We start from the raw sequence: 268,569 nt of genomic DNA, 5'->3' as shown, positions 1-268,569 counted from the left end.
AGATCTGAGGAGAGGCAAGCTTGTTCACAGTAAAAAAAAAAAAAAAAAAAGCATGTTTTTACGTTAATCTCTTTAATAGTAATAAAAAATACATCATCAAAATACATCATTTAATACAAGTTACATCTCCACAGACACAAACAAGTTTTATCATTTCACCTCTGCTGTACTTCCAGCAGATGGCGCTCTCTCTCTTCTCTGAGCTGCTTACACAAGGAGCTGAGTTTACAGTTCCTCTCTAGCTCTCATCAGGGGAACCATTTTCTCTTTTCAAAAACACACAATGAGGCCCTCTGCATACACTTCCATATTGTGTGTCAGCGCCATGGCCCATAAACAACCACATTACAACTGTTAGTTTAATGTTAATAATAGGCTGCACTTTCAAATCAAATGCAACTAATGGAGCAGAAAACCTCTCTAATTATCACTCAACAAGCTCCTATAGTTTCAAAATGAGACAATAGACAAATAGATTATTGGAACACAAGGTCTTATTGATGTTGTTCATATCAACCTTTAGCTTATTAATTACAGTAAATGTAAACTCCCTTGAGCAGCCTTCGTGAGTGACAAAAAGGCTTAATAGCACTAAAGATGAAGACTGATAACATGAGGCTGTGTTTGGAGTCAGCTGAAGCACTGTGGAATTGGACCAACCATGTGCTGATATCAAATGTTGTTTTATTTTTTTAAATGTCATGTCTGTGTAATCCCTCCAGGTCTGATCCATAGCAAAAGACGAAATTTAAATCTGTAAACTGGACAAAAAGTTGTAAGAGTTCTGGTCAGATTGCTGGTGGACACTTTTTAATTTGATATATGTTTACTTTGCAATAGTTTAGTCAATTTGTATGTTTAGATACATTAAAAAGTATAACATCTAGAGGAAAAAAAACCCAAAAAACATAGCGTATCATCTAGGATTTGGAAAAAGGTATATTTACTTTGAGAATCTTTTGAGCTCACTTAAGCGCATGTAGTTTTTGACTGGTGCAACCTAGCCCTACTACAGGCCTACTACAACCATGTGTGTAGACAGGGAGGGAGTGGTAGTAGACATAAAGTACTAACACCTCATCAAACAGATCACATTTCACTCTTAATAGATCTTACATCTTATCTTTAGTAAGTGTATGATTCGGGAAATGAACCTATAAAGCACATGATTTGGAAAAAGGTATGTTTGCTTTTAAAAAAACACTCATTTCCCTTGTAGTAGTTACTTTTGGCGTAAGTCATTTTTACAGTGGACCTGGAGCAGCTCTAGCATCAGTCAGTCAGGCGTGACATTTTACAGTTTCCTCCCAGTGGCGCTGCAGTGCAAATGTCAATAAAGGAGCCAACATAACCAAACGTGGACATGATGTGAAATCCAACCCACACAATAATGGACCTAAGGCTCCAAAACGTGGCCTGAGCTTTGAATAAACCATTTTCTCATGATGTCATTTTACACTTTGTTCAAATCCTGATGGGACTTTCCTGTATACACAAAAGTACAACTACAAGATACTTTGCTCAGTTTAGCCATCTATCAGAGCTACTATGCTAAGAAGGAGGTTCAGATGGTTCCTGGGGTCTAATTTCATGGGTTAATGTGGTAGTTATATTGAATTAAGGCAACGGTAAAATGAATTGTTGCCTTTTTGAATGCTCTAATCAAATATAAATACTTGTCATTTTATACCATAACACAACAAATCATCTTTATTCTTTGTTCTCTATCCCTTTGAGGTTTAGTTTTTGGATCAAATGGAACCTAAAGTTTACCCAATTATATTTTATATTTTACGACCTAACAGAGCTAACCATAACAGACCTATTTGTGTGCAGCCCAGCCTTAAGTAGCATGCACCTGACCCATGTGTTCAGTGTTGCCCCTACAGTGTAACGGTCTCCTCGCTGTAGCCGCAGAGGACTTTGTCAGTGTCATTTGTTAGCTTCATTACTACATGACAGCTCAGGCCTGCAGTCTGGGATCAAAACGCTTCCTCCATGTTCATACTTTATTATTCATTTGAGCCTGCTGCGTCTTCCACTCTGCCATTCTTCTGCTCAACCCTTTGTCCTGGAAAAATGAAGAAGAAAATCCCAGCTGGCACCCGTCAAAATGTTTGTGTTGGACAATTCCAAAAATCTGGGCGGTGCACGTTCGTCCCCTTTATCTGGGATGCATAAAGACCAAATCATTCACAGTCGGATTGGTGCACAGCAGGGTGCGGGGTGGTTAAGATGCATTTTCACTATGCTGTTTGAAAAGAGATGCCTTCTTAGGTTTAAAGACCAAGATAATACTGGCTCCTGCGGTTCTCCCCAAAGCTCTCACAGAGAAAGAGGATTTAAGGGAATGGGTCTGAGCACGATCTGATACAGTTTTCACTGCGCTTTTGGCCGTTTAAGCCAATATTATGGGACAAAAGTGGCAGGACCACCATACCAACATAATGCAGTGGTTCTTAAACTGTGAGAGCAGCAATGGTGGAACATAAGCTTCAGCTGGTGGGACACTGTTTATGTCCTGATTTAATTCAACATTACTGCAGTCTACTTTGTAGACATGTTCAGTCCTGATTATAGTTGTATAAGACTGTCTACTGATCTGGTGAAACCTGATTTAGTCATGTTAGTTCTGGTCCCAAAGTTAGTTTCAGCAGTCCAGGTTGAGTTTTAGGCACATTTTGATACAACTTGATATGACTATTGCAGATTTGCATTACCACTGCCATACAAAAACTAAAATGATCAAGATGTATTGCAACCCATCATTGACAACCCACTATTGGCTCTTGTTTAAAACATATAAAAATTCCAGACCTGTGTTAGTTATCAACAGACGAAAACAAATTTAAAATGACAATAATTTTCTCGGGCACCAGGGGGATGAAAATAATTTCACCATAAAGCCTGTGGGTGCTGCACATTTCATCTGTAAAAATAAGAGCTTAACCTGCCACAGACTGTGAAGTCACCAGGACCAAACTGCACGCTCTCTCCAACGATGTAATAGCAGATGATCCCAAAATTGAAATAATTACTTGCTGAGGATTTGATGCTTTCACAACACATATCAACTTTGTTTTTAAAGTGAAATTATTACTAAGAATCTAAAGTTCTAGGCTGGAAATTGTTGCCAAAATATTCAAAAGCAATGCCATTTTAACATACAACAATTATTTAAAAAAAACAAAAAACTCTTCTGTTACATACAGATCTAAACTATTACTAAAAATACAACTGAAAATATAATGAAATTATTAAAACATATTGTTTGGCTTTGGCGCTCAATAATGCATTACTTTCCACCACTGCATATTTTGCTCTTATGGAAATGGTTGACTTTTATGGTCTGCTTTTCTTAAACCCACAAAAAACATGAAATAATCTTGACTCTATCCAAAAATGGTGTAAAGTTTCAGAGTGTGTTGAGCTCCTAAAGGAAATCACTGATTCTTGTGAAGATAAATGTGGTGCCGTGTTCTGCGTCTGTCTGCAGGTAGATTGGAAACATGTTGGAGAGGCCCTGTCAAACCAGCTTTCCCAAGTCTCTCTCTCCACACTTGTACACAATCAGAGCCATGACTGTGACTGTGGGCTGCCGACTAACACTGCAACAGTTAACACCAAAGCACTCTGTGGTTTTTTTCACATACTTTGGGTGTAAAGTCACTAGATGTTAGTTGCATTGATTTGATCTTTTGATGGTCAGATGAGCCTCACATTTGCCTCACATCCAGACAGGATCCTAAACTATTCCAGGTTTGGAGGGAAAGTGTTTACGTAAAGAGTCCAAAACTTTCTTTTACCCATGAATGGACCCCTCAAAATGACAGAAAAACGTCCATGGAGACAAGCAGGTGACTATTTTCAGCCATAAAAACACTTCATTGAATAAATGAAACAAGTTTTTACTATACTGTGGAACATTCCAGGTCCAGTAATAACAATTTCATGAGGCAGGCTAATGGAGCCTACACCAAAAACGTACACAGTGCACCTGTAGCCAGCAGCTGTAGTCTTTAGTATGATTGACCATATGGCAGTTACTGTAGAAGTAGTAGCAGAACTGTTAGAAGTGATATATACTTTGGGGTAACAGTCAGGTTAATCTAAGCAGAAGATTTTGGTTTCAATTTTAAAAGTCCTGGAGGCAATGCACCGTGACGTGCTGCATAATGAAGTGTGGAGATGTCAAAGCTGTAGATCCATACAGTTAATGTGACTCTGTGATAGCTCTATGCATTCTGTGTCACACAGCTCATTCAGATAAAGCTCCACAGACTGAGGCAGACACGGGCAGCAGATGCTAAACAGTGTAATGTTTGTGAAAAGGTTTGCCTGAGCTGATCTCATATTTGTTTTTTTACAAAACAATTTCTGTTTTTATTTGATTTGGAAGAAACATGCTCTGTGTGAGATGATAAGAAAATCCTTGTGCCATCTGCAAATGCCTTCAAAAATATTTACAGTATCCGTCAAATATTAAAGTCAAATGTTACATAGTGAAATTATGTGTCAGTATTCCTTCTAATAACTTCTGGAAATGAGCTACATGAACCCATATAAATAGAAATAGTCCATCTCGTGAGAACCCAAATTACACTTGGCCGTCCTTGTTAGTTTCTTGAATTTCTAATGCTTTATTTACATTTCTGTCATTTAGAAGTTATAAATTTGCATTTCCTCTTATTCATGCTGCTAGATATTATTCAAAAGTGATTGCGTTCAGTTCCCCCTTGAGCATAAGACCCACTAATTAAACAAGGAAATAGGGTACGCTGCGACTCTGATGCAACAAATCTGTAATGTCATGCTTCTCATTTTAATATACCATTGTAGAATGTTTTTAAGGGGAAAAATACAATGAATTCATACAAAAACGATTTCGATTCAGCAATGCTGCACTATTTGGGATTTCCATTGCCATCTATGCTGGCAGCTCACTTTTACCCAGACAGCAAAGAGTCTTATCAGACTAAGGCGTATGGCAGCAGGCTATGATCTTCAGTCATGTTATTAAAGTATAAAAGCATATTAGGCTTTTTATCAGCATTTTGCAGACTTTTACTTCGTAGGCCTGAGCCAGGACCTCTGTTCAACTATTTGTGTGTCCTTTGAAGCCCAGAAAGGACACTCGGAGTCCACTAAAGGTCAAGTTGGTTATCCCGCTGAGACAGACTGATTTGTAGCTCTACCTTTGAGAAGACAGGCTACCTAAGCTACTCCGGAGTGTAAAGCTGCAGGTGACAATGACAAATGAACTACTCTACTGGTATTTAAAATTGGATAATTAGGGCATGTCATGTAAATGATCTTTTGTGATGCATTCTTTTAGTATAAACTATTTTAAAAATCCAGAAAAAGATTCAAGAACACAGTCATATCTCAAGTAACTGAAGAAATGTAACCCATGGCACGGGCTGAGGTGCACGCCAAGACTTGTAGATGTGGATCCAGTTGTTGTTTTTTTTTCTGTTGTAAAGATAGAAACTATTATCTCCATCAGGAAGTGTTTAGATTTTACTCCAAAATAAAATGTTGGCCTTGTTATTTCGGACAGAAATCACACTGGCGTCATAACTTAAGAGTGTTGTTTTATTTATAGCCTAAATCTTAGTATTAGCTGTATCATTTGGGCTGTATAAAGGTAGGATTATTCTTCCAAAACACACCATAGAAGGTTATGGCCTATTTAAAAAAGTCAAAAAGGCTAGTTTAGAGTTGTTAAAATACCAGGTCTTTGATGTCAATAAGATATTACTAAGCTTTTTATTTAATTCTATTTTCATGTAGACGGTTTTATTCTAAATTAATCCCAAATGCAAATGTCCCCTTCTTCTCAAAACCTAGCCAATATAGCCTAAGTCCAACGGCGGATATTTTTACACAGTCTCTAAAGGTCAGCTGTGATACACTCCAATTAAGGGCTCAGTTCATTGCAGTTCTCTGTTGTTTTATTGTGAAAGGTTCCGCCGGATGTCCCTCTCTCGCATCCTCACGAGGTCTCAATGCTGCTGCTGCTATGGTAACAGTGGGCGGGGTTATCTGGTGCCACTCTGGGCTTGATGCCGAGATGAAGCGCGAGTCCTCGGTGACCACATTACTGTAGAGCCGTGTGAGCCTCGCCACTTTACAACTTCTGCCGTGCGCCGTGCGCCGTGCGTCCTCTCCGCGGACTTTTACGCACACCTGCCCGGACATTCTGCCTCAATTTGGAGCTGATTGTGCGTGTAAAAACGGGCCGAGCTGGACCTGTCGCACATATCCACAGCAGCAGTAGCAGATTGGGCTGGTTGTGTGCTCATGCTGCCCACAGTCTGTGAGGACAGCCGCACTAGGATAAGACTTTGGAGGATTGTTTGCGTGGCGTGACAAGGCGACGTGGGAGAAGAAAAGAAAAGGCTGATAATGAAGCTTATCTGAGCTTCTACAAGGCATGCAAAAGGTGCCCTACCTGCGGATCCAGTGCTGAGCCCCCTCGAGTTTAGCTGAGGGACAGAGACTGGGGAGCAGGCGTGTGGACAAAGGGCTGATTTAATCTGGGGATAGCCTACTACAAGTGTGGACCATGCTTTCCTTGTGCTGACAGAGGACTCGGAGCACTGAGGGACTCTTGTGTTGTTTTATTGGTCACAGGCAAAGACGAAGTTGGCCATACTCAAGTTTGTAGTAACAACAGCACGCTCGTTTACGGCGCAGTTAAACGTGCGTATCTCACATCGATCTGCCGTGTAACATTACCAGCGTGCTCTTACCCGAGAGTCCTGTGCTGCGGTGTTTTGATCACAGGCTCTCCAGAACTTTAAATGCGGACTGGTTTGCGGTCAGCGAGTGCACAGCCGAGTTGCCCGTGCCTCTGCCCTTTTCATCTAAGCCCAAAGTTTGCGTTTTGTCCCTTTGTTAAGGCGCTATGGAGCTGACACACAGAGGCGTTTTCTTGTTGTGGTGTTTGGTCTTGGACTGGACTCTTCAGATCTTTGCAGATGAAGGTAAGTCTGGAAAAAACTTGATTTCTTTATTTTAAATGTAAATGTGTTGAAAGTCATATAATGTTCATTTTGGGAACATTTCTGTGGTTAGTCTTGATTTTCCCTTTTGGTGTTTGTTACATTGCATTAGCCTAGAAGTGTATTCTTGTCTCCAAAATGTGTTTATCTCGTGTCTGTCTAGATAGGAACTCTGATTAAGCACCTCCTCTGTGCTTGAAGAGTCCTTACTTAATTCACTGGTCTTATTGAGTCAACAAAATCATTCTAACTAGGAAGCGTGTACCAATCTTGAGGAAAGAAGTCTAGTCTATTGTATGAAAATATGTGCACATCCATACTGGCAACAACATTTATGATCCTTCTGTTCTGTCCACATTTCTATAATCTTACATATTTCCTTTGGGCTCCATATACCATAATAGTAAAATGGTAATGCATTTTGAAGTTTACCTAATAAAACTTCCAATCATCAGTGGTACTGCTGCTGTACGGATAACACAAATAAAAAGGACCTCCATCTTCCTGTGTTATAGCCTTTCTGAGTGCTGACACCCCAGTAATAAAACTGTCCATTTGGCCTCCTGATATGTCCAGGAAATCCATTTCTAAGACCCCACTGCAATTACTTTTCAGTTTGAAGTCATCAAAAGGTTCCCGGGGCTTCTTCCTGAGGGACCCTTAACAAGCTTACCCTAAAATCAATACTAAAACATTCTGGCATTGAAGCTAATACACAAGGCTGATGTGATTGCTCTAGCCTGATGGTGTGTCTCCGGCTTGTGGTCAGAAGCAGTGCTGGTGGAGAACACAGATGGATGTTTAAAAGGCGTTTTAGCCCATGGTATTTAACAGGGGAGGACACGAATGTACAGCTTTGGAGGAGATGCTTAAATCCAGGCCATCATTTGCATTAGCTTCAGACAGCAGACTTGATGTTAATAATTAGATATAGCCCCAGATCGGCTTTGTGAACCCTGGAAGGACGAATGATAAAGACCCAAATTAGCTGTCATAATGCAAGGGAGAAATGATGATGAATAGACTAAAGTGGTGAATTTAATTTTGCTTAGTGGCATAAACCGGCTTGGTGAGCATTTGCCTTATTCTGCTTTCATGAATATGTTTTATCATGCTTTATGAATTGTGACATACTCTGTGTCATACTTGTTGCATACATCTTAAAAACTCTTGTATTAGTTTTTAAGTCTCTTTTAGCATGCAGTGACCAGCAAAATTGTAAGGTTTTATGCCTGATCCCATTACTCAAGCACACATAGACTTAGACCAATTTTAATGATCCACATAGGACATTACTAAGACACAGTAGCGTGCACATCAGTATGATAACCAAAATAATAAAAGTAGCAAAAATATGAAAAAAACTTATGTAGCAATTGTTTTTGTAAGTTTAAATAAAATATAATAAATAAATGTAAAATATATCCAGGCTATAGACACGAGATGATGGGTTTAGAAGATTAAGTGAATGGACAAAACGGTTAAAGTTATCTATAAGGCTGAGTTGTACATATCCAGGCTTAGGACTGGCACACCTGATTATTATTGTTCATAATAAAAGAATGAATAGTTATATTTTAATGTGAAGGCATCAAGATTTTAAGAAAGTAGCTGTATTTGTGAAACTTTCTATTGCCCTATCAATTCTTATCATGGCAGGCATTTAATTGAGAACAACACTACATATTTGGAAAGGAAATGGGCTTGCTTCGAATAACAATACTCCCTCAAACAATGAAACAAAGTTGGTCTTTTTGTATTTGCCCAATCCAATCGATGGTGGCAGTAAACAGGAACAGCGTGTGAGCATGCCTGACTTCACATATTCTGTGGCAGGAACACAAATCTGTCAGCCGCGTCTGTTTTTGTGCTGGTCACTTTGTTAGAGCCACACTGGATGCCTTTTCTGCAGGAGTTTTATGACTTCATGCTCTAGACTTTCAAAGCTCATGGGTGTAGTTTGTGTAATGACACCCGTGGATTACTGAAGGGTGTCAGGTGATGGTGGGGTTGCTGTGCGTGCATATCCAGTTCAAGATGTTGCAACATGAAGTTGAACATGGAAAATGTTTTTTTTTGGGGGGGGTTTTGACAGAAGGATCATGGGGATTTTGTTGTGAAAATCTGCAGACGGAGATAAAAAAATGTTTTCATTTTGGTATTTTTTTTCTTTTTATGACACATAGAAATGAGATGAGAAAATTATTTTGTAGTCGACTTTGCATTTTGTTATTGATGGATAATACAAGTATAAATTCTACCTCTATGACAGCTTCTCTAGTTAGCATTGTTTGAGACCAGTGGTTCACAACTAGCTATATTTATGACTATATTCTTAATGTTTTCATTGTGAATAAATATAATGAATGTTATATTTTATAGCTCTCCAATCCTGTATTACTTCCTGCTCCAAAACAATGCTAGTTATTTGTCAAATACTCCAGGCTGGACTAATGACTTGGTGTAACTGAGACTCCCTTAACGGCTTAACACCTTCTGTGATGGATCGACTTGGTGATGTTTCCAAACAGGTGTAGCTCCAGCACAATGTGGGCCACAGGCGCGAAAAAGGCAGCATCCAAACCAGGGCTTGTATCGCGTCCACCAACCACCGCGGCAGCTGCCTCTCTCGCCAAGTGTGAACAAGACGTCTAGTTTTCATGTCTGGGGTAATGGGCCCCCTCTCCCTCTGCCAACACACTCCGGATCGTCCCACCCTCTTGTCCTCCACCTCACAGGGAATACTGTAATGAACTGATGGGAGGGCAGATGAAGCGCCCAGCTGCCAAATCTCTCTCCTCCTTTAGCTCCAACTAAAGGATAAATGAGTCACTTACACACACCACTTGCTTGTCGGTTCGCCGCGTGGCTTGCTCTCGTTTCCTTCTGTCTCTGTGAAAGATTAAAACACAGACCTCTTGATCAGATAATTACTTGGCTTGAAATTAATAACAAGCTTTGGGTGGAAATTAGTCTGGAGGACTTGCTAAATCTCACTACACCGAAATGCAGGCACACAGCTCTTGTACCCTAACACATAAAACACCTCCAAAAGTATAAAACCTTTTTAACAGATCCATTACAATTTTTATAGTGCGTTTGACTTGAAAATACGAGCTATACAGTTTTATTCCACTCACTGCACTGCCTTGAGACTTTGCTATTCTTTGCCTAGTCTCTTTTTATTCTTCCCACATATCCTTTTCCCAAACACTAGATGCAGCATTGTGACAAAAGCTTTGCAGTCTCTAAGCTGTAATGACATTAAAAGCATTGGCAGAGGTGATGCCGAGCTCCAATCTAGACAACACAAAGACAAATTTTCCACCCTCGCGGAGAAGAAAGCATCACTCCTTTTTATCTCAGTGTCTTTAAGGCATCCGTGGCGGATTTGGGATCACCTTTGTGGTCAGCGGAGGTTTAACAGATGTGAAGACTCAGCTCGTTAATCTGTCACTTCACATAAGAAACACTTATTCCATATGCTAATTACCGGGGAATTAGCAGAGCCTCTGAAGTTTGTGTGGCTCTTTGGTGACATCTTTTTGGCTAAGTCATCTTCTCACACACAATAGGATGCTACTGCATCTGCTGTCTGCCTCTGTTCACTAGTCAGTTTTCTTACAGAACGCAACAGCCAGTATAATTTGTTTAGAGCGCCCCGGTCTCACTGCCTGACAATATTTTGAAGCTTGGGAGTGATGGAGAAGGGGTTGGGGCATCACAACCTGTCTTGCAGTGCCGGCAGCTCCCCACAGCAGTTGTTTATGCTGTCTAAAACCGAAGCCAGCCAAAATGAAAAAGGTTATATAACACCTTTCTTTTGGATGGAGACCAATTCTTCCAGTCTGCAAAGTGAGCTACCAGTGCTGTAGGTATAGGCCAGAGGCAAGGTGGGACTAATGAGCATGAATATGTGCACCTTCGCTGACGTGATTTTCATACATACAAAATGCTGTGAAATATTACCTGATATGTTGCACCATTGTAACACACTGACAAAGACTGCAACATTTGCCCACAAGCACAACTTTGCTGTAATCGTCATTGCTCTGCGCTAATGCCCCACTGTGAACAGGAATAACTAATGTATTCAAATCTTGTGCTGCACTGTTGATTGGTGCTGGTATTTTGGTGAAGGCAGCTGGGTTGGCCGCTTGCATCTGTATGTTGCTTTGCAGAAGGGGAGCGATAATGCTGCAGCTTAGCCTATTTTTGAGCCAGTTTTACTGTTTCAAAACTGTATTCAAAGGGTTAGTTTTGCAGACTAAATAATAAGTCTCCCCTTATTTGCAGACTAACAATGACCAACCAAAGTTGTGTCTTTTAATGATTTTGTTCATTTGGATTACAATATACATCTAAGAATGTTACATATTACTACAATTATTTTATAAGTTTAAATTGTTCCCCTCCATTAAGCATGTGTGTGATAGTTTCTTGTTCTGGAGTCACTGAAGACTTTAGAAACCATCGTGGACTTGTCATGTGTTCACTTGTCACCACATAAGTGGCAGCATGACTGGTACATATTTTTACTTAAACACAAGCTTCTTCAATCAGCAAATGTAGAGAGCTGTGGTTTTATTCTTGAGCTAAGGGCCTCAATCCCTTCTTTTACAGACATGTAGCCTTTTCTCTTGCTACTCCTTCCACGTCCTCTGTCTCCTTGATGTTTGACTGGTGCTATGCTGTTTTCTCTTGCTGACTGTCTCCCTGCCGTAGAAATGTGGATCGCTTCCCAGAAATCCTTTTAAACGGAACCGATTTTTATACGAAAGGGATTTGCATTTAAAGCAACACCCCACCCCCCTTCTTTCACCCCACTTTTTTTTTGCAAGCCCATCATCCATAGCACCTCGATATGATGATTGGCCTCCTCAAGTGTTAAACAGGCGTCTGAGAGCTACAAGTACCCTTTCGGATCCAGCTTGCGATGAGGCAGTGAGGAGCCGATTGCAGGTGGATGGATGGGTAGGTTGGTGAGAGCAGAGGCAGCCACCTCCTCTCCAAACCCCCCCCACCCCCTCACAGCCCATGCATCCATGTCAGGCATTGAGTTTGGAGAGCACTGGTCTGTCCTCCACCCACACGGTGCTCTGCCAGAGAGTGGGACACAATAGGGACAGGCTGCAGCAGTACAGGGAATGAGGCCACAGCCTGTCAGCCATAAGCACCAAGGAGAATGGCACTCGCATACAGGGATGGGCCCGGCTTTGAAGTGAGTCAAGGGGAGAGAAGGGGAGGCTCCAGAGCAGACAGAGTAAGCACAAGGGGCAAAGCCAGGTGCACGTAGGCCTGTCACAATAACACATTTTAAAGTGCCATATATTGCTTAAAAATGTTGACAGTAAATTAACTAAAAAAATATTCTAAATGTAAAACGTTATTAAAGAATGAACAGCAATAAATAAAAATAGCAGAAAGAATCATTCTAGTAGTTAGTTTGTATCTATAATGAGTCATGGAAGTTATTTATTTAACATTCTGCAGCTCAATCTTATTGTAATAGAGAAAAATGACAAAAGGTTCCTGACTACAAAGAAAAAGTACGTACAATAATTACTGGCCCCCAAACATGGGAACCTCATTTATTGAAGGATAGTTTTATATAGTAAATATCATGACAGGCCTGGGTGCATGTCACATAATGAACTAAATATGTAGGTCTCACATTTGCATTGGGTAATCATCCACTCCTGCAGCTTTATATTAGGAGACAATTTGTGAGAATGAGATCAAGAGGCCTTTAATTAAAATACAAAAAGAATCTATATTATACGTCAATCATTTAAATTGATCTGATACCAGTGCTTGACTTATGCATACAGGTATTATTGTCTGGTGGTGGCTGTTGTTGTTTTATTAAAAAACACTATTACATGGTATAGCAACACCAATTCATCTGAGAGCGGATGTGTGAAAAGAATTGATGTAAAATTTCTCCCCTGCACCGTCGGTATAGAGCTAGTTTCATATAAGCCTGGGATATTTTTCTCCAAGCGGCATGACTTGACCTAAATCTTCATGTTTGATATGCCTGTTTTATGTGGAAATGCAATCACTAGGTTACGGTAGGCAGCAACATCCTGCGTAGTTGGCCGCACCTTTATGCATGCACACGACTCCGGTAAGTCTCTCTGGGCTTGTCTTCATATACTGGGCTGAACCAAGTGGGCTGTCTGCTATATACAGCAGCGGCACAGGCATTCCTGAGCAGGCTGCCCCCCCTCCTACCTCCACACATCTTCAGCTGCTCCAAAAGGGAGAGGGTCACCGGTGTTAAAGAACCATTCGACACCTTCTCTGCTTCATATGCACCAAATCTCTCTGCCTTGTGCCGTTGCTCCTTCTTTTGCTTCTGTGATATTTGATTACTCTCTCTTCTCGCTCCTCTCATTGTAAAGTTGTTGTTGTCATGAGCAGGTTAATATTCCTGATTGGACAAAAGTGTGGTTTTCAAACTGTTTGTAAACTCATAAATTCACCCCCTGCTGAAATCAACATTCTGAGAGTGACTGAGAAAAGGGAAATGATGTCGCTCATGTGAATTCAAAGAAGAATATGTTTATCCCCACTATCAGTAAATATTCTGCTGTTGTGGCTCATAGCGATGCATGGACTGGGAGCATTAGCAGTATCACCAAAGCGGCTATTGTTGTTTTTTTCACATAAAATACTTCTCCTGTCTGAATAAAGGGGAAATCACACTCAGAGTGTGCTCCCGTGTATCTCTACATAGATGTGTCAATCCTTGGATGGTTTATTTAGCTGGAGTCTGCACTGTTAGCTTCAAGCTGTCCACCTCCCACAGCAGATTAGTCACTGAGCACTCTGTGTGAGACTGGATACATGCATTTCTTAAGCAAGTTTCTTCCTCCGAAATGTAGATTGCGCTTAAGAGCTTTCATAAAAGGCTGTTTAAAGTACAACAGTAGACATTTTTGGGGCTCACGGATCATGGTTTGTTAGATGGATCGCAGCAGTGGGTGACGCCAAGTTTCTCCTCAAACGGGATTTGAAAATGCTGTGTCACATAATGTTCGTGATTATATCTAAAAACACACTTCTGTGGTTTGTGTTCTCAAGCATATGTCAGTTTCTTTTCCTTCTGAAGTGGGATAGAAACAGCCAAACATCAATTATTGTCTCATTAACCACATTGCAGTTGATGAAACCAAACATTTCACCATTTCAAATAAGTGAAGTAAATTAGGCCTGTGCAACAAAAGGTTAAATAGCTACTAACATTGAAAGGTGGTGGAGCTTTAATTAATTAGTTGGTTTTATTAGTAAACTCAGTATCTACAAATGGTTTCAATATTTTGGCTTCCATTTTAAATAACATCAACTTTTGTGTTTTGGGGCTTGAATGCAGCAGTTGAAGAATACCCCACTGTCAATAATTCAGCATACATGATCAATAATAGATGACCTGCATATGCCAATAATTAACTTGTAGTTGTCCAGCTGTCCAGGCCTTGACATCTCATTATTTGAAGCAACCACGAACACAGCAGACTGTGCATCACCTGCTGCTTAGGAAGATCATCCGGCTTTTCGCACCACAGGGGTCCACAGTATCCACATTGCAGGGAGTCCAAACCATGTCTGACCGTGACCTATGACCTCTCCACAAGCACCACAAAGGATGAGCAGAGTTTGAAAGGGGAAACATACCATTTCCCAGGGTGCTTTTGTAGTGATGACACATATAGTTCTGCTGAGTTGCCTTCAAGCCTGTTGTAGAAGATGAGAACAAATCTGATGCTGGGTTTGTTGTTGGCTTGTACAAAGTACAAGTCGATGGATGCTGCAGGCACAGATCAGGGAGGCTTACCAAAGACTTTAATGAATAGTTTTCCCAGGTTTCCATTGAAGTGAAAGGTAGCACGGTATACCTGATATGCCAATTATCTTCTGGGACTTTAGAAAAAAAAGATGTTACAAAAGATGTTATGGCTAAGGCTACAAACTTGTCGTTTTATTTCATAACAGGCTGACTATATGGACTGGATTATGTGTTTTTGCTGCCACCATATTGCCTATTATCAAAACATTGATAATCAGATAGAATTTTACTATCGTGACAATGCTGCCATATTGAACTCTTTTATTGTTCTTATTGTCATGTTGTAATTCAGATGGTAGGTATCTCTCCTCAAATCTTCTCCAAGTTTCCTAATGAAGAGCTCACCTCCCCAGATCTGCTGACTTGTTTTGTTTTCTTTCAGCAGTTAGTTAATTGACAGCCAACTCGACAAGTAGCAACCTTTTTACGTCATCTGAAAAAGTCGACCCTCCACAGAACAACCTCAGTGTAATTGTCTTTCATGACCGTATCTGTGCACATCTGTTTTCTAATCCACCTGCTTTTAATCTGCAGCATCAAGGTCTTTGCTCAAAAGGAATGAGAATTTTTCAAGCTTTTCGGAGGTTATGCATTGAATTTCAAACATTATGAAAAAATGCTCCCTGTATTTAACTAAATCAAAGGTGTCAGCATTTTTATTCAGCGATTGGTTATATGCTGTGCACTGTATCATCTTGATCAATCAACATCTGACCCAAAAGTTACAAGCACACCTCAAATATCTGTTTAGTGCCTAGGAGTGGGCAGCCAGAATATGTACTACTTTATAGTTACAAGCAATGTTGCTGTTAAATGTAAGAGTAAAAAAGTATTACTACTACTTGAGTCCTGAGTAACAGTTTGGACTTAACATAAATTTAATAATTATACTTTTTCAGTTAGTGTAATTGTACAGATATAACATTTTTGCACAGATTCTGGTATTTCCAAAGACGCAACAAAAAAACCCCAAACAAATATGTAAGAGTAAGGTGTAAGAGATGCACATTTTTGTCAGTCACAGTGGGAAGAGTAACTAAAACATTTACTAAAGTAAGAGTACTGTTACTTCAAACAAAAATATGACTAATATTATTAAGTAGAAGTAAAATATGGTGGTCTCAGGTTACTCAAGTAAATATGCTACCCACCTCTGTAAATGTGAATGAAAGTTATAGATTTTCCCGTTAAGCTGAGAAATCCAAAGTCAGAGGTGCACTAGTCTTTTACAGTTATATCCTCCCAAATCACATGATGAGTGCTTTTAACTTGCTTCTAATTCATCGCCATCTCAATGCTTCTGCACCCAGGAAGCCACCAGAGAGTTGGTATAGCCTGCAACATTGTTCTCCTGAAGGCGTTTTTAGTTTTCCATCGAGTTATTTCTGAGGAGTGCAAGAGAAAAGTGCTGGCCATAATTGGAAGTAGCGGGAGGTGAATTCACTGCAAGGCCCGATCAATATCCCAAAGAGGAGAAATATGCTCTAAAGGCAACGCATTCAAATCAATCATACACAACACAGCACTGGTCATTAAATGTTTAGGCTTCATTTTTTTATTTTTATTTGGGGCATCTTTGAATAATGAGCTATTGGCCAAATCTTTGAATAAGAACAATTTTCTTTTTTTGGCGGCACATGCACATAAGCGGCACATACGTCTCCGTCTGGTCTTTTGGGAACAGTCAATGGCCTTACAGTCAGGCTATGTGTGTTTTGTTTGTCGAAAGAAAAATGCAGTTGGAGTCCAAGATGTACAAGCAGCGCTGAGCAGTTGACACCGTGGGTCAAAACTCATTACTTGTAGGCGGTGCTCTAAAAACACCACTGAACCAAGTATGTCTCAAATTCCCCCTCACCCCCAGCTAACCCCTTTTTTATACAAAGTTCAACTCCCGTCTAATACACAGCGCTGCGTTAGATTTTGGGGCAGGTGTTTAAACATACTGTTACTGTGTGAACGCTTTAGAAAACACACATCATTTTTAGTTTTAGTCGTGGATGTTTGAGGAAAGGTCAAACCAAGGGCATTGTTAACACACCCAGTCCTCCCTGTCGTAAATTAAGATTAAAACCAGCTGCATTTGTCCGTACAAAATTAACATATAATTAGTTTTAAATTAGTTATAAATTTAGTTAAATATTGTCATTATGAGTTATAAGGCAAGGGCTTTATTTCACAAGATTTACACAATAAGACTTTTTTTCCTGCCGTCTTTGTATTTGGGCAAAATAACTCGAAATTCACACTTGAAACTTTGTGTTTTACAAATTGACTGTTTACTTAAAAGTGTTGCTCACATCATTCATTTACTCTAAAACCTCTTTGTTCCACCATTTCCTTTTGTGCAGAACTTGTCCGTGCTAAAATTAGAAAAGATTAATATGGTTATTTTCCCTGAACTAGAATCATAAATTTAATCTGAACAAAAACAAAAATCTCACATTCCCCCGTTTATTAAGAAAAAGAAGAAGAAATAAATGGTAGAAGAATGAAAGAAGAAGAAGAAAGAAATGGTATCTGTGCTGCTGTTTTTGACCTCAGAGATTGATGTAGCAGGCTTTCTCAAAACATGGCAAGGAAATCATTAAAGGCGTAGTGTGCCTATTGAGCGCTCAAATACTGTGTAAACTTGAGCCAAAAGATCCAGAGGTCAGTTATAAGAGATGTGTCTTAAGCCTCTCCGCTTTCGGTCAGCGGCTGCAGGTCCCAGCTGTGTGGAGACTTGGGGCTGCGTTGACCGTCCAGTTTGAGGCTTCTTCCCTGATCCAGGCCATACATCCTGTCCTGGGACGCTGACCAAGCACCCTCAGATATTCACATGCAGACGCTGAGTGTGAAAGACAAAGTACAGAGTCAACTATTAACACCTCCCCTTCAGCTCCTGCTCCATACGTCAGCGGGGCTTCAAAGGCTTTTGTTCAGATGGAGTTAAAAGGGTTAAGATGTCAGCACAGTTACATGAACAAAGTAAAAATAAAAATACAAATGTTGTTTACACTATATAAACATTGAATATGTCTTCTTACCACTGGGACAAGAAGTTCGTGTACAAGTTCAGGATTTTTTTCTGAACGTCTGTTTTTGTTTTATTATGCGCACTTATCTCTTGTGTAATAGTAAAATCACTGTTAAATAATACCTCATGTGTTTTCTTTAAACATGGGATTATGGGAAACATTTTTTCCTCAAACTTTTTACTGTTTATCATAGATTTGAGATACTGTTTTTACTTACCAGTGTGCACTTCTTTATTAGTGACCCCTACTAAATTAATAGCACACTACTCTGCAGTGAATTGCATATTGATTTAGAATTTATACCTGGTGCCCTTCCCGTTGCAATTCTCAATCTTGGGACTGGCTCAATACTGCCTTATAAAACTTTGATGCAGATTTTGTTTATTAGCGTTACTATACTGTCAATACCCAAACCCCCTCATAGTCAAAGAGGTTTGAGAGTACAGTAGGTCATTTTTGTTTGCTCAAAGTGAATCCTTGCTGTGTGGGCTTACTCGGGCTTTCATGATAGTAACTGTATCCTCTTCATGTAAATGTTCTGAGTGTCGTCAACGATTAACACCTCTCCCCTCTCTCCTCCCATCTCCTTACATTAACAGACTTCAAAGAGCCTTTGTTAAACATGTAAGGGGTTAAAGAGTGATTTGTGGAGTGACTGCGTTGAAAGATGTGAATATTTGGCTCACGGTCCGCCTCTCCACCAAAGACCCGGAGACAGGAAAGGGACAGCAGAAGCAGGAAACTGAGGTCTAATCCCTCTAGACACAACTCACTCTGACAAAGCCACATACACTGACCATTAACTTCTAAACATCTCTGTCCTCCTGCGTACGCTCCACTGCCAAACAATAGAGACACGTGACGGGAAGGTCCCAGCGCTGGAGCTGGCAGCTTTAATGTGTGCGTGGAGCAAGTTAACCTCAGAGGCCAAGGACAGTGGCACATTTTAAAGTCACACTGGGTTTATGCAAGAGAAGTGGGGATTCCTTACATCATGTTTTCCCTTGTGCTTCAATCAACTACATTTGGGAACAGGAGGAATTATCTACAGGACATAAGCTAAAGTGTTTGAACAACTTAAACAGTAATTCACTACATGATGTTGATGGCATGATTCAGTACAAGAAAGTGACATTCAGAACACTATAAATTGTGACTTTGTTTTACTTTACAAGAAAGTGTGGTTTTGGTGTTTTTTTACTCTTGTGAGATGTCCTTAAAAACTAGTTACCTGAACCAGAGCATGGTCATTAGCTGTGTATAGCTGCTTGGTCTTTTTAATTGGGAGGTCTCCAGCCAATCCTTTGTCAGTAAAAGCATGTTGTTAGGAGCAGAGCAGAAGCAATTGGACTATTCTGTGTTAAACTGTCGTAGGCTGTATTGTTTATTGTTTCAGGAAACCAATATAGAAAGCACTTTATCAGTTTCACTAAGACAAAATATAATAATATATAAAATAATAAAAAATAAATAAAATCCAAATCAATGAATGTGACAGGTTCACCCTGCTGTCAGGGTGGCTGTAGTGTTTGCCAATAACTAAACCTTTCATTGGCATACAAAGTTGTCATGGTGCCTGTGCTCATTGCTATGTAAATCCAACTGTAATCAAAATGTGTAAACAATGACCAATGTGAAATCCTTTTAAATGGAGGTTTGAAATCGCTTAAGGCACCAGAGCATCCCAAAGCTTGTGTGGTGTTAGCATATTAGCTTTACAGAATTTGAAACACACGTTAACATTAATCTCCGAGACTCTTTTGGGTTTTGTGTGATACCTTGAGGATTTTTATACATGTATAAAATATAATTTTACCGCCTCAGGAAATGGGACAAATATTCATAGTGGCATCTTTTGAGTAAAGAAATTTCAGCTCTTTGGTGAGCTCATTGGAATTGCAAATTTACAAAACATCTCACAAAGTCTCATGTCACCTTTGTGCTCCTTCTAGGATAATAATCACTTTCTATCAAGTTGCAAGTTGTGCATTTTGTTTATTTACATTTATTAAAATACAAAATCAGATAAGAACCAGCATAGTAGCCAAGAATTTATACACCCTAGAGAAGCATAAATACACGGGTTACCTTAAATATAGTTTGTTGGCTGTTTCTGTTCAGTCAACTAAATTTAGTCTTTTACATGTTATAACATCTCCTCTCCTCCTTTCCCCCTCTGAGTTTGCAGGCCTAATTGGCACTCTGTTTCTTTAATTAAAATCTCTTCTAATTGTAACCAAAGTGCAAATGTTCCTAGGCCTATAATTTCCCTATTGCGCCGCTGAGCCATTCGAGGCTGCAGGGGAGGAGTTTCAAGTGTGAATAATGCAAAAACAGAGCTTCACATCAAATAGGTCTGGTTCTGATGATTGAGGTCAGTCGTCTAAAGCCCCAAGACTACTGTATAGAGAGCGATGGTGTTGGATTCACTGCATAATATATGCCTTTGTCAACCATCCAGGCTCAGGTTAGCGTTAAAAGAAAAACCTGTACAACACCCGCTATTGTTGTGTCCAATGATTCCCAAAATTTAATACTGTCCTTTTGCGTGGGACTACTGTGACGCTGAGCCAAACTATGTCAAACTTCTTTTGATAGCTTAGCCTACATCAATTATTCACTAACTTTTCACACCAAGTGTCAGAAGAGTTTTGGCCATTTTCCAAGTACCATCTTAGCAGAGACTGATCTGGAAATGAATGACCCAGGAGGAGGTGTAGAATGCTTTAATTATCCTAGAAGTTCAGCTTTTTGTTATTAATGTGCAACTAAAGTGGAAGAAAACTAACAAATAAAACTTGCTAGTACCATTACGAGAAGTTTGTTTACAACAATGTCCATACCTACGGCATTACATTTTGAAGAATTACATTCGTCTTCAAAATTATGTTTTTTTTAATTGAAATACTAACTAATTAAAAAACACACACACACACAATCTATCCATATTGATAAGAGTTTCAAATTTCTGTTTTGTCTACTACTAATACATGGGCAATTGTACTGTAATTACTGTACTATTGTTTATTTTGGGTGGTAAATATGGCTGCATGACGAATCCTTATTGTTTCTCAGTTTTTCTAACACTCGGGGCAATTTTCCGGCGGTGGGTGGCCCGTCGCTGCTGAAAGAATGCAAGAGGGAAACGCCGACTTCCTCTCGCCTACCTCCAGTCTGTATGCTTGAGTGAAAGGCAAGAAGGGCCGAACGAGGGTAGCAAGCACGTAATAAGAAACACTTAGCATCTCACAGAAACGCTCTTGTATCCAGCCTCGTAAAGCTTAATGACAGAGTGGCGATAAACAGTGATTGGGATGCCCCTGGTGCTTTTTGCTTCTTCAAAAGCCCGGGCAGGTGTGCATACGAAAGAGTCACATCATGGAGCAGTGTTCACAAATTTATGTCAAGTGAACTCGATATGCTAAATGCAGGGACATCGTCACTGGTCTGAATACTGCTATCTCATTAACTACATTCACCACATATTTTAGGCAAAAACACAGTAAGTAGATACTAAAGTCAGTTGACTAGAAAGTACTACATAACTACGCTACTATTGAGAGGGAGTAATGAGGTATATTTATTACTATCTGGGGGAAAAAGTTTCAACAGAGATCATTTTGTTATTGATATTGGCATTTTAAAATTGCATTGTGTAGCGTTGTTGTATAAGTTGAGTAGTATTTGTTATGTTTTATTTGTCTACATTTCTAAAATATGAATTGAGGCTGTATGCATTTAAGCAGTTAATATAGATTTTCTTTCATCAAATACTTTTTGATGCTTGATACTTGAACAATTTAACTTAATATTATTTTGATAAAGTAAACAGTATAATTTCTTACAATCTTTGGCTGCTACCACCATTTTAACACATGTACCCATTTTCCTTTATATTCTACACAGCACGTCCACAGGCTGGAAAAGTGGGATCCACACTAATATTGTATAATTTAATAAGACACATTCAAGTCATTTCACTGAAAGAAGAGATAAATGGGAAGAGGAGGGAGGAGGCAGAGTTTGTGTGAAACGTATGAAATTAGCAGGAGATGAGAAGTGAACAGCTGTGGGTGTGATGGAGTGATCAGTACAGTCATTATGGAGTAACAAGATCCATAGAGTCACGTACTTACACACACCATTTCATCTACTGCCATCCTTTACTGTAAATTAGTTTGTATTAAAATGTTTATAAGGAAAACAAAAGGGCTTTTAATATGGAAGCAGCAATGGAAATGTGAAAGATCCCAAATGGTAATGTGAAATAACAGAGGGACAACCATTTTGCAATAGAAGCCATATTTACCATAAAGTAATGACCGCCTGTGCTCAGAGCTGATGTTTTACCAAATGAAAGAGCATGTGGCAGAACGTGGGAGGTGGGACCAACACATTGTAAACAGAGGAGAAAAGCAACACTTCCACGTTGTCGAGAATAAATGTTGTCTTTTTTACATCTAAATTTTATATGAATGCTACAGTAAAGGAAAATGGGTTGAAATGACTATTAAAATGTGATTAGGTTCTGACCCGAGTGCCTGAGAGAGTGGTAGCAGGTCACAGTAGCAGCTGTCTACAAGAAGGGCATTGCTGTCTACAAGAAGGGCATGAGTAGACTCTGAGAAAACTCAGGTATTTCAGTGTGTGCACCAAGTTGCTGTAGATTTTCTACCAATCTGTGATGGGCGGCACCCTGTACTCCACTGTGGTCGTCTCGTGGAGCAGCACCAGCAAAAGGGACATTGGACGGATTGACAAACCGATCAGTAAAGCTGGTCACGTGATTGGCTGTGAGCTGGAGACATTTGTCACAGCGAGGGACAGGAGAACACTGGACAAACTGCTCTCCATCATGGACACTCTGCTCCTCATCAGACTATAGAGGGACGGAGGAGCACAACAGCTCCGCTCACACAGTGAGCGATACTGGATTCATGTCATGCTCCATACAACTGTACAACAACTCACCTTTATGTTATAGACCTCATGTCAGGTCAAGTCATCATGTCATCTTTGCACTGTTTCTCCTAACCCACCTCTGGTATATAGCTGACATATATTTTATAGTTCAAATATTTTTTTATTTGTAATTATACAATTGTGTAATTATGGCCTATTTAACACCAGTATTTTGGTATTCTTGCTACTTGTATTGAATTTATTATTACCACTTATATTTTTGCTCTCTGTTATTATATTATACTGTGATGTCTGAGCGTCTGTGTCCAAATAATTTCCCCTCTGGATTAATAAGGTTTGTCTAAGTCTAATATAGAAAAAATTAACTTGGGCTGCCGGTACATTTTTGGGTCACCCTTGCAAATCGTCTGCTTCTTTGTACTGGTTTATTGATGATTTGCTTGTTACGAACACAGTGCCGTAATATAGAATACGTTTTACAAGCTTAGTGCTTCTAAACAAGTGTATTTTTATGATCCTTTCACCGTCTGAAGAAAAAAAGTGTCCCTCATTGAAAATTTGGTGCACAGAAATTCATGTTTTGAATACAGCTGGGAATGTGTGAGACGGTATAGTGTGAATCTAGGTCGCCAGACTTTACTCCCCAACTTTTTATGGAAAGTCTAGTTCAACAGAACATCTTAATAACCTCATGGATAAACCTGCACCAAAACCCACATTTCTTTAAGCTCCCTATTCTCATGCACACAATCTCTCATCACGACGCAGTGGAGGCGTATTAAATCTTGTTTATTGGTAAATCCTAACAGGCCGACCCTCCAGATGAGCTTTGGAAGGGAGCATGTTGAGGAGCACCATCCCATCAGCTCAAATATGAGTCACAATTCAGCCCAGGCAATCTGCGAGGACAGCTCAGGAAAAAGATGTGCTCAAATGAAAGCAGCCTTTTCACCTCCACCTGGCTGCACCAACTTGCATGCAGTGAAGTCTCACGTTTTAGTGGGATCCTGAATCATTGCGGGACTGCTCTGTGCCAGCAGCCTGCCCTTCAAAAGATTACAAAAATCAATTCTATTGTAATCACACATGGTGACTGGGGAGGGTTTAAATCTTTCCATACTCGCCCCCCTGTCTTTATGTTTGTGTCTGTGTAAGCCTCGTCGATACCCTGTTTTCACTGAGTCCCCTTTCTGTGTGGACAAAAGGCTCATTTTGCAGGTTTAGAGCGACCAGGAGCATGATGTCCTATGGGAGCAGCACAGGCAGAGCAACAGAAACAAATGGATGCAGGGAGGACTATTTTAAAGTAGTAGTGAGCATGTTCCTGTAGATGTAATTGACTGGAGAAACTCCATCTTCTCTCCTAATCCCAATGTAAGCCATGGCACCTACTTGGTATGCAGCTCAGGCCCCAAAATATGTTCTCAGAATGACTTTAAATTACATTTCTCTGGATGTTGTGGAGTTGTGGCTGCTGTGTGTCATTTTTACATGGCCTCACGTGTATTTTATATCTCCTCCACAGAGGTCCTGATGAACACCAAGTCAGAGACGTCTGATCTGAGATGGACCATCTTTTCACGTGCCAAGCCCGAGGTATGTAACCCAAGATGCAGTCTGTTATCTGTATTCCTAACACAGGCCTCATGATGGCGGGGCTTTTTGGCTTCCAGCTGTTCCTTTGTTACTTTGTCTATAAAAGAGCTCCATATATGGCAGGTAACTGACAGAGTCAAAGAAACACAGGCCGCGCACTGGGCTCAGAGTGTATTAAAAACAGATGCTTTGATATATCCCATCAGCCTTGGCCTCCATGCGTAGCGCCCACAGTTTTGAACATTTGAGTCAGAAAAAGACATATTTGTAATGTGATCAGCTGAGGAGCGGTTGCTAAGGGTTTGTGTGCCAGCAGAATCAGTGACCAAAATCGCTCCTCTCGCTAATGTCTCTGAGGGAAAATGGTTGGAGTGATGCTGGCAAGGATATATCTGAGACAGGACGGAAACACTCGCTACTCCACAAACGTGTCTGCGCCTTTGATTCAAAAAGAGAGGAAGATGATTGGTTTTCAGAAGCCTTTCATTTGCATCAGTATATCAAAAGTCCCATTTGTAAGAGTAAAAATATGGCTTGATTAAATTTCTTAAAGCTGTCCTCGGTTGAAAAATGTGTTGAATGACAGGCTCGATTGGACACACAGTGTGAGCTTTTTGTAATTTAAAAAGTGCTTTCATTTCATTAACATTGTGGGAAGGGGTTCAAGCTTTTGGCATGGTTCACGTCTATTCTTCTTTTTACTTTTCATCGCCATTGGTTTAGACGTCTGATGATAATAAAAAACCTGTACACAATGGCTCCATGACTCAGAGCTGTTTCTGCCATGTAAAAAACATGTACAGTATCTCTGTTCTGGGACGAGCCTTGGCCCCTGAGCGTTCTGTGTGAACCGCCGCCGCAATGAAAGAATATGACGACTGCTTGCTTTTCTGTTGTGGTATCTGAGCCGGGACCCTCCCAGCACAGAGGGGCACAACCTCAGCCAAATAGCTTCAGGATTAAACATAAAGTCTGACTTCTTCTGATTGTGTTCAGGAGGATTTTTCAGTCTTGAACATATATTTTATATCTAGGTTTACTTTTGTCATTGTAAAAAATCTGGACTACGCCTAGTTTTAGTAGCATCAGCTTTAACCCAAACTGGGGTATTAACTGCTAACACGTAACATATTTTGATCACAATGTAGCCATTAATTGTTTTGAAAATGCTATATTCACCAATAACAACATATTTATTGGTTAACATGTTTAATAAGTTTCACTTTCTCCTCCCTTTGCTCCCTTCATGTAGTTACTCCCCCTTCAGAGCACTATCACAACACAATCAGCGTGTATCCCACAAATAAAACTACTGCATATCATATCAGGTTTGTCAAGTTGCTGTGTAGTTTTGTGTCATGTTTTTTGTATATTTATGGAGAACTGTCGTGTGGGAGCAGGGGTCATGTATTCTTGTGGGCAAAGCATTCCACGGAATCCTACAAACAACTGTAAGGAGGGTTCAAATAGGTATCGCTAGATTTCTCAAGCATGCGTGATGACGTCTAAAACCTCTACAGGCATGTTTTTGATGAGGGAACATCATTGTAACAGGCATCAACTTCTTGGAACCTTTAATCATGTTCTTTCTCATCATCAGTAACTCAGTCAAAGTTATATTTTTATGCATCTTTCAGTAATTTGAATTGTCCTGCATTTAAGACCCTATTGCTCTGAAAATTCCTGTTTCAAACTATTATTTTGTATAATATTTTCCCTTTGTTGTGTGCTAAATGAACAAAAAACTAAATGATAATTGCAAAGTCTTATAGATTATAAGTATATCACAAAAAAAATGTGAATGTTGAACCATTTACTCCATCCAGCTTTTTTTATTTGGTATTGCCATTTTATCAAAGAGTGTACAACTGCATTATTGTACCTTGAATGGCATGTTTTCACCTTGTACTTTATTTTGACACATTATCTACTTTCATCTATTTCCCTGAAGTAAATCATACATAATGATCGTTGAGGACCTTGAAAGAGCCCCCAAAGCTATCTCCTTAAATAAATGCTGTCAAATCTTGCCTATACTTAGTTCTTTATTTGTTTACACAGTTACAGTGGTGTATGTAGGATGAAAGGGAAGTTCCCAGTGCTTTCCTTAAAGAGATTCAGACCTGGGTCTACCGCTGCACAGTAATTCATTCAGACTGGTATCCCGCCTCACTCCACATATCATCTGCAAATGGATTTTTAAAGATTTGCATATTTACATAACTGAATTTCTGATCCACAAAGTTCGGCAAACCTGCTAAATTCTGTCCCGACTATGTTAATTTCTTGCTTGTTTGCTCCTCGTGGGAACATAGTGATGCTGAATATGTTTGCTGTTGACTCACTTCAAACAAGAAGGCTTTTAATGCTGCTTAGGTTTCTTCAGAGGGGCTGTACTTCATGTTATTTGTGTTGTCCCTCTGCATCTGTGTTTTTGTTCCAAACATATCTAAGGACCAGAAGCTGTGTATGTTTTGGAGGTTTTGTGCAGCCGTGTGCCCTGTTTGACAAGTAAGGCCTGTATTCCCACTAGCGGAGACACAGCTCAGTGGGACGAATGATTTAACCACTTAGATTCAAATTTGGCTTGGTCTAGACTCCACACCAGGCCTCATCTGCACGTGACAGGTGCAGTGCAGACAAGAGCCAACGACACTTTGAATACTGTTGGGATGAAAGAACTTTTTGTACGTCTGTTTATTTTTCAGACTCGTGTAAAATGTTGTAAAGATTTGAGAGTGTTGTGAAAAGTGACTTGAATTTTTTAGGTCATGAAAGATGTTTGTTCAACCTGAGCTTTGACAAGCCTTTGTTCTCTCTTTCCTCGCAGTGGGAGGAAGTAAGCGGCCTGGATGAAGAAAATAACAGCGTGAGGACTTATGAGATCTGTCAGATGGACAGCTCATCGAGCCAATGGCTGCGCAGTGGCTTCATCCAGCGCAGAGGAGCGTCTCAGGTGTACGTGGAGCTGACATTCACAATGATGGAGTGCTCCTCACGGGGAACGCACCACCGCAGCTGCAAAGAAACCTTTAACCTGTACTATTACGAGGCTGACACTAATGAAGCTACTGCCACTTACCCACCTTGGATGGAGAATCCATACGTCAAGGTACAACCACCTCATACTCCTTATTGTATGCTAATAGCACCATGTATGAACAAGGTCTTACCAGGTGCATTTGTACAGACATTTCATTTCATGGCTAGATCAGAATCGGCTCATAGTGGTAAAAGCATTTTCTGTTCTGCATTTTTTTGCCTTTCAAGGTGTGTTATTGTTTCAATAGATAAAATGCTTGCAGGAATATCCAATCTACTTTGTAAGCCCATTTTCTGTCCTGTGGGTTTCATTTTCACAACAAATGGCTCATGAATGCAGCACTTTTTTCATTAAAACGTTTCAAAAGCTGCAGTGTGTTCTTAAACATAGTGACAAAAACACACAGTCCTCGCCTCAACTTTACTACCTTTTAATAATGTAACTCTGACAGAGAAATAAAAGTGATGAAATGTTCTCTGTGATGAATCACCCATCACAAGCACGTTTCAGGTCCCCACAAGTTCAAAGCACTCGCTCTCTAACAAATGGGGAAGAATGGCTGCCAAAAAGGTAGAGCATCAATCTGAAGTCACTGTGCTTTGCAAAGTGATCAATAATGTAAAGCATATGTGTAGTTTATAGGATAAAATGACAAAAACATACTGAAGCATTTGTGCTGCTTTTAGACTCAAGCCTGAGATTTGGACTCCTGCCATTACATAATGATCTTTTGTCTTTCTTCCTGCTTTAGGTGGACACAGTGGCTGCAGACTTTCTCCTGAAAAAGGGAGGAGCACGGAAGTCCAATGTGAAGACCATAAGACTGGGCTCCTTGTCCAAGAGGGGATTTTACTTGGCATTCCAGGCCCAGGGGGCTTGCATGGCTCTGCTCTCTGTCAGGGTGTTCTTTAAAAAGTGCCCTCCTCTGGTCAGCAGCCTCTCCTCCTTTCCCGAGACAATCCCTCGGACCCTGGTCCAGGAGGCTCAGGGCGTCTGTGTGGAGCATGCTTCTTTGCAGGGGCCCAGACCCCACCCCCCAAAGCTCTTCTGTGGGGAGGACGGCCAGTGGGTGGGCCAGCCGACCACATCCTGCGCCTGCCTGCCTGGGTTTGAACCATCGGAGGGCGGCACTAGATGCACAGGTAATTGCTCTTATGGTTTAGATGGACACAGGCACGAATGCATTGAAAAGGAGAAAACAATGGTGAGATGTGGGTGGGGTGCTCAGGGGCTAAGAAGGAAGTTAATGAGGCATGGGAACAGATGTGGCTGTGAAAGAAGCCGGAGAGGTCAGATGGAGCTGCACTTATCTCAGAAGGGAAGAGCGGGGTCAAACGCTCGCTGCTGGGGCAACTTATGGTCGGCCTTAGATAGAGCGTGCACAGAGGTGGAGGGGGCATGGGGGCTGGTTTGTTGGGGTTAAGATCATATCAGTGTGAGAAGATCAAAGCTAAACAGACAAAAAGAGGAAGAGCCAGGGTGATTCTCTCAGGAGTCACGCTGCAGCTCTGCCTAATGAGTCCAATTAAGAGGCTTGGTGCAAATAAGCCCCCCACATGCACATCCTCGTGCACAAGCTGCACCAAAACTCATAAATATTAACGATACACAATCTAAACATGGGGAGTGAGAAATAAAGCTACATTTTTAGAGAAACCACTCAGTTGCATCTGTCGTGTCTGAAGGTACGGCTCAGTTTGATCTCGGTGGGGGGTGTAATGATTTTTCATAACAAAAAAATAATTTCCAACATTTTGCTTGTGGTGGAGTCGAGTTGGCATTTCAGTCATTCTGTCACTTGAAGAGAGCTGCTGGGAAGAAACACGCACACAGCCATAAAGGGAAATTGCCTTTAGAGGGAGATTGAACAGTTAATTTGCTTCTCGCGCTGGCTATTTCAGAAAATGAAATTGACATCTAGGTTTATAATTAAATAATTTTGCCGTAATGCCATTATCTGTTGTAGACAATACATTTTTCTGGGTCAAACACAAGCTTTGTCTAATGTAAGGTCTTTAAGTGCATTTAATTGGATAGATGCACTCAAGACAAAAAAAAGCTCATGTATGATTTTGTGCTTTGTAGAGATTTGTTGCTTTGTAGTCCAAGACGAAATATTGTAATTGCTGTCATAGTTATATAGACAAAGAAATAACAAATAAACTTATTTCTAATTTTAAAAAAAGTCAAAATGCCATAATGACAGGTGATGTTTGAGTTTATTTTAAGCACTTTTCAGTTTTTTGTCAGTAAGGTCATTTGTAGAAACACAATAGTAGTGTTAATTAGCGAGATCGGCATTGTTGGTGCATGTGGGACCAGTGCTTGGTGACCACTATTATTAGGCTGTTGCTTTCAATCAGGAATTGTTTGACAGATCAATCTTTTTGTTGGCACTGTGTTTGGCCAAATTACTATTTTGCTTTATAAACTTAACAGCTCTCGACCACCAATCTTGTTTTGAGCAATTATACCAAGCTGGGGTATCTTGAATCACCCTAATTTTCACTCTGTCCCAGGGCTGACCTTGCAAAACAGGTCCATGCTTACTCTGCCCCTCTCGATGAAAATTAATGTTTATTGTTTTAATGAAAGCCCGTTGCTGCACTGAGCTAGAATGTCAACAAAGAACATTTTGGTGAGCGTATGTGACATTCAAACATCGGCATGGTGAAATAAGACACAGATAAAATAGAGAGTCATGCATGTGGTCAACTCAGTTGGTACATGCCCAGTTGGTACCACTTTATTATAACTCTACCTTTAGCATAACTATACCTTAATTAGCCTTAGTGAACAATGAACAAAGAATTTATAATGAATACATTTCTACAAGAATTATTTAAGTCTAGTTACTACTACTGATTGAGAAGTTACCAAGATTGAATCATTCTTAATGGACTCTTTGTTTGTTATGAATTAAGTATTGGTTTATGCTTTATTAATGCTAATTAAAGTGCACCTAGTTCTTGAATTTTGCCTGATAGATGGTGTCTCCTATTCCTCCCTATCAAACAGGTTTCTCAAGTAGAGTTAATATATCCACTACATTATCCCAGTCTAAATCTTCTCTGATCTTTCTGCACTTGTTCAGGCCCATTTTTCACTACTGTGTCTGGGTGCTGCGGCTGTTTATTCACTCTGCCTTGTTTTTGTGGAGTGGCTGGAAAGTATATTTGGATCAATTAGCCAAGGCAGTTCAACATTAGGATTCCCAGATGCTTGTTGATTAGCAGCTCATTATGTAGAATGGGTCAGATACACTTGCCTGATAAACAGTGTGTCAATGACGAGCACATTTGTCCCCTTAATCCGCTTGACAATCAGATTCATTGCTGAGATTGTCTGCGTTTTATAGCCCTTATAAGACGTTATTGTTTGTGAGTGTGCCACCATCTGGCAGCATAATTGCACATTTAGTTCGACCTGGGTCATGCTAGGACACACTGATCATAAAGCTTTTGTGTAATGTAACTTTGAGGAGGTCACAAACCTTCTAATGGACTTCTGTTTTTCTGGTGTCTTCTTTAGCGTGTCCTGTTGGTCAATTCAAATCTGGGACTGAGGGCCAGTGCACAGGCTGCCCCGGGTCCAGCTACACCACCATCAGAGGCTCATCAGAGTGCACCTGTCGCCCAGGGTTTTTACGGGCAGGAGGAGACTCTCCGGATGCACCCTGCACTGGTAAGTACACCAAAATATATGTCATATATAAACCTATATATATATAAGTCACAATAAACAATTTGGAAGTATGATTTCTTGCTTTACAAAATATCTCGATAAACAACAATATGCAAAGTACTTGATACCACTGTCATAATAAATTAAGCAAGAGCCTTCCATAAACACTTTTCCTATAAGCAGCAATAAATAACAGAAACACTAAAATATTTAATTTGCGTTTATAATAAGTATAAGTGAATTACTTGGCTTTCGACAGTTCAAATCTTCTTTGCACTTGTAGAGAACAAGGGCAAGATTTGAGCTTGTGCATGCAAAAAGTATTGAACTTTCCCAAAAAAATTAGTTCCATCCATCATAATCATTAACCTTCTTACTGGCACCACTGTATGTGTGACAGTGTCTGGTCCACAATAGTACATTTAGAATTTGAAAGAAATGATGACAGTGTCATAAAACTAACAATGGTAAGTGTATTGTATGAAAGACTTACTCTCTAATAAAGGACCTAACATTAATCAGTATTGACACTGACCATTTTTTTTGTATAATTTAACTTTTAAACAGTGACAGTACTTGTTCACCAGCTGCCTCTTGTCATTCCTTCCCTTTCCTTGTTCCTCTTCAGTTTTCCAGCTTTTGTTTTTAAATGTCTATGGCACATTTCTCCTTTCTCGGGTGTCATTTAGCCAGTCTCCTCTAATCTGCTTTGTGTCCATTGTAGCTCTGCTGGGCATTCAGATGCATTTCTTTGAGGCAGGTTGTTGGGGGCAGGGCTGGGAGTCCTAAGTGAAGTAGGCATTGATGCTCTTAAGTGACACCTCCATGTGGACTCAGGAATTTCAATTCAGCCACATGTTGGATGTGTGAAAGGAAGGCACGTTTTAATGAGCTGCAGTGTTGGGAAGGCCACAAAACAGAGGATGTGAAACTGGCATCATAATGTTGTCGATCTGGAGTCTTAACTGGAGTCACCAGGGTTAACTAGAATTTGCATCCATATAATTCATTGCCTGTTGTATCTGTAATTACAAAGGAATATCATAATTGTTCATCACTTTATAAGCCTGATCCTATTATATTTTCTGTTTTTGCTGTTATTATCTCATCCAATTCCACACATAGCTTTAATTTCTAGTTTGCAAAATTGCCAACCAGCTCTGCCATCTGTAAATCACAAAGTTATATTTCCCAAGTGTTTTGCTTCAACATGATGTAAAAATTGGTCCTTTCAGAATATTAAGTTGTAAAATGAATCCTACTTCCCAAATGTTAAACTCTGAATTTATATGCACCCAGATTGCCTGTGATTTTGCCCCTCTTGGGCTTCCAATGAGAACGCTATTAGCACTTAAGTTAGCTGCAGGCTCACTGACAAAGCTCTGTCTCCTTGGCAGGAACAGAAACTCATTCACAGTAGCCGAGTGGTAATGCTGTTTAGTTATGCTTGGCTTCAGGCAATAGCCATCTTCTGACAATTTCAGACCGTGATCATTATCATCCGGTTTTAGACAAATGTAATTGCACCAGTTAAACTTTGCAAGACATATGCTTCCATGGAGACGCATACTTTTGCAGGTCTATTGTTGTGCTTATATGTAGCTCTACCAGTAGTAGTAACTTAAGTAAATTGCTTATGTATGCAAACCAAGTGTTTGATTTGATGAGCCAGAAACTTTCTGAATTGGTAGTGAGTAGCGTATGAATACAAAGGTAAAGTAATGACTGATACTTACTGTGTTTGCTTACGTTTAACTGTGGTTTCTTACAGACACAAGTCACTTTGGCAAGGGCCAAAACAAGCAGGCAAACCTGTTTTTAGATTTGGATCCTTCTAGAAGAATTAGTTAAAAGTAGACCAACAGCTAGAAAGATCTATCATGTGATAAGCCATAGTTTTGTGCCTTTGTGACAATAAAAAATAGATATGTGCACCATTTGATATAATTTGGAATAATGCTCAAGAATCATGAAAACTGAAAAGTGCCATCAGTATCCACTTTTATTACTGATGTTAGTTTTTCATGTGCAGCCTAATATACTAACTTTTCTAACTTTTTGTCATTGCAGTGCCTCCATCTGCTCCTCGCAGCATCATCCCAAAGATCAACAACACGAGTCTGACCCTGGAGTGGAATGAGCCGTTGGAGAGTGGTGGCCGGTCAGACCTGACCTACACTGTGCACTGCTACGTGTGTCGCTCGTCCAAAGGGCAGTGCCTCACCTGTGGGGACAGCGTCAGCTACAGGCCGGCCCAGCGTGGGTTAGTGGGTCGAAGGGTGGAGGTCTGGGGTCTGCTGCCCCACACCACATACACCTTTACCATCGTAGCACAGAACGGCGTGTCACAGCTCAGCGGCACAGATCCTGCCAGCGAGAGCATCAACATCACAACGAGCCACGATGGTACGACCATAACCAGAGGAGAAGTGTATACAGGATTATGTCATGGTTTTTATATGTTTTAATAAATGGTTTGTGATCTTTAGTGCCGGCGCTGGTGTCTGTGATCCGGAAGAGTAACTCGACTGAGAGCAGCCTGACTCTGCACTGGACTGTGCCTGTGCAGCCACACAACACCATTCTGCAGTACCAGCTCCGCTACTGCGAGAGGGTACACAACCTCTCTTTACATAAAATAATAACAACTCCAAATGTAGTGATAAGTAAATACATCTCTAGGCATTGTTGTTTTTTTTTCTGAGGACACACATATTTCAGAAAATCACTACCATGACAAAACAGTATCTTAAACCGTATCACTGTTCCAGTCACCACAATTTAATGTGTTTGAATTGGGCTGAGGAATTAAAGGGAAATTAAACAAAGGGAAATTAAAGGGAAATAAATAATAAATAGACAGACCAGACTAATTCAATTTCATGGGTTTTTATTATTTTTTAATAAAAATGTTCATAACATGGTACTCACTTAAAACGTGCATACTTTAGATTCCTTTAAAAGTTATTTATTGTTTCAGTACTTCTTTGATTAGTGTTTCACCCTCCATCACACCTGTCTGTCCCTGTTGTCCTTTGTCTAGTTTGCAGTGTGACTAACTTTATTTTGTCCCTTTAGGAACGCCGTAGCGAGGATCAGTGCTTCTACACAGAGAGCAGCAGAAACCAGGCTGTGCTCACAGACCTGCGCAGGGCCACTCAGTATGAAGTGCAGGTCAGGGCACGGACCATGGCTGGATACGGCAGCTTCAGTCCCACCGCCATTTTCCGCACTCTTCCTGATGGTGCGAACTGTTTTTTCTCATCACTTTTTTGGTAGTATTTCAATGGCAGAAAGGTTTTGTGGAGACCTTGGACAGTGTTTGGTCTGCACTCTACCTCTGTCCTTGTTAAAAGATTGTGCAAATAGCCTTTTTTCGTTTAAAAAATTCCTCTTGTGTACATCTCATAACTTTGGATTTCTATCATCTTTTTACCTAACTAAACCAGGGTCGCACAAATTTTTAAGCACAATGCGATACGAAACGTTTTTGTGTCTAGGGGGGGCGGCTTGCGATACTAACACTGAGTTTATTTGCTATGATCTAAATTGATAGTTTGTGTAGTACGAAGTATGATTTCTGGTAATAACTCACAGAATTCTCCATATTTTCCAGGACTGGACTCTCCCTCGCAGCTCGTGGTGACTGGCATCCTTATCGCCGTCGGACTGCTGCTGCTTGTCGCTTTCGTCTTTGTGGCAGTCTACTGTATACGGTAAGAAAACGGGACACAAAAAACAGACAGATTCGTAAAAGAGGAAAGAAGTTGGCAGCAAAACAGGAAATGGAAGAAGAAAGAGGGAAACGTAGGGACGCATACCAAAAACAACGATGACCCCAATTTTGTGACTTTGCTCCTGCTTTGTTCTCTTGTTTACACAAATCATATCTAATCTGCATTGGATTTGCTCTCTGTTAGTCACACCAAGCCCTGAGACAAAGCAAGATGTCTTCTGCTAACACAGCTAAAAGTTACCCCCTCTCATTATAACAGTTTTCCGCAGGCTTCATTGTTTCGATAAATACTCTTGGATCCCATCAGACGGAGAGAGGAGAGAGATGAGGGTGGAGCAGAGGCCAGAGAGAGAGGGGGAGAGAGAGACAGGATACAGGCGTCCCAGCCCGGTTTCCAACAGGACAGGCAAACAATAGCCACGACCTTGTGACACACGTGCACACTCACATGCACGCACACACCAGTGGATGAGGCCCAGATCTGCCACTAAACCAAGGGTGGTGCATTACTGCTATTTTAGGCTTATGAGGTGGAGGAGGGAGAGGGAGGAATGGTGGAAGGCAGAGTTCCAGTGGCTACAGGGCTGTTCCAGTCTTGTACCGGGGTGATTTTTATGCTGCAGCTGAATTGTAATGCAGCAGCTTGTGTGAAAGAAGAACTGTAAGAGGGTTGTTGCTTTTTTATGTACAGCCGTCATCCCTAGTCACCGTGGTTTGTGTGAAAAGCGGTGGCTGTGGATGGTTTTAAGCATTACAAAAGGTTTTTTTTTTCTGCACAGTGACTGGAGATTCTGTGTCAAAGCATAATAGATGATGCTTGTGGTTTTTGGAGCAGTGTGTTCTTACAGTCTGTTAACTCAAGGGTATTGCTCTGTCACTGAACCTGACCTTTAACCTTTCAGTGCAGACGGCCAATAAGAGCCCACACCTCCCTAAAGAGGGATTCTGGCTATCATAAATCTATTTTATATTACCAATAATTACCCAAGTTGTTCTGTTTTTGCAATAGCTGCTTACAAAGCATTGTTTTGTTTTTTCATCTCAGCAGTGGCATTGTGAGACCCCTGATTTGTATCATGTCGGGGCGATAAAGGATTAGGAAGGCTTGCCACAAAATAATGTCTAACATTCAGTTGGGAGATAACTGTGCTGCCGTCCTAATCTTCTCTCATTTATCCCGATCTCTTTCTACCTGCAGCAGACACGGCAGAATAAAGGATCCTGAACTGGGCGACAAAACCAGCCAGTACCTCGTGGGCCAAGGTAAAGGATCAAGGGCAAATGTGTTCTGTGATTTGCAGCTCATTCAAGTCAGGAAGAGTCATTTTTATGCATCTCCATATGATTTTGGTCTGGACGTTTCTTCTTCTTCCTTTCCCACGACTCTGTTTGTCTTTCTCTCAAAGGGGTCAAGGTTTATATCGACCCTTTCACCTACGAGGACCCAAATGAGGCGGTGCGAGAATTTGCCAAGGAAATCGATGTTTCCTTCGTCAAGATTGAAGAGGTCATTGGCGCTGGTAAGTCCCATTATTTATAAATGTTTAAAACTGCTACTTAACAGTCATTCTTGTCCCACTCTTCTGCACTATGCTTTATTATTAAACAGAGTTGATTTAATACACTTAAACTTTGTTGTTCTTTGACAAAGATCAATACTGTCAGGTAGCCTAAATTAAGCAATTAACTGATAAAAATGTTGTTCATATTAACAGCCAACAATTAAATAAGGGCAGTGCCAGCCAGCGGCTATTTACGCTCTATGAAGATAAACAGCTCTTGTTATTGTTGTAAACAGAGAAACAAATTAATAATTCTTCTTTATTGTGTTTTGCCATTAGGAGAGTTTGGGGAGGTGTGTCGCGGACGTCTAAAGATTCCTGGAAAAAAGGAAAATTACGTTGCCATAAAGACACTGAAAGGAGGTTACACAGAGAAGCAGAGGCGGGACTTCCTGTCTGAGGCTTCAATCATGGGACAGTTCCAGCACCCCAACATCATTCACCTGGAGGGCATAATCACAGCCAGCTGCCCCGTCATGATTATCACTGAGTTCATGGAGAACGGGGCGCTGGACTCGTTTTTGCGGGTGCGTGTAGCTCACTGGGCACAGCACATGGCACCAAATCAAACACAGTCACACACTATCACACACACTATTGTCTTCTCCTGCTCACTGTTTCTCTTTCTGCAGTTGAACGACAGCCAGTTCACTCCCATCCAGCTGGTGGGGATGCTGCGCGGCATTGCCTCCGGCATGAAGTACTTGGCAGAGATGAGCTACGTCCATCGAGACCTCGCCGCCCGCAACATCCTGATCAACAGCAACCTAGTGTGCAAGGTGTCCGACTTCGGCTTGTCGCGCTTTTTGCAGGAGAACTCCTCAGACCCAACCTACACCAGCTCACTGGTGAGGAAATCCACTAACATTTCTCCAGGCAAACAAGTTTAGTTGGATCGTTGGAGTTTTTCATGTACTGTATAAACACATTTTTAATTGATTATACCATGATTAGACATAAGATTGTCATTCAATTTAAAGCAAATGAACTGATTTGACAAATGTCAACAAAAAGAAGTTCTATAAACATATGGGCAGATGCCTAAAAATTACATATACACACCCTTTTGGCTATGGCTATTGTTTTAGAATACTTTTTTCACCGTATTAGGCCAAAGACAAAGACTAGACATTTGGTAATGTGTATCTTCACTGTTATCTCCTTCTCATATGACACATTTGTTTCAAAAGGGATTATTTTACAGTCCAACTTCCTCACCATTGTTCTACTCTAGCTCTGTCAGACAATGAGTGTTTGTGTACGTTATTTCTCAATGTATTCGTGTCCTTATAGGGAGGTAAGATTCCCATCCGCTGGACCGCACCAGAAGCCATCGCCTTCAGAAAGTTTACCTCTGCTTCAGACGTGTGGAGCTACGGCATAGTCATGTGGGAGGTCATGTCTTTTGGGGAGCGACCATACTGGGACATGAGTAACCAAGATGTAAGTCACAGGAGAACTGTAGCTTTAACACTGTCTGTGGAGGGCTCATCAAGGGGCTAGACAGTCACTACTAAAGGACTGCAGATTCTCAGTGATAGGCCAGTTAAAGAGGCAGAAGATATGAAATACATATCACATATATTTAGCAGGTACATTTATTACCATGATATTCTTTGTAGTATTTATAAAAAGAGATACAAATGTGTCGTTCCAGTTATAAAAAACAATCTTTAAATGAATAATCATAGAAATTATTTTAAAAATTTAAACTGACAAACCTAAATTTTGATCATATATTAAAGTTACTACTACATATATGCAACTATTATTGTTAAAACTCAATCAAAAGTGCTATGTACAGTAATGAACATTAGCACTTTTTCAATACAAACATCATCAAATAATTTCTGAGTAATTTACAAAAGATATTTTATTACAACCCAAATCATCTTTTGTCCATTGTCCCAGGTAATAAATGCCATAGAGCAGGACTACCGCCTGCCTCCTCCTCCCGATTGCCCCACACATCTGCACCAGCTCATGTTGGACTGCTGGCAGAAGGACCGCTCGGCGCGTCCACGCTTCTCTGATCTGGTCAGCGCTTTGGACAAACTCATCCGCAACCCAGCGTCACTCAAAATAGTTGCCCAAGAAGCTGCCGGGTAAGAATGTTTGTTGATTGACAGAAAACGCTCATACATTTGGTCAGGTTGTGAATGCAAGTATATCTTTGGAATGTAAAGTATGAAGGTGGAATGCATGCCCTTTCCAAATGTCCTTTTTATCAGAGCTCTGACAGTTACAGGACAGGCATTGCACTCATACCGTCCGCTGTTGTGCACCTTCATGTCCCGCTGGGAGCCTACAGACTCTTGCTAGGCCCATTTCCCTTCCTCCACATTGTCCCTGTGTGCTGATAGGACACAGCAGAGGACGCACCACCCCTGACAAATCCCATTGTTTGTCTCTGTCAGTCACTGCTCAGATTATACCTCTGCTGGCCCACTGGAATGTGCTGCAGGATATGTATAAGCTAATGCTCTTGTTTCTGTGTCTCTAAGAAACTCCTTTGTCTTTGCCCCCCTCCAGGCCAGCCTACCCCCTGCTTGACCAGCGCGCACCTCTCGCCCCCTCGTCCTGCTCCTCGGTCGGAGAGTGGCTCAGAGCGATCAAGATGGAGCGTTACGAGGACAGTTTCCTCCAGGCGGGCGTCACCTCCGTGGACCAACTGGCCCAGATCAGCACACAGTCAGTACCTATCTTATCTAGAGGCACATTCGTCTTACACCTGTCACTATGCACTTAATCTATCTAAAGCTTTCAGTGCTGCAATCAGGCTCAAGCCAGGACCTCCGATTTCAGTGGTGAAAACTAGGCCTAAGAGGCTTTTTGAATGTAATTATAGAGTAATGTGAGAAGGGATGTATTTTCTGGTCTAATAATTCAGTTCCTGTCAGCAAAATTCATTAATCACCTTCAGTACATTTGCTGTATAATTTAATAACGACTGCTGGAGATGTAACATAAATACATATTCACTTCAACATTTTTTCTTGTTTACATAAATGTGTAATGCCCTGTTATTTTACTTATCATTTAATTTATATTACTACTATATTGTTTTACCATTTTAGTGTTGTGTGCTTAGTTTTATTCATGAGTAACCAACCCCTGAATTCATTAATATTTAATTAGAAGCTGAAGTTGCTTTCCATATGTAACTATTTTTCTAATTGTTGCATGTTTTGTCTGCACAGAGACTTGCTGCACATGGGGGTGACTTTGGCCGGCCATCAGCGGAAGATCCTCTGCAGCATCCAGACTATGACTTTTCGAAACAAGAGCACTACCACAGTCACCTTCTAGTCCCTGCACAGCTCACCTGTCTCCCAACTCGGACACCAACACTGGCGCACAGGTGCAGTGTAGCGAAAGCCCACTCAATCATCTCCGCTGACCCACTTTGAGCATGGACTCCAGGAGAGATTGATCGAGTTTACTAATGACCAGAAAAAACACACAAAATGAATACGGATGACTTTCCCATCAGCTCGGGGAGTTGTCTGCGTACCAGAGCATCCCTGGAGGAGCGACTGGGATGAAGCCGCGTGGACTGCCAGCTTTTTTTTTACGAACATTTTGTATCTTCCTGAGGCTTAGGATTCAATAAATGTGTAAAACAAAGAGAAGAGACAGAGAATTTATAGTGTTTGTATTTTATCATGTCACATTGTCTCAAAAGAGAACTACTTTTGCCAAAGGAGACAAAAAGCAAATGGAAGATGTTCGTTTTACGTTGTGTGCTGTAATTGTGTGGACTTTGCTCACGTCTCATTTGAATCAAGCTAAACATTTGGACTGTTTTGATCATCTCCATTACCTCGTTTACTCAGGTGTGCTTTTGGAGACCACTGTATCAATCATTAGCGACTCTTCCTTAGAGCTGCTCTCCTCATCCTCCCAGCAGCAGCGTGTGGGTAGAGGAGACAGACTAAAACGTTTAGCACTTTTGGTGAACTGTAGTCTTGGGTTGCTCCACTTGTTTCGCTTGGTTTGTGGTTGGGTATTTCCACTGCCGGTTGTTTCTGTTGGCAGCTTTTAACTCTGATTGAAGGACCAAGTGGACACACACAGAGACCAGAGAACACTGTAGTATTTCTGTTTTCCTATTCTGTACTTAATCTCCATCTTCCAGTGCCAGTCAGTCATGTACTTGCCAATTTTACGAGTGATTAGATTTGTCTGATTTGAATGTACTATTGGGGATACTTTGACATTTTAATTTATTCTGGTTCTGCTTTAGACTCAACACGCAGTTAATAAACATTTGTAAACCATTAGGAATAGCATAGCGGCAAACATACTAGCCACCAGTATCCAGTGGTTTCCAAGAGGAATGCTAACAGTGCTGGACTCCTATTTGATTAGTAGCACAGACCCCCGATTCTTCACTTTATTACAAGTGCTTGTTGCTGTAGAATAACAGGCTGCAGTTCAAAATGTCAAAGTATTGCTCCAAGACTTTGCATCTCTTAAGGATAATACCAGCCTTTTTGACATTTAGGTGCTGTATAATTTGCTCACACTGGTGTAACGGGAAAAATAGTAATGTCTAACACACCAATTTTAATCTCTTTCATAGTGCAACAGATCTGCACTAGACAGTTCTTTTCTTCCAACTAATTTATGTAAACGATTATTTCATTTTAATATAAAGCTTTATCTCCTTTACAAAAGTGTTTAAGGTAGAAGTGTATTTGTATTTTTCTAATATACAAAAAAACACAACCATTTAACGAATAACTTAAATATTTTTAAAATTCATTTCATTGTGTATTCTCTGGGGTTTCAGCCTTTCTGCCATTGTTCAGAGATTTTTAAAAAAAGGCTTTCTTGGCACACTGGTAAAGCTAAATATTATGCCCCTAATAATTTTCATAAGAGCAAATTGTATATGTTGTAAGTGTTAGCTTCGTGCCTTACTGGCTATTGTCCATTGTGCAACCTGCCAAAGGCACATAGGAGCTGGTTGATGCTTTAGTGACCAGCTGCAAATAAATGAATCACTTTTGTCAAAATTATTTCCCATTTCTTACTTGTACTGTATAATTTTTGCCTTAGACAGAAATCCTGGTGTTATCATCAAATGTCATATAAGGGAAAACTGAAGATAAATGTGGTTTTCATATTGAAGACCTCAATACAATACGTTTGAATGCAAAACTAGACAAAGTATGTTTTGAATTCCATCTTGTGTGTAGACAAATGTGTACTCAGTATTCATAATAAAATACAGCAGTGTTCTCATGTAGTCTTTCTTTTTCTGCTAAGCTATATTCAACTGACCTTATCTCAATCTCTGCAACTGTGTCTGTCATGGACGTCAATTGGAAGTCAATACATTGTCCAGATATGAAAACTTCACCTGTGGAGCTTGTTCTGATTCATATAAGTTGGCCTCCTGTGCAAAATCAATACAGTTTTTATAAGGTCAGTACTTTCAGAAAAAACAAGAGATTTAGATTTTGACTAGATATTTAGACATGTTTTGTTATAAAGTGGTAAAATTATGTTTAACCAGGATGAAACTAGATGCACTAGACAGAATCTTAAAAAAAAATATGCACACACTTCTTGACCTTAATACAGTCTCCTTGGTCTATAAGCAGGTTTAAATCAAGATCTTCATTAATATGCAACAAATAAATAAAGTCTAGGATGAAAGCCAAAAAAAAAACCCAAAAAAAAACCAAACACTTTGTTCACATTTAATGTTATCACACTTAAAACCATTCATATGGTATCTATAAAATTCATGCATTGTGCAGCAGATTCACTTCTAAGCTAAGATTCTAAAACTGCACCTCATTTCCCTTTGTAATTTTTCTGCTTTTATCTTCAGTTCGATATCACCAGTCCTAAAACTGAGATCACAGACAGAATTTGTCACTACAGTGTGTGTGAGGCTATTATTTGCTCTTATTTGCGTCTCTGGTTGCAAACACGCCTCTCATCTATCCTCCTGTTTTTAATAATGAGGCTGGCAAAGAAACTGGAGACTGTCGTGGTAGAACCGAATCTCTCCCCTCAGCACTGTAGCCGTTCCCTGTGCCTTGTATTTCTCCAGAGAGGTTTTTCACCCCCTCCAGGGCTGCTAGCGTGTCCTCGTCCATGTTCCCCTTCTGGTCCTCAGCACTTTTAATCATAAAGAGATGTTCTATTCTTCTGCAGCGCCCCAGGCTCTGAGCAGCTTATAGCATGGCACAAGCTTTAAAAGTCTTTCACACATATAAGGCTGCTGTACTGTGCTAAAGTTTTAGTGAGGTGTGAAAGGAGACTCATAATGTATTTTTGTTGTGTGTGCTATAGCAGCTGCAAGATTTAAAGAAATTATGTAAAATACTGTTAGGCCAGAGTGGATTGCTTAAATCCAATTTGGGCTTGGGCTGGCTCAGGTCTGAAAATCTTGGACTCAAATCTTGAACAACTGTACAACAAAAACAGGAATAAACCATTTAAACCTGAATAATCACACCAAAGATATCTATATACCAGAACCACCTGTACCACAATTTGTAAATATCTATTATGGGCAAACAATAGTAATTTTTTCTCCAATCATTTGTGTTTTATAAGATGTAGGCAAAAAAACAAAATGGTGATTTAGAGGCACGTCTGAATAGGCCTGGGCAGTGGACACTATTTGCCATAATTTAAAAACTGCATCGTATACCCAGTGTCTCTTTAGCCTGATTTCTACCATAATCGTCCAGCTTTTTAAAGTATCTAGTCTCTTGATTAATGTGCTTTGATTATCAGTAGGCTACTGACTCATAGCTCTGGTTGTGTTGCCCTCATGTGGCTCCGTACAGACCTGCCCTGTCGATAAATAACTACCTAACAGTTATGGTGTGTGTGTTTTCCCCCACAGAGCCATAGCGACAGACCAGTATTCTACGTCTGTCAGTGTTTTGTATGAACTTTGACCCCAGCATATAGTGCAGATCTGGCCCTGGCTTTGTGCTCTCTATCAATGGCCATTCATTATGTTCTGCTGTCGGGAAAGGGCCAACCAGATTGGAGAGTTTTGCAGGATTGTGTCATGGGCGTACATTCCTCTGTGCATTCAAGTGGAGAGCGCGGGTGTGAGCAGAGTGATGATGGTGGGTGTCAGGTTTGGGGGTTATCAGGCTCTGGGACAGGTATGTTTGGGACAGGAGAGGGTGTAAGGAGCAGACAAGGGCTGTAGTCATGCATGGGGCCATGTGGGAGGTACAGATGTTCACTAATTCTGTAATTTGTGGGTTAGTCTATAGACCTCTTTGTCTTTGTTTAGTTTTAATGAGACTGGTTAAGTTCTGGTTGGGTTTGGCTTCAGGGTGTGGCCCGGGGTCTGTTGATTTAATCCTAGTATTTATTTTAAACCTGTTTATTCTTGATTTTCTAGTCCTTATTATCATGGCTGCGTATTGAATTTCTAGATTCTAGAAACAACAACTTCAGCAACAATGTGCCTTGGGCAGGATTAAAATTTATTATATATATCTAGGCCATATATGTTTAGATTTTTTATGTTTTTATCCTAGCTATGGTCTAAATTAGCACAGGTTTTTGCTTACTACTTATGTCTTTGGTTTTTGCTTACTTCTTATGCCTTATTAGTTTATGGCATGGCTCTGGGAAACCAAGTGGAGCCGCCTGATTTTAAGTCCTGGTCTGTCTGGTTGTATATCTTTACCATAAGATAAGCTCAAAGCTCTGGTGGAGGTCTGTTCTCTCTGAAAGCTTCATACCAGGAAGTTTACAATTATCCAAGATTTCAGGAAGTGCACCAATGTGACCACCATAAACAGTTTTCTTCTCTAGATCTTTTTAATTACAAAACCCCACATAGACATTCCTGGGTTTGTCTTTGGTGCTTTAAATGCCTGGATTCTACTTCTGTGATAACAGTTTGATCCAAATAGAAAATCCTACATCCATCCACACAGGATTATTTGTCACCTGTGCATGCATAATTGTTGTAAAAGATGCCCGCTCAGCCTCTCCTCTTAAATTCTGTATTAAATCAGATCAATGGGAGAGGTGTCGTCTCTGCTGTTGTACAGAAATGTGTGTTTGTTTTTGCACTGAGTCGTATCCAGTCCATCATTGCGTTTTAGTTGACCCACCTGGTTAAATAGAGTGTGGAAAGAACTTAATTATACTCCCAGACTCCAGTAAAGTTTGATGTAGCGCCAGCCTTGTTATCTTAGCGCATGTCTAATCCACATAATAATCTGAGTAAGCCTTTAGATTGCAGGTCCCGCTGTCTTCCTGTTCCTCTTACTGGTGTTTGTCGTCAAATATAGTTTAAAGTATTTACTCCACCCGCCTACTTCCTGAATCAATTTAGACTCAATACAAATAAATAATTCACAAAATCTTCTTTGCCTTTCAGCTGTTCCTGTTCAGGGTTTGCAAAATAGCTTTCTCCATTAAGCAATGTAACGCTCGCTTCTGCGTCCAGCTTTATGTCTTCATGAATCTCATTTGTCCTCAAGTCCTCTTATGGCAGTTCTTGTTAGTGTTGTCACAATACAATCATTTCAAACTCATTACAAAGGAATAGACTTGATACTCATTACCGATTCCGATACCACAATGATAAAAATTCTTTCTCCTTCAGACAATAGAATATGGTTTTCAACATTAAATAATAGCACTTTCTTTTATATGTCCCTGTGGTGTTATATCTGTGTTCTCCCTCGTCATCCAGGTATGTTCTATAGTGGAACATGGTCTTACACTTCTGAGTACTGATACGGTTCAAAATCATTTCAAAGCTATTCAGGAAAGGTTTATATCTGTATTGTGAATGTGTTAACACATGCTCAAATGAGTATCTATTTTTGAAACTAGTTTTAGTATAAATAAGCATCTCATTTTCTATACTTTTGACAACCCTAGTTCTTACCTCAGTGAGCATCATTGATATATTGTTACTGTACATTTTGTAGCTATTCCATCTAGAAAATGCTTGGTCTGATTGATTTTGGAAGCTAAGCAGAATCGTGCCTGGTTAGTCCTTTGATGGGAGACTGCTGGGAATGCCAGTTGCCCTACACACGTCACCCACATCTGAATACGAACTGTCTTTCTGATGTACTCCTTAATATAATCTCATCCATCCTTATCAATGCAAAATCACCACAACATCTTTCGCTCTGCCTTCTGCTTGTCTAATCTCTCATGTTTCTTCCTACACCTGGGCACTGCAGATCTCTGCCTCTCTGTCTGGTTTTCAGTCGGCTCACAGCAGCAGCCATCAGTCTCCCCCGTGGCCCCCTTTTGTTCTCCGCATCCTCATCCACTAGAAATGAAATAACTTTGACCTTCCTTGCATCTTGTCCCTAAATCACCTCCTTGTTCAGAGCCGATCCACGCTTCAAGGACCGCTTTGGAATTCAAACTATGGTAAACTGGACAAAAAAAATGTATGAAAGCCTTTGAGATAATGGAATCAGTTTGGTGTGTGATATACGTCCATTTTGAAGCTAAAATCAGACGGATGGCTTTAGTGTTTAGTGCCGTGCTTAACCCCTCACACATGTCTCACCTTGTAGCGCTAACTCAACCTGACTCCTCTTCTCCTTTGACCCCTATCAGTGTATATCTTCACCTACAGCAGAGGAATCCAACACACCCATCCCCAAACTTTTCCAGACCCTCCAAATATGTTTTGGGTTCGATCTGGTTACAACAATTTATCAACTTAACAAGATAGACATTACTACTGCTTCTACTACTTGAGTCAGTGCTACCACAAACAGTGAGATTCAGTCATTTCAATAATATGTTTGGGCCTTTTCAATCCAGAAGAATTTTATTTTATTTGACAAATCTGAAGGAAAAAAAATCTTGATTACTGTAATCTTGATATGAAAAAATATTGCTTATCTTATCGTCCCACTCCTAATACTCCGACTACGCCGGTAATGATGAGTAGCATTTATAGCCTTTTGAATAATATATATCAAAAGTAGTTTTACTTACACAAACACAATGATCCTCTAATTACTTGAAGCAGCATTACACCTATCCATTACTGTACTGCACTTAACAACCGAGGTCATAGAAATGTTTTATTGCATATAAAGTGTACATATATTGATCATACACTTCCTAAAATGCAGCGGTTAACTTTAAACACGGATGAATCAAATCAAACTTAAACTCAAACTTTAATCATAAATGTAATAATTTGTCATAGAGAATTTACATTTACAGCAGGCTATGCTACATTACTGTTAAAAATCTATTCATTTAATGTGCTTATAAGTTCTTCTACCACACACAGGCCCTTTGATTTTGTAATTTAGATGTGAAAAACACAGGTTTAAGCACATCCCTCAGTGTAAAACATCCAAACCCTCTCTTTGGTCCCTCTTCAGTTGTGCTGTGCTTGTTTTCCTGATTACAATGAACTTCAGTCCTTATATTTGCTCTGTGGTCTGTGTGTTTATCTCAACAAGAGTTTCCCACTTCTTTTTTTGTGTGTAAATTACAGATTGGAGACCTATGGCCTAAACAGTCTATTTTCACACAGGCACATGCAGTAAACATTCAAGAGGAGAAGGCTACTCTCCATCCAAGTTAGAGTACTGTTATTTTGAGACTGAAGAAGAAGCAAATCATCACAATAAACCACTAATACCTGACACCTGATACCATAAAAATAAAATCATGTCATTTCTACAAGGCTTGTGTCTGTTCTATTAGAGTTAGGCCAAATAATAGATGACCAGTTTACTATAGCCTATATATTTAATCAAAAGAGGCTTGATTAGGTTTACTAAAGCTTTCACGTGTTTCAGTTTGTCTCAGTTGACTAATGATAGTCCCTTTAACTTAAAAATGTTCTACTGGAAGCAGCTGAAGAGGGTCAAGTGCGTGATACTATGTCTGAAAGTGCTATAGGCCATCTCAACTCACCACTAGTTTCAAATGAACACTTATGGCCTTGGACTTAAAAACATGAACATTTTTCAGTCTCTTTCTTTTTGGATGTGGATGTAGCTCCCAGCACAGCGGGGCAGTAGATAACAACACCCCCTTCTGTTCCCCTCAGGACCCCAAACACGCGCCCTCAGCCTCTGCCTGGCTCAAATTAATGTCCATCCATCACAACAGTTGATTATACTGTGAAAACACCAGCGCTCACGTTTAGTAGTGACCTCTCCAAAGCGCAGGCCCATACGCAGACACAGCTCTGCAGGCATGACTGACACGGGCGCGCTCAGAGCCTTTCTGTTCAGCCCGCTCCACTTAGAAACCTGAGCAGGGGGCATATGGTTATGATTTGAACGGCATCTGGGCGCAATGCACTGACATTTACACAAATATAAAGTGTGTTTATGTGACTCACGGCGCTCTTGGATGTAATCAGATTACAGAAGAGAGACGCGTAATCAAGCCGGGGCGTACATTTCAATCTAACATAGAGACTACCAGTCCTCTGCTAACACACAACATCCCCTAAAAACATGTTCAGATCCAACGCTTCAGATGGAGATGTTTGTGGAGAAGTGTTACTGTATCTGTCGCTCCTCCTAGTGGACAGAATGAGGACCTGCGCCATCATTAAAGGAGAGCGTGCGGCGTGGAGTTCTGTTGATTTATAGACTGATACTGTCCCCGCAGTCAGAGTTCAAGGAGTCACCTCGTTAGCATGTGGACCAAAGCATATCTTCGTTGTCCATGTCATTCAAAACAGCCCAGCGTCAAGTATGAAAAACAGCTGCACAAGGCTGAGGTCTCACGCCCCCCGTGAAACGAGGCCACGGTGTTTCTATCTACAGTGGCCACAGGCAGGTCACACTGCCAAGGAAGACCCTTAACTCTCCTCCATGGTGCCTAAATGTTTTTTTCAATACATGTGAACATTTCATAATGCACAGACTATGGATTTCAAACAGGGCCAAGCACCAAAGTGGTCCCATTCTGCAGGTAGACTCATTATTATGTCTTCTATTTTCAGTGTTTCAAGTGTAGGCCAGTAAAAATGATGCAACAGTCATTCCAAAGGGAGCCGTTTTAGAGTAAAAATAAGCCCTAGACTACCATGAAATGGCAATGATAAAAAGAGCACACTACCAGGGCACTATCTACTGTAACTAGGTTTATTACAAATATAGGCTTGGTTATTATAAATTAAAGCGAAATGATGTAAATCCCTAACAGAACAGTTAGATATTGTCAGCTGCAGCCAAATAAATAGTTTTACCTGCTGACTTCAACTTGTGACTATTATTTAGAGCATCTGAACAGAACACTGCAATGCTCTGTCTCCCCCTGGAGGTGATGTGTGGAAGTCACACCCCTGGGAGAAGTACCCTGAGCCTCAGCAACATTAGTCACACAGAGCACATTCACTTTGGGACCGGGCCGTGTTGTTGTTACGGTGCAACAGTGCTAATGGATGAGGGTCCCTTTGCCCTTCACACTTCACCCAGCTGCTCTGAAATAAAGTACACTTGTATAAGCTTATTAATAATACATGTAGACCTTTAAGTCTGGTTATAAATAATAACAGGCCAATAGACATTAGGATTTAACCTTATGCCTAAATAAAATACAATAGGTGACATTTAAAAGACATATAAAATCTGTAAAACGTATAATTATGTACATTTGTGTGACGTTTTGTGTAAAATTTTGAAAGACAGCCGCTGTAAGATTGGTTCTTTCATAACACTTTGGTAGTTAGTGGCCTATAGCTGTGTTGGTAGGGCAGGTGTTCAAATACCAGATGGCCCAACTATATTAACTGCCTCCCCAAGGAGTCAGTAAAGGAACAAATGATTACTTACAAATCATTTTGATGTCCTGCCAGAGGTCTGCACTAAGAAGACTTTTATTTCTATTGTAGGCACTTTTACTTTTTGATAAAGATGATTGCATATTGGTTCTTTTTGTTCCTTCTCAAGGTTCTGTTCCTACCATCAATATTGTATTTCCCCCTTGCGTTAGATTTTAATTCTTTAAAGAGCTACATATTGCACAGCTACTTCAGTTATGTGCACTTTACTTGATTAATCTATGATGGTGAGTGGCTGGGTTTTCTCCGTGGACACATTGAAAAATTAGAAGTGAAACTAATCCTAAAGTTATTGTAGTCATGATAAAGCCTTCACCATGATAGGCATTATATACTCTAGTATAAATGGAAACAGTGTTATGGGACTATACTAATGAACTGCTACGTTACGTTTACATCAGCCGTACAGTTTTAGGTCAGCCTTGACAGTGAAAATTCCTCCAAAATATAATCCTCTGGTTTCTAATTGCATTCTCACATATTTTCAACAGCGTGAAAATCCTGGGGCATTATCTTAATTAACAATGAATGACAAGCTCCAAGTGCAACAGCAGTTCATAGAGCGGTCACTGTTGTCATTAAAATTTTTACTCAGCAGTATCTTTTTAATAATTAACAAGAAACTAAACAAACTGCTTATAACATAGAGCATTGGGTCTTTTGCCATCTGACAGCTTTATGAATAGCATACTAATAGTGGGAGGCAGAGGATTATGAGAATGTTCTTTCATCTTTTTCCTGACAGACTAAAGACGATCACAGCTGCAATAGCCTTTTAGGGACGCGCCACAGACATTGGTCAGATACAATCCTGAAAACCACAAGAATTGAACCCATAAAAGTTTAGAGGTGGGAGCACTAGCTAACTGATGACTAACAAAAAGGTATGGGATGGTGAGGATTCAGATCAGAGAGAGGCATTATAGGTTGATTACAGCACTGGGATGTTCATTCTGCTTTCCAATTGGATAATCATCTTGAGAACCAAAACACCAAATTATAACATAAACAATTTTACATAAATACTGCTAACTGTGTCTATTATGCAACAATTTAAAGAACACCTCGGAGTCCAAGCTCAAAGACTGTCACAGGTCATGTTCCACAATCAAACCTATATCTCCTATAAGCACATATCATCTTCTTTAACCCAGTGGAATATTAGAATAGTCTGACTTTTATGCCTTAAACAGTCTAGATTTGTAATAAACACAGTGGAGGATGGAGAGAATGACCTCACCCAGCTGCTTTATGTGTGGTCAATCGAAGCAGGACGATTATAGGGGCTTAATCCCAGATGATCTCTCTGCTCTCAAAGCCACTACAGCACAAGTCTATGGAGCAATGTGTGTTTTGTACAGAGGTTATAGGATGAAGGAACGCACAGACACATGAATGAACTGTCAATCATGAATGAATGAATGCAATGTTTCATTCATTTAAGATCTTCTAATCCCTTGTTGTAATTTTGTGTACAAGACAACCTCTGCATGATAATCCATGTTCATCTTTCAAACTATTTTTTGGTGATTTCCGTTGTACTAATTAGTCTCTTGGTGTGGAGAATCAGTGCCTGTGTAATTATTTCTATGATGCAATTTTGCTCATTAGCGACAGCGTTTGAAATGAGAGATTTTGGTGTCTTTGCTCTCACAGCGAGGAAATAATCTGCTCTCGATGTGGGATGTAACCTTTATTGTTTTCCAGATATGAGTTTTACTAATATTATCTGAATCCAATGAAGCCCCCCTGGCTGTAATCCCTGAGTGAAGCTTGGTACAGTTCAGAGGAGATGGTTTGAGTAAAACACTGGGCACTGGGGACTTGGCATTGCATTAACCCAGACCTTGACCGTGCACTGTGAGGCTGCCCAGTGCTCACAGCTTGTGCCACTCAATAAGTGCAACTGCTGTCTGCAACAAAGCAAGTTTAGCTCAATGATGGTTTACTTATAAGTCTCTGAGGTCACACCAAAGGTAATATTTTTTGGTTTTAGTAAGAAAAAAAAAGAATGCAAGTAAGTCAGCAAGTGTACAGGTGATTTGGTATTATATCTGAATGAATGGCAAGGGTTTGTCAATAATTGAACATAGAGAGCCCAAATTCTGGAAATAGTGTGCTATAAGACTGGATACTAAATAAAGATATATACTCACAAACTGACAAAGAAGCCAATGCGCAAAATACACATTGACATACCTGTGTCTGCCCACTGAGGTTACGGTATCTGTCTTCCTGCAATAATTCAATTTCAATGACTGTTAGGCTAGAGCTGCTACAGGTAAGAGAACATAAAAATGGTATTGCACAAGCTAAATCTTGTTATTGCTGCATGTATGGTAGCTGGTTTATTGTCAGTTATATAGCCTCTTCTGATTTTATGGCTATACAAGACAACAAACTAATAATAATAGATACTATGAAAAACACCAGGGGAGAGATTTTGTCCCTTAGAACTCAATGTTTGTGTATTTCAGAGGTGGTACATCTGTGGACAAGGTCATAGTCCTGTTGATGTTTGAGATTATATGAGATCCAGCCTCTCGTAATCTCTACACATGTAAGCTGGCCAGGCTGCAGCACAAATCCCTCACTGTCCCTCCTTTCACAGATAAAAGATGCAGATTGCTTTGCACTATTCATTTTTTGCGATTCAAAAGGACACCTCACATCAGCTGTTGTTCTTCTGAAATCTTTCTCTTTTTTTTGTTTCAACAAAAGACCAATCAGGGCTTTTATAGGCGATACTTTACAGGTTCTCATTTGACGCCAGACATCTTCGAAATGCTTCAAATCTTTGTGCACCTGTAATAGCTCTGTATTGTTACTTAGCTTCTAACTAAAGAAAGAAGTATATTTTCTTGTTTTTGGAGTCTAGACATCATGTTTGCGAGCCGTGGTGGGTCAGGAGGAGGTAAAGGAGGAAAGTACTCTGTAGAGGACCTGTATGGCATCAGTAAGAAGCCCAAAGCCTCCTCTTCTTCTGGGAGTATTGTAGCCAAGGCCCGCAGTACTAAACCGCAGGAGAACAGACATGAAGAGGCCCTGGCATCTCAGATCCTGGAGGCAGCTCACAGACTGGTGGAGCGCAGACGTCTGGAGCTGTACCTGCGTGAGTGTGGCCTGTCCCTTGCCGAGTGTGAAGCCCAGCGCTCTGCTATGGTCTACAGGTGAGAGACACAAACAATGCAGAGGAGACAGGATGGGGTGTTGATGGCGGGTCAGGACCAAAAAAAACCCCTGCAATATTTGTATTTACCTTGCAGGAGTACATAATTGTAATTTATGTTGTCTACTGTTATGTTTTTATTTGGAATTTGATATAAACACACATACATTACATAACAGCTGAAGTTATTTGCAAGACGCAGTAGATACAGATTCTAGGGTTGTTTTAGTCTATTTACATATGCAGTCATCTTACATTGTTGGATGGTTAGGGTTAGTGGGTTTAAAACTGTTAATGTTAGAAACACACATGACATGCTCAACAGTGGAGGATACATGTGGCCGGACTGGTTATTTGTAATAGACCGTTTACAAACCAAAAAATATACATGCATATAATAAAATACTAATACTATTAGTGGTCCTTTATAATATAATGTATAAATATTTCTTGAGTCTTCTGTCCTAAAGGTGGTATTTTGTTTTACACACTGCCCTTTAAAATATAAATTGTGTTCTCTAGATGGCAGTGTAGCACCAGAAACTATAGATTCAAACAGATGCACATTTCTCATCCTTTAAAGCTGCCCAGTGCACTATTCAACCCCCACCAACTTAATATAGCAGTATACTATTATACCATATCTATATGCACTGACATAGCATCCGGCTTAAGTTTACAACCCTATATATCTACTCCCTGAGAGCCACTGATTCCCAGACTATTTTCGTACTGACATTTTGACACATATAATGAAGTGTGGCATCAGCTTGACGAGAAATCGTTATATTTTGACAAGATATTTTTGATTTGTTTGTGGATTAAATAGAAGCTTAAAGCATTTCATGACTTTTTTTTAGACTGTCTGTTTTGACAAACTTAAAGCAGCATAATTTTTAGACATACCAAAGCTTTAGAAGAACAAGATGTCTGACAAAGAACTTCAAAGTTGGAGTTTTCAGAGAGGATAAATTTAGCCAGTAGCCCTCCCAAAGCTATGCACATTTGATGCAGAGGCGCGGCACAAACAATCGTCTTGGCTGCTCCAGAGTGCAAAGCAGCTGTCATCTCCAGCGCTCCCAGCCAAAAGGGACAATGTGACAGATGTGTTTGTTCTGCGGCTCGAGTCGCATTAGCTTAACCCCAATGGACTTTTACATGACATCTCAGAGAACACAGGACAGGGCATCTAATACACAAGGATGGCCAAGTATAGAAGGAGCCATGCCAAATATAACAAATGTTTAATAAGACTGTTAATTGTACATCTAAGGTACTTACAATGTTGTAAGTACATTAGTATTTTCTTCATTTCAGAAGAGTAGTCAGAGAACATTGACTTACAAAGTTAAAATCTGGTCACTGTATATTAAAATATTGAAATCAGCTTACCAAGTAAATAACTAAGCCTACCCTACCTTTTCTTGAAACATAATCCTAAACATTGCCCTAAATCTTGTATTCAGTCCTGGATAGTAAAATACAGCAGGCATTTAACTAAGTGCTGGTGACCTTCTGTGTATGTGTCTATTGATCTGTGAATACAAACCTGGTTCTGTGTTGTGTGTGTCACACTCCACTATTTGCTCATTTTGGAGAGATTAAAACATGCACACCCAAAGCTAAAAAGAAGGCTACCCTGTGCAACCCAACATCATTAACATATATTGAACATTTGCCATCAAGTAGTTAGCATTAATATGACTCAATGCTCAATAACGCTCCCTCATGGTGACCTCATTGCACTGTGAGAGGGCCATGTGGGTGCTGACTGTGTTTTAACAGGACAGAAGATCATTAAATCCTCTCCTCTTTTCAAATGTCACTGCGGATGGCACGCACTTTGGTCTGTCTCTGTACAGATGGAAACTTTTCCATCCCAACTTGCTCTAAATGGGTCCTAAAAAGTGCTGATTGCCTGACACACTTTGCTGCCTGTGCTTTCCCGTTGTGGAGGAGGCAGAATTCTTTCCCTTCGAGAACAGATTATTGACAGCAATGAAAAAAGGGGTGTGCTGTGTGCATCTGCAGGAGGCTTTCCAATCCTGAGTGAGGCATTTTCATTGTCATTTTTCTATAAGATCTATATGCCTACGCCCTGTGTAGTGTCATAGGCCTAATCTGGGCAATTGACAAAGGGTGGCAAGAGGGTATGTTATCATAGTGTATAGTTTGGTCCCTCCTGCCTCCTGCATCCTGTATTTCCCCTCCCTTTTGTTCTTGTGTGTTCTTGTCTGTCTGTGTGGAGCTGGGCGGAGTCAACACTGTCACACCTGCTCACACCTGCTCATCAGAGACTTTACTCATCTGCTGCAGTACTAAAGACCACTCTCTTCCTCCTCTCTTTGCCTTCTGTGCTACAAACCTTTGGCTCAGTTTATTGAAACTTCCATCAAGCAGACTCGACAACATGTCCAAGTCATGGAAAAGTATATAGGAGAATCTCTAGCTGCTGGATTAATCTGTCCATCTTCATCTCTAAGATCTCCAAGATTTGTCTCTAAGACCATGAATACATTTCTGTAGACTAAATAATGTAACTGTCAAAAAATATGTACCCCCTGCCAAGCATTCAAACCCCTCCAAGGAGCTACAATATTTACAAAGTTGGACCTTAGGAACACCTACTATTTGGTGCATATAAAAGCATGGGACAAATGGAAAACAGCATTCAAGACTCCTCTAGGACATTTCGAGTATCAGGCGATGCCCTCAGGACTCACTAACACTCAATGATGTTCTGAGGGATTTCCTGAATCAATTTGTCTTTGTATATCTGGATGACATCTTAACATTTTTACAGAACAAAGCTGAACATCAGGTCCATGTTTATCAGGTACTTGAAAGGCAGCTGAAGAACAAGCTTTTTGTGAAGGCTCTCTAAAGTCAGTTTTTTGGGCTTTATTATCAAGAGTGGGCAATTCAAATCTGATTTTAAGAAGGTCAAAGCAGTTACTGAGTGGCCAGTATCCAAAAATTATTAGAGACTTCAGCCACATGGTGACCCCTCCTGAAGCAGACTCTGCCTTCAATCACCTTAAGGGACTTCAGAGCCAGTGTTGCGCAGCAGTTCATTGTTAAGGTGGATGTGTTGGACTATGGACTGGATGCTGTTCTTTCCCAGAGATTCGAGGGGGGACATGTCCGCCCATGTGCTGCCTTTTCCCGGCGGTTGACTGCAGGTGAGATAAACTATGATGTCGGCAACAGTGAGTTACTGGCAGTCAAGGTGTCATCAGAGGAAGAAGCTAAGCAACCTTTTCTGGTCTGGACCGATCACAAAAATCTAACATATTCACGGAAAGCCCTTTGAGTATTGTTCTTTAACTTTGTACTCGTCTATTGCCCAAGATCTAGACATATTAAACCAGATGATCTGTCTAGATATTTTTTTGCAGAAGAACCTACCGGCGAGCCTGAGCCTATCCTAACTTCTGGCAGAATTGTCGTTGGATTTACATGGTCATAGAAGGTCATAGAGGAGGCACAGTGCACACAACCAGATTCAGGCCTTGGTCCACCAGGTAAAGTCTTTGCTCCAGATTCAGGCCACGCCAAGTCTTGCAATGGACATGTGCCTGTCATCTGGGTGTCAGTCGTATACTTTCCTACGTCAACCCTTCTTTTGGTCATCAATATACAAGGACACTGGTTCATATGTCACAGCCTGCCACATTTGCACCCGTAGTAAATCCAGTGACAGTCCACCATCCAGGTTACTTTTACCACTACCTGTTGTACTCATATTGCACTGGATTTTGTTACTAGACTACCCCCCTCTCAAGGTAATACAACCATTTTCGCAATAGTGGATCCATTTTCCAAGGCTGCACTTTTCATTGCCCTGCCTAAGCTTCCCAGAGCTAAACTACAAATTTATTTATGAATAATGCTGTCAGTTGCATGGAATATCTATGGACAGTCTCAGATTGTAGCTCACGTTCAATGTTTCACGTTCAATCCCTTGGTGCTTTTTTAGTCCTTCCTAGGACTTCAACCCTCAGACAAATGGACAAACTGAAAAGATGAATCAAGACCTCGAGTCAGCCCGTTGGTGTGTCGTTGCTTCCAATGGCTCCACATGGAGTACTTACCTGCCCTGGTATACTCTGTAACTGGTATGTCTCCCATTGAAGCATACTTCCTGAACAGGAGCAGGAGCTTGCGGTCCCTTCCGTCCAGAATCACCTACAACGCTACATTGAAGTCAAAACACGTGCATCACTTCTTAAAACCATCCTTCAAAATAAGACAATGGCTGACAAACACAGGGGTAATACTTCTTGTTCTTGTGTGTCCTTGTCTATCTGTGTGAAGCTGGGTGGAGTCAGCACTTCCTGGAGCCTGTCACACCTGCTGCAGTACAAAAGACCAGTCTCTCCCTCCTCTCTTCTCCAGATCATCCATTTACCTTCTGTGGTACAAACCTTTGGCTCAGTTTATTGCCAACTTTTTTTTTTTTTATTACACCTGCTAATACTCACCTCTCCTCTGTGCAGACCTTCCAGTACTCCGTTCCTGATCCAGTGCCTCCATTTGGCCTGCTCCAGACCCAGACCATCTACTTACCTTTTTGAGCCAAATAAACTTTACTTTTGCAATATGTCTTGTTTCTGCCTAAGGATTTTGCCTCTGTCCCCTGACCCTGGGGTACTGGAGGCCCATAAGTGGACCATATGAACTTTCATGTTCAGGGTTTCTGAAATTCCACAAAAATGTTAGTAGCCTATATTTGACACTTTGACATTGGCTATTGGGCGAAAAATGTATTGAAATAACACTGTGCAACTTTCTGGAGTTGGCATGCCACCTGGATACATCTGGAAATCAACAGAACATTCTCCATGGAGATACGTTTTATACCATACTGTGAAATATTATAGGCACAGGAACTACATTTCCATGGAGACAAGCAGGTGGGGCCCTGCTCCAGGCCAAGTAAGAGTCAGGTTTGTGGAGAGGCAGGCCAGTTCACAGTATGTCCAAGTTTCTCAGTGCAATAAAATCATCCAAAATGGACAAAATAGTGTAGTTTTTGGCTATACAGTTACACAACAGGGCTTTAAAATTATTCACAAATTAAGGGCTTGATTAAAATATGAGACATAAATATTGGTTTGGGAAATCGTGTTTTTGAACATCTTTGTCCCTCTACAAGTTCCAAGTGCCACATCATGTCACATCAGACGGGAAATGACGCGAGGCTTTGGTGATGATCCACTGCCTGCATGTGTTATGTGGTGAAGTCAGACTGCCCCTAAAATGCCAATACTTTGCGTAAAATGTCTGTGCGTAGTGGGTGTGGTAGCTAGTGAACGCCGTGTGGTTAAGTAGGGGGTTCTCTATGTGGAAAAATATTCAATTTGTAAACTATTAGGTTTATCACTATGGAAGACAGTGGAATTCATTAGATTTTCCTCACGCCTTAACTAACAGATCCATTAGGGTTTTATATGATTTATGCCGCTGGTTTCTCAAAAGAAAACACTGCTGCTAAAATATGATGGAAGTGCTCACACCCCACCGAGAGAGAGAGAGAGAGAGAGAGGAGAGACAGAGGGGAGGGGAAGCCAGCGCGCCGCAAACCCCCACATACGTAGCTTGTGTGTCGTGAATATATGGGAGGAAAAAAAACATTAAAGGTAAGAGAAAAAAGCCAAAGTGTTGTCATTAAGCTTAGAGGCGTTAAATTGCCGCTTAGGATGATGCGATGTTTGCTGCAGATCCCGTTTTGAGCCAGGATGCCGGTGTTTTGTTTTTTTTTTTCCCAAATCACCGTGTGCACCGTGAGATTTTTTGGGCGAATATTGGGACACCTGCACAGGCATTCTTAGCCCACTGCTGCCGTTATGAGACCCCGTCCTGCTACTGCCTTTGAAGGTAACCAGTGTTGAATTCAGGCTTTTTCCCCTTTCATCTTTCATCCTCTTGTATCTGACGCTGCGTAAAGGCTGGGCGATGCATCCATTGGCTTTCCCTCTGTGATTTCTGCCTCACATCAGCTTCATCATAGACTTGTTCTGCTGGTGTTGAGTGAACTGTTTTGTGCGTGCCAGACAACATGCCTTCTCGTATGTGCCGGAGGTGCAGGGATGCCAGTGGCCGACGTGGTTGTGTCATTACTGCAGTGCACTCTGGAGCTTTTAAACTGTGCACAGACACTAGCTGAAGAGAAGACAGCGAGCCGGCAAGTGCTGGACCAGCCAACATCATTCATCTGAACCAATTATGAATTTGGAGACAGAAACAGACTGTATGAAGACTGGGATTCCCATTGCACTATAATGTAAAAAAGGTTATGGGGTTTTCCCTTTTCGGCACATCCCCAAAATCCATCTGTCAGAGTGACTGCTGAGAGCTTACAAGCTTCCTGATGTTTTTTGGAGGGCTGCCCCCATGCATTTTGTGAGTGTGAAAAGTCCCAGCATCTTTTGCCAGCTTTGCATCAGCAGACAGGAGCAGACGGTAGCGCTGTGTGTGTCATGTTAGAGACTGGACACTTGCCTGCCCCTTGTCCAAAACTGTCCATTGACCTCCAGCCAAAATCTCCGACCAGAACACTTTGTACGTGAATGCTGTGCCAAATATCAAGGAAAAACTGCCTGGCAACTTCAGGACAAACATTTTAAGAGACTCAATATTACAGAGATCAAACACCCTAGAGAAAGGACAACAGGGTCAGGATGCAGGTCTCATTCGCCTGCACAGAGCACAACCTCAAAAGTCGAAGTGAGGATCGACTTTGTGGCCTTCGCACCGCCCCACCACCAGGCGGCAGCAGTGGAGGGGTGGGGGGCAGCAGTGGGGGAGGAGGGGGAGGAGGAGGCAGCGGAGGTGGTGGAGGAGGTGGGGGCAGTGGAGGAGGATCTGGAGGCAGTGGACAGGGGAGCAATGGGAACTACATCTCCCAAGGGTCTGTAAAGATCAAAGATGCCCCAGCATCAAGGCAAGCCCCTCAGGGACACGCCCACATGAAGGAAGCCATGGGAAGACACACCACCATGAAGTACAGGTGAGTATGTGTGGGATTCGGGTAATGTAAGATGACTGCGACACTGCATCTGCTCCTTACATGTGTGTGTGAATGTCCAACTGGAGAAAAACAAGCTCACAGGACTAAGTGTCTCAAACTGAACCATAAATAGGGTGACCACCTGTACTTTTTTTAATGCCCTGTGCAGCCATTTACGCCCCTCTTCACTAATACTACCACTCATTTTTTATGTGCCACAGATTTAAGAAGTCAACACTATTACACACATTTTGAACACTCAATTCTGACTTTTGAGATGTATCATGGGATAAACTATTCCAACCAAACTGAAATTAGTGTTATGGCATTGTTTATCTAAGCTTTAATTTCCAGTCCAGTCCCACCATATCCCAACAGAATATTCAACTTTTTCAACTTTTATTAAGTCTGAAGTGGTTATATACCTCGACAATATAACATTATTTTAAAATGGTAGAATATTTAAACTTGTAATAACTGTGACATAATAAAATACAGTTGTAAAAGTTCATCATTCTCCCCACTACATCGAGCGTCTATTGAGAATAGGAGAAGTGCAGGAATTAATCCTGATTTAGACCATAGCCCCAGTTTCAATTTTACATCAGAACAGTTCAAAGTTGTGAAAAGTTAAAGCCATAGGAACATAAAACTCTCTTAAGATAATACTTGCAGTCTTTGTCTGTGTAGGGAAAGTGGTCTTCTGCATTTGCCCTCTCTTTAGATTTTATCCTGAGCTGAGCAGAACTTTTTCTTTTCTTGAAAGTTTAGCTATGGCTTGGATCATTCATTTTAGGTCAGTATCTCAATGCTATTGACATTATTGACATTATATTGATAGAATTACTTAAATTTGCAATAAAAAGTCATTCTTATTATCAGTTGGGCCATTCAACAGGAGGCCTGAACAAAAATTGGTCTGAGGGACGCATTTGGCACTTGGTTTAGGAGTTGGATACCCCTTTCAGTTATTTATGTATCGTTTTGAAATAGTGGCTTGAAGGAACATGCAAAAGTCATGAAGATGTTCAGGCTCTTGTGGATTTTTTTTAACGAGTGCGTCAGAGGAACATGATAGTTCATGTGTGGAGTTTGGAGAGAAGCCGGATTGAGGTGGTTGTAACAACAAGATATATTATAATTTATCTGTATTGGTACATAAGTATTGGTTTTAAAGCCTTCAGAGTGAAGAAGACCCACGATGAGATTGATGTAGAGAAAAGATATAAGAAATAGATTTAGATGTTGTGTAAGAAGAGAGGGCAAAAAATGAAGTGTCCCCAGTCTCAGTTAGGCTTACTAGAATGTACTACACAGTGACCTATGGGGATGCCCTAAAATATACATTTGATTTTGTAATGTCCCATTGTGAAGCGGATAAAGAGACCCAAAGGTGAAAGGTTAATTGTAAGTTAGGACATATTAAAGAGCTCTGAAACTGAGATGGTTTGCATCTCAGATTGATTGTGTCGACCTTTTGACCTAAGATAATCTCTTAGGTTCTAAATCTACACCATGAGCATTACTTGCAAATCCTGCATGAGTAACAAGGTCACAGGTGACGCTGTTTATAGATGTGTCTATGAGTGCACATGGTTGTATTATGAACACTTATTACACAATAGAGGTAGTAGAGAGGTTGCATTGGTAAAGCAAGGATCCAAGACACTGTTTTTATCTCACAGAACACAATTATTTACATCAAATAAAAAGGTGCACCAAAAACTACCTTCAACTTAAAAAAAAAAAAAAAAAAACACAACAAAGAAAACACAATAGGGTATTTATGCATGTTCATACACACAGTAAATTAACTTTTTATTATGAAAATGATGTCATAGCGACCTCAAAACGTGTTAAGTTTCTTGAAATAACATTTCTTTATTATATAAGTTTTACATATTTATTATTATATAAGTTTTACATTTTTATCTTATGGACATATGTTTGGTCATTTGTGGTCATTTAGAACTTTACAGTGAGAAAAAGTCAATGTAGACAGTGAATCCTCTAAATTGAGAACTTCATCTGCATATTACCTCAGCAAACCTACAGCTATTTTACTACACTTTTAAAATGCTTACCTTCACAGGCGCTTATATAATCTACAGCAAAGCTCCATATTGTTATGGGCGATAACAGAAAGTACAGTGTGTACAGCCGAAGCCCCTGAGTCTGACTGTAGTGAGGTTCACGGAGATGGGCGTTAATAAAATGCATGTCTGCAATAGTTCTGCTCCAGTCGATGCAGGAGTCCAGTTTTACTTGTAATTTTTATAAAAGCCAATAATGTTATAATAAACCCAGAGGAGAAAATGTCACAAAACAAAATGTTTTTGATGCAGTTTTCAGGAAATGTTCAACGATTTATTCTTCATGCATCCTGAAAGCCTCTTCTGTCGGCAACAGTATGTTCTTTGAAATCTAAAATAATAGTATCTCTGAGGACACTGAGTCTCTTGTGAATCAGGTAGATCAAGATCTCATTTTTCCATTAATAAGTGTTTAAAAAAGGAAGGAGCCATAAGGCAAACCCAGATTCTGCTCACAGTTTTCATTAATTGCACACACAGTGTACTTGTGAGTGCTGCACTAAGCTGCTTTCACTGCTGCTGTCACAGGGAAGTGTCACTAATAGAGAAGGCTGCGGCTCAATAAGTCTATCCAGCATATGGCCAGCTGCAGTTGCCCGTGGCAACACCCAGAGCATTGCCTTTAGTTTTTGTGTGTCGTTCTTCCCAATCAGTTCAGATCGTCTGTCCGTTCTGTCAGGCGGCTGTGCAGGTCCAACACCCAAACCCACAGTCGCTGTGTTACACTTGTGTCACTGACGAACGGAGGACAGGAACAAGCAGCACCCGTCTGCTCATGGCACCTCCTGCTCTCTGCTATCACATAGTCGCCATGCTCTGAAACGAAGATCAATACAATAAAATCTGTGTAAAAGATTGAAGTTCAAAATCTAGTATTCACATATGTAGTCAATCAAAATTTGGAGAAACCTGCAGTCAAAGTTGAACCTCAATAATATTTTATTTGAAAATGAAATCCATTCAAATATCAATTTGAACCTGTTGGAATAATCCATCCATCCATTTTCTTCCGCTTATTCGGGGCCGGGTCGCTGGGGCAGCAGTCTTGGAATAAGGACACATTATATTTGTTACAAGAGTGGCGGCACATTTATAATGTGCTTATAAACTTGACAAGTTTCTAACGCTTTACAGTAGTTCATTATTCATTCGCACAAAAGTGGTGAGCTACTCCTGAAGCCGCGGCCAATGTCACCACCCATTGCCATTCAAGACAAAGTTGATTGAGCGTCCTAGGACAGGGGAGGACGATTGTTTGAGCTGGTGAGAGCGAGACTCAAATGACCAGCCTTCTAGGTAAATGTATTTGGCATTGGTAGAAATGGCTTTACTGGTCTAAATACTTTCAAATTGATATTTGCTTCTGGTTGACAGCTAAAAACATCTTAATGTGTTCAAAGAACCCCTTTGAAATCTTTTCTACCATGGATCACTCTTGAACGAATGGGCCACTACACTGACCACCAGTTGGTATTGAATAAAAATGGCACTGTCTCTCCTGTGGGGTTAATTTTCAGAGGGGCTCACTGTAGCTGTTTGCTCTGTTTGACGACATGTTTCTGGTGTTTCATGCTGGGCCATTAACCTGAGGATTCATCAGCCTCTGACGGGTCACACACCAGAGCATCTGCTGCCACTTAGCACTCCTGTAAGCCCCTGCTGTCGCACCAGCGCTCTCTGCTCCACTTTCACTCAGCGCAATCTTTACATTCATTTCATTTCAAACGTACTTTATGTTTAGTTTTAAATGGGAAGCTTGGGGGTAGGGATGCTCCGACCCCTTACCGGTATCAGATATCAGCACTGATACTGAAAAATTTGTTGGATTGGTTATCCCCCTCCAAATATTGGTTAGACTTATAAGTTGATGCAATAAGACTATTAACTAGTCATAGTTGGCCCAGAACGTCTCATAATCTGTCTTTTATTTATACAAAGTTGTTCTGTAGTTACTTGAGATATAAATAATAAAGATGCTTTCAGTCTGTGCACTGTCTCTGTCGGTCGATATCGGGTATTGGCAGTGTGTGTGTGTGTGTGTGTGTGTATGTATGTAGGGGTGTGTGTGTGGGTGTGTGTGTATATATATATATATATATATATATATATATATATATATATATATATATATATATATATATATATATATATATATATATTTGGGTTGCCAGTTTCAATGCTCTCACTATAATTTAACACCTAAACCCCAGCTCATGCAGACAATCATTAATCAGAAAACAACCTTGTATTAGTACTATCTACAGGTTTAGGTCCTGGCAAACCAGCTTTAGTTGTGATTGTAGTGCCCTTGTTTTAATTGGAAGAGTGCAGGCTACATACACTTCCTTTAAGGGTTCCATAGCTAATACATTTTGATGTGACATATAATTCTTTTGCAAACAAACTGAACAAACTGAAACTGTCTTTCAGCCTTCAACATAGAAAAAATACCCTAACCTGGTTGTTAGAGGTAATTATGCAATTCGTTCTATATAATTTTCAAATTAAATAAGTCCATCTCTTGCCTTGTATACCGCTCTGTCACTGGGTTCGAAAACAATAATTACAGACCTATTTTGGGACACTTGGAGGGGCAAATGTCACATGGGCTGAAACTATGTCACTCTGTTTCCACGGTAACCAGACTCTTTTTCTCAAACAGCAACCAGGAAACAGGTCAGGTGTGTAGTCAGTGTTTGCTGATCTGTATTTTTTAGGACTAAGCATAGCTTTGGCATCGCTATTCTATTGAACCAACACGTTACGTAAATGTATATGTGCTAGTATAGACATGCAGAGGCATGATTTTGGTGCCCTTCTACATTTTATCAGCCGCCAAGATGGCCCCAAAGTCTTCTCTCTTGCCAACAATTGACTGCCTTGCTCTGAAAATAGGCCATCCTTAATGTTTTAGGTCTCACATGGATTGCTATTGATGTACCTAAACCCCCCCAGACCAATTATATGAAAATAATGGTTGAGGCTGCACAAACAAAAAAACTAAAAAAAATCACTGTTCAAGAGTCAGGCGTAATTCTTATACATTTGTTCATGTCCCCCTAGACATCAAATAAAAAATTGTCCATTATCCATAAATTTGTTTCATGAACTTGACAGTATCTTTTAACCTGGATCCTCACCAAAAGCGATCACATCCAAACACATGTCTAATATTTCCCTGTCTTTTTCATATCCAGTGCAGTTGAATACCTCTGCTAGTTCCAATTGGACTTCTCTATTACATGCAGCGGGCATCCGAGTACAAACACACTTCTCCAGATGTGTTATTCTGATCGGGGAGATGTGAACCATGGCATCTTAATCGTAGTTCCCGGGTTTACATGCATTTTTAAAATTCTGTTTTATTTGGACTAGGCTAGGCTTACAGTTTCCCTGGTGTGCATGTACATGTAGTGACTGACCTCTCCTGAAATAAAACTATAGGCTATAATTGTATTACTTTTTTGGCGAACAACCCCTACACAAATCAACAATGTAACACTACTAATGAGCACAATTTTTGAGACTTGTATTTGCATGAAAAGATACAGCGATGTAGAATATTATACACCTCCATGGCATGATCTTCAGCAGAGGTTTACATAATTCTCTTTTTCGACTTGTGGTATTAAGAGTATGCGTTTTACTTAAGCTGCGTGGAGTCACTTGGGCTTATGAACATGCAATTTAAATCCAGTGTAATATATAATCTGTGCATCTGAAACATGTTGTACATTGCAAACCAGTTGCATTGCAAATCTCCATGTACTTTATGCTTAGAGGTTGAACTGCAGTATATATTTGCACTGAAAGTCATTTTTTTCCCACTGTTGGTTTGCCGAATGGGAAGTGATGGCTGTGAGTGTGATTTGACAAGGCTTACGTTTTGTCAGCTCATGTCTGTGAATAGCAGGGTGTGATGGCAGCATGATCAGTACAAAGTCGTCAACAGTATACAGGAAAACTAGAGCCTCTGACAGAGGGCACAGGGAGTATGCGGGGGCAGGAGGGCAACATTTTTTCTAAGATTCTAGGTCACAATTTTGATTTTGGCACGTTGTATGCAGAGTGTAGCACAAAACATCTGCGCCGAGGGTACAAATCATGTTCCATGTTCCATATTGGCATACTGAAATTAATAACTCATTTTGATCATGTAAAAATGATAATAAACCATGTATTCAATGTCAGTTGAGTTACCAAGCCCATGGAAGTACAATTACAGCAATACATTTCTTACATAACATTAAATGATCATGACAGTATTCAGTTATATCAAGTATTTCTAAAATGTCTTGATTACTTTGTTTTCTGTCCATTAAATAATTATGTTTTTATACTCTCCCAAGAAAAGAGTGAGCCTAAATGGAATAATTACAAGCGCTAAAAGTGAAAGTCTTACCTACATCTCTAAAGTGTAAAACGCAGATTCACTGTGACAGAGGAACAGCTGTCTGTGTGTGTGTGTGTGTGTGTGTGTGTATGTGTGTGTGTGTGTGTGTGTGTGTGTGTGGGTGTGTGTGGGGTGCGTGTGTGTGTGCTTCTCAGCTCACAGCATGTGTACTTTATAATTAGGACAGCCCCAGTTTCTTTAGCATTGTAATATAACCAAATGAAAGCATTGCACTACGTGGCAACTTGTTGTTTAGCCTGATTCATTAATAATGGCTGACACGAGAAGTAGAGCACTGTGTCTTCAAGTCACTTCAGGTTGATGTGCTTTCGTAAGAGGCTTGCACTGAAAATGCAGGCTCACCTACTAAACAGAAAATGTGTTATACCTTTGCTCAGTGTTATTTAATGTCATTTGTTGATTAGTTAGTATATAAGGGGGTACAAAATATTTATTTTTCATTAAAGTACAGGTCTTAAATTTGGTAAGGTGAAAAGACAAAGGGGTCCTTCAGTAATCCAAGCAAGCCATTAGACTAAAAATAAAATGACTTTATTTGGCTTGAGTTTTCTAACATTAGCAGTATCTGATTTCCACCCACTCAAGCTGCAAATGCCTGGCTCTTGTCCTGTAAAAAATAAAGTATTATTCTATGTGGTTATGATAGAAATACTTTTAAAATAGTAGAGTTGGGTTGTAGAATATTCATAGTAACAGATTTTCTGTTGAACACAGCAGCAGAGAGACTGACCATAACACTTTTCTTACAGCAATTCTTACATAGTATCATACCACATACGTTCTCACAGTTTTATTCTGTGAATGTGGCACACACAGTTATGTGTTATTAATATCTCGGTGTGCTGGTCTCCGGGGAATTGCCTGCTCAGCATGTGTGTGGCATTTTATGAAAGCTGCTGAAAAAAATCCATGGTTAGCAGCTCACCATCTGTATGAAGAGTCTTCTCCTGTCTCAGGTGAAAACGAACTGTAAATGTCAGCGTAGGTTAAAATGCTGACTACAGTATGACGGAGCACCTGTGTGCCTCCATTCTCTGCCCCATTAATAATGAATTGGATGGCCCAATCTCTGTAATCACCTTGTATAGACTGTGTGATTTAAAACAAAGAGAAAATGGACAGAAAACATGGTTAGTCCGGCTTATGGAGGGTCCAGAGAAGCATCTGTGTTTGTGTGCTCTACTCTCGAGTGCATTCATGCGTGGCCTATGTAGATCTGTGCCTGTGCTCCAGTGTCATTCACATCAAGCGTGAATGTGCTGTAAAGCCACCCACTTATGAACTCGTCAAGAACCCTCTTCTCTGGACTCTTCTGACCAAATCTGTGTCAGTCAAATATGGGCACTCACTTTTCTCTGCACTGTACAAAGTATAGGCATATAGACCACTCAGTTTTCTGTCCACAGTGTAAAGTATAGGCGGGTAATGGCTCATGTGGGAGACAGTGAAGGAGAAGCATGTGCTCAGACTGATAGTGGTTTTACTGCAGCACTGCAGAGCTGAGAGGGAGGAGCAGCCATTCGCACAACAATCACAACTGCCCACAAACTACAACATCAGACTACAACAGCAGTCCTCACCACTGAAACCAGCCTGTTTCTAATGCAATAACATGTTAACTAAAGCCTTCAGTTTTATAGGCTTGTACTCTCTCATTTCAGTGTGTGGTAGAATTTGTGGTGGCTACCGCTACTGTTGAGTCAGAGTGAGGTGTTTGTCACACATTTCTGTTTTGATTACTGTAAATGAGATTGAGAACAGCACATGGAGCAGACAGAGGTGGTAAACCGTAGATTGGAGCTCGTAATAGTAAATTATTTACATATTGTCTAAATATGAGGCTCATACTAACATGGAATGGCCGTGCATGTTTTTTTCTCAAATCATTATATTATATCTTTGTTTTGCAGCACAATAGCTGCATTATTTTTGGGTGACTGGCTTCAAGAAGAGTAAAAATAGCCTCCAAAAGCCTTGGCAAGCCAGTTTTATTTTCAGACCACTGTTAAGCCCTGTTTAAGGGTGGATGACTTAGTGTTCTTTACAGACAAGTTTAACATGTGACACAGCTGAAGATGACATGAATCTTAAGGGTTAACTCTAATTGGCCGACAGCAGAGGATCGGGCAGTTCCTCAAAAACAAGTACCAATGTGAATTTCTGCTAATGCTATACGCTGTATGTTTACATCTTCAAACAGCACTGCATATTTTACTAGTCTTTTTTTATCATTGAAGCGCATCCACATTTCCCTGGATGCTTTCATGTAGTCCAAGGTTGGCAATGCCTGCTTACTAAAACCTTCCATTTGTGATCTTAAATAAAAACCATAATGTCATAGTTGTCATAGGACTAACTGCTGAACAGATAAATGAGATACATTAGATTTAACAGCACTCACTAAGCCTTGCCCTTCAATCATTATGTTTTTTTTTTTCCTGCCAGTGTTCAAAGTCAGGATCTTAGGTGCCGTCATTGGCAGCTGAGCAGTTCCGCACCATACAAGGAATATTCTACATCAAACACCTTTTTCTGTGTATAACGCTGCTGACCCATTCACCTGTGTGCTATTTCCTCTGCCTTTTTAATGTACCGGCACAACAATATGTGCTTCACGCCTACACAAGTGCATATGTGGAAAAAATATAATTCACAATCCTACACAAAACGGCTGGGGCCCAGTGGGACACAAATGCTTACATATGCAGGAATCTATAAATAGCTTAAGGTCAGGCATTAAAAATAGACAGGCGCAAATAAAAGCAGGACTCATTGGGCTGCGTCTAAATGCTTTGACAGTCTGTCTTTGTGCATTTGGCTATTTGTGGCAGAGGCAGACAGGCAGCAAGCGCACAGGGGAGTAAAAACCAGAGTTGCTGTTCAGATCCAGCTGGCTCCTAGGTTAATTAGACTTAGGGCCACATCCCGCCTGTATATGTACACCGTGTATCTCTTTGCCCACCATCCGAAATTCAGCTGTCCTCATAACTGAATGTGACATCTGCTGTAATGGACCACCCCCTTAAGTTTATTTTACAGATAGTTTTGGCTCCAAAATGGGACTCTAGCCCGGCCAAGTCGCCTCTAGGTGTTTCCCCAGCGCAACCGGTATCAGGCTGAACTGTTAACGCAGCAAGAATAAAAGGTCAATTGCTCAGAAATAATTAGAGGCAGTAGTTAAACCACAGGCAAGATTCAGGTTTTCAGAGCTGAGAGAAAGACGATATAGGACTGGTATACAAGATTTCAAAGTTTTATTCACATTTCAAAGCGAGACCAAAATAAAAACAATGAAAGAGACCTAAGCTGATCATTAACTATTAGAAATGACTGAATCTCAATCTTGATTAAACTATGATTGTTTACACAGCACTATAAAATAGATATTAGATATAAAATAATTCGTAAATATGATGTTTTTTTATCTCTTCCACAGGAACCTGGGGAAATCAGGTCTACGAGTTTCTTGTCTAGGATTAGGTAAATACACGCCATACATTTAAGTGACTTGTTTTCTTTTCTTTTTTTTTGGCACACCTCTCTAATTTCTGTCCTCTGCGTTATCCAGGAACATGGGTGACATTTGGTTCACAGATCTCAGATGAGGTAAGAACTGAACACATTCACTTATTTCGAATGCCCAAATAATCTTGATATGCTGCTTTGAGAATCCATTTGAACTGAACTGATTAGCAAATATTATCACTCATTATGGAAACTGTCAGTGGGTGAGTTATAACTGACAGAAAGGGAGCTTTTTTTTGGAAGTGTATGTGTTAAAACGTAGTAAAAATCGGCAAGTTGATGAGAAAGGGACTCAGAGCTGCACAATATATTGTAATTGAATCAAAATTGCAATTTGAGTTGGCACTGTTACCAAATCACAAAGGCTGCAATCATTTAGATAAAAGAATATCCTCTGCAAAGAACAAAATATCATGTCTTTTTATAGAAAAATCTTGCTGTGCCTGTATTTTATACCTGTATAAACATTCATTGTTCAGTCTTCTCTCAAATGTTAATGTTCCTGGAGTTGTTTACATTGTGTACTCTGAATATAATCCTACCTTTTATACATGTATCACAAATCTAATTGCAATTGTAAATTACCGTAGATATCTTTCTCCAAACTGTGTAGCCCTATTAGCCAAGTAATCTTAAACAGCAGAATATATGTGGTCTGACTCTCAGTATTACGCCTGAACAGTGTATGAGCCTACTTTGCACTTCTCAATGCCCTTCACAATGCCCTTGGATTATTAAGACTTTGTCTGATCCTTATGTGCTCAGATGGCAGAGAACCTGATGACCATCGCGTATGAGAATGGGGTGAACCTGTTCGACACGGCGGAGGTGTACGCCTCAGGAAGGTCAGTCTCACTTCCTCCAACATCCAATTAAAACTTTGGCTTCTCTCTCCTCCTTCTGCACACCAACTATTTTTAAACTCGCCACCAGACTGTGTGAAGAAACTACTGCTTTAACACAAATAAACAGCGCCATTATTTTATTTGCAGCTGTGAATAAAATTTGACTTTATGATGGCATATGGAGATTTATGGTGTGAATTTCTTTTATCCTCAGAGCGGAAATCACTTTAGGAAACATTATTAAAAAGAAGGGGTGGAGGTAAGGTCTCTAATTTATAGTCACTTATAACTAGTCATTATAAAATATAGTTGTTCCAGTGACACTATAGATATAATTGTTTTATTTATGTATATGTATTTATCCATGTGTGTTTACTAATATTCAGAATGTACACATCATCTCAGTGGTTTATGTTTTACCTTTTGCAGACGCTCAAGTTTTGTCATCACAACAAAGATTTACTGGGGAGGCCAGTGAGTAGCCCATTCAAACTGTAGAGAATCAATGTACACACTTTTATCACTGCAATAATGTTCATGTGTTTTGTCCACAGAGCAGAGACTGAAAGGGGCCTGTCTAGAAAGCACATAATTGAAGGTAGATTGATTTATCCTCCATTGTAACAGTGCTGTTACCATTGACCATAGATTGTTTTTACTTTCTATGCGTTTTACTAATGGTGTATTGTCTTGCTTATCAATGCAAACAATCTTTTTTTTTACAGTCTTTAACAGGCCAAACTTATTTATATATATATATATATATATATATATATATATATATATATATATATATATATATATATATATGTGTGTGTGTGTGTGTATATATATATATATATATATATATATATATATATATATGTGTGTGTGTGTGTATATATATATATATATGTGTGTGTGTGTGTGTGTGTGTATATATATATATATATATATATATATATATATATATATATATATATATATATATATATATATATATATATATATATATATATATATATATATATATATATATATATATATATATATATATATAATGTTTTCTTTTTTTCAAATTGTTATTTCAGTCGTTTGAGAACCATTGCTTCAAACTGATCACAGTGTATCTCTTATTGGTTTAGAGTAGTCCTCCATTTGCATAATCTAAACCAAAATACACAAGGTCGAACCATGACTTTTCCTGCCCATTGAATCAGTGCCCTGTGAAATGACTGCTGCTGAGACGTCTAAGAGGCTGCTGGCATTGTGCACACTCATCTTTTAGTTTATACAAAATGGATGGCCTTGGGCTGACCATTTAGTAAGGACTTGAATTGGCTGTCTGACTGTTATTGCCATGACTCTTTTGATGGAAGGATGTTGCATAATAACCAAAAAAAATGCAGTTTAAACTGTTACGAGGCTAGGGAGGGTCACTGCAGGGCTATTTTCATAGGACTATATCCTGTTTATCTGAATATTGTGGAAAGTGTACATTTTGTTGTTGTTATAGCCCTGTTGCTATTAGTTGTCCTGTTGTAGATCAAGGACCTTTGCTGTCTGCACCTGGTCTTCCTGTAGTGCTTGAATGCTCAGTATATTGAACAATAATTTATAATAATGTATATTTCACACATTCACATGATGCAGAAGACATATTGGCTCTTACATGTTGAAGTCATAAATAAACAAAAATATGTCCATATAAAAAGAAAAATAACAGTTTTCTCTGTTGGTGATTGCAGGTTTACGAGGATCCTTGTCGAGACTTCAACTAGATTATGTAGATATTGTTTTTGCCAACAGAAATGATGTTAACAGTCCAATGGAGGGTGAGTTTCTTAATATGTGTATTTCATTGTGTTGATTGCTTAAAGTTACATCATGCAAACTCTCTTCTGTCCAGAGATTGTACGCGCCATGACATTCGTAATAAACCAGGGTATGGCCATGTACTGGGGCACCTCACGCTGGAGTGCAATGGAAATCATGGTGAACTCTCTTCTATGAATGTGAAAGCTTTCCTGGCCACAAGTGCAAATAAGTGGGGTTACATTTTTGGATCTTTTTTTTTTTTACAGGAGGCGTACTCCGTAGCACGACAGTTCAACCTGATTCCACCCGTGTGTGAGCAGGCTGAGTACCATTACTTCCAGAGGGACAAAGTGGAGGTGCAGCTGCCAGAGCTCTACCACAAAATAGGTACAAAAACACTTCCCAGGTCCTATTTAAATACAGTGTTATTATTGATTGCGAAGGATTACCAGGGAGGAGTTACCAACCTACTTCAGTTTTGGTAAATATGTGAATGGCCAGACTAGAAAATGCTGATTTCTAATTGTAACTTAGATTGTACTTTTGAAGTCATACAAAAGTTACATTACTTTGTAATGTTTACTTTTACTTTGTGCCGCATCTGTTTATTTCTGTTCACAATGAAAACTGTTAAGTTGGATTTCAAGGTGTAGAACTGAACTTTACATAACTGAACTGTATATTCAAAAGTGAGCGCTTGGATTGGAACAGTCAAGCCTGGCTCAATTTAGTTAAATGGTTATGATTGATTAGGATTGATTTCACTCAAATTAATGAGCATGAAATTAGTTCGCTCTCCATCTAAGTGAGAAAATGAAATTGCTCTGAATCCATGCTGAAAATCTTTTGGGTACCACTTTATAATTACTGCACCTTAATTTGCCTTAATAAAGCATGAAGAAGACTTCATTTGTAATGAACAAAGAGTTTTACTAAAAATGATTCATGCTTAGCAACTACTACTATAAAGGCTGACAAAAGTGCAGTCATTATAAAGTGTCACCCTCTTTTAGATTTTTGTATCAATAATAAACAGGCATATTGTCCTTTGCCTTCTTCACTTGATCCTGTCCTATAAAAGTCTCAGTCCGGTGCACTCTGCTCCATCTAGAGCTTGTCTTGGACACTGTGGTCTTGACTATTGCACAGCTGGACTCAAAGGTTTCTCTTGGTTTCCTCTCTCAGGCGTGGGAGCTATGACCTGGTCCCCCTTGGCTTGTGGATTAATCACAGGGAAGTACAGCGACGGTGTGCCAGAGTGTTCAAGAGCAGCCATGAAGGTCAGTTTGATTTGAACTGCCTCTCCCTCTGGGGCCTCACTCAGAGTAATTCTCCTCCCAAGCGGCGGGGTGTTGAAGTTTGAAATCAGCACAGAACGCTACTGCCTTATTACATCTCTCTCCATTTGCTCTCTCTCCATTTGCTCTCTCTCTCTCTAAAGGGGTACCAGTGGCTGAAGGAACGTGTGAACAGTGAGGAGGGCAGAAGGCAGCTGGCTAAAGTGAAAGAGCTCCACCTACTGGCTGACCGCCTGTGCTGCACTGCTGCACAGTTAGCCATTGGTATGACACAGGCAAATACTCATACAAGAACTAAAACTTTTAATCACAGTTGGTCTGCACAATTACTCTGCAACACGGCAACAGAATTGTGCATCTGTTTTACATCTGTATAAGAGTGAGCACAAACTCAAAGTGAATGAATGTATATAAATATTATCAACTTAAAGTAAAACACATGAAAATACATATAAGTATAACATTGATAGATTTTTATTCCGAGCTTATGACAGAAAATATAACTTTCACCTTCAGTTTACACTACAAGTTACGTAGCATACAAATGTACTCTGTTATAAGTGAAAAACTAACAACAAACTAATAAAAGTGCTATTGTTTAGCTGTATATGTATTGTACACATATAAACATAGATATAAAGAACCCATTGTAACAGTAGTATGTAATACCTGTCCTCTGTCCCAGCCTGGTGCCTGCGCAGTGAAGGAGTGAGCTCTGTGCTCCTAGGGGTCTCGAATGCTGACCAGCTTGTGGAGAACTTGGGTGCACTGCGGGTAAGTGTGGCTAGTTACCAGTTTTGCATTTTGTTGCATATGACAAAGCCACAAATGACTGCATGCTTTTTAGGTCCTCATAACTGTAAATCCTTTTGAGTCCAAATTGAAAGCATGGTTGCGCTTCAGCTTGTGTAACAAATTGACATAGTTTTAATTGCATGAAATGTCTTAACGTTTAAAACCAATGTACCATAAAGTCTAGCAAAGTAATGAAAATTTGCAAATTGAATCATAAGGGATAAAAAAAAAAGCTCAATTGTTGAGGACCATCTAGGAGATTTTTACTTTGCAATAACATGCCTTTTAATATTGGCCATTCTGTACAGGTTAGTATCACTATAAAAACATTTGAATTGTTTTTCTTTTTCAGATATTGTCACAAATGACCCCTCAGACTATAACTGAGATTGATGCTCTGTTGGGTAACAAGCCACATTCGAAGAAGGAGTCCCGTGCTTAAACAAAACCAATCTGAGACTGGACAGACGCTAAGACATTGGGAATCACTGCTTCTGCTCTATACTCAATGCATGTCCTCTGCAACATTATGCTTCCAGTATTGGTGCATAACCATTTTTGCCCAATACATTATAACCACTATAAAATAAAAAAAACTCCTCCAATTGCGAAAAAAAATGGTCATATATTGCTCAGTTACTCATGGATGAACTGTTTCTGGACAATGGGACTCTCACTCACCTGTGCTACATGCTGTGCATTGTCCTCCAGTGAACGGTGCTTTCATCGGACATGAGCCTCCATTTCAGCTGCTTGTGAATCTGTATGATGTTTAGTCGCCAGGAGCCAGAGGTTGCCCTTGGTTACGTCGAGCCTAACATTTCCAATTATGTGCATGTGACTGGTCTGCCACGCTCACTGCTTCACAGGGTTGAGGACAATGGGTTAATTTTGAGTTTGGTCACAAGAGCTAATCCAGTCTGGTATTGCCTCAAGAATCTGAATCAGGCAGGTTACATGCTTTTGAAAGAGAAAGTGATTTGTTATGAGCATGTGGTGTAAGAAAATGCACATGTATAGCTGTAGAAGTGCAATGATCAAGCATAACATTATGACCACACAAGTGAAGAACAAATATTATCTACTTTCAATGAAAAAACTCTTTGAAGGTGAGGCAGCAAGTGCACATCTTGTCTTGATACTTACTCTATCCTCAAAATGGCAGCTTTTGTTGTCAGTGGCCTAGGGGTTAGGATGCAGCATACATGGCACATTGCCTGTTGCAACATCTTGAGGTTTTGCCTAATCTTTCCTCGCTCTTCATCAGATTTAGTGTTGTACTATCATATCGAAGATAGCTTACTCTTAATGTCCAAGGAATGCACAGTGGTGAACTTGCAACACTATTGTCTAGCAAGTGTTGATTTGATCATACAGAAGTCCCAGATATAATCACAAATAATGTTGGTCATAATGTGATGCTTGAACGGTGTATCTTATATCCTTGTGTGAACGTTACAATCAAAAACTGAAACTAGTATTAGTAAAGTCCCAACCCTGCCTTCACAGCAGTCTCTCGCCTCCTCTGTTTGTAAACTGTGCGCATGTCCCTTTAAGAGAGAATTGCCCAAACAGGGTTTTAATGTGGCATGGCTTTTATGGCTTATGTAGATTTGCAGTGCCCTTGTAAGCCATTTTGTACTCTTCTGAACAGTGTTATGATTTTGTGTGGTGGATATAGGCACCACACACATTAAGACTCCAGACAATGCTCTGTGCATTAACCTTTGTATCTCTCTAAACTGTATCAAACAATGGCACTGACCTTGAGTCTAACCCAGAAGGACTTTATGCAAACGTAACAGAGCAGAGGATCTGGACACTGTGGATAATAGTTTTACAATAATTTATCAGAGTGAAATTCTGTCTTTTGGGGGTAAGATAAAGCAAATGTATTAATATAATTTTATTTATTTATGATAAATAATCTGTCCATGTACATTCTGTCGCTCATGTTACATTGATTTTATACTACCATGTACATGTATCTATTTTTGTTGAAACCCTTGTAATTTAGGAAAGTCTTTTTTCCTTTACTAAGTTGTCATGAGAACAGCTCAAACCCTTGGGGGACATGTTGAGAAATGAAATAGTTTATGTTGATGTGTAAATACCTGATGACAGTGAGAAGCTGATGGCAGTTTACATAAATGGAGGCTGTGGTTGAACTGGTCTGGCAACATGCTGCCTCTTCCTGTGACTCTGTGACAACTGTAGCCTACGATGTACATACAAACTTCAATCAACTCTCAACATGTACTTTTGCCTGCATATCCTATATTTTACTGTACTGCAAATACCAGAAACCAAAAGAGGAGCAGCATCTCATACTGAATGTATTATGTGTTACTCAAACATATCTAACCTAAAGGGAAAAGCACACGTTTTGACTAAATCCATTTTCCTTTTGATTATTTTTACTGGGATTCACACCTGAGGTTTTCTGAAACTTCTTTCAACATCTTTAACTGGAACAATGGTTGCTTTTTCAATTTCATTTCATTATAAGTTTGCATTTGGAATAAACCTCTTTGAGTTTACCATCATGATTCATTCCCATGATACTTTATTGCCTTTTGATCTCTGCACTACATTGGCTTTATGGACATTTGGATAAGACATTAGCTAGTAGATAATTAGCTCTTTCTGTCCATGTGTTAGAGGAAAAATTTATGCCTTTCATACATGACAGGAAACCAGCTACAGGAGAGAATGGCATCTTATAAAAATATATAATTCATGACTGTATAACATTATTCCCTAAAAGGAGAGCTTTTTGTATGTTTCTGTACACAAATCACAGCAGCTTTTGAATCTTACTGAGGTTTAAAGGGATATAAAGTTTGAGACGTTGTTGAAGTCTCACACAGCTGTAATTTGAATTTTGATGCAACAACAAATTTTCTTGCAGCCTTAGAGAAAAAAGGCATTTGACTTGCAGTATTTGACATATATAATAGTGATACATGTGCAGTGCAATGTAGCCTATCTTAACACAAAACAGCAGTACACACTTTCTACATTGACTCAAATGCATTTAGGGAGGCACTTGAAAACACTTGTGAATTATTAACAATGTACAAAATGTGCTGCTGTGAGTCAAAAGAAATTATGTACCCTCTTTGAGCACTACAGTGCAATTAAACTACCCAAAACTTTACAACAAGAAAGAAGCAAAGATATTTTGATGCATCTATTATGGATATAGACCACATTTGTCGGCTGGATAAATAATCGCTGACGAGTTTCCCATAGCACCTCACTATGTCTTGCATCTCTGGGGTCAATCGAATGAGGGCGACAATAGCAGCGACCTTATGTCCACCAGTGCAACGCTAAAAAGCAAAGCCAGTGGGAATCCCATCATTACTAATACTTCCAGTTCAATAGTAAACACCTGTGACACTCTGGCAGCTCCCACAACGGACATCCCCAAGGTCAGTCTCATAAAGCACAAAGCAAAAGCATAACTCTTTTACTACAAAATATGAAGAATTCAGAGAGCCTTGGAAAATGGAATTGAAAATTGATGTTTTGATGTTTTGATCTTTTGTGGTTGGTTTAAAGTAAAAAATATGTTAAAATTACCAAGCAGAATGTGGGCACTCATCACATAAGCCTGTACTATAAATTTCTCAATATTTATCTTGTGTTATCCTTACGATAATCAGTCACAAATGTGGTAAAACATGCCTATAAATGTCTTGACTGAAGTTCAAGTATGATACAAAACAGAAACATACTGTAAAAAGGCACATGCAAAACAGCAGAAATATCACTTTATAACATTTTATTGAACATCACTGCCAGATTATGTTCTTATGATCTCAGGCCCTCAAAAAGCCTTCAGTCAAACAAAATAGGCTCACTGAAGTTAATTTTTTTGGTCGTACTGCACTTAATCTTCACACCGTTACCTGGATCCAAACTAAAATGAATCATCTTTCCCTTGGCCCATTCCTGACTCCTCCTGAAATGTTCAATGTTAAAACAATACTTAGTAATCCTTTTACGAATTAGCTGTAAGGAAGATTTGAGCACAGCCAAATGCAGTTGTGAGCAAAGGTCATTTGTGGTTTGAATATTTAAAAGGGTGAATTGAAAAGCTTACATAAATACACAGTATTGCTTTCTGCTTTGAAAGGCTCCTCCCTGGTCTTACATAATCCCTACCGTCTGCACATCTGCTCAATCACAACCAAATCCCCAGAGGTTTCTTTAAAGTCATCAACATGTTTTCACACAGGCAGACGCTCTATAGTCCCAGACAGTAACGAGGTGAGACTACAGCTCCATTTGACCATTTATTTTTGTTTTCTTTCACAGTTCATACACATATTTAAATATCCACATACTATTAAATACTTAAAGTTAATAGGCATACAGATAAACTGCACACACATATCCTGGGTTGTGTTTTGTCTGTTCAATTTCTCATTCACTGAAGATGTACGGTGCTATATGGCAACCACACTGCTCATCCATTACTAGTTCTACGAAGACTATTTACTGAAATATGATATATGTTTTTCTATCACTTTCTATTACTTTCACTCATTAAGATTCTTTGTTACCTTGGCCGGATCATACCAACCTGTGTCAGCATTTACAAGTTATATGAAACAATAATACACAGACTGAAGTGGGCTCATCACGTCATTTTATTTTCTACTAAAATACAGATTTCATGCAGATGTTGATACTTTGAACAACAGACACATAATAAATCTATATTATTTGTCACTCACTCAGTACAGTTTTACATGTGCAAAGTCCTAAAGGGCATATATAAATATTTTCTTCACATGCGTTAAGTGGACTGCTATCACACTTTATCTGGCCATGATATTGCACTTTCAAAAATAATCAGTGACAAAGTCTGAATGTTTGAGGAATGTATGCTGTCATACTGAAACTGAAAATAAACATTAACTATTCTCAGTTTGACAGGTAGCAAAATATAGTGTATTGTATAAAACTATTTCCCGGGCTGTGGCACAAATGAACATAAGAGAGTGGAGTCAAAGGCATCAAGTATTGAATGTAAAGGTTATGTCAGGAGCAAACATCCCTCAGACTCCTTCACAAGGCCGGCTATGATCTCAAAACAAAAAGAGGTAGTCAAATTTCCTCCACTGCTTCAATTAAAAGATGTAGAGTGAGATGAAACAGTAGTCAAATGTCTAATAATAGTCTACCACTGCATGCTAAAAAAGGACCCATCCGAACAGTTAAAAATAGTTTTTTCTTTTACACATCTGCACAGTTGCATATTGATACTAAGTTTTCTGTTTTCTTTTTTAAGACAATATCACACAACTCATGCATACATACAGACAGATGTATTGTGGGACATCACAGCACATTCACAGCATATTTAGTGGTTTATTCTTTGTCAGTATCTAGGAGAATCAGTCAACTTCATTGAGCATTCACAGGTGGCACACTTTAAATCACTTCATAGTTGTTCTGGTTGGGACCTAAATTTTCATTTTAGAAAACGATTCATAATGGATTTTAAAATTTTGTCATGATTTTGTTGTGGTTTCTCCTTATTTAGTAGTTCATTTTTAATACATCCTTATCCGTCAGTTCAGATTGTGTGTGGCTATGTTTTAATTACATTTAGATTAAACATGGTACTTAAAGCCAATTATTTTGAGAATCCCCATTCTACCTCAGTCCACCTTTTTGTCCTTCCTGCTGCCTATTTGCATGACATCATTGAGAGTAAAAGTGACAAAAGAGATTTGTTCAAGTTCAGATTCTTTCCCACACTCCATTAGACCCGAAAATGTATCCTTATCCCCATGGTAGGTCAGGTCTGAGTAGCCACTAGGTCCACTGTGGATGATCTTAGGCTTGTCCCATCCAGACGAGTGCAGCGGGGAGCGGTTTAAATACACTCCCATGTCTCTCCTGCATGACTTATCGGTGGGGTGCATGAAGAGGAGCCATGTTTGGGTATCTGGAGACAGTAGAGATGTCCCACAGGCTTTGCTTTCTGCATCATCATTTGGGACAAATTCAGGAGCAGGGAAGCCAATGATGCTGCCCTGACAGCCTGAAGGGGGCTCCACCAGCTCTCGGGCAAAGTGTGGTTTGTCAAAAAACACACCACTGTTCTCACTCAGGGCCTCGCATCTATGGCCTCTTCTTTTGCGTGTGCAGCGGGCATTGCAGTAAAGATGGCTTCTACCTTCATGGTCGATTATTTCAGCCATCTCACATTCGCAAGAAGGTTTTCTCAGCATCTTACCCAGTCGCCATGTCTGTCCATAGTCTTCGCTGTATATGGAGAGGGCACGTGGGTGGACAGTGCCAGGAATGGGATAAGAGAAGCACCTGTATGGAATGTAATAGGCATAAGCTGGGATGATCAGTCTCCCATTCTCTAGCTGGACCCCATGGCCCGGCCCAACTGCAAAAGTGGCCCATTTGTGGATAGTCTCCCCAATCACGCTCTCTGTTAAGTCCCTCACATCGCTCCATGTTTGGCCATTGTCAGTGCTGGTCACATAACACAGTCGTGTTTTGTTCCTACCTGTGCATTTTTGCCAACTCTCTGTAACGTTCTCCAAGATGCAAATAAAAAACAAGAAGACCGTTTTACTGTTTTTCTCATACACAGGGCAGGGATTCATTGTGCGGTAGTTTGGTAAAGTGGCTGATTGCAGCTCCTGTCTGGACGACCACTAAAGGCAAAACAAAAAATGACACGGTCACTGTTTACTGTAATTATAAAATAATTCCACTTCTCTGATGGACAGAGTAATCACAATATGCCATTCAGGATCTGACTGCATTAAACCTTTTTTTTTTAATCACATTCCTATTGATGATGGAATTTAGGTTACTGCTTGTTCTGTTTAGCTGCTGTAAATAGGCTGAAGAAGTTATATCTCATATTGTCATATGCTGAGCATCTTACTGTGTAAGCTACAGTCAAAAGGCTGGTCTCATCCTGATCAATAACACCGTCATTATAATATATATCTATATGCTCCTCAGGTCAAACTGTTGATTTTACCTCCACAGATCCGTCCTCCTTCATGGTTCCTCTCCTCATCACGAGGATCTTGGCGTCATGGTCACAGGGAGACGACCTCTTCTCAGCGAAGGCGAGGAAAGTGTGGACGTGCCGCAGGTAGATGAGCGCGGGGATCCTGTATGTGATGCCACCGGGCTCTTTCTCAAATAAAGTTGTTTTCACCGGTTCGTCCATGTTGCCATTTTTTGAGGCTCTGTTCCCCATGGTTGATACGGAGTCCTGCATACGCAAGAAATAAAACACAAACAGACTGTGATTGAATCAGGAAACATCTGTAGAGACACTACTAGAAGAGTTCACACTTCAACAGCTCCCGTGATGACATTCACACTGAAAACGCGGACTGCACCATGAAACCTTACCTTCACAAGCCACTTGTTACGCTGTTTAATATTATCGAAAATATCATCATAAGGAATATTTTCCAAAAAGACAAGAAATAAGAGGCTACCGAGAATGCTGCTGAATGCTTTTATAAAAAGACGTCAATGAATCAAAAAAATAAACTCAATTTCACTTCCGCGTTCTCCAATAGAGAGATCATCATAAAAACGAATACGGCTAAATGCCTTTCACTACAAATTTCAGTCATATTTAATGACTGAAATAAACATGATAAAATATAGAAGCGTTATAAACAAGAAAAATAGGCTACCTTAGTGCAACTTATCACTGAGGTGAAAAAAATGCTCTTCCTCATAGTGGACATGCGCACTGCTCATTTCTGACCTTTCATATAAAGATTTTAAATTGAATGTACGTGTTTCAGATTTATACACTGCCGTAATTTAATCAAAAGTAACGTAATAGTTTCATGGTATAATTTAAAAACGAGTGAGTGCGTGGTTTATCCGACAGTCCGTAGTTTAAACCTTTAAACTCGTTTTGTGATAAACTGCACTATCTTGGTTTTGCTTTGACTCTTGGTGCTATCAGCTGGGTTCTGGCGCCCCCTGGTGCACTGGGTGCTCTTCTCTCTTTTGTTGCTAGGAGACAGGACTCTCCAAAACCCACTTGAAGCTGTGAATCCCTTGTTAAATGTTTTCATTTTCATCCCCAATTTAACTGGAAACATGCTTTGAAAATTTCAATCCATAAAACATGAAAATGACTCCGCTGTCCACATTTAATCATGAGCAGAGGATGAACGACCCAACTCACAGTTTTCCATCTCGAACATCCCCAACACGTCGAACAGGTAAGAAACAGCCTCATCAGTGAACTACAATGAGCTAAACCTGAATCAAGCTTCAAATAAGCTGGGGTGATGTTACAAAACATCTTTTCAACGTGAATATTGTTTGTAGGTGTTGGACATTGGCTCGTTGCTTACAGAAAAACAGAGGAGAGACACTATAAAAATGTGCACAGAAGAGTCAAAGAAAGAGTCAAAGAAGCTCACAAGAAACAAGAGAACAGAGTACTTTCTGGAGGTAGAACTTTAAATAAAGACTTTCTGGTAAGTGGTTTAAAATAAAAACATTTAAATAAAACCATTGAAACAATCATGTGATGTTTTGTGTTCAGCTCAGACTGCACAGTGTGGATGAGCCCTGTGAGCTGAGCTCTGTGAACCTCATGGAGCACCACTTACATGATGTATGTGTCATTTCTGCTACAGCACATTAGACACAGACACCTCACAAACAGCAAAACTAAACTACTCTTTTACAGGTGAACGACAAGGATTTAAATATGTTTAACAATGTCATTCAAATAGATGCCTCTGTAAACCTCCTGTCCCTGGGTGAGTGTGTTCTGTGAGTACTGCTGGGCTTCACAACATCACAGCATTATATAGGTCAATACTATTTAATACAGGCAGCTTAAATAAATATTGTTAAAATCCCGATTTTTGCTAGAATACAGTGAGTTCTTGGGTCTTGTCTTGTCTTTAATAGAAATGATCAGGTTCAACATTTGTGTACTTACCTTTTAGATATTTCATAAAAACAGTGTAATTAATATAAAAATCTTAAAAAGCTGAAAACCACCAACAGCCTGCACGACATCTTAACCCCATAACTAAATGTCTTGTTTTTAATAGGTCATTTCAAGAGTTTTGTGTCTCTGAGGGAGCTCAACCTGTCTCTGAACAGACTGCAGGACATGCCATTTGATCCAGCTGACTTTCCACACTTAGAAGTAATTTAAATAACAGTATTCAGATTGATTATCATTGTGGACATGTTCATTTAATTTTTATTTATTTCAGTTATGTTGCCTTGCATTCAACTTAAATATATATTTTTTATATAATTAAAAAGGAGGACATGAAAGATAAACCATATAATCTGTGCCCCTTTCTCCAAAATGAGGCAAATAATGAGAGAAAAATACATGATGGTCTGATCACAGCAAAGTACCAATCAGTTTTACACATACGCATATCAAGGAGCATTATTACAGAGATTTATAAGATGAGAAGTGTTGCAACTTTACATTTTTGTGTTAAATGAGGAAGACTAGAATAACTGAAAAAAACAAAAAAAACAACAACTCTTCTCCAAGAAATTCCAGAGATTGACTCCAGCCTCTGAAATGCCCATCTGCTTTTGGGTTGTTCTGGCAAAAGGGAGAATCCAGTCAAATTTTCTTTTGCTATTGGAATCTGGTTTAAATGAGAAGAAACTTTGGACAGTTTGGGGCAACAGAGAATGTTTTTATCACAATAAACACACATAGTTTAGAACTCTTTGGTAGACATTCAAACAAATACCTTCCACCAGAGTTAATTTTGTGGCTCAGTGATTTCTATCAAAGGATGTAAGAGGCAGAGTTATCCACACGAGGGTGCTCCAACAGACTTAAAATGAACAGGCCTAGCTCTGTACATAACTGCAGTGATGTAGAGTAATTTAAAACACTTGATAGTATTGTAACAGAAGACATCCTTTTCTCTGATAAAGTGACAACTTGTCTAAAATATGTATTTAAATTTTCAGGTTTTGGATCTATCTTATAACAGCTTATCCACAGATGCTGTAACTGCTCTTGGTTGTCTTCCATGCCTCAAAGTTCTCCATTTGACTGAAAACCAACTCTGTCATCTCCCTCCTGATTTGAGCCTTGCCAGCCATAACACAACTCAGTCAGTATTACTTTATTTTATTAAATGCTCTATACAATGACATGCCATTATTGAGTCTTATTTACTATCTAGTATGTAATTGCAGCTGGAATTACAACACATCTTAAGTACACAACATCTGCATTTTATTCTAGGCAAACCTCAAAAGACGACACATATTTTAAAAGTCTTGAAGTCTTGATGCTTGACGATAACAAACTGTCTTCTGATGTTTTCAAATGCTTGAGAAACTTGAGGAGGTAAGAAAACATTGCTAAAAACAACATATTGTACAATGCCATTTTAAAGCTGTTAAATTCACTATTGCAGATTGAGGTACTTGAATCTTAAAGGGAACCTCATTTTGGAGGTCCCATTATTGGAGCTGCTGGACAATTTGAAAACACAACAGACTTCAACTGAACAAAGTGAAGAGGAAAGAGAGACAGATGGAAACATGAGTGATAACTTATTGAAACTTATGCAGGTAATGAGAATACCCACCATTATGTTGGATTAATGTTTTGTTGTTGTTCATTTTGGGCTGTGTTTGAACAGTTCTTTCAGCACAAAGACTGGGACTGTAAAGACTTGACTTTTCCTTTCCCAGAACTTCAGTTTCTTAATTTGTCTGGCAACAAGGTGAGCATGGTTTTATGTCGGAAATAGAGTTTAAATGAGTTTCCAAGTATAATCCTAATTGTTTTGTCTGATAGATCGCAGAGGAGGAGGCACTGTTAGCTGTGGCCCTGTTCCCAATGCTGTATGAAATCGATATCAGCTCTAACCCCCTGACCACTCGGCGGAGCGGTGATTCTGTCCTTCTCCAGTAAAAACGTTTGTCTGTCTGAAAAGTGGCATCTAGAAGCACATTTTTTCTTTGATTTCACTCAGGAGACCCTCCTCTGCTGACATACTACCTCCAGGACAAACTGGGTATGAAAATAAAGAGGAAAAATGACCAGGAAGTCAAGATATTAACAAAAGTCTATGTGGAGCCAAAGTGGAAGGTTTGATATTTTCTTTTGTGACCAAAAGTCACAAACATTAAACATTAAACATTTTTATCCATGGTGTTTCCTCACCACAAATATTTAATATTTTGTAAATGGGCATGACGTTATTTTTTGGATTTGTTACATTACAATGCACAGTAGACCTGTCACGATAACATATTTTGAAGCATAAGAAAATATAGACGATAAACAATAATCCTGAATGTCATTAAATAACATTAAAGCAGGAATGTTCCCCCAAAAAACGATTCTATATGTACAGCATTGTTAATGAACAAAAATGAAACATTTAATCAGTCATAAAAGTGATTTACTCATCCCTCAGCTCAAGTCTTATCACAATACAGAAAAATGACAACAAGTTCCCCACTTTTATGAAGAAAAGAAGAATTAGCCACGATAAATATTGACCCCCCAAAGCTACTGTTCAGTCAATACAGTGATTAAACAGGCTTAATGTACAGTTATTCATAATCATTTGTCTAGTTATGTGATCAGTTTTATTGGATTCTATATTTGAATGATAAAGTACTGATAAAGTATTGGTTAAGTTACTGTGACAAGCAGCCAGATAAAAGGACTTTATACATTTTTGTGGAGTGAAGTAAATAAACGTTTACTTAAAATGTCATAATTTTGCTTTTATTTCTCACAATTATTAGTCTTGACATCTTACTTTGGACCTAAGCAGACTAGTGTTATTTTTATTATTTTTGCTTTGCAGTTGTGTGAAGTGATCCCAAATCTGTGTAAAAAGACACAAGGACTGGATCATCAAACTCAAGCTGAAACCAAGAGGGAGACGTCCACACAACTGTCTTCTGACCAAATCACTGAACATAAAACAGAACAGCCCTTCTTTGTCACTGAGGTAAACGCATTATATTGTGTGACTTTGTTTAGAGCGTACTGCACCTCGCTCTACGCTGCACATCTGTGGGTGAACTATACAAATCTAACCTCCAGAGACAGACAGTGGCCTAATGCTCTAAGACTTCTGTTAGAAAGGCCCAGACCAGAGCTAGTGAACTGTTTGTGTCCTCAAGAGTTAATACACTGCTGCTGTTTTAAGAAATGGGACGTATAAATATATGTGCCGTCTGAATAATTCAGGAAACATGCTGATTTTATTGGTCACTAATACTGGACACAGTGTCAGCCGCTTTACTTCTCAGCTGTGGAAACACTCGTCCAGTTGTCTCCTAAGAGGTTTGGAGCCTCTTGTTGAGTTTTTTTTATACTCCGGACCACGAGTCTGCTATAAAAATATCCATCTATTACAGGTTAGATAGATTTGTTATGGTCGTGGCTTCAGTGTTGGTTTAAATATGCACTTTGTTGTTCAGATTGAAGCTGACTCTGAATTGGACACGGAGACTCGTTTCCTGGCAAAAAACACAGAGAGCACTGTGGACTTCAAATCCTCCCCATGGCTGATGGACGTTAGCCCAGACCTCACATCACTGGACCAGCCCATTGGTCAGAAGTGCAGCTGTTTCATCCAGTATATTTCTTTCTATGGATTTATTTAAAGGTGCACTATGCAACCTTTCTGGTGGAGGGCCTGCCACCAGCTTGTCTCCATGGAGATGTTATTGCTTGGCCCTGAATTCCACAGTATAGCATTGAACATACAGTAAATAACTCCATGGAGATAAGCAAGTAATACCATTAGGTGAAGTTACAGGTCATATCTGAGGAGAGGCGACCCCACTCTCTGTAAGAATGCAGGTTTTTACATGTATTTTCGAGCAACAAAGACACCTTTAATTAAATAAATACAAAATAGATACAAATTAAAAAGTTTAATGTCATATTAAGGGACTTCCTAAAAGCATTTCACCTGGGGGCTGGGCTTAACATTCTATTTCCATGGCAAATCCATGTCTTTCCTATTCAAGTGTGTTGTCAAATTTTAAAAAAAGACTTCTTGACCAAACAAAGTGAATTTAGACTTGAAATGATGCCATCAGGGTCGTACCTTTTTTCACAAACACAGATACACCAAACAACAGCCTCTTTATGTGCAGTATATTTTGTTCACAGTCAGGTTGAGGTTAGGGTTAGCATCAGGGCTCGGTTTAGGAACAGATAAGTGTAGAGGTTTTGGTCAGGTCTGCTAATCGGATCTTTGCAAAATTGAGCTGTAATTTTTGTGAAAATTGTAAATAAATAAAAGTATTAGGTAACTGTATTTAATAGATCACAAAAATACTGTAAATGTTGCTGTTGCCTTAATATTTGCTGTAATTACATCTGCTGACAATGAAATAAACTCACTCCAAGGAAAATACAGCACAAAGAGCAGTTAGTGAGCTTTGATTGACATGAAAGGCTAAGCCCCGCCCTCAGATGAAATGCAGACAATTTAGAGAGTCCTGTCATACTAAGGAACATTCCAGCCAAAGCAATAATTTCACCATGGACACAAGCAGGTGGCGGCCTCTACATCAGAAATTGCATAGCTCACCTTTAAACCTGGAAATGTCTTAGCTCAAAGTGAATATTCATGCTTTATCATTTTTTCTTTATAACAGGAATCCAGACAGCTGTTCGAATGCTGGAGCACACACTGAAGAATCTTAATGTTTATAGAGACACAAAACCCAAACTTGATAGCATCCAGACACCCTACAGAGAGAGAGAGAAAAGGGTTTGGGGATTTGCTGTGCACGTTTTATCATCCAACTGTGATCAGCCCTGCATTAAACAGGGAACACATTGATATTTTGATTTGATCATTTAAAAAACATGTTTTTCTTCACAGATTAAGGCGCTCCCACCTCCACCCGCCCTGCCCCTAAAGCAACAAAGTGAACAGCTCGACAAAATGATTGAGGAAATAAAGCTCAATAGGACGACCAGAGAAGTACCTTTAAGTATGCACATTTCTGTATTCATCAGAAATAAGGCTGACTCAAACTCTGGGGTACAGATCAGTTTATATGCTTCTGATATTGTGGGTTAACCCTAAAAGTGGTTCTCAGAAGAAAAAAAAAAAAAGATAAAACTTGTACTCCAACTGGTGTTCCTTTTATTCCAGCGCTAAGACAAACCTGAAATGTTCCATAGTATAGATTAATGTAAGAGTTTAATGTCATTCAGTGGAACAAGAATGTGGTCAATCCTTCACCTGAAAAGTCACATAGCCCACCTTTAAAATATCCTGCTGTTCAAAGAATCAAATCAATGGAATCTCTTCTGGCTTAAGAAAAAAATGCAAAGAAAATACAACATAAAACCCAGAACTAATGTCATGAATATTTATAAAAACAAAACTCTTTACTCACTTACAGCCAAAATCATTAAAAGAGAAGATGGCACCAAACAGGAGTATAAAGAAGCTGTGTCTCTACTGAAGGACATGAAGGCCAAGTACAAGATGGTCCATAGGAAAACAATGGAACAAGCCGCGACTCTTGGATCAGAGCTGCCCCCAAACTGAGCCCACACTGGCCCCAGTGGGTCCAGACTGACTGATGCACAAAGTAAACATGAACAATAGCAGCTCATAAGGGGATTCTACAACTTGCATATTTTTCTTTGCACTCCCATTTTCTCAATAGCGTGTCTGATTTTTAGACTTATTATGAACAGTGCATTTTTGTGGTAACTTATGGCCATGAGGGATCAGCCAAATAAGAACTTTCATATGTGAGTATTTGCTGCATTTGGCTGAGGTATGGAGGTGGAGAGGCAATTATGATTACAAAAACATTTTCATATCAATGGATATAGACTGTGCAAGCACGTTCCACATCCTGAAAGGTACTTGTATTTTTCATCAGTTATTTTCTCCAGTTTCATATTATAACATAACTATCTGCCTATTTCCAGTCAGTTTGCATCGTGCTTAGACCACTGGCCCCTTTTTCCCTGTTTTTCTTTTTTTAATGCAGAGTACAATAACCCAATTTGTAGATTTTTGTGTTTTGTTTCATTCAAATCCATAAAACAGTATCGTTTGCAGTTAGTGTCCAAACAATAGTTTCATGTTGTATGAGTGCACTTAATTTATCACTTTATACATTTATATTGCTTTTCCTGCTTTTTTTTTTTTTTTTTTCCAGAAGTTGCAGATGTGGAATGTACTTTAGGTCCAGGTGCAATAAATCAATAGACACTGTCATGCTTTTCACAGCTTTCATATTTCTTGCCTGCAGAGCTGCTTCTGTAGAAGAGGGGGTAACAGTAATACATGTGGACAGAGATGGATCTGGTTAAAAGCATGTGAGGTAATGTGCGTTAAACAAAAGAAGACCAAAATGACTGTTTATCAAATGTGATGCTCATTTTAAATAGATCTTCTTGCATTATTATGGCCAATAGACTCCCAGTAGGGTTCTAACATTACAAAGTAAAAATATAATTCTAACAGTGATGTAAATACTTCAACAGTGCAATTAGACCGCTGCTTTTTGACCCTCTTCTCAAATAACACGGCCATTTACTCTGTTTATCTATTTGCTAATTGCTTCTTTCTTGTGTCATCACAGAATAGTAATTGTGTGTCACTAGAGATTTAGACTGATAAGAGATTTGGCACATTTGTAAACCAGATGCCCTACCTGCTGCTGGACTCAACTGTATTAGAGCTACCATTTGTGGTTAAAGTGGCCAACCCAGTGCTGTTGTTTTCTCACATACGCACCATAATCAAGCAACTCAAATGCACCTACAGAAGGCAGTTTTAAGAGAGTGCAGTTAGATTCACTTTTTTCAGTAATATATTATTTCTTTGTATTAATTTGTAAAACTAGTACACACTTGCTTTAGATATTTTTGGTCCCTGAAAGTCTGGATTCATACACCTTTTTATGTTGTTTTTTTTTTCTTTTTTTATTGGAGCATTGTTATTTTGGCATTAACTCAGATAAAACAAACGGAGTCAACGACTGTCTCAGCTCTAGTTTAAATTCCCCTGAATAGATGAGGTGAATTATTAACACAAACACATTTCTGCTCCTGCCCTCAGTGATGGATCAGGCCCTGGCAGCACACAGGCCTGCTCCATCCAATAGAGAATAACAACACACGCACTTCTGGGCACTTCTCTCTCTGTTTATATATCTATGGAGGTGTATATTGGAGCCCATTACAGTTTCAACATCTGGAGGAGACATCAGACCAATCAGGCTGAGCGATGTCTGCGAGACCCCGCAGAGAGGCAGACACTGAGTTTGGCCCAAAACCCTCGTCAAAAATCCTCATTATTCAAGTGTCAGAGCAGTTCACTCTCCACTGCACAAAACCTGCTCCTTATTGGTGCTTAGTCATCACCCACCAATGTAACTAGATTTTTACTCAAATCACCAAACTCCCTAAAGTAATTTCCTGTTGTCAATGTAATATTTGCATAGATATACAACAGTTTATTAGTAGTAAAAGGCCTAACTATTAGTCAGATTCAAATTATTATTAAGTATCTTGATGGACTTTACTGACCTTTTAAAGGTGGGTTCACCAGTGCAGGACCGAGTAACAGACCAGATCTATGATCAGTTTTTCAAAAAAAAATTTTTTTTCTTCACAAAAATACCTTGGAAAAAAAAACTTAAGTGGGCTGCATCACCTTTAACTCACTGAGGTTTGTCTGTAATTGCTCACAGTTGTTATGAGCATGTGGAGGAGAGTTTGCACTTTGACCTCAGTCCTTAATTGATAATGGGACTTATTTCGATGACATTTGTGGTTTCCTGACCACACTCCAAACATCAGAGCAATTATCAGGAACAAGAGGCCATGCTCGTGAATAGCTCAGGTCTCAATAGATTTCGGAAGTATTTTGATGAAGTATAAACTGAAGTTCAGCCGAGCGCCTTAATCAGCAAAGAAAGCAAACACAGCTATCAGGCTTAATTAAGCCAAACTCACTGTGACCTCTGAGCTCTCCAAACAACACAGACTCACTGGTACTGAACACATCTGTGATGCAACTCTGTTGTTTGAATTTAGACGTTTTATATATTGTGCTATTCTTTTCAGTGAAGTATATGTGAAGAATTTGATGATGGTAAAAGAACAAATCAGATGTGTTTGTTGATTCTTGGAGCATTCTCCCACAGTCCCATCTTGGTTCAGAGGTGTCTCCTGTCCGAAACTGTGTCCCAGTGTCTTTTGAAGCAGATTTATTGTAACTGACTGCACCCAGATGTTCCAGGTTTGAGCCAACACTGGAGCGAGTGCAGACAAAATCACACAAGAACCACAAATACATTCTGTCCCTTACACAGAGTACCTCCTTAAATCCGGTGGTGTCTAAGTCTTTGTTTACAGTAAATGACTCATTTAGATTGGCAGCAGTGACCCTCTGGATGGGGGCAAAAAGACTCAAGGAGACTCTGACAAGTTTACACAAAATGACTCAAACACAATGATCAGGTCACGGGGGCTCACACCTGTCACTGTTTTACACTCCATATGTACAGTTACAACAACACCTAGAACACATTCAGCTGTAAGAGATGCCAAGTTAAGTTTAAGAGCATAAACATACATTTTTGGTTAAATGTATGTTAACAGTAAACACAATAAAATTGTGTGAAACACTTCCTCTGTTGTACTTGTATTTTAATATTTAAATACCCCATGTCTGTACAATTTTACAATTTTAATGCAGTGAATTTGGCATCAGTTACCAATCATAAATACCATTTTAAAACTAACAAAACAGAAAATTATGAAGTGAAGGCGATTCTTGTGTGCGATCGTATTCCAGCAAAGCACATAATTGTAGAATGATGCCACACTTCTGTTTTTGATTTGATCACTATGACAACATTTCATCTCCAGTGGAAACTCAAGTTTATCAGTCCGCCCCGTCTGAGCGCTGTGTTACTACAAACACAACATTGAGCACAGCAAAGTAGCCCTTTAGTATAACTTCCACTTTCATTACAAGATATTTCAGGTATGTGGAATAAAATTCCCATTGGACTAGCTACAACAACAGCGCCTGTATAAAAATACCCACAGTAGTCTCTATTTTTACTTTAAAGACTTTGTAATCCTTACGCAACATCACTCTCAAAATGAAAAACCTTTAAATTAGGTGCCATCTTTTTTTTGCAATAAATATACAATACATACATTTTTACATTCAAAACATATGGCCATAACGCACGACAGTCCACACCTGATGAGGGCTGTGCTGTATTGGTCAAGTGATGTTATGGTGAACACAGTCCTTCAGTCTGCCTGGGGTTTAAATACTTTACAATCTCTAGTATCCCATCAACACATAGTATCGTCTGAGAGGCTTTGTTCAGATTTCTTGCTTCTTCCTTGAAACTCGTCCATGTCTCTGTGAAATAGGTTTAATAAGGTTTTAAATAGGTTTAATAAGGTTTAATTACAGTAAATTGATAAAGACGATATAAGATGTGTCTAACCTTCGCTGATTGTTGTCAGAAGTGTATGATTTTTTGGATGATCCTTTATATCTTTCCTTTGAACATCCTCCATCTCCATTAATTGTAAAACTCCTGAAGAAAGTTTAACATACATCAGTCTAACATCACAGCGATGTAAATACAGGCTACACAAGACTATACAGTTGCATATAAGCCCTAGCAATTTAATGAGTAATGGTCTGGACATGGTTATGAATTAAAATGTCATGAAAGACTAGCAGTGACTTTGATTAAAATGGTCATCATTCAAAATGTGCAAAAACAAATCCAGATTTATTTTTTGGCCATAGCCCAGCTCTAGCTTAGAGTGATTCTTGCATAAGGGGTTGCGATTAGGCGGTTGTTATAAAGTTATGGTTCATTAGTTTTTCTAATCTTTGTTTGACATTGGTACCTTCTACACTCCTCCACATCAGCACCTCTACTTCACTCTGTCTTTCTGCTGCAATGATCTTCATTCTTTCTGGATTGTCCACGTTTAAAGGAGACTCCACTTTATAAACAAGGACATTACTTCTCTGTCCCATGTGACACTGCGTCTGGTTGTCTGCAGCTCTAGCCTCTGATGGAAAGATGGGGTATTCACCATCAGGCAATATTATTTTAGCAAAGACAGACGTCTGTGTGCTCGGGGCCTACCTGGGCATGTCTTGCAGCATTTTCCTGGTGATTTTGTGGGATGCTTGCATGGATACTGGGTGGGACACGTGATGCGTTTACAGTCCTGGAGGCCGTCGGTACAAGTGCACAGGATGCATTCCAGGACCTTCCCCAGAACCGGGTGCCAAATGTCTCCATGCGAGTACGTCTTTCCGTTGTACAAACAAGCTGTGAGAAATGGGAAACATCTGAGTGAGCTGCATATGGAAACAATATTTGTGAGGAACATGTCCATAAAATCAAATGTCTATAAAGTGGCCCTTTGTAAACTGTGTTTTGATGAAGTCTCACCTCTTTGGTGTTTCCGCTGCAGCAGGATCTTCACGGTGGTCTCTGAGGCCCCTTTGAGGTTGAGTTTGCTCAAACTTTGAGGAGAAGTCCTAACCCGGGGAGCAGTGGCACGGTCCGGCCGCACCCGGGTCTGCTCCCCTGGACACTGGTCCACTGAATGCCTCTTTGTGAGAGCACAATAAACAGTTAGCTAAGAGCGGGCTTTACTTTCACCCCAGAGTGAGAGATGAAGAGGAGCCATCGTCCACCCTCATCATAAACTTTTACAGCTCTGACACACAAACACAAATCACCGAAACCATCTGATGCCATGTGCTCACACATATTTGAATTTACCAATTTCAACAGAAAACCTATTACTATAACAATTCATAATACGAATCATAGATTCATAGAGAAGATAAACATAGAAAACATACAACGCCTCGGTTGAGTTGCTGGTTTCCGTCTTCGCTGGACGCAGAGCCACTGTGATCTGAGAGGGACCATAAACACAGAAGCCCAGGTTATGACTGTGAGGAGCAGATGTGGGTGGTTAAACAGTCAGCGGTCTGCAGTACCTTTACACAGAAGGCAGCAGGTGTCTGGGGCCGGCACAGGGGAGGAGCAGGGGGTCAGCGGACACGTCTTCAGGCCACAGAAGATGTTCCCATTCTGAGGAGAGACTATTTCAATAATATTTCTAACCAGAATCACTGAAGCATTGCAGTGTCCATTACAGCTTTTCACATCTATTAAATAATTATTTTAATATTTTACTGTTATAATTAATTGTATAATTGTTTTTTTTTTTAATTTGGTGATGTTACATCACGTCACCAAAAAAAAAAAAAAAATCACAAAAAAACACAAATTCTTAGTTTGTGAATTTTTGCAAAGGCAATAAATCTTTTTTTAGCTTTTTCACAATATTAGCTGCCAGTTGGACCAACAGACTTACAGAGCAGGTGCAAAGGACACACTGGTTCCTGTGTCTGGAGGGGAACAGGTCTTGTTTGGTGAAGCTTTCTCCTGGTTGGTAAATGCTCCCATTGTATCGGCAGGTCTTCACTGAGGCCCTGAGAGCAGCAGGGAACTTTGGCTCATCTGAGGAGACACGAGGCCTTCAGTCATGGTGTACTGACGTCCATGTGCTTGTTCCATCTAGGCTTAATAAACTCACACTATACACACTTATTTAAATAAGTGAAAAGGTTGCTGCACTTGCCAAGCGTTTTAACTCAGAGGGAGGATCATTTTTGTTGATGTCTACTACAACTAGCACAAGATGCAATATCACCACTAGTGTCATCTGTATCTATCTACTATAAAATGGCATTTATTAATTCAGAAAAAAAAATCTGTCACATATAGACTCACTTGGTTCAGTCTAGGTTAGGTTAGTTTCATTCTTCTTATCCAGGGTGCAGTACAAACCCGTGTGACCTCTGCAGCAGAGTGGAGTCTTACCTGTGCATCTGGGGCAGCACTGCTGAGGTTCCACCACAGGGTTATCACAGGACAGAGCCGGACACCTGATGGTGCTACATTTCACATGTCCCGTCTAAAGCAGAAGCAGTGCAGTCAGCGCGCATGACATGTGTCTTTAACCAGCTCATAAACTCAAGTGTACCTCAGCGCAGACACATCTCATACAGTACATGAATCCAAAGGGCTCCAAATACGGGTGCCAACTGTCCCCCAGGTTGTAAGTCTTGTTTTTAAAAGTGCAAACGACTCCACGACCTGTGCGTCAACAGAGTTCAATATTTGACGCAAAAATATTTTAGACAGACATATTAAAGGGCAACACAGCAAAATATTCCAAAATTTTATCAAAGAGTAAGAGAAGATCAACTCAAACTCTTTCTTGGGTAATCAATTATATAATCTGGTATCGTAGCCTGTAGAACAGAAGCTGGTAGTCCTACCTTTCCGTGGCTTTAGTTCAGCATCTGCAAACCAAATGATGAACAGAAAGAGAAGCGTTGGCTTCATGTTTTACATGCGCGTGACAGTGTCTACAAGGCTCCATAAACGTGTATCTGCAGGACACAAACTTTGAGAGCCGCAAAAAGCAGAATACAGCGCAGGTCTATTATCGTCTGTGCGCCAGCGCCCCCTAAAGGCGAAGTGAAAGTATGTACATCCTAACAGGAGAACTCAAGTTTCACCCCAAAAACATCCTTCATCATTAAACATTAACAAAACAGTGTAAAACAGTGTAAGTTTGGAATTAAAAATATGATAACTCACGTTGAAAATAATCTTCAGTTTCTTTATTAATTTTTTCTAATTTGAAATTCTGGAGTAAGGCATTTAAAGCTGCAAATAGTAATTGTACACAAGAGAGAAAATGGTTTCCTCTACATAACTTTATTAGATGTTTAGTATCTCATTTGTACACACACTTGTGCACTCGAAGTGTGCGCCTGTCAGCATAGACTTTACCACAGTGTTCACACATGCACTGCTTGACTCCTGAGTGCATGTGTAACTTGTGTGTGCGTAAGTGTGCGTTCTGGACAAAGGTTTTGTCACACAGCTCGCATACATAAGGCCTCTCTCCACTGTGCACTCGCAGGTGCAGCTTCAGGTTCTGAGGGTTGTTGAAGCTCTTGTTGCAGGTGTGGCAGACGTAGCTGCGTTCGTTTAAATGCACGCGTCTGTGGACACATAGACTGCTCTGCTGGCTGAAGGCTCGGCCACACACGTCACAAATATAAGGCTTTTCCCCTGTGTGCACACGCTGGTGAACATGCAGAGCTACTGTGGTGCGGAAGGCTTTGGAGCACAGTGAGCAGACATAGGGGCGCTCACCTGTGTGGATGCGCTCATGGACTAACAGATTGACTTTATGATTGAAGGAGCGGTCGCAGAAAGAACATTTGAATGGGCGAACCCCAGAGTGAACAGTCATGTGATCTTTGAGAGTCCGAGAGCGTGTGAAGCCCCTCCCACACTCTGCACATATGTAGGGCTTGGTGCCAGTGTGTGAGCGCATGTGGCGGTGCAAGTTGGTCTTGGCTGTGAAAGTGCTTCCACAGACCTTACAGGCAAAAGGCTTCTGCCCGGTGTGGACGCTCATATGCCCCTTCAGCTTGTCTTTGTCTGCATAGCCCTTTCCACACTCTGGGCACATAAAGGGATAGTCTTTTGTGTGCTTGTATATGTGCATCTTCAAGGAGTTAGCCTTACTGAAACTGCTGTCACATATGGGACATTTAAAGGGCTTGTCCACAGTGTGAGAAGACATATGCACTCTGAAAGCAAACTCACTGCTGAAATCTATGTCACAGATGGTGCAGTTGAAACACCATGTCTTGAGTACAAAGGGTGAGGGACTATGTGCTAAAGTAAAGGTTTCAGGGCTTGAGCTCACAGAGTCGTGCACCTCTCCAGCTCCTGAAAAAAAAGTACATTAATAGTGCATTACAAACCACATTAATAACTATGGAAATAATATGACAAAGATTATCTTTTTACACGTTGAAAAAAAGGAGAACTCACTTTCTAAACTAGAATCCTCATTTTCAAATTTGATTTTGGTGATGACATTGATTGGCTCCACCTCCTTCTCCTCCTCTCTTGATCGGTCTTCATTGGGGAATTTAGACATATCCAAATCTCTAACAGAATGTGTGTCCTGAGGTTTAATATTGGACTTGCTGAACTTTGTCTTGTTTGAGTGCCGCCTCTCTGAAACAAACAGAACACACAAACTTTCAGTTCTTAAAAGGAAGAAACAGCCTGAACAGCAGTAACGCGAACAGTCTATTGACTTCTATTTAAGCATACTGTCAACATCCATCTTTCCCTTTGTAATTATGTGTCACATAACTTGATTTGAACAGTAAAAAATGAAAACACAGTTGAGGTATTGAGGTTCAGATCATTAGGTTTTTACAAAAATATTGTTTTTTCACTCGTGTGTTGATGTAACAAATTGGTAGACACAAAAATCTCAACACCAACATTTGGAACCTCACAAATTTTAACATATAATCTGAGTTCATTTTACTTTTGGCTTCTTTCATGTATGAGAGCCAAAAAACTGTATGTGTATACTGTGATGCTTCACTTACTTTTACCAACAGCATTGAGGCTGATATTTTTCCATTTGTCTTCAACACTGATGCCAGGAATAAACTCTATATTGGCACAGTCCTCTTCCTCTGATAGCTGATGCTCTTGAGAGGGCAGATCTTTGTCAGATATCATGTCATTTGTTCCATAGCAGTGGTCTTCAATAACAGGCTGGCCCCTGCTCGTGTTGTGACTTGCGCCATACGAATGTTCAACCCCTGAGCAAAACAGCAGACATCATGTTGGTCTTTATTAAATAATAGAGTTTTCATTCAGTGGACAATTCTTGTCATGCAATTTTTATTTTATTTTGTCTGCACTACCTTTTGAATTGCAAAAAAAACATTTAAAACATGACAAATATTATTAAAACATTTACTGCTAAAAATGGGCTACTACATAATACTGGCTGCAGATTATTATTACTTACCCACCCTGGAGCCCTGAAGGATGTAGAGAACATGGGGTGGTGTTGTATGTGGATTGTTCATTTTGTCCAGTTTCAGTTCAACTGCGACCGTGTCCAAAATGCTGAGGATTTTGCCCAAAGCCTCACTGCCCAGAGTCTCCATCACTGAGGCAAACTGCATCTGGATCAGAGTGATGGAATAAACCATATCAGCACACGTTTACAAGAAGGTAAGCCATTCTCCTGTTGGTTTCTGTTCATTATTATTATTATAATGATTATGTAATATATAGAATTTAAACTCTTTAAATAGTTTTTTCCTTAACCTTTTCAATGCCTTGATTTTTTTAATTGAAATTTCTAATAAACAATCTATTTTGCACACGTGTGTATTTTCCCATAGTGTGTTGTTGGGTGTCTGTATCCAGTCTTTTCACCTCCTCCTCGCGCTCTATGAGTCTGTGGAGCTCCGTCACAGCCGCGTGCACCAGTCTCTGGATGACCGCCGCAAGCTCCACGTGCAGGCAAATGGAGGAGCTCATGATGACAGTAGAGCCACACAAACGCTTCAGACCATCACTTAAAACTGGGAAACGCTATGGTTTACTAGTTTGGAAATAATCTCAAAAAACTCTGCTGACGCACAACAAACTGGATACAGAAGCCGTCTCTTCCGGGTTACGACATTTACTTCCGGTGTTAAATTTACCGAGTCGCAAATAAAACAAATATTAACAAGAATGTTTTGTATTCTTAAGTTAAAAAAAAAAATTTCAGACAAGATGCCAAATGTGTTCAGATTGCTTTATTAAATCAAAAATTGCAACACTTGCTTAAATGTGCAACAATAATTTAACAATATTCCTACTGCAAGACATGGTGTGGCTTTCAACATGTTATCTTCATTTTAACAGCTCATTGCCAACAGATCGTTCATACACTTTGACAGTCATCTTTTGATAATAAAAACGGGCTTTAAAATACCTTAACAATGATTTCAGCCTAAAATCTTAGGATTTTATTTACACAATGCATCATGTGATTTTAGACTAAAACATTCAGCACATAAAACCCCTTAAAAAATAATAATAATAATACTAAATGCCCAAATACCTCCTATGACCATTAGTATAAGGGCTTAAGTCAATGTTAAAATTGATTATTGAAAGACATAGATAAATGTAACCCACAGTTAAAATTGTGACACCTGAGAATTTCCCACTCACAGCTATCACATAAGTTAGAATGAATGAATATTGCAGACGAGCAGGCAACCTCACACACAAACACACGCGCGCACACACACACACACACGTTCACACAACAGCAGGACAAGTGGGCCACAGTGTTGTCTCAGGAGCAACTACTTTGTGCCCCTGTATCATCTTCTCGTTTTTGTCGTTTCTTTGCTCGGATTTCATTCATGGCTTCCTCAATGGAGCGTGTGTCCCTCTTGTTTGCTACGGGTACTAAACAGAAAAGTAAAATCTTAGCCTCTTGTATAATACGTAATAATTGATTGGTTTCTTTACCAGACTTACCGCAGCCATAGGCTCTGTTGGCCTCTAGTGTGTGTGCTGCGTCTTTGGCTGCTGATGTGCCAATAAGGTGACTATATTTGTCTCTGTAGTTGGAGTTGGGGCATGTTTCAGACTTCTCAGACCTCTGGGCCTCAGCTTCTTCTAATGCTGCTTGCTCCTGTTGAGAGGTATAAAAGATAGGTAGCTTTATATTCTTAAAATATTTTATGAAAGTGTTGGTTGTGTGTTGCTGCTTCTAAATGCTGGATCTTAATTCTCAACAAGGTACCAAGTCTGACAAAATAACACAAAATTTTACACTTCTAGTTAGGACTGGGGAATTCATCAAATTTAAATCAAGGTCAAGGTTCGGTCATGTCTATTGCTGGGTTTCAGACGACATCACATTCTATAGGCCAATATTGTTTTATAGAGATGTGGACAGCTGAAAAGAATGTTGTTAAAATACAGATTTTTGTTGTGGTATAGTGAGCTCTGAGGTCTAGTCATGAAAAGAAATGATCAGGTTGAGGTTATGCAGATGACGTCACAACATTTCAAATGTAGCAGCTTGTTCACATCTAAAATATGAAAGAGCTGCTACTGTAAAACAGTAGTAGAAAATAAGTTAACAGTAAAAAACAGGGACACTGTAGATTACACGCAGATTTGTCACTGACACAGACTTTGGGATCAGACACAGCTGAACTGAACCTTTCTCTCCTTAAATAAGTTTCTGAGTTACAGTGCTGAGGACATCAATTAATTGCGGGGTGAGTTCAAGTGTCCTTTATCTCCTCTTGTCGTTAACCAACAAGCTAGCTACACTCCGTCAGTTGAAGTGACAATGGAGAAACTACTTTCAGTTTCCATTTTGCCATATAAAGCTAAATTTGAGCTAAAACAAAATAGCTCCATGGACAAAAATCTGGACACAAAAAAAAAAAAGACCAAAGAAATAAATTTTATCAGTTATTTCTGTCCCTATTTCTGCAACTCAGTGCCACTCAGTCAGATGTTGAGGGGGATTTTCTTCAATAAAGTGCTGTCATTGCATAATCTGGCTGTTTCTAGCTGTGATGATGTCATACTCCCAGATGGGGCAAGAGCCACTTTTACCTTTTTCATAGGAAATACTTAAAAGGTAAATTCACAAATGTTGAACCAACTCATATCTATACGTGTTTTGATGATAGAACCTACTATATTCCAACAACAGTCGGCATTTTAACAATATTTTTAGCTGTCCCCATTGTATTAAATATTATTTCATACTATAGAATGTGATGCAATCTGAAACCCATCTTCTTTTTTTTAACCTTGTATACAATGCATTACATTTTTGTGGTAATGGCACAAGCAGTTAAAAAGTCTTGTTTATTTTCATAAAATCAACATTGAAAGTCATTTTTATTTTGCTTTTAAAAAGAAGAAAAATCAAGACCTTTAGTCTTCGGCGCTGCTCTGCTAATTTTGGGTCCCATTCCTCTCCTTTGCGATATGCCTCCAATTCCTCATCTGAAGGGGCAAACTCCTGCACAGTGTAAACAGGGCATGAATATTGGTCCCAGATTAAAGCAATGTTTTAATAAGTTATTCAAACCTTCTTAAAAAGCATAACGTAACGACTCTCCTCGTCTTCCCCAAATGAAAAAGAGGTCAGCCCTGCCACTTCCGCCACATCATGCCTACAAGAAAACAGCAATTACACACAACTCTAGAAACAAACTCTGTGAAACATGAAACAAGGTAAGATGCACTTACAATATACTTCTTTCTATTTTGCCCATAGGATTGTATTTTCGTTTTTGTTGTGTACTGTCTTGAATAAAATCAGACACTTCTTTTTCCATCTGAAATTTGAACAAATCAACAATTTCACAAATCATTAATTTCTCAGCCACACATTAGTAAAGTACTATAGCCATCATCTCCATAGGACAGACTGGCATCATCTTCCTGCCACACGACAGGAAGATGATGTTTTGTGGAACAACTTTTACCCAGCAGGTACCAGAGTAGGATTTGAACCTTATCCCATTGTAAGATACATTATGCTACTTACTTTTTTCCTGAACTCTGCCTTCTTTCTTTTTTCCTCTTCCTCCATCTTCTTTAGTCTAGCCGCTTGTTCTTGAAACAAAAAGGTGAACATCATAAACATACACAGCACATTACACAGTAATACAGAAATCCTCACATTGCACTATTTTCATGATTAACAGTTTCATTAGTGCAACATGATTTGTCGACAGCATTTAATATTTGAGATCCATGTAGGACTACTTCCATAGTTTACATAATACTTATACATAATACTAATATCTCGTCTTTATCACTCAAAGGCCATAGGATGCCTGTCTTAGTTTTCAGTAAGTTTTATTGTCCAGTCGACTAGAGGACACCTGGTGATGAATGGTAACAGCAGAAAATCGTGCTGTTTGTAACAGTAGCTTCATTGTTGAGTGTATCAGTATGTCCTCAGTCTCAGGACATCCCCGGAGCCCAGTGCAGAGTTTACTTCAGCTCGGGCTGGTCAATGACAGTGCTTTCTGGGACTGTGTTTTCTTGTTCCGACGCAACAGCCACATATTTAAGCCCTTATTTATGAAGTTGAAAATTACCTCTAGCCTTTCGTCGGCTTTCTTTATCGCCGACTGTAGGAGGTTTTTCCATCGAGTTTAAGATCGAGCCTAGGAGGTCCGCCATCTTGGGGATAGAGCAGGTCGACCCTGTGCTTCTGTTATGAGCCGAGCGGTGCCGGTCTGCGCATGCGCACAGTGTCACGAGCGAAAACGTCATTATTTCAACAAAGTTTAGAGCTGATGGTTTACTTTTAACCATGGATCTATGCTTTTAACTCTCCCTTTAACAAACCCATTGCTTCAACGATGGGCAATAACATTTATATTTAAAAATATGCTCATAATGTAGGATTTTATTACATCTTTTATATATTGCTTATAGCCTACATATTGTGCGCATGATGTTCATGTTTTTTGTTACATTGCTATCTAAAAAAAAAAAAAGCATAATCCTAGTGTTACTTGTAATTGCTAGTTATGTTTGACTTTTTTTCTTTGAAATGCATTTGTACTATGATGTGTGGATGTGGAAATAGGAAGCCAGCCACCCAGTGATAAGTTTGTTATTGTTAATGAGGCAGAGGCATGGACTCCTCCCCCATTTGGAAGTATAAATGCAGCATGAGTCTGCCATGCCAGCAGCAACTCTGAAAGCTTCATATATCCCAGCATGAAGGGACTAAGCTTTGTTCTCCTTGTGCTTCTTCTGATGATGCCAGATGGGGAGGGTAAGCACTGTACTCCTAACACTGTGTGAAATCAATCTGAACAAAGCAAAATCATTTCTCTTAAAATCTGTTTGATCACTTTCAGTGCTTGTAATATTGTTTAAGGATACTGTCAATATTTTATATTTAACTTGTTTGTGATATTTACAGACATGGCATAATTTTCCCAAAAGTCAATATTTTGTACAGTCAATTTTTCTGTAATTCCAATGTCTATGTATGTGCAGGTACTGATCCAGACATGCAGTACTGGACCTGTGGGTATAGAGGACTCTGCAGACGGTTCTGTTATGCTCAAGAGTACTTTGTTGGCCATCATGGTTGCCCTCGCAGATACAGGTAGATCAGACTCATCTGCCCGGTCAAGGTGGATTTTAGTCATAAAATGTGAACATCATTTACTTAGGTGCTGTGCCATACGCTCCTAAATGCCTCGAGGGATGGTGATGCAGCACACGATGAAGCTTATGGTCAATAGGCTCTGCAAAACGCACCCCAAATAAATTGGTTTACATTTCCAGTTTGTATGTCTTCATTTCTGTGTTGGGATGTCTCTTAACATAGGTGTGGTCTCTCTTGGTCAAATCAGGGGAGCATTATTGGGTTTGGCATGCTTGCACACTGCACTGTCCTGGGAGACAATGACAGTCAAGTGACTGGCCCAAACAGCTGTGATGGTACAGAGCCTTTGTGAATGAAAGGTGAATGATGTCTCTGCTCTGTTTATGTCATCTCTGCGCTCGGACTGTCTGCCTGAATCACATTGTCTAAACCAGACCTATGCACCCACCTGCCATCAAAACTGCTAAGCACATTGTCATGTCTGCCAATGCCAAGGTCAAATATCAGGCATAAAGGTTGATGAATTTATCCAGCAGCAGATATTTTTCTATGCTAAAACGTTCAGTGCAAAAAGGAGTAGAGTCTGAAGACCATCCTGGGTCAGTAGGTGTTTGAGGTATGAATGCTATTTGTAAACAGAATCACTGTATTGTGCTCTACATTGTCAGCTGGGAAATCTTTGTACTATTCAATGCTGTGGCTGTGACCAAACCCCACTAATGTGTTGACACCAAACTCCAATATCTTCACAATACAAATAGAAATACATTAATAGTCAGGTGAGGACAGGGACAGATGAAATAAGTTGCCTAATTGCTCCCTTTGCAGTACTGATTCTGGACAAAAAGATAGCAGCAGTTGAAAGCATGGCAAAAATGTTTTATCTCCAAAAAACTATTTTAACAATGTAACCCATATCTTAGTTTCCTTATAAGGGTTCTACAATGAATTTCACTGACAGTAAATAAAATAAAGTAAAACAAAATGCTAACCAATATCCAGCAAAACAAGGATAACATGAACTGAACGTTAAATTGATATTGACTCTGTATTTTAACAGATCTGCCCAAATTGAACATCTCTTAACATTTTCTGTTTTTTAAGATGTTTTGAACTTCACACTTAAAAAAAATAAATGTTTCAAAAATGTCAACATGCTGATCAATCAATATTCCTTTCCAAGTTAACTTTGAAACTCATGAAATCATTTTCAAGGCAAAACCCTTTAACTGGTCATTGAAAATCAGTAGTAAGCCTGAGACTTTGATTGTCTTATGTAATAATGACAATGACCATTTGGTGCCATTTTCAAATTATTTAGTAATGCCATTATTTTTTTACAAAACAGTCATAAAATAGGTTTTCACCCTTTGTTAAATGTGTGTGCCGCATCACATTTTTGAAACATTTTATAAAACACAAAGAACTACTCTAATAACTTAACATCTGCCAGACAAAAACAAGCACAACTTACAACTGCTGTTCACATACTCATTTCATACCTTGATTAGAATTTTCAGGACAAAATTTCAAAATGAAAAAAACAAAAACATTTGGGAATAAGAAATTATCAACTTAAAAAAGAAAAGCAAAACATATTTCCATACATTTTCTAAAAAGCATACAGCAAATATAGCCGTCATTTACTCAACGGATGCGTTTGACTCAGTCGCCCTATTGTAAAACAATTTTCAACAGAAATGTGCAGTCCTTAAGTACAATCACAAAGACTGAGTCACAAGAACTACTACACTAGAACTTTTTGTCCTTGAAAAGGACATGCGACAGAATCTGGAATATACTTTCCACTGCTTTAATACAAACAGCTGTTACATTTAATAAAAAGTCATATTTTTCATTTTATAAAAATGATAAAATGTAATTTAATAGTTTCCTCCAAAAATCATATTATTTTGACAAATTACTAAATGTAATCCACAACTGTCTGCATTAATGCCTCCATTTCCAGATATAAAAATATCATCAGTCAGTGCAATATTAGACCATACAAAGCTCATAAAGAAAGTGCAACTGATAAGAAGTCAATGCTTCTTGGATTTCACACTTAATATCCTCAGCCTGCACCACAAAGAGCCAAAGCTTTCCAGCTTTCTCATAGCAATGTAAATGTTTATGTACCTGTTGTGCCAGGAAGATGTGACCTGTTTTCAATGTTTGTTATTGTGCATGTTGCCTTTAATATATATTTTTTTACATTAAAAAAAACAAAAAAAAGTTGGGTGAATTTGGGACAGATGACTGGATAACTTGGATAACTGTTTGTTGTGAGTTTAAAGGCATTAAAAGCCTGGGCAACTGCTGACAATGTTATACTAACAAAAGATCATGAAGAAGAGAACACAGTACAGCTGTGAAGACATCATGGCATTGTGGCTTTGACATTATCAGCACTGAGAGAGTGTACAATAAAATCTTCAGGGGAGAAGATTTTTGTAGTCTGTCCAATGTTTACATTTGGCTGTCATTTACATTACACCAAAATCTCCTTTCTCTTCTTCTCTTCTGCACATTTGGTCCCACCTTTTGCTATGAATTTTATCTTCTGAGTGCAGTCATTTAACACATCTGTTTGTAGTGCAGGCCTTGGCTGGGTGGTCTGTATGGTGACAAAGCCTCTTCACATTCAAGTCCTCAAGGCAAAGAAATCATTTGTGGAACAAGTAAATAGGCCTCTGAAAACCTAAACAGAAAAAGAGAAAACAAACTCAACATTGACAGAAAGAGTAGAGATGTATAATGTGGGAAGGGGCTGGATTACCTTTGACAACAGATTTGGGGGCTCCAAGGTACTCATAACTTGTGAATCCCACATCACTAGTGAGATAAGACGTAAACTGCTCTGGTTTCAGGCTGATATTGCGGTAGTTTCTGTAAATATTTTCCTGTTAAAAAAAACAAGTGGATGTTGCTTTTAAAACCAATTCTACTGAAAACACTTATTTTCTTTAGACCTATCACCTAACTAAGGGCATGAGCTTGAGTCCATAAGAAGAGGGCACTGCACAAAATGTGACTGCACATCTCTCTTATCGGTTTGTATGGCAACAAAGCTGTGAAAGTGGATCATTGCTATAGATATAAAATCATCATACTTCTTATGTAGAGCAGCACACTCTACAGAATGTAACTAGTTCATACGAAATTTACATCATACAATTTTTGGAAGCTTACTGGAACCAGCCAAATATATCATCCTCAGAATATTGGCACAGCCTATTGGCCATGGTTACTCTGTTTTAAAACTAAATCAGTATCAGCTTTGAAAAAAACCTTATTGACTCTAATTTTAATGGATGCAATTAGGTACTTGCAAAGGCAATTCAGGCAATACAATGTCCACTGCAAACAACAAAATTATCTCCGGGTGCATTTTCCATGACCATCATTATCTTTAACAGGCTCTGCAGAGCCACTCTCTCCAAGTAAAAAATGTGCCAACCCTGTCTTTTCTTAGTTTACGAAGGAATATTTTCACATTCACACAGAAAAGTCACCCATTGTTGACTGGTTTTGATCAAACCTACAATAAATTTGTGTTGCTTACAGTGAGTTTCTTCTTGCGGCCGTAGGACTCCCAGGGCTGAGGCTCCAGGATGAAGACCCCTCCAGGACGCAGATGTCTGTACGCTCTTTTGAACAGGCGCTTCAGGCCCTCGTCGCCCCAGTTTAAATGAACCCACTTGGTGACGCTCAGACACAGAATAACATCGTACTCTGGCCGCTGAGTCACAAGAAGGCTGTCATTTTCCAGAACATAATTGGCCTGAAAGAGAAGTGGTGATCAGTCAAAACAACACAAATCACACCACCAATCTACAATTAACATGAATTAAATATGAAAAAATGATAAACAATAAAACTAAAACACATACAATGACCAGAGAAAAGCATTTGAAACTAATTTAACCAGAAGTTTTCCTTATGGAATGTAAACAAATCTGACTTAACTACAACCCAGATCTCACCTTCACAAATGACACATTTGAGGGGAAGTACCCAGGCTGAGCACTGGTCGCCTCTGTCAGTGGAGGTGCAGCTATGGGACCTCTGGAGATGCGCAGTGACACTGGAAAAGTGGAGTTGACAGAATGGCCAGCAGGGGGCTCCTGTCTCTGGCTACCAGCTGCACTTGTGTGACTGTCATTGTCTTTTACTGCCTCTGCAGGACCACTGTCCTCTCTCACCAGCTGCCCATTCTCAGTCTTTCCCACAGTTTCAGTGTGAGTGCTTTCTGTGGCAGTGTGGCTTTGCTCACTCCCCTCTGTTTTAATACTCCCTTTCTCCTGAGCTGCTCGTCTAGCCTCTTCTGTCTGCAGCTCAGACAGATAATGGCGAATGTTCTTTCGGGCTCCATACACCAGATCACCGTCTATATCCAGACCCAATATGTGCGCGGGTTGAAACATTTTGGCAATGTAGAGGGTGAGGTGCCCTGCATTGCAGCCAAGATCTAGAACATCTTTTCCCTTAAACCATTCAGGTTTAAAAACACGTATACGCAGGTCCTCGCTTGCACCTGGATTGCGATAGCCGTAGTACTTGTTGTAATTTCCATACTGAAACTTTTTTCTCTGCCGCTGTGGTTGCTGATGTGGCCCAGGCCCTTGACCACTTTTGGCACCAATTTTTGAAGTGCAAAAAGACTGGGATGCCCCTGTGCTACCATCTCTGACAGACCTTACAACGGGAGTAGAATGGGTCACTGGAGGGTCCATTTTGCCAGAGTTGCGCCTTCGTTTGCGTTTGCTTGTGTGCTGATTTGTTCCTGTTACAGAGGAGCTCATCTCCTCCACAGACATCTCTTCTTTGCAGCTCCCAGAGCAGTTGGTCAAGTGTTCATTAGAGTCCCCCACTCGGGATCCATCCAACTCTTTGGAGACATTTTGTGCAGAAGAAGATGCCAATGCATTGCCATGCTGTGGACAAGAAGCTGTTCTGGCTTCATTTCTTCCTAAATCAGGCAGAATGTGCTGAGAGGCTGAAATATTACTACAACTATTACCTCCATGATGTCTGTTACGGTGTCGCTTTTTGCCGCCACTTTTGTAAGGGGAAACCAAAAAGCTGCTGTCTGCAATGCCACTGTTCAGGTTGAGTGGATCAGTAATGTCCCTGGGGATGAGGATCTCCACTGGGTCTCGGCTCTTTGCAGGAAGTGGAGAGGATTTAGGCGTCTCTGCGTTCAAAGCTTTGTTTACCTCTTCATCCAACAGACTGTTGAGATTCAGTGGGTCAAAAATATTTCCGCCCAAAAGAAAGTTTGTTGGCAGGACAGAGTCACTCTCAGAATTGGCCCTTCGCCTTCTTTTGCCAGATGTTGGGTGCTTAAAGCTAAAGCTTGACGTGTTGCGCCGCTTTGTTATTCTTGACGGTTGCTGTTGTTTGGAATGATGAAAGCTGTTTCTACGGTTAATGTTATTGTCATTCCCCTTTGCCCTCTGCATGGCAGGTTCAGAGTGAGTAAGGGCATCCATAGTGCTAGTGTGCTTAGGCGAGGCAGCAGAATCAGGAAACGGACAAGCAGCAGCAAAGTCTGGTGTGGCAACAGAATCCTCTACAATTCCTGAAATATTAGCATAACCTCCAGTGCAATCTGATAACTGGAGTGATGACGCTGAACTGGCCTGAGGACTGCCAGTTTTGATGGTTTCCTCATCAACAGACATTTCAAAGCTTCTGTCCAACTCCTAGAGGCATATAAAAGGTTCTCTGTCTGAAAAAGACCATCATAAACAAAATTAAAATGTTGAAAATTATAAGAATAAATTAAGTTAAAACACTGTAAACACCACAAAATGCCCAAATACACAAAAAATCGAATGTTACTAGGTAGAGTAAAAATGTGTCCAATTAGTCACAATAATAAATACAAGTGAAAAACTGCAACACAAGTTACAAGTAGTAAGAAAAATAAAATATTTAAGTATAAAAAAGGTGCACTGTGCATTGCTGAATGTAAATCTTTGTTGCACCTCATCAACTCTTTGTATCATCACTAGTGTGAAAGTTTGGGACTCCCTGTGTTGGTCCACGGTGCTGCGGTTAGCTGTGGCTAGGCTAACTAGCTCGTAAGCGGGCCACATTCAACAACGTCGAGAAAACGATTAACATTTGCTTTATTCTGGCCATAAAGCGTCCAACTAAAACTCAAGTATCTACCCACCTCTATGCGCTGCTGTCCGAGCACCTCTAATATCCTGTCACATTAGTGAAAGTGATACTATTTAGCAGATGGTTTGCACATACAGTCTTCAGTGTTGTCACCATCAGAATAACAGTCTCACCTCTCTCCCCGCCTCTCGGACTGTCACTGCCGCTCGCTGCTCTCCGGGGCTAATGCTAATGCTAATGGAGCTAGCTCTCTCTCCAGCCTCACACAGCCGCGGCCAACGGCACGCACACTGTGACAAACACAAAGTCCTGAATTATCTCACACACGCATTTAGTAAACCACTAACATCTAAAGATTAATCTGAATGGTGAATGAATGATTTGACTAGATGAGAGACACGACATGACGGCGCATCCGGACTGCGCTGGAGCTGCACTGGTGTGGCAGGGCCATGGGGCGGGGATCAGCACAGCCTGAGCCCTGCTCCACAGGAGAGAGAGAGACAGGCCTGTTAGGTTAAAAAGGTAAGACATAGTTCACTAACACACCGACAGACACTAACAGGACATACGGTCACTAGGACCAACGGACAATAGTTGGATTGTTAATTTAAAAAAGTTATGCACAGTTTATTTAACAAACAAATTCCACTAAAGGTAGAGAGAGAACACAAAGTGGTTAAGGTAATATTCAGTTTTGCCTTTAAATGTAGCATTTATTTACATTTGTTTATTTATCTGTTTTCTCTCTGTATGTCTACATCGACATTGAGTTAAAGTATCCTGCATTTAGGTGTGTGACCACAAGGGGGGGACAAATACAAGCCTTTAAAGTGTTAACACAGTATGGCTTATATGGCTGGTGTAAATTGTATGTTACTGCATTTCTTCATCAAGCATGCATATACCATGCATGCTTGGTGACCATACCACCACAGTAACAGGTATTATTTCCTATCATTACTGTATTAGTCTGCATGTTTATAGGCTGTTTTATCTGGTTCGGTCCACACATTTAGTAAAGGCCTGAACAATAAATCACTGTTTTTTTATTGTATCAGAAATGATATGCAAACATCTCCGTTTTATCTGTGGTTAATATGGAGCTATAACATTTGAAACAGACATTCATAGTGGTTAATGTGTAAAAGTTAAGTCAAGTAACAGTCACTTTTATTTATTTCTATTATTTCTATAATAGCACATAAACTGGCCATCAAAGAAAGCACATGTTTGGACAGTAAGAGTGTAGCTGTGGAAAGTGGGTCTGTGTCAGCGTGGTGATTAATGAGTAAAAACAACACACTGGACTGACTTCACCCATAGAGAGGCTCCAGCCTTAAAGCTGCAGCTGTGGCAACAGCAAAGTTTGTGTTTTTTAGGTAAAAGATGTCTCTAGTGAGCTAAAAGAAAATACCACTGGCCCCTAGAAAGCCTAAAGTTTTATTTTCAAAGAAAAATGCATGTGCTATTTTTGTCAAGTACAGGTTTAAAATCATAATGACTGCATATGTGATTTAGCTATAACTATTTGGACTACTCAAAGCACAATAGAGAGAATATGTTTTGTTTTATTAAATGTATATTATATTTATATTAAATAGGGATGGGACAAAATCTTGTGCCACAAGGTCCCGCGAGATCAAATTGAGGAAAATTATCTTGTGAGATTTTTTTTTTCCATTTGGCTCTGATAAAAAAACAGCTTGAGTTTCACTTCTTGAGAAGCTGTAGTTCAAGAATGCATCTCTTCAATTACAACAAAAATATGAAATAAAATAAATAGTGAGGCCAAAACTGTGAACTCTTGTCTTGTTCTCATGGACCCAATCTTGTGTTTCCTCTCATCTTGTGAAAATTGTATCTTGTCCCACCCCTAATATTAAATAATAATTATTATATTCTGTCTTTGATTGAAGGACAGTTATTGGATTTCAGATCAGTGCCAGTTAATTTCATCACTTGTCTGCCCTGTACAGGAGTAGAGAGGAGAGTACCTGTCCCTCACCAGTGTCCCCCAGCCCCTGTCTTTTCTTATGCTAATAAAAATGTGGTCCTGTGTCCCGAGAACCATCTGCCTTTCCTTGGGGTCTGGGCCTCAGCTCTTCAGACGTGTCCCATTGTCCATGTGTATTCAGCCAGAAAGCAGTGAGTACACATGCTTCTATGACCCCAAAACGCGTGTTTATAAGAAGCACGAGTGTGTTGTCCATTAGCCTTGATCTGACAAAGGGAGTGGCTGTGCGTGTGGCCTGGCAGTGTTAGGAAGATCATGGAGATGCGAGTAGCCTACTGTGATTTCTAAAAGTTAAACTGATATATAACAAATAGTATAAGTGTATCTTTATAGTTCCTGATTAAGAAGCACTGTTATTAAACACAAATTGATTTTAGTTTGCTATTTTGATAAGAGTTTTTCAGGGTCGTGTGAGGGCATCCAGCTCAAATGTAGTTTTTAATAGATACAATTATATCAATATAATAATTACATACATTATAGATCCTGTAGGAGGAGAATTTAATTTCTAAAACTCATTATCTCAGTTTAGATTTGCAGTAAAATACTAAATTCTTCCATTTCCTATCTGTGATGCCAAATCAGGTGAATTTCCAAAAGTGGTACAACTGTTATTGATTAAATCCACAGGGTGCTGGTGGTGGATATTCCCTGCATGAGACTGAATAACTTGACATTTCAAACACAAATGCTGATATGAATGAGCTCTAAGACAATAAAGAAAGTTTTCCTGTTAAAAAAACAAACAATTCTTTTGCCATGAACTGGCAGTATCCCACCAGTGACATGATGTCATTTGTTTGAGACCTGCACATTGTCAGTGCCTCATGCTTGCGGCTGCATCGAGATTAGTTATTGAACTGGCCAAGCAGAGGAAACAAGGCCGCTTCAGTGGCACAGCGCACAATAAGCCAGCTGTCAGGGGGCGGGGCTTGTTCAAACCGCTGCTTTCCCAGACCAGACTGGTGTGTCGTGGTGCCCTCTGAGAGATGATAGGTGTTACTGTGCAAGGACTGATTTATATTGACACATGCTTAGATAAAAGACAAGGAAGTAAGCGTTCAAATTAAAACTGTAATTGAGCAGTGAACCATCAACTCAATACTGCAATTAATAAAACTCACAATCAAGCATTTTTAATTAGAACTAAACTGCCATATTTTAGAAAAGTGACATTTTTGTTGTTTTAGATGGTGAGAATTCAAACATGACATTTGTAGAAGAAGAAAGGAAGGCATAGTCACTAATATTGCTTGAGATCAAACATAAAAAACAACCATTATTAGCTGAATCCACATGTTGTGTACCAGCATGCAAATAGAGGATAGAGAATCACTACTGGTAAAAGTAGTGTTAATTTAGTATTTAGCAGCATCTTAAAATCCATATTGGGTTACCATTAGGCTAACTGAAAATTCTATGAGGTGTGACAACAGAATCCTGAGTAGATGAATGATAGACCACAGTGGAAAATGAGGGGAAAAGTTACATCAAATTTTGACTGAACAAGGCATTGGACATTACTAACCTTGCATGCATATCTGTTTTATAAATCCTTTATTAATCCATTATTTCATTTAGTTTTAATATTTCTTGGCAATAGGAATGTTAAATGCTGGAAAAGTTTAATGAGAACTTAACTGCTGTGTCATCTGCAGCTCACATCTGTCTAGCATTACTATAATGATAACCACACAGACTGTAAATTATCAATAAATGCATGCCTTTATCAGCAGGATAGAGCCCTACTAACCTCAATTATGTTCCTTTGGGGCTAATCTGTGCAGTGCCAGCGCCCACTACAAGTTGTTCTCTCTGTTATAGCTGGAGCATGAGCGTGACCTATTATCTTACATGCCAGGTTAAAGGCCCAGGGCTTACAGAAGTTAATCTTGCATGATAAGTGAAGGGCCATACTGTCCATCGCTGTGAATATGACTGAAGCTTTTTTATCAATCCATAGTATTTCCCTTGTTATATTTATTTATTTAAGGCAAGGTTACAAACACAGTATAAATGCATTCTCCTTTTTGCTGTTTGCTTTATAATTTTAAAAATGTGACTAACACAGCATTGACTTATTAATCGACTAAACATGTGTGAATAACTCTAAACATTGTACTGGTAATAGCCTTTCAAGCTCGCCGAGGTCATGTTTAATGGCAGTAGTTGCAAGAAGTGCACTTGACCTGTTCACCTTGGCTCTTCTCATGTATCATCATTTCCTGTGAGTCTGGCACAATAGTGAATCCTCTGGTCCCGCTCCCCTGACAGACACAGCTCCACTGATGTGATCATCTAAACCATAATTGAATCAGTTTTATACAGTAGTCAATGACCACCACTGTGATATTTGATTCATAAACAAAGAGTCATCATTTCCAAACCATATAGAGGCCTCTCGCACATCTAAATGATAAATTAATCTTATGTAGTGTTGTCACAATACCACGTTTAGGGTTAGGGTCTTTTATACAATAGTATATAATCAGTAACACAATATAATGGTTGTTTCTTTAGTAATACCATGTGAGTTTATGTCTCTGATATTCTAAAACTATGGAAATGTTCCATTTATGTAATCTTTTAGACAAACCTAATCTTATACAGTATTTTGTATTTTTTTCATCATAATTGAACATTATAGTTAAGATGAAATGTATTGAAATAAATCATTTTGTGCTGGCATAAAAACAAAGAGCAGTCAAAAGTAAATAATATTCACACATAATATAGTATTCATTGTTGTTATGGGCAAACAGAAGTCCTTAAGAAGAGATGATGCTTCGGCAAATTGTACTCACTCTTTCCTTCCCTTTTCCTGAAAACACAAGTTGCACTTCCTAAAATTTTGCAATGTTTTGGGGAATTGTATATTTATATAATGAATTGTATAATCTGCGGTTTAAAGCTTGTTGACTTGTTTACAGGAAAGCCTCATATTTCCTCTGGGATTTCCTAGTCACCCAAAACACACGGAAATTGTAGAAAATATGTTGTATTTATTATAATACAAAAAACAAGGAGATGCCATCTTCAACCTCCAAGTAGCACATTTGGCTCCCTCCTCCATCACATATTCAACAGTCTTATCTCTATAGGCCATCATGCCTCAGCTCTACTTGTATATGATTGCGTTTTTTTAGTTTTTTTTTTCCTCAGGTAAGTTATTACTGCATATAACCCGATTCACAAATGATTGGACCAAAACATATGAGACAGAAATGAATGAGCATATTTTATCCCTGTGCTAATAATATGTCACTATACTGTCAATTTGTTGAATTAAAGTGTCGACCAGTGGCAGGCTGCTGACATTGCTGGGGTATTTCCTTACGAGAAACCGGTTGGGCTCCTTCTCTGTCTTGATCTATTCACAAGGAGTCACATGGGAGGAAGTCACAAGATTAAAAAAAAAATTCACACCACAAAAAATGTATCAGATTGTAGTTTTCAAATGACAATAGTTTTTGGTAAATATGTTCTCTCAGATGTATTGCCAAATGTGCAGCTATGATACATGTCTTATAATTGCACCTTATAGACCTATTGTTACTTTAAAATGCCAGTTTTATTATGTATTTGGGATGCCTGCATACATGCATAGTTTACTCTGTGTACTTTGATCTTTTTTGCCTACTGGGTAAACCATAAGAGACTCCTCTCACTTCTCTTTTACTAATGTTTTGCATAACACTGGTCAATCTACTTTGCATTGGTCTTTACTGGTTATTTTTTATGTGTTTAATCAGGTGTGCAACGCTTTATGCAAAACTGACACAAGAGTTATCTGCAGCCTTATATTTATATTTATCATTGAAATGCAAGGAAACTGTGCACGATCATGAAGAGAGACCCTTGAGTGAGGCGACACAGTACTGACATTTGAACTTATTTTTATAAGTTCACTGTATTGAACATAGTTATCATGCATCATGCAGCCCCACTCTGTTGTGAAGGTCTATGGGAAGGTGTCTGGTTACATGTTCAGGACCTCCTCTGAGCAAGCGTTACATGTCAGCCATGTTACTCTCCTATACCAGAGGCATCGACATTACAGGGTTGTCAGGACAACCAGCATGATTCAGAGTCTCAGCTGTGGGCCTCCACCTTGAGCTAAAGGCACTAGCCATGAGACTGAGCAGATGCTGTGCCAGGCAGCCAATCACAGGTGAGCTGTAGGAAAAAGATGACATCATAGGCAAATTAGGGCAAGCGTTGCTCCTTTTGTGGTTGTTGTCTCCTCCTGCTCCAAATTTATTATACTATACTGTTTTACTGCAATACATAAGTTTTATGTATTGCAATTTCTAACGCATACACACATGTATCTGCTTGTATCTTTAAAGAATATGAAATTAGAACTCATTTTACTTATTCATTTTAAATTAAAATCCTAATGTACCTTCAATGACTTGCTTGTATATTTAGAGCCTCAATCATAATATTGAAAACATAACACAACATTTTAAAACCATTTTATATACAGATTTTTATTTTTTTAAACATCAATTGGTGGTTGATTTATGTTTTTCTTTGTACTGAATAGAAACTGCATTCTGGTTTCTGTTTCAGAGGCTGTACTGAACACCCTCCCGCCTGAGCCTGAGTCAGGACTGGTCTGTCAAACACAAAACCAACCTTCCCCTCCTGCTGGTGGCTCCTCCCCCAGACCTGCTGCCCGTTTTAATATTCAGCCCCTCGGCCAATGGGGCGAGCAGGGTGGATGACATCATGGGCTAGGGAACAGTGAGCAGCCAGTGAAGCATCCAGCCTGCCGAACAAGCTTGCTTTTAGGGTCAGGAACTGGTCTGACAAGAGAATGGCGATCCTGCCTCTAAACTGTCACTAGGATCTTGGCGATGAATCAACCAGCACCTGCGCCTCAACGGAGAGACAGCAAGCTAGAGAATGTGAAGATATATTTCAGGTAAATCCCAGAGTGTGCAGTGGTGATGTGAGGGGAAGGCAGGAGGGAGGAGAGAGGGAGGAGGGAGAGGCCGTGGGGGTGCTTTGTAGCCCTTTTTTCCTCCTTCACTCTGCATTCTGCTCTGCTAAGAAGGCTGTTGTTTCACTATATACCTGGACATGACTGTTTCCATCCTTTGGTTTAGACATGCCTAATATGGTGTATCCTTGACGGCACCTCCTCATCCCCGTGTGCGCTCCCTGGTGCCTCACAAATAGCATCTTTATTGATGAGGAGGTGTTGAATCAATGGTGCCGCTTGTGCAGGCCCTGTGTCTATGTGATTGTGTCAGTGCTAGAGCAGCAGCTGCAGTGGCAACAGAAAATAAGCTATGCTATTTTGGGTTTGGAGACCTGAGGCTGGCACTGGGATATGGACCGGGGTGATGGATGGTTAATGTGCTGATGGATGCTCTTTTGTTATGTACATAAGATCTACAGTGGGGTTGAAATAAGCTTTTGTCTATTTGTGTCCTCTAATACACACCCCACACAGAAACACAGCTCTTTCTCATGCCTGTAACATGGACGTGTGGAGCACTTTGATGGCGGCTGTACTGACAAGGAGATATACAACATCTGGTCACCTGACTTCAATGGGGATCGGAGTGGGGGTGGGAGCCAGTCCTGCAAAAGCTCAGCTATTCCACCTCTGATTCTTCCACAGCCGTCAGCAAAGAGCTGTGGAGGCTTTGGCAGAAGTATATGCTGAATGTTGTGCAGTTGTGGCAGTGTTGGGCAGGCTTCAGCTGGAGGGAGCGCCAGGGCCAGGCTCAGGAGAAGCAGCACAGTCATGCTCAGGTTTGGGCCTAGATAAGCAGTGACCTGTTGTCTGACTGAGGGGTGTGAGGGAGGCATCAGTGATGCAGGAGAGTCTCAAGATTAAAAGAGGAAACTGGGGGATGGGGGGATTCTACTTCTGTGCATGTTGTCTGCAATATTGATGGACCCAGACAGTGTTCTAGTCACACATAGACTGGCTTTATCTCACAGTATCCTTCATGTTACTGTATTTATCAAGCATTATCTTTTTCATTCAGATTGCAGTGTGATTAAACAACTACTGAACAAAAACACACAACTGTCTTTTCATCTGATATCACACACTTGTTATTTAGTTTCATTGGTGTGTAGTAGTAGAGCTCCTCTAGATTCCCAGGGTTAATGCTCATAATTCTGAGGCTGCTGCTGCTGTGAGCAAGATGCTGAACTACACTGTCTCCATACATTATATATTGATCATGCCCTTATCTACACACACAGACATCCTGTCTGTTTTAAATGACTACCTCTACCTATATTTTACACTTATGCTGGGCATGTCTGACAGAGTGCACGTAATGGCACATATAATGAAATTTTTATTTGTGTAGCCTAGACACATGAGCAGTTAGCTTGACTGGTCTGTTTTACCATGTTTAAAGTATAAAGACATAGACAGATAAAAAAGACCATAAATAATGTTGACATTTGACATCTGACATTTGTATTTCATTTGCATCAACAAAAATGGATGAAACAACACTTTAAAACTCCCTGGAAAAAAAAACTCAGAGCAACTGTCTATTATTTTAATATCCTTGTGCTTGGATTTCCCCAGTTTTTCCATTGGCCTCTGTAACCCAACACTCACAGTTTGTCTTACCTCAGCTCAGTGAACAAAAGCCATAGACACAGATCCTCATGTTGGCAAGTGGCCTGCTAACTGGGCTGCCTGAAATATGATAGTAGGACACACATATACAAGTAGGCCTCCATCTGTTGACGACTTAGCCTGAATGAGTTATGCTTGTGGACAGCTCATTGTTCACCATAGAGAGCGTTTAACAGAAGAATGGCGGTCTTTCCGGGGGTAACTGTGTGTACAGGGGCTATATAGTGTGGATACTCTTGCAGTAGGTGTGTCAGGGCTACAGTCTGTGTTGTGGATTAGCATGTAGGATTGGAAGCCATCTGGCCATTTTGTCTGTGCACGGGGAGGGGGAGTAAGTGAGAGAGATGGATGGATCAAGACAGAGGAACATTCACACACTGACACATTGACACAGCTATGTCCGTAATCTCGCCCAAGGATGCCTGTTGCTAGTATTAGGGTTGGCTGTGTGTTATATAGGTATTTATGTGTGATAATCTTAACACTGAAATCCAAGTATTGTAAGAGTGTATATGGGATTAATAGCAGATGGTGTCCAAAGACGGTATCAAATAAAAGGTTGAAATGCTACAGGTTCAGGTGGGTTCAGATGGTTTAAGAAATTTAGATGTTTTCATGGGTCAACATTTGAGTTTATCAAAACTAGAGGAGAAAGATTGAAGTGAAGTTAAAAAGCAGACATTGGTTCCCAACCTTTTTTGTCTCTCTTTTTCTCACACTACCTACTAATTTGGGTACTAGGAAAGTCAATCTGTTTACCAGCCTCTAGTGTATTGTCAGTTATAAATATTATATTGTCTTGTTTTTAATGTCCAAAATTCTCCACAACATTGGTAGTAATTTCACCTTCTTTTACCCCCTGAGTGCTCACATACACACAGAGGTCCCTTTACCCCACTGCCCCAACTCACAACTTTTTTTCAGAGAATATATGACACAGATGATCAGGCCTGTCAACAGACATTTAGTGATCTGGAAAAAAAAAGCCTCACATGCCCAGTAGTTTGTGCCCCCACTCATTAAAAAAAACAGGGTTAGTGAGTAGATTTCATTTCATGTACCTTCAAATTGTAAATCAATTAAAACCCTGCTGTAGCTAATGTGAAATCTAAATGCACATATGCACATTTTGTTCTGGCATCACTCATTTTCACACCTCACTTTTGCACATTAGTGTACAGAGACTACATGTGAGAGCGAGCAGGACTAAATATTAAATGACAGCTGATCCCAGGGGCCGACCCAGCTGGGAGTATGGGAAGGGATAATACCTGGTAAAACTGCTCCTCCTTAGTGAGTGTCAACTAACCTGCCTTATTCCTTTGTTTGAATGAAAGCACCATTAGCCATCCACCTGCCTGGGTTATATTATAGACTGGCATAATGCATTGTAAAACCACTCAGTCTTTGATCTTGCAGGAGACGTGCTGGTTTTCACAATTTGGTAATATGCAATTTTCACAAGTACAAGGTAGAATGGAGTAAATGATTAATGTACTGTTTGTAAGTGGTTTTAAGCAGATAAAATAGTGTCAACCAAAGTCTTACAAAATGTCACCTTGTCTGTTATAACTAAGCAGCATATGAAAGCAGTTGGAGTTCAGTGATTACCTCATCTGTCTGTGAATGCATTTGATATGGGTAATTGTGGTGTAGCTGGCTTATTATCATGTTGTATAAGGCTTTTGGTAACATGGATAAAAGATGTTTTGTTAGCTTTCCCTACGGCATGTACGTGTGTGTATGTGTGTATTTCTGCTGAAAATAGAAGGAAAATGTTGAGTATTTCATGTTTGTCAAACCTTATGCATGGGTGGTGATTAAATGGTAGATGTTGGGTAAAGTTGGACATAAAATAAAACATCTGAAAAAAACAAACATTTCAGTTTTTCCATAAATAAGTCACTTTTAGTCAGTGACATTTGGTACAAAAGCAGTCAAATTTTCTCCTTCAAACTCTACTGCCAAATGGCTGTAGATCTGTGAGTTAATAAGACCCAACCATATCATTAACAATTAGAAATGACTGAATAGCCATCTCAAATAATTGTACATCTCTAGTGTTAGAATCTGTTGCCTCAGAAGTACATATTACTCAGAAAAGCACATTTGGAAGGGCCTCAATATCTAATGCTAAGATGCAGGTAATTTTGTGTTTAGCTTTTACTGTTTTGTAATCACCAAATGCAGAGGAATCCAATTTGCTTATATGGATGTTTGCAATGAATTTTATGATGCCACTCATTTAGACTGTGGTATAGCCATGCATTTGGCTTGTTATTACATAAATGTGAAATGAAAGGAGTGGCCATAGCATTGACAGTGTGTAGTCCCTCTGCTGATGCTCTCTCAGAGTTGTGAGAACTCATTGTTTTCTGCAGTAACGTGTTGACATCTGCGTGACTCTAATTTGACTCAACCTGTTTTGTAATTTAAATTGTCTGCCAGCAATCTCAGTTTAGCTCAAGTTATCTTTCTCTTTTATGTTTTTTGTATTTCTTGCATAATAATTGCACCAAAGGCTAAAACAGCAGAGGACCACAGCATGAGCATTGCGGGATAAGCTGATCATAGTAAACAAGAGCCCTTCATCTTGTCCTTTGAGTGTCCTCTCGCTGTCCCGTCCAAGTAATCAGCATCTCTTTAGAAGAGTGGAGGCCAGTCCAAGCCAAGTCAAACAGAGTGTGTCCTAATCAGAAGAAGGCCGAGCCCTGCCCCCACTGTTGTGGCCATTACTGCTCTGATGTCCACAGGTTCCACATTACAACCTTTTCTTCATTCAAATTCTTCATTAATGTTTGAAAACATTTGGTCTTCTTTGAAAAATGAATATTTAATGTGGTAACATGAAGCATCCCTGTTAATACATTATAGTCTGAGCTAACATAAACTGTTGTGGCGTTTCTTTACAAAACACTGAATTGGCCTTTAAGGGTAAAAATTGGGCTTAATGATTTTTCTTAGAAGAGTCCATTATCAAGCACACCACAGCCACAGATTTGATTTTTGCCATTAGGAGACAGAGGAGATGCTTGTTTGAGGGACCGCTCTCCTGTCTGTCTACAGTAAATAGGTCAGAGTATTATGGGTAAGTACAGCATCACCAATGTCTGCCATAACATTCAGAATGACTGATATACTTGAAGGAAGATTACTAGTAGTACATTAAAAGTACTCTTATATGTATTGCAAGAAATACTTTACTCAGTCATTCAGCGGTGTAGGTAAAGGATTCCGTACAGCTGTGTTGTGTTTATCATAAAATACTGTTACTATTTACCATAAAATAAAATCTTGCATATACAACAACAGTCTCAAAGGGTTGTATTCTATCAATAGTTGTTTTTCCATCTGAACTGCTATTAAAAACCGAGAATGTGGGACTTCTAAAAAAGAGTTTTGTTTGTATATGTATAGTCTAAATTTTCATAATTCTCTCTTAAATTCCACTCTTATTAAAATTCCACTCTTATTAAAATGTACTCAAATCTCCATTGCTGTTACATGAGTCTGCATTAGTATTTTACACCATAATCCCTATAACACAGGAAAACTTTTAATATTTCGATAATGAATGACCAAACAACCTCCAAATTCCTCTTTCTATTTGAAGTTGGACTCTCCACTGTTATGAGCTACTGCAGTGATTGATTGTCTGTGTGTTTTTGCTGACCACATAGTGACCGCATTGATCGCTTCTGTCACTGTTATCTGTTTGCATATGTGATCATGTTGGACTTAAACCACCTCTGCCAGCAGTGCATTAGCTCTGTAGAAGTTACTTTATCAAACCGATGTGTTATTGTTGCTTTTTTATGCTTTTGTCATTGGTATACTGTTCTTTAAACCTGTTTAATACCTGGATTAAAAGCCTTATTTAAGATGAAATGCTTACTCATGTGAGTCCTCATTATTACTTCCTGATAATTACACATAATAGCCATGTTGTCAGAAGGGCCTTGTTGCTTTCTCTTTACAGTATAATGCTGTGTTCCTCAGTATTACATGGTTTTGTTGTTGTGGACACACCTCATAGCTGAGAACCAGTTTGCTGTTGTCTGGACTCTGATTAACCAACCACTGTGCTTGTATGTTCTCATGTCATTCAGACAGGTAAAGGAATCCCTACAGCTGTCTAGTGACATTACACAATCATAGTAGTGAGTCACCTTTGAAGAGAAAGCCAAGAAATCATCCATGTGAAAAATATGCTGTGCTAATTTTAGTTTTAATGTTGGCTACTGGTATGTAGTATCAGACAATAGCCATTTCATCTTTCAGTTTAGACTTAGACTTGTCCTTTAACACTTCCTGATTTGGTGCTGGTTTTTAGCCCATTTTAGTCCTAATATAGACTTGGTTTAGTCCAGTTCTGGTTCTGGTTTAGTCCTAGTTTAGTGCAGGTTTACTTCATATTTAAGAAATCAAAATTGTGATGCGGTGTGTGGGCAAGTGTGAACAAATTCATAGACTTCATTGCTCCACATGGGAAATTATTCGGACACAGCACTACCTCAAAAAACACTATAAAGACAGCACAGTATAACACAGAAATAAAATTGGTTGCCTTGCCAGCAAAAGCCACATGCTTTGACATTACTTTATAAAGACAGAATGCAGGAGACATAGGCTGGTCAGACAAACAAGTGGAACTAGTAATAGTAGATTAAATTTGCAAGATAATACAAAAAAAATACAATATACAGCAAGAGGTGGGATTAGCTCTGATAATTAGCCTATTGAAGTGTTGATGTTGTGAATGGTGATTATGTCTTTTTTCATTGTTGGGCTTGTACCTGTTGACATACAGGTAGAAGCCCGAGCCCAGTGTGAGTGAAGGGTCAGATGAGAGCAGAGAGGGGTGTATGAGTAATGAAAGCTGGTTAAATGAGAGCTGTGCAATTAATTGATTAATCATGATGATACAGTTTTCTCCAATAAATTACACAAATCATGTAATTGAAAAAACAACAAAGTTAATTAAATTTTGTTCTGAATGACATGGGCTCTTGATATGCTTCAAAAAACCTGGAGCAACAGCACTTGTCTAATCTACTGGGGTTTTTTTAATATTACAAATAGATGATAATATCAATGGATGACCCTGTCTATACTTACATTATAACCTTTGACTATAGTTACTAAATAATAGTTTGAAATTATAATAATTTAAAGCATGACAAAAGACTTAATTGATAATGAAGTCGCTAATAGTTAGGATATTAATTAATTTGTTACTAAGCCTGAATCATTCATAAAGCAAAAAATCATTCAAGTTTTTTTAATAATCTTTTTTCATGCTTTATTATGACTAATTAAGATGCAGTTATTGCGACGTGTTATCTCAGTTTTGACCCAGACTTACTCATAAAAAGCACTACATTTTTGTTATTTGAAAAACTATAGTTTAATCAGAATTGTTGTTTCAAAGTAGCCTATCTATGTATTATCTTTTTTGAATACATTTGTCTTTATGTGGTGTTTGTTGAGGATACGTGCCCGAGTGTAGAAGCTGAAAAGTAGTCTTTGTTGCTAATGTAGGCTTGCTCTGTGAGGGGGCATGAGGGGGTGGAGGGATGACCGTCTTTCTGGGACGTTGCTGCTGCTGAGCGTATCACATGATGGCCCTGGCCTCGGGGTGAGATTCTGAATCGGAAGATGGTGATGGGACAGTGAGACATCAGGGAATAAGTGGCTGCATGGGACACTTCCTCTGACCACTTACCCCTTTAACCACAGCCTGGCTCATGCATAAGGCAATATACACTGTTTTACAAAATCAGTCTAAGGATACTATTTACTAGTTTAAGATGGCAATTTTAGAAGTTCTTTAATAATGAATGTTTTGTTGTTTTGTTTTGCTTTTCCTGGAGTGTGTCTAAACCCAGTGGTGCATTCAGTGCAGTCAGTCACAGTAACAGGAGTGCTCAGCTGAAATAGGCCAGAGATCTGGGATTGCCTCTTTGTCGTACTCTTGTGTCTCAGGAGCTCTCTATTTGTAATTCACTGGTTTCAAGTGATAAAAGTTAGAAATGGCATCTGTAACAGAAAATAATAATGAATTAATAAACCTTATCCTTCATATTACCCCATTTAAGTATAAACCTGCATCCAGTGTTGACCAAATGACCTGGAATCTATTATTAGCTCAATTACAACATGGTTTATGTGAGTAACTGCTTCAAGTTCTGTAGCTCACGAGTGTGATGACTAATACTCACATAATATAATATGGACTGGTTAAACATGGATTTTTGATAATAGACTAATTCTTGCTGTCTCAGGGATGTGCACTGTCTCAGGAATGTGCAGAGTCTCAGGAATGTGCAGCATCTCAGGGATGTGCATTGTCTCAGGGATGTGCAGAGTCTCGGGGATGTGCAGAGTCTCAGGGATGTGCATTGTCTCAGGAATGTGAAGTGTCTTGGGGATGTGCAGAGTCTCAGGGATGTGCATTGTCTCAGGGATGTGCATTGTCTTGGGGGTGTGCATTGTCTCGGGGATGTGCATTGTCTCAGGAATGTGAAGTGTCTCGGGGATGTGCAGAGTCTCAGGGATGTGCAGAGTCTCGGGGATGTGCATTGTCTCAGGAATGTGAAGAGTCTCAGCGATGTGCAGAGTCTCGAGGATGTGCATTGTCTCGGGGATGTGCAGAGTCTCAGGGATGAGCAAAATCTCAGGGATGTGCAGAGTCTCGGGGATGTGCAGAGTCTCGGGGATGTGCAGAGTCTCGAGGATGAGCAAAATCTCAGGAATGTGCAGAGTCTCGGGGATGTGCATTGTCTCAGGAATGTGAAGAGTCTCAGGGATGTGCAGAGTCTCGGGGATGTGCAGAGTCTCGAGGATGAGCAAAATCTCAGGAATGTGCAGAGTCTCGGGGATGTGCATTGTCTCAGGGATGTGCACAGTCTCAGGGATGTGCAGAGTCTCGGGGATGTGCATTGTCTCAGCGATGTGCAGAGTCTCGAGGATGTGCATTGTCTCGAGGATGTGCATTGTCTCGGGGATGTGCAGAGTCTCGGGGATGTGCAGAGTCTCGGGGATGTGCAGAGTCTCAGGGATGTGTAGACTTGGCTGAGTATAAACTTCTTGAATTTAAATCAAGAAATCAAGAATCATCAGTGTGTTTGTTCAAACAAACACACTGCTGGGGCATGAATCTTGAATCTTTGGGTAATTGTGGACTCAAGCATAAGCTCTGTCATAAAGTCCAGCTTCTTTCAGTTGAGGGTCTTTGCCAAAGTAAAGCCCTACCTTCCCCATGTGGATTTTGAAAAATCAGTTCACGCATCTGCGATGTCTGGATTATTGTAATTCTTTCTATGTGGGCCTGGACCAGGGCTCCCTGCAGCACTTACAGAATACTCCAGCTTGTCTGCTCACAAAAACTAATAGATGAGACCACATCACACCTGTGCTGTGCAACCTGTGCTGACTCCCTATTTCATATTGGTTGAAATTCAAAATGTCATTGTGTTTAAATGCCTACACTCTATGGGTGTTCTATATTTGAGGGAGTTGCTGCAGCCCTATACTTCACCGAGAGCTCTGAGGTCACCTGAGCAGCTCCTGCTCTTTGTGCCCAGAACCAAAACCAGAGGCGACAGAGCCTTTTCTGTGGCAGAGCCGAGACTATAAACATCCTCACTCTGCCTGTCAGATCCTCTCAGATTGTAGCACACTTTAAAACCAGACTAAAAGCCCACCTTCTAGCTAGACAGGATATTGTGGTGTTTTATTCCTCTTTGCCTGTGTGTTGTATTTTATGTATATCTGTTTTTGTTGACTTGGGTGAAGCACTTTGGGCAGCTCATATTATTTTAAACGTGCAATTGAAATTGAAAAAATTACCTTCTGGCCTATGATTTAGGTTAGCTTTGTGAAGGTGCTCAAGATTTAGATTGTTAGTAAATTAATATAGCATTTTGATCAGTAACAAACAGCCCCTTCTAATAATAAAATGTAAAGGTTATCTTGCTACTTGACTTGACGATGCCTTTGTTGTTATTAATGACTTTGTCAGTTATTGTTGACACACTGTTCAATGACAGTAGCAGTGAATCCCTGTCTCCATGTGCTTTCTGTTTCAGGACATTGTGAGTGTTACTAAAGATGTCTGATAGTGCCGATATTGAGGAGAAACCACCAGCCCCCCCCTTGAGAATGAACAGTAGTTCCCGAGACTCTTCATCAGTGAATCACGCCTCCAAACCGCTTCCAATGGCTCCAGAAGAGAAAAACAAGAAAGCCCGCCTGCGCTCTATCTTCCCCGGGGGAGACAAGAGTGAGCCTCAATTGATTTCTCACTGACTAAATTAATATGAATATTAATATTATGCATATTATAATTATCTGCAGCAAACAAGAAGAAGGAGAAGGAGCGTCCAGAAATATCACTTCCCTCAGATTTCGAACACACCATTCACGTTGGATTTGACGCTGTAACGGGAGAATTCACAGTGAGTTTTTGCATAGCCTCTTGTACATTCTCATTCCAGGGGGAGAGTTTTATCTGAGGTATGCTGAGCTCAAATCTGTAATTCCCTGGAGGTGACTCTTAATGTAGTTTCGTTCACACAAAGTTAGTAAAGTGAGTGACTTGAATGAAAACGAGTCCATCCTGCGTCTTCAGCTGAAGCTACTACATTACATTTTAACTGCAGGTTTTTAGGTGCGGCTTTCTGCTGTAATAACTTTCTAAGATTTTATTCGTTTCCATCTTTTGTATGAATTCAATGAGTTTGACATGTTTGAATATTTGGAATTATTGCTAAGTTTAAAGCCAAGTACACTACACACCACAAAGGTTATTACTAGAACAAATTGGTTTAGTTTCAGTGAATCTGAATTTGTACTATTATGAATAACATTACATACTGTTGAACAAGTCTCTGCACTGTATTTTATACATTTTATTTTTGGTAGGTGGTAACAAGTACAGGGTGTCCATAAAGTCTCTTTACAATTTAAAAATGTTATTACAAAGGCAAGTGATAAGTTATATTAATTACATTTGTTCTTTTGTACTCAGTGGTTATAAAGGTTTGTAATCACATTGGGGTCTGCATGTTTGTGAGTTTCTCAATCAAGATTTCCAAACTGTTGGATTGGAAGGGCCAAGTCTGTGGCCACCACGTTCAAGAGATATCACACCTCTGGATTTCTTTCTATGGGGCTATGTTAAAGATTTTGTGTTTCGAAAAAAGACATTACTGAACTAAAGCAAAAGATACAGATGCAATTGCAACCACTGATGAGGCTATGCTACAGCAAACATGGCAAGAAATGGAGTACTGTCTTGATGTACTTCGTTTGACTAATGGAGTATATGTATTAAATGATCATAAAAACTTTGGAAGCCACTGAGTGCAATAGAACAAGTCTGACTAAGAAATCTTATCAATTGCCTTTATAATAAATGTTTTAAATTGTAAAGAGACTTTATAGACCCCCTGTACATTATAGGCCGATGATCCTTCCTGACCAAACCTAGCCCAAGATGCTATGTGTTCATTTTGGGCACTCACTACTGACAAGTTACACTTTTACAGTTTTTATCTGTAAAAATATCCTTCCCCCTTTTAATATTTGCACATGTGTCCACCAGAGCTGCTATTTAGCCCAATGTGTCCGTGTGTTGTCACAGGGAATCCCGGAACAATGGGCACGACTCCTCCAAACGTCCAACATCACCAACTGGAGCAGAGAAGAACCCCCAGGCTGTGCTGGATGTACTGAAGTTTTATGACTCCAAAGAGACCGTCAACAACCAGAAATACATGAGTTTCACCTCCGGAGGTCAGTTCATGTCCAAGATAACATCAACATCTGCTGTACAAAAAGAGCTCATTTTGAGTGTTCATTGTCTTTAAAACTGTTTTTTCTGTTCTAGACAAATCTGCACATGGGTACATCGCAGCAAATACTCTGGTGAGTTACATTAATATCGAAATAGAAGTGCAAGAGTAAGACACACGTAACCTAGATAAAACATGTCATTTAATTTGGTGTGTGCTGCTTTAAATATACTGGTATTTGAAGAATAGTACAGGTAAGTTTAAACATGTTACCTAATACAATATATGAAGTAAGGATAGTTGTACAGCTTTACTTTTAATACTTTTTTCATTCTCATCACGTAGTTCGCAACAATATCTGACCTTGTTCTGGACAGTTTAGTGCCCTCAGCTCTGCAGAGTGCCTTGACTGTTGAGGCCATGCCAATCAGTGGTGATTCTCTGCCTCAGAAACTGTAGAGAGGGAAGCGTGCTGCTCCTGTTTCTTTTTCCAATCGACTTAACCAGATTTTGACATAGCCATAGACGAGCCCGCACATCGAGGAGGACTCCCACTGTGTTGACCTCATTCCTTTGGCCAGAGTAATCTATGCTTTGAATACTGTGGCCTGTAGCACGCTCAGCTGCGCAGAGAAGTGGTATCCAAGTGTTGGCTGGATTCGCTGCCCCGGGCGACCACACTGAGATTACTCTGTGCCAGGCTTTGCTTAGAAGAGCTTTTTCATAAGCGGCGAGCGAGTGAGCGGGTGATCTTGCAAGGTTGTGTGAGGAGATTTCTGTCACAGTCCAAGCCCCACAGAAGTGACTCAGCTACATCCAGCACTGGCCACACTGTAAAGCCAAATGGTGGAGGAGCCAAGACAGCAGCAAGCAGCATCTAATGGCACAGTATTACAGATTGAAGGAGATACGGATCCTGTTGAGTTGTCTTTGACACATGTAAAAGGTATCTCCTTTACGCAGCTTTTGTCTGAGTTGACCCATCTGTAGGGTGACCACCTGTCCCTTGTCCCACTTTTATTGATGTCACATGAATTGTATTAAAAAACTGAGATTTACATACTCCAAAATATAAAGTAAAGTGATGCCTTTATACTATTCAGAGGGGGCAACATTGCGCTTTACCTGCGTACAATCTGCTGGAAGTCATTAGAAAGAAAAAATATATTTTTAAAATGTATAAAATTGAAATGGCACCACTGACCCATAGTCTTTGAACTGCTTGTCTGACAGAGTCCATTAGAGACCTGCTTTCATTCAGCTCTGTGTTCAGATCTTACATGTACTCAACCTGGGCCTTGAACTCCTCTTTACCACTGCTAAGGCCAGTGTGAATAGTGAATTAATGTGTTGCTTTGGCTCTCAGCACCATAGTGTACAAACAGTCCCTGTGTGAGATACATGATGAATCTCAAAAGCATCTGTAGTATTTTTTTACAAGATGCTGTTATAATCTCAGGAGACATGTGTGTTGTAAGCAATTAGCAGAGCAGTGTTGTTGGCGCCGTGTTTTGGAAAAGCTTGACAAGAGTTTCCTCGTCTGGGCATCAGTTCAGTCTTTATTGTTTACTTTTATCCTTGCACTGGCTTTGTTTGTTTACAGAGTTGTAATTGGTCAGTACATGAACAGTTGTGCATAGTTTGATTGGCTTACGGAACTGGTGTCTTACTAAATGGACACATAATCATAATTTATTATTTTCAAACAATTTTCTGCATTTTGCAATTATTGAAAAAGTTTGTATTCAGTTTTCTTGACAGGTTTCTTTTGAATGTAGTTTTGGCAGAGTAACCATGTCCATCATTTTACTCATGATAGCTGTGTCAGTTTCAGCATCTTTCATGATCCTGTTATAAGATAGAGGAGCAATAGTGTTTTTAATGTATATGCCATATTTGTCATGTTTTGATCAACACCTGAGCATCGCTCATACAAACATTTATGTATAACTACCATAAACATGATGAGGTCTTAAGTTTTTATTTAGTTAGTTGAACATGGTCATGGTTTGCTGTGTATTTTGAAGTTAAAGTTGGACCAGACTTCCAGCCCTCAGCAGCATAACTCCTGCCCTCTCCCCCTTCCCTCAAAAACACCTCTGTGAAACACTGTGTGGCTTTGTTTTGAGTAAATGAGTCCCATTTTTAACACTCAGAACCGGCTGCTGTCGTCTGGGCCTCCCGTCAGCCTCAGAACCTGCAGCGCATTATTTGACAAGGTAACCTACATTTTACTTTCCACTTGACTTACCTCTTCATTGGCTTCTTCAGCTAAATTTGATCCTCCTGATTCAAACACAGTTGGGGGTGTGACCCAAGCACCTCTTGTGTTTTTATTCAGCTGTTTCTATTGGAAACAGCAGGGCAGGGGCGCATGCCACAGAGGGCTGTGACTGTCCAGCCTCTGCATGTGTGAGCTCATACTCCCAGTCTAACTTCATCATCATTAGGCTGTAGACATCACCGCATTGCCTGAAGCAGCACAGACACTGCTTTAGCCACTCATCTGCTGCAGAGTTGGGCCTGTCCTGTGCGGAGCAGACAGGAGCCCAACCTCAGCTCACTGGGGCCTCTCTCACTCCCTTAATTCACTCAATGCTCTACCTCATGCAGACACTGCTCATGTATTTTCATCTTTGGATTTGAAATGACCTCTTTTCAATATTTCAGTGTTTGTAAAAGATGACACCCAGTTGACATGATCCCTGAAAAAACTTACCACCATTCACCTTTTCATACCAGACTTCAACCTCTTCTGTATGATATTTGTAGACACTAACTTTGTAGAGATACTAACTTTTCTCATTTCTCATTGCTTTTAACAGTACTAGTAAAACAATTTCTTATCGTTTAAATGTCTTCTTTCCAAGATCGTTCTAATGTTGTGGTCTCGTCTGTCCATTTATGCAGTAACAGGCAATAAGCATTTTTAACTAAAATAATTAAAATGCATCATCTGAAACAAAACTAAAACATAATCTTATTTTTAAATGTGTTGGAGAAATAATTCCTTTCCAATCATCAAATCATTTTCTATATTGAGCAGTTAGTAGAAAGTATAAATGCTACAATAAGGATTTCCTGTTTAGTTCCACTCAATTGTTTTACAAACTTTCAGTTATAATCATATGTTATTCTCAGGGTGCCAAAACCTCTACGGAGCCCCCATTGCTCCTCCAGTCTCAGAGGAGGAGGATGAGGAGGAAGAAGAAGAGGAAGAGGAGGAGGAAGAGGAGGAGGACGAAGACGAGGTGCCTCCCATGATCGCCCCTCGGCCTGAACACACCAAATCTGTATGTCACTTCCATTTATTTAACCTGTTGATCTGTTCTAGTTTATTAATGATTCAAATCCAAACAGATTTATACCCGGTCTGTTATGGACCCTCCAAAGCCCCCTACCCCAGTTAAAGAGGTGCCCACTCCTCCCGAGTCCCAGGTGCAGCCCGACAACACGCCCAACACCCTGTACCGCAACACGGACCGGCAGAGGAAGAAGTCTAAGATGACAGATGAGGAGATCCTGGAAAGACTTAGTAAGTGTCTAAAAATATCTGGAGAAGTATCCTGGACCCTGAAGTTTTGTTTTTTTTCTTTTTGAAGCTATAATGAATTTCCAAAGCTTTGTGACATTAAATGTATACTTATTAATGTGTATTACTTCAAATATTGCTCAAGTCATACTGCAGCTTAAACTTTTTTCAGATAGTTTCTGGATTCTCCAAAATCACGCATCCTTGACCCCAAAGCTTTGCATGAACTCTCTGAAGACAAGAATGCCAGTGCAGTTTGCCAGAGAGCTTTGTACTGTGATTTTTAAAAATGTATACTTATGCCTCTACATGTGTAGGCATCAAATCAGTCTAAGATAGAAGTTCACCTCAAAGCTGTGTATTTTGTGATTATTGCATCCTCTCTCACACACACGGGCTTAATCAGTTATACATGTTTATTTTTCTTTCTGACTCAGGGAGTATTGTGAGCGTGGGAGATCCCAAAAAGAAGTACACGCGCTTTGAGAAAATTGGACAAGGGTAAGTCAATATCTCGTTAAACTGTAGCTACAGTAAAATATGACCTAATAACAGAGGTTTAGTATTTAAACTAGTTTGTGTGTCCTCACATGAGAGCAGCAGGGACTGGTTCATTATTTAGAGCGCTGAGTGGACACTGGTGTACTGTATCTGATTTAGAAAGGACAGGAGCTGCTCCAGGTCTCTGGTTTCAGGAGTTACTTCCAAATAAGGGTTGAATCCATGCATACATTCCTCTGACTGCACACACTTATTGGAAACCATAAATTATTTGTGTTTGTGCTCCGTTTGCAAACCTTTGCTGTCTCAATACAAAGAGATGTGTTTTTGAGCCAGGCATTATGGGGCATTAACAATACCGATATCAATAGAGGGGCTTAAATCTGAATTTCATGGCATAATATTGATTTATTTTTTCTAGGGGCAATCTGGCACTGTGTATACTGCTATAGACATAGCGACTGGCCAAGAGGTTTGAGCAAAAATACTTTTATTTTATAGATTAAGATTTGAAAAAGGTTTCACAGTTATGGTAATAAAGTGATGGTTTTGACTCAGGTGGCCATTAAACAGATGAATCTGCAGCAACAACCCAAGAAGGAGCTGATCATCAATGAGATTCTGGTGATGAGGGAAAACAAGAACTCAAACATAGTCAATTATCTGGACAGGTGGGTTTTAAATTGTATACTTTAACTATATAGTCAATACAAGAAAAACACAAAAACAGATGTATATGAGCTCACAGCTTCACTCTACTACTTCCTTATCTGTCCCCCATAATGGAGGCACCAGAGCTGAGGACATTGTGCTTTACTGCCACCTGCTGTCTGCACATTTTAAATAATCACATTTCAATTTTCTTTTATTTTCAACAATTCATTTTGAAACATTAAAACACAATTTATTTATTGTATGAACCAAATAACCTGACATTATTATTGTTTTATTGTTATTGTTATGTCTTTTCACAATTATTTGGTATATCAACTCAAAATTACTCACCTGTTTTAATGTTTATTCCTCTCAGTTACTTGGTGGGAGACGAGTTGTGGGTGGTTATGGAGTATTTGGCTGGTGGCTCGTTGACAGATGTAGTGACAGAGACGTGTATGGATGAGGGCCAGATCGCTGCGGTCTGCAGAGAGGTACTACGCCAATTTTACACTTAATCAGCAGCTTCCTCTCGGGCCAGTCCTCTGTGCCATAAAGCAACTGACCTTTATGTTATGATCCAAAAAATGACTTGCATTTTGTCTGTGCACACAGTGTCTTCAGGCTCTGGACTTCCTTCACTCCAACCAGGTCATTCACAGAGATATAAGAGCGACAAATATCCTCCTTGGTATGGATGGATCTGTCAAACTCAGTAAGTCCAATCCTTGTTTTTATCAACGCAAGTGAGGTATAGGACCAAGTTTGTACTGTATAACCACTGATTAAATTATTGTCCCCCAACAGCTGACTTTGGGTTCTGCGCTCAAATCACGCCAGAGCAAAACAAGCGCAGTACAATGGTGGGCACGCCCTACTGGATGGCTCCAGAGGTCGTGACGAGAAAAGCCTATGGCCCCAAAGTGGATATCTGGTCTCTGGGTATCATGGCAATAGAAATGGTCGAAGGAGAGCCCCCATATTTGAATGAAAATCCCCTGAGGGTAAGAAGCACTGGGTGATGACTAGGAACCTCACAATATCAAATTTGAGTGTAACAATTATTGTGAGAGGAAACATCACATAATCAAGTCCTCTTTAATACATGACCAAACTTGGGTTGTTTTAAAGACAAAACAGTAAGATGTATTTACCTCCTTAACTTGATGGAGGGGTTTGAGCACCCGAATGATCGTAGGAGCCATGTTGTTGGGGGCGTCATACCCTGGTAGGGTCACCCATGTCAAACAGGTCCAGGGGGATGGGTCAGATTAAGAGCGAGAGTTCAAAAACTCTCCTCGATAAGGATTCAATCAAAGCCAGTTACATCGCCCAGATTGTCATTACCGGGGCCCCACCCTGGAGCCAAGCCTAATGTGGGTGCTCGACAGCAAGTGCCTGGTCACTGGGCCTTTCCTCATGGGCCCAGGCGGCACAGCCCGAAAGAGCAACGTGAGGCTGTCTTCTCGTGGACCCACTACCTACGGGAGGATCCGTGAGGGACTGGTGCGAAGAGTTCTGGGCGGGGGCCTTGACGACTGGATCTCCGGACATGGGGAGGGGCTCTGGAGACCTGGAATGTCACCTCGCTGGGGAGGAAGGAGCCTGACCTTGTGCGGGAGGTTTAGCTTTACTGGCTAGATATAGTCAGCATCACCTCTCCACACAGCTTGGGCTCTGGACCCCAGCTCCTTGAGAGGGGCTGGACCCTCTGTTTCTTTGGTGTTGCCTGCAGGGAGAGGTGGCGAGCCGCAGTGAGCTTGCTTATTGCCCCACAGCTTAGGTACCATGTGTTGGTGTTCATCCCAGTGAACGAGAGGGTCGTGTCCCTGCACCTTCCGGTTGGGGACAGGTCTCTCACTGTAGGCCGACACAACAGTACCTGGCCTTCTTGGAGTCCCTGGGAGGGGTACTAAGACAGTGCACCGACCAGGGAATCCATTGTTCTCCTCTGGGACTTCAACGCCCATGTGGACAACGACAGTGACACCTAGAGGGGCGTGATCAGGAAGAACGCCTTCCTGATCTGAACCTGAGCGATTATTCTGTTATTGGACTTCTGGTCTAGCCAGAGTTGTCCATAATGACACCATGTTCAAACACAAGGGGTGTCCATCAGTGTAAGTGGCACCAGGACACCCTAGGCCGGAGGTCGATGATCAACTTTGCTGTTGTGTCATCTGAGTTGGATTCGCTGGCGGGGGAGAGTCTTCAACTTGCACCTCCGGGTAAGTTTCACTCAGATCCCGGGCGAGGCTGGGAACATGGATTCCGAGTGGGCCATGTTCTCCGCCTCTATTGTCGATGCAGCCACTCGCAGCTGTGGTCGTAAGGTCTGCAGTGCTTATCATGGCGGCAACCCCCGAAGGTGTAAACTGTTTTTTGTCCCGGTCACAGAACACTGGACCAGCTCTATACTCTCCATTGGGGTGTGCTCCAGGAGTGTGGGGTACAGGGCCCTTTGCTAAGGGCTGCCTGGTCCCTGTATGACTGGAGCAGGAGCTGTGTTCACATTGCTGGCAGTAAGTCAGACCTGCATGTTGGACTCCACCTGGGCTGCCCTTTGTCAATGGTTCTGTTCATTGTTTTTATGGACAGAATTTCTAGGTGTAGCCAGGGGCTGGAGTGGGGCTGGTTCGGGAATCAAAGGATCTCATCTCTGCTGTTTACAGATGATGATATATCCTAAGGACCTGCAACAGGCACTGGGGCAGTTTGCAGCTGAGTGTGAAGCGGCTGGGATGAAAATAAGCTCCTCCAAATCAAGTTCAAGTATCTCGGTGTCTTGTTCACGAGTGAGGCAAGAATGGAGCATGAGTGACAGGTGGATCAGTGCAGTGTCTGCAGTGATGCGGTCACTGTATCAGTCTGTTGTGGTCTGAGTCGAAAGGCAAAGCTCTTGATTTACTGGTCAATCTATGTTCCCACCCTCACCTATGGCCATATGTTTTGGGCAATGACCGAAAGTATAAGATTATAGATTCACGTGCCCGAAATGAGGGACAAGGGTGGCTGAGTGCTCCCTTAGAGATAGGGTGAGGAGCTCAGTGACAAGAGAGGAGATCAGAGTAGAGCCTCTGCTCCTCCACGTTGAGAGCCAGCAAGTGGCATCAGGATACCCACTGGATGCCTCCCTATGGAGGTGTTCCGGGCATATCCCACCGGGAGGAGGCACTGGGGAAGACTATGGAACTGGAAATGCTTTGGGTGCCAGCGGAGCTGGAGGATGTGTCTGGGGTGAGGGAAGTCTGGGAGTCCCTGCTTAGACTGCTGCCCCCCAGACCTGGCCCAGGATAAGTGGAAGAAAATAGATGGATGTACTTACCATGTTGACATGTTTCGGATGCTAGCTACAAGCCCTCTTCATATCTGTTAGTTCTTTAAAATGAACCCAAGTTGCTAAGAACCATCACAATTTAACAATTATCATGATTATTGACACCATTATCAAACAAGTAATTTTGTCACTGTATTATAAGAAGATAATGTAAGGTAGAAGGTAAATTCTAATATGTCTGCTTTGTATCCAGGCCCCTGTACCTTATAGCAACTAATGGCACTCCAGAGTTGCAAACCCAGAGAGACTGTCATCAGTTTTCAGAGACTTCCTCAATCGCTGTTTGGAGATGGACGTGGACCGCAGAGGCTCAGCCAAGGAGCTACTGCAGGTAAAAGCATTTGCAAATTACTTAAGCATTATGTCATTGTACAAACCAGCAGGCCTAATGGCCTCTATTCCCTTTGTGGCCTCCAGGGGTATCAAACCTGTAGTTGTCTTTCATTGTGCTAATAGCAGCCTTATTTTCTGATTCTGCAGCAATAACTTCCTGAAGCTGGCAAAGCCTCTGTCCAGCCTGACGCCTCTGATTGTAGCTGCAAAGGAAGCCATAAAGAACAGCAGTCGCTAAGACGTGCCCTGTCTCCAGGCCCAAAGCTGCAGCACTTACACAGGAGAAGTGCATTTTGGGTGTTTGGATGGTGCATGGTGTGTCTGAGACATCTCCATATGGGTTACTGTGTAATTTTATTACGCAGGGACTATACCCCAGGCTCCGTATGCAGGACAGACACTGGCCTTGCAGCCTCACGTCGCACGCTGCTCAAACTTTGCCTCCATGTTTCCTTTTCCAGCACTGTACAAACGGTGCATCTCGACCTGTGTCTGAATGTGTGTTTGAATGGTCATGTTTGGAAGGCTCCCATACCAAAAGAAGGATTGGTAAAAGCCAGGAACTTCAGGAGTGAGTACAAACCGCCTGTGATCCCTCTCCAAAGCTTTAGGTCAGGTTCCTTTAGTCCCCTCGGTGGAGCAAGGCCTCATCTTAAGCTCTTGTTTCTTGAGGGACTCTGGATCCTACATTTCATGCATGACAACAACTGTGTGGAGCAACACTGCTGCAGATTTCACATCTCAAGGTGGGACATTACTGTGTAGATGTGTGACATAATGGGGGTGAGTGTGTGTGTGTGTGTGTGTGGGGGGGGTGTGTGTGTGTACAGTGGATGCAGATAAAGTGAGAGAGTGATTTAGTATTTATCTTACAACGTGGACATTTCAGGAACATCAGTTTACCACTTTAGGTCACCAAAATATTTAAATTGAAGGATGATTTACAACACAGAAAACTCAAATACTTTAATGTAGTATTGATATTTATGGTACTAGCAATGTAAGGTTATTTCAGAATACTAAGCAAACTCTAAACTAACTAATTCACCACTAATATGCAGGATAATAAATCTATTCAGGTACTAACCTAAAGTATACGCCAAAGTACAGTTCGATGTTTCAGACAGCATGCTGTAATGGTCTGTGTACACTCCAGTTCAGCACTGCATATCGCTGCTGCTTTACATGTGCCTGTTAAACCAGGAAACAATGACATCTCATGAAAGCAAAATTATAACAATATAAAACAGTAACAACTTCAATTTAAATTACAGTCATTCTGAGGTTTGAACAGAAATCAACATGTTGTTTTAGCCGCTGCTCATGATACAGTGTCTTTAAATTGTGTCTTATGTGATGTTTGTTACGTGACCTGTGTGTGCTGTAGTGGGTGGCTTATTAGAAAGAAATTTTTTTTTAATGACTTGTTTAATGACCAATACAAACCGGAAACTGTGGAGCAAAACTATTATGTTGTGTCTTTGTTGCCGGTTTAAAAATGCTGAAAAGTATGCCTGCTTTGTGTTCATATAGTGTGTATTTTTTACCATTTAGCATCCCTGTGTGAGTGTGTGTGTGAGGGAACTGCCTCGATCTGCACTATAGTTAATGCCTCACTTGTATGTTCCACTCTGAGGTGCAGGGTAAGCTGCTTGGTCATACTAACCTCCACTGTACAACAAATGTACACAAGATTGGAGGTTGCAACAGAGCCCATGCATGAAACACAAACTTAACACTGTATCTCATCTTCAAATAGATTGTTAGGATATTTATGTATGTATGTAAATATAACAGGAGGCCACCTTTTTCAAAATATAAATCAATATTCAGGTTGCTGTATGTATCATTAAATGTTTTGCACCCTGGAAGAGGAGAAATACACTTGTCGCTGCACTCCTGGATACTGCTTTGAGCTCATCGGATGCTCTTTGATTTGGGACAAAAAGCCGAAAATGCACTCCTCTGTGTGCAGGCCCACACAGACTGTCCCAGTGTCCCCCTGTTGACGTCCCATCTGAGGATGGGACGCTCTAAATGTACAGGTCTCAACTATGAGCACAACAAGAGACAACACGGACTCCACCCCCTCTCTGTGGTTGCTCCTGTACATTCCTATCATTTGAATGTGTAAAACGTGGTGTGATAAAATCCTCTATTAATGTGTATCAAGAGAATGGAACAAAGACAAAAAATGTTACTTTTTAAATTATTATCATTATTATTACTCTTATTCTTGTCTAGCTTTGTAAAAAACTGCTGATCCATCCGGCATACCTCAGCAGACTTTCCCCCATCTCGGACACGGACAAGCTTATGATGGGGAATTGAGGTTTTGGATAAACTATTTTTAATTGTGGTTGAAGCAATAGACTTTTTGAACTTTGAATTGTGCATGGCTGTGTCTTGAGTGTAAAAAATGCAGTTTGGGAACTGGACTGAAATAAAAAAAAAGAGGACAAAATTTACAGTTGCTCAAATTCTTATTTTCTAAAAAATCTTTATTTTCACACAACTTGTAAAAGTGTAAAAAACATCTTCTGTTAAAAACCTAAGTAAACTTTCAAAGGCATTTGGATTGGCAACATGTGAAAGTTCAACCTTTCAATGCAATTTGTAAACTGGATTTCAGTTAATATGATTGACAGATTGATTGATTTTATGAAGAGTATAGTTGTAATGTAAAAATTAGCTGAATTACACTTGTTGAAAAGGCTGAGAAAGGTAATAGTGGTTTTGATAGAGAGAGACAGACATCACAATTTGACAGTTGGCCAAAATACACACTATAGTCCAACCAACCATAATAGACCATTTAACAGTTCGTAATGCTCATCGGTGCACGTAACCAATTGCATGACAGAGTTCATGGCTGCAGCACTGCTTTGGTAAGGTAAGCTTTAAGTCTTACACAGTATCAGAGTGGTACAGTTAAATCGCGGTGAGCTGAGTAACCGTGACAATCTTCAGGCTGATTTTCCCAGGCACCTCATCGGCCATCTGAGAACCCCATTTCCGTAGTTGCATGACCTGAGGCTCCATACTGTCATTCACTGCCCCCGACAGCACCACCTGCCCCATGAACTCGTCCTTCACAGCATTGCTGTTCCAGATCTGGGACGGCAACAAACAGTGTCACAAACAGAAGATTTTACATATGTGAATGAAGGAATAATAACATTGCTTTGTATTCGATCATAAATGTCACTAAATAAAATATATATATATAATATAATACAAAATATACAGTGTTTTCAAAAAGGATCGCATGATTTGGGAAATAAAATGTATTAGATTTGTAATTTATATTTAAAAAGAATGAACTCTATCAGCATTAACAAAACACTGAAATGTGAGCTGGTAAACTCCATACAAATACAAGAATCCTATGCATTTGTGAATATCTTTGTAGAGGGACTGAACTACAGGTACAAGACAGATAGAATGTCTTCTGCAAAAAACAAAATTATTGCAGCCTAGCCTGTAATTTGATAATTGCACCAACTCAAATTGCGATTTCGATTTGATTGCCATATATTGTGCTGCCCTATTTAAAAATTCTTGTTAACGGATTTTTAAGCATTTATTTTACAGGAAAAATGTTGTTTAACAGTTGCCTCAATTCATTTTTTTTATTTTTAGGATAGGATAAACCACTTTTAGTAAGGTGTAGATACCAAATTGCTACATATTTTTATAAAGATATCAGAGAATAGTAAAAATATGTTACCTGCACAGTGATAGGTTTCCTTGGTTTCTTCCTGTAGAAAACACCACTGACGGCAAACTCCGGCTCTAGCGTGTCATTTTTGATGGGGGACCTCACTGACTTCCCTTCACAGTATATGATCACATAGGGGTCTGCGCCTGCACCACAATAATGGTGAGATGTGAGCCGGTTCTGGTTATTGTTGCTATTGCAGTAGTTGTATTAGTCTTAAATACCTCCATTCTTGTCCTGGTTCTCCAGCCCTGCTGCTGCATGGATGTAGACATGACTCACAACTTGAGGATAACCAACAAACGAACTCCAGCAGCGCACTTGGGGTTTGTCCACTGTTAGCTCCCTGCCACAGCACAGAGCCATTCATTTTTAGGATGGATAACAGACTACAATGAAATCTAAATGTTTCATTCTGAGTTGCAACATGCTTCTTTTGCTATATTTCAGAGGCAGTCATCGTCCTTGTAGATATTTTATAATACAATGTAATAGGTTTATCTGATAAACCTGTAGTCATCCTGTATTTGACTTGAAAAATAATACAGACATTGTACAGACAAAATAATACAGACATTGTGAATGGTATCTGTGGTTGAACAGAGTTGAACACATTTTTACATTTTGATGCAGTTTGTATTTGTCGGGAACCAAATATCTTACATCTTACATACATATCACACATTTCAGAATAAAAAGCTATACAGAAGAATCTAGAAGTCATCTTCAGAATGATCCCTATAAACTCCAATGACAAGCACCATGTTTGTTTAGTTTGTTCACAGGAAATATATATTAATTGTACCTGCATCCAGAATCAACGTCTGTGAAGATGCGTAGCATATAATCCCCGAGGGTCAGTGGTTTGAAGCCGGTTGGCAGGACGACATAGCGGCCCTGTTGGAGGTCCACTCTCATGAAGACCGTCCGGGCATTTATGTATGTCGATGTGGCTACACACTGTTGGGTCAGAATGTCATGTAATCTGTACTTCCTGTTCAATTCCACCTAAAAAATACAGAATAAACATAAATATGTAATGAATAATTTAATTGCATAAAAACAATCTACAATACGTGTGACTGACCATCCCCATAACCTCTACATGAACCAACAGAGCAGTCACTAAAAACACCCCAGTACAAAACAATTCAATTAGACATTGTCTCAATAAAGGCAAGTGTATCTGAATCATGTCTGATTTATAGATTTTTAATCAATCATAATTATTACATTAAAAAGATTTTGCAGTAGCTACATGGAATTACAGTGCCCCCTAGTGATAAAGGTCAGTGTCACAATGTCAATCTACTTTTAAAATCAATACTACACATACACTCAAATGTAGTTGAATGTGACTAGGTCTGTGCTTTTTATACCTAACGCCTTCCTTGTTCTAAGAATACAATCTGTATAGTTTTAGTTTACAGTGCGGCAATATTGTAAGAGGATTTACAAAGAAACAATACAAACATAAGTGCAGCTTAAGTCATCACACCAGTTCTTTTATACTGTGGCTGATGTCTGAGAAGTTGGTAAATGGTCACATTTTTATTGAGTACTGTTCCACCTTCAATGCACTCGAGGCACTTTACATCAAGGAACCAATCACCCATTCACACACACACATTCATACACCAGTGTACACACATCAGACTCTCTACCAACTGAGCTACTGACGCCCAGTTAGTTACCATTACCATTAAATAGTCAAGAAGTGTTTTCTTAACCTTCACAAGAAAATATAATATTACTTTGTACTGGGCCATTGTGTAATATTGATTTTTACATTGAGCGTGCCAGATAGCAAAGAGACATACCTTGAATATGCTAAAGCCAATAGTCAGATTTTCTCCTTGACCCTGTTTCCTGTGAATTTTCATATCTTTTTGCTGCAGAGAGATCAGGACCTCATCCTCCTCTTTTGTCACATCAAACACATACTGCACCAAAAACAATGAACAAGTTAATATTACTTTCCCTAAACCTTTCACTTATTAACAGTCAGACAATAGTATTTGAATACCTGTGGGTTCTGTAGAAATGTAGATTTGTAGTTTGCACAGCCACCACAACGGTTCAAGAGAGGGTCTGCATTTTTGGTCCAGCTCCCAAAGTGCATGACCTCATTCCAGGTTTTGTGTATGCTTAAAACTGAGGTATTGATGAGACGACAAACATCTGCATCAGTGAAGAACTTGCACCAATCTGAAAATGCCATCCTGTGGACACCAGTGCACAATATGTATTAATTACTAACTAGGGCAGGAATATATGAAGATGAAGATATAATATACATACACACATACACACATACACACATACACACATACACACATACACACATACACACATACACACACACCCCCACACACACACACACCCCCACACACACACACACCCCCACACACACACACACCCCCACACACACACCCCCACACACACACACACACACACCCCCCCCACACACACACACACACACACACCCCCCCCACACACACACACACACACACACACACACACACACACATACACACATACATACATACATACATACATACATACATACATACATATATATATATGTGTGTGTGTATATATATGTGTGTATATATATATGTGTATATATATGTATGTACCTATATATATATATATATATACATACATATATACATATATATATATACATATATATATACATATATATATATATATATACACTTTATATATATATATACTTTATATATATATATATATATATATATATATACATATATATATATATATACATATATATATATACATACATACATATATATATACACAGGATATTAAAGAAAAAGTGGCTTTTATAATATTTGTATTCACTTATTTATCAGGCTATTTATGTTGTAGCTAGTTCTACTTCCATTCCTCACATCTGAGCTTTTTTATTATTAGAGCTTTTAGGCTCCGCAGAGCCTCCACTGTCACTATTTAAGTGAGAGTTTTAGCAATAGCAAGTAGCAGCAACAGCAAGTAGCAGCAATCTCTGCCCGTCTCCTCACAACTGAAAGGAAAATCACCTGCAGTGCACTGGCATTATATCACATTACTCCAAATTTCATACCATCCCCAGATTTGACACAATACATCACCAGTGATATAGCCCAGCCCTGTTAGTAACTCAAAGTACATAGGGATTGATGTCGATGTGTAATTGGGAATGTACCAAAACTCTCCATCGTCAGCCACTGTGATGCCAAGGTTTCCCCTTTCAGTGTCACCAACTTTTGACCACTCTTCAGAACTGCAAGAGTATATAAAATAAATATATAATTAACACAAAAGGTAGGTGCTATATTGAAAAATGCTTTAATTTGTGATTAGGTAGTATATTATTTTTAAGATATTGTAAGTGCATCCGTTATATCGTGTTTAACAAGTTGGAACTATAAATAGATTATGTCTGTGTAGACCCTTGGTCATCCAGGTCTGATCCATAGCAAACGATGAAGTTTAAATCTATCAACTTGACAAATCGTTGTACGAGTGAAGACGTTTCGCTGCTCATCCTGAGACATAATCTCTCCCCCATCTACAACTCCATCCTCAGACCCAGAACAATGAGAACAATAGCAGGGTCGTTAAGGGCTGAATAGGGTAGTCTCAGCTGAAACTGGAAACAAAAGCTGTTTACAGTTTCAGTGTGGTTAGCTCCTCCCCTCAGATAGATTTAAGGCAGTGGCCACCAACATTCTGACCAGAACTGAAGAAGCGGCTTGGATGAGCAGCGAAACGTCTTCACTCCTACAACGACTTGTCCAGTCAACAGATTTAAACTTTGTCGTTTGCTATATAAAAAGATTATATTAAATTAGATGCAAACATTTAAATTTTGTTTTATCTGTTGAAAGTCATAAGATGTTTGTCACTCAGTTTATTAAGGTATTCATGAATCTGCACAAGAAAGTTTTTATTGTTTTCAATTTGGCATTTTTTTCAGGATAGCATAGTGACTAATATTAGCATGTTGCCTATTTTCCCCGAGAGAGCTGTCATCATTAGTGTTTCTGTCTTACGTGTCGCTCCAGGGTCCATTCCACTCGGTCTTGCCCCAAGGGTTTCTCATGCGGATCATTGGGATGGTCTCATTTTTAAAGTAGGCCAACAGTCCGTGACCCAGCCGCACCTTCTTCACTGCAGTCACAGAGTACGCATGGCCCTTCACCAGACCGTTGCCCATCTTTAACTCAATTTCATGTGGTTGGGCCTGTAATACATAGGTTCTATCGGTTTCAAGAAATCACAAAGAAAGCTACAAAGAATGCAATATTTCCATAAATGGATATTAATAAGAAAATGAGGAACTGATGTGTAAATGTGGAACAGCACTTGGAACTTTATAAATCTACATATACATTCAGATAACATAGAAAATACATGCATTTGGTGTAATGTTTTGCATTTCTCAGCTGTGCATAAGACTGCACCCTTTTCTTTTAATGTGAATTTTATAATTATGTTTTTATTTGTTTGTATTGTGACTTTCTTTCTTATTCTGTGAAGCATTTTGAATAACTTTGTATACACAATACAGTACAAATACTTTTGCCTCAGTGGATTCTTCTATTGCCAGTAAGATATCAGGGTATCATTTCCCAACAAAGGATAGAACTTTTGACCATGTTTCTTATTATTTTCAGAGAAAAGCCATAGTCCTCCTCAGATATTAGAAAACACAGGACCAATATGTTCAAAAAGACACTGATCCCTATGTATTTTGCTGTTGTTATTTTTTAGTTTGTGTACGTGTTAAGTAATAAATTCAAAATTAATGAATTGACATTATTGCGGCTGACCTTGATGGAGCAGCTGATGATGCCTCCTCTGTCATAAACCTTCAGCAGATTTGTAAACAGCTCGTCCTGTTTCTTCTGGTCACTGTGGTAAGCTCCCTCCTGCAGGTCAATGGCCTCTGCCACAGCTCCACTGAAATCTACCACTGCATCACCAGTGTTTCCCCCCTCCAGAGACTCGTAGCAGCCCGAGAGCCTAGGAAAAACACATTGGTTAGGATGATGTCTATGTATGTACAGAGTTGATAAACCCTGATATAATAAAAAAAATAAAAATAAAATAATTATATATATTATATATATATATATATATATATATATATATATATATATATATGATATACAAAAATACTTCAATTCCGAATATTAATCTTGAGTAGTAGTAGTTGTAGTAGTTTTGAAGTTAGATTTAATTATTTACATGTTGTAGAACATTTCACTGGTTTCAGGATATTTTTGACTCATTACAAGGCAGATTATTGAATTAATTAAAAAGTTTACTAACTGATGGGATAAGTAAATTTTAACCCTTCAGAAACACCTTGAAACAAGTAAAAAAAAAGTCCATGTAGTAAAAAATTCCTCACTAATAATAATATTGCATTAGTCCTCCCCTATATAGTTGTTTTAAATTGTGTGCATGTGTGGTAAGACACTATTGTAGCCACAGCTGTCCTGGGGTAGCCCAGTGGAAGCAAGACTGCCTCTGTGCCATCGACCCCTCCGACCACAATCGACACTCACATGCCTGGATTCTGATATGGCCCTTGGAAAAAAAATAATAGCCCAACCCTGCACTAGACCCACTCCTGCTCACATTGAATTCCCAGCAATCTCCCCCGTCCTTCACCTTGCATATTTTCTGCGATCAGATGAAATCAGGCATGACCATAAACTAGTCTAAACTGCTAAAATTAAGATGAATCTTTCAAAGTGAAGAAATTTGACCTAATATAGATATTTATGTTTAGCATTGTTGAAGGCAATCGGTGTTACTGACTTGGCATAAGCTTTTTCCAGTAGAGCACTCCAAAACTCATTGTTTTCTTTTGAATGGCAGTAGATGAGCTCCCCATTGATGGTGGGCAGCCGGTCGTCTACCACCACATCCACCCACTTCCCAAAAATCCAGAACTGAAAGTGGAATATTCCTGCATAGTTCTCTGGGTGTTTGCTGTCCCACTCCTGCTCCTTCCAGTCTGGGATCACCTGAAACGATAGACACACAGAGGTATTTGACCTAGTTCACATGTACCTTCAGGTGAACTCCATTACCAGTTTTTGCTAAATCCTCCACCTCTGTGTAGGAGTGGTGTAGGCTTAAAATAGTTATAATATTGTTTGTTCAGCACTTAAAAAAGTTGTGAGAGTACTGGTAATAGGGTTGTCAAAAATCATTACCTACGTACTAAAAGATACTAGATACAAGTATTTGATATACAGTTGTCCCTCACTATATTTTTTAGTGCATTGTGTTGTGCGTCCTGATTGGCTAAGGGACTGTAGACAATGGTCCATCAGTCTCTTCCGTGCCGTGTCTCCTGTACAGTACAGAACGCGTTCAGACAAATTTACATAAATGTTGGATCATAGTGTGACTCTGAAGTGCTGTATGTTTGCAAGCTTTCTCCCTAACAAAACCCACAATGTCAATGAAACTTTCTGCACCGACAAATTTCAGAAACGCTTTGGACTTAAGTGTTTCTCTGCATGGAGAGGCACCTCTGCGGATACCGCTGGAGCAGAGGCACATAAACAGCACATTTAAAGCGATCATCGAGGAAGAGGAATATAATATACAAAGGATTGAACTTTGAGAGTGTTTAAACAAGAGAGAAAAGTGAGAAAATGTTAATGCCGGTCTGAGAAAAGTGTATAAAGTGTGTGGTGAGGGGTTTTACAGCCTTAAAATATATATAATAATTATTTTAAAAAATTCGCCTATTGCTGGGTTGTTTTTAGAAACCCCCGTGATAAACGAGAGAACACTGTATTATAGGTGTGTGACTATTTGCCTGTGTGACTATCTGAACTTGTGTAATTAAATATTTAAATAAACATTTGTTCAAAATTACATTCTATTGTAATCGAGTTTGACATTTTAGTATTGTGACAACAGTAATAATATAAGTTTATAAGAGAATTTGAGCCATAGTAATATTTTTCACCATTTGGAACATCTACAAGAGATATGACATGCTTTTTGATCTGCACTCACCCTTGTCCACAAATTCGGCTTCAGGGCCAAACAAGAGCAGGCGGCAACGAACCAGCAGTTTCCCACAATTCCTTGGTTCAAGTCATGTGCACTAATGCCTTCCACAAAGAGATGCGGCGAATTACTGATTTCCTAAGATAGGCACAATAGACATACCGTCATTTGACAGTATCTATATATTTCACAGTCTGAATGTATACAATGACTCATGTAACAGTTGCTGTACATAGTGGGATTATGCATGACGGGACATGTTTATAATGCTCTGGATTGTGCCATCACACATTGAATTTGTAGTTAGCCTAATGTTAAACCAATAGAGATGCTAAATGCTAAACTTAGATCCGATTCAGAAGTATTCCGACACTGCAGAGTCATCAGTGTATTTACTTGTAGTGACCCAGAATGTTCCACTACTCTTTTGTTTACATATTTTTTTGCTAATGTAATCTCTATGGACATTTTGTACACGTCACCACTTCTATAGTACGTACCCGTGGCCTCTTCCATTCCACTCTTCCAGGTGGAGGTTTCCTAAAGTAGATAGACGCGTTGTTGGCAGGGAACTCTGGATCTTCGAACAGCTTCTTATCCTTGATACAGGCATTCTTCAGCGAGGAGTAGTGCTGGTTCTTGAATGGGGTAACAGAGGAAAACATAGTGCAGATACAGAGGGCTCACAGCTGTGGAGCAGACACCAGACACAAGGTAACTCAACACAGGAAATACTCAGATTAACTACCAAAGTGGACAGCGTTGTAAACACTGATTAGTGGCATATTGGGAAGTCTTCAGAACTATGCTCAAGTTATTTTTCAAAACAAAATGACTCATGTTGAAGTTTAAAAACAAACAAAACTAAAATGCCACATCCTTAATGTCAGTCGTCACAAGTAAGGGGAAAGGAACGGGCATTGTCATCTGGCTTATTACCAAGTTGAACTGAAAAGCCTATGACAGCTACTTTTATAATGCTGCTACTACAAGAGATTTGAATACAAAGTAAAAACCCACTGAGCAAAAATATGTGTACATGGGACTTGCCTCTAAGATCAAAGGCATCATATTGTGACAAACACAGGGTTAAGGAGGCTTAAGCATTAGCCATTTCAAAACATGGGACATTTAAGTCAACACTGTCAATAAACTGAGAGTTTCAGGGTGAAACTGGTTCTTTTGTAAGCATCCCTGAAGGCAAATTCAAAGTACACATCCAAGCTAATCTACACCAGTAAAATCCTCAAATGTAATGCCAGAACATGTTATGGTAATCGCTCAGGCTAAAGGCTGCACGGAAGGATTATAACAGTATCTAAGGAAAAGAGAAGTTTTGACATTCAGTATACACACATTGACGTTTTGAGCTCCAAAAAGGACAATAACATAACAGAGTAAGTATAATTCAATGTACAAAAACTGGCTTACCTGACCTTAGCTATATCCAGGATGTAAACTAATGAACTTACTGAAATTCAAACAATCACACAGCTTTCAAAAAAGGCACTTACAAATATATTAAATTCACATTTGCAGTGTTTAGCCTGTGTCCAACCTTCTTCCGGCTTCCTACTGCAAGAATGTGAGCAGGTATTGTGAGCTACCTGTTGAGTGTGGCCTCCCACACAGTTTCAGCATGTGTCTGCTGCCACGCCCCAGTGTTGTCTACAAGAAAATATTAGATCTCTTACTCTATGGTTTACAGTTAAATGGACCTTAGGAAGTGTAATTCCTTTACAGGTACAAGCTATTTGAATGAAGAAAGGCTTTTTCTCTAATAATGTAATCAGCCATGTCAGTTTTGTCATTTAAGTAACACAGCTGATAGTACTAGGCATACACTGAGATGACTCATGTCTCAGGCAATAATATGATTCAGAATAATGTCTTAAATGTAAATTAACTGATTTACTACAATTGTAACTGCTGATCTACTGGACATTTTAAATGTACACAGACACTTCCCTACCCGATCTGTAAGACTTAAAAAAACATTCCGTTATGGCCCCAAGTTGCTGTTAAAGATTTGTCGTTAGTCCCATGTTGTTATTCTCTGCAGACTTCTTCCTGTGTGCAGCCAGTGGCTGAAAGTGGTCTGGACGTCCTCTCTGGAGCCTTTCTCTGCAGGCGAGGGCTGGATTCAAGTCAGCAGAGGGGGAGGAGGAAACTGAAACTAAACACAGATGAAACAAGCCACAAGTGAGACATGAGGAGGCTTGTCGCTTATCTGTGTCTACTGATAAACTTACTAGTATGTTTAGTGTTGTGAGCAAACAAAGCTGAGAGTATTATGCATCAAGCATGGCTAGAGGAATATTTCTGCAAAGGCCAACAACAGAAAGAAACACTGCAATAAAATAAGTCAAACGTTATGGTAAAATATGTTTTGAATATTGTGGGCCAGAAAGACTCCAGCTTTAAGTGAAACAATATGTTTGCCACTGAAGCTGGATCAGCACATTAAATAAGCTCTTGAGTAACATGAGGACAGCAGAGGAATGCCTCAGGGATCCAAGGCACAAAAGTTCATGCGGTTTTGCCAACAGCAAAATAACATCGGAAGAATGTACCCATTGAAATCTCAAGTAAAAGTATGGCTGCTTTCACATGAGAGTTGATGACGCATTCGTCCCTGTTTCATACAAAACCCGCTGACATGAATGTGTCTCTGTGGTTAAAACAATGTGACTCTGTGCTGCAATGCCAACCCAAGAACTGTAACAACTCTTTCATCACATTTAATATTCAAAATGATGCACAAAATGTTCAGTGACATTGTCACCGTGTCTTCTCTACTATCGAATAGAAGTTGAAGTGCTGTGGTGTTTGTAGTGGAGGTATAATCTCTCTGTTCTTCTCTGACTTAACACGTGCAAAGGATATAATATGCAACAAACAAGACAAAAATAATAATTCAGATGTGAGTTTAAAGCAGTTGCCCTTGCATCACACAGCAGACAACTTCCACTTACAGTTTGTCTGCGCTATACTCTTCAGTTTGTGTGGGATGTGCTTCTGTTTGGGCTGTGCTCTCTTCAGATGCAGCGCGTGAGTTGTCCACAGAAGCACGAGGGCGCCTGTGGGTCATGTGACTTCTTCAAAAACCAAAGCATCCAATCAGAACAGGCTTAGTGTATTAAACCTAGTTTGTGAATGCAAAACTTTTGTTTTTATTAAGCAAACATGAATAATGCCGTTGTAGAGAAAATGATGGCTGCCTACTGGAAAGACCAATATTTTACTCTGTAAAATGATTGGGTTATTTCAGTAATCTTCACTCCTACCACCAGGGGTCAGCAAAGACGGACTAAAATATTGTACATTATCATAATAATAAGGGTTTGGTCCTTGAACAGGACTGAACTGTTTTTCATAGGCCCAGGTTAGGTCTACATTTGATTTAACGTAGATGCAGTGTATATTATGCATTAATTGAAGTAAAAAAAACTCAAATAAACACTGAATGTGTTAAGAAAACACACCCAATGAGCGTTCACGTCCCGTGGCAAAGTTACAGATAATTTGATGCGTGGGCCGTTTGGCCTAAAGGTTTACTGATGGTGTGAGACACACTTGTAGTTTCCATGGAGACGATAGAGACGGCTCTTTTGAGAAGTGTGTTTAACTTCTCCTTTTGAACAGTTTCTGCAGCAGCAGGGGTTGTGGTGTCAATACTGAGCATGGCTTATTATTTTGTGTTTTGATCCTTTTATTGTATAAAATTAATCAAGATCAATGAGATAAAATCCAACCATTTTAATTGCAAAAGGATACTGGTTAATACACTGAATGAAGCGCGGATAAGCCACTGTGACAATGCAAAATACCACCAAAAATGACATTGTAAAATTTCCAAGAAAAAAAAGTTGTTGATTTGCTCAGAAAAGGTTTACATATGAAAGATGGGAGCCTATTTACACCAGGACTAAGTGTCTACAAAACAAATGTTGGAGGCCTCTTTATGTGGAGTTATGTCCCGTTAAAACCTTATCAAAAATTGTACTCAAAAAAGGCACCACTGTAGGTGATGAGCCAGATAAACAATACAAATCGTTTCTGATGTAAAAATGAATACAAATGAAATCATAGTAATAGATACAGAGCGTGTGAATTACATTGGACTGATACAGAAATGGGTTTTGTACAATTATTTTTCCAGTCGTCTGTCCCTGATGTAGGTTTAACTGTGCTGGTGTGACAGCGCCCCCTGTAAGGAAAAGGTGTTTATTACGCTTACAGCACCAAATATTTGGGATAACAGTAAAACACACTCAGGTTCCAGACACAACAGAACAATCACAACAAAACAGGTCAACATCGTTTTACGCTCATCTTGTGGGTCATTCCTTGGGTATAAAAAGTCTTATATGTGACATTTTAAAATATTTTTGTCTCTAAATGCATAGATTCAAAAATCAATCGCTACTACATCTGCAGCTTTTCTTTTATAGTAATTCGCAATTGTGGTCACGCATTACAGTGCTGGCCAATAGACAGTAAAGTGTCTAGTTGCTGTGGACTCTGTGACTTTGTGCTTCAGTGGGTCCAATTTAAATCCCTGCTCAAAACCTGAGAGGTCTTTTACAGTCATTCAGACACATGATGCAAGTTTAGTTTAATAGAAAAAAAAAACCTTCAAATAGAGACTTCAGTAAAGTGTTTGTAGTAGTGAAAATGTATAGAAACTTATCCTAAACAATACCCTTAATATAAATTAAACATTATTACATTATATAAAATATAAAAACCCACATAGACTTAAACAAGATCTTCCCCCTGTTATTTGAAAACTATTCTGAGCCATGCAAAATATGAAAATTCCCACTCCCGTTTAGCTCCCTGAATCTACCAGCCTTCCGATGATTGACAATGAAATATCATGCATAAATGTCCCCCAGAGCCATGATCCCTTTTGTATAAATATTAGTCTAAAACATACTTTGGCTTTAAGACCTTTATGTTTTAATAAAAATGGATACCGTGGTCCTAGAGGGAATAGTAAAACTACTACTGCATGTGGTGAAATGGCCTTTTTCCTTTGGTTGTTCAAACGACCATTAGGTCCGACATGGCCCATAGTATCAAAAAGTCACTCTTATCATGCACTGCACTTATGGAGATCTCATGTTTAGACTACTATGTATATTGAATAATGTGTTATATTTGTATGGGCTCAAAACAGAGGAAACACCAGCTTAAATCCATTTAAAGAATATGCCAATCAATACAATTATAAAATTTTGATACCGGATTCCTGCCAGTATCCACACATCTTCATCTGCACTACATTGGGTGCCTCTTCTGTTTTAAATATACCCTGTTGTTGTGTATGCAGTTGTTAGTCAAACATTAATGTCATATAAAAAATGGACGAAGAACAGTGACAGACAATGGGCAGTGATGCAGTAGTTCTACACATTATATACAGTGGGGCTACAAGACTTCGACTAGCCTCCGTTTCATTGCTAACCATTGGCAGAAGGAGCACTGGGCGAGAAACATCAAAGTTGAACGCAGATCTAACAAACACCCTTTAAAAAGTCCATTTGCTGCTTGGAATCAGTGATGGAAAAGGTTAAAATGTGACTTATAAGAAAACGTATCTTGAAATATTTTACAGTGTGAAAACCTGTCTTAAGTGAAGAAGTGCATCATCTAAACTGACTAACCCACAAAACTTGAAAAACACCAGAGCTTTACAAGTGATTAGTGTAATGTCTTTTCATCAGGATATAAAAAAAAGGATAGTGATATTCACAAGCAGCAAACAGTAACATGGCCCCTGATGAATAAGGCTTTTCAAAACAGACAAAAAGTAGTAGTAGGTTTCCAAGACAACAGATGAAGTGAGTAAAAACAAGGACTCTCGCTTCAGGGGCAGTTGGTCAGGAGATGCACGTCTACATAGATTCGCCCTGGGAGTCCTCATCATCCAGAGATAACGGAAGATATAGATCCTGTAAAGACAAAAGCATAAAAAGAGTGTTAATGTATCAAGTAGTGATGAACTGGACTAGTAGAAGAAGATAGTAGGGAGGGAGTGGGGTGGGTACCTTCTGCTTGTTGTTGAGGCCTGGGCTGGTGGGGGTGGAGGTGGGGGAATGCTTAGAAATCGGGGTGGAGAGCTGACTGCTGGAGCCCGTCCCGTTAGCTGAGAGGGGCAGCCCAAAGTGGACAGAGGAGTGCAGGGAGGAGGAAGAGAGACCAAGAAAATAGGCAGCAAAGATTAGAAAGTGATCCAAGACGATGTTACATTAATCTTTGGCTTTTTTGGTTAACTTTACTATTTAAACAAAATCTGACCTAAATTCTGAAAATGGAACGACTTAACTTAAATATCACCTGCACTTTGATATCACACAATAGAAAGTTAAAGCAAAACTTTATCACATTCTCCATAACTTTAATGCCTGTGGGATACTCCAGGCAAAACAATGACATCTCTATGTGGGGATTTAAACGGGGGTAGGAGGAGACTAGGTCTGATCCAAGAAAACCTGGACAATAAACAAACGTTTATACCAGATATTTACCAGGATAATGAAGAAAATAAATTCAGAACGGCAAAAGAATTCTCTGTGCAGTTGTTTGAAAAGCAGTGCCTGAGTGTTTTTGGCACATTACTAAAGTCATTCAAGGTCTATGTTTAATTCACCCACTTTGCATCTTCACAGTTGCTAGGATTCAGCCAGTATTGGACAATTGTTTATATCTACGAGTGGTGCAGTGTAATGGGGTCGTCTCTGTGTGCGTTAGAGAGTTTTGCCCATAAAAGATGAAAAGATCTTAGACACTATGAGCCAGATGGCCAGTGTAAATTCAAGCCAAGTGGGAAAGACAAGAGGATAAAGCTTCATTGTTAACTAAAAGCAATAGAGTTTAACTATTCAGACAGACAACTGATTTAGACTTAGCAACCTGTTCAAACGTATGTCAATTACAATTTATAAAGCCCATTTTTTTGTTTGTATACAGTTTCCAGATTTATATTTGGATTATACAAACTAGGAGGTGCTTATCTAGCACATTTTAAAATGAAGCCAGTTTGACCATTTATGAAACAACTTTGGCTGTCTCTTCACTATTTCATGATAACAAAGGAATGTAAATTTATTTTAGTTCTTGGTCAGTGTAAGTTTCAGTGGAATTATTCCAAATGCCCCATTTTAATCTCCTAAATGTCTTACTACATTGTTAACAATCCAGAGACAGTCATGAGCACAAGTGTGAACAGGACAACCCTCAACACTTGATCACCTTTGACCTCAGAGGCACAACAAGAGCTGCTAATGCTCAATATTTCCTGTCTTTCACATATTTAGGCTGCCATCTCTGCTGTGTTTAGGACCAGGCACCCCCCCCCCCCCCCCATCAATAATCAATAAGATGTGTTAGAAAGGAACTAAAGACAAAAGGACCCTGCAGCATTGTCACCCATCCCCAGTTCAATTGGCCACGACAACAAATTATAAACTATAATATGCTGCGACTGAAAATATCATAATATATTGGAACATTACCAATGCTTTGCAATAAGGCCGTATGATCCGAGTAAATCCTTTTCTACATGTACAATATATACTTTGTAGTGCAAACTGTATGATGGGTTAATTACATAACATTTGTCTATATTTTGGTTTGGCAGGAGGTGGCAGAGAAAACAACTTTTTGTTAGTACAGGAGTGAGATCCAATTTCATAGTGCCAACTGCTCAGTCAACTAATGCTGCTATAAAACCACTCTAGAGCTGAAACAAACAGAAATACGGGGCTGTTATTTGAAGTTAAAAGCAGTTGTTAACATTAAAGATTTAGTCTGAGCCATCTCGTGAAGATCTGCTGCTCCCAGGATGTTTTCAGTTGTTTAATTTACAAATAGCTTGAAGATATTGGCTCCATGTTTACGTTTCATGCATTATTTATGATTATGCTTTGGAGAAAAGGGTGTGCAGCGATAATGGTATGCCTTAACAACACTTTATTTATAACAATGGTCAATAGTGGTATTTTCAAACGACAGTGATAAACTCACTTGATTCAGCAGGAGACTTGCACCGTTTAATTGGACCAGGGCTCTTTGTAGATCCCCTCTGACCTTTGGGGGTCTTCATCACACGACATTCTGAGGAAGAAAAACATGATTGGTAAGAAAGATTAGCTAGAAATGACAACAATATTTAGGCCTTGATATAAAAATGATAAAAAAAACAACCTCGAAAGAGCATCTTACTATGGTGATTGTAACTGTTCTGATTTATAAGGGATTTTGACTGTAAAAAAAATAGTTTGAATTACCTGTTAATGGGTGGGTAAAGATCACTTCTCTAACAGTTCCCTTATTTTGGTTTCAGGAGTCAATCATCCATCAACATGTATTCAGACAGGAGCGTTTGTTTACCTGCTTTGGCTAATTCCTGCAGCCTTCCTCAAATGTAATGTAAATGGCCACAGCGAGTTTTAAACTGAAGACAGAATGAATCCTTACCAAAGAAACAGTACTCTGACTCATGACTTGAATGTGGCTGGATTATTTTACTATTGTATTCAGTGGCTTCTTAAGCATGTTACTCTTTCTATATAAACCTTTTTTCTGGGTCATTGTTCAGTCAGAACAGACACACTCCAGACTCTGCCACTCCTAAGTCCCATCCCTATGTTTCATCTGCCACTATAATCAATTTCCAGTCCTTCCTCTCTTTCTCCATCAATGCTAATTACACTATCTGTCCTCCCTTATTCTCTGGGTATGCTCTTCTGTCTGTCATCTCTCCTAACCTTCATACACTAGTGGCTGCAGATGTACATTGGAGGTCTATTGTTTTCAAGGCGTGGCACTGTCACTTGACAGTACTTCACACTGGCAGCTTGTCTGGTCTGCTTAGTAGTCTCAGAATAGCACACACACACTTTTCCTCCACTTCTATTGATGCTGTCAGCACTTACAGCAAACTGCAGGTGCTCCTCCCCGTCTTGTGTTTTACAGTGAACAATAACCACATGGGACTAGTATCTACGATCTATTTTAATCTTTCTGAAAAATCCTTTGTATGAAGTAGGCATGGTGCCAAACTTCAGCTTTTGCGACCCAGTTTTTTGTGTCAAAAAATGAATAAGGCATTTGAGAGGTCTTTGCATTGTTACTGCTGCTGAAAATGACACCCAACATTTACAGATAGTAATATGGGAGAGAAGTAAGTTTCCTTTAGGCTCTGAATTTAAAAATACCTTTACATTTTTGCACTGATTCAAAAAGTCTATCATTAAAGAATAAAAAATCCCTCAATAACATTTAGGATGTAATATAGTCTTGAGTACCCACAAAATGAGTGAGATTCATAGCATTTTCAAATATGTCAGTGTGAGTCTATGCAAAAAGCTTCAGGGCTCGATATTCCCACTTGGAAAATGTTGACTGATGGGAAAGCACATGACTGCATGATATCAATGTGCATTTACCGATCCCGAAAGACTGCATTTGTAGGAAATGTCAATGTATGAATCATTAAACTTTTATCATTTCCTGATATTTATAAAAGAAAAGGGAATCCATTATTATTATTACCTCCAACAAAGCTTTTAATATATATTATATGGATGTATCACATATAATTGTATTAATCCACCACCAAATATAGGACGACGAGTCCAAAATGCCATGATTGATTTTTGGCATTGCCACCTGTATAATTTCAAGGCAAATGGGTTAGCGGTGTGACATTAGACAGTCAGTCAGTCTATACTGTCAACTTAGACTTACCCTGGTGCCCCAAAAGCTAACTGGCTGTTTGAGAGGTTTAGAGACATTTTATTTCACTTTGCCCTGAAGTTATGATCATCCAAACCACTTAGCGCAAGATCCTATGGGAGAACCAGACTGTTAAAATTTAATGATTTTAATTTGATGTTTTATAATTTGAAATAAAGAAAAAGTGGAGGAAAATGGCAATATTTTAATGGGGTATAATTTAAAGAACATGTGATGAGATGCTGAGTGCTTAGAATGTGACGTTAGGTGGGAGTGGGTGGCTAATACGATATGTAGACCCATACAGAGCCATGGGAGTCGGAGAGGGGTGGTTTTGCATTTTCCTCCAGTATTTCTCTGCTCTATCAGCACCTCATGATCAGCTGGCCTAAACCTGTCACACTGTGGATTAATGGCTCGCCTTTTCCTACCCTTTTCTGCTCTTGCTGCTGGCTACAGATAACACGGTTCTCCCTGTGTCTCCTGCTGTCTACACATTTCAATGCTTTAATTCCATATAGATTATTTTCGTCTCACTGCGTTTTGCTCCAAATATTCTCCAGTTTTATTACTCTTGCGAGGACATTTGACTTGTCTACATATGTTTTAAAAGGTAACAACTGTCAATGCTGAAGAATGACATAATGAGTGATATTTTACATTTTGTGAGATGAAGGCATGAAGACACCCAAAAGGTGAGAGACAGATTCTGAATTTTAGAAGAAATAAATCATTGTAGTGACAGTGGGGCTATCCCGACCAAAGTATAATGTTTCCATAACTCACTGTCAACAGGGACCAGCTATTTGCAAGTCAAGGACATTGAGTTGATCTGGTCTATGTGATGGCAATATACCAAGGATCTAATGTATTTAGCTCAGTGTGTTATTCAAATTTTTCCATTAATTTTTCCCCATAGACTTTTCGAAAAAAAAAAATCTAATTCAGAGTTCAAAGACTTTGCAGAGGCTAACCAGGTACATGGTAACTTATATCTATGACACAGGTCTTTTAAGTTCAAAAAGACCTTTTAAAATGCAAGATTCTGCAAAATGCTTTAATAACTTGGCGGTTTATAAAGTTTCAGAAACAGATTATAGGTCTTGTGGTCATTAACAAATTAATGCGTTAACATGAAGCTGATTATGCCCGAGCAAGTTTCAAACTTTTTTTTTTTTGAAAAAATCTACGAGAAAAATAAATGGTAAATTTAGTTCCAAATCAGCGGGATGACTGTCATTGCTGAGCTCCAGTGACCATCACAGTATGTTTTTTTATAGTTCAGGTTGTTTTTAAGACTATGGGCAAACACGGCAGTTTACACAGTTCATGTGCATTTTTACAGCTTTATAATCCATCAAAAATGAATGATACTTACCATTCTCATCCAGAGAGAAGTCATCTTGTGCGTATCGAAATTTCTCTGGCCCACATGCAATAAAGACATCATCATCTCCAAAGAAATCCTGGAGGCAAGTAACCTGAGAGACAAAAGAGCAAAACAGTCAGACTATAATAGTGTCTTTATAGTGAAACTATATTTAAATGCCACATATATTGCCCATATGTGCATTCATGATGAATAGACTTTCAATATTTTCCAACTGTTAAATCTGACCAAACCACACAATTATCTCATATTTAGAGGCAGAGAAACCAGACTGAGGCCCAGCTAGAACTGCTCTGGGACATTTTACCAGCCAGGTTAATATGCCAACAACAAAGACATAAACATAAAAAGGTACCATCTTCAGTTACAGCTTGGCTGTGATGTTTTACATGATTCATCTCTTTCCCGGAGGTCCCACTCTAATATGACAGCTGCTGACACTATATGGCCTACTTGTGACAGATGCCTTTTGGACACACCTTCTCCTCCACTTCACATTATACAGGCCTGTTACCTTTTGCTCCACATATTCAAGACATTTACTCCAAAAACGGGTTTCACTTTGGCTTTCTGGGTCTCATTCATGAAACATTTGTGATAAAGCTATATCTTGATACAGAATGCCCACAACTTGTTTGCATCATTCTGGCTAAAAGAGATGTACTGTTCTTTAAAAGTATTACTGTCATTTGAAATATACAAGTAAAAATACTCGACTTTCTGGTTGCTACTATAATTGCTCATACTCTTAATACTACATTTCAACCATTTTTGCAGCAACAGCTATATCACAGTTACTCTTATCAACTCTTATTAAAACAGTAAAGTTGCATCTGAATCTTTTCTTATGTGATATTCATCTGCACTATGAGTAGGGGCCCATTTTGGGAACACCGCGCCCCTGCAGCTGCCATGTTGGTCCTCTGCCGCGCTCCACAAGCTTTAAGTGTGTGTGTGTAACAGTGTGTAAGTGTGTGCATCAGTGTGTGTGCTGGTGACTGTGTGCCGAGGCATCCAGCAGCTGAACCTCGCGGAGAGTCCCTTGGATACACAGAGATGGTGTTCGGACTCTGGGGATCAAAATCTAATTGGTTTTCCAGACAGGCTTCACTTTTCAAGGCTTCACATAGAGCATCTATTGAGAAAATTATCAAGAGATTATATTCAAGTCAGTGTCAGAAAAGGCACATTATAGACGCAAGGTCGTTTAACTGTGCATCATGAGACAGACAATAAGTGCTTTTACCCCAAAGAATAACAGGCCCAGAACAACCGGCAGACTTACTTATGCTTTAATAGCTTTAAGCTCAAAGTAGATTAAAAGGATAACGTGGTGCTACATTAAAGTCTATCGACATAAGATCCACTTGAACTTAAGTCCACCTCAGCTGTAACTACTAACTTTTGGTGGATTACTATAAACCCCTGTTACAATAAATACAACACAACACAATTTAGATTCAAATACTCTTTTGGCACAAGTTTTAAAATGGCTTCCTTTCTTGAAACAGTCCCATCCTACAATGCACCAATTCATCTACACAACTAATGACTAATCAAATAAGCAATTTCAGCATACAGCTATTACATTTAAAGCATTATTAAAGGTCTGCACTTTATAGAATTGATCAAATGAAACCAATAATCTAAATGTAGAGCAGAAACGTTCACTTGGAATGGAAACGTTTGGATATGCGATACAGACTTTCAGAAAAGGTCATCTTCCAAAACCACCTGGCAACAACCTTACACGACAATGTCCAATGCAATTCTTTTTAAATCCTATAGCACCCACATACATTCACTGGCATGTATTGTATGTGTGCGATTATACTAGTGATAATGTGATGAGTGGGTGGGTCTATGGGTCAACTAGCTCTTTCTAGACTACCAGTGCCCCATACCCACTGTCTTAATCTGTGCCCTGCCAGCTGTCCAGACCACATGATTCCCCAAAACCCACCCAAGCAGCTAAACAACGGGCCAGACAGCAACAATGGAATAATTCACTTCAGCTATTTTAACCCCTGACCAATGGTTATTATAGATCCTAGCTCACTTGGACAGTCAAAATACAGTAATAATGAAAGGAGAGTGCCATTTCCAACAATATAAGGTCAAGCATCAAGTGTAAAGACAGTAAAAGTTGTAAAATCAAAGCACCAGCACTTGTTGAGTTAGTATTTGTAAAAATGTCACAGCTCTATGACGAAAGACAGCAGTCAAAATGGACACTTGATCTAAAAGGGCAAAATCATGTTTAATAATCATTACCTTTTTCAACCAACCAAAATAAGCAAGCAAAGCAAGCAAATGAGTCAATACCAAGACACATTTTTAAGGATGGGCATCTGATATAAAACCAAAACAATGTCAAAATGATGTGTTGACGAATGAAGCCACATGATTAGCTGTGGTGCAAAACAATTACACGACACAATGACAGAGCAGAGACAATAGGACATTGTTAAATAGAAAGTCAAACACTACACACTGCAAGTTAATACAGAATTGACAGTGCATTTGTGGGAATCAGCAGGAAGTATTTTCAGACAAAGCTCTCGAGTCTTTTGTCTTCTAAAAACATCTGTCTTTCTTTACATCAGCTCATGCATTAGTCACTAAACCAAGCCTGTTAAGTGAACTCTGGGAGTCTGGGGCCAAGCTGTTAACTATAGCTATAAAACATTTGGTAACCTGCATGAATCAGTGCACCAGAAATGCACTAGAAATGCCCCAGCACCAGCAATAAAAATCTTCAAAATTTCAACAAACTCACGTTGGTTGCTGAGGAGATAAATTGTGTGGACCTTTGTTGAAACAAAAAGATATGAGAAAGGTTCAGTAGTTCTTGCTTTGACGCCTCAGGGATACACTCCTACACAGTTTGTTACTTTAGGCACATAGACTGAATCAATAGGGGAGCCAATGCACTGCTCCTCCAGTGTACTAGTACTGAAAAGGCTACCCAATTTTAGCCAAGCACAAGCTACAATCATAATTACTGTGAAAAATTGTGAGTTGAAAGGTAGATACATTGGAAAAACTGATAATATCGCAATTGTTGTTTTGAGGTAATAATAAATTAGAAAATCAAGGAGATAATCTACAATTAAAACTATTAAAAATGACTAAAAATGAGACAAACAATATGCCCACCCCTAACTTTGAGAGAGCAGTTACTTTTACATATTATGACCATCTACCGGAATGGCCCTTTAAATGAACTACATCTGGAGGTGATCTGGATGCAGTTAGCTTAGCGCACATGGCTAAGGACAGACAGACAAAATCTGCGTCGTCAGGGGAAGCAGCTGGTGCCTGGTGTTCTGGGCCTGGAGCTCAAACCAAAACGTCCAAGAGGAAACCGGCTTCCCATTCTGTCTGACTGATGCGGCCTCAGTGTTATTATACCAGACATGTTGATATTCCCCCAGGCTCAGTTATGGATGTGGTTTCAAAAGCCTTCTACAATAGATGCAGATAGACATTGGCATACAAAGCAATTAACAACTTAGCAATTGGTGGTTTTAATGCTTTATATTATGACCACTCAGCTCCATACACTGTTGCACTGGCATCACCATTTTTTATAGTCCATTTTTTGCCTTGCCAGCAAGACAAATTCTTGCACATTTTTTTAAGTTCAAACTCTTGAGAGTCCTTCTTGAACAGCTCCCTCTGAATCCCCCAAACTGTGCAGAAGGAAGTGTCTTGTGCATTTGTGGACAGGTAAGATGCCTGTGCTTTTCTCTCAACTTAACTGAACTAAAGTTAGATTTGTGTGTTTATGTTGCACTTTTTCACCGAAGCAAGTTCCTAGTTTGTGAACTGTGTTCACAGACTATGGCAATAAAAGTCTTCTGATTCTGATTTTTTCATCTTTTTCTGTTGTTATAATGATTCGACCAATCAACTTGAAGTCTTAGTTTGAACATACCAATCACTGGTTCCAGGCACTTACAGCGAGAGCTCTCACAGTGTTATGTGCAGAACTCTGTTCAGAGGGCCACACACACAGATCTCCATCTGGAGAGATCCTGGTTAGTCAATTTTGGAAATGCTCACTCAGTCAGAATTTTGGTCTGATCATTGTCAAAGCATGTAAGGAGTGAGCAATATGGGAAAAGTGCATGATTCACAATTTTCTTTGAACACAATTCATGTCTCTACAGTATTATCAGAATGAAAATTAGCTTTTATTCTGAGAGTTTACACTACTTTGATTGGTGATTCCGCCTGTCAGTTACTCAGAACATGAGAAAGACAAAGAGTGAGTGATAAAAATGAGATGGCATGCTAAGATATTTGGACATAAGAATATTATTTTATTGGATACAAAGAGTAAATATGTCACTTATTGTCTCTACTAATCAAACAGGATTAAAGATTTAAGAGTTACTTCTATATATTTATAATAACAAAGAAAACATCATCTTTATACAAATTTATTATTTAGCTTGTTCTAAGTAATGCATTTGTATAAACATTTCTAGACTATTGGGGCAGAATTTGATTATGTGAGGGCCACCAAAGTCTACTATTAATGGGAAACACTGCTGGATAAAATAAATCTCCAGATCAGCTTCTTATTGGAAATCATAATTTGATTTTATATTGTCATATTAGCCAGCTTTATTAACTTTATCTGTCACTGGTCATAATGTTATGGCTGACATGCATTACCGCTCCTGCTCTATATGCGGTGCCACACCCCTCTAGACTCCACAACGCTCGACAATGTGTTAAACGGAGCAGAGAGCAGACAGGTTAAAGCTCAGCATAAGGAGCCCACTCAGCACATTACAACCATTGTCAAACTGAGTCTATCGCCAACAAGCTTATTGCCATGACAACACTGACTGCAGAGTGGCAAAGAGTAGGCGCTCGACAGGAGACAAACCTGGCAAACTGCAGTCCTTTCATCCCTGTTTGAGCACGGCATCTCGCTGTTAGCCTCTTCTTATAAGGGAACATCATGCCCCCTTTTCACCAGGAACGCCAGGACGTGTAAAGCAATACTAAACACTTTTCTTTTGTTTTTTCCAAAAACAGTGTGACCTTGTGCCAAAGGCATGCTCACAGCTACAAACTCCTTTCTGTCTCAGCTGAAAATCTGATGTTGGGCTGAACAACTTTATGTTTTAGTTGCAATTAGCTCAGTATGCACATTTTTAACACATCTGGAGAGTGAAAGACTGAAATACAAACTGAAAAATAAATACAAAAATCCTATGCATTTCTGAACATATTTGAAGAGGTAGGCAGGTTTTATACATAAGACAGAAAATGTGATTATTTATTAATTTGCTAATCATGGCCATCAATATATGTACATATATCATCTACATTGTTAATTATTACACAGTGTGAATATTTTATTAACCAAAATTTGAATGCAAAATGTAAATCCTAGAACACTAGCTTCCTTTAAACCGACAAATTATAGGGAACCTAAGGTATTTAGGCATTAGACAAAAGACCTCATAGGAAGTCACTGCAGTAATCAAAGCATCTAAACAGTCTATGCAGGCACAAAAAGAAAGAACTGAATATGAAATGTCTTCTGGCAATTAATTAAGCTCTGCAACTTAATGTTACCAGGCGGGTAAATCAGAAAGTGTTTTTTTAGTGAGATGTGATAATTACTCCCCATCAGCCAATATAAAGTGATCCTAATTTGCTCTGAGGACTCCAATGGCTCCAGAAACCGGGCTGCCCCACCCTTTTCTGAATGAAATGAAAAGAGGGCAGAATGGGGGTGATTTGGTGCACAATGCTAACAAAGAGAGCAAGGCCAATCAGCCTTTAAAACTAAGGAACTAGAAACATCAAGTAATAGCACGCATGTCTTTGTCGAAATTCAATAAGGCATTCATGTCTCCCAACCATGATTCAAATACCTGACTGTTATGAAAGAGGCACACCCACACAGACACAGCAGAAAAACCAAAGAAATCAAAGGGGGATTTTTGGTAGCATGATAGTAAAGTCACACCCACTTGAGGATGTGACTTTACTCTGACAGACAGACCGGTCCACACCAGCTGGGCTTCAGTCTTTGTGCTGGTGATGCGGTCTCCTAGCAACCAGCACCAGCAGCCGAATGGGAAGAAGATGGAGAGGAAAGGAGGAGGAGAGGAGCAAAGAGAGGAGGAAGGAGAGACCAAAGAGAGGAGAGCTGTATGGGTGGAGTAAGTTACGATGTTAGGAGGGGCGGGTTGCTGCATCAATGCTACAGATGCTCGAACCATATCAGCTCCAGCACAGAGCAGCTGCAGTCTGCCTCAGCACACAAAGACCAGGGCAACATGCACGCCTTCACTCACAGGGCCACACGGAAATAAGCATTTCTCAATTAAGAGCCTCACATCGCAACCAAGCCACTCCAGACCTGAGCTGTAGTTTAAAAATATAAAAAATGATATATTATAAGAAGTTATAATAGCAGTTAATATATATATATATATATATATATATATATATATACACACACACGATATACATTGATTCATAATTTATTTTCATAATGTCTCTACGGAGTTCAGAAGAGAAGCACTATGCCACCAAATCTCCACCACAAAAACCTATAGCAAAAAAGATTAAGTAGTAAATTTTAAAACACTTTAGGGAATAATAAATATGGCATCTGTTGCGAAGACAGCAACTTAAAGGAATTGATATTTTATGGCCTTTCAAAGCTTTGCCTTCCATTAAAATATCATGGTATCATCAAATACCTACTGGACATGTCCCATAAGGAGCAATGACCCCAATGCCCATGACTAAAATCAAGGAGTGCCAGGCAACTGCACCCCTTGGAGAGAGAATTAAAATCAAATCCACTCCATCATATTTGCTCAACTCCCCTAAAATAACATTTATAGAAACCCCACAGACAGACAGCACCTAAAGCAGCTCAGCAGGCTACCTCCACCCTACCTCCTCATGTCTCCCCTCCCCCTTCTGAATTATACAGAATACAGACTCGACATGGGGATCAATGAACATGCAACCGTATTAGAGGCAAGTAACAGATGTCCATACTGATAACAGAGCTTGTGATCAAAGTAATACTTTTACAATACTAAAGGAAGATCACAGGAAAATAACTGGCATAAAGTTCCTTGTGCAATAAAACTGTATTTATATATATTTATTTAACTCTCTCTTTGCTGAGTCTTACTCAGATTCATGTATTTTCCCTCCTAAAGATCACCAAAAGATCATCTCCCTGTACTGACCTTTACAAACCGTTCCAGGTGGCACAGTGATAAAGGCCGTCCCCTAGGACAACTCAAGTGAAGCCTGAATAAAACATTGTCCATTTAACTGTGTCCTAAACATTAAGAAAATAATGAAAATCCCCAGAGAGACATTTTAAATCTAGTTACAGTCCAAGTGGCTCATGGATCATTTGATTAGCACTCCCATTTCCTGAACTTTTAGCTAAATAAGTCTAGATGATAATATTTAACATATAGGCAGTGCATGGTAAGTGCATACATCTGCCATGACAGCTTGCATCTGCACAACAAAGAGTTAGTTTAATTAACAAAATAAAGAACAGTATGGTCTAGTGATAGAAGCAGAGAACCATTGCTCCTGTAGCCCTGGTTGGAAATGCTTTTGTACATGTTTAAAGCAGACAGACCTACTGTGTGCACACCTACTCATTCATTTGTAAGTTAGATGACTTTACAGGAGTCAAATTAGTATTTACATTTCCACAGAAATATCACAATTTGCATCCAACTATAGCTGGAAATGCCAATGATACACATATTACTGTTAAGCCACTAAACGTTGAATTAGGGCTCATTTATCATTTAAGTTCATTCATACAAAACACATAATGCACAAAAAATAGTAAAGACATACTCCATGCAACTTTCTGTTCTGAAACATAGAAGAATATTGTCAAACTCACAATTTAACTAAAACTGTGAGCACTAGACCAAACATTCGAACAATGCAGACAAAGTGATCAAACAGAACAATACGGGGCTTGGTTTTGTATCCTGATTCAACAGCACTGTAGCTTAAAAGCAGAACTTAACTAGACTCGGCTACACAGGTGAGCTAACCCGTCCACAAAAGTCGACCCAAACCACAATCCTGAAGGTACTGAGGCCAAAAGTCAAACCCACAAGCAGACATTATTGTGAGTAGAGGTTTTTCCCATAGCCACTGGTTCTGATCCTTTTTCTCATGAACTTGATGTGTCACTGTCATGGCATGGCATCAATGAACAATGGGATTTTATCTTCAGTCTGTTCAGTGTACAATAGAGCAATAGAATGGCTTTTTGCATATCAAGGCAAATCATTTAGCTTTTTGCTTTGATGCAGATGATATCATTGTTCTATGGGTGGGACTGAATAAAGAACTGTATTGAATCTGAACCACAAAATGTCCTATTGTGTTGTCAGCTTCTATGCTTCTAATATCCCTTGAGCAGCACACTTTTACATAGAGTGACATACCTGCTTGCCATCCAGTGTGTAGATCCTCTTGACCACTCCACTCTCCAGTTTGATGGCTTCTGTAATGTCAGTGAGAACCTGCTCAAAGGAGTGTGCGGTCTTCTTGTTGAGCAGGACTCGGACAGCTTTGCGAGGCTTGACTCCGCTCCTCATTATCGTCACCAATTTGGGCCGAACAAACTCCTTACTCTCCCTGGGTTCACTGGCAGCTTTTGCAGCGAGGGACTGGATGTTCTTCTGGTTGGCTGAGGCCTTCACGTTCACAGACCAGTTGGGGTTGACGTTCTTTGTGTAGTCCACTTTCTTGTACAAGTTTTCTGAAGCACAGACGTAGCTCTCTCCTGAGGGAGCAGAGAGAATGGGGTTAGTAGGCTGCTGGATAGTGTCCAAATTTAACAGTGTCAAAAAAGGAATGCTGCAACTAAAATGTACTACATGTGATAAAAATATAAAATATAACCCTGAAGAAACTATTATTATGGGTGAACTTCATCACATTTGCACATCTTTCCAGCTATTTATAAAAGTTAATTATTATTCTGAAGTACAGGTAGGTAAAATATCAAACATGTATTTTGTTGCAATTGTGGTTTTGGGTATATTGGCTTTACTAAAAGGGATTAAATTACTTGCATTAAAAAAAAGAAACTTGCAGTGCATTTTCTTCCCAATAAACAGTGATATTTCAGCACTTTTGGGGTTAATGTTACAGTAAATGTATTTTTATGTGAGATGTGATCCACAACCACAATATTTAAAAAGGCACATTTATAACAGATGTATTAAAATAACAATAACTGTATGGATATTGTTAGCAGGATAATGCAAGAAAATATCAGGGTATTCATTTTGTCAACATGGTCCACCTGTTCCCTGAAGTTAAAGAAATCCCAACTATGTAGTTTTTTGAGTGCCTTCATTATATTATTTTGCTTAAACTTGTTTCATTGTTCAGTATTTGCTCGGACAAGAAGCAGTACAAAGTACACACAAAGGCCTGTACAGGAAAGGAAACTAGGGGAAATTGGGCAAATAGAGAAAACCAGAAGGCAACAATTAGACCTAAAGTGGAGAAATTGCTGCAGACAAAGACAAATCAAGATTACACAGTGCGGCGGAGATTGAGCAATGAATTATACCCCACAGAAGGAAGTGAAAATGCCCCCACCATTAAGAGGAGTGCTGTCCCTTTACACCAGTAAGAACACAACTGTATGCTGAGTCCTACACACACATTTACAAGCAGCTCAAAATCCAAAGAACATGATTTTTCCTCCCAGAAAATTAAGCTGCACAAGTCTCTATCCTCATCCCCAGCAAATCATGTCTGAATGAACAAACAGTACGAAACGGTGACTAAAATATATTCAAGCATTATCTTGGATGTGAAATGTTGCTGTAGTTTCAATGGTTATAATTCAGCATATTATCAAAACAACCAACAGGTCCAGACAGAGTGCTTTGAACTGGGATTTCAAACTATTGTGTTTTGACAAGCAACCTCAGAATTTATGAAATATGACTGGAGGTTTCTAAAGACCTATTAATTCAAATGCTAATTCTTTTCATCAATGAAACATTCATTCCAGACTTTCAGTGATGCTTTTGGTGTCATCTTTTGCACAGGCATAAAGACCATAATACAACCCAAATATTTCTGCTAGACAGACTATACATTCATTTTGATGTATTACATTTATGCTGTACGCAGCAGTACCAACACTTGAAATGTGTTTTACGTTGCACAGGCCAAAAGTAACCCAGATTAGGAGATACACCATAAAAACAGATTACAGAAGTCTAGACTGAGTAAGGCAGGAGTAAGCTCTGACCAAGCCAAAAAGAATCTCAAAATTTATGTGAAGGCTCATTTAAAGCTAGTACACCAACAAAGCAAGTTTTCTCCCTCGTTTTCTACTTTAAACTCTTACCCTCTTCTAGCTCGTCCAAAGTGGAGATTTTGCGTGACCCGTCGATGGTGAAGATGAAGCGGACCCCCTGTGGCAGGTTGATGTGGTCGGCCAGTGATCGTGTGAGGTCAGCAAGGAGAGCGTCAAAGGTGCGAAAGCGGTCACTGGCCACTGCGTACACGATGCCTTTGAAGTACCGGTCTCCATTGCGGTAGAAGCGCACTTTTTTGGCCTTCTTCTCAGTGGTGAGCGCCTGCAGTGTGCGTGTGCGGTAGAAGCTGCAGTGGGCGCTGTGGGTCGGGCTGGGGAGTCCATTCATGCGACCACCTCGAGGGGTACGGCTTTTGTCTCTCTCATCAAAATGTCCAAAGTCTAGCTCCATGGTCACTGGAAGGCGTGTAGGCAGATATCAAAGAGGGAGCCTGCAAAAACACAAGTTATTTTAATCCCAGTAAAGTGACAGTGAAGTGCAACAAATTAGAGCACACATTTGACTTGGCCCAATTATGAAAACGCAAATGCTGTAATGATTTTGATATAATGTCTTCTGCAAATAACCTAAATATTATAATATTATATAAATATATTATTATATTTTCTAATATAATAGAAAAAAGTTGTACCTGTAGTTTAGACCTTTACAGACATGTTTTGAAATGTATTGGATACTAGTTTGTAAGTTCATATTTCAGTCTTCTCTCAAATGTTAATGCTCGTTTACGATTTTTACAGCCTTTGGAACAGGATCCTACTTTTTATACCTATATCGCCAATCTAAGAGTAATCGCAATGCTTCTTAGAAAAATCTATTTTCGTGCAGCCCTACAGCAAATTAGATGGCAGACGCCTACAGTACAACAAAACCACAAGTACATGTCTAGTATGCAGCTTTGGTAGATTGTTTTAAGCTAATGTGTTGGTTTTCAGTCATCAATAAGATATTCAAAGTGAGTTCCTGTTTTTTTCCAGACACAATGTAGCACAATGTGACCAGAGATGAAACAAATGCAAATGTCCGGAGCCTCTTGTAGAGAACATCCTCCCACTGTCTGACCTGTGGAGGACTAAAAGTAACCACAAACTCTCCTAGGACCTCCACTTTCACAATGACACACACCCATTAAAAACCACAAAAGAAGAAGTGCAAGGTGGACTTTCACAATGACACACACCCATTAAAAAACACAAAAGAAGAAGTGCAAGGTGGACTGATATGTTTTGTACTTTTATTTAGCCTGCATTTTTTTAAAGTACCATAATTTCCTCCACAAACTACAAAATATTTGGGCTTATTCTGCATAAAAGCTTTTCTACAAATGTGATTCTTATAACAGTTTGTCACTTAATATTTCTGTCTTTTTGTGAATTTGCATGCAAAATGTCTTTAATTAAGTGAAAATGGAGTCAATACTGTGCCTAAATAGCAAATATATACTTATGTGTGTATTGCCGATTTACAAACATTTGATAAGTACAAATTTGAATCCAACTAACCCACCCTCTGAGTAACACATGTAACCAAAAACAACCAAGACTGTATTACCTACATGTATTATTGTACGTTTATTAATCCCCATACACTGCAGATGACCACTGAGACCTAAAGAGGCCATTAAAAAGCATCAAAGTTCATCGTTGCTAACCTCTACTGCTTTAGTGCTGACTGAGGTTTATGACAGGCACACGGCGGAGAGGGGCGGGACCGGCCAGAGGGTCTCACAAAGGCCAGGTTTCAAGCCCATCTGCTGCACTAATGGACAGATCTGACACTAACCCTTCCCCAACTGAGCATCAACTAGGACTGTCCCATTGTCTCAAGTCAGCAGGGGACTGCCTTTAGCCTGACATCACCAAGAACAACTGGTCTATATGCATGCAGGCTATTTTTATAATAAGCAAAAAAAAAAAAAAAGTCCAGCTCATGTATAAACCGTGTCTCTCCTTTTTTAAAATAATGCAGGTTGCTGTAATAATCTTTTGCTATTCACCAGCGAACCTATATGTCCTTTCTAACCAGCCATGTGCTCAGATTTAAGCACCACTGCAGTGTCATTATGGGCTATCAATGACATTTTGTGCAAGTCCAACTGTGAGTAAGCCACCCACCCACATAAACCCACTCACTCAGTCTTCCTTCACAATGACAAAGCTTTTACCCCAATTAATCATCAACTAAAACACTAAACCAACAATCAATTTATAATATCAACTATTACTATCATTATATTCACAATACACAATAAAATGAATTAAATGACCACTAAAAAGACCATGGTTATTTCCCCTTTAGGAGCACATGGCAGCTGCTAAGGATCATGCCAGTTTCATGTAAAATTGGGGGCGTTTCTCTAGTTTCCACACACCTACACGGCCACCTGCTCAATCACCAACTGGAGAATCAATTAAACGCTCCAAAAGTGCACATCAAAGTTTTTCCTGGCTGAAATGAACCGCGTTGTTAATAATTAGACAGGTTTTGCGTGTTTCTTACCTGTGCGGTGGTTGTAGGTGTTGGTGTGGGATGAATGGACCAGAGCGCGCGGATGCTGTGGAGGTAAAGCGGCACACCGTCTCTCCCTTCCCTTTGTCTGCTTCAGAGTGAGCGCTGAGCCGCTGTCTGTCTGCCTGCTGCCTGCCTTCTCTGTAGCAGCAACCACTGGGTCCTAAAGCCAAGCTATCTATGGACACGCCCACCCCTAAACCCATTGAACCACTGAAGGTGCACATGCAGCTACCACAGGACTGAGGAATAGTGCTGCAAAACTGTGATGTCACCCTTCACATACCCGCAACATGGACACAATGGAGAGCATGATTGTAATAGACATTCATCTAATGGCAGGGAATTATTAAGCAAAATAACAAATCAACCAAGAGTGATCATTTTCAGCTTCAATACTATGACTACTATGGCCTACAATACAACACAGACTACATATTTTAAAGTGTTAGCCTTCTGTTTTTTTATATAATGCTTTCATTTGCTTATTTGGAATGAAATAATCACTCTTCTTCTTATAGCTAACAGTCAAAGAGTGTTTTATTTGCCTCAAAGGAAATGGTTAACCAAAGATACTCTACTTTACTGTATGGATCATCACTGTTTTACTGTTGTCTTCATGTGACTGATAAGTATCTCATTTTTAGTAAACACTACGCAGGCTGCTTTCTTCTTCTGTAAAGCACTAAGTTTGCCTGGCCTTGTCTTTTTAATTACAAATGCAGTCCCCATAATCTCTGATGTGTTGACTGTGTTTTCAAGTTGCAATAAGCTTTACATAGGTTTTCTGAACATCCAAACCACATTTGCATAATAACTTTGTTTCGGTGATGAATGATAAATAAGCAAATGTTGGATTCACAAAGCTTATAATTAGATGTTATTGGTATCTTAGACTCCTTTGTTTACTGTGGGAAGGACATAAATGCACTCTTCTCCTCAATATGAGCACTTTACACATGAAAGAGGCTTTGATAAACTTGGGGAAGTGAGTGTAAAAGTGATATTTCGTGTCCCCTGCGTGTCCTGGAGCACTGATGCATTGTGCACCTGGCTGATTGACTCTGCTCTTATGTGGTTACAGGACACAAAGCCCAGTTTGAAGTTTTTGGTCTGCTGCTGCTCTTTGTAAAGGGGAATAAAAGCCTGAATGTCTGTGCACTTGTGTTTGACCTCTCCCTCTGTTTCCCACCAAGTATTTTATTGTCAGGCAACATGATCTATAGGTCAATATAGGCATTTAACCACAACAAATCATATATGAATGTAAATGATCCTTTGCAAAAAGCGAGGGGTGGGATGTAACAAAATACATTTACTCCAGTAGTTTATTTAAGAAGGGTAAAATATCCCTTGAGTTAGTGGTGCAGAGTATTTGATGACCTGGTAATAGTAGTGCCATAGTTGGACAATTACTGTATTCTATTGCTTATTCTAGCAAATGTGTAGTTCCAATATAAACTTTGACTTGTTTTGCATTATTTGCATTATGTAACTTTTGCCTCCGTGGAAATATTGTTGCTTTGTCTGGAATCTTCTACAGTTTGGCATTAGGATTTATCTCTCTTACTTTAAATAAATGACATGTGGTTTTATTGCTTAAAAAATACTTAAAAACATGTATTCTTACTTTGAGTGGGTATCCTCTCTACAGATGTAACATGGGCTGTGTCACCTGCTTGTCTCCATGGAGATACAGAGATAGAAACGTTACATAATGCACCATTAGAACTTAAGAAAAAAGTTTGAACTAAACAAACGTGTTCACAATGATGTCAGATTAGATGACAGGATGTAAGTGTTGCTCGACCTTGTGGCTATGTAACACATTACAATGAAAGACCCTGCGCTGGTTGTTGTAGCGCGGTGTTAGGTGCAACTTTCCTCTTGGTTTAGGCTTCCCGGGCGGTGTCATACATGGAGGAAAGGTGAGCTGTGGACACTGGATACTCCCGCAGGGTGTAAGAGACACAAATGTACGATCAGGACTGGAAATGATGAAATGATTATCTACCGCTGTTGTGTAAAAGGCTGGAGGCAGTTTGACCCCTGGGCCTGTCAACTAGGTCAAAATACTAATGTGTGATGTGTTGACATGTTCATTATTGTAACAGTGGAGGAAACTGATACTGTAGCCTGGATCTGTCCATAATCTATCTTTCTGCTGTTGCCAAGTTTTTCTTATTCCATCAACACGTCCAATGCTCCTTTGTGTTAAAAACTATAGTTGTTTACCTTAGCACTATATAAACTACGCACCTAACAGCCTTAAGAGATTTATGAACTAAGAGCTCTGGGATAACTGTTGTATTTTATTTAATCATTTATTATTTCTTTTATCAGAATTTTTACATTGCAAGATTGTTTTATTTTTGCATGATAGGTAAACTAAAAAAAAACATTGAAGGTAGTTAAGACTTTTTATTTTTTCGTCACATTTCCATGCCATTAAGATAAAAATAAAGTAATCAATTTCTTCTAAAGTTCACTCTTCACTGTAATTGGTTAAATACAGACGTCACTCACTCGGAGCCTTACAGAGGCTAACCAGTAGTAGGTGGGGAAAAGTGTTAGTATTTGTGGGGAAATAGTGAATCACAATATGAGCAGATCACAGGGATGAGATCACACTTTGATTGTTGATGTTGATGACCATATAGTAGAAGTGAATCGACTAAACTTCTTGGATGTGAGATAAAACGTCTTTACACATATCCCCTCACCACCTCAGCCCTTCACCCTCTCACCCCCTCACCCCCCCCCCACACCCCCTCACCCCCTCACCCACTCACCCCCTTACCCCCTCACCCTCTCACCTCACTGCAGTCTAGCCATCTTAATCTTAGTCTAGTAGTGTCAATGCACTCAAAATAAAACATCTTAAAGCCTATTTGTAGATGGCATTGTCTATAATATATTTAAATTAGATCGAAGTATGTGTTAAAATATGACCAAAGTAAAATTACAGACATAAATTAATATAAAACATTCTGGCTATAAATCAATATTTGTGTGCAAATTCTACTCTAAAGCAAATAACAATATCATAAATAAATACATTTCTAAATCTTCTCTATATTCTCATATTTTTTGTGGAATAGAATTGTAAAAAAGGCCTACTGTTACTTCAATTTACAAATACATAAGAGGTAAAAAGTATGGATGTAAAAGTATGTATATGAGTATACCTGCCCTATAGAAGTACTCAAAAAGTTGGGTATGCTATAAAGTTGGGTCCTTATTCAACTTTGTATTTATCTTTCTGCTGTTTTAAAACAGTTGTGCTGTATCTGGAGAGTCATTCAGTCTGAATCACAGTCTGTGCACACTCACTGACGTTACAAGTATCAAACTAAAATACAGTGCACCACAAAAATCAAGGAATCACTTTGCATTAGCATGTATGATTAGGTGTCAGGTGATTCATGAGGTAGTGCACGAAGACAGCAAGATTTTACAACCGCTCTGAATAATTGAACAGGCAAGGTTACTCAATCGCCATGACCTCAGTGTGTTTTACTACAATGAAAGAGCTTTTTTCTTTGGTTAATACGAACTTGAAGAATACATTTTCTAACCAAATATTTTTGGCTTACAATAGAAAACTGAAATAGGTTTTGAGAGGGTTGGATGAGGTCAGGTGGAGTTTCCATGGCAACCTCTTCAAGATTACTAAACAGAGCTTATGAATGATAGTGAAGCATAGAAAATGACTGATGAATAGATCTGAATTTATCCATATAATAGGCTAATAATCTTAAATCTAAAATATGTCACTTTGGCATGAGTGTAAAAGAAGCATATATGCTATGTATATTTGAGCTCATTCAACTCAAGTGAATTGGTAAAATTGGTTTTAAAAGTAGGCTGTACATGTATTTTTGTAAGTTATACTGTATCAATGAAATGCATGCGTAAGTTTCAATATTTCTTATAAACTGCTACACAGTAGGCCTACATGTTCATTTTCTTTAGGCCTAATTAACCTAAGAGATCATAAGAGTGAATGATAGATGTGTGTGCCTGCCCCAGCTGAAGATTTGCTATCCTTGTGGACTTGTGTTGAATTAGCAGTTGAAGATAAGTAAATTAATCATGTTTTTAGACAACATTTAAGTAGAACATGATTGGCTTTGAGTATAATACATTTTTGTTATAATTTGGGATTAAGGTCTGTGTTGATACTTAGGATGCATTGTCATTTGTTAAATACTATGTGATTTATTGCCATATTTAGGGAGACCTCAAAGGCTCTGTGAGCTATCCTGAAGCATAAGTGTGTCCCAGCTGGTGTCTGAGGAAACATGATCGAGAGGAGGGGCCTGTGCCATGATGAGGGGGTCGCAGTCATGACAACGGATGGAGCAGGAAGTAAACAGATGTCCATAAGCTGGCAGACAGGCCCAGAGTGGACACGCAACAGAGAGACAGGTGGACGAATGGGAACACACAGAGGCTGCGTATGGAGGGTTCAACTCCAGTCACAATGTGCTATACGTTAAACATATTAGACTATTCTTATCTATTTCATTAGCAAACCTTTCTTAGTTTTCTTTCAAATTGGCCTATGGATTAGGTTAGATTAGATAAAGTAAACTTTTTTGTTGTTGTTGTTGTTGTTGTTGTTGTAATATTTTCTTATTGATTCTAATAGTCTTATACTCCTGATGCCCAAGTATTACATTGTTATGATTGCAATATTATGCCAAACGTCCAGCTTTAGTTAGTTTCCTATCTTTTAACAGTATACACTGCTCCTCTTACAGAGTACTGCACCTAATCCTTTGACAAGCAGCTAACTCTGAGGGCAGGAAGTGAATGAGACACTGCCTCCTGGATGCTGTCAACATGACCTTGGCTGCCACTCCATTCTCAGCTGCTGTAGACTGTACAGAGGCAGCCCCCTGACCAGTGAAGCAATGGAGGAAAAAATTGCCACAACCGGTGAGATCAAAGTGGTTTGTCATGGTCACTGTGGGCCAAAGCTTTAATAACCTGGAATGTAAGGGTAAATATATAGTCTCCATACATGACTGAGGTTGAGTTTTGGAGTAATAATTAACAGCGGCTGTCCTTAGATAACTGTGTTGAATACTGTGACTGATGAGTCTCATGTGAATCCTGGTGGGCTCTGAAGGCACACAGATGAATGTGTCAATTAATGAATCAATAAATAATCAATAAAAGCTACAATTCAAGTGGTAAAATATTACATACAGCAAACTGTACATTCTAATTTACTTTGAATTATTTTTTTCAGTTCAGTAACTTTACGGTCACTTTGGATAATGAAGCCTGTATGTTTCTCTAATCTACTTTCTTTATGTTTTATATTGATGCTGTTTGGGCATCTGTTGCTTGCAGGCACGCCTTTTTTGGTGGTGGGTCGGCAAACAGTCATGCTTTGCCTAGCATTTTCCTCAGAATACTTTGAAAAACATGCATTCTTAGGGGAAGCAGGCTCGCCTGTCAACAGAGCTGACCTGTAGCTTGGCCTGGTGCCATTACCTGTTTGTCTCTGTGAAGATAGATAAGGTAAATGCCATACTTTGGAACATTCCAGGGAAATCAATAACATATCCATGGAGACAAACTTGTGGCAGACCCTCTGTCAGAGCTTAGAGCCTTTATGATGACTAATTATATACTAATACTAATATACTAATATCATATACTAATTATATTATATCCTTCCTTAAATTACCAAGAGTTTGTTTTTCATATTGTCAAATACTTCTAAAATAGGCTGAAGACTCCTTTACCAGCATATTTCCCAAAATAATGATTAAACTTTCCACGTGACCACAGAACTTTCCCTATGAGCACAGCCTGACTCAGACTGTGTGATGCTGCTGTTCCAGGAAGAGCTGATGGTCCCAGCAGCAGGGCCGGTGTGTAGTGTATGTTAATGAGCGCTCAGTCAAACAAAGCTTCATCATCTGCTCTGAAGTCCATTCACTACCAGGAACCCCAGAGAGGATCTACCCTGACAGCTTAATACTGATAATACTGCACAGCTGTGGCCGGAGACAAATGAGACACTCTGGGTGACGTCACACTAAAGACATGATGCTGTGGACAATGTACATTTTGCTGATTCATAATTTTGACTCACAAATGTTTACTTTACCTCTGGTCGTAAAAGTGTGAACATCTTCCTGTTCTCACAAATCAACTTGAAACCAGTTTAACAGTGAACACATGAGTCAGTCTGGTGAGCACACATGGGCTGGAATGCTAATCTTAAAATGCAACAACAAAACCTAAACAGGACTAAAAGGTCTAAGGCAAGCCCTTACCACAGTTACTCCTGACTTTAAAGGGGACACATTATGCCTTAATGGAGGCAGAATGTATGACTTCATGAGTGTTTAACTGTGTTCCCTCATCTTTAGCTTACTCAGAGTTGTATTTTAATAGATTCGGGCAAATTGAAATAATCCTGTATTGTCCTGCATTTGAGTTCTCAGAATTTTGTTTTTGTTTTCACCTTGTTTTTTTCTTTGCCCACATCCCTGTAGTGTATTGTGATCACTGGATTATACACATATTCAGCAATCTTCAGTAGCCATTCAAAAATCTGTGATGTTTTAGATCAATGTTGCATTTCACAGTGAACAAAATATCAAATAATCATCTTCCAGGAAAAGTACAATGGGCCTCGATCATGAAGCGCTCTTATGAACACTTTTGACATTCACAAAATGTTTTCTTAACTGAAAATGTTCTTCTAGAAGAACAAATTCAGCTGTTTTAGAATATTACTACTCTAATAATGCAACACAAAATTATAATTCCTCCATGATTGTAAGTTATATCATTTCTTAAATTAGTTGTCATAAAAAATAGTTTTGGAGATCATGCGATTTGGCTGGTTTGTGAATCTGACACAGACTTCTCTCAGCATCTTAATGTGGAAGTTGCAAACATTTTTAAAAGAAAACATTGATGAATGAGGCCCATTATGTCCAAAACAAACCAAAACTAGATTAGAGTAAAATAAAGAAAAAATCCTGGTAAAGCCAGAAATGATCACAGACTTCATTTGGAGAAAATGGTTTGAAGAGTCCAGTCTGAATCCAAAAGCTGTTTTAAATCACTGCGTGGGCAGTCGTCATCTCAAGTAGCTTTGTCTGCACCATAGTTCCTCTAATAAGGGGGTGTTACAGGCAGATAACAGGGGGAGAGGGGGTGCCCTGTCCACAGACACAGCTAATAGCAGAGAGTCAGATGTCCCGCTGGCATCTTGGCAGGGCCATGAGGACCACGAAGGCGGGTATAGTCTAAACTCCCATTATGTCACAAGTGTGGAAAACCTCTAATCGGACTACTGAACAGAGGAAGGCTGACACTGCAGAGGACTTCAAACACAACTGCACAAAGGGCAGCGTTTAATGTTCTGATATACATACATAGTTTGTTGTATTAACTGTTTAAATATAGGTTAGGAGCTGTGTGGATGAGAAAAGCCGCACTGAGAGCCACTAATATGTAAAATGGCACGACACCAGTGGTGCTTTTTAAATAACATGGCAGATATATCTGTGTCATCATTATCCATAACTGTTTTCACCTTCATTTGTAACTAAAGGTGTATCACCCTTTCTTTGGCAAAGGGTAGGAACAACCTTAAAAGAAGAACAATTCTAGTTTTTTTGTTTTTTGTCTTTGTTTTTTTTTTTCTTCCTAGTTTAAGACAGAAGTTTGGGCTCTGGCAGTAGACTTATATGTCATAGATTTACAAATACATGTCTATTTTGTTCAATATATTTCTTGTTGGTCAAAGTGAGAGTTTTCCTGGATGGCAGAGAAATGGTTTGACAGATGATGTTCATATTAAGGAGGTCAGATTGGTACTAAAGATAACATGTGGTCCAGTTTCTGTGTCTTTGATTCAGTAATGATGTAATGAAAGTATAGCCCATATTAGGCCTTTAAAACGTGCGCTATTTCCATCTCATAATAGTGTGGGCTGGTCCTCTATTGTGAGACCAGCAAAACCCCTCACATGTGATACATGCTGTAATATAGTATTGCAAAAAAGATATGAAAACATACACAGAATGTGAGCTTTATAGCTGTATTTTTGAGTCTACATGATTTCATCTTCGAGAATAACAATAAATAACAATAATAAGGCGACAGGCCGAAGCAGGTGTCATAACTGTGATCAGAAACTGCATGTTGTCCCTGTGTTTCTTCAAACTCAAGAATGTTAGTGATCTGTTGAACTGGTGTAAATGCTGCTAGTGCGCCATCTGCTGGATACCTAAGGTGGTGCGAACTTTGGAAAGATGTGTGTGTTTGGTGGCATATTGTGGTCAACTCTTTTTACTTTGTAACAACAAAGAAGTTCTATTGCAATGTAGACATTTTTTGTGAAACTAGTGGGCTGCTACCTCAGAGGGTAGCGCGTGCTTCTACCCGAGGCGATACAGCCAAACATTGACTTTCCCAAAGTCCTGATCTGTGACAAAGTGCCATGTTTTGGAACACTTACGCTACTCTGCACGTGTCCATAGCCTGGGGTTGTGGTTTTATGGGACATGGTAAGGACCTCAGAATGGTCCTCTAGATACTTTTCAAAGTAAAAGTATGGGACAAAACAGTTTCACACTTTCTATATCTTCGCCTTAAATTAGCACACATGAGTCCACATAGATAAATACATACAGTGCTAGTTTGCTTCTTACATATCCATCATGTGCACACAAAGCTTAACTTTGAAAGGAACTCTCCGGAAGCTTCGCTCAAAGCATCCCAGCTTGACTGTCAGACGCCATGGAGCGTGAGGACGCACTGTCCCGCAGGCGCAGTTTTGGTGCTGTGAAACTCGCGTGTTAAATCTCTCCTGTCCCGCTCTTTGTTTTGGTCCTGAGTTTTCCCGGAGAACACATATTTGTGAAGATGTCCGTGGATGAGACGTCCGTGTTCCGCCCGTTCAAAGTGATCGCGCTGCTGTGCGTGTTTCTGGCTCTGTGTCTGGACGTGGTGGCTCTGCTCAGTCCAGCTTGGGTCACGGCGGAGCACTTCTCCTTGTCCCTGTGGGAGTCCTGCACACTGTCCGAGGCTCGCAGCGTAGGACAGGAGCCGGAGTGGAGCTGCTTTTCCACGCTCACCTCTGGTATGGGGTTCACTTGGTCCCGTTATGTTTGAGTATGTTTGGTTTAGTTTGTGATGGAGGGTGTTATTTTGTTCTTTGTTAAGGATTATAGTCTTTATACTGGAAGTATTTATCTGCATCTTTGCGTCTTATAAACAGTTACTTGTATTAAGCTATATGTGACCGACTTCACAATAAGAGTCAAATTACATTTGATAAACTGACTGCACATTAAGAGTCCTTTCTCCAGTGGGTCCAGCTGCAGGAAGAGGTTCTGTGGCATTCCTCAGTTTCCATGTTTCATACCAGAGCTATGACGTGCTGCTGTCAGGATAATACACATTGTGATGTTTGGATAGGATGCTGAAAAGAGACTGAACTAAAGTCAATAAATTACATAAGTGTATTTATGTGCAACATTTTGAGGACTTTTTCCCATTCAAAAGATAAAATATTGAGTTTTAACTTGTTAATCGCTATGGCAATGGTCCTAATTTTTCATAATTTTGAAACATGGATATGTTTACATGAGCTTTTTTAGTTTATGAACTTAGAACATCTTGAACATCCTCTTGCTTCCTGGCAGGTTGTCTTTTGTCCATCATAACAGATGCTTAAACCTTCTCTTCTCTTCTCTGGGGACAATCAGCTTTGAATGAACAGATTTCAAATACCTCTGCTCTCCCATCTTAATCCCAACTCGTGCCAGAAAATTAAACCCCAATGCTAAAACGTGTTACAAAATATTGGGAGAAAAACACGCGGGTGTGGTTGAGCGTGGTCTAATATTTTGGAATGTGTTTTGCTAAAAGGGGGTGGGTCAGTCTTTGAGGGTGCACTGGCCTCATTGAGCAGTGAAGGGATGTGTTGGGGCAAGGCAAACCTACTATGTACATAAATCTTTCCCAGGATTCTTCTCTTTCAGTTTATTTTTGTAGTGAAGTAATCTGACACTTGGAGCATAACCGTGTGTGTGTGACTGTGTGACTCTGGACTATTATAGTGTAGTTTTACAGAATTAGATGGATGTGGCATTTTCCTGAGTGGACTTCAGGAGTCCATCTGCATTTGGGCCATTGTCTCTTTTTGTCTCCAAGACAAATGAAACAAAAGCCCAGAGGACAATGGGGAAGCTTCATCAAGTCTTCTTTAGAGCTGAGTCCTTGGAGGTCAGAATATTTGTGAGGTATCAAAGAGGATCTGGACAAAGGGAATGAGAAGGATGAGACACACAGAGAATAGAAGGTGGCTGTATAAGACCTTTTTTTTTTCTTCTAATAAAAATGCAAGACCATATAAGGGACACAATTGGCCGGGTAAATTAAAAAAGAAGACTATACAGACATAATAGACCTTTGTATAAGAAATGGCTCAGTTGTGTCATGCACTGTATAAAAGGTAAATAGATTAGTAAATGAAAGGAATGCACATGAATAATAACAATTGTCAGCACTTTAATTCACATAATAACAGCTTTCCATAAGTTTTCAAATACTCAAACCTCCCATAAGAGGATTAGGCTGCATCTATCAATAACATGTTGATTGTTTAATCCCTGCACTCTCCATAACAGCATGTCTCTTCATAAACATAGTTAAACATGTTGGCAGTGTTGTTCTGTCTGGCTGTTCATTGTGTGGTGTTTGTCAGCACAGCAGTTCATTTCAACAGCAGTGGTGAATCGGTCTTTTGTTGGGACGTTGATGCCTTTGCCCCCCTTTAACCTGTGTGTCCCTGTCCCGTAGACTGGCAGATTGCCACTCTGGTGCTGCTTGTGGCAGGGGCAGTTGCGACTCTGGTGGCATTTTCTGTGGCACTCATCTCTCTTTGCCACGGGACGCACAGACGACACTATCGGACGGTGGCTGTGTTCCTCTTCACGTCAGGTACAAACCCTTGATATAGAACAAAGCAATGAAGTTATTGGTTTGATGGGGCCAGCAAATTGTACAATTATTTTAGTGACTCTTTTTTTTTTGAGTGATTACTTTACATTTAAATATACTATTATTACATTGCACTGTATGATTTTTGGGCATATTTTATGTAGAAAACACATCTTTATATTTTCAAATAATGTACTTCTGGCAATGTATCCCAAAATAAATCTTTATATATATATAAATCTTTTTCAAAATTATAAGACCATATTTCTCTGGACTCATTTTGAGTCATTTTACCAGTATTTTTTACCTTCAGATCATTATAAAGTTAGTGTCAACACACATTGGTATCACAGGCTCCACAGTACTTTCTCTTTTGGGCTGCACTCTTGGACAGTTCCAGCCCGCTCTGACATCAACCACAACAATTTCCAGAGAGTGTTTTTTCCAGTACGGGCATTTATGTTTCTGAATTAGGCACGTTGGCTGAGCTCACATTTTCTGTGGTAAAGAAGCTGGAAAGCTGCTGGAGTTTGAGCCAAGAAAAAGTAAGCCTCAGAATCTGCAGACTTACCACATTAGTAAAGTCACTGAGAGACACCCAGTGCTGTGGCATTTTTGGGTGCTGTTCAGAATGTTGATTCATACTTTCTTTAAAACATATTTGGAACATCTACTATGATACAGCCATTAGCGATGTTTTTCTTTCTCTACTTCAATATCACAATGAACCAGTAACACCATGACACTGCTTGACTTAAGTCACCTCAGCTTCCTCAGTCAAGTTACAGAAAATACATTTATGAATATTGAATCAACAATTTTACCACTTTTTGTGCATGTCAAAATTTTGCATTAGGCACTGGTTTATGTAATGGTTATAACAGCTGTATTGTCTTCTTTGACAATCTCTGCTGGAAGCTTTTGTGTCACACCCACAATGTCATAATAGACATTGAACAGAATGTACGGAACACTCACTAAATGTTCACAGACTGTATTAAAGCGAAAACTCTGGTAATCAACTTGCATAACCAACTTGTGAGACCATTTCCAACTGCAACACTCTCTAAAAAACTCAGTTTTTTTAGTGTTGAAAATTTGTCATTTTTAAGCTAATTATTAACAGCCTATCAGAACCCAAATGTGTTAGAATATGCTGTCAATTGCTAACAGAAGACTTCTCAAATCAAATGAATATAAAAAATACAAAAAATGTTGATCTCCATGTCAATTGTTGAAATGGAGGCTTACGTTTTAATTCTTGGTCTCCATTTCCTTGAAGGGCGTTATAAAAGTGCAGTCTTGGGTTTATTTTGTGTCTAAGACAGAAGTCACAAAGGAGTTAGTGTTAGCGCTCGCAGTGGGTGCTGTGTTATTCTTTCCGGTGTGTAATTACCCGGTGAGAAACAGGCCTCTCTATGGAACACAGTCTTGGGAGCAGTGGAATGTGATGTCATGTGAATGATAGCTTAAACATTATATTTCGGGGCTCAATATTTATCATGTGTACATTTTCTTTCAGATTTTTTTTTATAACACAGTAATATTTAAGTTGTAGAATAAGTAACTTCTATTGTTAATTATTATTGGTTAATTCTGCTATTTATTTGTTGTGGCTCATGCCTTTTAATTATAATGTATATTTAAATCATGATTTACAGAGACAACCCTGTTTTATTGTTATTCTGTCAGTGACATAAAGTCAATCAATTATTGTTTAAGGCCTTATTTTTCTGTAGCTATATATACTGCCTTTAAATTGTGTTATTGTGACAGGCCTAGGTGGGACTGTGTTAAAACTACTTTGACTTTGGGGCTGTGACTGCATGGGATATATTTTCTGTCCCGAAATCTGACCTGAACGGACTGTAAAGCCGTGGGGCGCACTACAGTGGTGCCACATTCCTGGACATCCAGTGCTCTGTGTGTTTAGGAAGGAAAGGTGGGACGCTTTTCCTGAGAGTCACTTAAAGAAAATGCACAGGATTTTAATGACTCAATTAGCACAATTACTACTGGGACAACTGACTAGACAGAGGAAATGACTCACTTCTGTTTACTGAGGGAACAAGAATAATTACAATTGTTCATGTTCTTACTATGTCCTTTTATGGCAGGAAGAAAAAAAACTGACAAGAATTTAAGGCATTTTGCACACCAATTGATTAACACAAAAATCACAGTAAAAACAAAACAGTGTAACCAGAGCAGATTCCAGTCACACCAATTACTACAGAATTTGATATTAGGAAAAAAACGTGTAGCTAAATTATTCTGGAAGTTGAGAAAAATATAATATAATAGTATAATATGTAATCATTTATTATTTATACTTTTACAGTAGCCAGGGTTCAGTAGGCAAAAATGTGTCACTCCACTGTTAGTCTTGAGGATGGCAAAGTCACTAGGAGGAGAGTGAATCCATCCTCATGTCCTCTAGATGTGGTGCCACATTCACTGTTTTCAAAGGCATTTAATCTTTTTGGCCCCCGTCATAAACATGGTTAACATATCTCTTGAAACAGGCTTGTTTCTAAGCTCCTACAAACAAGCTGTGCTTAGTCCTGTTTTAAAGAAACCAAACTTGGATCAGTCTGAGGCAAAAAATTATAGGCCAATTTCAAAATTGACTTTTTTATCAAAAAATCTTGAAACGGGTGGTGGCAAGACAGTTAACAGATTTCTTGCATGGAAATAACTTACTTAATTCCCATTGGGCTTCATCAATAGGCATTCCACTGAGACGGCACTTCTGAAGGTTTCTAATGATATTCTGATGGTGGCAGACTGGTACAATGTTGGGTTTGTTAAACCTCACATCAGCTTTTAATACGGTAGACCACAAAACATTGGGTCATTTGCACAAAGACTTCTGGAATCTATGGGATAGTCCTTGATTGGTTTCCTCTTATTTCTATCAGTAATGTCAAGTATCACCCTTGTCCTGTGGTGTTCTGCAAGATTCAATTCTGGAGTCAGTTCTTTTTACGATTGGTCAAACTGTAAACTGTTTCAAGAATGTATCATATCATCTGTTTGCTCATGAAAAACAATTTTATTGTTCTTTTAAAGAAACAGTTGGATCGGCTAAGAAACACAAATGTTCAAATCATTAAATTTACTGTTACATTGTAAAATATATTACTCAAGTAGGAGTATGCAGTCCGAAAACCTACTTTGAGAGGTAACATTCCTTTCAAAAAATGTACTTAAATAAATGTAACTTACTGATGTAATGACCCATTTATGCACTTTTATTGATACGTTTGTATTGCTTTGTTCCAGTGGTGCTGCAGGCCTGTGCTCTGGTGTTGTATCCAATCAAATTCATCGATGGCACAGTTCTTCAGACTTACCATGAGTTCAACTGGGGCTACGGTTTGGGCTGGGGGGCCACTATCTTCATGTTGGGTGGGGGCATCCTCTTCTGCCTGCGTACCGACATCTACGAAGATGCCATGTACTGAGTCTGTTCAATGGCACCTGTGTGACAAAGGGTGTGCTTGATTTCCTCACCCTTCACTCCCTGCAGTCTACATGCAAGCACGCACCCATCCCTCTGTCCTATTTTTACACAGGGAAGAGGGTCTAATTTAGGACAGGCCTGTGCAGACTTCTACCCCTTCCAGGGTTCAGTGAATTCTGGGTAGGCACAGGGCACAGAAGCTGGATGTTTCTTTTTCAAATTGACCTGAATCTCTATTTTTAGAGAGACACAAACGTACATATCAGAGCTGAATGATGAACTTGCAATTATTTTTATGTATTTTGTTGAAAAATTGTGAGGCGTGTTATTAATGTATTTATATCTTTATTTTTCTTCTTATAGAAAAGTTGTTCTTGCTTGTGATATTATCTAAGACTTCTGCTTTAGAAATTGAAATAAGCACACTGTAATGTACAATATTGTAGGAGAAGTGACGTGTTAATAGTTTATGGACAATGTAAACGTGTACAGAGTATTTCTATATGAGAAAATAAACTTGAGTAGTTTAGTTTTGAGCAGGTGTGATATTATTATAGCTCTGCACTATGTGTATATGTTGACCTTTAACCTCAAAGATCTAAGAGTGAAGAGACTGGGACACATTCCTCTTGGTGTCCCCTTCATCCAGAGATGCACTAAGATCAGAGAGGTCAAACAGAGTGGCTCTCAGCTCTATCCTGCACTTGACCCCTTTGCTAAAGCTACACGTCAGTCTGAAGAGTATGTGCATGTCCACATACTGTACGTTCTGTAACATTATTAGCTATTGATCTATCCTCTTATTTCAAAGGCTGTCCTGAGTAGAGTCCTTGTGCGCTGCTTTCTTGCTTCTTTATTGACACATGTAAATGAGAGCGAATTCAATGTCATATCCACAAGCACAATAATGTTTTTAATAATTCCTTTTTCCAAGGCTGTGGTTACTTTTATTTTTAACACTATTCAAATATTTACTGAAGTAAATTTCTGTCAAAATCAGAAGTAGAAAAGACTACTACTAATGATAGCCAGGCTCTGCCCCCTCTGTCCCCTGTGACCCGTTTTGTAAACTGTGTAGACACAGCTCTTTGGGCCACGCCCAGTGCAGTGTATTATGCCATCTACTGTTGAGATTATGTAAGTGCAGTTAAATTTGACAGAAGTCACATTTCACAACTGAGTATTCAAGCTGAAACAAGAAATGTTGCCACAACAACTTTAATCAATGTCTAGATCTAGAGCATCACTCATTAACATTAATGATGCGTGCAATTATTACAAAGAATTTAATGGGTGTTTAGCAAATGGTCAAACCACCAAAACCATCAAAATTTACTTAGACCTTCTGGCCAAAGTCTGTTAAAAGCACAGTGCAAATAAGCCTTGGTTTACTTACTTATTTCAAAAGATTGCTAGTCAATTAAGCTAAATTGTCTAATAAAAATACATTACGGACATTGTAGATACTTTAAACCATTAAGAATAAGGACTCCTCAGATATTATTTTGTCACGTTCCACAGTTTAAAACCTCAGGTCTTTGAAGTCCATGTTTGGTAAAACTTGTCCCAGCTGTTGCACTCTGAATATACTGGTCACATTTCAGATTTCTGCTGCCTCTGTTAGCTGATAATAGTGAGAGTTTACATAATACACAATAAACATCATATAGTCGCATGTAGTGTCATAGATGTGCTGGATGACGGTGCATATGCTGACGCCCTGGTGCAGTAACTGTTCAGGCCCTGCGCTCTGTTCAATGCAGGGACAGATTCCAGTTACTGATCCTGGGGGACAAAGCAAGGCATGGAGGTCTCCTGGGTCTCCTTTTCATAAGTCTGAAAATTGTATCATGTTATGTACAAATATTAATAAACTCAAAACTTACATAGTTTGGAAAGTCCTCAGCCCATCTGTGTTTGGAACAGCAAAATGAACAGGACATCAACTCCCTGGCTATACATTAGCTTCACACCAAACTTCTATCAGGTCCTAGCTCCACCAAAATTACACATTAACCTGTGGGAAGTCCCATTTGGTAGGACTATCCCAAGTATAGAAGGTAGAACCCAAGTGAAGAATGGTTACACTGCATTTTCATCTTCTTTACCTAATGCTAAAGGTGCACTATGTAACTTTTCAGGTGAAGGATTTGCCACCCGCTTGTTTCAATGGAGAGGTTAATGCTGTGCCTGGAAAGTTTCTCAGTTAACTTCCTCTTATTAACTAACTCCATGTGTTTTATTGCTAAAATACAAGTGTGAAAACAAATTTCTTCCTGGGGATAATAAAGGTCTATCTAAAAATACCTTCTAATACATGCACTCTTCCTGTAAGTGGGCTTACCTCTCCACAGATCTGACCTGCATCACCTTGTTATCTCCAAGTAGATATATTAGTTTAGTGCCATACTGTGGGACATTCGAGTCAAAGCAATAATATCTCAATAGAAACAGGTAGTTGGCAGACCCTCCACCAAAAAAGTTACATAATTCACCATTAAGAAGTATTTCTTACTTTCTGAGGTGAAATGTGAATGACATGTAACGATCTTTTGATATTGTATCTCAAAACTCTTCTACTGCTTGCTACTTTTGCTACTTTTGCTACAAATGCTGCAGTTTATGGCGTAAGGCTCAAAGGTGTGGTTCTCTGTGGGAATCAGGCAGATGCTGAGACTCTGACCTTCAGTTTTGAAGTTTTTATCAGACAAACCCATTATCAGCACTGAGTCACATGGACATGTTCTCAAAAACACATTTCAGTGTGTGTAACTTTTAATACAAAAATACAATAAATTTAAACAATATACAAATATGAAGAATCAGGCACTGGAATCAGAAGTGGTGTTGATGCAAGAGATTACCAATAACTAAAGCATGGTTATTTAGCATGGTTATTTATTTATACTGAATTTCAGAAGTCACAAAAATTGTATGAATATTATTGAAAGCAATATCAAAAATTCAATATATAATTGCCAATACACAATGATGACACTATCACTAAACATACAGAAATGGCAAGAGCTACTCAAAAGCTCAAGGTAGAACTCAATACAATCACCAACAAAATCATTTAAACTTCAGCTCATATGGTAAAGTTCAATTTCTGCACTGGTATGATCTCAGGTGAGCTCTTGTCAATCGGTACTGAGGGACGCTTCCTTTTTCTTCACTTGTTTCGACCGTTTCCTGAAATTCAATCACAAGTGGCTCACTTTGTGTTTTATATTATTTTATTAGACATGTATTTTGTGCTGTTTACAAGTCTGATGACAGCTCACATGCACAAACTGTCACCAGGCCTTTGATATTGGCAATAGCAATGTACCTGTACTTGGGAAACATGCCCTGGCTTGGTACAGATGCCAGGCTGCGTTTTTCTAGAACGAGGAAAAAGAGGTGAGCCAAGGCAAATACAAGAGTGTCAAGTGGGTGCATAATTAATATTAAAGTCCAAAGTGCCATTATTCCTGTTTATATTCTTGAGCAAATTTTGTCTATACAGACAGGGGGATAGGTTGTTTGCCAAGTTCATTATTTAATAGAAACCCAATAAGCATACACAGTACAGAAACAAAGCAGTAAGGCAGAGAATACCACAGACACACCATGCATATGGCTTACATAGTGTGTAGCTGAAATATAAATACACATAAATCTATCTTTCATGGCTGTAAACAGAGCATATCATTTCATTCAGCTTTCCCTTGTCTTAATGCTCCACAGCGTAACTCTCTGGAAGTGGCATGTCTCCTGTAGACCTATACTTTCGAACATTCTCCTCGGAGATAGAAAAGTTAGATTGCCATACTGTGGAATATTATAGCCATGGGAAGGTGGCAGGTGAATGTTCGCTTCCAGACAAGTAAGAGTTAGGTCTGGAGATGCAGGCCCCATTAACAGCGAGGATGCATGTTTTTCTACATTTTTCAGTGCAATAAAAACATTTAAAATAATTAAAAAAGACGTGCTTTTACTGTAGTCTTTTTTAGCCAAAAGGTAAAGTTAAGATAAGAGCTGTTGGAAACCAAACTGAAACACACCCTGCTAATTATGCTCTGCAGTGTGCAATGTACTTGAGTAACATTATCTTTATATAACAGTACTCCATACCTGGGTAGCACACTGATGGACTCCAGTCACTCCACACACCGCTGTTGGCACAATACTTATTCAACATGCAGCGAACTCTCAGACAACTCATCTCATTATCTGGAAGAGCCAACATGACTGCTGTTTCTGTGGAGGAGATCTGTCATAAGAAGAAAAAACATAAGCCAGAGGTGAGTTTGTGTGAAAGAACATTCTTCTATTCAGCTCGTCGTGACATCAGTGGGTGCCTTCAATGTGCCATTATTTAGTTCAAGGCTGGTGATTATAGGGATTAAGAGTTTGATTGGATCTACTCAAAACAACCTGTAGCCATGTCTGGATGCAGCATTGATCTCAAGGAAATGCTAAAGGGCAGAATGGTGACTCATAATTTTACACCAACAAAGTGATGTACATAGAATTACAACAATTCAGCTTTTTGAAAAAGGTGAAAAACATTACTTCTGCATCAGTAGTCTGTTTTTTTTTTTTTTTACCAACTTAACGTTTCTGTAACTTTCAATTTGAGATTCATTAATACCAATACTGGAATTGGATAAATCAGCACCAATAAAAAAAATGCTGGACTAGGAATCAAGTTTATGATATCAGTTCAGCAGATATCATGGTTGGGTCTTTAAATTGATGTAATAAGACTAGTTAGATTTTGTAATGTAACTATTGGGGATCAGCAGGAAGTTACAAGTTAGAGCCAAATCTTATCAGATTATTTAAACAGTATGTACCCGAGTGGGTTTCTCCTCCTGGCCCTCTCTCCTGGTCTGAACCTGCCACAGCAGACAGTGTTGGGGTATCCTTCCTGCAGGGCTGCCCCAGTGCACTCTCAGCTGCTTGTCTGCACCTGCTTCCACACGCAAATCTCCAGGAGGTTTAGGCTTCACTGAAACACAATGAGCAATGATTAGATTGAGCCCTGGCATAAACCGCAGATAGTTTCCTACAATCAGGTACCAATGTTTTGGATCTGCAGCGTGACGTATAGGGGTCTGACGGGATCGTCTGAGGACATGTTCACACACAGGTTAATATCAGAGAAAGTGGGTAGATCTGTTCCAGAGAAGTTACAGCCGCTCCTAAAACCTCCAGAAAGAATGTAGAATGGACACTCTTTTGTATGTGCCATCTCTCTGTGCCTACAACAACAGCAACACAAAAAAGGGAAATAAATAATAAGGAAGCTGCACATTATGAACCATGTATGAACAATGTATGAAGCCATTTTACAACTTCAGGAAAAAAAAAAAAAAAATCAAAAACACACCCCAGCTGCAATGATTAAGTGTTCTTATCAGGATGAATAACCTGATCTGACCAAATACACCCCATTATGACGTGTAACAGTAATTTTCCTACTTCTCATGACATGCATTACATTCAAAGAAATGAATACATACAGAGACAAAATAAAATAATAGCCTTATGATTTAATCCAGCATAAAATTGTATTTTTTACAAATGCAACCTCAAGACACCCACCAGTAATAAAATGCCTCTTGTGCCTTTGCTGGCATTTTTGAGCTTCTCTTCCAGCTGCAAAACAGGTGCTCCATGTAATAGTACAGACAAATGAAATCCTGGAGGCCATCTATGCCTGAAGGAAATAAAGAAAAACTGAAACAGATGTAGTGTATAATCAGCTTAAGTAACTATCACAACTATGCCACCCTGATGATGTGATGCTCTGACCTGCCATGTCTGGTTTTTGAACTACTTCAGTGAAGTTTTTGCTTTTAGCTGTTCGACCATCTGCACACGCTCCGGAGATAAGAGTGTAAATACGAACTTTAACTTCTTGGCCCAGATCAAATTGAGCCCTGAATGAAGTCTGGGTCGTCCTTATACTCTGAGAAACACAACATCAAAATAATGGAGTGGACAGTATTTGACTGTAATGACACTATATTGAATGGACACTCACAGTCCAGCTGCTGCTGTAGCTGTCGTAATAGTGAAGTTCATAAAGCACTAAGCACTGGCCCTGCTCCTTCATCCGGACCTGCTCCTGTGAGGGGCTCCAGCTGATCTCCAGGTTTCCTAAGTGCCCTGGGTCTGTTATGGTCAGGTTCTCAGGAGGGTCCACTGCAGAAAAGGAGTACATCACATTACATCACATTACCATCAAATATTTTCATAGTTCACGTTATAAAAAATAGCCTACATCATCAAATTGTAGTAATAGGTCTACACTCAAAAAAAAAAAAAAAAAAAAGAAATGTTGGCCTTACATAAATGACGCTATATAGGCCTATGTCACCTTTTTCATTACAAAATCTAAAAAAAATCTACACAAAGGGTTAATTAAAAGGAAAAGGTGACAATAGGCTACATCAGTCTAATGGGCTCGACACACGGGGAGCGACTAACGACACTCGTCGCATGGGCTTTAAAATCGAACACACGGGCAACGACAAACTGCAGCGACGAGCGGCAGTTTGTCACGCCGCGCTCTGTTCCAGAGCGGATCGCGAGCCTCCTACACATCTGATTGGCTGTTTATTTGGAGGGAATTTTGAGGTTGCAATAGCGATAAATGGGGAAAAAGACGCTAAAATGAAATACGTACGTTTGGTTATGAAAAAAAACAGCATGTATGCTGTTTATGAAACAAAAACATGCCTTTATGTTATGTTTTTCCCCCATATGGTGATTTTGTTTAATGTAAAAACCTTAAATAAATATATTTTTAAATATTTAATCAGTCTTTAATACAGTGGTTCTTAATCTTGTTGGAGGTACTGAACCCCACCAGTTTCATATATATATATATATATATATATATATATATATATATATATATATATATATATATATATATATATATATATATTTTTTTTTTTTTTTTTTTTTTTTTTTTTTTTTTTTTTTCCAAATTCAAGACATATGTATGTTTTACTGGTGCACATGAACCGTGCATTAACTTCACTTTGTTCAAAAACTAAAACCAATAATGAACTTATTGTATTTATGCTATTTATTTTTATTTTTTTACATTTTAACACACACCCATCACCTAATTTCCATCACACTAGAATAATAATGAATATTTACTGCAAATCAGTGTGACTTCTGACTTTTGCCTTTGAGAGACCAGTTCAGAAATGCATGGCTTCACCTTGGCCACTCTCATGTCATTTTCACAGCAAAGTCTGTTCCTTTTCTTCGTTGTTATGTCGTTTTCTGTTTTTATAGAAACTTATTGAACGGCTCATTTAAGTCGGGCAGGTACTTCGATAGGCACATTAAAGGGTGCATTTGTCGAATTGGGACACGGCCAGCGTCTGGAAACGCTCACAGTCCACGAGTCTGGTGCGTGTCTTGACCTCCGCCGAACCACTGACACTGACTCACCGAACCCCTAGGGTTCGATCGAACCACTGCTTTAATACATTTGGTTACTAGCCTCCATAAAGTTATCTGGATTAATTTATTATTTGGTTAATTTACCACTCATATTTATCCTGGCACCAGCGAGTTTCCAGGCAGTTGCTTTTTTGATATATCTCTGTAGTCTTTTTGAGATATGTCAAAAAGAATTGGGAAATCCAACACGGCGCGTATGATTTTCTCCTCCATGATGTTTCTGAAGTGGACAGTGCATTGGCTCGTCAATCAAACTCTCGCTGATTGGCTGTTGTGCAGGCGACAGCGATAAAAGTAGAACATTTTTCAACTTTTATTAATCGCGTCGCAGGCCCGCGTGTGCACGTCGACATGCACGAGCGCGAGGTTTTCACGTGCACGACTTTCGCTTGTCGCGCAGATGAGAGACGAGCGCAGTGTCGCACAGAGACCGTTGGAAATAAATGGAGATCGAGCGACGTCGCTCCCCGTGTGTCGAGCCCATAAACAGGGTCAACTTTCCACTTCATGTTACCAATAATAATTTTAAATCATTAGACCAACCTGTGCTGTAGCAAAACCCCAAATTCATTAAAAGTAACACCTGCAGCGTGAGGTAAATGTTTCCAGCCATCATCAAGTCCCACATAGGTCCAACAAATGCAATGCTAAACATGTGAATAGAATAATGTTATGGGTGCAGTCTGGGAAGCAGGTTGGGACGTGCTTCTCCTTAACACTTTTTTAAGGAGTCTTAAACGAATAAGCTATTACGTAGGTGGGGAGTCTTCTGTTATTTTATTTGTTTTATAGAGACAAATTCCAGTTTAAAATCACATAAGAGGATAAGACGAAAGCATTTCAAGAGTAATGTATAATGTATAAACCTACCGGACCATTTAGCCTGGCACATCCTGTCTTTAATGTATTTGTGCTACAAGAAAATACAAGAGGAGTGCAAAGAATCAACTTTATTTCCTTTGTCCCATGTTTACTCTTAAGAAAGTCCTATTTTACACATGATATGTACAACGGTTTCAACTGTGTGGCCCTTGCATGCATCCAGGTTGAAATACAAAAATGTCTTGGCAGTTTTGCATAAAGACGTGCCTAACTGTTTTTCTTTACAAAGATCTCCAGGCAGTTGTATCATTACTGCAATGATGAATAACCTTTTGTGACAATAACAATTTAACCTGTAACACAAAGTTAATAAGTCTGAGTATGAGCAGTGAGTATTCAATGAGTATGAGCAGCAAGTTTTAATATTACTGCACGCAAAAATGTGAGTAATGGGACACTGAGCTCCACCCTGGGCATGACATATACAAGCCCATATTTTGAAATCCCCAAAGTAATTAAGAAATAAACCTAGAAAAATGTGCTGAGAGAGAGATTTGAGGGTCACTCTAGTATTAAAATTAAACAATACATTGTTTTATCTTACCCACAAACAAGGCAGATAAAAAGTGTGAAACAATGTCAAATAAATGTGTCAGGAAGATTCTTCAGCTTAAAAAAGAGAAATATGCAAACAGACACAATTATTTTACCCTACTATTATGTTTTCTAAAGATGAAGCTGTGGTGTCCAGTGGTAGGGTCTGTAGGTTACAATAAGGCAGCATTATTTCTTTGCATTGGAAGCCCAGTTTCCGGCACTGTTTTCTTCAACATTGTGTCTTCTGTGATAACCACCAATATAGAATAGAATAAGTAATTGAAGCAAATAGCAAATGATTTCACAAAACAGACACTGATAAATTCATGGTCAAAATTTAGAAAGCATCTTTAAGGCACAGTGCGTCACAGTCAGATGTTTGGATCAGCAATAGCTACTCAAATGTTATCAGAAAAAAACAAAACAGTAAGAATTGTATAGTTAATGTGTCCTAAATGTAAGAAAGTGACCACAGCCATTGATCTTAATAGTGCCAATAAAATTCCAGACATTTAATCCATATATAAGTTGGCTTTTTCACTGGGGGTAAAGCCCAATAATTGTAATCACAATCGAAAATGTAGCTTGAAAATCTTATGTAATCTTCCAAAACAGTTTTGTTTCAAATATACACATGTAAATGTAAACAAATTAACAAATAGATGAAAATAGATGAACATTCCCTGATTTAACATTTGTATCAGAAACAACCTACAGCATGGATCATGCCTGACAGACATGTGTCAGTACAGTACAAGGTAAACCAGAGCAGTCCAGTGTATAACTTTCTGTGGTAGACTTAAATAAAAAAGAAATGTTTAAAATTAAATTTAAATAAAAGCTACAAGAGTTTGGCCTCAGCTGTGCGCATTGATCACAGTGGTCAAATGTCATCTTCTCTGTGATGCATACAGGTTTGTACAGTACATACAGGAAAATAAATAATAGCAAGAATCAAAACATATCAAATACAAGCTGGCACCGTGTTTGGCAATAGCGTAAAAACATTTTCTGTAATGAAAAAAAGTCTATAGAAGAATCTTGTCAGTCCTTTAGTCTGTGCCCCATGTCTTCACCACTGCAGTTCTGTCACTTGCAGCTCAATAATCATAATTACTGAGCATTTTAGAGGGGTATACAGGTCTCATGTTACACGTTCCTGTCAAAAACCTTTTTCTGTGCATTTAGTATGGAGTCCACACACACAAGCACACACAGGTATGGCAAGTCCTAAAGCGGGACAGGGTTCAGGTACAAGTGTGTGCAGGACGTGAGCCATGCTGACGTCATATCAGAGACAGAGGAGCATCTAGTGTCCTGAATCTGTCAGAAATACTCCCCATGTGCACACACCTCTGGGTCCTCACAAAACGGCACCCTGGACCCTCTCTTTTGGGACAGGGGCTGTGAGGGCTTGGTGATCTACAGACTACAGACATTCACTCAGTGTCATATAGCAGCCAGTGCACTCTTTGAGGTGGGCAGTTCCAATAAGGCTTGGACAGTCATCCCCACATTCACCAGGCCACGCTCCTCCAAGATGTGATGGGGCAGGCACAGCTTGTCCTACAGAACACACCAGCAAGTTATTTTACAGGACAAAAATGTAAAACGAGTATTTGTTTTTATGACATCCATGTCCAGCAGCTATGTTCTGTCAACACATTTTTGGCATTTTTATAGTCATTTTCTTATAGTAATAGTATGTAACCTTCTGGAGGTAGAATGTCAACTGCATGATTACATGGAAATAAAAAAGTTAAAACCATACTTCAAAACATTCTCCATGGAGATAGAGGTTTTGTGCATTTCTGTGGAAGATTATAGCTAAAGGAACAACATTTCCATGGAAAAAGCTGGGGGGGATCCTTCATCTGGCCATATAAATGTCACTTTTGTGGAGATAAAAACTATTTGTGGCAAAAAAGTTACATGCTATGGCTTTAAATTGACTTTGTTGATTTGAGTTTTTTGTATTTGAGCTTTAGCTAATATCCATGTTCAACCATACTACTAATATGAAAAGAAAAAAAACAAAGCAATCTTTATACATTATAAATTATGTATTAAATATAGTTAGTTTGATAAATCATCTGTAGTGTATTAACGTGCAGACATACTGTGATTCTGCATTCATTGTCGAGCAGTGACATATTAAGTAGAATATTGATTTTCATAATTCAGTGAAAACAAGGACACAGATTGAGTTGTCTGATTACTGGGGTACAAATAACTGTCAATTTAAAGGCTTTAGTCAATAGCATTTCTGACCCTGCTTTTACATTATTTTCTACTAGAATTGAGCTTTTTTGATAGTCAAGTGATGGCTGACGCAATTGTTGCAGCAACAGAATCCTTGGCTCTTAGAGCTTCATTTATACCCCATAGATGCAGACCAGGTTAGCTAGCTCTGTCTTGGCTTGTTCAATGTTTTGTTAAAAGGATTAGAATGTGCTTCAATAGTCTATTCCAAATGCTCAAAACACAGTTTTGTATCCCCTTTCTTATAATACTTTCAGATTGTATTACCAAAACAAGCCTGAAATGTGTTTCCAGAGTGCAAATGGAAACATGTTCATTTTATTTGGATATTGTTTAGATATTTTTATGACTTACTTGTGGGACACCCAATTTTTTACAGGCATCCAAGAAGTTTTCCACATTTCGCCGACACTTTGCCATACTGAGCTTTGGCTGGAAATGAAACAACAGATTACATCATACGCGTAGTGCAAAGGAAACACTTACAGACAAATACAAAAATGAATTGTGTTTACCACAGCAGGTGAGGGTACATGAATGCTGGCAACGCAGCGAGGACTGATGTGATTGGCCAAGTGACAGAGAACCACCCCATCCATCAGAGCTGCACCCACATCATCGGGAAGAAGCACCTTCAGACGAGACTCAATGTTCTGGGAGCACAAAGGAGACAGTGATACATTGGAACCATCCAATGTATTGTTACGTTACAAGGAACTAATGTTGCCACCATACTAAAATTTGATTTCGATACTCAATACCGATTCCAATACCACAATGATAAGAATATAAGAATAAGAACAGAAGAACAGAAGAACAAAAAAATCCAACATGTAAATGGGAAAAAACAACACAATCAAACTTACAGCCCCAGTACGTAATTTATTTTATTTTATTTTTATTTTTTTTAACCAAAAATAGACAAAAATAAAAGCATATTTCAATTTGATTGAGTTTATTGCACTGAAAAACATAGAAAAAGATTAAGTGGGCCTCTGCACAAACCTTATTTGGCCTGAAGCAGGGCCTCCTCCTGCTTATTTCCATGGAAGTCTTATTGCTTTGGCAGTCTTCCACACATATTTTTTACTTTCTATTTCCATGGAATCATTTCACCTGTCATATTACTGTTTGATGTCATATATTTATTTTTCTTTTTAATTGTGTTATCAAGAAATACCTCCTTGATCATGAGGGTAAGTAATATTGGTATTTGGGCCAGGCATCTGTGTTATACATGAAATCCAAGTCTATTTTGTGATGTTATCAAAGACTAAAATCTGTACCTGTTGACTAGATCACACAGAACTATAATAGCCCTGGGGATCGGTGTGAAATACTGAAGGATAAAGACACAAATGTCTGACCTGCCGTAAGAGAGCTATCTGTTCCAGTTCCTCCCTCAGGTGCTCCATCTTCCTCCTCATGGTGAAACTGGGGTCACTTGACGATAGTTCCTGTTTGGTTCCTCTGGTGAAAGCTACAAGATCAAATCAAGAACACTTCTCAATAAATGTATAAATAAGATAATGTATCAGACAAACGGGAAGCACAAATCCTGACAACAGATACTGTATGCCATAAAGTGAAATAAGCTATTTCATTTTGCCCAATAAACATAGTAATAATAGTCCTGTGACTATTGTGAAAGGGCCAAGTGTTTGTTATCATGCAGCCTGATCTATGGGTGTTCATGTTTCTTTATTGTTAGACTTCCACTTAAAACTCTCCACTTCGAGAGAATGTGTCAGAGAACTGATATGCCTAAACTAAAGTAGTGGCCTTAGTACCAAAATAAACTTTTCATGCCATTAAACAAAGATATAGACTATCATGGGATAATTCATTTAGTATGATTTAGTATGATCAATACTATGAAGATTTTTTTTAAATACAATGCTTATTTTTATAAACAGTGAAAATTACCTGATCTCGGCTTTAGCCCAAACACAGTCAGAGTGGAGTTGACATCTGCATTGCACAAGGTCTCCTGCGCACAAATGGCATTAACAAAAATACATACATTTTAGTTTGCAGTAAGTCTGACAAACTGAACTATGGTAAATTATTGAATACTCACCTCACTATCATCGTTGCCATTCTTTCTTGCATTTTGACACTTGTACTGGTGTAAAATAATGACAATAGATGGCAAATACATTATTATTCAATTAATAATTCATATTCCAAAAGATTGATATTAATACTAATATGAAAGTTATACAATCTGGGCAGCCACACCCACCTCTACAGAAAAATACATTTAGAAGGGAGTAAAAGAAAAATTCAATTCTGTCAACTGGATAAAAAAGTTATTTTAGTTTAGTTTATTTAACCAAGTCACTTCTTCAGTTCTGGTCAGATGGCTGGTGGACACTGCCTTATATCTATCTGAAGGGAGGAGCTAACTACAATGAACACACCTGTTTGTACACAGATTCTGTTTGTTAGCTAGGTCTATTCAGCTATACTAAAGTCGTTTCCACACATGTAACTGCGGGTGGAGTCGCTCCGAAGCCTCCTGTTTCAAGCTCTCGAATGGCCGTTTACCCTGGTCCAGATTGCGACTGTTGGGTTCACACCGGCCTAACCACGCCAATCTCAGAACAAACGTTCTTTTACATCGACCTAACTAGTGGCAGTGTGAAAATAACCAAAGTTTGAACTGTGCCTAAGTTATATTTTGCATATATATATATATATATATATATATATATATATATATATATATATATATGCAAAATATAACTATATATATATATATATATTTCATTCAGGCCTGTAATGGTGCTCGCACACCTATTAGCAATTAACAAAAATGGCCTCTTTGCCCTCTCAAACCATTTCTTTTCTTTAGCTTAGATTTGTACTGTCTTCAAAGTAGTGCTTAGTGCAGACTAGGATCCCAAGGAGCTCTTGTAATGGTGTTGGTGCATTCTCTTACGGAGTGGCTGTTTTGTTTCTGCAATGTAATGCCCACTGCAGTCTTCACTAGACTGAAAGGAGTAGACCACATTAATGTCATCAATATCAGGAGTTAAAGAGACAGTTTTTGTTAGGAAAGACAATCCATCTTTGAACAGGAATGGAGGCCTTAGAGATCATTTATCTCCTATTTATAACTCCATCCTCAGACTTAAATCAAAACAACAGTGTATGAGAGCACCCATTAAGGGCCTGAATAAGTATGCAAAATATAACTCAGGCACAGTACACACAGTACACACTTTGTGTAGTTCAATAGATGTTTAGCAAGACATATTTTGCTTTATACCTTTAAATAGTCTTTTCTGAGGTACTTGCTCCTGCAGCGCTCATCGTTTTGGTTGAGGACTGGCTGAACTTCAGGCCATTTGGACTCCGGGTCACTATCGGTTTTTAGATTGCCATCAAAGGAGCAGGACGTAGAAGGCTGAGAGACAAAAGGAAAACCATATTAATACACAGTAAACCAGTAAATGTACTTATATTCAGCAGTAAATCCGTATTCACCTGCCCACTCAATACTGACGCACCAGTGGTTCCTTCATCAAGGGATGCACTAAAAAATATAATTTCATTATGCAAACACACTGCGTTTATGTATCTCTATATCTGCAGCAAAACGCCAAAGAATAACTGGCCAATTTGTAAAAAGTATGTAAACTTGAAGTTTGCTTTTATTTCATCTAAATTGAAATTTCCCAAACTGCTCAGATCTAATAATGTAATTATATTTTTCCTGTGATTTTTTGCCAGGTAATACAATGTCAAAAAACATTTTGGTCTCATTCAACCCATACTCAACAATGATATAAAAAAGGAGCCATAGTTGTTCTCAAGTAAAAAAAAAGAGTAAAAAGTGTCTTTGAAAATGTCCATTTTAACAAATAATGGTTCACGTATTCTAGCTCTTATTGGTTTATTGATAAAAAATGGAACATATAATAACAGTACTAACCTGCGTGCAGCCTGAACTGGGGGCCTGGCCTTGCTGCTGGAACCAGAGTGACTCAAGAATCTGTAGAATCAAAGAAAGTAGTTTAATTCTATGTGTAGTTCAGTAGTGAATAACATTAGTTATGGTAATGCTTTTTGTGTTCAGTATTGTGTGTTTGTAGTATATGAAGTATTTCCCCAGTCCTTTCTACCTGTGTGCCCGGCCAGTCACTCTCCGTCTGTGGATAAGACTCTCTGCTCTGCAAATTAACGAGCGCCTTCTAGTGGAGTTAAACAGAATAGCAGCAGCAGCAGCAGCAGCAGCAGCGGACAAAGAGGGAAAAAGCGAGGGTTTATCAGAATCAGAAAGAGATTGCAAGAAAGCAATGGCAGTAATAATCAACAAAGCAATTAGCCGAAATTAGAAATTAGAAGCCCATATCAGATGCCATTTTTATATTAGTTTAAAAAAGGACCCCCTTGAAGATGATGCATCACAAGAGGCTATCCAAAATAAATAAATGCAATAAACATTCCTCTCCTTTCTAATGAAAAAAGTTCCCTTACAGACTTCATTGATGTACATTTGAAATGTGCTCCTTGTGTTTTTGTCATTATGCTCTAAAACTACTATATTAAGATTTAAGGCATTTTATTTGATTAATTCAAAGCATGACATGTGGCAGAAGAAAAAAATGAAATAGCAAGCCTTGTGCTTTTATGATTTCATATGATATGATTTACTATGCAATAACAGAGTAGAGAGTAGCTGCATAGTTTGACCTCCACACAAAATAACACACACCTGTTCTGCTGTTCCTGTTGTAAAAGTTGGACCGCGATCTTCCTCAGATCCAGAACTTCCTTCAGATCTTCATCCTCCTCCTCCACCAGCTGCTCTTTATCTGAACTGCACCCAATCAAAAAAGCACATTCAATACACAGTGAGCATGACCCACATAATTAAACCCCTTAAAAGGAATGTTACAATACAGTCTAGTAAGCAGTTTTATCAGGATTTTATGTAATCATAATTTCATGGTTGTCTCATAGGTTAAATTGATTGCAAAAAATAGCATATAGAAACTCACCCTGATTCTTCTTTCCAGCTGTCTTTATCTTTGCTTTGGTGAGACATGTTTAGGACTTTCTCCAATTCCTGAAACAATCAGCAACACTCCTTCAGTTCTTTTATCTTTTAAGTTATGGGGCTGTGTGGTAGTTCTATAATCTTATTTTTTATATTTAAGAAAAATTTAAACTTACCTTTATACAAGACACATGACTGTTGGGGTGCCCATTGCTCTCTGAAAGAGCAGGATCGTCGTCCGGGTTGGGCTCTATAAAGTCATAGAGATCCTGATCTGATAGAGGGAGGAAGCATCCGCGTTCACATAAACGTCACATTTTAGGCACTTGATTCAATAAGCCCCTTTGTCTCTGTCTATTGCTTTCAAAGTCTAAAGGTGATACTTATTGTGGATAACCTTTGCAAGAGTCCATTTTGGAGAGCAGAGAGAGGGCATCAGCACGGGCTGTCTCTGAAATCTGGGAGTGAAGACTGACCGTGTCATCGTCCGATGGCTACGAGAAGAAACAACACCAGGCCAAAGGTCAACAAACAGGTTTTCTTTCAAATAAATTTTAATATATGAACTCTGACCTCTGTCGTCGATAGCCTCTTGTCTCCATTGTCACTACCAATTCCAGAGTCAGGCCCGTGGTTCTTACTAGGATAAAAATCTTCTATGCTGAAAGTAGACAACACACACAATACATTATTCATAACTATTGTTCACTTTGGACCTTAGCTACATGATAGACTGTAATCAACTGACAAGGACCCAAACAAATGATGTCCCAGAGACAAGCTGGTGAATGCTCCTTATTTATCTAGAATTTGAATATCATGCTCTAAAAATCCTAAAAACAGGGGGCACCTGTCAGTAAGGGGCTGTGGAAGGCAGCGCTTGCTTAGGGTGGGCAGGTCTAACGTGTCGGGCTTCTTGTCCATGCGACATGCCTGGATGTTCAGGTACTTGAAAATGTGCACTTTGCCTTTGAGACAAATCTGAAACATAAAATATACACTTAGTGAAATTCACTATTTGGCATTAGAAAGAGACATTTTTACACGTGTTGTCTAGTTGAACACTCACTTGCGCAGGTGGGGACTGCATAGGGTTATTGTCTAATATGATGTGCTGCAGTTGCCTGAGTTTCCTGTACTCTGGAGGAATCTCTGTGATCTTATTGCAGGAAAAGTCAAGTCGGATCAGAGGCAGGTCTGCCAGCTCTGTGGACAAACTGTGGCATTAGTCAAATGAGCTACCACATCATGTAAATACATGACCTGAACGGTCTGCCGCATATCTGATATAAAACAGTAGCAACAGTTAGTATTTACATGCAAATATACACTGACTCTACCATTGTTTTGAGATATCAAATGGAAAAAACAATGCTACACATCATACCGTTAGAGATCTATATGAACAAAAAAAAACAACCTAAAACAGCACAAAAGACTAAAAAGATAACAACAAAGGCCTTTACTTTAGTTTAAATGTCTCAAATGAAACATCCTTTTTGAATAAATATTTGCATAAAATATTTGTTGACACATGGAGACACATGTGACCTGTATAGACTGACCCTCTGGTAGCAAGTGAAGACAATTCCTCCTGATGTTGAGTTCTCTTAAGGCCTGAAGTCTCCCAACCTGCGATGGCAACGCCTGGATCTCATTACAGCTAATGTCCTGAAGAGGGAGACAGAGAGTGAGAAATGTGTCACGTAAAAGTGTCACATCTCATGTGCTGTACATACCAGCTCCATCAGATCTTTGGCCTTGCCGATCTCCTCCGGGATAGATACCAGCTTATTGTTGCTCACAAGCAGGACTTTGAGTGGAAGGTTGAACAGGTATTTTGGCAAAACAGACAGAAGGTTTCGACTGCAAAGAAATCCGTGATATTGTATGTAGTTTCAAAGCATATCACTTGTATAGTATAGAACAGTATAGATATTGGTGTAAGAATAACAATTTTAAAATAATACCAATACAAAAAAAACCAAAAAACAAAACATTCATGGTTAATCTCTTTTGTGTTTTCTCTATTCCTTGAAGCTAACAGTGTTAATTATAGAGACTAACCTTATGTCTAGATAGGTGAGCATCTGCAGGTTGATGATGGCTTCTGGGATACATTTGATACAGTTGTGGTAGAGGTTCAGAGACTCCAGTGGTGCAAACAAACACACTTCAGGAGGGATTTCTGTCAGACGATTCTTAGACAGATCTGTAAAACCAGGACATAGAGAACATATAAAACTGCATTCAAATTCAGGTATCTATTGAATTAAGTCAGGAGTGCCAATACATTTGACTGAATAATCAATACATCTGTGTACGTGAAAGGACAACAGCATACTTGAGCACCACACTACACCATGACCTGGTGTCACAGTTTTTTTATATTAGGCAGCTTTTATCAGTATTCATTTCATTGGGACGGGTAGGTTATATGGGTTTAATAGTGGGTAAAGACTAAAGGGTTTGTAAGTAAGTAAGATTTGTGAATTCTATTACAAATAACCTTAAATACAACATGTAGATAGCTATTCAAATGACATAATGGAAGTGTTAGTCAAACAAGTCAGCCGCTGCAGCATGCTATATTTATAAAAGGAAATACAAATGTGTAATGTGAATAGCTATTATTATAACACAGAGTTAGGTCATTGTAAAATCTATGTAGTCTTATTACAGTGTGCACGATCAGAGCCAAACATGTATTGATCGCATGGCTGTGTGTGTGTGTGGGGGGGGGGGGGGGGGGGGACCCTGTCTTCTGGATTATCTCAAGAGGACACAATGATTAGGGTCCAATGAGAGGAGCTAAGCTGTCCCAGATAAAGACTTTAAATTATGATGTGTAAAGGTGACCACAACAATACCACTGTGCACCCCCAAAGCTCAATGCATGCAATTACATCTCCCCCTTCCTTTGTTGACTAAATAAGCTATATAAACAGTTCACATGAAATTCACCCACTCAGATCTTAACTAAATAATTAAAATTGTACATTCATGTCCTCATACCAACAATATTTGACAAGGTCTGATCCAATATATGAGGTTGTTGACATTTATAACAGTAAATGACAACAGGCCAGCCCCTATGGTTTGACACTGCAGCTAGTGTGAAAAAGGAGAACAGAGGAACAGCCCAAGTAAAGCAGAAGCACATGGGGAATACAAGTCGAGAGGTTAAGAGAAACTGAAATTACCACACGGAGAAAGACTAAAACGAAGGCCACAGACAATAGTTGTTCCCCATTAAGAGTAAATAGTACCAGTCCCTGAGGCTTTAGACCCAGCTGCAGTTAGACAACACCCCCTCTACCCCCTCTCAGTCGCCCCTCAGCTGGGACCAGGACTGCTCAGTGGAGTCAGAGGGTCGATGGAGCAGGGGGTGGGTGAGCCAGTCATTTTCAGCCTGTCACTTCACATGCTCCTCTCCTGCTCCCCTCCATCCCAGGCCCAAGCACCATCTGTGGGGTACAGCAGGCTGCATCCACCTGCTGCTGGTCCCCCTGAGCAGTGCTAATACAGGAACAGCCAGACAAGGCCTCACCATGGTCTGATCCACTGCACATTCATTCATTTATCTTACAAAGGGTGTCCTTCAGTGACGCAGCAAATTCAACATTTAGACGGTAAAGAAAAGTGATATATTTTTCAATACAATACTCAAATTCAAGCATATCTAAACATGGTGAACATGCAATATTTAATTCAAAAATCAATGAAAATAAATTATCTAAAAAATGTTTCCCCATTTAACAATAATTATCATATTTTCATGCACACCTGATGGAATAAGCTATTTGTCGAACTAAGCTGTTCTGTGTGTGTCCCTAACTGCACTCTACCATGTAATATGCAGTCTATAGTCTATGGATGGGTACATGGTAAAGATATAAGTGACAAAGATGCCAGTTGACAGGTTGTTGGGGATGATGTCATTTGCTGCTCTGCCTGCTCAATGCTCCTTTTAACAAGTTTACAGGATATGGAGTCGTTTTATAATTGGGTTTAGAGAGGCAGCACTTCTAATATGTATAAGAGGGTCTGCCCATGGGGGGACCTTTCGAAAGGCATTAGCACATCATTATCCTGTCCAGGAAAGCTTAAGGCTCATAATACGCCTTATGGGGGTCAACAAATCATCGTCCCACGTGTTGACAATTCAGAAATGTGATGACGGGGATGGAGAGGGTCAGTCCCATGCACACACACGTCCTAGAGTCAGCTGTATTTGTTTAGATCCACACACTCAGTGATATCAGTGTCCTGCACTCACGGAATGCACAGGATCACTGTGCTTTTGTGAGAAGCAGAAGCTGAAACAGAACACTGCTGACTCATTACAGCACCATTTCTGCTTTGTGTAAACAGTAGAAGAAATACAGGAAGGGGCACAGCCACCGCATGTCTTTAGTTTATTAATCTGATTATTAACAGAGCTAATCTATGATCACGTTATAACAATGTGACAGCAGCCGACATGCATCATATTCGAAACCTCTTTAACAATTGTTTGTTTATTTTACAAATCTTTGTACATTGAAAAGCTTATTAAGTATCAGACATGTAAACTGGAGCCAAATGCAGCACAAAGAACGTAGTGAAATGCAAGTCTAAGTTAAGTTCAACAGAACGTGCCCTTCAACAGGTAATTCTTAATCATGCAGATAAACAAATAAAGAAATATGCACTTTTTTAACATCAACTTAAATATCCTCCAAATTTGGAAAATGTCTAACAGAGAGGCTGGATACAAACTGAAGAAACAGGCTCAAACATCTAATAATGCAGAATGAGATTAGAGAATGGACAGGATTTGTTCAGATACAGATCTTGAGTGTTGCTATTGACTGGTCAACAATCAAGAAAAGACTGAATGAACATAGGGAGTATATATAGACTACACTGGGATGATTAGGGAATGAGAGGCAGCGGCAGGAAAAACAGAGGAAACAAAAGATGGACTGGATCAAGTTGGGAAATGAAGCTGAATTGGGGATAAACACGAAAAGAATAAGAAGAACTGTGACATTAAGGTCTCTAAGGACCTTAATGTTTTGTTTGTTTTGTTTTTGGTAATACATTTACTTTTCAAGTGCTCTCCAGATGATAAATGGCCAAAGAAAATGTAATTATGCAGTTATTTTAAAACTTTACTTCAATGTCATTATTAGCTGGAAGAGAACAATTTTTGCCTCTTGTTACAAATGAAATGTGTACCACCCTGAGAGTTAAAAAAACACAAAATTACTTATGGAAAGATTTGTTCAGATATATTTTTAAATGACAAAAGACAAAATGGAGAATGACTGATATACTAAACCAGGTAATCAAAAAGGTCAAATGTAGAGGAAAAGAATTATGTTTGTTCATTTGTTTTATGACTTATGATAATGTTTATGAGGGGAAAAGGAAAGTAGTTCCACCTTCATTGCATACAGTTTGACCACCACTGCTGCTATGTGCTGTATTAAATAATGCTCTGGCAAATTCTCTGTGTCTTCTAAGCAAGACTGATTAACCAAAAAGTCACCACGACAAAGACTGATTACTGAACCTATGATAGACTAACCTTTAGTAGCTCCACCACATTTATGCTGTATATATTTTTGGAAGGTCATTTTGGATCCTGCTCTGACTTTTAAAACCTTATTAATCAGTGACAGGAAAGAGCTAGGGAGGACAAGGTCAGAAAGAGACAGACTTTTTCGTAAGACTCTGAAGGCGTGGACAAGCTCCTGTTACATTTACTCAGCAAACAACATTAACATTCCTAACAGACAATGATGCAACTGGTCTTATATTTAGGACTAAGTGAAGATGTTACCACTAGGGATGAAATGATACAGCAATCTCACATTTTTATACATAATTTGATAAATTATAATACAAATAAATGTTTAGTTTTAGGCCACAGATGGACAAAAATAAATGTGGCCTCAAATATTTTTTTTATGTTAATTATCAATAAACATAACATTCATTCAACAACACTTATCTCTGTTCAAGTATAGAAGAGTCTTTATACAGTTTTATCTACATTTCTGCAAAAACATTAGATATTATATTGACTATTGTTGCAACCGTTGTTTCCACTGACAAATCTTAATAATACACCACCTTAGCATCACCATAAAACATACAAATGACAACTTTAGTCATGTTTGCTAACATGATCCTTATTATTCAAGAGTTGAAATCATAACAAGTGATTTCAAAATGTATTAAGGTGCTTTTTTCTTGCAACAGCATGTTTGCTACTGTCTTGTCTAGACTTGTATTCGCACATTAGGAAGTAATTATAAACAACAAGATTTTTTTTCATCTAGCCAAGCCTGCACACTCAAATTCATAACAAACAACTATCTGGCCAGCCAGAATAAGATCAGACAGAAACTCTACAATGAAGACTACTGATAACTTAAAATGCAGTTTAAGAAAGATATATTTATATGTACCTATATATAGGTATAAGGTATTAAGTGATTAAAAATAATTACAGGAATGTCAACTTATTGCACGCAGCCTTGCTTCAGTGACCTTCAGTCTCTATTTACAAGAACCAAACAACCAGGAATCTGACAAGAAAGAGTTTTAACAGTAAAATATAAAACTATGTTCATGTTGCTGCCCGTCTGAGCCAACAGCAAGTATGAACCTGTATTCAGTTCTGTCGGAATTTTAAATGTGTTTACATTCAGATGGTGGAAAAGTTGCACTTTTTTTCTTCTTTGACCCCTCATTGAACTTACTAAATTCTTACAGTAAGAACACTTGAAATGTGTGCTATTGTTGCATATCTTGACCTACATATTACAGCTCATACAGAGCATAGATCAGAGCAGATCATGTTATTAGGGGCTCTTGAAATTCTTCTTAATAATTCATTTGTGTCATAACAATACCAAAATTTCAAACTCAATTCTGATACTACAGAGAGACCAGATACTCTATGCCAATGTTGATAACGCAATGACAAAAAAAACCAAAAAAAAAACCCCAAACTTATTTTTAGACAATAGACTGTACTTCTCAACACAAAATAATACTAGTATATTGTGTATAGTGCTGCAATGATGCCTTATTCAAGTTCTGATACAGAATAAGGTCATTCTAAAATTATTCAAAAAACATCCAAGTTGGTCATATTTTTGTTGTTATTCTTTGTACTAACAACATCATTCACACAATAGTACATCTTTAATTGATCATAATGGCAGACAGAGGCACGCTGCACTTGAACATCTGTCCAGGTCTCTCTTTCTTGACCAGCAATATTCAAACACTCTGCACTTTCCCATGGGAACTCAACGTAGCCGAAGCCAAACTGCCAGTGGGACAGTGCAAACAGACACCATCATGTAAGCAGGCCCCACTCTGACCACATATTACCATTAGCCACACAAGGAGCAGTAAAACCATGCAGTAGTGCAATGTAATTACATTTTTGTACTTAAATGCATACTAGAGACCTTGCTGTGTTATTAAAATTCTGTTTACTAAAGGGGTCAGGAGATTTCATTTTCTAATCTAGTCTAATAGTTTATCTCTAATCAACTGGATTGTGTCTCATGACTGTACTGACTGTGTGTGTTGTTAAAACAGTGATATTGGTAAGTGTCACATCTGTCTTTGCACATGTAGAAAGGTGAGATTTCCCTCTGGCTCACATTCGCAAACACTATAATGATAATGCACTTACTATGGTGCATCAGTCCAGATATGGGAGGATGGAAAAAGAGAATGTATTTTATTCCTTTGAAAAGCATGTCTGATGTATTATGCAACAATCATGACAGATCTAAGCAGACTTTCGTTTAAAGAGACGTGGTCATGTGGCTCCAAGTTGCACATTCGCAGTGGTCCAGAAATAGTTCACATTCACTTCCTGTCTTATCCATTTCCCCTTGAAAGGCTTCAACAATACCAGTACTCTTGAGAACAATAAATGTAATATGCAGTCATATCAAGCTACAGTAGTGCACTGTTTATAAGCCTTAAATGAAATATGAGATTTGAAATTGCGGTGGTACAGTAGTTGCAACTTGGATTGTCACTGATATATTTGTATCAATGTTTTCCTTTGTTTAATTTTCCTAATTTTGTTACATTTTTCATGTGGTGAAAAGTATATGATCTAAAAAGAGCTGGTAGCCAATACTAAGAAAAATCAGTGGCCTGTTACCAAGTGCTCATGACAAATTGTTAACACCATATGGTATGTGGACATCTATTGAAGACAGACTCCTATGGTGAATGGATGGATGGATGGGTTATGGCAAAGAAATAAAATAAAATAAAATCTAGAACATCAAATAAAGGATTGGCTGCAATGATGTGCAAAATGAACCCCCTTTGTGGCAAATGCGTGTTGCATTTCAGAATATAGGTCTAATCACCTTGCACACCAATAAAAATGACCTGCCACCAAGACAACGTACTGCTGACCTATAAGCACAGCAAAGGGCACCATTAGACCAGCCCATTAGCACCTCACCAGACAGAAGCAGAAGAAACATAAAAGCACAAACCAAAATCTGTGTCCTTCCTTTATGACAGATTATATGGGCATAATGCAACCAGGCAGTGAGGGGTGAGGCTGCGAGAAGTAGGCTACCATGCATCTTTTGTCTGCATGTGCCGAAAATGCCATGAAATGAAAAACTCGTCTGTTACTTTCTTATTAAAATGCTATAGTGGGGGTAAACGTGCCCTAGCTTCATTCTTATTCTGCTCAAGCTCCCCGACACCAAATGAACTGCAGCTCACCGTGCAAAAGCACTGGTCTGCGCCTGACTTGGGTGCGCCTGGCGTCTCATTCATGTCTCAGGGGGAGCGATACTCAAAGCTATTAACGTCGACCCATGTTACTCCAACATTTGGGCTCAATGAGCTGGAGTAAAATACGATTGAAAGATCCAAATGCGAATTTACAGGGGCGGTGTGAGTGTGCGTGTATAGCCCAGTTCCCCCATTAATGCTGCTGTCATGCACATGTCTTGACAAGCAGACAGAATCCGTGCACAATGCGGACGTGGTGCATCCAGACAAACCCATGAGCTGTACATTTGTATAGAAAGGCACAATGGTCCACGGGATTCCACTGAGGGTGACCTAACGCACCTGCTTGTGTCGTGTCCGTGAGATCGTAGTTCATGCCCGGGTACTCCCTCAGCTTCCTCCCGCTGAGGTTGAGGATCCCGGAGCAGACGGCATCCTCCAGGGCACGGTCCAGGCTGCGCGTCGTGTGGGGCTGCTGCTGGAGGTGCGGGTACTGGCTGTTACCGGGACTCCAGTGAGGTCCAGTGGTGTAGTGATGGCTTTGTAGCGCCGGGACAGATCCCACACCTCCCTGACTAGACGCCATTTTCGTAAAAAAAGAAATTACTCTTTCAATAATAAGAGCGCACAGCGGCAGCCTCTCCGCCCATGCGCAAACACAGACTACTATCGGCTCATTCCGGGGACGGACGCTAGGGGATGGGCTTGTGAGGTGATGATGCTGCTGTACTGCTGCTGCTGTTGGTGGAGGTAATTGTGATAAGCACGGTATGGAGGCCATTTTAGGGCTTTACACCTGCTTACCATTTTCCCATTAGGGGCCCAAATGATGGCACTATAGGTCCTGATGGCACACTGAGGGCGACAGTGGGTCAGTGATTTTTGGCATGCCCAGATTAAAACTAATAATAAAGCAATAAATCATTTATACAATTATATTATATTCTTTTGAACTATTTTGACACTGTCTGTTGACCCATAGCCTAATAGCTTATTTATATGGCCTAGAAAAAACTGTAGGCCTATCCTCTTATTACGTTTTCTGTTTGTACATCAGCAGTAAACTTGCACCAAACTCGTTATACATTTTAGAACATGTTCATAACCTTTCATCACCAAAGGCAGGATGTAAGAGAACTTGCATATAATATTTCACTTTACTCTTTCTTGGACAGTCTGAAAACATCTACAACCAAATGCTCAGACTGCTCCCACCAGCTCCTGTAGGACTTAATATGAATCAGTGCCTTGACAAACTCCTTTTGCCTCACTAAATTCAGAGCTGAATTCAGATTGGAGCTCTTGCGGTCCTTCCTTGGTCTATATTTAAAATTAATATTTTACTTTTTTTTTATTGTCGTGAATGAATTCTATTGACAGTGACCCCCTATGTTGCATGGGATCCAAATTTGTGGTGGTCTGCCAAATTGCATTGCAGTGATCTGTGATCACAATAGGAAAATGCTTACGGGCTTCAGATCTGCTGCAGTGCCTTGTCAGCTCCAGTCATACAACTTTTTTTATCCACAGTAAACTGCTTGGACAAACACATTTTTGAAACACATGAGGACTGAAACTATAGTATGCCTATGCCTATCACTCTATGCTGTGGTTAATGCTGCCGGAAAGACAGAGAACAATGTTTGTCAAAAACACACAAGGGCAAAACAATACTTCAACATCAGTTTGATGAATAAAGAGACCATCTGCCTAGGCCTGTCACAATAACAAAATTTGAATCATGATATATTGTAAAGAGAAATACTGCAATAAATGATAATATTGAAAATACATTATGCCACTGATACAAAGCAGTATAATCCCAGTAAAACAACTAACAGCTAAAATAGATGTGATCATTTAAAAGAATGAGCTGAAACCAATAAATGGCAGAATAAACTAATAATTAACAATAGATGTTATTTATTCTACTCTCTGCAGCTTCAATCTTATCTAAAAATGGTAAAAATCTCCCCACTATTGTAAAATTATGCACAATAAATATTGAGCCCCAAAATATAATATTCCAACTTTCATATATTGAACGATAAGTCGATATTGTAATTGTTGTGATATTTTGTGTATTTGTTGTGTATTTTCTGCAATCCAGACAGGAAATATGGGAACCTTTGCTATAACAAATGTTTATCATTTCTGTCTGAGGCAGTAAAAGTTTACAAAGGAGCATGCACAGCACAATAATTACAAAGCTTGTTTAAATTATGTAATTTGTAAATATCTTACAGTAGTTACCGAACTGTACACTAGCACTGGTTATGCAGATATGCAACCTTATCTTTAATTTAAAGCATCCCTGTGCATTACAGGTGTTGTATTGCACCAAATAGAAAACCTTGAAAAGGGCACATCCATGCTTTGAGCCAGTGTGTCTCTCTGCAGACCTGACTTTGAACTTTTCTGATGAATCGTCCACCACCTGCTTACATGAACATTCTATCTCCATGGATCAAGCAGATGTGGTTTGTTTTCACCATGTTTAGTTATTAGTGTCCTACCACTTTTAGTCATGGTCCAGTACATGGAAAGTCTCTTTTATGTTGTAGGCCTGCTACTGTAAATTTGAGAATATATATATCGCTCTCAATGCTGCATTCACATCTTCTAGGAGACTACCCCGAAAGCTCCTGACCATGAATGGTGTTGGTTCCATCCCAAATCCAGCACCCGGAGACTGTACGTGAGCCGTAAGGGAGGAGGCTGAGGACGAGTCAGTGTGAGAGCCACAGTCCAGGATGAAACATCCAAGATCTTCAAGTACATCAAGGACAAGGCCTCAACAGATGACAGTGGAGTGCAGAGGAAGAGGTGCTGGAGGAACCATCATGAGATGTACCACCGGAACATAACTGAAGTGGCTGATATCAAGAAATCCTACCGATGGTTTGAGAGAGCTGGACTGAAGGACAGAGGCTCACACTGGCTGCACTGGCCCAGATCTACCACACCAGACAAGACCCAAGGCGTAGGCTGTGCAAAAAGGCCCCTGAGACAATCCAACACATAACTGCAGGGTGTAAGATGTGTAAGATGCTGCAGGGAAAGCACACATGGAGCAGCATAACCAAGTGGAGTCATAGTGTACAGAAACATCTGTGCAGAGTACGGACTGGAGACCCAAGGTCAAGGTGGGAATCACCTCCAAAGGTAGTGGAGAATGACTGAGCCAAGATCCTGTGGGACTTCCAGATACAGACTGACAGAATGGTGATGGTGAACCAACCCGACATTGTGGTGGTGTATAAACAACAGAGCAAAGCCGTTGTGGTGGACATCACAGAACCAAGTGATGGAAACATCAGGAAAAAGGAACATGAGAAACTAGAGAAATACCAGGGGCTCAGAGAAGAGCTGGAGAAGGACTGGAAGGCGAAGGAATCAGTGGTGCCCGTGGTCATCGGAGCACTCAGGGCAGTGACCCCCAAACTGGAGGAGTGGCCACAGCAGATGCGATCCCATCATCAGACATCATAGGAACAGCAAATATACTGCGCAGAACCCTCAAGCTCCCAGGCTTCTGGTAGAGGTCCCGAGCATGGAAAGAGGGGATGAGACCAGGAGGGTGAGGAAGATATATATATATATATATATATATATATATATATATATATATATATATATATATATATATATATATATATATATATATATATATATATATATATATATATATATATATTATAATTAATAATAATTAATAATAATTATTATTGATTTATTTTTTGTTTTGTTTTCTCATTTCTTTAAATAATAAACTGGTCCTACTTGCTGTCTTGCTGTGGTGTTGGGCCCAGACTGGGATATCCCTTTAACAGCCCTGGCCCTCATGTGTGTGCAGCAGAGTGGGGCATTGAGCAGGCGTGCTTCTTTTCCTCAGCTCGGATGTCTCCTCTTCTTCTCAGCAGGAGCATGTTGTGATAGAAACATTTGTCGTCGAATTCAAAATGCCGAAGCAGTAGCATATCTTACATTGTGAGTGACACCTCAGATCTTCAGATATGTAAATACAAGTGCAGAATATAAATGTGCACTCACTATTTGAAGTGGCTTCACTGAGGAGCTTGTTGCTGTTTGTAGCATATGGCTAATGCTAAACGAACTGCATGCGACAAATGGTTCTCTTCTTACCTTTATATTTAACCTGAGTAATGTTGTTGTTAATGAATGAGAAGTTGTATTTTTACATTGGTTTAACAGGGTTCATTGCATTAGCTTGGCATCCTCGGTGATTGTTGATGTGACAGTTAGCATGTTAGCTAAACAAGCTAACTGAATGTTGTTAGCCTCCGTTCACAAACCACAGTAGCAGTCAGGTAATGTTACACTCCATCACTGTTTAGTTTAACAGGTTATAATGCATGCCTGGATCTGACTGCTTTTTCAACGTGCATATTTATTAATATGATGTTGAATATTGTAATTAACTGTGTTATTACTGTATTTAAGTATTAAGCATCAGGTTTGCTGACATAATTTATAAAACATTTAAGTTGATGTTTTTTAAACATTACCCTGTTTAGTGGGAGAATGGCAGAGAGAAAGGGAAAAATTGCAACTCCTGCGAAAATACTGTCCAAGAAGGAACAACAGGAGCTAAAAAAAAAGGTAAAATGAGTGGTATTCTGCACAATAGCTGAATAACTATGTAATCCTAATATTGTATTTATAACTACTACCTAATTTGAGTGTCACTATCCAATTGTATCCATTTATTTATTTACAGGAGGAGGAAAAGGCAGCAGAGGTTTTTGAGGAGTTTTTGGCAACATTTGAACCGAGTAACAAAAGTGGAGTAAAGACTTTTGTCCACGGTGGTACTGTAAATCCAGCTAAAGGTCAGTTTTTTTGTTTTTTTTTAATCACCTAAAAACATGTTCATCCAAAGCCCATTGTACAGATTTGTATATTCATAAATATAAATAACATAATGAATGCAATTCATCACACTAGTCTGTAATTATTACCACAAAAGGATAACCTTCGGGTTTAACATTATTTATTTAATGAAGGAGGAGAAGAGGCCAAAGTAGAACGACTTTATCGACCCACATCAAGATTTGCACCTCCACCACAATATGCTACACCACTACCACCTGCAGAGAGTAAAAAGCCTGTAAGTGCAATGTATCTGTTTGTTGTGTTTTTGCATTTAAACAGTGTAATGGGGTGATTAACCAATTTTGTTCTTGTCTAATTAACAGATATTCAAAAAGAAGACTGAAGAAAAGAAGAAAAGTAATCTAGAACTCTTCAAGGAAGAACTTAAAATGTGAGGAGATAATTTTAGCTTGATGAGTAACAGTACACTGTCCGGATACATTTGTTGTAACAGTTATACCCACAAACCCTGTAGAGAAGTGATTGTTTTGTTCATGTACTTGTTTCTGTTGTGTTCTATGATGGGCGTGGTCGGAAGAGATTGTGAAGTGCTGAAATATACTTTTCTGTGTGTTAAATGATAAATTGCAGAATACAGGAAGAGCGTGAAGAAAGACATAAACGAAGGGGAGACCCAGGAGGAGGGCAAGGAGGAGATGTTCCAGTACCATTTACAGCTCGAGCAAGTGAGTGTCTTTATCTCCTGTTTCCATAAATTATAACACTATTGATGTAATGTTGTTTGTCTTTCAGCTGCATTATATGATGATCCAACGGCACCTATTAGCACTAACCTCTACATCAGTGCCATAAGCCCAAAGGCAAGAATATATATTTTAAACAATAAATTTAAATTTTGACTTTTTTATTATTGGTATTGTGTTCTTAGATGAACGAGGAGTTGCTCTGTAAAGAGTTTGGCAAATATGGACCTCTGGCCAGTGTGAAGATCATGTGGCCCAGAAATGATGAGGAGCGCAACAGAACGTCTAATCGAGCATTTGTGGCCTTTATGACTCGAAAAGATGCAGAGAGAGCTTTGGCTGCACTTGAAGGTTAAATTAAATCTGTAACATTAGAAAATAATTAGAGGCTATTGAAAATACCAATTATTTTCTGTGTTTAGGCAAAATTATTATGGGTTTTGAAATGAAGCTGGGATGGGGTAGACCTGCTCGTATCCCGCCTCAACCTCTGTACACACCAATGGGAGTAAGGGCAATACCTCCCCCACCTCCTTCTGGCCTTCCCTTCAACGCACAGCCAAGGGACCGCTTCCGCAATGACTTCACCAAACCACTTGGAGGGTCAAAGGCTGAATTTGAAAAGGTATCTTTGGATTTCTTGTTTTATTTTTAGCTGTAAATAAAAGGAAGATATTATTAACTTATTTTCTATCATTCACACATGCAATATTTGTTGATATGTAGTCTGGCTTAAAATGTCTGCAATATGAAATCAAAGCAAAATCATCTTAATTGAATGTCACTATTTTTTTTCATATTACTTTAAATTAATCTGATTTGACTCCCTAAACAGAGTTTGTCAGAAGCCATTGTGAAAGTGGTTATCCCAACTGACAGGTAAAGACCTTTCTCACGAGACCTATGTTAAAAATGTTCTAATTTTAACTGTCAATATTTTTTTGATTTTGTTCAGAAATCTTTTATTATTAATCCATCGAATGATAGAGTTTGTAGTCCGTGAAGGCCCTATGTTTGAAGCCATAATAATGAACAGGGAGAAAAACAATCCCAAATATAGGTAAGAGATTGTCTTAATAGGTGGTTGTTTGAGAACTTTCATCCATTTATTTTTTACTTTATTTCTCAGATTTCTTTTTGACAACAAAAGCCAAGATCATGTGTACTACCGCTGGAGACTGTATTCCATCCTTCATGTGAGGCCTTCTGATTTGAAAAATAACACACAGTTTGTTTTTAATAATTGTTACAATGAAAATATTTGACTTATGTAATTGGCCTTTGACCACTACAGGGAGATTCTCCTACTAAATGGAGGACTGCTGATTTCCGCTTGTTTCGTGGAGGTTCACTATGGAGACCTCCGATCCTCAATGACTTCTCACAAAGAATTGATGAAAGACCAGAAATAGAGGATGTGGCTCCCCCAGAGGAGGAGGTGAAGAAAGGCCAGCTCAAAGCTGAGTGAGTATGTTTGAACTTAACCGCATGCCTTTGGTGTGGATCAAATCAAACATTGCAGACTGTTATTTCAGACACAGACTGAGACTGGAGGCGCTGCTAAAAGAACTCACCCCTCGAAGGGACGATGTTGGCGATGCCATGGTGTTCTGTCTGCAGAGAGCGGAGGCTGCAGAGGAGGTAGTGGGTCTCATTGCAGAATCTTTATCAATGCTTCAGACGCCTCTTCAAAAAAAGGCAAGTGACTATCATTTTATTAATTTGCGTATGCTATCTTGCTTTTTTGATGTAATGTGTATTTACTGTGTTTATTTTTAAGATTGCTCGATTATATCTTGTGTCAGACCTATTACACAACTCCTGTGCCAAAGTAGCTGGTGCATCATATTATCGTAAATAGTAAGTTACCTTTCTATTGGTCAATGCTTTTTCCTTCACAATAATTATTTTTATTTGAAAGTCCTAATGCATGCATGACTTTGTTCAGTTTTGAATCAAAGCTAATCCAGATATGTGGAGATCTCTGTGCATCACACAAGAATATACAAGCAAGGCTGCAGGCGGAACAGTTTAAGGTAAAGTTATTATATAATTTTTGATCAAAAGTCTTTTATTGACAATGGCTAAATGCATTTCATGTACTTCCTCCACAGCAAAAAGTGATGAATTGTTTCAGAGCCTGGGAGGAGTGGGCAATATACCCAGAGCAATATTTAATCTATCTACAAAATATATTTTTGGGCTTCACTAAACCAGAAGAGGAGGTCATAGAAACACCAAAAGTGAGCAAAGTACCTTTTTTCAGTTGCCAAATGTAATTGAATCAATGTTAGGGTTGGAACTGACACAGGGGTTTCTCTCTGACCTTCAGGAGGCTCCCTGTGATCTGGATGGGGCGCCCATAGATGGGTTACCGTTGAACAGAGCAGACGACCTGGATGGCTGCCCGCTGGGCTGGGACCCTCTGGATGGAGAGTCGGTTGATGATTTGGATGGCGTTCCTTTAGGGGCCTCTATTGATGACATTGATGGGCTTCCCTGTAATTGAGTTGCACCCACTTGTATTTTATTTTTAAAGCAGTTATTGCATCAGATCGGAATAGTTTTTAAAGAATAGGTTGTCTGTGTCTACAGTGGAGGATGGTCCGCACAGCAGAGTGCCTTTATCTAAATGGGAGCAGATGAGTGATTCTGGGATGTTTTCATCAGGTAACACTGGCCGTGTTGTCTTCTTTGACAGTCTCTCTTCAGTTTAGAATGTTGCCAACTTTTACATTTACTTTTTTTAGTTAAGACTGCCTCAAAGTGGGACAATGTGGAGGAGCAAGAAAGTGATAATGAAACCAGGTACAGACAGTGCAAATGTCGCCTTAAAGGGTTTAAATAAAGCTTACACAAATGTCTTCTTTCTCCCAACTGCAGAAAAAATAATGGTGGTACAGATGACTCGGACAGTGACAGCAGTGACTCCTGCTCTTCGTCCTCCAAATATGAAAGTGCAGACTTCCAGAGCTCTCTTAAAAGTTTCCAAATGTCTGAAACCAAGAGGAAGAGATTGAGGGAGTTGGAGGCAAGTGTCTGCCTTAGGCTTAGAAGAACATTCTAGTAGTCAGACAGGTTTCTGTAATGCTTCTTCAAAGATGTTGTGGGTTAGATCAGTTCACAATTCATTATATTTTTGAATGTTCTCCCTGGTTACAATGTCTGCCTGTTTTATCAAACTACTTTCTCTTGTTAAGGTGAAAGTTTTGAAGATGCAGGATGAACTGGAGTCAGGAAAGAGGCAGAGGAAGTCTGGGATGAGCATGCATCAACAAGTGGAATACTACAGGAACAAGCTGCTACAGAGGGTAGGCTTAGATACTTCCCAACCATACTAATGTGTTTCATGTATTTTCATAAAATATATATTTATATCCTACTCCTAGGAATTTGACAAAGAAACTGTAAATAGCAAAACATCAACATCAAAAGAGAAATCTAAAGATGACAGAAAGAGGGAGGACAGCAGTAGTAGACGAGGCAGAAGCAAGGATTCAGATGGGAGGAGAACAAAGTCCAGATCAAGGTAAAACTTTATATTATTATAAAGTTGCACTGCAGTTTTCTCTCTTAAACCTTAAAATGTTCTCTGCTTCTTGGCCAGGTCGAGGTCCCCTAAACGTTCCAAACGCTCTCGATCCTCATCTCCAAATCAGAGACGAGAGAGATCCCGCTCTCGATCACCACATCGCTCACATAAAAAATCAAAGAAGAGTAAACATTGACTTCCGTTCTAACAACCACACAGTGCTCCTCAATAAGCAACCGCTACGTTACATTGTTTTCCAGCACTATTTTGTATAATGAAGTTTCAACAATTCTCTAGATTTCCGTTTTAATGTTTGTTTTTTTTAGAGGGATAATCAGACATGTTGCTGCAAAGCTGTGAAAGCTAAGAACAAAAACTACAGTAGTGATGAATGTATGTCTAACAAAAGTATGATTGTGACATTGATGCATTTTTAAGTAAAATTATGTATTGAAATATCCAGTTGGTGAGGACTTTTATTGAGGAAATTGATAAAGCATTTGGTTTACAAAAGCAGTGAGTATGCAACATTACACAAGTACAGTTCTTTATTCATGAAATGTGCTTTTGAAGCTTTGTATCAAAAGTAATTCAGAGACAGAAACTACTGTATATATGATGAACTGCTCATAATTCATACACTACTGGTTTAGTTTGAAATTTTAGGACAGAGGATTTAAAAAGCTGGATTTTGTAGGCACATTTAACCGGTAAATTACTTTTTGTTCAAACCACCACCAACTCACATCATTTACACACAATAAACAAGTAGATTTGAAATATATATCTTTTGACAAGAGGAAAAATAGTAAGGTGCCCATTTAGTCTTCACACTTGTTTAGTCACGATCATACACTTACAACCAACCAAGTCTAAACATTTAGATCTGACACCACTGTTCAAAATACTAGAACAGTTCACAGTTCAAAGGAATTGAAACCTAGGAAAATGTGACGGGGATCATTTCCCCTATTGTTACACGATCTGCTCTTTTTGAGAGCTAACCGTTGAGTAGCAAAGTTCAAGTCGTACTGTGCTCAGTACTTTTTGACATTGATGAAAACCTTGATGGCTCCAGTGAAGTCTGCCGAAAGCAAAACCTCAGTGTGATCTGTTTTAAGGGCACCTACAAAGACAAGATGATGTTAAACTACAAAAACATTGATATAATGTTCTTGGGGTAGTGGTCAGAGCCTACCTGAGGGTATGGTCTCAGAGTCTGTGGAGTCCAGACTTTTGCACTCGGCTTCAGGCTTGTCTGCAGCGCTCTCCTGTGGGACAATAAGCCCCGGCTGAGGTGCGAAAATGGCTGAGGTGACCACTGCATTGTGTGCTAAAATGAACAAAGAGGTTACGTGACAGTTCTCAAACACTTTCAGATTACAAAATAAATCCCTCTTGTGACATTACCTTTGATTCCTTCCCAGAAGTCATTGCGGTCACGACGTACAGAGGTGAATTTGCTCAGGTCATGGTAAGTGCTCCATATATAGATGTATTTATCCTCTGAGCCACTCACAATGAATGAGTAGTCGTGGCTGTGGGAACATTGCAAAGCTACCTTCCAAAACTTCTAAATTGCAACAGTGATTTGAATGTGCAATAAGACATAGTGGTAACAATAACTAAAATGCATGGCCAAAAAAAAGTCACCACCAAAAAAAAAAGGTCACACACTCTAATATTTCGTTGAACTGCCTTTAGCTTTGATTACGGCACACATTCGTTGTGGCAATTTCGCTTCTGTAATGTCACAAGATTTATTTCCATCCAGTGTTGCATTAATTTTTCACCAAGATGTTGCATTGAGCATTGAGAGTCTGACCGCTGCACAAAGCCTTTTCCAGCACATCCCAAAGATTCTCAATGGGGTTCAGGTCTGGACTCTGTGGTGGACAATCCATGTGTGAAAATGATCTCTCATGCTCCTGAACCACTCTTTCACAATTTGAGTCCGATGAATCCTAGCATTGACATCTTGGAATATGCCCGTGCCATCAGGGAAGAAAAAATCCATTGATGGAATAACCTGGTCATTCAGTATATTCAGGTGTCAGCTGACCTCATTCTTTGAGCACAGACTTGCACCTAGATGTGACCAACTGCACCAACCTCCCAACCTATTTTTTAGTTAAATCCAGGTGGCGACTTTTTTTTTGGCCAGGCAGTGTATAATGCTCACCTAAAGCTAGCCTTGATCTGGCTGCTGCTGTTGACATAACCTTTATATTTCATGGACAAAGACAAGTCCCTCAGGTCATAAAGGCGAATGCGGGAATCATTGGAGGTCACCAAAATCTGTGGATAAGCAACAGACTGATATGAGTGACTAAATAACTGCTTGCCAATATACTGAATGTCAAAATATGCACCTTGTTCTCTCCAGGTAAAGGTTCAATTCCTGTGATTTTGCGCCCCACTTTATTTCTGCCTCTTGTTGACCTCACATGAATTTGTGTGTGGTATTTTAAGCGCTATTGTTTCACATTGAAATAAAGAATTAAGTGTTGTATAGAAATAGGAATATAATGTTACGTAAGGGGTTTTCGTTACCTCTGTGTCATAAAAAATGCATCGGCCATCGTAAGTGCCAATCACTGCGTACTTTCCGTTTTGACAGAAGTTGGCTGCAGTGATGAGGCGAGTCTGACCATCAACCTCATTCCACAAAGCCACTTTTTTATCAGGAATGTTCCATAGTCGCAGCTTTCCATCAAGAGAACCACTAAGGAAATATCGGTCATCCTGTATAAACAAGATCATTTAACACATATATTATTGTCTTATTGAATCATGTAATATAGTTAAATGAAATGGTCAGACTTACTCTTGGATGGAAAGCTATGGCGGTAACAAAATCTATGTGTTGAAAACAGCACAAACATTCTCTCCTCGATATGTGCCATAATCTTACTGTTTTATCCATGGACGAAGAAAGTAAGAAAAAGTTCTGCAACAACAAAAACATGTCAGACTACATTGGTAACGTATTTAGTAAACAGGAGAAGTTGGGCATCACCTTTGACCAGGACAGGTCTAATAGATCAGCTGTGTGACCTTTGTACTTGCAAAAGGGAACCTGACGGAAAGGAGCACTCCTGTCATCTGTTTCTGGGTCTTCTGGGACACAACTCGCCTGAAATATGAAAAAGAATAATGTTCACACTGGCATTTAAGGGTTACTATGTTTCTGTTCATATAGAAATGTCCTTACAGCTTGTTCTGTGTCTGATTTAGAAGAGCATAGGCTTTCCTGAGACGGAGAGGGTGAAACACGACCTAAACAAGCATTACAGAAATGTTTTTAAAGAAAGAGACAATGATGCAATGCAATTACCAACAGATGTGTTTACCTTCAGTATTGTACTTTATTCTCATGTTATGAAAATAGTCAAACGCTGTTTTTAGCACCCAAATACGAACTACATTATCCTGTCCTGCAGTTGCTAGCAGCCTCCCACAGTGAGAAAACTTCATGGTCCAAACAGCACCCTTAAAGAATAGAACAAGTCTTCTAAGATACAACCTTGAAAATATATAAAGTAAAGATTTTTGCTAACCATGTGTTCTCCACTGAGATCCTGCACAACTTTAATCTGATCAAAGTCAAAGGGTCCCTTTAAGCTGTGTGCAGCCTTAAATTTGGCAGGTCGAGTGTACGGCATTCCCTCATCGTCACTGGAGGACGGGTCATCCTGGTCTGTGTGAAACACTGAGACCAGCACAAACAAAACTCAATACAAGGTTATGTCACATTAAATCCTTTTTGTGGAAATACAACTATACCTTCATCACGCACACTTTTAACTTTGTTCACAGCCTTCTCTCCATATTCTTCTGCAAGATGTTTGGCTTTCTTCACAGACTTGCCCAGGAATTTCTTTAACTGAGTTCTTAGGTAACCAGTAACATTGAATTAGTTAATGTGTTGTAAAAATACATCAGTATATTAACAAAACATCTCTTACGTTTTCTGTTTCAGTTTCCCTCCATCCGTATCTGTCATTGGAGCTGATGGTTTGTCATCATCATCTGACTGTGCAGCATCATTTCTAAAGAGGAAAATATCCACATGTCTTCCTCATATTCCACATATCCACATATAACATATAACATATAACAAGGAAGATATAAGTGTAAACATATATATAAATAAATATAATCTTATCATCTTTTCTGCTCACGTGATGTACTCCTTGGTCCTCCTCATGATGTGCAGAGTGAGTGGGTTGATTCCAGCTGGTAGTTTCTCCTCTGCCTGGATTAAAGGAATTTCCTCTCCAGTATCCAGATTCTTGATCATCACACTGGCCAGGATTTCCTGGTTTCAGATGTCAGATAACAATGTGTAATTTAGTAATGCAATGCAATAAAAGTTATGTTGCTGAATTGTAAATGAAACAAAGAAATAAACCTCATCAGTCAATTCTCTTCCAGAGTTTGAGCGTGGACGCTGAGGGCCTTGGGATGGACTTCCACTTTGAGAGCAAGGCTGTTCATCCTCATTTTCCTTCAGACAAAACAAGAATAATAACCATTTTATACAACAGTATCATAAATAACCTCCCTCTTACCTGTGCTGTGACCACCTTGTCCCCACTTGTGGCACTGGCTAAATCTAGAGAATGCTGCAGGTCTTTGGTCAGACTCCTCACTGTACTGCTGGGAGACAACAGGCCAGAGGGCTCTAGGACTTCAGGACTGATAGGGCTCACTGCAGACACTGGGTATAACATAGATCATCAGAAAAAACTAAGATGATTACATATCATATATGTTTAAACAGTTAAAGAATAATACAAGTGGTATAGCGAAAATTGAAATGTACATAACTTTACATAATGACCTAATTAAGAGTTTTCAAACAACAAATATTTACTTACAATAGGCAAATTAAGCACTACAACCCTCAAACAAAGCACCTGCTGTTTTAAACAATTATTTGTCTTACCCTCAAGTCCACTTGGCCTTAGAGATTCCTGAGACTTTTTTGAAGGCAGAGTTTGTCTGGATGGCGGGGGCGGCCGAGGCGGTGGACCACCGCTGGGAGGTGGTGGACGCGAGGGAGGAGGCTTCTTGGTGCTAGCTACAATGTCCGGCTCAACTGTGAACTGTCGTGGAGGTTTAGAGGGCCCAGATGGATCAGAGTCTACTGGATGGTCTGAGAGAGAAACCTGCTCTAATAGGTCAGCAGGTCTAGGCTCCACCTCTGGACCTGTGCGTGCCCCATCAGGCTGCCCTAAAGCGCTGGTAATATCTGGAGGCTGAACACACTCCTGTGAGGCTCCTGTGGGATCTGGGATGTCCAGGGGTTCGGGTTCAGGTCCAGCATCTGAGCATGCACCATTTGTCTCTGCACCTTGTATTTGTTCCTCCCCTCTCTCCACAGGCAGCTCGCCTGCCTCCACTCGCTCTACAGGAACATCCTGAGCTTCACTCTCTTCCACTGGCTCCGGCTCCGCTTTTACATCAACATTAAGCTTATCTAGCAGCTGAGCCACCTCACCAACACTTCCCTTTTGACTCTCTTCTATAATACTGTCAATGATCTATAAGAGAGAGAACAGACGCATGCTTCCATACTATTCATATCATATGTAAATGGCTTTGTGTTTATAAATGTGTTCAAGTTATACAGCATATTCATTTTCACCAATTAATAGTGTGTCTTTTTTGAGACAAAAGATCTACCTGAAGAGAGTCATCTTGCTGAATGGCAGCTGCCGGAGTAGATTCGCTGCTATCCTCGTCTACAGTGTTTGGAGACCTCTGTACAAGCTGTTAAGTACGAAGAAAATAATTTTTAAAAATAAAAGAAAACATTGTGCTTTAAATCAGACAACAGGGAATTTCATTATTATTATTATTATTAAATTAACTTCAATCAGAAATTATTGTACACTAAAATTGCAGCAAATATTCTGATGAATAACTACAGTATTCATCCAATGTTCCCACTTTGATCCCCGACTAAAAATCAACTGGCAAGGTTCACTTTGGAGCCCACGCACAATTTTGATAAACAGAAACTCGGTTTAAACAAACATACCTTGGGTGAGGGAAGTACAAACTTTGCAGGTGACCTACAGCACAAAGAGGAAAAGCTCAGCAAAAGCATGCGTACAGGTCACAGGTTAAACTGTATAATGTACAATGAACATCGCTCGTTATAACTTTATGGGACTATCCAAGCATAAAATAAAGAGATCAAGCTTTGGACCGACAGTTTTTCTATTAGCGAGCAGAATGAGTCCGTTTAAAGGCCCAGTTACTCACACTCTAAACGAAAACATAATGCATTTCTTACACTTTAGGAGATGGAGTAAAATTCACGTCCTCTGGAGCATCGTAGAACTCTTCAGTGTCACTTGTATCAGACGCCATGCTAGCAAGAAGTTAGCACCAAGCTAATCCAAGTTTGCAGGCAGCTGTCTATAATTTACCCGTTATTTTGTGTTAGAAACATGGAGCTACTTCTTTCATAAAATAATCTCTACAGTCCAGATTGTGTGTGGCCGTTGGTCGTTAAATAGCCCTTGACTTCTTGTCATGTCATAGTCGTAGAGTGCGTTAGCCTTCTGCTAAACTAACAAACCGTATTAACAACAACCGCGTCCAACTAACAGGCGCGCGGTGTATTTAGTCTCAGTTTGCACAGGTTGGACGGTCCGATATGGATATAATAATCAGCTGTTTTTACGATGTGTAGTGGAGCTGTCAGTCTATCTAACGGAGCCCCGCATAAACAAAACAGAGACGGAAAAAAACACATCAGCCAAAGAGCAAAGAGAAGAGGAGGAGTGTCACAAAGGCGGGGCACGCGCGTCTTTCTCTTCTACTGGGATTCAGATACTTCCGCCCTCTAGTGGACAGACTGAAGCACTGCCTAGAAACACAAGGACCGCATGTGACAAGAACTTCTGCCCTCAAACTGTTGTTTGGCTCAGTCTAGTGCTGGTTAAGTCCGCCTGGTTTATGGCCAAATTATTGTCATGAAGAGCCCCATGATGAACCATATATTCGAAGTGGAGGGCCACAGAGCAGTGGTCAATACAGTGACTCATTCAGATGAGCTTTCATAGAGCCACAGTTTAATAATTGGTGTCTGAAACATTTATCTCTGACATGTATCACGATGCAATTTTGTTATTGAGGTTCTGGTAGAATTACATACATTTGCAGCAAAACAGCCAATAGCCATTCAGCAGAAGGCCTATAGCCAATGAAAACTGTCAGGGTTATATATGGCTCTGACAGTAGACAATAATATGAGTAAAGGCATCAATAAAGACTTGTCTAGTTGAATATTGTTATATTTTTACATTATTGTTTATTAAGGCCAATAATATGCAGGATGAAAAAATGCAATTCCATAAGTAATTATTATATACAAAATACATAGGATCAAAGGAGCAATAAATTAGTGTATATATGTGTGTCTATGTGTGTATATGTGTATGTATATATATATATATATATATATATATATATATATATATATATATATATATATATATATATATATATATATATATACATATATATATGTATACATATAGTATAATTTTATATTTCTTCATATTCATAGAAAGAATTATACAAGAATAAAGTCAACACAAGCACAAGCACCCGTGATGGCCTTTGAAGTGCAACGGCCTTTGAAGCACGACGGCCTATGAATCGCAGCCACCTTTATCCTTTACTATGACCACCCCTGCATTGCGACCGCCCCTGCACTGCATTCTGCTTGCCAACTGACGATCTGATCCTCTTCAAGCTAATAATGAAGTAACTATGGTGTAATTGACTTTTTTCGATTGGAGTGACCTAAATAATGTTTCTGTCAAGTTTCAATCAGTTTACACTTTGCATCCAATATTCATAGAACCATAGTTATATTCATAACTCTCATTTATACTTTGAACCTGCAACCTCTTGCATAATACAGCTATGCTGTAGTTGATCTAAAGAATATTTGTACCAATTAAATTACTTTGCATTAGTAATCCCCTCCCCGAACCGCCACCTTAACGTGGTGGAGGGGTTTGAGCACCCGAATGATCCCGGGAGCTATGTTGTCGGGGGCTTCATGCCCCTGGTAGGGTCACCCATGGCCATAACAGGTCCTTGGAGACGGGTCTGACTAAGAGCGGTTCAGAAGCACAACATGAAGAAAAATCCAACAAGGTCAGTTACGTCGCCCGGACTGACGTTACCGGGGCCCCACACTGGAGCCAGGCCTGGGGTGGGCGGGCTTTTCCCCACGGGGCCCGGCCGGGCCCAGCCCCAAGGAACGACGTGGGGCCATCCTTCCGTGGACCCACCACCTGCGGGAGGAGCCATGAGGGGCGGGTGCAGAGAGATCTCCGGACATGGAGACTAGCTCTGGGGACATGGCATGTCACCTCGCTGGGGGGGAAGGAGCCTGAGCTTGTGCGGGAGGTTGAGTGCTACCGGCTAGATATAGTTGGCCTCACCTCCATGCACAGCTTGGGCTCTGGAACCCAACTCCTTGAGAGGGGTTGGACTCTCCATTTCTCTGGCGTTGCGTGCGGGGAGCGGCGGCGAGCTGGTGTGGGCTTGCTTATTGCCCCACAGCTCAGCCGCCACATGTTGGAGTTCACCCCGGTGAACAAGAGGGTCGCGTCCCTGTGCCTTCGGGTCGGGGACAGGTCTCTCACTGATGTGTCGACCTACGGGCCAAACAGCAGTGCGGAGTACCCGGCCTTCTTGGAGTCCCTGGGAGGGGTACTCGACCATGCACCAATTGGGGACTCTGTTGTTCTCCTGGGGGACTTCAATGCCCATGTGGGTAATGACAGTGACACTTGGAGGGGCGTGATTGGGAGGAATGGCCTCCTTGATCTGAACCCGAGTGGTGTTTTTGATGATCGACTTTGTTGTCGTGTCATCTGATCTCCAGCCGCGTGTCTTGGACACTAGGGTGAAGAGAGGGGCTGAGCTGTCAACTGATCACCACCTGGTGGTGAGTTGGATCTGCTGGCGGAGGAGGAAGCCGGACAGACTTGGCAGGCCCAAGCGCATCATGAGGGTCTGCTGGGAACGTTTGGGGGAGCCCTCTGTCAGAGGGGTCTTCAACTCACACCTACGGGAGAGCTTCTCCCTGATCTCGGGGGAGGCTGGGGACATGGACTCTGAGTGGGTCATGTTCTCCACCTCTATTGTCGGTGCGGCTGCTCGTAGTTGTGGTCGTAAGGTCTGTGGTGCATGTCGCGGCGGCAATCCCCGAACCCAGTGGTGGACACCAGAAGTAAGGGATGCCGTCAGGCTGAAGAAGGAGTCCTATCGAGCCTTGTTGGCTTCGTGGGACTCCTGAGGCAGCTGATGAGTACTGGTGGGCCAAGCGTGCCGCGGCTCGGGCGGTCACAGAGGCAAAAACTCGGGGTTGGGAGGAGTTTGGGGAGGCCATGGAGGAGGACTATCGGATGGCCTCAAAGAGATTCTGGCAAACCATCCGACGCCTCAGGAGAGGGAAGCAGTGCTTCACCAACACTGTTTACAGTGCGGGTGGAGAGCTGCTGACCTCGACTGTGGATGTTGTCGGGCAGTGGAAGGAATACTTTGAGGATCTCCTCAATCCCATTGTCATGTATTCAGAGGAGGAAACAGAAACTGGGGACCCGGAGGCGGACTCGTCCATCACCCTGGCTGAAGTCACCGAGGTGGTTGACGGGCTCCTCGGTGGCGGCGCTCCGGGGGTGGACGAGATCCGTCCTGAGTACCTCAAGTCTCTGGATGTTGAGGGACTGTCTTGGCTGACACGTCTCTGCAACATCGCGTGGCGTTTGGGGACAGTACCTGTGGAATGGCAGACTGGGGTGGTGGTCCCTCTGTATAAGAAGGGGGACCGGAGGGTGTGTTCCAATTACAGGGGAATCACACTCCTCAGCCTTCCCGGTAAGGTCTATTCCAGGGTGCTGGAGAGGAGAATCCGACCGATAGTCGAACCTCGGATTCAAGAGGAGCAGTGTGGTTTTTGTCCTGGTCGTGGAACACTGGACCAGCTCTATACTCTCCATCGGGTCCTTGAGGTTTCATGGGAGTTTGCCCAACCAGTCCACATGTGTTTTGTGGATCTGGAGAAGGCATTTGACTGTGTCCCTCGTGGTGTCCTTTGGGGATTGCTCTGGGAGTACTGGGTCCGGGGCTCTTTGCTAAGGGCTGTCCGGTCCCTGTATGACCGGAGCAGGAGCTGTGTTCGCATTGCCGGCAGTAAGTCAGACCTGTTCCTGGTGCATGTTGGACTCCGCCAGGGCTGCCCTTTGTCACCAGTTCTGTTCATTATATTTATGGACAGAATTTCTAGGCGCAGCCAGGGGCCGGAGGGGGTCTGGTTTGGGAACCACAGGATTTCTCTGCTGTTTGCAGATGATGTTGTCCTGATGGCTTCATCGAGCCAGGACCTGCAGCAGGCACTGGGGCGGTTTGCAGCCGAGTGTGAAGCGGCTGGGATGAGAATCAGCTCCTCCAAATCCGAGGCCATGGTTCTCAACTGGAAAAAGGTGGTTTGCCCTGGGTGGTGAGTCTCTGCCTCAAGTGGAGGAGTTCAAGTATCTCGGGGCCTGGGAATGCCTTGGCCCCGAAAGAGCTGGAGGATGTGTCCGGAGTGAGGGAAGTCTGGGAGTCTTTGCTTAGACTGCTGCCCCTGCGACCCGGCCCCGGATAAGTGGAAGAAAATGGATGGATGGATGCATTAGTAATTAATTCTCTGTATATATAAACTGTATATAGAAACTTCAATATAAAACAAATAGTGCATGTCCACAGTCCAAACAATAACGAATATGATGTTGATCCCATTGGTCCCCACTTTTTTGTATGCTAAAGTGAATACAATTAATTCCAGGTTTCATGACATTTGAGTAACTTTGGACTTTTTATGTATATTATAGTAGACGCTATAGTCACCATTGGATATGTGCTCATTACTCTGCTCTATTCAAACTTTGATTTTGCACTATTGGTTAAAATGTTAGCTGTGGGGTCATGCATGTGGTAGTGAGCAGGTATTAAAGAAGCAAAGCATTGATCATAATATTTGACATATTAATATAAGCCAGCGTATATGTGATTTAAATTTCAACATGGTCGGACTAAGCATGTGCGTGTAAGATTTTTTTGATGAAATGTTTTTTGGGAGTCTTTGCGCCCCTGCTGGTCAAGTGTGAAAAATGACCCATATCCATAATAGAATATTTAACATGTTCTCATGCATAGGTTTTAATTCTCAAGTTTTAAACAAATGAAATAATGTTGATGTTTCATGTCTATGGTAGGGGACTCTATAATGTGCACTTTTCATCTGCTCAATAGTCCATTATATTCAAGCCGGGATCATGCATTAGTGATTCAAATTTGAGCTCTCTAGGCCAATGACTGTGATCATGAGAAATCGTCAAAGAAACAAGAGATTAAAGTGTTTTCACCACTGTGCTACGCAAAAAACGTAGAGTATCCCCAAAAAACCCCTCTATTAACTTTTGTTTCACAACATGCTGCACTCTCTATTCCCCAATATAAGATGCTTACACCCCATATCCATGGATATTAGAGGAACACTGCATACACATGGTTGCCCAAAACCATGCAAATAAGTATAAACAAGACCTATAGACCTGTATTTGGTGTTGGATCGGAGCATGGCCGGGTCCTGCCCAGGTGCGCTCAACTATAAGCAGAGTTGCATGGGGATCTTTCCTGGGGAAATGATTCAACAATTGTTAATGTTTAAAGGGTCAGCAATATAAAGTTGTATCATCATATGTAGATTTTTATTTAAACTTTTAACTCAAATAAGGGCCATTCATTTACATTGTGATCTTCTGCGTTTTGACATGTCAGCCCCTAAATCTGGATAAAACTTTGATTACAACTTTATTCTCATAAAATGAATACTTTCTCTTAAAATTACAACGTTAGTCTCGTAAAATTACAACTTTAATATAAAATGTTACGATTTTATTCTAGCAGCGCCTGCATATTTAAAAAGAATTTTGAAGTGACCTTTATACTCCGTCCTACTCCAGGGGAAGAAAATGTTGCCTACTTCATTCAGCAGTTTTTGACTGATGTGTAAGAAGAGAAGAGAGGTAGCAGCTAAACTGCGTGGTGATCTGACTAATAATTTACAAACATATGGGACTTGTAAAATGCCAGCATTTCAAAGTTTGACCTCCTTTATGGGCTTTTATTTAAGCTTTTCACTCGTTCAAACTACATACTTTTGCAGTCTGCGTTCGCTTTGATTCGGTATTGACTCCTAAATCATTAAATGTCGACTTTATTTTTTGTAAAAATTAAGTATTTCTCACAATACTACGAATTTATTCTGGTAAAATGTTGACTTTATACTGGTAAAATTACGATTTCTCCGACTTTATTCTCACTAAATTACGACTTTAATGTCGAAATGTAACGGCTTTATTCCCGTATAATGTATTTTTTCAATGTGACCCTCATACTTCGCCGTACACGACACTACTTGTTACAGGTTTTTAGGAATTCTCCCTTAGAGACACTTTATTTAGTAACGGAAGTTTTGACCCAATGGGAAAAGATTGCCATAGACTTCAGCCAATAGAAAGTTGAGATGTTGCGTGTTTGTGAGTAAGCCTCGAGCACATTGGAGGGAATAAGGAGGCGGTCTTAGGAGTATAAGTGGATTTGAGGAGCTTGGGAGGAAAACAAGGACGCTAGTTATCGCTCTCTCCGTTCAAGGTATGGATTTATTTATCTGGAACTTTATAAAACACATTTCATCTAGATCTAACGAACAATACGCATTATAAGTCATACCAAGTTAAACGAATACATGTCAGCTTGTTTGTAATGTTTATTTGAAGGTGGTGCAGAGAAACCACACCAACTCCTAACTAGCGCAACAAACTTATCTTAGCGTTTCAGCGGTGTGCTCGTAATGCTAACTCAACGGTCACAGTGTACAAACGTGTGTTCATGTGGTACAAGAAAACTACACACTCGTCATTCTATTTAATTAGATTATGTTCAGTGTAAAGGTTAGCTTAGCCAGTTAGCTTAGCCAGTTAGCCTCTTCCCTGTGGAGGCAGTGCACAGCAACATGGCCATAAAATTAGCAGAGCTCGGATCTCCAGCCTGCCGAGCTGCCTCAGTGACAGTGCAGGTGGTGAGGCCGGCTTATAAACACTCACATGTCCAACAAGGACAGCCTTGGGCCAGCTGACAAATTAACTACACCTCTAGATAGTTTCCTCATACGTTAGGCATTTGCTCTAGCTTATGCGCAAACTAACAATGCTGACATTTAATAGCAGCAGTCAACATGTTGAGTTTACACTGCTCTTTCACAATTTTCAAGTTTTGCTGTCATGAATTCTTATTTTAGTTTGTAGTACTTGATAATAATGGATATAATAATCCTATTTCTAGCTGGTTCTTCCCAAGCTTCACACTTATTTTTAGATTCAATTAGCCCAGATCCATGTGGAGCAACAAGTTACAACTCCCTTCATTTCAAGAACCTTTTTCAAAAAGTATGCATACTATTTAGGATAGTATTGCCACTGTAATTTGTGATATAGAAGTTTATTTATTTATTTATTTTAACTGTACAATGAGACGGATAACAAAAATTTACAAAATGTAATGTATTTTTATACCCTTATTTCAGAGGTGTGGTTTTGGTGAGGGGATGGAGCACCCTATTCACAGAGGGGAAACCATGCCTGTTGGACTTCATGACAGGTATGAACTTTGATTGTTGATGATTATTGTTTACATGATGACATGTATAAATTCTGTTAGAGATCGACTTCCAACTAGCAGCTGCACAAATGCGTACAGTGAAGTGTCACTATTCTCATAATTTATTGTAAAAGGAATTTCTAAGGAATAATTATTACAGAGCATAATGATTAGTTACTTTTTCATTCAAATTTGTGAAACCTTTTCAACTAAACAAATGACATAGTTAAGATAGGAAAAGGTCAAGATCCTGAGAGCACCCACCACAGGGATGTTTTTTTTTTTTTTCAATTGCATCATCTTGCCTTCATCACAGTTTCCATATTTCTGTATGTCTACTATCACATTTAGTGACGCACATTCTTCTCATTTCTCCTTTTCTTTGATATTCCATATTCCCTTTATTGTTGTGTGATATATCTATATGTATATAGGAAACATGCTCCATTCCTGTTGATCTCAGATGTGAACATTATATGCATGTCTCTAACCAGTTAAAACAAAATATTGTCAAAGATTTGTAACAAATGTTTACGTCATTTATGTGGTAGTTTACCACTTTTTTAAGGTAATCGCCATTGTTGCACTGCTATTGTGCAACAAGGCGATCATTTTAACTCGTATGTGAAGTGGGAGTCCTTCGAGCATCTCAGAATTCACAAGTAGTAAGAATTACCAGTATGAGTGGCTTTCCAGGACATTTTTAGTCTGAGGTGAGAATAGTCCTAGTTTCCAATAGCCTGGAATTCACCATTAGATGGCTTTAAGACTTTTAAGTCAAGGAAAAATACAAGATGGAAAGAACTACAACTTTGATAAAGCTGGTCATTCATGTCTATTGTGCCATTTTATTGTTTTTCAACATAAACGTTGACTGTGATTTTAAAAGTGACAATTGGTAAATGCTAGCTAGTGATTTAAATATTATTTGAAGGGGTTTGCTTAACATCACAAATAAGCTCACTTGTTGTAGTTTGAAGTTATTTATTTATGTCCTTATTACATTAAAACAAAGCCTATAACAGATTACAATATATAACAGATTGACCCCAACTGCCCTCCCCCTGAAATTAGAACACTTTGGTGGTATCAGTTCCTCCTTCATTTGACCCTGATGAAGGAAAGATGCAAATGAACACTGTTGAACAGAGTTGTTACTTTTAATCCAACTATGGCTGAATGTGTGGATTTTCTTTGGAATACCTGATTTTGGCTTGAGATATTTTCTCAATTGGGCATTGGGCCAGTGTGCTGCATAAATAGCTTTTCCTTCTTGCAAATCTTTCACTCTCATATGTACATTCTCAGTCTTGAATTTTTTATCTCAATCTACAGCTTTTGAAAATATTTATTGACAAACCTTTATTTAGGATGCAGTGCAAGTAGTTTCTTCATAGTGCAGCTGTGTTCATGTCTTGTGCTGTAATACGTCAAATCTAATTGATTATATAGTGGAACAGTTTGATTAGGAGGCTGCATCTGTTTTTAGTAAGATAGCAGCTATCTCTGCTTTTTTCACATTAGATCCAGCTTGGCATAACTTAAGAGGTGTGAGCTCATTTGCTACAAATTGAAAGTAACAAAATCAAAAGTATGTATGGTCTTTATAATTTTGTCAAAATACTGACATTACAAACTTTATTTTGATGGAAATTTCAGATTTGTTTTTAACAGTTTTCAATGCCGCAATAATAATAATAATAAGAAACGCATATTTGAATATAATGGAATTTCATTTTCAACACATTGTAATTGTAGTAATACTAGCATGTGGCCTTAGTTCTTTAAAAATCAAAACCATTCTAAAACCTCTGAAAATTCACAATTTTGTTAGTATTGATTCTTTTTCCATTGAGTATTTAAAAAATGGGTTATTATCAATTTGTATCATTATTAGTTGTGATGGGTAGATGATGCTCAAGGTTTGTGTAACACATTTCCAACACTGTGTTGGTGCATTCATAAAAAATTAACTGAAGCGTTGACACAACGCAGGGCTCATCTGTTCTGATGCATGGATGCAAATTTTTGCTAGATGTGTTCCGATACTGAACAAAAACTCACCAAGAAGATAATGCAATCTTATGTCATTAAAGCAAATAACAGCCTCTTTTACAATAAAGTAGGCTATAAGTGACCCAATAACGAGATGAATGGTTGTAAAAATTGTAGTAAAATAATACAGTACTCTCAGCAGTTCTGCAGTCAGCTCCTTGTGGGACTGATCAAAATGAGCCCACACAGAAGAATAGGCCTATCCTCTTTTTCTGTGGTTCCTTTGGGGATGAACAGAGACACAGTGACACACTTGAGACTCGCGCGACTTGCGCTACACGAGCTGCTTCAGCGCTCCCGTCACGAGCAACACCAAATCACACAGTAGCTGTATCGGTCACATGACTTTTTAAAAAAAAAAGTGACACACACACAGTGACACAACTCTACACTGGCGTCACTTTCTGAGCTCGACACATGTGTCGACATGACTGGCCCATCATTAATTATTAGTTTCAGTATAATTTTTTACAACACAATTTTTAATCAACTATACCACCATAGTTGATCACAAATAAATAGTAAATTAAAAGTTAATTCTTGACCTGTACTGTTTATTCTTAAAATGATTGATTTTCCAAAACATTAGACAAAATCTATATTTTCAGGTTATGTAAACAAAATGTCAGCAGTTCTCTCTTACAAATGACATAAATACTATGTGTGGCCTTGTTGTATTAGATATTTGGCTTAACAAAGTTCAACATCTAAGGCCACTATTCTGTAATGACTAATAACAAGCTAATGTACTCACTCTTATATTAATGTGCCAAGCATCATTACTAACCTTAAAATATATAATTTTGTTGCTTTTGCAGACAAAAACTCAAACCGATGCAAGATGGTGAGAGATCATACATCTTATTTACATATACATTTTAAATGCATTTACTTTATTCATTTTGCCTGATGCATAGATGAGCTTCAGTGTAGCCTGATGTTGCAATGTAAAAAGAAATTGGATCCTTGAAAATGGCAAAAGTGTAAAAATACAAATTGTTAATCTGTGCCTGCCATTTGGTCCTGAGTGTGCGCGTCTATTTTAACAGCATGCCACCAGTGTAATCACAACTGCTTTAACAAGGTGGCACTGTTGCTTAGCTACTGGGCTATTCATGAACCCTGCGAGGCTGTTGGGAGGGAGGACTGCTTCCCCCTCCTACCACGAGAGAGCCGTGAATGCAGCAGGACAGTGGTGGTGGATACACTCTATTGGCTTCTCAGCGCCGCCGCTAAACTCAGCCTGTGTGAACCTGCACTGCCTCCACCAGTGAATTTGTACATCTACTGCTGCCACCATTGCCCTCCCCTTTAAATGGTGTGGGCAGAGTGGGATGGAAGACTGCACTGGAAGCCTTCTCATGGACATGGTCTTTGCTGTTGGTTCTGCTCTTGCACCGACCTGGTGACAACAACATGCCGTTGAAATGGAAAAGCGGTTCCCCCGTCAGCTGGAAATTCCCAGTGCCAGTCCTTAAGACATCCCGGTCCTCACCTCTTTCGCCTGCTTACATGTGAGTACTTGCTAAATTGCTAAGCCTCTTTCAATAGTGCTTCAGAGGGGGATTTAGCTGCTTTGCTACTCTGAGGTTGCACTGATTATCAAATATGTGAAAGCAGTATTTTGTGTGTTGGTAGCTTTAATTGGACAGAATGTGGCTGGAGTGCTGTACCGTGTGATAGGATTTGCCTTGTCCAGCATGCGTTTTACGGCTCATGGCACAGCGCTTAGCTCCTGGGACGAGTAGGAGCGTTTGCCGCTAGTCTGGACATCCTCGACTCTTGCCCTCTCTCAGCGCCTGTGTTTATTTGAGAGAGGAGACTCAGCAGCTTGGGAGGAGCCTGCCTTTGTCAGGATGTCTGGCGTGCCCTGGTTTAGAAGCTATTGTCATCTGTTCAGGAGGGGGAAGGGTAGAGCGCCTCACACAGCCAGCCTCCCTGCCCTTTCATTTGCTGCTCAAATGGACAAGTCAAGTGTGGAGTGGGACTTTTGATTAGTCGCATGGAACTGGCCTACATAGAGTCAGCCAATTGTCTGCAATTAATTAGCTCTCATCTTTTACACAGGCACTTAAAATGATCCCATTGATCCCACTTATTCATTTAACAACTCGTAACTTCTGCGTACTTACGGACCTGAAGTGTTACTGCCACACATATATTTTGTATCACTCTGTAAGATAAGTAAAAAGTCATGATATTAACTGTATTGGTTTACCTTTTGGTGTTTAATATTGATTGAAGATAAATATGTTTAACTAAATGTGTACTGGTATTCCAAATTGTTTGATTAACACAGATTTTGCTTACATTTGCACTGCCGGCATTTTAGATTTTTTTCAGATCTATAGTACCCAGTGTGAAAATAAATAACAAGTCACCATAACAGCATAGCACCACATTTTGAGCATTGTGAAGTTTTCCATTGAAATTTCAAAAACAAGTGCAGCATGTGCACATAAGTGGCAGCAGACGGTGTTGGCGTGTCTTCACAGGAGAGTTGACGCCAAGTGGAGCATGATTAAGACTGGAGGCTCCACCTAGCTGTGCCCAGAGCGCCACAACCCACCACACCACTCACTGAAGACCACGCACTATATTTAAAACATCTATATCATAAGCTGGGTTTGAGGCAGGCCGATATTGGGCTTCCTATTATGGGTTGCTCTGTGTGGTGAGGCAAAGTCTTTCCTTATAGCTTCACCTCTTAGGGATTAGGTTTCAGTTTTATCTTTGCATACTATAGGCTTTTTATAACCACCAACTGCTGAAGAATGTAGTTAGTTTATAATGTAATGTTTGTGGACCATCAACACTCGAGAAGCGCTGTTGGTCCAGATTTCACACCACAGAGAAATGGTGAAACTGTGCGGCTCATGAATCTGTTCAGTAGAAAGTCTTTGGGCTTTTTCTGTAATTCCACAAAATGTCCTTCAAATGAATGTCAGGCTTCTATCCTGCGCATGCATCCAGGCTGGGGTTTGGAGCTAAGCACTTAATGTGTGTGACTGCTGTCGTGGGTAATCACCTCATGGAGACGTCATGGTGAGCACACTGCCCTAAGTGTGCCACCGCCTGCTCCCTTCTGCCACAGACCTTTAACACATGTCAGACCTGCTCCTTTTCATGGGCATTGCTAATAAGTCAATGGCCAAACCCAGTTTCATTTTTTTTTACAATTTGAATGAACGTATATAATTGTTAATTTGGGTTATTTACCATGCTGTAAATAGTACATTTTATGGAGGGTAAGGAATGATGTCCAAATGTCATAGTACATTACTTGGCCACTTTAGATAGTGCGGGTAGACCAACTAGGCAATATTGATTATAATTTAAAATATCAATACTGTTTTCCATTATCTCGATAATGATATTCAGACGATGTTCAGAAATGTGCTAAAACGTGCCTGTAAATGCCTTGGTTGAGGTTCAAGTATCGCACAAAATACTAAAGTACAGAAATATAACTTAATTCCATCGTTTGGAAGATAAATTAAAAAAAAATTGCAGCTCATTAAATGTTATTTTTTTGCTGTGATTTTTTTTTTTTTTATATATATATATTTTTTATTTTCAGTTATGGTACAATACTAACTTTTTCATCTGGGGGGGTTTAGTAAGGTGAGAGAGTTGTTATGTTGATAGTTAATAATACTCTTGTGATGTTATTCTGAAGTGTTACATTTTGCCCTATGTGTTAATTGGAATCAAACAGCCAGGCAAAGATGGTGAAAATGTGTATTTTCTCCTTTATAGTACAGATTGTATTGTTTTGATCTTCTTTTTGTCCATTCCTCCTCAGATGTGTTGAAGCTTCATTGTATTTGCAGCCACTACTAAATCTCTGGATCACATCTGCCCTTGGTCACATGCCTCTTTGCTTATGCACAAAAACAAAATACAGTGAATACCTTAAAAACTGTGCACCTTGAAATTCACCTGTCCCGCACCTTTTCTTATTGCTGAGAAATGCAGATTGAGAACAGAATGCAAACGCTATACTGGGCAGGGTCGTTTGCTTTGCTTTCTCCTCTCTAAATGAAAACAAAGTGTCAACTCTGTTTAGGCCAGGAGAGTGGCATGTTTTTACTCAAAAATAGGCTGTTGTGAAATGTATACGAAAGGAGATTTTTAGAGACAGATGTAAATGTTTGTTTTATGTTTTAATGAAATGATGTTGAGTGTCTAATTGTGTTAACTCCCCTTCCCCTTCCCTTGGCTGCTCTGGCATGCCCAGGCCAACATTGTAAATAAGACATTGTTCTTAATGTTTTGCCTGGTAAAATAAAGGTTAAATAAATAAAATAAAAAGTATATAAAAATGTGACAACAAAGGATTTGCTTTTTGAGTATATCAAGAATTAAAGTTGTATAAAGTTATTAACCAAGGATGTCAAGGGAAGTTTGCTTTAAAAGGAAGTCAGAGTTTGTTTGGTTTATTTGTGAAAAAGCTCCAAATCCGAATGATGCGAACATTTCATGAGACAAATTTAGATGTTTATGTTGACTGGAAACATCATTTGCATCACAATTTTGTTTCAAAGGTCTTGGTTGCTACAGGAAATCATAAAATGGATTTACCTTATCCTCAAGGCTTCAGTTAAGAATGCCATTGGTTTTACCCAAACGAAACATATGCGTATGCACTGGCCTTCTCATAAGGCTGTAGTTTTCACCTCATCTCTTCACTTTGAGATCACATTTGTCCATATTCAATTCTATACAAATAATCTAATCCAACACAAATCATACCCATTGTTCTCCTAATGTTTAACTTTAAATATTTATTGTGAGTTAATGTCATGTAGTAGTGAAGATATTGGGGTGGAAATTCTCTAGAAAAGCGTGAAAGTCTCCCAATTAAAGTTTAATCTGACAAAATCCTCCGTACATGGCTCCACGCCTCACTGCTCATTTGGATCACACTGGCAGTATTCTCTTGAGATTTGACACATCTCAGATCCTCCACTAGAGCTTGTCCTGCAGTTCACACCCTGCTTACTTTACATGTCAAATATCATACATTTGTTGGAGCACACTGTTGTATTCTTGTTCTTTTTGTTTCTTCTTTTTTTTAAATAAATTTGGTTATAATTTAACCCACGTGCGTATATCTAAATAACTACAGCCTTTGCGATTAGATAATTGTGATTTTGATACATCCACGCACGCATTTCGCAAACTAGTCAAGCACTTTTTGACGGATACCTTGACACTAACGGACTCTTTGATTATGAAACGGCCATGATTTCATTATGGATACTTTAACCAGTCTCCTGGCCTGTTTAAAGATTATTAGTGGTGATTTGAGTGTTTATCATAGATTGGCGTGGACGTGTCGAGCTACAGTGGCTTTTAAAATGTCAGGAGACCTCATCAGTAATGGGCTCTTTAGACATTAGTCACACCTGGTCAGACAGAGACAGGACTACACAGGAGGGCAGTACAGTCAAGCATCATTACCACAGAGAACTGCTCTTTACCTGTGACCACTGGACGCGCTGTTTGCTTTGTGAATCTTAGAAAAGTCTCTCTCCAAGATACAAACTGCAAAGTATAAAAGGTTGTTAGAAATAGAGCTGCAAAACAATATCTCTCACTCAAATCGAAACATGCTAGCCCTAGTTTTTAGACCTCTACAAACATGTTCTGAAATGCATGGAATTTAATTAGTTCATATTCCAGTCCTTGCTCAAATGTTAATATGCTTGAAGTTGGACATGATTAAAATGTGCAACTGAACAGAATCTTTTTAATAAAGTAATCACAATTAGTTTGTTTTTTTTTCCTTCCTAAAATTTTCCAGAGCTTGATTACTAAAGTAAATTTAGAGGCTACATAACTTGTGTAGCAGACTGGCTCAGGTAGTGGATTGGTTATAACCAGAAAGTTGTTGATTCAATAACAACCAGCTAGAACTGACAAATATCTAATTGCAATTTTTCAACCGTTGCGATTAGATTTGAGATTTTATGCTTTAGTAGTAGGATTCTGTTCAACGATCACATTTTAAGCGCATCCAAAGGAATTTACAAACTGACAGACCATCACAAGAATATCATTTCAGAACATGTTTGTACAGATCTAAACTACAGAGGTGGCATCCATTCAAACTGTAATTTCGATTCAATTGCGATAAGTTTTACAGCCCTACAGCCAGCACATACTGTCATTGTGTTAGTGGGCAAGACACTTCACTTATTTGTCCTATGCGTGAGTGATTGGCAGTTACCTTTCTTGCAATCAGTCCAAGGGGAGCCGTGACAATGCCATGTAAAGCATAGATGCAACCATTTTAAAGACTTGTTTTTACTGTTGTCGATTAAAACAGCTGCATTTCTCTGCTGTCTCACCTGGTGCCCCACACTGAGCATGTTTAAACTCGCCTTTATCAGATTGATGCATCTTTTGGCTTTGTCTTCCCTTCACTCATCTCCTGCTTGTGTTCTCTTGTTTGAATATCTCTCAAGTCTGGAGCTTTGTTCAGAGTTGAAAATGTTCTTTTTGTGTTTTTGCCCCGTTGTCTCTGCCATTGCCTCAGTTCACCTCCATACAGTAAAATGCCACAGATGTTTAATCACAATCTCCAGTTCCACAGTAATGAATAAAATAGTTTGAGAGTAGAGCATGGTACATTTTCATGAGCACTTCCTGATCAAATTAGGATATTTCAACTTCCTGTTATAGCCCACATTTTCACCATTCAAAAGATGGAGTTTTGTTTTATATTGTTAATTGCTATGGCAAAGTTCCTAATTTGTCATCATTCTCAAACCCGTGGATTGTTGGACTTTTTGCACAGTTTCAACTTCCTAACATGTGCGACATAGTCTTTTGACATTGTATTAGTTAAATATTAGTCATTACAAAGTAGATATATCTTGAAACTGTCCTTGAATTGATTTAATTGAATGCACAACCTGTCATGCAGCGTACGGGGTTTAACTTCACAAAGCGTGACCTGCAGTCTTTGGTGTCTTCTTACCAGAATAGATACAATTTATGAAGTTTCAATCAATGCACGGCTAAACATGAGGAGACTGCACATAGCTATACTCTTTTTAATCTTTTAAGACCCTTCCCGTGTCTGCAAAGAGGCTGCGTTGACTTCAACTCCCTCAAACTGTCAGCACTGGAGCGACGTTTCTAAGCTGCGCGCTGGCATCAAGACACTGCATCCACTGTCACCCCTGTACTTCATCACTTTATTTTCAGCCACTCTTTCTCATCTCCACATGCATTTATTTTTGTGCTCATCAAATTCTGAAGTGTTGAGGTGCAGATAGTCTTGCAATGGTTCAAGCTACCTTTCTTTATATACTAGATTATGGAGATATAATCTACATGCAGACGTCAGCCTCTACTTTGAAACCTTTAAATACACTCTTTCACTCACCTTTCTGTTTTATAACAGGTTATGAATTTAAACCCATCACTGTTCACAAAATAGATTGGCCATCGCTATCTGTCAAAGGAGAACATCACTGTTTAAAATATATTTATACTTTGATGACACTAAAGCACCTTAATAATCTGGTGATAACCATTTATAATCACACCGGCACCTGTTTTTAATGTTTTAAATTGACCTATACAGTTATTTTTTTGTTTGTGTTGTTCTGTATTTTAGCAGTGTGCCTATGAAAAAGAGTCTGCTGCTCTCACTGGTCTCGCCCTGTATAAATAAAGATGAACAAATAAAAATAACAAATGCATATCTGGCCTAAGCAGTCAACTGATCTTTTATGCTTTCTTTTTAAATCAGAAACTCTGTTAGAACTACAAGTAAAATATTGGAAAAAGTTGGTTTATAATTTATATTTTATAGCATTTTGTTCTAAGTAACTGTTTCCTTCTTTACACACATCCACTGCCTCCAACTGATTCACTGCACAATTGTTTAAACAATCAGAAAACCCTCATAATATAGTATAAAAATGAATCATTTACACCTCAATAAACATTCAGTGTACCACTAAGCCATAACTCACAGGGCTCCAGACTAACACCAGGGTGCCTACCATTTTTATTTGGGTGCACCAAAGCCCGCCGTCATTATAATATATTGTCTTTAAATTGCTTCAACAGTAAGGGCTAAATAAATTGGTTAATGATGTTTACCTGGATATGCAATTCATAACTAAATTATATTTCAATAATGAGTAGTTTTATAAATTGAAAGTTGTTTATTTGATAACATCGAGGAATTTACCTTTTCTTTGAGAGTTAGCTTTTTATTAATTAAATTTATATAGAATTATAGAAAATAAATATTGGCTTCAAAAACTAATTAGAGTGAGAGGTCTGTGCTTTTAAGAATCTTTACAATTCACTATAGTAAGTGCAGAGTGAGAACTCTTACTTTCAATTTCAATAGTTAACCTTTGATGTCTTTTGCCATCTAGATTTATTTTCTTTTTCACCTCATGCATTGGCAGCCTAGTTTAAGTAACTAAACCCCCAGGGAGAAACTACAGGTTTGATGCTGCTCTTTTAAGGTAAATGCTGTGTCTCATTCCCAAATAGATGATAAAAGCCAAACTTATTTATTCGTATTAAGCTGTGTGCACCAGAGTGTGACCTTGAGTGCATCAGCTTCAGCAGCTCCGACTGGCTTTAGTGGTCAGGTCAGAGTTGAGGGCAGAGCCGGTGAAGTAATGCTTTTTTTTTCTTTAGTTGTTAATTAAAAGAACCATTTAAGCATGTTCCATATTATTTAATCTGTGTTTATAATGAGGAGAGAAGACATGTGAGAGGGAATATGATGGGGATCTGCCAGGCGCACCAGTTTTCCCAAGAAACATTTTTTTTCACACTGGACAAAATGTTAAGCACATGTGCGCCCAGATGGGCTGCTCCCCCGAGCCCTGAGTCAGTTGGCAGTCTCTGATGTAGCCTAAATAATCATCATTGTACTTTCTAAAGCTAACCCTCTTCAGACTCACTTCAGTCAGATACTTTTTTACTTTTCTTTTGTGTTTTTTGTTATGGCAGCCACCAACACTCCTTTGTGGTTTGGACAACTCACTCGCTGCTGGCTGCCTGTCCGACTTACCACCTGACGGGGTAAACGTACCAGTACATGTGTGATCATAGTCCTTCACCCATCCTCCTCTGGACTAGTCCTCAGTCTCCTGGTCAATATTCATGTGTCCCTGTGTTTGCCTGGCCTGCCAGACCCACACGTCTTTGTAAAGTACTGTCAAAGCGTGTATTGTCTCCTAAATTTCTGATAGGCAGACTAACCAAATAGAGAAACACATGGTCTATTTTATGTAAAAACAGATATGGTGGATTACAAGTAAAAAAGGGGCAACAAAAATAACACGGAGGACTGGGAATGAACAGATTTCTGCTGAATCAACAAGCGAAGCACTAAACCTTTATTTATCTTGTGTAAAATAGCATTCATATTTTGTTCTGAATGATACAAGAATAACGGAGAAGAAATGTCTTACACATTTGAAAGACACGTGATACAAATTAATGGCTGTGATAGGGCTCTCAAGTTTTAATGTTTTTTGTAATGCTCTCTGGTGGGATTATTAAAACAGAATGTAGGAGCCACTGGCTGGTCAGGCAATCCCTGTGTAGCTCCATACCCGCCGATCCAAGGTCTGTCTCAAAGTTGGTGTCCTATGTCAGTGGTCACTTCCTTGTCCATCAGTATTTGTTATCAGGCCTGTCACAATAATTACTCTAGGTATATTAAATCTGATAGGTAAACTAGAGGCTCAAATTTCTAGTGTACTGTACAATTAAGTTCCTCTAAGTATTTGTAAAGTCTGTCATTTACATTCACTCAATCATGTTCAGTTGTGTTGTGTTGAGTATGAGTAGTTCATTATTATGTAGCCACATGCACTAGAATCCACAAATATATGTGGCTGGGATTCTCCGCCGATTGGAAATTGCTGTTACTAAGAATGTAAAAGGTAATTTTATTCCACTAAATGTCGGACTAGAGAGGGCTGGTTGTAAAATGACTGTTTGCTTCATGTCACAGAACCATTAGGAAGGTCTCATATTAGGCTGAGAAACAGTGGCTTAATGGTTAGGACAGTGGTCCCCCAACGTGAACAAGTTTTGTCATTGTGTCCTTAGGCAAGACACAACACCCATCTTTCCTATAACAGTGAGTGACTGGTGGTAGTTAGAGGAGCCAATGCTGCAGATTGGCAGTTTCACTTTGGTCAGTCTGCCCCAAGGCAGCTGTGAGTGAATGAATACAGCAATGTAAAGTGCTTTAGGTTTCTTGAAAGGCACTTTATAAATCCAGTGCATTATAATTATATTAACATCTAATCCCAGGTCTGTAGAACTGATTACACTTGCCATTTCACATCACGTTTAATGTAATTGAAAAGTTTATACCTGCAATAAAATGAATAGAAAATGACCTAAACTGTTTTGCTTACCACATCAAAAATCATGTGTGTGTTCAGACTTGCTTCATTACATAAAACATCCCCAAACCCATTAGTCTCCACATCTGACGAGTGCTGCCAGCTCTTTAGACCATTTAAAGGCACAAATCTGCTGCGATGCTGAGCCAGACTGTTTTTGTAAAAAGAATATTTTATCAAAACAGGCCCATCTTCATTGGAAATAGAAAATTAATTTCAACTCAAATGAATTTTAACTCAGATGCCACACCTGCTGATTTCTCTGTCATCTTCACACAGTGCTGTGCTGGTAGTTGTAGTATTTGAGGCCCATGTTCATTCAATAGAATGAATGTAGATCTTTGTAGAGCTCTAAAGCCACAATCAGAATCTCTGCATCTGTTACTGAAACTGTATGAAGTTAGCCTAGCTATATCATACAAAATATATTTAAATGCTAAATAATACTGTATATTGTCAGCCAAAAGTGTAAATGTTATTGTAGTTATAATAGAGCAATTGTTTTCCATAATTAACCCCTTTTATAGAGTGCCTCTGTAAGCTTGTTTATTTTATTTGTTGAGTATTCTTGATCCGGTCTCTCCAAGGTGAGCGGTTGTTTTTATTTGAATATGCAGGACATTTGACAGGAGACTCGGAGGAGCAGAATAGCCTTCTATTAGTGCGCTGTGTTTACTTATGAGATGTTTGGAGACCGTTTTAACAGATGATTAATGCTTGGCTGCCTTCATTTTCAGACTTATCATTTTGGGCAGAATGAGCTTCAGCCTGATGTCCCAAGAGGACGCCCCCTGGAGCCTTGACTCCCTCTCCCATCTCTGCACGCTCCCTCCACCACAGCGAGCCGCTTACACCACATTACATCACATGCACAAGATCCAAGTTCGACATAATCCTCAACATATTTTGTTTGTATTGTCCTGAAGCGCAGGATTAACATCGCAATGTGTCTTGAATCATACCCAAGAAGTTTTTTTCCTTTTTTTATTAGTAGTACACGGTGAGTGTAGTTTGCACTCCTGTCTCTCAGCACAGCTGTATTGTTCTATTTTGACTCGTTGTCTGCACTATAGTTATTCCTCTATTCTAATGTCTATATAGCAAGGATGCAAGAAAGAAACATAAAAATTTTTTTTTGCTCCAAGGCATTATTGAAAAGGTTACTCCAAGTACAATAAAAAACCCTTCTGATTTTAGTCATGCAACCTTTAGATGACAATTTTTGCAACAATTGGGCTACCACTACCGCATTTTTTTCCTTTAAGTGTCACTTTGAAAACTTCCTTGTCCTACTTCTGGGTGACTAAAATTAGACCAATGCACGTGTGTTTTTGAGACTTTTCCTTGAGTAAAACTTATTTTTTTCTCTCTTTGTAGATCCCTTGTGGAGGACGACGACGCGCACATGAAAGTGGCTCTGGGCTATGGCGATATGGGCATCTCTGCTCACTTGCAGGCGTCCAAAACTGGCAACACGCGCTTCTTCACGAGCAACACGCACAGCTCTGTGGTTCTTCAGGTCAGTGTCCAGATCACTGTTAGATATTTAAGGGTAAAAAGATGCTAAAATGTAGGTCTATAACAAACAAACTGTCAAATATGTACATTTGCAGGTACAGTTTAGCATGACTGATTGAATGTTGCAAAAAAAAAAAAAAAAAATTAGTGCAGAGCTCTTCCCTTTTTTAATATTGCTAGATTTCCTCATGTGGTAATTCCTAGAAATGTTACATATAATCTAATATCCTTTCAGAGTACATTAAAGTGTCTTGTTTTATGGGTCTGTCCACATTCTGTACCTGGGGGCTTAAGAGACTGAATAATTAAAAAAACATGGAGCAAAGAGACAAAAATCTTAATGACAAAGTCCCACCAACTTAATCTATGCTTAACATGTATCAAGAAACAAGTTCTTTTTCAGTTTTACCACCTCTGAGTTAAAATAATGTGAAAGCCCCCTGGCAGCATACATTATAGACTGAATATTTTATCAAACGTCTTACTCTTTACTGTATTCTTTTGGGATTTGATCCATAACATGAACATTATAACCTGCTGACTTGCGTTCAAACCGCTCTATTATCTCTTAAGGTTTATTTAATGACCTACTTTTAGGAAAATGTGTTTATACTCAAATTATTCACTTGCTATTAGAGCGATGACCTTCTACAAGAAATGCCCTTTCTTTGATAAACGCTACAAATACATATTACAAATGGCTTCTAAATATGCTAATGTCTGATTGAGTGTATGCATAAGTTTGGGATCTTTACCATAAACAGAATATATATGCAACACAAACTGCTGATTTTTATAGTGCGTGATATTGAAACCCAAATCGATCTGTTATCCACTGGGCCTGCTTTGTTACTCATTTGCATAAAGTTTACATCAGCTGGTTGTGTCGTTGGACTGCGTGGCTGCTGCAGTGTCTGCCTGTGTCACTCTCTCTGTGGAAATAAATGGGTGTTGGCCCCATTTTCTCTTCATTAATCATTTGGAGTCACCGCGAGGTAATGAATGATAATGATTTTCTAGGCCGGCTGAACTCTCGCCCCGCAGACACAGTTAGCTTGTGTACCTAATCACGCTGGGCTAATTAACAAATACTGTCTTATCATTTAAAACAATATTTAGACAGTGTGCTGTAATTACATTTGAGGTGTATACTCTGGTGTAGGGACATCATATTGATAAGTCTTATAATAGTGGGGTGTCTTTTATTTACATTACAGATTGACGGATGGCCTACTTCTATCCACTTGAACAAAAAGAAGTTAAAAGAACACTGTAACTTAATGAGTGGGAAGTCTGTCTTCATGATAATGTTTCCACAGTGTGGGACTAACTGAATAAGTGGATATAAATTGAATACATTGAAAAACATGCATTCTTACTGTGAGTGGGGTCACCTGTTTGTCTTCATGTGGATAGATAAGAAAAATGCCATACTGTGTGGAACATTCCAAGCAAAATGGTAACATATCAATGGAGACAAGCAGGTGGCGGACTCTCCACTAGAAAACCTTTTAAATCTGAAAGTTTTTATAATCTCAGTATTTATTAGCTGTAGCCCAAAAAAACAAAATACAGGGTTTCTATAAAGTGTCTTTACAATAAAAAAAATACATATATTACAAAGACAACTGATAAGATATCTCAACAAGATGTCTTAATCAGACTATTGTACTCGGTGGTTTCCAAAGTTTTTACCTTATTCAGTATGTCTCTTTATGGGGACCATTAGTCACACAAAGCCGTGTTCACTCATCAATGGTTGCAATCGCATCTGTTATCTTTTTCTTTAGTTCAGTAATGTCCCACATCTTTGTTCGATACACGATATCTTAAAAACAGCCCCATAGAAGGAAATCCAGAGGTGTGAGATCTGGTGAACGTGGTGGCCACAAAATTGGTCCATCCCTTCCAATCCAACGGTCTGGAAATGTTTGATTGAGGAACTCACAAACATGCAAACCCTTGATTCACTGTTTTGATGGTTAAAATAGGTTTAATTCATATTAACTTTTTGTTTTGTACATTTTACCAAGTAGAAAAACACATAAAAAACAATGCACTTTATGTTCATTCATCTTCAATAAATGGAAGATATTTTTTTAAATTTTTATTTTCAGTGAAAATTGAATTGATCATTACATGTTCGGAAAGCCTTTATTTTTTCATGGAATTGTATCGAATTGATTTGAAGTGTATTGTATGGAATTGACAGGGCATTGTATCGACTTGCATATCGTATTGTGGCCTATATATCGAGGTATGTATTGTATAGGTAACGTACATTGTGGTATAACTGGCACTGTAAATAATAGTGTAGATTTTTGCTGTAGAATACAGATCCAACCTGATGTGCTAAAAGCACTGGATGCAGGTGAGGATCCTGGAGGGAAAACAAAACTCTCACAGCACTTATCATGTGTAGACTGCCTTTGGCACAAGCCACACTTAGGCTGTGAACAAATGTGCTGAAGATGACTCTCCAAAGAGTCACTGGTGCTGTATCCATCACAAGCAAACAGCTGGGCCCTTTGCACCACCAGGAACCGTATTGATCAAAGTAAAAGGACTGCTTTCTTTGTTTTAATTACAAACTATTCATCTGTGGATACTTAAGCTATTAACACAATGGCATAGTTTTAGCTTGTAATGCTGCATAATACCTGTTGTTAACCATGCTTGACAACTTTTTACTTTACTCTGTTTTGGAGCTACTGCAAATTCTTGTTCCTGTTGTAAAATGATTTGCTTATTGATTTAGCACAGCTATTACTATATAAATTCATTCTTTGCATCACAATGCAGTCTACTACAGTATTGGAACGATCATTACATATCCTTCTATCACTCAATGCATGGGATACCTTTGCTGAAAATGTTTTCTTTACTAATCCAGATTAAAGAGAATTAAACAAAAAAATCTTAGCTGACACTGTGCACATCTGCCCCCTTTGCTTGTGCCCCTCAGGGATTCGACCAGCTGAGGATAGAGGGCCTGCTCTGTGATGTGACTTTGGTGGCAGGAGATGGAGACGAAGCATTTCCTGTGCACCGTGCCATGATGGCCTCCTCCTCCGACTATTTCAAAGCCATGTTTACAGGTCAGTGCTAATTAGATCCAGGCTAGCTCAATATACAACATATAAGGGTGTATAAAGGCTCGCTTATGTTTTAACCTTAATTCTGTTGCACTTAAATTGTATTACAAAGCAAGCATTATACTTTTGTTCATAAATGTTGCAGTGCTTTAACACAGTCCTAGTTCTGTCACAACCATTTTGCCTCAAGAGAACCACCCACAGTGACTTTCCACCCATTGGGTTCCGTTGTTGTGTTGTGTGTATCTATAATTCATATAGGTTGCTAGTTGCTACCTGATTAAAGCGACTGACACTCTCAAACTTGAATTTGCCAAAATAAATTGTGGTGTTCGGTTCCCTTCAAATCCAAATTTGTGTGTTTAAAAAAAAAATTATATATATATATATATATATATATATATATATATAATGTGTGTGTATGTGTATATATATATATATATATGTGTATATATATATATATATGTGTATATATATATATATGTGTGTATATATATATATATGTGTATATGTGTATATATATATATATGTATATGTGTGTATATATGACAGGCAGCATATGCGCATATATAAGAGATGTTCTTGTTAATTACCTTGGCTCCGTATTGTTGCAGTCTTGCAACATTTTAGAGAGTAGGTGCAAAAATTATGTTTTATAGTCTGACCATGGAGGCTGGTAGTGATGATGAAGAATGAAGTTCAAATAAATATATGTAAGTATAATATAACATTGAATCTACTTCCATGGTGACAAAAGGTTACACCACCACGCCAAGATGCAGTTTAAATCTGTGAAGAGGCAACACCTAACTTACAGTTAAAATTCATATTTTTCCAGGTATTTTTGGGCAATTAAAACAGCTGCAATTAGCATTAAACATGCAAGACAGATCAATTTAATGCCATTATCTGGAACATTCCAGGCAAAGCAATAATCAACAGAACTCCAACAGAAAAATTACATAGTGCACCTTAACCTTACCTGAATTATAATGTTTAGATTAGAACATAGATTGGCTTACACTGCTAACATTGTTGTAAACATTCAAAATGTTGTTGTTTTCACTAAACGCAACTACAACACTTATACTTATAAAAGCAAATGTGGTTCTGTTTTTTTCCGCTGTAAGCCTAATTGAGTTTTTTCAGTTATGTAACTTGTTTTACTCTGTGCCGCTTGAAATCAGATGGAAGTGGCTGCTAGCGAACCACTCAGGCAAATAGGATTATGGACGATTCCTTTGCCACTTTTAAAAATGGTCTTATTTCCAACTCTTTACTCTCACAGGTGGGATGAAAGAGCAGGATTTAATGTGCATCAAGCTCCACGGGGTGAACAGAATAGGCCTGAAGAAGATCATTGACTTTATCTATACAGCAAAGTTGTCGCTGAACATGGAAAATCTGCAGGACACACTGGAGGCGGCTAGCTTTCTCCAAATCCTCCCCGTGCTGGATTTCTGCAAGGTTTTTCTTATATCTGGGGTAAGGACATCACATGAAAGGAAAAGTGAATTTATGTTCGAGATGTCACTATATCACATTTTTAGGGTTAAGAAAACTGAAAGAAGAGCCATCACAATTTAACAATTTAATAAATTTTTGACACTGTGAATGAACAGTGAAATCCTCAATTATTGCTCACATTCTATAAATGAATTATGATATTTTAAGGACCTGAAGCGACTTACTTTTTGTTTCTAAAATTATGTAGTCACGTATGGTAAGAAATAAAAAATAATAATTATGATTAAAGATGAACCAATTAATCTTGATTCATTACATCTCTATTTTATTATTGTTTGACATATTACTTACATAAATGTGTTACCAGTCAAGGAATTGTCCGACATCTCCAGTTTTCTTTGTGTTGATTAGTTCTAAAGGTAAGTTTACAATGTTGTTTTCCCAACACTGTAAAATTTAAAAAAAGAATACATATCAAATACGGTTTTGGACCACAATCAAAACGGGTTCATTTGAATTTTAAATTGTTAATTAGGAATATATGTCTTAATGCAAATTCAATTAAAAAAGCTTAAATTAACTGAAAAGACTGTTGTTCAAAATGTTCTTGCTTAATACTGATATTTCATGTGTAATGTGAAAGCCTTTATGGAAATTGACTTTTAGCTTGAGAATTATCGCTGCTTTTAAAATGTGTTTAATGTATGCTGTTCCTCTGTGCCTGCATCTCATTTGAACAAATTAAGTTCAGGATTAGACATTTTTGATGTGGTCCCACTATTTTTTACAGGTCTCTCTTGACAACTGTGTAGAGGTCGGACGCATTGCCAACACGTACAATCTCACTGAAGTGGACAAATATGTAAACAACTTCATTTTGAAAAACTTTCCTTCGTTGCTTGGCACCGGAGAGTTTGTGAAGTTACCTTTTGAACGTTTGGCTTTCGTATTGTCGAGCAACAGCTTAAAACACTGCAGCGAATTGGACCTTTTCAAAGCTGCATGTCGCTGGCTGCGCTTTGAGGATGGCAGAATGGATTACGCCTCCAAACTCATGAAGAACATCAGATTCCCCCTCATGAACCCACAAGAGCTCATCAACCACGTTCAGACTGTAGACTTTATGCGCACAGATAACACTTGTGTCAACCTCCTGCTGGAAGCTAGCAACTACCAAATGATGCCCTACATGCAGCCAGTCATGCAGTCAGAAAGGACAGCCATTCGATCAGACAGTGCTCACCTGGTCACTCTAGGCGGAGTCTTGCGTCAACAATTGGTTGTGAGCAAAGAGCTGCGATTATTTGACGAAAAGGCTCATGAGTGGAAAGCCCTGGCACCAATGGATGCGCCGCGGTACCAGCACGGCATCGCAGTGATCGGGAACTTCCTGTACGTGGTGGGCGGCCAAAGTAACTACGACACCAAAGGCAAGACGGCAGTGGACACGGTGTTCCGCTATGACCCGCGTTACAACAAGTGGATGCAGGTGGCATGCCTTAACGAGAAGCGCACCTTCTTCCACCTCAGTGCACTCAAGGGACACCTCTACGCCGTGGGGGGGAGGAACGCCGCGGGGGAGCTCGGTAAGGCAACACCCAGCTCATTTGTTTTTGACTCATCCCTCAATGCCTTTAATTAATGTTGTATGAGACATTAATACCTCTTTAAATGTCAAAAAATGCCAGGGAAATGATTATACTGCTGTAGAAGAGTAAAGTCATTTGCGACATAAACATATAAGATAATACTGCATTAAACATACTTTAAGTCTCTACATATGCAGAAGTAACAACAACCCAGAACACCCCCCATTTTTGTGAACATTTTTGACTTGGGCTACTTCTTTTTTTCAATTTTTTATCGTTTTTTTTTTTTTTTTTAATTCAAATGTAATTTTACTTTTCTGATGTCTTTATTGAATTATTTTTGTAGATAATACCCCTCTAATAGTGTACTGAAAACCACCATACAGGCCATTACAACATTTTCAAATGTATTCATTGAAATTAATCAAATGTATGAAATTGAAAAATGATGACCTTTTGAGTTGTACCATAATAGTGAAGATTTATTCAGTTCAGACTTAACATTGGACTGGAGCTCTTCTCTCCGTTGATGTTGAATATATATTTAGAAGGTATTTGTTTGGTGATGCAGTGTAGCTGGTGTGGGCTCAGTAGTAGTGACCCATAGTGTGGTGCCACCCAGTATTTAAACCAGTGAGTAAGACCCATGGACACAGTCTGGTCCTCTGGGTTATAATTAGACCAAAATACACGAACCCCATTCATTGGCTGTCTACACAACTGTCTGTTTTTAGCTTTACGGCCCTGTACTGCTGTGTGTGGTTTTGCCTTGAGGTTGTTTTTTGCCCAGCCTCTGTATTGTATTTGTTTATCCTGGGCAGGGCGTATAATGGGTGGGGTTTTATTGTTTAGTCTCAAAGCCAAGACTATAAAAAATACAGACTTTGAATCATTAAAGGTGTATTTAAAGATTCTTTTATTACATAGTCACCACAAGATATGCTTTCTTCATTTTAGGTTTTCTGTTAACCAGCTATTTAACTAGATATACTTGAACTAGGGTGTGCCTGCATTTGCCCATATTATTACTACCTCAGCATATAATTCACTGTCTTATCTGTAATACAAGCCGTTCAGCATATGCTAGATTATGTGCCTCCTCAAGGTGACTTTGATGAGAGTTGTTGAGCAAGCAAAGAGCAGCTCTTTTCCCACTGCGATTTACCCAGCTGTCCCGGGACCAGCTTACAGCCTTGAATGGGACATTCTACTTTTAAATACCAAATGGTTGTATTCTGTTTGATGTGTGATATATTGCTGAAGGAAATATAGGCGATAAATAATATTGCTACTGACACAATAACAGGGCATCAGGACATTCCCCAAAAATAAATAAAATAGTATTTGTACAATATAATAAAAAATGACCTGCAATTTAAAAAATGGCAGAATGAAACACTTTGGTAGTTATTTTGTATAGATTATGAGTCATAGTTATTTATTCAAACCGTTACAGCTTGTTTAGACCAAAAAAAAAGGATGTATTGAATTGTATCTTGTATGCAAACAAAGTTGCATGTTTTCATTTGTATTTTTTATTGTAGATGGACATTTGTTAAAAGTAGGGATATTAATTTAGACATTAGATATAACCTACCAAATATACACACTTTTGTACATTACATTATAATGCCTTGCCTCAACTTTCCCGAGAAGTTCACAGTCTAAAACAATGGGTAGTTATTTCCAAAGTCTCCCCTTGCCTGAACACACAAACTGTAAAAAGAACTTGGAGGTGCTTCATGCTTGTCGAGGGGTCACGTATACACCAATTACTCCCAATGAACGTCACTCCTCCTAATCCAGGAAACGCAGACACTGGGATACACAGAAGGGATTCACCGGGGCTGAAAGATAAAGGGTGCCCCCATCTCTATCCCCATCTCCTTATTTCCTGTGCTGCTGTGCTTTGTGCGCCTGGTGGGGTAGTCTTTAAGTGTGTGTTGGCTCTCACGCTGAGACCCTCCAAGGCCTTATTTGCCGCTGTGTGTCCTCCTTAGCTGTGTCTCGACCTACTTTAATGCTGTCCTCTCCTCTTTCTTTAAGCTACTGTGGAGTGCTATAACCCCAGGACAAACGAATGGACATACGTTGCCAAAATGAATGAGCCGCACTATGGACACGCTGGGACGGTGTACGGCGGCTACATGTATATTTCAGGTATGACAGCCTAAGTTTCACCTAAAATAACAGTATCCAACTCTGTGTTGAGCTGTGTATCATCCCCATGACTCACCAGGTTCAGTCTGAGTTTGGGTCATATTTTAAACCAGTGAGATGATTCTGTCATGGAACACCTAGATGCCCCTAGATGTGGGTGATAATTTCAATTTTAGATCCTGAAGTTTGTTGTCTAAAAATAATGATTTTAAATATCTTGTGTATCACTGTATGTTGTTTATTTGAGCATATTTAATAGCACAATATTTGTATGATATCAGTTATTGACACTCTACACTGTAATATGAGGTAATGTTTAGCAAATGAATGACATTGCCATCTTTATTTTGAAGAATTCTTTTGCAGATCTTATTAATACTTTGCATATACATCACGCTGGCGGGGTTCTACATGTATGTGTATGACAGAATGTTCATCAGTTATCTTGGACAATGCAAACACTGCCCAAAAAGATCTGAAAATGTGTTGTTTAAATGCATTTATGCATTTTTTTAGTTTTCATGAGCCTGTGATCAATATGAGTGTGCAGTATCCTGCTTAGGTGTTCGACTTTCAACAAATTGGTGGTGACTTAACAGCAAAATTGTTGCATAAAGGTAGTTTGTGACTGTAATGTTATTTGAGAGACTTCTTTAACAGTTGGAACAACAACAGGTGAGCTGATTTTGTATTAAGTCTTTCTGGTCAGATTGTGTTAAAATAATGTCTAACAAAGCCTCAGACAGAGCAGAGCCTTCAGTTGACATTACACCACCAGGGAACATTGATGACATCAGCTGCAAAGTATCAATAGTTGTTGAACTTTGATCATGATTAATATAACCAATACTTTAAATTACTTTTTATTCGGCCAAATTGTTGATGCACTTTAGATTACGAAGACATTACTCGTCGTCTCTTGTCTTGGCTGAATGCAGGTGAACCCAGGTAAAGTAGTAGCTTGGAGTGGTGGAGCCATGACTAGACAATAAAACGGTCCCAGCTTTGTAGGTGCCTCCTCAGTCCTTGTTCACTTTTAGGATTGAACCAAAATCCAGCATTATGGAGATGAGCCCTAGTTTCATAGTGTGACTAATCCAGTGCAATGCTCCATAGAGAAGGGAGGGGAAAGATAGGAGCTAGGAGACGAGAAGGAGGGAAGGAGACTAGAGGCTGTGTAGGAGGTGAGCACAAAAGGCTTGTGTTAATCTGTCTTGGCCCTCTGCACTATTGTTACAACCAGGCACATTATTGATGTTTTGCATGTTGAAGTAGCATTGAGATTTAGTAATATCAAAAACCTTTCAGTCTGTGTTCACCAACATGACTCAGCCGAAACATGCACAGATTTACTTTTATCTTTGAATATATAATCCAGTTTGGCACACACTCTTTCATTCATTCATACATCTACCTGATTTATTAACATGTGTGTTTTATATCTATTAGACTGAAATAATGTAACTGTTTCATTCCATACCTAGAGAAATGTCATAATTCTGCCAGGTATGTTAATGTCCTCATTTAGATTCAAATCATAATTTTGTTTCATAAAAATCTTCAAATTTCATTCTTCTTCCAGGTGGCTTTAATCTTTTTTCTCAGATCTTGTCCTTTCAAGCTGCCCCCGGCAGTGCACATGAAGCCTACAGTTATTCCATAATCCATCAGGCTCATTACTCATGAAACCTTTTGTCTGTCAAGATGTTAGTGTCACTGATGTTTCCTTTTCTTTTATGAGGGAAAATTGCACTCAAATTGGATTTTACAGCTATGTGGTTGCCAGTGACCAGGGCTTTGATTTTTGTGTTGCTAAAATGCTACTGTGTATGTTTTCACAAAAGCTTATGCCTTTGTCATATTTCATATTGTTGTAAGTAACTACTTTACTGAAGTCTGCCTTAATTAGCCATACACCACAGCTTGTTTGTGGAGGTATACACACAATCATCTCTGCCTCGTTTTAGTAAACTAATATTGCAGTTGGCATGAGAATAAACTGGGACTCTGTGTTTACGTGGGACCGCACTCCAATCCACCAACCTGGAAATATGTGTGGCACAAGATGAAAGTCTCATTTTTACATTTTTAAGAAGAAATAAACTCAAATGGTGAATAAGGAAGTAGTCGCGTCTAGGCTAATCTGCTGCGTGCCAGCTGTTTCAGTGGCTTTTGCTCCAGGCCCCTCTCTGCACTGCCTCACTGATTCTGGGGCTTTTCTGCTCTTTCTAATGGACTCTTTTGTTGTTAGCCTCATGTTTCACTCTTTTCACTTGAGCTGCTGACAAGCTTTATAAGTGACCACAGTGTAGCTGCTACAAGCATTGACACAATGCCATGAGCTGTGTGTCTGGGTAGGCACAGGCCAGGCCTAAGTCTAAGCCACTACAGATAACAATGATAAAATCGATGATAAATGTAATGGAACAGCACACAATCATGTACACACTTGCCGGAGTATTGCATCCACAGGCCGTGCTTAATGTGAATGTTCAGGAATGTAAGACAAAATGGCACTACTGCAGTTTGTGGAACTTTAGAGGTTTTTACCTCTAAACCACTCCTGGACAATTACACCTTTTTGTGGAATGAAGAGTATTAAACAGCAATAAAAATTTGATAATCTCCAAAAATGTGATCTCAACAAAACCTGTTCTGTCAATCGTCCACATAATTTTTCATATTAACCTAAGCGTTGCGGCCTCGAGGGCAGGGGTCCTGTACAAGGTGACCCGTGCAGAAGTGCTCTGTGTGCGTCTGTCACAGTGGATCAGCTCACGGTGAGCGGGCGGCACTGCTGAACTGTCCAAAAGGATTCTGTCAGCCTCATCACCGTGACAACCACAGACACTCTCAGCTCAGCACAGTCCAGACTGGACCACAGATTAACATCTGCACAGACGCTGCAGGCACACAATTAAAACCATTTGTCTAATGAGACTCAAATCCTCAGACACCAGCGGCCTTATTTGATACTGCAATTTAAAATAAAATTAATTCTATAAGTCCATCAAACTGTAAGATGCAAAATACACATAAAATATTGACATTATTATAATTAGAAGTTGACCCACAAAAGTTCAATTTCAACAAACACTAATTACCAGTCATTGTTGGTTCAAAAGCTAAAATTGCCAAGCATTTTGCAGACCAGCTGAAAGAGCAAGCATGCCATCAGTGGCACATATACCACAGTTTTAGAAACCTAATTTATTTAACTCAATTAAAATTTGTTGCCTCATATGTAAACAGTATCCACCTAACAGGCCAATGCTTGATTATAGTGCTATATTTCCTGTAGGGTATTTTTAATATTGGAATAAATTACGAAAAACTTGAGATAATTGCAGGCTTCCTGAGTGTAAAAATGGATCAATTGGTCCTTGAGTGTTGCCATTTTCCTTTAGGGACTGCAGTCTATACTATACAGAACAGTGGTTTGTTCAGGTTTAAAGTCAGATCATTATAAGGCTCTGCTCTGGACACTTAATCTTTAAAGAGTATTTCTGAAAATTGCTGAGTGTCTCTCTACACCTCATTGCTCCAACCCGGAGGGGTGACAGAGGAGGGACACAGGTGAGGCAAACAGCCAAACTGGACACTGCTAAGAGATCCATTCTGCCAAAACCCCAAAACGTATTTAAATCTAAAAATATGGCAACATTTATTTATAATTTTATAGTTTATAAAGTTCCAGAAACAGATTTTAAATAAAACTATAATCTTATAGTTCTTACAGATCTCATAGTTACCACATAGTTGGTCCCTAGTCAAGTCTTGAAATGCTTAATATTTGTATTTATTTTGAAAAGCCTATGAGAAAAATGAATGCCATTTTTTTAAACTTCTGGAACCAGAGGGGTGGGGCTGAACTTTATGCCTTATGACCGTATGCTGAATTGTTTAAGGGTAAACCTATAAATTCTTTAAGTCATAACTTGGCCATAGCTTGATCATTGCCTTTTTTCATGTTTTGAACACATGAGAGAAATTAAAATTGTGGCTGCTACTGATTGTTATATTCCAAAAACGGTATTGAATAAATGTTACACCCAATGTTTGTCTGACAGAAGCTTCAGTTTGACTAATTGTTGCCGCACTCATTTCATGACACTTACTAGTGGGATCGCAGGATAGTGGTCAGACATCGCTGTATCAGTGTGCAGACTTGAATAACAGCATGGGCCTCTTGAGAGGAATTAGAGAGAGTGGACGTCTGCTCCGCTCTTCTTGTCACAGTTTAATGGCACGCTTGTCCTGAGGAGTTCTCGGATAAGGGACACGGATAGTGGCGCTGTCGTTGAATTTGATTGGTCCGAGACACCCAGCTTCCGAGATCTGAGTCAGTATTTGGACAATAGTTGACAGCACACCATCACTGAGCAGCTGAAAAAAAACTGATCCTGCCACTCTTCATTGCTCCTAGTTGCTCTCTGCCTGGCGGGGAGGAGAGAGGGGAGGGCTGAATCCAACCCAAATGCATGCTGGGATTGCGTTCCTCTTTATTTTAAGCCTTCCCTGTAGACATGTCCTGTATTATTCTCGTTTTTCTTCCCACTTTGGCATAGTGTTTTTGTGTTGTGTCTAAAAAATCTTTCTGTGCTCATAGACGCTTTGTAATGTGTGCCTCTTTTTAGTAACCGCTCATCATCGACATTATCTCACCCTGCACAAAAGAGACTGAAGAAAAAGTGATGTTGCTCCAGTTTGTAATGCAATTCTCCACAACAGTGTGGTTAGCCCTTTGAAAAGAAAACTGATGCCACAATAAGATAAATATTTATGTGCATAATATCAACATAATAATCCAAAGCTCAGCTGTGGTCTAGACAAAGTGTGATCTTTTTGATTTAGTTTCTAGGACTATACTCAAAGGTCATCTGGTTCAAGAGTGAAGTACTCATGACACTGCAGCACAGCACTTAAACAAATAGTAAATTTGTTCTTCATATTGCAAGAAAAGTGACCTGAGTGATCTTCATCTGTATCTCAAGGCTCATCGTCTTCTTGAGTCTATAATTCCTATTATTTTCCTGTTCCAGGGGGAATCACTCACGACACTTTCCAGAAGGAGCTGATGTGCTTCGACCCGGACGCAGACAAATGGACTCAGAAAGCACCCATGACGACGGTGCGTGGCCTGCACTGCATGTGCACTGTGGGCGACCGGCTCTATGTGATCGGAGGAAACCACTTCAGAGGCACCAGTGACTATGATGACGTGCTCAGCTGCGAGTACTACTCCCCTGCTCTGGACTTATGGACGCCAATAGCCGCCATGCTGCGTGGCCAGAGTGACGTGGGCGTGGCCGTGTTTGAGAATAAGATTTATGTGGTGGGCGGGTACTCGTGGAACAATCGCTGTATGGTAGAAATAGTGCAGAAGTACGACCCGGAGAAAGACGAGTGGCACAAAGTGTTTGACTTGCCCGAGTCCCTGGGGGGTATCCGGGCCTGCACGCTTACAGTGTTTCCTCCTGACGACCTGTCGGGCTCCCCCTCCAGAGAGTCGCCGCTGTCGGCACCTTGACACGTAATGGCTGGGCGGCCATAAAGCTACACCCACCCAGCCCTCAGACAAACCCCTATAGACTTTGTTTGCACTTCCTCTTGGACTACATCTGTACTGCTATGTTTCTCCCAGCCCCTCTCCTCAAAGTTGTGCAGAAACTCCTCCTCCTCCTACCCCTCAAGTTCATACCGATACAGTTTGGCAACCTAATTACGTGTTAATGTTGCATATTCGGTATACTCGGTATTCTTTGGCAGGAAACACCTTGACTTGAAAAGTGACTTTGCAAATCAACTTTTCTACCTGATGTCTACTAAGTTTTCTTATTTCTTTTAGAGCTGTGATGTTGACTTTTGCACTGCCGCTGTCTCTCTCTGTCTGTAGAGCTATGCCAGAGTCGAGCAGGTGATTTCAGAGAGCCACAGTGTTTAGGGATAAGTTAGCATCACAACACAAACTGTTTTTTAACTCAGGGCTTGGCACAGGCCCCATTTCTCTTGGACGGTTTCATTTTATTTCCCGCTGTTGCTATGAAACTGTTAACATAATGGTGTTTTCTAAATTTAATAAAGACGATTTTGAAAGTAACATATAATGTACTTCATTCATGGTTTCAGAGATTTAGGTCAATTCTTAAACCTGTTGAGAAGATCTTAAAGTTGATTTCCAAATGCTTCCTCCAAAGGCCATACACAATTAGTCGGTAAGTAGTTTTATGTTTGTGACTGGTGTAAGCTGTATTCTTAATCCCTGCCCGAGCACTAAAAACAAGATTTGTCTTCCTTGTCTTAAAGTGCCTCTGGACACAAAACAAGCTTTAAAATGTAAAATCAGTTTGATCATGGTGGACTTGGTGTTGGGCTGAGGTAAACAACACTGCAGTCATTGTTGTCAATTAGAGTGAAATGCTTTGAGCCCATGCACCCATTAATCCATACAATGTGCCCTAAGGGAGCATTGGCCTGCTCTAGCCTTGTTTTATAACTTTAGTCAAACCACTGAACCAAGAGGGAGAAGTTAAATTTAGTATTTTTTTTTAAAATACAGACAGTTGCAGAATATGAAAAAATAAGGTTGGGATATTATGTTTATAAGTTTGTCAATATTTTGAAATGTTTAACTACATTTCCACCGCTATCAGTATTAAATGTATACATTATATGTTCAATATGGTGACTGAAACGATATGATCACAACTAAGCCTACACTTACAATACATTCCCCAACACAATATTGTAATAGAAAAATAACTAAATGGTTTTAAGATTTGTTTATTTTACTGTATTTCTTTCTGTAATATAAAGCTAACTGGACCCTGGTTCTCTTCCCTCCACAGTCACTCCCTGGCCTCACGACAGCTGCTCCCGTCATCCTGCACATGTCCACCTGCTCCGGGCTGGTCTCCGGCCTGATGGGAGCATATGGCGCCCACAATGTCTGCTTTGTGCTGTCAGTGGGAACAGAAAAAGGTTTGTGTAATCATCAGGTGAGCTGGTCTTGTGTATTAAATCCTCATTATATTCTCATTATATGGATTAATAGTACCCTGTAGTGGGTGTCTAAGTCCAGATTTGAATGTGGTCCTGTGAACTTTTAATACACTTGTCAGTTATATTAATGCTTTGGTTTTATTTTTGGACATAGGCGAGTTTGTTCTGGTTTTCATTGTGTTTAATGTGTCATTTGTAGTTATTTTTGATTTGTGTCATGTTGTTTGGCTCTATTAATAGCTTTTTGTGACATTTCAAAAGATTTTCACAGCAGCTGCTTATTGTCAAGTCCTTTTGATGCCACCATTTGCATCATTCTTTCCAATTCAAAATGTGAAAGGTTATAGTAATGGCTAGAAGAAAGAGAAAGCTAAAAGAAACTTGACTTTTGAATAAAATTATCCAAGTGCTGAAGTACCAAAAAACATTCATAACAAATACTGAATAATTTTGCTTTTTAAAATGAAAGTTCAGAAAATACATCCAAACTTGATTTAGTTTTTTTCTCTTCAAATTTCATCGCTAAAATTTTCAGGAGAATATTCACACAAATACGATTTTATCAAAGTAAGAAGTTGAATTTAAATTGAAGTAGAAATCAAGGCCAATTTACATTTGGACTTTTCTTAACACAAATTGTACCAATATTTGCTGCAGATGGAGTTATATTCACATCGTACAAAGCTGGTATCTGTGAAGTTAAAAAGATTTTAGAGAGCAATTTTTTTTCATTACTAGAATGACTTATTGATTTGAGCTGATAATTTGAACTGGATTATAATGACTTGAAGTGAAGAGTAATTCACCTTACACAAACTAAGTCAGAACACAATCTTCCAAATAGCATGACTTTTTAGAACAGAAGGCCCATTTATCCCAGTGCAAACAGTAGGTAACGGACAAGGATGATTACTAGAATGCACTCAATGTTGTAGATAGTGCAGCTTTAAAACAAACAAAAAATAACTCATTAGCAATCAATGTCATCCAAATGTATTTCTTATTTAATTCACACATTTCATCAAAGGCATTCAAGAACATAACCTGAACTGAAATATTATCTCCAGAGAGGAATTCTGTTTTGTAATCCTTGAGTCTATTTGTTTATGAATAACAAAATGAACCCTCTGATGTCTGGTTTAATGAACAATCTGCTCTCCAGGACTAACGGAGCAGTAAATGACAGCATTCCCCTCCTCTTCCTTCTCTCTCCTCTCTTTCTCTTTCTCTCTCCTCTCCTCACCACTCTCTCCCTGCTTCTCACTTGTCTTTTCTCTCTAGTCTTCTCCTCTCTCTCTCTGCTCTCTCCTCATCTCTTTGCCATCTCTCCTGCCACCCCCCTCTCCTGTCTTTCTCTCCTCTTAGCTCTGGCTTTCCCCGAGGGATTGAGACTCACTCCAGGTGTGTTTTGCTGTATTGAAGTAGATAAGTGAGAGGTACCTAGATTACAGCTCTACATTTGACACACCAGCTCTGATTCCTCCATGTGCCCTGTTGCCAGACGCTGCCTCCATCCCAGTCGCTAAATGACCTAGTTTTGTGCAGGCCTGTGGATGTGTTTACATACACCACACTGATGACATTGTCAGTCTGAATGCATCGCTATGAGCAGATGAAAATAAGGCGCTGCTACGGGGAGGCCTTGTGCTGTGACTAAAGCTCCAATCCGCCTCCTGTCATGTAATAAAATGGTGCATGTAGACACCGCCACACATCCCTCCTGTCCTGACTGTGTGTGAGCCTGTGTTAATAGTTATTGATCCCTCTGACGGGCACTGGGCCAACACATCTCGTAGATATATTTATTTCTAAAGCTGTCTGCTGGTATCAGACTCTAACCAAATGGCTGTATCTTTCTGCCATAAATATTCAATAGGGTCGCGTCCTCCGTGAGATTGTCCATTATAATTTGACCCTGATTAAGTTAATGTTCTCTGCCTGTTCCCTGAGCCAAACACGTGTCCAGTGGTTTTTATGCTGTTAGTATTATAGCTGAGCAGAGGAGAGCAGCTGGATTGCAACATCTGGACATATAGCTGCGTCCAATTTCATTGGATTAAAGCTCCCAAAACCATTGTTCCTATGCTCTCTCAGTCTAGCTTTTGTGCATTTGGCTTTCTCTGCCCTTTTAGCCATAGGCTATTGGTTACATTTTTAGTCTTCCATTACTGTGAAATATATTGTGCAAGAGCAATTAGCCCATTAATATAGTCTGAAGCCAGCTCACTACCCAGCAACAGGGAATGAGCTGCAGAGGATAATGAGCCATCTATAGCAAATGCTCCTATACATTTTGCAATTTAAGCTACCGTACTGTGTGTCAGTGTTACAATACACTTATTTGTTCATTTAGTGACATCTTGTGGAGAAAGTTGGTATTCTAGGTCTCATCTCCTAGTACTCCTACAAAATGCATACAAATGGCATAATCCCTCAATATGTACAGCATTTCCCAATAACAAATCAATCAGGTAATTCAACAAAAACTAAAATGTTTGAAAGCTTCAAGTAGACTACATACAGTTAGTTTATTATTGACATTGTTTCCAATATAGATTTGAACCTTTACGTTTTTTATACATTATACCCACACAATATTCACACTTTAATACCTTTGCTGTGGACTATTTTTCTTCACTTTCATATGCAACTTCTTTCCTCTTGCAGATCTCAAAGTGACGGACTGGCAGTCTGTCCAGTGTTTGCCATGCCTTCAACCAGAGGCATGCTGGGATATGCTTCACTTCCCCTCTGACAACCACAGAGCCGCAGCAAAAGAATATCAATTGGAGAAAGTACGGCCTTAGAGAACACCAGTTGGCACTCTCGGAGCCCTGAACGCACAAGATTTCCTTTGAGGGTATAAAAGCAGATCATTTTCTGTAGTGCATTGGGTGTGAGGCTGTGAGCAGAGGGAGAGGAGCGAAGTGGAGCAGGTAAATCGCAGCAGGGAAACGCTGTGGCCTCTCAGGGTTAAGCACCGTTCTGGTTTGGTGTCCCTCTAGGATTGCAGCACACTTAAAGTTTGAACGCATGTCAAGCGAGTTCGTAGAGGGAGAACACACAAGATCCTTTTTTCATCCTGGAAGTGTAAAGAGACTGTAATAAGCTGGAGGTTTTGAAATGTGAAATTGGTGATTTAATATATATAATGTTTTATGAATAAATGTTTTTAATAAACAGCATTTTTAGTGCACTACATACAATTTTGCAATACAGGCGTTTCATGGCTGAATGGAAACGGCTCACATTCTAGGCTTTGTGCAGGTGCTAAATCTCTCCTGTCATCTTTTAAATTATTGTACTACTAAATTTTAAACTAATAATTTCAGATATTATTGGTAAAGCAACACTGTAACTTTCTTTTTTTGCTATACCAAGGAAGAGTCAGGTTTGTGGAGATGCAAACCCACTTACAATCATGATGCATGTTTTTGTCTGTCAGTGCAAAAACAAAAAAAACATCCACATTGAAATAAAAACATGCTTAAATGTAGTTTATAGTTTTAGGCTGAAAAGTAATGCAGTGGGGCTTTAAGTAGCAGTAAATGAAAACATCTAAAGGTTACATATCGATATTTCCCTGCGGAGGCTATTTATGAGCAGCAGGCCTTTCTGAATATAGCAGGGGTGTTATGGTATGAAAGCAGCCTCTTTATTATGTTTCATTATTCATTGTGCTCCAGGAAGTTTCCCTTGAGATGTTTAATTTGTTCAACAAGTCTTCCATTTACTGTGTCTAACAGACTGGAACAGATAAAACTAAAATGCAGACAAAGCTGCACAGTTGTCTAATTGCACATTATTGATCGATTTTTAATAAGGTGAAAAGTTTTTTTTGTTTTTATTTTTTTTAGCAGTGTTTGTTTCTTTGGTCAAATCTTGGAGATAATTAAAGACATCCATGCACTTCACATGAAGATTCAACTATTGAACTATTGATTTGGTATATCGAGGTTGACACGATAACGGAATTGTTCTGGGAGAGGGATTCGTCAGAAAAGCGAAGTGTTTTAATCAATAATCTAATACATTTCAAAACTATTATATATTGTTGAATTGTGTTGTAATTGTTTTATATATTGTTAAATTAAAAAGGACAACAAAGACCCAAAGTTTTATTTTATTATCCTTTTATATATAAAAATATTTAAACTGTTTTAAATAAGTAATTAGTAGAATCTAATTACTGTCCACTAACTTATTCTAGGGACCTGGAATATCACGTGACCTGTCAGTCTGGCGGGTGCACGTGCTTTATGAGCGTGCCCGCTCGAGCGTGAGACAGTGGCCGTGCCCGGGAGTGATTGATAACTCCGCTCTCGCTTTTCAGCTCTGTCCTGCCGGATGCCAGGTTTCCATGGTTACTGAGTTCTTCTTGATAAAAAAGGACTCGAGACTTTTGCACGAGGCCATTTAATTTCACACAAATGGAAAGAGGGGATGCATACAGCGCGTGGTGAGTTAGCAATAATCAGATAAAAAAAACAAACATTTTTGGTTCCTACTTATATTACGAATAATAAGTATGTTTTGTTTTGTTTTTTTGGTGCGGAGTTGAGTGAGAGTTGAAAGGGCGCGTTCAGCTCTCCATTGTGACCCCTAGTGGTCTGAGTGTGCATAACAGAGCCGGCAGCAGCGCGCGCGTGAGACTCACGCGGAGTTTATTGACATTCCCATTACCTTTTCACATATTGTTTATTGAAAAAGGGCTGTCTTTGTCTCAAACCAAGCAAGAATTCAAATTCACTAGCTGCAGCTCCTGGTGATGGACTACTGACCTATTTAACATCTGATGCCCGATAAAAGCCGAGCCCAGCGGGGACACGCACGCAGCCATTAGTGCTTCTGCTGCAAGATTCCCACTAAAATAGCATTCATTTTCTCCCGTGAGTGCTGAAGGCAAATTAATTCTTCATGAATAAATAATTACATAAAAATTGAATGGCAATTTTAAATGTACAACTTTTAAGTTATGAGGAAGACATACGGCATTATGTCGACTTTTATTACGTTTAATCCTGACGCTGCTGTTAGGGAAAATTCAGATCTTTATCTGCAAATGTAATTATCCTCTAGTCTTTAAAATGCAATATTCAGCTCTGGGAGAAATCACTGTGTCAAACTTTCTTCAGGTCTAAAGAGCTCACAAGTGAAGATAAAATACTTTGGTAAAAGAAAATGTGAGCACTTTACCTCCCTGGCTTGAATAAAGTGAATTTATATCTCAACCAAAGTGATGTGTGGGAGCTGTCTTGGTCTGCAAACCCCATGACCCTGCCAAAATGAATGGTATGCTATTGTTCTTAAAATTATTTGAATGAAAATTAATTATTGGCTACCTGAAAATCCTGTGTGTCTATACTGTTTTACATTTGCATTTCTTCCAGAAAACCTTATTATAGAGACCTATTCATATATTGAGTTGTATACAGTACAGTATATGCAAGCTTTTTCTTGTCATCCTCAGGACAACCAGATGTGACCAGTAGGGGGCAACACCTCCTAAGGCCATCGCATGCACCTAAATCACAGCATAGTGCCCAGCTGTATGAATCAGTGATGTCAGTAGATAAAATGTCATCTTCGCTGCATTTGGTAAGATAGGAAAAAACATAAACAGACGTCAAATATATTGTGCTCTCATTCAAAAGTCCAAGTTTAGCTGATTCATACTTTTGCATAGACCTGTGCATGACTCAGGAGTTTGACTACGATGAATCAGCATGACTTGTCCTGGGGCTCAGTTTGTCAACATTTATTTCTGCTGACCGTAATTTACAAAACCTCACACCCCTGTTTTTTGGAAGTTACATTCATTATACACTGGAGACAATTTAAAAAATGTTCTCCACACCACAAATGCAAAAACAAGAACTGTAAAACTACAATAACAACATTCTTGAACAGAGCTTAAACTGTTATGTGATTTGTTTGGCTGTTG

At 39.4% G+C, this 268,569-nt stretch overlaps 17 protein-coding genes across 28 annotated transcripts; 7 read left to right on the top strand and 10 right to left on the bottom strand.

The window, feature by feature from the left end:
- Nucleotides 1-6,033: 6,033 nt before the first annotated feature.
- On the top strand, nucleotides 6,034-41,674 carry ephb4a (eph receptor B4a). The gene is made up of 17 exons (XM_033979079.2): nucleotides 6,034-6,989; nucleotides 24,328-24,398; nucleotides 27,229-27,510; nucleotides 28,193-28,583; nucleotides 30,973-31,125; nucleotides 33,196-33,531; nucleotides 33,615-33,739; nucleotides 34,204-34,369; nucleotides 34,742-34,841; nucleotides 36,060-36,124; nucleotides 36,268-36,381; nucleotides 36,703-36,950; nucleotides 37,056-37,271; nucleotides 37,717-37,866; nucleotides 38,335-38,528; nucleotides 38,956-39,114; nucleotides 39,624-41,674. Exons 1-17 carry the CDS (start codon nucleotides 6,911-6,913, stop codon nucleotides 39,730-39,732), a joined length of 2,958 nt encoding a protein of 985 aa, XP_033834970.1. The 5' UTR covers nucleotides 6,034-6,910; the 3' UTR covers nucleotides 39,733-41,674.
- Nucleotides 41,675-51,893: 10,219 nt separating this feature from the next.
- LOC117382021 (voltage-gated potassium channel subunit beta-2) lies at nucleotides 51,894-74,763 on the top strand. 2 transcript variants are annotated; one of them, XM_033979093.2, is made up of 14 exons: nucleotides 51,894-52,395; nucleotides 69,350-69,393; nucleotides 69,482-69,519; nucleotides 70,204-70,283; nucleotides 70,498-70,542; nucleotides 70,713-70,757; nucleotides 70,838-70,881; nucleotides 72,011-72,097; nucleotides 72,172-72,257; nucleotides 72,347-72,467; nucleotides 73,266-73,360; nucleotides 73,522-73,642; nucleotides 74,064-74,152; nucleotides 74,526-74,763. In XM_033979093.2, exons 1-14 carry the CDS (start codon nucleotides 52,109-52,111, stop codon nucleotides 74,613-74,615), a joined length of 1,272 nt encoding a protein of 423 aa, XP_033834984.1. In that variant the 5' UTR covers nucleotides 51,894-52,108; the 3' UTR covers nucleotides 74,616-74,763. The 2 variants fall into 2 exon arrangements, with proteins under 2 accessions (XP_033834984.1, XP_033834982.1); XM_033979091.2 differs by lacking the exon at nucleotides 51,894-52,395 and adding an exon at nucleotides 58,025-59,406.
- Nucleotides 74,764-78,816: 4,053 nt separating this feature from the next.
- Nucleotides 78,817-81,937, bottom strand: neu3.1 (sialidase 3 (membrane sialidase), tandem duplicate 1). Of its 2 annotated transcripts, XM_033979086.2 has the most exons (3): nucleotides 81,587-81,937; nucleotides 81,204-81,443; nucleotides 78,817-80,868 (listed from the first exon to the last, which is right to left on the bottom strand). In XM_033979086.2, the coding sequence occupies exons 2-3, from the start codon at nucleotides 81,426-81,428 to the stop codon at nucleotides 79,852-79,854; spliced, it is 1,242 nt and encodes a 413-aa protein (XP_033834977.1). In that variant the 5' UTR covers nucleotides 81,429-81,443; nucleotides 81,587-81,937; the 3' UTR covers nucleotides 78,817-79,851. The 2 variants fall into 2 exon arrangements, with proteins under 2 accessions (XP_033834977.1, XP_033834976.1); XM_033979085.2 differs by having other exon boundaries at nucleotides 81,204-81,922.
- A 394-nt stretch (nucleotides 81,938-82,331) lies between these two features.
- On the top strand, nucleotides 82,332-89,170 carry xrra1 (X-ray radiation resistance associated 1). Its single transcript, XM_055226899.1, has 16 exons — nucleotides 82,332-82,422; nucleotides 82,532-82,683; nucleotides 82,752-82,823; nucleotides 82,899-82,971; nucleotides 83,272-83,369; nucleotides 84,170-84,315; nucleotides 84,450-84,554; nucleotides 84,625-84,781; nucleotides 84,853-84,936; nucleotides 85,011-85,104; nucleotides 85,189-85,304; nucleotides 86,035-86,181; nucleotides 86,657-86,789; nucleotides 87,848-87,963; nucleotides 88,078-88,189; nucleotides 88,607-89,170. Exons 1-16 carry the CDS (start codon nucleotides 82,332-82,334, stop codon nucleotides 88,753-88,755), a joined length of 1,845 nt encoding a protein of 614 aa, XP_055082874.1. The 3' UTR covers nucleotides 88,756-89,170.
- Nucleotides 89,171-91,862: 2,692 nt separating this feature from the next.
- On the bottom strand, nucleotides 91,863-95,734 carry chrdl2 (chordin-like 2). Its single transcript, XM_033979084.2, has 11 exons — nucleotides 95,584-95,734; nucleotides 95,286-95,398; nucleotides 95,123-95,216; nucleotides 94,614-94,759; nucleotides 94,234-94,327; nucleotides 94,093-94,148; nucleotides 93,674-93,836; nucleotides 93,362-93,550; nucleotides 93,117-93,284; nucleotides 92,702-92,794; nucleotides 91,863-92,613 (listed from the first exon to the last, which is right to left on the bottom strand). Exons 1-11 carry the CDS (start codon nucleotides 95,648-95,650, stop codon nucleotides 92,480-92,482), a joined length of 1,317 nt encoding a protein of 438 aa, XP_033834975.1. The 5' UTR covers nucleotides 95,651-95,734; the 3' UTR covers nucleotides 91,863-92,479.
- A 276-nt stretch (nucleotides 95,735-96,010) lies between these two features.
- Nucleotides 96,011-98,822, bottom strand: LOC117380991 (zinc finger protein ZFP2-like). Its single transcript, XM_033977824.2, has 5 exons — nucleotides 98,585-98,822; nucleotides 98,169-98,328; nucleotides 97,738-97,956; nucleotides 97,163-97,351; nucleotides 96,011-97,057 (listed from the first exon to the last, which is right to left on the bottom strand). Exons 1-5 carry the CDS (start codon nucleotides 98,687-98,689, stop codon nucleotides 96,048-96,050), a joined length of 1,683 nt encoding a protein of 560 aa, XP_033833715.1. The 5' UTR covers nucleotides 98,690-98,822; the 3' UTR covers nucleotides 96,011-96,047.
- Nucleotides 98,823-98,938: 116 nt separating this feature from the next.
- spag7 (sperm associated antigen 7) lies at nucleotides 98,939-102,390 on the bottom strand. The gene is made up of 7 exons (XM_033979089.2): nucleotides 102,292-102,390; nucleotides 101,733-101,800; nucleotides 101,432-101,520; nucleotides 101,271-101,355; nucleotides 101,112-101,201; nucleotides 99,689-99,845; nucleotides 98,939-99,616 (listed from the first exon to the last, which is right to left on the bottom strand). Exons 1-7 carry the CDS (start codon nucleotides 102,374-102,376, stop codon nucleotides 99,501-99,503), a joined length of 690 nt encoding a protein of 229 aa, XP_033834980.1. The 5' UTR covers nucleotides 102,377-102,390; the 3' UTR covers nucleotides 98,939-99,500.
- A 1,792-nt stretch (nucleotides 102,391-104,182) lies between these two features.
- On the bottom strand, nucleotides 104,183-109,944 carry LOC117382013 (7SK snRNA methylphosphate capping enzyme-like). 2 transcript variants are annotated; one of them, XM_055226909.1, is made up of 5 exons: nucleotides 109,628-109,944; nucleotides 107,309-109,056; nucleotides 106,888-107,106; nucleotides 106,102-106,225; nucleotides 104,183-106,023 (listed from the first exon to the last, which is right to left on the bottom strand). In XM_055226909.1, exons 2-5 carry the CDS (start codon nucleotides 109,007-109,009, stop codon nucleotides 105,989-105,991), a joined length of 2,079 nt encoding a protein of 692 aa, XP_055082884.1. In that variant the 5' UTR covers nucleotides 109,010-109,056; nucleotides 109,628-109,944; the 3' UTR covers nucleotides 104,183-105,988. The 2 variants fall into 2 exon arrangements, with proteins under 2 accessions (XP_055082884.1, XP_033834973.1); XM_033979082.2 differs by having other exon boundaries at nucleotides 109,507-109,875.
- Nucleotides 109,945-116,197: 6,253 nt separating this feature from the next.
- LOC117382020 (serine/threonine-protein kinase PAK 3-like) lies at nucleotides 116,198-138,716 on the top strand. The gene is given in 19 exon segments (XM_033979090.2): nucleotides 116,198-116,401; nucleotides 126,184-126,377; nucleotides 126,452-126,552; nucleotides 127,740-127,795; nucleotides 127,797-127,891; nucleotides 127,986-128,023; nucleotides 130,047-130,109; nucleotides 131,032-131,047; nucleotides 131,050-131,183; nucleotides 131,251-131,425; nucleotides 131,860-131,927; nucleotides 132,345-132,395; nucleotides 132,482-132,594; nucleotides 132,954-133,071; nucleotides 133,193-133,292; nucleotides 133,385-133,595; nucleotides 136,108-136,145; nucleotides 136,148-136,245; nucleotides 136,396-138,716. Coding segments are annotated over 18 exon segments (1,737 nt in total). The 5' UTR covers nucleotides 116,198-116,401; nucleotides 126,184-126,205; the 3' UTR covers nucleotides 136,486-138,716.
- Nucleotides 138,717-138,719: 3 nt separating this feature from the next.
- On the bottom strand, nucleotides 138,720-150,090 carry LOC117382014 (calpain-5-like). Of its 5 annotated transcripts, XM_055226914.1 has the most exons (15): nucleotides 149,994-150,082; nucleotides 148,991-149,194; nucleotides 148,533-148,686; nucleotides 147,519-147,707; nucleotides 147,025-147,156; nucleotides 145,807-146,015; nucleotides 144,810-145,002; nucleotides 144,030-144,220; nucleotides 143,180-143,257; nucleotides 141,995-142,190; nucleotides 141,789-141,911; nucleotides 140,774-140,976; nucleotides 140,193-140,314; nucleotides 139,978-140,114; nucleotides 138,720-139,361 (listed from the first exon to the last, which is right to left on the bottom strand). In XM_055226914.1, exons 4-15 carry the CDS (start codon nucleotides 147,681-147,683, stop codon nucleotides 139,179-139,181), a joined length of 1,932 nt encoding a protein of 643 aa, XP_055082889.1. In that variant the 5' UTR covers nucleotides 147,684-147,707; nucleotides 148,533-148,686; nucleotides 148,991-149,194; nucleotides 149,994-150,082; the 3' UTR covers nucleotides 138,720-139,178. The 5 variants fall into 5 exon arrangements, with proteins under 5 accessions (XP_055082889.1, XP_055082887.1, XP_055082888.1 ...); XM_055226912.1 differs by lacking the exon at nucleotides 148,533-148,686 and having other exon boundaries at nucleotides 149,994-150,090; XM_055226913.1 differs by lacking the exons at nucleotides 148,533-148,686; nucleotides 149,994-150,082 and adding an exon at nucleotides 149,271-149,340.
- A 672-nt stretch (nucleotides 150,091-150,762) lies between these two features.
- LOC117382017 (neuronal migration protein doublecortin-like) lies at nucleotides 150,763-171,208 on the bottom strand. Of its 2 annotated transcripts, XM_033979087.2 has the most exons (7): nucleotides 171,043-171,208; nucleotides 168,573-168,973; nucleotides 166,642-166,982; nucleotides 158,144-158,246; nucleotides 155,053-155,142; nucleotides 153,075-153,172; nucleotides 150,763-152,978 (listed from the first exon to the last, which is right to left on the bottom strand). In XM_033979087.2, the coding sequence occupies exons 2-7, from the start codon at nucleotides 168,931-168,933 to the stop codon at nucleotides 152,922-152,924; spliced, it is 1,050 nt and encodes a 349-aa protein (XP_033834978.1). In that variant the 5' UTR covers nucleotides 168,934-168,973; nucleotides 171,043-171,208; the 3' UTR covers nucleotides 150,763-152,921. The 2 variants fall into 2 exon arrangements, with proteins under 2 accessions (XP_033834978.1, XP_033834979.1); XM_033979088.2 differs by lacking the exon at nucleotides 153,075-153,172.
- An 8,605-nt stretch (nucleotides 171,209-179,813) lies between these two features.
- On the top strand, nucleotides 179,814-186,042 carry LOC117381341 (transmembrane protein 47-like). The gene is made up of 3 exons (XM_033978294.2): nucleotides 179,814-180,175; nucleotides 181,900-182,040; nucleotides 185,326-186,042. Exons 1-3 carry the CDS (start codon nucleotides 179,959-179,961, stop codon nucleotides 185,505-185,507), a joined length of 540 nt encoding a protein of 179 aa, XP_033834185.1. The 5' UTR covers nucleotides 179,814-179,958; the 3' UTR covers nucleotides 185,508-186,042.
- Nucleotides 186,043-188,767: 2,725 nt separating this feature from the next.
- il13ra2 (interleukin 13 receptor, alpha 2) lies at nucleotides 188,768-193,653 on the bottom strand. Its single transcript, XM_055226898.1, has 8 exons — nucleotides 193,526-193,653; nucleotides 191,541-191,701; nucleotides 191,309-191,465; nucleotides 191,099-191,213; nucleotides 190,574-190,755; nucleotides 190,348-190,502; nucleotides 189,623-189,761; nucleotides 188,768-188,889 (listed from the first exon to the last, which is right to left on the bottom strand). Exons 1-8 carry the CDS (start codon nucleotides 193,635-193,637, stop codon nucleotides 188,768-188,770), a joined length of 1,143 nt encoding a protein of 380 aa, XP_055082873.1. The 5' UTR covers nucleotides 193,638-193,653.
- A 265-nt stretch (nucleotides 193,654-193,918) lies between these two features.
- On the bottom strand, nucleotides 193,919-211,120 carry lrch2 (leucine-rich repeats and calponin homology (CH) domain containing 2). 2 transcript variants are annotated; one of them, XM_033978292.2, is made up of 21 exons: nucleotides 210,798-211,113; nucleotides 203,739-203,883; nucleotides 203,411-203,537; nucleotides 203,237-203,342; nucleotides 202,741-202,877; nucleotides 202,522-202,652; nucleotides 202,245-202,332; nucleotides 202,069-202,165; nucleotides 201,848-201,945; nucleotides 201,673-201,740; nucleotides 201,387-201,491; nucleotides 200,794-200,862; nucleotides 200,604-200,663; nucleotides 200,156-200,204; nucleotides 199,938-200,075; nucleotides 198,744-198,788; nucleotides 198,590-198,653; nucleotides 198,031-198,143; nucleotides 197,179-197,316; nucleotides 197,018-197,095; nucleotides 193,926-195,967 (listed from the first exon to the last, which is right to left on the bottom strand). In XM_033978292.2, exons 1-21 carry the CDS (start codon nucleotides 211,039-211,041, stop codon nucleotides 195,851-195,853), a joined length of 2,217 nt encoding a protein of 738 aa, XP_033834183.1. In that variant the 5' UTR covers nucleotides 211,042-211,113; the 3' UTR covers nucleotides 193,926-195,850. The 2 variants fall into 2 exon arrangements, with proteins under 2 accessions (XP_033834184.1, XP_033834183.1); XM_033978293.2 differs by lacking the exon at nucleotides 200,794-200,862 and having other exon boundaries at nucleotides 193,919-195,967; nucleotides 210,798-211,120.
- A 3,189-nt stretch (nucleotides 211,121-214,309) lies between these two features.
- On the top strand, nucleotides 214,310-220,043 carry zgc:163098 (uncharacterized protein LOC100037380 homolog). Its single transcript, XM_033979103.2, has 24 exons — nucleotides 214,310-214,445; nucleotides 214,994-215,078; nucleotides 215,197-215,308; nucleotides 215,483-215,586; nucleotides 215,675-215,742; nucleotides 215,943-216,037; nucleotides 216,105-216,172; nucleotides 216,241-216,406; nucleotides 216,478-216,680; nucleotides 216,891-216,934; nucleotides 217,011-217,115; nucleotides 217,185-217,251; nucleotides 217,350-217,519; nucleotides 217,591-217,753; nucleotides 217,836-217,915; nucleotides 218,004-218,091; nucleotides 218,170-218,298; nucleotides 218,388-218,556; nucleotides 218,651-218,725; nucleotides 218,806-218,863; nucleotides 218,939-219,086; nucleotides 219,256-219,366; nucleotides 219,445-219,584; nucleotides 219,663-220,043. The coding sequence occupies exons 2-24, from the start codon at nucleotides 215,001-215,003 to the stop codon at nucleotides 219,781-219,783; spliced, it is 2,562 nt and encodes an 853-aa protein (XP_033834994.2). The 5' UTR covers nucleotides 214,310-214,445; nucleotides 214,994-215,000; the 3' UTR covers nucleotides 219,784-220,043.
- Nucleotides 220,044-220,045: 2 nt separating this feature from the next.
- Nucleotides 220,046-226,392, bottom strand: wdr44 (WD repeat domain 44). Its single transcript, XM_033979100.2, has 20 exons — nucleotides 225,895-226,392; nucleotides 225,637-225,670; nucleotides 225,279-225,365; nucleotides 224,539-225,136; nucleotides 224,162-224,310; nucleotides 224,002-224,097; nucleotides 223,772-223,908; nucleotides 223,556-223,639; nucleotides 223,374-223,480; nucleotides 223,148-223,299; nucleotides 222,941-223,079; nucleotides 222,802-222,866; nucleotides 222,607-222,723; nucleotides 222,415-222,537; nucleotides 222,141-222,332; nucleotides 221,960-222,061; nucleotides 221,770-221,885; nucleotides 220,998-221,125; nucleotides 220,786-220,920; nucleotides 220,046-220,713 (listed from the first exon to the last, which is right to left on the bottom strand). The coding sequence occupies exons 1-20, from the start codon at nucleotides 225,969-225,971 to the stop codon at nucleotides 220,625-220,627; spliced, it is 2,727 nt and encodes a 908-aa protein (XP_033834991.1). The 5' UTR covers nucleotides 225,972-226,392; the 3' UTR covers nucleotides 220,046-220,624.
- Nucleotides 226,393-232,245: 5,853 nt separating this feature from the next.
- klhl13 (kelch-like family member 13) lies at nucleotides 232,246-261,723 on the top strand. Of its 3 annotated transcripts, none has more exons than XM_033978173.2 (8): nucleotides 232,246-232,325; nucleotides 233,257-233,330; nucleotides 247,172-247,313; nucleotides 250,278-250,410; nucleotides 251,696-251,892; nucleotides 252,665-253,460; nucleotides 255,510-255,623; nucleotides 260,666-261,723. In XM_033978173.2, exons 2-8 carry the CDS (start codon nucleotides 233,278-233,280, stop codon nucleotides 261,151-261,153), a joined length of 1,923 nt encoding a protein of 640 aa, XP_033834064.1. In that variant the 5' UTR covers nucleotides 232,246-232,325; nucleotides 233,257-233,277; the 3' UTR covers nucleotides 261,154-261,723. The 3 variants fall into 3 exon arrangements, with proteins under 3 accessions (XP_033834064.1, XP_055082885.1, XP_033834063.1); XM_055226910.1 differs by having other exon boundaries at nucleotides 232,268-232,310; nucleotides 233,246-233,330; XM_033978172.2 differs by lacking the exons at nucleotides 232,246-232,325; nucleotides 233,257-233,330 and adding an exon at nucleotides 236,558-236,899.
- Nucleotides 261,724-268,569: the final 6,846 nt, after the last annotated feature.

This window comes from Periophthalmus magnuspinnatus, chromosome 14 (genome assembly GCF_009829125.3).
Source record: "Periophthalmus magnuspinnatus isolate fPerMag1 chromosome 14, fPerMag1.2.pri, whole genome shotgun sequence".
Taxonomy (NCBI): domain Eukaryota; kingdom Metazoa; phylum Chordata; class Actinopteri; order Gobiiformes; family Gobiidae; genus Periophthalmus; species Periophthalmus magnuspinnatus.
This window is presented reverse-complemented; position numbering and strand designations above follow the sequence as displayed.

What these genes read in the sequence shown, in the direction of transcription:
- ephb4a (XM_033979079.2), top strand. Translation starts at nt 6,911, where the DNA reads ATGGAGCTGACACACAGAGGCGTTTTCTTGTTGTGGTGTTTGGTCTTG. An exon ending in TGGAGAATCCATACGTCAAG is followed by an intron (nt 27,511 to 28,192) that starts GTACAACCACCT and finishes TTCCTGCTTTAG; the next exon opens with GTGGACACAGTGGCTGCAGA. An exon ending in GTGGCAGTCTACTGTATACG is followed by an intron (nt 34,842 to 36,059) that starts GTAAGAAAACGG and finishes TTCTACCTGCAG; the next exon opens with CAGACACGGCAGAATAAAGG.
- LOC117382021 (XM_033979091.2), top strand. Translation starts at nt 59,078, where the DNA reads ATGCAGGTCTCATTCGCCTGCACAGAGCACAACCTCAAAAGTCGAAGT. An exon ending in TAGAAAGCACATAATTGAAG is followed by an intron (nt 70,882 to 72,010) that starts GTAGATTGATTT and finishes TGGTGATTGCAG; the next exon opens with GTTTACGAGGATCCTTGTCG. An exon ending in AGAGCTCTACCACAAAATAG is followed by an intron (nt 72,468 to 73,265) that starts GTACAAAAACAC and finishes TTCCTCTCTCAG; the next exon opens with GCGTGGGAGCTATGACCTGG.
- neu3.1 (XM_033979085.2), bottom strand. Translation starts at nt 81,449, where the DNA reads ATGCAGGACTCCGTATCAACCATGGGGAACAGAGCCTCAAAAAATGGC. An exon ending in AGGAGGACGGATCTGTGGAG is followed by an intron (nt 80,869 to 81,203) that starts GTAAAATCAACA and finishes TTTTGCCTTTAG; the next exon opens with TGGTCGTCCAGACAGGAGCT.
- xrra1 (XM_055226899.1), top strand. Translation starts at nt 82,332, where the DNA reads ATGACTCCGCTGTCCACATTTAATCATGAGCAGAGGATGAACGACCCA. An exon ending in ATCCCCAACACGTCGAACAG is followed by an intron (nt 82,423 to 82,531) that starts GTAAGAAACAGC and finishes TATTGTTTGTAG; the next exon opens with GTGTTGGACATTGGCTCGTT. An exon ending in TGGAGCACCACTTACATGAT is followed by an intron (nt 82,824 to 82,898) that starts GTATGTGTCATT and finishes ACTCTTTTACAG; the next exon opens with GTGAACGACAAGGATTTAAA.
- chrdl2 (XM_033979084.2), bottom strand. Translation starts at nt 95,650, where the DNA reads ATGAAGCCAACGCTTCTCTTTCTGTTCATCATTTGGTTTGCAGATGCT. An exon ending in ATGCTGCAAGACATGCCCAG is followed by an intron (nt 93,285 to 93,361) that starts GTAGGCCCCGAG and finishes TCTTTCCATCAG; the next exon opens with AGGCTAGAGCTGCAGACAAC. An exon ending in GATGTGGAGGAGTGTAGAAG is followed by an intron (nt 92,795 to 93,116) that starts GTACCAATGTCA and finishes AACTTTCTTCAG; the next exon opens with GAGTTTTACAATTAATGGAG.
- LOC117380991 (XM_033977824.2), bottom strand. Translation starts at nt 98,689, where the DNA reads ATGAGCTCCTCCATTTGCCTGCACGTGGAGCTTGCGGCGGTCATCCAG. An exon ending in CCTTCAGGGCTCCAGGGTGG is followed by an intron (nt 97,957 to 98,168) that starts GTAAGTAATAAT and finishes TGTTTTGCTCAG; the next exon opens with GGGTTGAACATTCGTATGGC. An exon ending in TGAGGATTCTAGTTTAGAAA is followed by an intron (nt 97,058 to 97,162) that starts GTGAGTTCTCCT and finishes CTTTTTTTTCAG; the next exon opens with GAGCTGGAGAGGTGCACGAC.
- spag7 (XM_033979089.2), bottom strand. Translation starts at nt 102,376, where the DNA reads ATGGCGGACCTCCTAGGCTCGATCTTAAACTCGATGGAAAAACCTCCT. An exon ending in AAGCCGACGAAAGGCTAGAG is followed by an intron (nt 101,801 to 102,291) that starts GTAATTTTCAAC and finishes TTTTGTTTCAAG; the next exon opens with AACAAGCGGCTAGACTAAAG. An exon ending in CAACAGAGCCTATGGCTGCG is followed by an intron (nt 99,617 to 99,688) that starts GTAAGTCTGGTA and finishes TTTTCTGTTTAG; the next exon opens with TACCCGTAGCAAACAAGAGG.
- LOC117382013 (XM_055226909.1), bottom strand. Translation starts at nt 109,009, where the DNA reads ATGTCTGTTGATGAGGAAACCATCAAAACTGGCAGTCCTCAGGCCAGT. An exon ending in CAAATGTGTCATTTGTGAAG is followed by an intron (nt 107,107 to 107,308) that starts GTGAGATCTGGG and finishes CTTCTCTTTCAG; the next exon opens with GCCAATTATGTTCTGGAAAA. An exon ending in CCCCAAATCTGTTGTCAAAG is followed by an intron (nt 106,024 to 106,101) that starts GTAATCCAGCCC and finishes TTTTCTGTTTAG; the next exon opens with GTTTTCAGAGGCCTATTTAC.
- LOC117382014 (XM_055226912.1), bottom strand. Translation starts at nt 147,683, where the DNA reads ATGTTTTCCTCTGTTACCCCATTCAAGAACCAGCACTACTCCTCGCTG. An exon ending in CTGGAAAAAGCTTATGCCAA is followed by an intron (nt 145,003 to 145,806) that starts GTCAGTAACACC and finishes TGTTTTTCCTAG; the next exon opens with GCTCTCGGGCTGCTACGAGT. An exon ending in TTGGCTTTAGCATATTCAAG is followed by an intron (nt 140,977 to 141,788) that starts GTATGTCTCTTT and finishes TGTATTTTTTAG; the next exon opens with GTGGAATTGAACAGGAAGTA.
- LOC117382017 (XM_033979087.2), bottom strand. Translation starts at nt 168,933, where the DNA reads ATGGAGCTAGACTTTGGACATTTTGATGAGAGAGACAAAAGCCGTACC. An exon ending in TTTGGACGAGCTAGAAGAGG is followed by an intron (nt 166,983 to 168,572) that starts GTAAGAGTTTAA and finishes CTGCTCCCTCAG; the next exon opens with GAGAGAGCTACGTCTGTGCT. An exon ending in ACACACTGGATGGCAAGCAG is followed by an intron (nt 158,247 to 166,641) that starts GTATGTCACTCT and finishes TTTGTCTCTCAG; the next exon opens with GTTACTTGCCTCCAGGATTT.
- LOC117381341 (XM_033978294.2), top strand. Translation starts at nt 179,959, where the DNA reads ATGTCCGTGGATGAGACGTCCGTGTTCCGCCCGTTCAAAGTGATCGCG. An exon ending in CTTTTCCACGCTCACCTCTG is followed by an intron (nt 180,176 to 181,899) that starts GTATGGGGTTCA and finishes CCTGTCCCGTAG; the next exon opens with ACTGGCAGATTGCCACTCTG. An exon ending in TGTGTTCCTCTTCACGTCAG is followed by an intron (nt 182,041 to 185,325) that starts GTACAAACCCTT and finishes GCTTTGTTCCAG; the next exon opens with TGGTGCTGCAGGCCTGTGCT.
- il13ra2 (XM_055226898.1), bottom strand. Translation starts at nt 193,637, where the DNA reads ATGTTTAGCATTGCATTTGTTGGACCTATGTGGGACTTGATGATGGCT. An exon ending in GCTACAGCAGCAGCTGGACT is followed by an intron (nt 191,466 to 191,540) that starts GTGAGTGTCCAT and finishes TGTGTTTCTCAG; the next exon opens with AGTATAAGGACGACCCAGAC. An exon ending in TCCATCAGTGTGCTACCCAG is followed by an intron (nt 188,890 to 189,622) that starts GTATGGAGTACT and finishes TCCTCGTTCTAG; the next exon opens with AAAAACGCAGCCTGGCATCT.
- lrch2 (XM_033978292.2), bottom strand. Translation starts at nt 211,041, where the DNA reads ATGGCGTCTAGTCAGGGAGGTGTGGGATCTGTCCCGGCGCTACAAAGC. An exon ending in CTCACCTATCTAGACATAAG is followed by an intron (nt 203,538 to 203,738) that starts GTTAGTCTCTAT and finishes ATTTCTTTGCAG; the next exon opens with TCGAAACCTTCTGTCTGTTT. An exon ending in AGCTGGAAAGAAGAATCAGG is followed by an intron (nt 201,492 to 201,672) that starts GTGAGTTTCTAT and finishes GATTGGGTGCAG; the next exon opens with TTCAGATAAAGAGCAGCTGG.
- zgc:163098 (XM_033979103.2), top strand. Translation starts at nt 215,001, where the DNA reads ATGGCAGAGAGAAAGGGAAAAATTGCAACTCCTGCGAAAATACTGTCC. An exon ending in AGCTTTGGCTGCACTTGAAG is followed by an intron (nt 216,407 to 216,477) that starts GTTAAATTAAAT and finishes TTCTGTGTTTAG; the next exon opens with GCAAAATTATTATGGGTTTT. An exon ending in TGCAGGCGGAACAGTTTAAG is followed by an intron (nt 218,092 to 218,169) that starts GTAAAGTTATTA and finishes CTTCCTCCACAG; the next exon opens with CAAAAAGTGATGAATTGTTT.
- wdr44 (XM_033979100.2), bottom strand. Translation starts at nt 225,971, where the DNA reads ATGGCGTCTGATACAAGTGACACTGAAGAGTTCTACGATGCTCCAGAG. An exon ending in TTGTACTTCCCTCACCCAAG is followed by an intron (nt 225,366 to 225,636) that starts GTATGTTTGTTT and finishes CGTACTTAACAG; the next exon opens with CTTGTACAGAGGTCTCCAAA. An exon ending in CTTCTGGGAAGGAATCAAAG is followed by an intron (nt 220,921 to 220,997) that starts GTAATGTCACAA and finishes TGTTCATTTTAG; the next exon opens with CACACAATGCAGTGGTCACC.
- klhl13 (XM_033978172.2), top strand. Translation starts at nt 236,802, where the DNA reads ATGCCGTTGAAATGGAAAAGCGGTTCCCCCGTCAGCTGGAAATTCCCA. An exon ending in CCTCTTTCGCCTGCTTACAT is followed by an intron (nt 236,900 to 247,171) that starts GTGAGTACTTGC and finishes CTCTCTTTGTAG; the next exon opens with ATCCCTTGTGGAGGACGACG. An exon ending in GAACGCCGCGGGGGAGCTCG is followed by an intron (nt 253,461 to 255,509) that starts GTAAGGCAACAC and finishes TCTTTCTTTAAG; the next exon opens with CTACTGTGGAGTGCTATAAC.